General features: G+C 41.6%; 2 long non-coding RNA genes and 1 other non-coding gene across 3 annotated transcripts; all 3 read left to right on the forward strand.

Moving 5' to 3' along the window:
• The first annotated feature begins 13,914 nt into the window (after window positions 1-13,914).
• Window positions 13,915-206,090, forward strand: LOC138752240 (uncharacterized). Its single transcript, XR_011350440.1, has 4 exons — window positions 13,915-14,201; window positions 79,230-79,414; window positions 94,582-94,673; window positions 205,925-206,090. It is a non-coding gene; the product is annotated as an uncharacterized lncRNA (long non-coding RNA).
• On the forward strand, window positions 201,986-202,092 carry LOC138752108 (U6 spliceosomal RNA). Its single transcript, XR_011350382.1, has one exon. It is a non-coding gene; the product is annotated as a U6 spliceosomal RNA (small nuclear RNA).
• Window positions 206,091-220,755: 14,665 nt separating the features above from the next.
• LOC138752223 (uncharacterized) lies at window positions 220,756-221,987 on the forward strand. Its single transcript, XR_011350439.1, has 3 exons — window positions 220,756-220,846; window positions 220,982-221,073; window positions 221,913-221,987. It is a non-coding gene; the product is annotated as an uncharacterized lncRNA (long non-coding RNA).
• Window positions 221,988-288,358: the final 66,371 nt, after the last annotated feature.

The following is a 288,358-nucleotide window of genomic DNA, read 5'->3' on the forward strand; positions in this document are numbered from 1 at the left end:
TAAGTGTAGGTAGTTATAACAGAATCCTTATTAATAACTTGCAGTAGAGTCAGGGTTAAGTGGTAACTGTTTTATGTGAAACAAATTTGTGTTGCCTCCATGAAACATGGAGGTTGAAAATCCAGTGCTGGTTCACAGTCAGAGACGATGGATTGCATAGATCTTTCATCTTTCTGCTCCAAATCTAGGAAACAAATTGTCTGTTTGCTTCCATGGAACATGTTGTATTATTCATCCTTTTCTGGAGGATTAAAAGGTGCTGAACACTTTTGCCTAGCCCTCCTCTTATTCATTTGTAGTTGGGTATGTCTCGTGCAACTTTCTGTGGAATCTCATGTAGAGCAGCAAGAACTCTTCACAATATTGAATCATGGCAAACCTGGCCTTTGAACGCTCACGTACACATTAGTACTCTTTCTCACTAATCTCATTTTTTTGTTTTGCCTATGCATCAAACTCACCCAAAATAAAAACTGATTCCTCTGTTGCCCAGTTACATTTTGGTCAATTTACTGCAGGCAATTCCTGTCAACTAACACTTTGGTATATGGGAGGTAACAGAGCACCTGGAGGAAAGGTGCAAACTCCACATAAACCAAATTGAACCATGCCACTGGAGGTCTGAGGCAGTGGTGTAAGGAGTCTCTGCTCTTATCAGCCTTTGGGGAGGTTAAACCCTGTAAAAGGCCGTGAAAGTATTGGATGTGCCCAAAATTTGGAAGAACCTAATGACGGCCATTTTTCTGATGAACATTTTGGCAAAGCCAGCATACTGGCATATTATTACAGATTGTATCAGTTAAAAATCCCATGTTCAAATCAATCTCAATCCAAATGATTTTTTTTTACCATTTCTTTCTCCATAGGCCATTTAATTCATAATGTTCCTATTCTGTTCAGCATTACTTTGCCTTTTAGTAATCTGCCTCGCTCATCCCAAATTAATCCACCAATAGTTCCCATTTTCTCCCACTAGTTTAGAAATATGGATGAACAAAAAGTAGGGTTTACTACTCAATATATTTTTATTTTTGATGGCTCAAAGCACCTTTGTCATTTTCTCCCATTTTAATATATTCTTTTAAGAAAGAAAAGGAACGTTTGCATTTAGGTTTCTTTTTATATCCTCAAGATATTGTGGTGCACCAAGGCAGTAGCAGCAGCGAGCAAGCACAAAACTCCAAAGACTGTACAACAGACTTTATTCAGATAAAAGTCTGAACACCAGTTCGTGCTTCAGTGGCTCCCATGTGTCTGGCTCAGGAGGGGCCGGCTCAAGTATATTCAGGTCAGCTGATTGACAGATGGCCAAGTGAAGTCAGCCCCAGAGGGTCTATTCAGGTCGGCTGATTGACAGCTGGCCAGGTGGAGTCAGGTGGTCTTCTTGTGGGTACAGAGATCACCCCCTGCAGTAGGCTAGTGGTCATATCACCACAGATATATCAATACGTTTAATTAATAATATTATCAGTGAGATGATTTTTAGAGTTTTGCCACTGTTGTAATGCTGGAATAATGGCAATATATATTTTTTTAAGTTCCCACAAACAACAAAGAGCAGATAAGCTTTTTCCTTGATGTCATTGGTCAAGATATAAATATCAGCCGGCAATTTTGTGAGTAGTTCTGTGGATTCTCATTCAAATGACAGGAAATGGAAGATTAAGTTAATTTGAAAGATACATTTGGTGCTACAGTGGAGAGCTTTACAGCATATAAGCTCAAGAGCCTAGACCTTCAAAAACCATGACTTTCAGATAGAAAGTACTTAACAATGGAGCCAAGGCAAATAGCTAACTTTTTGCATTCTTCAAGTCATGAGGGATGGGGTGAATGGAAAGGAAAGAATTATTCCTAGATAATTACCGCTCCTTCACAAATTTAAGACACATACTTCATTAAACAAGGTTTTAATGGTTACTTTTGTATTGACATTTTAAAATCATATTAATCTTTTATGCCCTTAAGATGTGTTAAGGTTCAGATTAGCCAATGAAGTAATTGAAAGATTGCAGTGTAGAGAATGTACCAGCCAATATGTGCCTTGTAAACTCCATCTGATAGGACTGAAATACAATACAAGTTTAAGAATATTGTGAGCGCTCTGTAGGTAATGATATAAATATGAACATTTTCTGAGTTGGTGGCTCTTATCTATTCTGGGAGATTTCATACCTTCACAGCCACTAGTTTAATGAAGTTTTCACCCACATCTAACAGCTGAGCCTGATTTACTACTGCAATCCCTGCTGCTCTTCTCCTCTGGCGAACAGATAAAGACACATGAAAACCATAGGAAAACCAAAGCTTTCTTCTCCAAACAGGCTGGCAGATTTTCTGAAATTAGATTCTGAGCCAGTGACACAAGAAGTGAGGAATCAGAGAGCAGACTTTGTTATCTCTGGAAGACTTTCTCCACAGAAGCTTCTGATGCTTTGGTGCTGGTGGAGAAAGCAGACTTGGACAATGTTACTTGTTACGGAGTCCAGAGGACCCCAAAAACCATCAGCAATAAGGTAAGGTCACTTAAACAAAGGTAGTTTTTAATTATATTTGAACAAGAAAACAGAATTGAACTTTAACTTATTAATTAACCTACCTAACCTACTTAATCCCCCCTCTAATACTAAGTGCAGGTGTGTGTAATGTATATTTAAGATTAGAAAAGTTCTTTGGATCACAGTCCAATCTCACTGGTTGCAGGCAATTCTTGTACTGTGCACAGAAGTTAGCATTAACAAAGTTCACCAGCCTTTGGTGCTTAATAGGCAAATGGTTACCACTCAGGAGGGTTCCTGCTGGTTTTCAGAGAGAGATTCCATTTCCAGGTCATCCGCAACTGATTCCTTCTCAATCAGTCTTGCTGATGAAACTTACCCCTTCAGGGTTCTCCAGATTATCCTCTTTCTTTCACACTGCCAGTCTTCTCCTTTGACCAGGCAGCCTTCCAAAGTTTGCCAACTTGTCCCTCTGGAACAGATGTCTGTCTCTCTCCTCTCTGTTTCACACCCTCCCTCTCTGAGAGCAAAACACTTCTCCCCTGCCTGAAAAGATCACATGCTCTCCCAGGCAAGCTGCTGTCCATACTTTGTTGCCTCCTGCAAAAAGCATTCTGCAAAAGTCCTGCAAATATGTGATTTGGAAATGTGTGTGTGCAAGCTGCTCTAGCAAGTCCTCCCAAACCACCTCTAAATACTCTGTCACACTTCCACCAACAGAACCCAAATGCCCAGAAAAAGGGTAGATCCAAACAAGCTGTTAAGGCTATTCTATGTCAAAGGACTGGTCTTGTTTTGTTTTATCTGGAACATTTTATGGGTGTCTCATCTACAATATAAACACAATTCCACGTTGAATTTGACCATGGAAGACCAAATCACTAAATGGCACTAAGCTGCAACATGCATCTGAATTTGTTGATATCATGAAATCTTAGTGGTTTCACATGTCAAATCATTCAAATTTCAGATGGATAATCCATGATCTATTTGTAGATGTACAAGGTACTTCACACCATCGTGATAAATCTGATGCTTAGTTGTAAAGACTTCTAGGGACAGGAGTAGCTACATTCAAGTTATCCAGAGCATGCTAGGATAAATATTTCAGTTTTGGAACTGATATTTAAATGTGAATTACTAATAACCTAAAGCTCTTAACTCATTCTGATTTTGTCTGGTTGGGCAAGTGTTTCTCTTTCCATTTGGGTATATTCATTTAATTAGTGTCTGTAATTTACAGTGAATCTGCAGTAAAAGAAAATCTTACATTTTCTCCATTGTTAATTTCCCATTGGTGAATTGCTTGCCCTCAAGCTACAATATTTGACAAAAGTTTGATCTAAATTTTCCCCTTCCCTTGTCATTCTTTAACAGAGAACAAAGAAAATTACAGCGCAGTACTGGCTCTTTGGCCCACGATGTTGTACTAACCTGTATTATCTACCCAACATTTTAAACCTTCCCTACCTCACAGCCATAAGCCTCTATTTTTCTTGCATCCACATGCCTGTCTCAGAGTCTTTTAAATGTCCCTATTGTACCAACCTCCACCACCACCCCTGGTAATTGCTTCTTCTTTTCTTTGGCTTGGCTTCGCGGACGAAGATTTATGGAGTGGGGAAAAAGACCACGTCAGCTGCAGGCTCGTTTGTGGCTGACCAGTCCGATGCGGGACAGGCAGACACGATTGCAGCGGTTGCAAGGGAAAATTGGTTGGTTGGGGTTGGGTGTTGGGTTTTTCCTCCTTTGCCTTTTGTCAGTGAGGTACCCACTAAACTCAGTGCAAAATAAAACCAATCTTATCCCTGCCACCTCCTCGAAACTTTCCTCACTTAAGGTGAGGATCCTATACTGATGTCCTCTGGTGTTTGTCCTGGGGAAAAAGGGCTGCTGTCCCCCCTACCTATTCCCCTACTGATCTAGTTACACAAAGAGAAATTGCTTTCATAAACCCCATTCACAAATTGCCCAAAACTCCTTAACTGCTAAATCCATTGTCAAGAGATAATGTAGGTTAAGATGACAGCTGATTCGTGGATGCAGAGCTCCCATAAACAATAATGTGATAACACCCTAAATTTTTCCTTTTTACAATAATAGTAGGGAGATAAATATTGGCCCATTAATGAGCACCCTGAAGTACAGAGTTATGGGAAACTTAGTGTAGCATTAGTCTTAGTTTAATTTCTCCTGGCCTGAAAAATTTGAACCTAAGAGCTGCCTCTTTTATTTCTTGAATTGAAGTGATGATAAAAACCTCTTGGGTTGTGAATGACACCATTCAGGACATTGGAATCAACTCTTCTTGCTGCAATTCACCCTTCCACACTTGGCTTGGCAATAGGCCCTTTCAGGTGGACCAAATGCCCTTGTGTAAAGGTGAAGATTACACCCCCTAGTGGCTAAATACTTACCTACCTGAATATGCCGAGAGCACCTCAGAGGTGCCGATGCCAAAACTCCTCAGACAAGGATAATCCACTGACTCACCTGAATCTACAGCCACGCTAAGTGGCTGTTTAGGGGTGGGCTAATGACTCCATCAGCCCACAGCACAACTCCTTGTTACCTGACAGCTCCTCCCCCTCCCCCACTGGGCAGGGCAGTCAGCAAGGGCCATTGGGGTAGGGGCGGTCAGCGGGGCTGTCGGAGTGGGGTGGTCAGCGGGGCTGTTGGGCCAGGGATGGCCAGCAGGGGAAGTCGGGGGGGGGGGGGGAGGGTGACCAGTGCGGGTTGTGACAGCCCAGCTGGCTGCTCCAGCACCTCACTGGGCACTTCGGTCTTCGGGGCCGCTCTCTGGCTCAAAATACGACATAGCAATGGCGGTCTTCCCTACTCATAATCCCCCACGCAGCTGGAAAATAGAGCAGTTCCACCTGCTTGAGGGATTATGATTAGGGAAGACGGCCATCGCTATGCTGCATATTTATGATGGGTGGCGCTGCAGCACCAGTCGCCCCACCTTCATCAGATCCGGAGGGCACTACGAGGCGCCTCTGGAAATGAAAGGGACAGTGGAGCAGCCTGGAAGGGCTGCTGTCTGAAAGGTGAGTTTGTACTTTTCATCCACTCCTGTTGCCGGACTCAAGGCAGAAAGTTCACCTGAAATGGCCTACTGTGTTGATTGGACCCAGAAAGCAGCCCGTTCGCGCCCCCTCTTGACTGTTTGCGCCCCCTCTTAGACTGCAGGCTACCCCAAAAAATAGTAGAGGTCCTGCAGGATAAATTGCGGTGCAGGAAATGACTCAAAATTCTTGCACTTTCCTTTTTAGACTCCCCACATAATGGCAAATTTTGTTGATTGTGCCATTACATGCCTGTAGACTTAAAAACATTTTTTCTTTCTCTCTATCACACACGTAACTAAAGAAATCAAAATAAATGATGTTGTTGAAGACGACACTGCATCTTCCTTTTTGAAATGAAACCTTGTTGGCAAGGGAATCAACTTTGAATTTGCTTTTAGACATTTGAGTCTAATTATCACCTAACTGGGCCAAGTGAAGTATCAAATTATTCAGGTAGGTACTGCAGAATAGTTTGATGTAACACCTTTTAGGCGTCTCATTAGAAGAGTCTTGGTTTCACATCTGATTGCTTCATGACAGGGATAATCTGCAGTATTGACTTTACGGTTGGCTGACAAATGCTTAAATGCAATTCACTCCACCACTGCATAGACCTGCACACACCCAGGGTCACAAGTTCAGGTCACTGTGATTAATGAAATGCATTAGCTGGGGTAGTTAGTCCAATTCTGAGACCTGATCAATGAAAAAGGTGTTCTATTGCTTTATAAGATTCATTTTGAAATGGAGTCACAGTTGTAATGTTGGTTAAATAATAACTAGGTTTATTTTTCACAGCAAGATTACACAAACAGAGTGTAAAGTAATAAAATGCTGGAAATACTCACTGGGTCAGGCAATATCTGTGATGAACGAGACCAAACATTGTTTCAGGTTAATAACTTTCCGCAAAATGAGGCCATTTTTAAAGATGCAGAGAATGAGGGAAGGCTCAAGAAGAACAGAAAAGGGTAGAAACTAGGAGGGAGAGAGGGAGTGATGATGGAGCCAGCTAGTGAGGGTGGAAGAGGCTAGAGAACAACAAAAGGTGTGTCTGGAAAATTGTAAACAAGAAGTGAAAAGTGAGGCATAAAATCCCACATACGTGAACTTGAAAATACCAGATAATCTGCTTTAATGATATTGGCAGAGGGATTGATGTTGGTTCAGAAGCTGGGGTTAATTGTATTATTCTACTTGAGGACATGCCATCAGATCTTTTCCATTTATCAGTGCCATTGCGACTTTGATTTAATTTCCTGTCCTTGAACAACACAGTAACATTGTAGAAACACTTTGGACTGAGATTTGAATCATAGAACTATGGAATTTAACAGTACAGCAACAGGCCCTTCAGTCCATCTAGACTGAACCAAACTATTTATTTCAAATCTCATCGACCTGTACCTGGACCACAGCCCTCTAAACCCCTCTCATCGTGTACCTGTTGAATCTTTTCTTAAATGTCGAAATTGAACCTGATTTTTCCAATTCTGCTGACAGCTCATTCCACACACACTCACCACTCTCTGAGTGAAGAGGTTCCCCTAACACATTTCGCCTTTCATCCTTAACCCACGATCTTACCTCCCCCAACCTCAGTGGAAAAAATCCAATTGGCATTTACACTATCAATACCCCAAATAATTTTGTATACCTTGACAAATCTCACCTCATTCTTCTATGCACTATGGAATAAAGTCTTAACTTATTCAACCTTTCCCTTGAACTCTGCTCTCCAAATCCTGACAGAATCTGCATTTAAAAAAGACCCTCAAAATTTGGCTTCCCCATTGTCTTCTATAACCTCAATATAACATATTTCTCCTGTATTTAGTACTTTGATTTATGAATGCCAATGTGCCAAAAGCTCTTTTTATGACCCTATCTACCCGTGACATCCCTTTCAAGGGATTATGAATGAGTATTTCCAGATCTGTTGGTTTTGCCGCACGCCACAGTGTCCTACCATTAACCGTACAAGTCCTATCCTGCTTCCTTGCAAAGTGCAACATCTCGATTTAATGTTCATATTAAATTCCATGGGCCATTTTACACCAGCATGTCCAGATCCCGTTGTAAGCTTTGTTGTCCACTAGACCCCCAAATTTGCTGATCCAGTTTACCACATTATTATCCAGTTCATTGATTTACAGTAGTTGACAAACAACAATGGAGCAAGCACAGAATGAAACAATAGAACCATGAAAACAGAGTAAAAAAGGAAGAGAACATGTATGCAAAAGGTGAAGCAGCTTTCATAATCCTTACTGACAAAATATAAAAGTGAACATATTTGTCCTTTGTCACTTTTATTTGCCCTTATCACTGCAATGATGTTGGTTACCTAAACTCAGTGGAATGCATTCCAATCACAGCTTCTGGGAATAGATAATAAGATGAAATTTGCTTCAGGGAAATCTTTAGGCAGGCCAGCTGACTAGTGGGTTGCTCTTGTATGGACACTTCAAAGTTTTTCCCTGTCGACCTGTTGCATATTTGATTCCAATCTTGCTGCTCATTCACTGATTCAAATTGAACAGTGTACACATTGAAGCTACAACTCACAAGTAGGCACATAAGGTATTCAAAATCTTCAAAAAATTTAGTGCACACAATTTTTGTATCATGTGATTGACAAGATGTGGCACTTGAGGGATGATCTTATTTAAAACTGTTCCTTGCATGCAAATTTACCAATCAAGGATAAAAATGAGTGATTATTAAATAATTGAAATTGCGCACTAAATTTGCGAATGTGTGTTGCTGTTGATGTCAACGTCTTCGAGGATCTGTCCTGCAGCCTCCATGTTGATGCACTCACAAAGAAGGTTCGCCAATGGCTGTACTTTGTGAGGTGTCTGAGGTGGTTCGGTATGTCACCAAAGACTCCCATAAACTTATGCAAGTATACTGTGGAGAGCTTTCTGGCCAGTTGCATCACTGCCAGCTATGGAGGCGCCAACTCTCAGGAGAAGAAAAAACTCCAGAGGGTTCTTAGCTCGGCCTGCCACATCACAAGCACCAGACTTCACTCCATCAAGGACATCTACATGAGGCGGAGTCTTTAAAAAAAAAAGCAGTCTTTATCCTCTAAGACCCCCACCATCCAAGCCATGGTTTCTTCACTTTGCTACCATCAGTGCAGGAGCTTAAAGACAAACACTCAGCAGCACAAGGACAACTTCTTCCCTGCTGCCATCAAATTCCTGAATAATCAATGAACCAAAGACACTGCCTTACTTCTCGTCCACTGTTATTGTTACTATTTTATTTTAGTTTTTTATAGTGATGTCACAAGATGGTGATAATATAAATGTTTACACTAGGATGCTCCCACAAAACACCAAATTTCATGACTTGCTTATGACAATAAATCCTGATTCTGAGTTTGTGATCAGCACATAATTTTAGACAGATGAATACATTTGAATGCAGAAACTATCAGCCTTTAGCATCCATCCAGACAGACATTCTGGACAGTAGATTCTCCCCTGCAGGGCTTGTATCATGCAACTCTTGGCTTTTATCAACTAAAGATCGGTTGGAAATGCTGACTAGCAGCTTGTACACAAAGCTTGCACTGAAAGGCATCACCTAAGGTGGAAACACAAACTTCAGATGTCCAGTTGTCCAGATGTCCAGCTTGTCCACAGCTTGGTGTGAAAGGTATCACCTCAGGTGGAAACACAAACACTGCAGATGTCCAGTTGTCCAGATGTCCAGTTTGTCCACAAAGTTTGCACTGAAAGGCATCACCTCAGGTGGAAACACACACACTGCAGATGTCCAACTTGTCCATAAAGCTTGCTCTGAAAGGCATCACCTAAGGTGGAAACACAAACACTGCAGATGTCCAGTTGTCAAGATGTCCAGCTTGTCCACAAAGCTTGCACTGAAAGGCATCACCTCAGGTGAAAACACAAACACTGCAGATGTCCAGATGTCCAGCTTGTCCACAAAGCTTGCTCTGAAAGGCATCACCTAAGGTGGAAACACAAACACTGCAGATGTCCAGTTGTCCAGATGCCCAGCTTGTCCACAAAGCTTGCACTGAAAGGCATCACCTCAGGTGGAAACACAAACACTGCAGATGTCCAGATGTCCAGCTTGTCCACAAAGCTTGCACTGAAAGGCATCACCTAAGGTGGAAACACAAACACTACAGATGTCCAGATGTCCAGCTTGTCCACAAAGCTTGCACTGAAAGGCATCACCTCAGGTGGAAACACAAACACTGCAGATGTCCAGATGTCCAGCTTGTCCACAAAGCTTGCACTGAAAGGCATCACCTCAGGTGGAAACACAAACACTGCAGATGTCCAGATGTCCAGCTTGTCCACAAAGCTTACACTGAAAGGCATCACCTCAGGTGGAAACACAAACACGACAGATGTCCAGATGTCCAGCTTGTCCACAAAGCTTGCACTGAAAGGCATCACCTCAGGTGGAAACACAAACACTACAGATGTCCAGATGTCCAACTTGTCCACAAAGCTTGGTGTGAAAGGAATCACCTCAGGTGGAAACACAAACACTGCAGATGTACAGTTGTCCAGATGTCCAGCTTATCCACAAAGCTTGCACTGAAAGGCATCACCTAAGGTGGAAACACAAACACTGCAGATGTCTATTTGTCCAGATGTCCAGCTTGTCCACAAAGCTTGCACTGAAAGGCATCACCTCAGGTAGAAACACAAACACTGCAGATGTCCAGATGTCCAGCTTGTCCACAAAGCTTACTCTGAAAGGCATCACCTAAGGTGGAAACACAAACACTGCAGATGTCCAGTTGTCCAGATGTCCAGCTTGTCCACAAAGCTTGGTCTGAAAGGCATCACCTCAGGTGGAAACACAAACACTGCAGATGTCCAGATGTCCAGCTTGTCCACAAAGCTTACTCTGAAAGGCATCACCTAAGGTGGAAACACAAACACTGCAGATGTCTATTTGTCCAGATGTCCAGCTTGTCCACAAAGCTTGCACTGAAAGGCATCACCTCAGGTAGAAACACAAACACTGCAGATGTCCAGATGTCCAGCTTGTCCACAAAGCTTACTCTGAAAGGCATCACCTAAGGTGGAAACACAAACACTGCAGATGTCTATTTGTCCAGATGTCCAGCTTGTCCACAAAGCTTGCACTGAAAGGCATCACCTCAGGTAGAAACACAAACACTGCAGATGTCCAGATGTCCAGCTTGTCCACAAAGCTTACTCTGAAAGGCATCACCTAAGGTGGAAACACAAACACTGCAGATGTCCAGATGTCCAGCTTGTCCACAAAGCTTGGTCTGAAAGGCATCACCTCAGGTGGAAACACAAACACTGCAGATGTCCAGTTCTGCAGATGTCCAGTTGTGCAGTTGTCCAGCTTGTCCACAAAGCTTGCACTGAAAGTCATCACCTCAGGTGGAAACACACGCATTGCAGATGTCCAGCTTGTCCACAAAGCTTGCTCTGAAAGGCATCACCTCAGGTGGAAACACAAACACTGCAGATGTCCAGCTTGTCCACAAAGCTTGCACTGAAAGGCATCACCTCAGGTGGAAACACACACACTGCAGATGTCCAGCTTGTCCACAAAGCTTGCTCTGAAAGGCATCACCTAAGGTGGAAACACAAACACTGCAGATGTCCATTTGTCCAGATGTCCAGCTTGTCCACAAAGCTTGCACTGAAAGGCATCACCTCAGGTGGAAACATAAACACTGCAGATGTCCAGATGTCCAGCTTGTCCACAAAGCTTGTTCTGAAAGGCATCACCTAAGGTGGAAACACAAACACTGCAGATGCTGGAATCTCAAGGAGACAAAGAATTGCTGGAACAACTCGGCAGGAAGAACTGATCAGTCAATGTCTTGGGCCTGAACCTTTTATTGAGCCAAATATAGAATTACCAATTCTACATTAGTCTTGATGAGGTTTGCACCCCAAGCATTGACTATTTCTACCCATGGATGCTGCCTGACCTCGTTCCTCCAGTAATTCTTTGTTTGATCACCTGCAGGTGGTGTTACTTGACATTTGATCTCAGACAAGCCAAAGCTGCGAAGAGAATTCTTCGTGTTCACTTTTATCCTTTGATAGCTAAGTAAGTTTCATTTAGAAGGTTGAAAATATCAATTTTGTTTCCACTGAAGTATTCAATGGGAATTAAAAGTTACAAGACAAAGACTTTGGCTGATAACCTTCAGCAATAAGCCTTCTTTAGTTTGGGCTCTGGAGATTGCATGACTGTTCTCCCAGCGATTAAACTCATCCAAGGTCAGATATGTGAAAACTCACCCACTGGGGTCACTGCAATAGTTTCGGGCTGAATGTTTTGATTGACAATTTTGTAAAAAGAAAGCCTCAAAAATATGCAATTACTAAAATCATTTAGTGAACAATGAGATATAATAATCCTTTAATAACACAAAAATAAGAATCAGATTACTGAGGATTTGTTAGGACCTGTGGTGATACACCACTAACCTACTGCAGGGGACAACCTGTGTACCTGCAGGAAGAGCACTGGAGGACCAGACAACACCTGGTCGGCTGTCAATCAGCCGACCTGAATGGACCAAGCCCCACCCGGTTGGCTGCCAATCACCCTCTGGGATATAAGCTACATCCGGCCCCTCGAGGTCAGTCTCAGAGCCAGCACAGCTACTCTCACAGCCAGCTCTGTGGAAGTTTGTGTGGAATAAAGCCTGTTGAACAGACTTTGTTTTGTGTCTGCTTCTCTGTTCGATAGCACATCACAGTTACCATTCTCAAAATCTGCAACACAAATTCCCCAGTATCTTGTAAGAGTCTTGGAAATTATGCCATTATTATTCTTCGTTAACAATGCATGCTTTATCACAATGAAGACCAACAAATATTTTTGCATCATGTTATTTTATGGAAAGTTGAATCATGAAGTGACACAGAAACTGTTCCACAGACAATGCCATAGCCTAGTCCCTTCACTCTGCTCAGACCCACCTGGAGAATGACACCTCATGCCCCAGGCTGCTGTTCATCAACTTCAGCTTGGGATTTAATACCATCATTCCTCAAAGACTCGTGGAGAATCTTTCCTCATTTGGGCTCAACACCCACCTCTGTAACTGAATTCTGGACTTCCTAATGGAAAGATCACACTCTGTCCAGTTTGGGAGCAGAACATCAAGCAATATCAGAATTTATTGTCATGAACAAGTCACAAAATTTGATGTTTTGTGGCAGCGTCATAGAGCAAACATTCCTATGATGAACCATCTTATATATTGCACAAGGGAGTGTCTTTGGTTCATTGATTATTCAGGAATCTGATGGCAGTGGGAAGAGGCTGTTCCTGTGCCACTGAGTGCCTGTTTTTATTCTCCTGTACCTTCTTCTTGATGGTAGTAGAGTGAAGAGGGCGTGGTCTGGGTAGTGGGGATCTTTGAGGATAGAGGCCACTTTTTTAAGACACTGGCTTATGTAGATGTCCACAATGGAGTGTAGTCTGGTGCCTGTGATGTCGCAGGTTGAGTTAACAACCTTCTGGAGTTGTTTCTTTTCCTGAGATTTGGTGTCTCCATGCCAGGCAGTGATGCAATCAGGCAGAATGGTCTCCATGGTATACCTGTGGAAGTTTATGAGAGACTTCGGTGACATTCCCAATCTCCTTAAACACCTCACAAAGTATAGCTGCTGGCAACCCTTCTTTGTGATTGCATCAACATGAAGGCTCCAGGACAGGTCCTTGCAAATGTTGACACCCAGGAATTTGAAGCCTTTGACCCTCTCCACTACTGAGCCCTCGATGAGGACTGGGTCGTGTTCCACTGACTTCCTCCTGAAGTCCACAATCATCTCCTTGGTTTTGCTAACATTGAAAGCAAGGTTATTGTTGTTACACCACTCAAAGAGCTGCTCTATCTCCCTCCTCTACACTTCCTTATTGCCATTTGTGATACTGCCGACAACTGTGGTGTTATCAGCAAACACCCAACCCCAACCCACTAATTTTCCCTTGCAACCGCTGCAACCGTGCCTGCCTGTCCCGCATCGGACTTGTCAGTCACTAACGAGCCTGCAGCAGACGTGGACATACCCCTCCGTGAATCTTCGTCCGTGAAGCCAAGCCAAAGAAGAAGATATCGGCAAACTTGTCAATATCATTGGAATTGTGCCTGGACACCCATTCACGGGTGTATAATATGTAGAGCAGTGGGCTTAACACACATCCTTGGGGTTCGCCTGTGTTGATAATCAGTGAGAAGGAGACATTGTTTCCAATTTGTACTGACTGTAGTTTTCTGATGAGAAAGTCAAGGATCTAGTTGCAGAGTGGGGGGGGGGGGGGTACAGAGGACAAGAGGCCCAATGATGAACAGAGAAACCTTTAAATTCTGAATTGTTTGTGTTCCAAATGTTTTGAATCTCAGAAGCATTGCGACCAGTTAAACCATGTTAAAACCACTTATGGAGAACATGGAACAATATGTCAGCTGATTGGATACTCCCTGCTCTCCTCACATGGGAAAACACTTGTTTTTAACAGAAAGACTCGAGATTGACAAGAAGACACACATGTATAATCAATCAACCCTTCAAAGATTCTGTGAAGCTCCTGGGGACTGATTCACCTGCCTAAGGAGAGAAAAGTATTTGTGGTACGTACAATTCTAACTGCATTTTCTGTGGTCATTTCAGCAGGAATTGAGTTCAGTCGTGTGGCAGAATGAGTCAATATCATGTCTACGTACAGCACAGTATTCTCTTCTCAGTTGGTTTCTTGATTTCACTTACCTGCCTACCTATTTCTGAACAGGGCCAGCACTGACGGTCCATGCTGATCTGACTTTATGACACTGTAGTGTGGATTGTGGAGGGTCACGTGGCCTCTCCATCTGGAACCTGATGGGACTTCTCCATCTGAAACTAGTTGGAAATCTCTTCACCTGTCGATCAAGGTTAGACTCTGCCCACCCATTGGTGCACACCTGACCATTGGCCCTTTTAATCACCTCGTGATTACCTGGGCTAGACCCTAAAGGTCACTGCACTATGTATTCCACCACATGCAGTAGCTCTTTCTGATTTGCTCTAAGACGAACCCTGCTGGAGGAGTTGTTGGTAAGGTGTGCACTACATGGCGATCGGGGCTATTGTATACTGTTGTAATTGAAGATAGCATCTGAGCTGTCCCCATTCTAGAAAAGGAATGGCGGGTATCATATTATAGTCCTTGGCTGTGATAAGTCTACAGAAACAGTTGCTTGTATCTGTAGCATTAAGCCCAATGTGATACGGTTGTACTGTGCTGTGAGAGTGTAAGCAATGACTAGTATTGGTAGTGTTAAGTCCAATGTGACTGGTTGCACTGTTGCATGAGTGAGAATGATTATGTTATCCCATGTGTTTCAATAAAGGTTATTTCTGCATTCAGCCTGTGCTCAGACTTGCCATTCTTTGAACCCACCAAACTTTTCCCTTCTGACACAACAGGGCACACTCTGCTGCGAGTTTAATTTTATAAAAACGTGTCCCACCAGTTGCTGAATAAAAATCTCTCGGGTGACCATTCCCTTGCAGTCCATTGGTCACTTTTATTTCCATTATTTCCTCTGTGGTTAGACCTCCTATCATTTCTTCCTTTTTACAGATTCCTCCCCTCTCCAATCTCCACAAGATTCAATATCTTTTGATCTTCCTACCCTTCTGTCAATGCACCCAGTTGACACCATTTAGTTATTATGATGACACCTTGCTCTCTGCTGCTCTTGGCATCCTTTTGAAGAATTATTAAGACGGCATCTCATCACCTCAATTTAAGTAGTAACTTCAAGTGCCCCATCCTGCTGACTCATTGAGCGTTTAACCCTGAAGAGGGAGCAAACCTTGCCCAACCCCTCATGTTCACAAATCCCTTCCAGCATAAGATTGGTAGATTGGTAGATTGTTAGTAGATTTTGGTTAGTAATCATCTACTTCATCCCAGCTTCATGACTCTGCTGTTAGAAGTAATCATTTCCGCTGTATGTCTCAGATTCTCACCATTTAGAGTGTATTTCTTTGTTTTATTTATCCTCCCTGTGGGGGAGTAGCAGCTTTAACAGTCTGATGAGGGGTATATTAACTATTACAACAAACAACAACCAGCATCTGACAACTTAGAAATGTACTTTAGTTGTAATCAGTTTTGAAATGTAAAGGACAGCTGTAGAATCAAACACTGCTGTCTGTGAAGGGAGAAGGCTGCTGGTTCACAGCAGGAGCCTATTTTAAACTGACAGGTCAATTCTTGCTGTTAAATACTGCGCAAAGAAAATGGGACAATCCAGTCGACTTCTCCATGCCATCGCCTCCAACCTTGTAGTTCTCCAATCCCACATTGTGCACTTCTATCTTCTGCCCTGAACTCACGACCATAGCCCTCATGAGCCCCTTGTTTTTGCTTGCTCCTGCCCCACTGAACTGGTCTTCTCATACCTGGACACAATCTTGTCTCACCCCACCCCCCCCCCACAACAGCCCCTACCCACTTACATCTGGGACACCACATCCTTGACGTTCTGATTCTCTGGCCTCATCACTTTGCCTTCATCATGGATATGCAAGTCGTTTACACATCCATTTCCCACTGGGAAGGCCTCAGGGCCATCCACCAATTAATCCCCATCAGTTAACATTTTCCTGCACTTGGTGGAACTTGTCCCCACATTTAACAACTTCTCCTTTAACTCCTTGCATTTTCACCAGATCCAGTATGTAGCCACAGGCACACGTATAGGCTCAGACTACATCCATAGCTCTTCTATTTATCATACTTCTGCTCTTACCCCATTGCATCCAGATGGAAAAAAGAACGTCCCTCTGGTCCTCACTTTCAACCCTACCAGCCTCAGCTTCCAGCACATTGTCCTCCAAATGCCAAGCCAAGACCAGATGGCATTAACATCGATTTCTGTTCTTTGCTAGTCCATTCTCCCTCTCTTCTCTACCCCACACCCCGCCTCCACCAGCTCTCCATCCCTTCCCTCCCTGTTCACTGGGCCGTCGCCACTCCCCCTGTTTGCGTTGCCCCCCTCTCCTTTATCCACTATGGTCTCTTGCCTCTGCTCGTCCCATCCCTCTCCATTTTATTCAAGTGCCTGTCTACATTTTGCTCATATCGTGATGACGGGTCAGGCCCGAAACATTGGTATGTATCTTTACTTTTGCCATTTAAGTACGTTGTTTGACCTGCTGAGTTTCTCCAGCATTGTGTTTACCTCCTTCATAGCATTTGCAGACTCTCATATTTCACTAAATTATTCTCCAACACTACTCTCGCCTATAGCATGATCCCACCACCTGCTTTTCCCTCTCCATCCCTATCTGTTTTTTTCAGGGATGTTTCTCCCTGAGAATTCCATGTCTGCTTTTCCCTCCTCACATCACCTTCCACCCCCTTGGACACTTCTTGTTTTAATGCAGAAAGTCCCTACATCTCTCTCACCTCCATCCAGGGCCACGAGCAGACTTTCCTGGTGAGCCAGAACTTAACATGCACATCGTCCAACCGGATCTACTGCATTTAGTGTACCCCGTGTGGTCTCCGCTGCATTGATGACAACAAATGTGGAATGGGTGACCCACTGTTTGTGGGTCTAAACTTCAGCCTCCTTTAGGCAACTGTTTTAACTCTGCAACCATTCCTACACTGAGATGCATATCCTTGGCCTGGTGTATTGAGAGCTAAACTTGAGGAACAGAAAATCGTATTCCTCTTGGACAGCCTTAAACCTAACAGCATTGATGCATCATCAATCACTCAGGACACAATTGTGGAGAAACAAATAGGCTTTTATTCCCTTGAGAACATCGCATATCCCTACTGTTTGGCTGTCCTGCACTGAGTTGTAGGGGGCCGTGGAACAGCCACCTTTATACAGGAGCTTGTAGGGAGGGGCCACAGGTACAACTGGCCAATAGCCATGCTTGACCAGATCATTACACATTACAGTGGTACAGTGGTGCCACATTCACCCCTTGTTTTTAAAAGGAGTCTGGTGGGGTGAAGTGGAACTTACAAAGTTACACGTTTACAATTTGAAAGTTATAAGTTCAGCCCATCAGGTGGTCTGGTCATTTGCTGGGACCGTCATAGAACTAGTTGCGGTGCAGCAGCAGAGTCCTGGATGGTCTCGGGCACCTGCTTGTATTCATCATTTTTGTGCCTAGTGTACCCTCCCTCGGGGCGAAGGTAGGAAACCAGAAGTCGGATGCATCGTGTGAGTCCATCCAGATATGTATATTGGGGTTGGCATGGAGAAGGTGGATCCTTTTGACCAATGGGTCAGACTTATGGTTTCTCACATGTCTCTGGAACAGGATGAGCCTTGGGGCTCATACTACCATAGTGGTAGTGTGGTCCCTGTCGCAAATTTCCTGGGGAAGGAAAACATATGTTCATGTGGTGTCACTTTAGTGGCAGTGCACAGCAAGGACCTAATAGATTGGAGGGCCTTCAGGAGAAGCTCCTGCCAGTATGGAGACTGGGAGGCCCTTTGACTGCAAGGCCAAGAGGATTGTCTTCCGGACGGTAGCTTTCTCCCTCTCCACTTGCCTGTTACCCTGGGGTTGTAACTGATAGTCCTGCTCATGGCAATGCCCCAGGCCAACAGGTACTGGAGCAGCTCGTCACTCATAAAAGAAGGCCCCCAGTCGCTGTAGATATAATAGGGGAAGCCAAATAGTGTTGAAGAGACTGTTCAGGGCCTTGATGACTGTGGCAGCGTTCATGTTGGACTAGGGGATGGTAAATGGAAAGTGGGAGTATTCGTCGATGATGTTAATGAAGTATATGTTACAGTCTGTGGAAGGAGGAGGTCCTTTAAAGTTGACACTGAGTCGCTTGAAGGAGCGAGTGGCTTCAATAAGTTGTGCCCTGTCTGGCTGGTAGAAGTGCAGCTTGAACTCAGCACAGACCTGGCTGTTCATTGTCAAGGTCCTGATCTTGTCAATAGAGTACGGCAGGTTGCATGCTTTGGCAAAGTGAAAAAACTTGGTGACTCCAGTGTGGCAGAAATCATTATGGAGGTTTTGCAGTTGGTCAATCTTGGCACTGGCACAAGTCCCACAGGACAGGGCATTTGGGAGCTCATTAAGTTCCCCTGGCTGGTACAGGATGCCACAGTTATAGGTGGATAATTCTATTCTCCACCACAGTATTAGTGTTTTTGATTTTGCCCCGCTGCTGATCGTTGAATAAGAATGTGATCAGTCAACAAGATGAATCTCTTAGTGGCCAGGTAATGACACCAGTGCCCCACTGCCTCTTGGGCCTCTTTCTTGACTGAGGAATGTTGAATCTCGGAGCCTTGCAAGGTGCTGTGAAAATAAATGTGACCAGCCTGCCAGCTAGGACAAAGTCTGATGTGCCACTTTGTACCTGAAAAGGGGTGGATTCATCCATAGCATGCATCATGGCCTTGGCGATGCTGAACTTGATGCGGTTGAAGGCTGCATGAGCTTCCTCCAGTAGGAGAATGACGTAACTTTGATAAGAGAGCAGGCCTTGTCCGTACATGTGAGGACCCTCTGACCATAATAGGAGAAAAGCCCAAGGCACCTCTTCAGGGCCTTGAGGCTGTGTGGAAGGGAAAGCTCCAGGAGTAGTTCCATGTGGTCTGGGTCTGGGTCAGTGAAGCCATTCTCCACGACACAGCCAAGGATGGCCAGGCGAGTTGTGTAGAACATGCCCTTGACCTTGTTGTATGTCAGATTCAGGAGCTTGGCTATCTCAAGAAATCTCTGGAGATTGGCATTATGGTCCTCCAGGTCATGGCTCCAGATGGTGACATTGTTGTGATACGGGAAAGTGGCCTGCAGCTCATACTGATTTACCATCTGGTCCATGTCCCACTGGAAGATTGAGACAATGTTTGTGATAACCAAGGGGATCCACAGGAAGTGGTAGAGGCGGCCATCCACCTTGAATGCCGTATACTGGCGGTCGTCTGGGCGGATGGATAGCTGATGATATGCTAACTTTAGATTGATGTTCGAGAAGACCCAATACTGACAATTTGGTTGACCATGTCGTCAATTCGCGGAAGGGGGTATGCATCTATTTGAGTGCATCTATTGATGGTCTGACTGTAATTGATGATCATTCTATTATTTTCCCCATTCCGCTATTTTCCCCATTCCGCACTACGCTACCTGCGCTCTCCAAGGACTACTGCTGGTTTCAATAACCCCTTCCTTAAGTAAGTGCTGTACCTCTGCCAGGATGAAGGCCCTGTTGCTGGCACTGTTCCATCTGCTTTTAGTGGCGACGGGTTTGCAGTTGAATGAGGTTGGCGAATCATGACTGAGGGGGGACTTTAAGTGTGCAGAGCTCAAAAGTCGTGCATGGTGAGTGGTTTGGTTGGTGAACATGTACAGTGAGGGGTTGATTATCGAATTGCTGATTACAAATGGTGAGAGATGGATGGGGCCCTTCAAATGCGATCATCATGCTTTTAAGATGAAAATCAAACTCCAACAGTACAGCAGTGCAGAGCTGCGACATTACCATCAAGTCTAAATTTGTCATATGCAGTACCCCGCATCAATAAAATCTCAATACAGAAACCCTGAGCATCTGCTGTATGCGACTTGGATGCCAGGGTGACCTTCTGGTTCAGCAGCAGTACTGTGAGGAGGAGGCTCTGCACCGTATCTGGATGTGTAAAATTTTCTGTGCTCCTGCCAGCAAACAAGCAACTTGCCACGTGGATGTTTACCTTGATGTCCATCTTTGACCTGGCAAGTTGGTGTGGACTGTCCTTGTTGAGGGTCTCTGCATATGTCCACAGTAGAAGATGGCAGTGTCTAAGAAGGCAGTTCCCCATGGCCCACGCGTGTTGTTGCTGGATCTGGAAGATGGTGGCCTCCTTGGCCTGCATGAGGGGCAGCTGTGTCCTGAGGGTGGCATCCAAGATGACGCTGCTAGGAATGGATTTGGACATGTGCTCACAGGGCCCATAGATATTTGGCATTTGACTCACCGGGTTGTTGCTTTCTGGTCACTAGAAGGTGTCTAGAATAGACAATGTTGATCTTACACAGGTATTGCCCTTTGAGGGTGTCCATGGCCTCCTGGTATGTTGTGTCCCTGATCATGGAGTACACCAGTGCACCAACCTAGGAGTGCAGTACTTGCAGTTTGTCGGTCTCCGATTGCACAATGGTAGAGGAGACCTGCAGGAATGCCTTGCAACAGGACAGCTAGAGTTTGAAGCTGGTAGATGCCTCAGGCGATTGAGGGTCGACTTCCAGTTTTTCTGGTTTGAGGATCTGCTCCATTGTAGAAAACTTCAAGTGAATTAAATTGATGCACCATCAATCACTATTGTGGCGAAACCAATAGGATTTAATTCACTTGAGAACATAACATATCCCTACTGTTCAGTTGTCCTGCACTGAGTTGTAGAGAGCTATGGAACAGTCACCTTTATGCAGGAGCCTGTGGGGAGGGGCCGCAGGTACAACCGGCCAATAGGCATTGTACATTAGAGGTTTACCACAAGTATGAACATTGATTTTTTTTTTCTAATTTTAGGTAACCCCACCCTCATCTGATTCTACTGCTTCCATCTCTTCTTTACCTACACCAGTGATTATAATTTTGTCATTCCTCCTCACCCATCATCTTCCTCATGGTTTCTCTTCCTGCCAATCTCACTACTATCTCTACAGCCCCTTTCTCCCTCCCCCACAAAAAACACTATGCTATCTTTTCATCCATCACCGCTAGGTACCTCCTCCAGCTTCTTTCTTCCTTGTATATGTAATTTCATCCTCATCTATCTTTGTAAAGGGTTCAGACCCGAAATGATGACTGACCATTTCTACACATGGATGCAGTCTGAGTTCCTCCAGCAATTCTTTGTCTGCTCAATTCCTAAAATCTGCAGCTTTTGTGTGTCTCACTTGTCCATTGTTGTTCTGCTGTCTGAAGCTTCTTCCTTTGTAAAAGGTTTTCCTTTATTATTTAAATGAATGCATATAATGGATAAAGTGTTGAATAGTAATTTTGATGCAATTAAAGTTTTACAAATCCAGTGGTCATTTTATATCTAAGAATGCCAAATCCCTCTCCTGCTGGATTCTCAGGGTGAATTTCATGTGGTTTGCAACATTTCAAATTCAACCATAAGCAAACTCCTTGTTCAATAACAAGCAACTCTCCCCACGTCATTTATTGTTGCATCTTGGTTGTGTTGTAAACACAAAGCAAGTGTCATGGGATTGGCAATATGAAACTTTTGGGCATGAGAATAATAAATGTATAATTATATGTACTGCATATATGTGGTATTTTGTTCTTCCCTGAGACAGCAGAGGTCACAACAGATTCAGCTGCATATCCTGTCACACTTTTGACCTTAAGTTGATGACATTTTGGTTGATTTTTGCAAGGCATAACAAAAGTAAGTGATCTTCCTGAGCAACAAAGCACCATTTTAATTTTTTCCACCCAAATCTGTGACTCTCCTAGCTCAGAAACAATCTTCACGGTGAAAACGTGCATGGTAATGCCCAGTGAAGCATGTTAATTCCTGCTGAAGTCCTCTGACCTCTTTAACTTGCCTCTTCTGGCCATCAGGAAAAGTGAAAAAACTCCTCACCTTAAATACTTTTACGTTTCTCTTTTCTAAACCTCAAGAACTCTCATTACTGAATACCACCTTTGCATTTTACCACTAAACCCTCAAACTCTAGACTTTAACTTTTCATGTGACTTCTCCCATGTAAAATGCTGCGTCTTATTTTGTATTTGTACATCTAACGGCTCTGGCTTAACTTTGTTCCTTTTCTTGCCTTTCACCTTTTTAAGACCCAAATTATTATTTTCTGGCCTAGATGCTTTTCAAATCATGGGACATCCTGCAGGTGCCCTCCCAACTCTTCAGAGTAGCTTTAAACTGAGTTCTTGGGCCCTACAATATAATTACTGTTGCTTTCTTTCATACAGTTTATGAAACAAACTTTTAGCTCACTTCATTGGCCAGATCCACATTCCTGAACAAAAAGCCTTTAATGGAGTTTAGGCCTGCAAGGCCAGTTTTATTGCTCACAATTGAACATCATGCAAGAATGATTTTCACTGCTAGGACCTCACCCAAAATTAGCATAAACTGTGCAAAATTCTATGGGTGTTTTTCTTTTAAAGCATGTTACAATTTCTCGCCTAAATTCAAGACAATATTATCCCTGTTAGCCAGGATTTACAAATTCCTTTTTTCCCTCGCTATAAATGATGTGATTTCGATGACTTCTAAATTCATAGTCATCTGGTAAGGATACTTCGGCCAACATGAATGTGAGATTGGCATAATGGGACAGTTATTTTTTCTTGGCTCATCACCTTTTAATTTGAAAAATTATGTTCTCTGTTCAATTTATTTCCCAGACTTGTAAAAATCAAAGGTTTGATTTTTGCTTACCCGTCATGTAAATATCAAAATCTCAGTTGCCTTTAGAGTTCTGTCATAGGTGTCCACATGGAGTATTGAATTAAATATCACAGTCTCTGACACTTGTCACAACAAATTAATGGGGTTCAGGATAGTCCTGCCAATTCAATTGGAGCTCAACACATTAATCTTGTCAAGAATCTCCATTGCATTGCATTGCTTCTGCTTTAAATAGTTTTAGTGCTGCATGTCTTGTTGCTCAGTGCAATCTTAATATTTCAACCCTGATGCCAGCACAGCAGCAGGCTGATGCAAAGAATGTCCTTCGATCCCCCTCAGGTATACATTTCAGTGACAAAGTCAAACAGAAGAATAATCACATCAAAATGTTTCAGATGCTGAGAATTCAATAAAAAAAAACAAACCCTTTCAGTCAAAGAGGCCTGCTTGCTTGGAGGTATCAATTAGACTCAAAATTGCAGAACAATAAAACTGTTCAATGTGCCATTTAAGATGGGGCTGATATGCTTTAATATTTTCATTATGTATTTTTGGCATTTGATCTTTGAAGCATCAAATATTTTCATGTTTCTCCTTAAGCCTGTGTGCAAGCATCATTGAGCAGCTGACAACAAAAAAATGTGAAAAATCTTTTTTTTTATTTAATGCATTGACATTTGCCATAATGGCAGTGTGAAACCGAGAATACTGGGGTTAGTTGGTGGGTATTTTCACCAAGAAAATTAATCAGGCTCTGTATTTGGGCAATATGATGTGTTCTGCTGTATTATCTTCAATGTGCTGTTAGGTAATCTGTGGCATCAACCAAGACACTAAATCTTTGGGCTCAGCTATTTAATAGCTCAAAGTCTCCAGTGTGAGTATGGAGTGAACATCTTGCATTTTCTGTGTATGGTGCTTTGAGAAATTATGCTTAAGAAGTTAAATCCATTCTATAGGTGGCCAGCCACTGTGTGTGAAATGGATAATTCAGTGCATTTTACATCTGGGTTTAATATACCTAATGGGCTGTGGCATTGTGAATGAACACAATTGTGAATGGACAATTTATTCGGATACTCGGCAATCATGGTGCAAAGGATTACTGGAATTTGTCATTTAGAAAGCATAGTAAATATTTTGTTTGTAGGTTAATTCTATTGTACTGAAAACTGGGTGGATGAAATGGAAAAGTAATTTAACAAAGAGGCTAACAAACCTATTCAATCTAACAATAAATTCTGTCCTCAAACATGTATGTGACAACACAATTTTATTGTATATTTATTGCGACTCTTGATCATACTTTAAAACCATCTGGGATTGCAAAATACTTCAAAAGTTTAACCTGACGAAACCGTATTCTCCACAGTGCAAACACACCTGCAGACTAATGAGTCTCAAAGAGTTGTTTGAGCAGTTGAATAGTCATTGTCCAGTCCCTCTGCCCATTGATCAGCCTGGTGGTTCTGACTCTAATACTTCTATATCATTTTCCTGACGGGAGTAGCTGGAGGATGCTGCATGTGGGGTCCTCTCTGATTTTGATGTCCCTCTTTTAAACAGCCATCCCAGAAAATCGCATTGATGGGAGAGGATGACCCCAGTGATCCTCTTTGCTGCTTTTAGGGTCCTGTGGATTGACCACCAATCCAAAGCAGCAACTGTATGACACTGTGATGCACCCAGCCAGGACAATCTTGATAGAGCTCCTGAGAAGGTTGACAGAATAGTGGCTGGTAGCCTTGCCCACCTCTGCCTTCCAATGAAGTGCAGTTGCCTTCCTGACAAGTGAGGAGATGTTGTATATCCAGGATAGGTCACTTGTTCAGTGGACTCTGAGGAACTTGGTGCACTTTCTCCAGTACTGAGCTCTAGATGTGCAGTGGAGGGTGGTCATCACTGGTCAGCCTGAAGCCCACAATCATCCCATTTTCTTGTCCACTTCAAGACTCAGGTTGCCATTTCACGAGATTTTCCAACTCTTCTCTTTATCGTGACTCACCGTTGATGATGAGGCCGTCAAATTTGAGTCACCTGCAAATTTGATGACTCTGTTGGAGTTGTACCTGGATTTGCAGTTGTTAAGTTTATTGTCATATGATTGTACAGGCACAACCCAATGAAACAGCGCTCTCCAGTCCTTGGTGCAAAACATGCGGAGATACAACCAGATATAACACAAATACAGACAAAAAATACATATGCAGGACAAGTACCTTATCTATGCAAATAAATAAATAACTAATTTGTGTCCACAATAGATCATTTGTTAAGTGAACTCCAAGGAACTTGAAGCTCTCCACACTCCACTACAGAGTTGTTGTGTAGTGAAGGGTGGTCATTCCTCGTCCTCCAGAAGATCACGATCAGCTCCTTCATCCTGTCCATGTTGGGAATCGGGTTGTTACTCTCACCCCATTTCATGAGATTTTCCACCTCTTCTCTGCCGTGTGACTCCTCGTTGTTGCTGATGAGGCCAGCAATGGGTCAGTAGTGTGAACAGAAGTGGGCTGAGCCCACAGCCCTGAGGGCGCCAGTGTTAGCGTTTACATCCAAAAGGCACACAGAGATGCACAAGCACTCAGACTGTGAGCTCCCAGCTATCATTGGAAATGGAAAGCAGGCCGCAACAAAAATTGTACATCGTGACATAGCCCTGTGATATTGCTGATATAGGAATGTAACACCCGTCATCACAAATGTGATTGACACCCCACAAAGAAGGACTTTGATTGCTTATATTATTAAGTATTTACTTGACAATATTAGTGTATTAATGCTGCTCATTTCATCTGAGTGATTATGATACAAGACTTCTAACCACTCAGAATATCAGGAGTGCTCCCATAATCATAGTCCACCTAAACTGACCTCTGCCATGGGCCCAAGATTAAAGTCTGCAGAAGCCCCTTTGAGGATGATCCACCATTATTATAATTATAGTAAATGACTATATCTGGATCAAAGAGGAAAGGTGTTAAAAATCCACTTTGCCCACCTAATAGGGGAAAATCACAAATTTCCTCAGATGGATTCACATGTGAGCGTGATTCATAAAGTTGATGTTCAGCCTTGGTCACCGAGGCTTAACTTAATTAAGTTTGATGAGATCACAAAGAACCAGAATCCTGTTCATTTTCTGCTTCATGCTACAAATATTATCACAGCAAAAAATTAGTTTTAAAATCTTTGGGGAAAAAAAATGAGCAACTTTTCCATTTTTGGAATATAATTTGTGTTAGGTAAGAACAAAATAATTAGAAACGGTTTAAGGTGCGCATTTTGTCCCTATTCTGCTATTAGTTTAATGCCAAAAATGAGGAGAGTCATTAAGTATACCTTCCTGCATAATTTCCCATCTTGTTTCTTCAGTTCAGCACCAAACAAGCTGGAAGTTGGTGAAGGCATAAACACAGAAACAAAGCTAGAAATATTCAGCATGTCTGTGGAAAAAGAAAAAAGGTTAATCTTTTAGGTCAAAGACCCCTTGTTAGAACTGGGAAAGACAGAAAAAAATACTTTTCCAACATCTATAGTCCCTTTTCTTTGATTCTCAGTTGGTGATGGGACATCAGAACTTGGCTAGATATCAGGACTCAATCGAGCATTCTTTTGATTTCAGACATTACTGTTTTGGAAACTTGAGTTCCCTGTCAAGGTTGACAGTAACACCTTGCAGGATGTCTCACTTTTTGAGTAAGAAATTGAACTGTGGCTATGGCATAAAGCTCAGGAAGAGATCCAATGAGAAAGAGAAGCAATGGGATTTCTCCCTCTTGTCTGCCCCAATAATTATCCTCAAATTTCAGTAAGTTTGTATTTCATTGCAATTTTCTGCACGTGGTTATGCACAAATGAGCTACTTTTTATCTACATTACAACAAGTGTCAACATCTTATGTGTACTTTTTCATTGGTTGTTGAAGGTCATGGACAAGTGGGTTGAAGGCACCACTTCTGTGATGACAAAACCTTTGACCATAATTCATGAAAGTCCCCACATTCATCTGTTTCTTTTTGTTAATCATGCTGGATGTTAGTAGAAGAACAAATACAGTAGATTAAGCCTTCCCTGGTTTATGCATGGTCATCTGGTGTCATAGGGCAGTAGGAATGCCAAATTGTCCCTCACAGAATAACTTTCCAGTGAGGACAGTACCTCCCACTACTGTATGAACTGTGTCAGCATCCTGCAAGTGGTACTTAGAGAGGCAGACAAGGAAGGTCAAGCTCTTAAGTTTTTATTCTCCTGATAATGTCAGTTGGAAGAAGCAATGAGGGCAGCAAGAACTCAGAATGTATACGTTGTACAGTAGATGCGATTTTCTTCAACTTTCATCACCAAAACAAGTCTAGTAAAATTGTGAGTAAATGAACGTGTTGGATCCTGAAAGACATTATTACCAGACAGAATCACGGGCAGACCAAACCCTATTTGGCTTCACCTTCAATGCATTTGTTCACAAGATCATTAGGGGAAATGATTATCCCCATTTGCTGTCTTCACAATGACAATGTGCTCCATTTGATTATGCAGAATTGTCACAACAAATCTGGCACCTCACATTGGACATCTAGTGTTGATAGGTTCTTGACGAGTAAAAGGTGCCAAAAGTTATGGAGAGAAGGAAGGAGAATGTGGTTGAGAGGAAAATTGCATCAGCCATGATGTTAATGGCAGAGCTGACTCAATGGGCCAAATGGCTTGATGTTGTTACTGATACATCTTATGGTAACAAGAATTGTTGTCCACCAAAGTCTGCAATCATTTTGCACACTGATCCTGGTTCAAAAAATTGAAAATTGAAAAAAGTGTTGGAAATTAAAAAAAAGGAAATTAGCAGGTCAGGCAGGTTTTGTGGAGAAAAATATCTCCAAATTTTCTTCTTCTGATTTGAAGATTATGTTATGTGGCAAACTGGTGAATCTACAACACATAAACACATAGATGGTAATTCATGGAAATACAATCCTTTAGATCATTGGTTTCCAAACTTTTTTTTCCACCCACATTCTTCTTTGGCTTGGCTTCGCGGACGAAGATTTATGGAGGGGGTAAAAGTCCACGTCAGCTGCAGGCTCGTTTGTGGCTGACAAGTCCGATGCGGGACAGGCAGACATGGTTGCAGTGGCTGCAGGGGAAAATTGGTTGGTTGGGGTTGGGTGTTGGGTTTTTCCTCTTTTGCCTTTTGTCAGTGAGGTGGGCTCTGCGGTCAGCCTTGTCTAGCATGGTTCTGATGTTCCAGCATGCTAGCTTGAGTTTGTGAGCATCTTTTGAGGGGGAGGACGTGGAGGGGGAGGACGTGGAGGGGGAGGACGTGGAGGGGGAGGACGTGGAGCAGGAGGATGTGGAGGGGGAGGACGTGGAGGGGGAGGACGTGGACCTGTCCTCGGGCCTGCGCAAAGGAGCTTTTAGGTGGAGTGCAGTGCGCGCAGTACTGGCCCCACCCTTTACACCCATGGTTCGTGTGCCGTGGCCGAGCAAGCTGGGACGTGGCAGTGAGGTCCTTGGGTCATAGGTTTTATATTGGAGTGTCCTTCTCCTATGCAGGTTTCTTACCCGGGCTGGAGGGGTCTGCCTCCCCTCCTAGGTCGGTCCATACTGCCCGGACCGGGGCCGAGGCCGCCGCAGCTCTCCCTGTGCCCGGACTAGGGCCGCCACCTCCAACTCTCTGCCCAGACCGGGGCCTCTGCCTGCCTCACTCGACCGAGGCCGGGGCCGCCGTCTCCCCCTTGCTCCTGCCCGGATCGGAGCCGCCGCCGCCTACCCTCAGCCCGGACCGGGGCAGGGGCCGCCGCTGCTCTCTCTGTGCCCGGACTGGGGCCACCGCCTCCCACTCTTTGCCCGGATCGGGGCCTCCGCCTGCCTCACTCGACCGAGGCCAGGGCCGCCGTCTCCCCCTTGCTCCTGCCTGGATCGGGGCCGCCTCCGCCTTAAGTAATCCCTATGCTATCAGTGTTCTGTGATTAGTAAGGGATTGCTTAAGGTGGTATGAGAGTGGGAAGGGAAGGTTGAGAGTCACTGCTCTAGATCCAATTGTTATTGAAATATTTTGCTTGAGAAAAATTGTCATTGGCCCATTTCCTTTGGAGTTATGAAACCGTGCACATAATGATTCAATTAGGTATGATTAAAACAGTGGTTTTCAACCTTTTTCTTTCCACTCACATATCCCCTTAAGTAATCCCTTACCAATCACAGAGAACTTGTGGCATAGGGATTACTTAAAGTGGTATGTGAGTGGAAAGAAAAAGGTTGAAAACCACTGCTGTAGATGGTTCTGTCCAATTCCACAGCAAGCAAATCAGATCCAAGCTCTGTTATACCACCCTGCTAGTCATGAAAGATGAGAAACAGTGATGCTACTCATGGAAGGAGGCTCAGCAAGCACCCCCCTCCCAAAATTAAAAAAAAAACAGACCTTGCCAGAAGTGAAATAGAAAAAGGCTATGTATTTCATCTAAAGTTCTTGGTGGATGACTCAGCTTGATTTTCTCATGTGGTCTCATTCATTTCATTAAATTTCAGTCAAATTAATTTGTTCCATATATTATCAAGGAACACCTAACAGCAGAGGGTATGGACACCAATAGCATCCTAAGTGCAGTACTGAAAACCTGAGCTCTGGAATTAGCCACAGTGCAGCCTACCTGATAGAAGTAGAAAGCTCTGCAAACATGCTCAGATCACACAGAGCAGAGCTAATCAAATCTGGCCGGTTACTTTGCCACCTGTGTGGGATATCAGGAATATATTTAATGGATTTTTTTTTCATCTTGCCCAAATGGTGAATGTTGTTCCAATTATTTTTAAGGTCCTCAACAGGTTGGCACACAAATTGATATCATGATTAAGAAAGCAAATAGTGTGCTGGCTTCATCAGTCTGAGGATTGATTTCAAAAGCCATAAGGTAAGGTTGCAGCTCAATAAAACTCTAGTTAGACCATATTTAGAGTATTATGTTCAATTCTGGTCACCTCATTATAGGAAGGATGCAGAATCTTGTGAAATGGCATAGAGGAAATTTACCAGTATCCCTGGATTGGAGAAAATATAATATAAGTTAAGGTTAATCAAGATTGGGCATTTCTCTTTGGAGAGATGAAGGATGAGAGATGAATTGACAGAGGTATATAAGATTATGAGGGGCATAGATAGGGTGGACAGCCAGCACCTTATTAAAATTTATTTATTTTTTGTTTTTAATTTACTTTTTATTTATAATGTGATAGAAGCTGATTCCAGCCATCGAGACCCTTGCTGCCCAATGATACACAATTAACCTATAACCTTGTACTTTTAGAGGGTGGGAGGAAACCAGAGTAACTGGGGTACACCCATGCAGATCGGGGAGAACATACAAAAGCCTTACAAAAGGAGCTGGATTCAAACTCGGGTTGAAGGCATTACAATAGCGTTGTGCTAACCATCCTGCCCTAGGGCGACAATAACAAATATTAGAGGACATCTGTTTAATGTGATGGAGCAAAGTTGAGAGGAGATGTCAGAAGTAATTTAATTTTACAGAGAGAGTGGTGGGTGCCTGAAATGCTTTGCCTGGAGTGGTGATGGAGGCTGCTGCAATAGGGATATTGAAAAGACTCTTGGATAGGCACATGGATGTGACTTGGAGGCAATCAATATGGGTGGACACCATATTGTGTGCCAAAGAACCTGTACTGTGTGATAATGTTCAATGTTCTGTTATTCAGGAGACTGCAGTTTATTAATTGCCATTGATCCAACATCCTTAAATAGTCCTCTCTCTCCCTCTCCACCAATGTAATATGGCTGCATTCTGTATCATCATCAAGTTATAGACTGGAGACTTTCAAGAAGCCATCACCAACACCTCAAGACATTAAGGCGGCCATTCCAAAGGAGGACATGGTCATAGGTTTCCATATACTACCACATACACATATATAAATATAGAGAGATATTGATATTTATATATACAGTGTTTTTACATTTGTTGTTTTTGCAGTACCATTTAAATTAAATCAGTGTCAAATTTGGACCTCAGTTGGTGAGTTTAATCATTTAACCACTGTGTTGGTGTGCCCCAGGTTGCTGTCATTTTGCATATTAACCAGCAAATGGTTAATTTACTCCAAATACAATTGGTTTGGAGACTGGTGGGGGGAAGAAACTACAACAACTTCTCCCAATAAAAATTATTGCTTTTCTTCCAGGGAACAAATAGCAAAATGTGGGTGGCATGGATAGCATAGTGGTTACCGCAATGTTGTAACAGTGCCAGGGTCTGGGGTTTGAATCCAACACTGTCTGTAAGGAGTTCTTCCTGTGTCTGCGTGGGTTTCTTTCGGGCCCTCCGCTTTCCTCCCACCCTTCAAAATGTACCAGCTTGTGAGTCAACCAGTGTAATTGGATGACAGAGACTTGTGAGCCAGGAGGGCCTGTTACTGTGCTGTATGTCTAATTATTTTTAATTAAAAAATATGGTGAGTTAAAGATAGTTGTATCTTCTTTGGCTTGGCTTCGCGGACGAAGATTTATGGAGGAGGTAAAAGTCCATGTCAGCTGCAGGCTCGTTTGTGGCTGACAAGTCCGACGCGGGACAGGCAGACAAGGTTGCAGCGGTTGCAGGGGAAAATTGGTTGATTGGGGTTGGGTGTTGGGTTTTTCCTCCTTTGTCTTTTGTCAGTGAGGTGGGCTCTGCGGTCTTCTTCAAAGGAGGCTGCTGCCCGCCAAACTGTGAGGCGCCAAGATGCACGGTTTGAGGCGTTATCAGCCCACTGGCGGTGGTCAATGTGGCAGGCACCAAGAGATTTCTTTAGGCAGTCCTTGTACCTCTTCTTTGGTGCACCTCTGTCACTTGCAACTGTCACCAAACTTGATTGTCAGGAAAAATGCCCAAATGTGTCCATAGTGGTTGAAAAGAAGGTGGCAGAAAATTGGGTGATTTCTATCACAAACTTGAGTTCCACTCATCTAATGACGCCAGATTCTTTGAGCTTCCCTCATCAAGACTGAGTTGCTGATAATCTGTGCTTGGATTTTTATCAGTAGTTTGGATGAGTCGATGAATCTCCGTGCTGCCCTGGGACCTCCAGCAATGGGAAACATGCCTGTGTATACGTCGCAAGCTTCCATGCCTCATGGGAGCTCAGATATACAATGATCGGCTCAAAAGAATGGCATTTACTGCTGTCAGAAGGGTGGAAGGATTAGCAAGCATTTCATCCCCCTACCAAAACCTTTAATTCCGATCAAAAAAAAAACAAAACCAAAAGCAAATGAATTCTAGCAATTATTCCTGTAGGTTAGAGGATCCGGTCCAAAGTATAATCTGACGTTCCTGTAGAACACTGATGGAAAGTTGTGCAACTCTATCAGATTAAATGGTAAACTGAGGCCCCGGCTGCCATGTCAATAACATTGTATCCACTTAAATGGAGGCATGGCTAGTTATTGTGCACCTGTCTTCAGTCCCCCTCGTGAGATGTTCTCCTGTCCCAGTTCTTAATGGCATCTAGTGAGCGCAGACATTGGATTTGATATCTTGTGAAGAGAATTGAATTGCCTGAAAATGAGCTTCTGGTGGTGATCTCATAAGGAAACCTAATGTAGCAATTCTGGCTGAACTTGATGGAGAATCCTGCAACCTTCTCCTTGGCATGCACGTGCTGTGCTCTGCTATTGAGGATGGGGATATTATTGTAATCTCCTGTTGCTGGCTATTTAATAGTTTACCATAATTAACTGCATGAAGCGCTAAGACAGCAGAGCTCTGATTGGATTTTTTTTTAGTTCTGTCTATTTCATGCTGATTCATTGCAATGAAGCATTATTTTTTGGCTCTGCTAGCTGTTGCTCCTGAGCTGCCATACTGCACATCTCATTGAGTCCGAATTGATCTCCTGAGTAATGCTAAAGTGGTGTCCCTTTGGCCTTTGAGGGTATAACTACTGGTAGTGTAGATTTTTGCTGCTTGACCACAGCATCTTGTGGATGACCAGTTTTGAGCTGACAGCTCTGTTCTGCATCTGTTCCATTGAACGCATGTGCCATCTAGACAATAGGATAGGGGGTGCTTTCAGCGCCAAGACAGGACATCACCTCCTCCAGGACTGTGAAGGGGCCACTTCTGCTGGCATTGTCAAGGAGAAAGTCATCGATTTGCCTCGTCTTCCAGATCACTCGCTCTCTGCTGGAGATCAGGTTTGGCAGCTGTGCCCTTCAGGACTCTGGGAGCTTGCTCTGTGGTGAGGTATCTCTTCATGTTGGTCATTGAAGTCCCCCACATAGAGAACATTTTGTGACCTTACTGGTCTCACCGTCTCTTTCAAGTGTTATTAAAATTGGAGGAGCCCTGATTATCAGCTAAGAGATGACAGTAGACGGCCATAGAACATTGAGCAGTACAGTACAGGGGACAGGCTCTTGGGCTCATCACACCATGATGCCAATCTAATCCTATCCAACTACATGTGTTTCCATATCCCTCTATTCACTGACTGCTGAAGTGTCAGTCTAAATGGCTCATATCATATCATATCTACACCTACCACCTCTTGTGACAATGCATTCCATGCAGCTACCACTTTTTTTCTCCAAAAAATGTATTTCCCCTGTAGTGGCTGGTGCTGCTGGAGAGGTTACGCCCATCTCCAACGTAATCATGCCATCCGACTGGCGGCATTACGATATGCTTTCTGGGATTGCTTGTTTAGTGCTACCTGGGGAGCGGACAACCAGTGAGCCCCTCTCATCCAAGGGTGTGGCGGTTTCCCTAGCTCCACCTGATTGGTTGCCACTGGCCAGCCCATCAGAGTGGGGTGCTATGGCCATGTGCTGCTGAGCTGAGCATCAATATTGAAGCACGTAACCCGTCTTGGCTGGCTGTGTCAGGTTGCCGCTTCAGGCATGGTGTGTTTGGTGGCCTGCTACATGACACCCCTCTCCCCCCCCCCTAGAATCTTGTGCTTGGGAGGCCTAACCCTTTGGCGTAGGGGTGGGTCATGGATCGGGTGGTCAGAATCAAGGAATGCTGGCTTGAGATGGTCCAGTGTGAAAGTCTTGTTTTTCCCTCCCATATCCAAGAGACACGTTGGCCCATTGTGTCATATAACTGTGTATGGGCCTTTGTAAGGACTCTGTAGTGGGGGTCTGTGTGTCCCCATCTGACAAAAACATATACTTACAAGTCTCAAGTTATTTAGGTATGAATGTTGTCTGTGAGCTGTGATGCTATGGTTGTGTCGGGGCGAATGTGCCCAGGCAGGCCCTGTAGGGAAATCGTCCCCAATGTCTTTGGCAGGCATTCCCCCGGAATTATTGATGGTATACCGTACATCATTTCAGCTGCAGAAACCTCCAGGTCCTCTTCAGGAGCGGTCCGGATCCCCAGGAGTACCCACAGGTGCTCATCCACCCAGTTAGGACCATTGAGTCTGGCCATGAGAGCTGCTTTAATGTGTTGATGGAATCACTCCATCAAACCATTGACCTGAAGATGGTAAGCTGTGGTATTGTGGAGCTGAGTACCCAGGGCATTAGCGAGATTAGACCAGAGGCCCAAGGTAAATTGAAAGCCCCTGTCCGAGGTTTTATGCTCTGGAACACCGAACCTAGCCACCTAGTTGTGCAAGAGGGCCTTGGTGCACATTTCTGTAGAGGGCTGTGGCAAAAGGATGGCTTCTGGTCAACTGGTCAACTTGTCTACTAGGGTCAGTAAATAGCGTGCGGCTCTGGATATTGTTAGGGAGCCCACCAGATCTATGTGGATGTGATTGAAATGGCATCATGGCAGTTGAAATGACTGTGGGGGGTGGTGGAGGAGCTTTAGTGTGGGTATGGATTTTTGAGGTCTGGCACTGTGTAAAATTCCTGACCCATTGGCTGACCTCTTTGCAGAAGCCATGCCAGAAGAATCGACTAGAAAACATTTTGACAGTTGTTTTGATGGCGGGATGTGCCAGGTTGGGTATGGCCCCAAAAATGTGCCGCCTCCAGGTAGTGGGAATGATGGGATGAGGCTTACCCATAGATGTGGCCCAGCTGTACGTCCTCCAACTGGAGGTTGGTAATCGCAGTACGATACACATTGATGTCCTTGTCCGCTGCCTGTGCCTCAGCCAGAGCCTTAAAATCAATGCTGACTGTTGAGGTGTGTACTGCCTGTAACGCGGGACATGATAGGGCATCAGCCATCATGTTGGATTTTCCCACAACATGCTGAATGTCAGTAGAAAATTCGGAAATAAATGAGATGTGCCTCTGTTGCCTGGCTGATCATGGGTCGAAAACCTTAGTGAAGGTGAAGGTGAGGGGCTTGTGGTCTGCAAAAATTGAAAACTCCCTGCCCTCAAAGTATCTAAAATGTCTGATTGCCAGTTACAATGCCAGGAGTTCACTGTCAAAGGCACTATATTTCAGTTCATGTGCCCGCAAATGTCTACTGAAAAATACAAGGACTTGCCAGTGTCTACTCACCCAATGTTCCAAGACTCCCCCTACTACTGTGTTAGAAGCATCCACTGTTAGAGCGTGGATCATCAGCTTTAGGGTGTATCAGGAGGACAGCATTAGCCAGGGTGTCTTTTGTTGCTTGGAATGCATCGAATGCCTGTTGGATCCACAAAATTGTTTTCTTTTTACTGGCAGGAATCTGTGGTAAAAATTCACCATGCCAGCAAACTCTTGTAGTCCCCTTACTGTTGTAGGCTTGGGGAATGCTCGAATGGCTTCAACCTTGTTGGGTAGTGGTTTAGCCCATGCCAGTCAATCCTATGACCTAAAAAATCAATTGAGTCTTTGCCGAACTGGCATTTTGCTGTATTAATTGTCAGGCCAAACTCACTCAACCTGTGGCACAACTGTTTGATGTGAGCGGTGTGTTCGGTACGGTCATGGCTTGTAATCAGAATGTCATTGAGGTAGATGAATGCAAACTTCAAATTCCTGCCCACAGCATCCATAAGTCTTTGAAAGGTGTGTGATTTAGGCCCAAGGGCATTCTGAAGAATTGAACAGCCCAAATGGTGTAATAATGGCAGTCTTTGTGATATCCTCAGGGTGGACAGGGATCTGATGATAGCCAGGTATTAAGTCGATTTTGGAAAATGTCCGTGCCCCCTGGCTCACCAGGGTTTGCAGGCTTGGAGGAAGATTTGCTGGTCAGTCTGTTGAGGGACCTCCTGGTAGGCCATTGTTGACAAGAAGAGGCCACATGGTTTGACGAAACGCAGGTGTCCCTTTTTGCTGCCCTGAGTAGGAAGGCTCTGGAGGCTACCTTTATGGGGTCTGCAAAGTCCTCTTTGGCTATGAGTTGCTTGATGTCCTCGGGTAACCTGTCCAGGAAAATTTGCTCGAATAGAGCACAAGGGGTATAACCATCATTCAAAGTGAGCATGTCACTCATGAGGGTGGTTGGGGCCCTGTCCCCAAAACTGTCCATGTGTAGCAGACGGGCAGCGTGCTGGCACTGTGAAAGCCCAAAAGCTTGGGTTAGTAGCTCCTTGAAGGCCTGATACTTCCCTTGTTCTGGATATTTCTGGAGGAAGTCGGTAATGCATGCTGCTGTGTCCTGCTTGAGGGTGCCAACCATATAGTAGAAGCGGGTGTCATCAGCTCTGATGTTCCATAGGGCGATTGGCCTCGACTTTAACACCTATGACTGTGATGTCCAGAAGCTGGGCAGCTTCAACTAGACAGTGTTGATTGCAGGTTGGTCGCTCATTCTTCAGGTCCATGATGTTGGTTGGACCAGTCACCACTGTAGCACCTACTATTGCTGGAGAGGTTATGCTCAGAGACACACACTACACTGATTTATTGTCCTGGCAGCTTTGCTCATAAAGGGTTCAGAAGCCCATTTCTGATGTCATCATGCCACCCAACTGGTGGCATTACAATATGCTTCCTGGGATCGGTCATTTAGTGCTGCCTGGGGAGCGGAAAATCTGTGAGCCCCTCTCATCCCCGGGTGTGGCAGTTTCCTTAGTTCCACCCAATTGGCTGCTGCTGGCCATCCTATCAGAATGGGGTGCTGTAGCTGCGTGCTGCTGAGTCGAGCGCCAATTTCGAAGCATGTAGCCCATCTTGGCCGGCTGTGTAGGCCACGGGATCCTGGTGTCTCATCGTTGCTTCGGGCATGGAGAATTCGGCAGCCCACTGCCCCCCTCTGTTTCAAGCTCTGGCCTGCCAAGTTTGTCCAACATCTTCTTCCAGCTCCTACTCACCAAACAACTCAACATCCCGGTGTATGTTTTCTGCAACCTTTCCAAAGCCTCCGCACTCTTCCCACGCTGTCAAGTCAAGTTTATTGTCATCTGATTGCACAAGTTCAACCTGAAAAAACACATTCTCTGGTCCTCGGTGTAAAACTGCAGACACACAACCAGACATAACACACATACATACATATGCAGGACAAATAAATAAATATTGTTTCATGAATATGCAAGTCTCGGATGGTTAATGTGAGTTGTTCCTTTGGTTGTTCAGCATTCTCACTGCCCTTGGGAAGAAGCTGTTCCTCAGCCTGATGGTGCTGGTTCTGATACTCCTGTATCACTTTTCCAACATGAACAGCTGAAAGATGCTGTGTGCAGGGTGGAAGGAATCCTCAATGATTTTGCATCCCTCTTCAGACAGCTATTATGGTAGATCCCTTCGATGGCTGGGGCGGGGGGGGTGGGGGGTGTCTGGTGAGAATGCAGTGATCCTCTCTGCATCTGTTATTGTCCTGTGGATTGTCCTCCAATCCACTTCTCTGCAGCAACTGTACCATACTGTAATGCAGCCGGCCAGGATGCTCTACCATGGAAAACATCTGATCTACTAAAATGCAACATATAACACCTTATGTGTATTAAACTCCATCAGTTATTTCTTCAAATAAATTTCTAACTAATTTATATGCTGTATATTCTGTTATATCCCTTGACCAATCTTTCACTGTCACCTATGACTCCACCCATTTCTGTGTTGTCATATCTATTAATGAGCACCTTCATTTTCATTCAAATCGTATTTATCACAGACTAATCCATGAAGAACACAAAACGCTGTTCCACCACTTGGCTGTTGGTCTGCTCTCCTCTCCCTGCCCCTTCTTCCCTCCTTCCTATCCCCCATCCTTTTTTCCGGAGCCTGTCTGCTTTTTGCACATAGCTTGATGAAGGGCTTGGGCCCAAAATGTTGATGGACACCCATATGGACACTGCTGAGTTTCTTCAGTACTTTTGTGTATTAATTTAAATCCATCACGACTTTCTGTTGTATATAACCAAGCTAACTTTAAATCCAGTTCACTAACTCACTAGAGATATTGTGTGATGCAATCTTCAGGACCCACCTACCATGGGTAACCTTGTCAAATGCTTGACTGAAGTCCATGCAGACAATCACTTCTGGTACCTTCATCAATCATCTTCATCTCCTCAAAATATTCAATCAAATGTGTCGACAGGACTTTCAACAAACAAAGCCATGCTGACCTTGGGTATGTTTTTTTCCAAATGTGAATAAATCCTTTGCCTAAGAGTAATCTCCAATAATTTCCCTTCTATGAAAATTTAGAGCGGGATTTGAAACCCGGTCCCAACCACTGGCTCTTTAAAGATGTTGCGTTAACTGCTATGCCAACATTCCGCCCTTCTAAATGAAGTCAGCGGGTCTTGCCGTGTCATGCGAGGTAAAGATATATAAACCACATTCTGAGCCTGAGCCCTTCTTTAAGGTAGGCCTGCTGAGTTCCTCCAGCATTTCTGTGTTTTTGCTATAATCATAGCATTGGCAAACATTCACACAAAACAAAGTCCTTTTCATGGATAGATGACGCATTTTAGCTGTCTCGATGAGCAATGACCATTTTCGTTACCCATAAACCCCCACGCAGCTGGAATCAGTCTAGGAAATGCAGAGTGATTTCAGCTGCATAGGGGATTATGGGTAATGAAGATGTCCATTGATCCTGTATTAAAACCAAAAGAGGCTCATACCGCCGGGCTCCGCCGTGCCCTTGTTTGCCTCCTTCTGGCCTGGCTCAGCTGCCGGGGGGGGGGGGGGGTTCCCTGGACACTCAGTGACTCCTCCCTCGGGCCCAGCTCTTGCTGTTGCTCGAGCTCAGCCACTACCTGGCGTCCCCTCGGTTTCTCTCCCTCTGGCATCAGCTTCTCCTTGTGACAGGCTCGCATATCTCCTCCTTCCTCCCAGGCCGTGGAGCTCACCACATGGGTCCCTTGGCCCTCTGGTCCTGGCAGCTTGGTGGGGCTCTGACTCTCCTTGCCCCTGTTGGTCCTCCATAATCTTTGGGTTGAGTTCTCTCCTCAGTCTCTCCCCGCTTGCCCGTCGGATTTGCATTGCTGTTCTCTCTCTGCCTGAGCTGTGTTCTCTCTTCGTTCTGTTTAGAACACCTGAAAATATACTGTACGTGCAGTTAAAAAAAGTTTGGTTTTTGGAAGTTTTCAGAATCACGGATAAAGGGATAAGGACCTGTATCTCTGTCAAGGCCTAGCATTTCCTCCCTTTTGCTTCCCTCACTATCCTATAATGTTTTTACATCTCTCCCTGATTTCACCATCATTTATGTCCTTTATGACAAGGACTTGTTAAGTTTCCAAGCAGTGGCAATGCAAGTGGATCTGGTGTTCAAGAAGGCAGTGTGTTTGCCTTTACTAATACCCTGCACTGTGTGAAAGTTGGTAAGTCATCTTGCTCTGTGTAAAACTTTAATTAGCCCATTGTTGAAGTAGTTTGTACAGTTTTGATTGCCCATGTCCTCTGGCAGGACATAGAACACTACAGCACAATACAGGCCCTTCATCCCTCGATGTTCTGCTGACCCATATATTCCTTTGTACAAAAAAGTATTTAAACCCTCCCTACCCTGTAATCCTCTATTTTTCTATCATCCATGTGACTGTCTAAGACTCTCTTAAATGCCCCTAATGTTTCGGCCTCCTCTGCCACCATCCCCAGCAAGGTATATCAGGCATCCACAGTGGTTTTAAAAATAAACAGCTTACCCCTGATGTCTCCCCTAAACTTCCCTCCCTTAACTTTGTACATATGCCCTCTGGTGTTTGCTGGTCCTGCTCTGGGAAACAGGTGCTGGCTGTCCTCCCTATACATTCCTCTATAAAGAGAAAGATGATGGCGCTGTCAGAGCCTGGTAGCTCTGCTGCTGGTTTGGACCCGCGGGGAGCATAGATGTAGTGTCCAGATAGATGTAGCTGACGGCTGTTGGCTCCGCACCATCTTTGAGCGGCCCATTGGGGGGAGCTGATAGTGGTTTTAGTTGAAATCCTGTGACCATGGAGTCTGCACCCAAGATGGTGGCACCTATTAATTGGCATCAGTCACGAAGGGTTACAGGCTCCAGGGAAGAGGCAGATTCGAGCAGGGCACCAGAGGACAGGAAGATCACCCTCTCCCCCAACTGAGAAGGAGAAGTGGAGGAGATGGCAACCACGGCAACAGACCAGAGAGGGGAAGCTCTGCGGCTGAGTATCCAGTGCATGTGGCGGGGTGCTGGCGACTCGAGGCAAAGAACTTGAAGAGGCTGTGAGCTGCTGGAGACTGCTGCCGGGGTACAGATTGCTGGAGACTGGCTCAAACTGGCTGGACTGGTACCAGGTATTGGAATCAGGATGTGAAGGGGTGCCAAAGGCGCTGAAGGGTTCCTGACAGTGTCAGAGGTTTGGATCTGGAGCTCGGGTTGCAAATGGTCTGGGCTGGACTCTATGTGGCTGTGGAAGTGCTTGTGGTGAATCTATGGATACTCAGTGACTCTGGGGGGAATCTGTTTTGCTTCTCTCTCTCTGACTGCAAGAGGCACTTAGATTTACCACAGGTAGGAATTGCTTATCTGTAGGCAAAAAGGAATTTCATTTAATATGACACTGTTACTATGATAATAAATTGAAACTTGAATCAAGTCACCTCTTGTCCTGCTGTGCTCCAAAGAGAAAAGACCCAGCTCTGCTAATCTTGCCTCTTGTTTTACAATCAAGGTAGCATACTGGTAAATCTCCTCTGCACCCTCTCCATAGCTTCCACATCCTTCCTATAATGAGATGACCAGAACTGAACACAATACTCTAAGTGTGGTCTTATCAGAGATTTGTAGAGTTGCAACATGACCTCTCTACTCCTGAACTCAGTCCCTCTATTAATGAAGCTCAGCATCCCATAGGCCATCTTAACTATCCTATCCTGTGAAGGATGTATGGATTTGAACCCATAGGTGCCTCTGTTCATCCACACTCTTAAGTAATCAGCCATTAACCCTGTACTCAACCTTCTGATTTGTCCTTCCAAAATGCATCTCTTCACACTTATCTGGATTGAACACCATCAGCCACTTTTCCGCCCAACTCTGCATCTTGTCTATATCCTCTTGTAACTTTCAACAACCTTCAGCTCCATCTACAACTCCTCCAACCTTCTTGTCATCTACAGATTTTTTGACTCATCCATCCGCCTCTTCATCCAGGTCATTTATAAAAATCACGAAGAGCAGGGGGCCCTGAACAGATCCTTGTGGTGCTTCTCTAGCACCAACCTCCATGCAGAAACTTTCCTTCCACTACCAATCTCTGCTTTCTTCTTGCAAGCTAATTTTTATCCACACAGCCAAAGCTCCACTGATCTCATGACTTTCTGGATGAATTTCTCATGAGAGACCTTGTCAAATGCCTTGCTAAAATCCATGTAGACCACATCTTTTGCCCTACCTTCATCAATTTATTTTACCTCCTCAATTAGGCTCATGAGGCATGACCTTCCCATGCTGACTATTCTTGGGTAGACTTTATTTCTGCAAATGCTCATAGATCATGTCCTTAAGAATCCTCTCCATTAGTTTACACACCACTAATGCAAGACTCACTGGTCTATAATTCCCAGGATTTTCCCTATTACCTTTTTTAAATGAGGGGACTACATTTGCCTTCTCCAATCCTACAGCACCATGACCCCCTCCCCCATAGCCAAACAGGATTCAAAGATCATAACTGCTACCCCAGCTATCTCTTCTCTGACTTCCCATAGCAGCCTGGGGTTTATCGTGTCTGGCTCTGGGGACTTATCAATCTTGACATTTTTAAGAAGATCTAACACTTCCTCTTCCTTAATCTCCATATTGTCCAGCACACAAGCCAGTTCAATTCTGACCTTCCTGTGATCTAGGTCCTTTTCTCTTGTGAATACTGATGCAAAGTATTTATTAAGGACCTCCCCAACCTCCTCTGCCTCCAGGCACACGTTGCTTCCTTTAACCTTTATTGACCCCACCTTCATTCTCGTCATCCATCTGTTCTTCACCTATGTATAGAACTTCTTGGGGTTCTCCTTAATTCTACACACCAAGGCCTTCTCATGCCCACTTCGAGCTCTCCTAAGTCCTTTCTTAAGTTCCTTTCTGGCTACCATATACTTCTCATGAACACTAACTGTTTTCTGCTTCTTAGATCAAACATATGCTTCCTTCTTCTTGATCAGTTGCCTCACCTGTTTTGTCAGCCATGGTTCCATTTTCCTACCATCTTTTCTTTGTCCCAGTGGGGCAAACCTAATCTGTACCCTGCACGTGGTCCCTAAACCTCCTCCACATTACTTCTGTGCTTTCACTCTTAAACATCTGCTTCCAATTTACTCTTCCTTATTCCTGCCTCATCCCTTCATAATTATCCCTTCCCAGTTAAAAAAAAATGCACTTCTCCATTTTATCTGTTTATATCCTTTTCATAGCTATGCTGAAGCTAAGGGAGTTGTGGTCACTCTCACCAAATGCTCCCACACCGAGAGGTCCACCTCCTGACCAGGTTCACTCCCCGGATCCAGATCCATTATGACCTCTCCTCTCATCAGCCAGTCCACATACTGTGTCAGGAATCCTTCTTGAACACTCCTGACAAATGCAGCCCCATCTATCCCTCTTGCAGTCAGGATGTGCCAGTCAATATTAGGAAAATTAAAATCGCCCAATACTTCAACCCTGTATTTCCTGCACCATTCCAAAATCTGCCTGCTTATCTGTTCCTCGGGGTCCCAAGGTCTATTTGGGGGCCTATATTATTCCCAGCACAGTGATAGCTCCCTTCCTGTTTCTGACATCCACCCAAACTGACTCAGTGGGCACTCCCTCTGCAGCGTCCTCCCTTTCTTTAACCATGAAACTATCCATGACCAGTAATACTACTCACCCTAACCCTTTTCTACCTTCCATCCAATACATTTAAAACACCAAAACCCTGGGTACCTGCATCAACCAAGTTTTAGTAATGGTCACAACATTGTAGTTCCATGTATTGATCCATGCCCTAAATTAATCCCCTTTATTCCTAATACAGGTAATCCTCGACTTCTGACTTACACCAGTTACATTCACCCACACTTTCAACCAACATTTTTTTAAAAATTCTTTATTAAAACTACTGTTCAAGTACATATTTTATATTAATAAGACTGTATGCAGTGGTCCCTGTTGCCCATCAGCAGCCTGAGGTCCCTGTTCCCTGACTTATGATCAAACCCAAGTTGCAACTGGCTCCCTTTATATTTGTCCCTCACCTGCCTATCCTTACCAACTTGGAACACAGTATCATGCTTCTATCCTTCTACCCTGATCTCTGCATTCACATTCTGATTTCCACCCCCCCCCCCCCCCCACCACTCCTGGCCAAACTAGTTCAAACCCTCCCCAACAACTCTATCAAAGCTGCCTGCCAGGATATTGGTTCCCCCCCCCCCCCCCCCCCCCACCAGTTCAGGTATAGACTGTCCTTTTTGTAGAGGTCAGACCTTCCGTAGAAAAGATCCCAGTGATCCAGAATATGAACCCCGGCTCCCTGCTCCAACTCTTCAGCCATGCATTCATCTGCCACAATTTCCTATTTCTACCCTCTATGGCATGTGGCACAGGCAACAATCCTGAAATTACCACCCTTGAGGTCCTGCTTTTTAACTTTCCTAACTCCCTAAATACCCTATTCAGGACCTCATCTCTACTCCTATCTATGTCCCTGGTCCCCACATGAACCACGGCATCCGGCTGCTCCCCCTCCCCCTCCAGAATGCTATGAATTCGATCAGAGACACCCCTAACCCTTGCACCTGGGAGGCAACATACCATCTGGGAACCTCGATCTCATTCCCAAACTTCCTATCTGCTCTCCTAAGCAATGAGTCTCCAATTACCATAACTCTCCCCTTTTCCCCCTTTCCCTTCTGAGCAAAGGGGCCAGCCTTTGTGCCAGACGTGACCACCACGACTTTTCCCTGGATCATCCTTCCCCCCCCAACAGGATCCAAAACATTATATATTTATTGAGGGGAATAGCCACAGGGGTACTCTACACTGTCTGCCTCTTACCCTTCCCTCTCCTAACAGTCAGCCAGTTACTTTTGGGGGTGACTGTTTACCTGAAGCTTCTTTCTATCTCTGCCTCCCAAATGATCAGGAGTTCATCCAGTTTCAGTTTCTTAACACAGTCTTCCAGGAGCTGCAACTGGATACACCTCTTGCAGGTGTAGTCATTAGGGCCAATTGTGCTGTCTCAGATTTCCCACATCCTCCATTTGGAGCATTCCACTGCCCTAGGGGCTGTCTCCATTATCCCTTCCTTCCTTAAAATCGAAGATCTTACCTTTTTGGAATCCAGCTTGTCCTCAGCCTCTATTCACTGAAGCCTCATGGGCCAAATCCTCTTAGTCGCACTCTTTCACTGGGGCACTCACACACTGGCTGCTCTGCTTGTGCATCTCCTCTTTTTATTGGCCAATAGAGAGATCCAGAAGAACATTTACCAATCCTGCAGCAGATTTATCTGCCTGGAACCTGCTTTCTCTGCCCCTCACTCACAGCATGTTACCACAGTCCCGAGTTGAGATCCAAAAGAATCCTTAATGAACCAGCTGCCAATTTATGGATAGGGTTTTAAAAAAGGCAAATGACCTGATTTTCTCCTTTGCCCATGAGCAGACCTACTCTTTCCCTAGTGCCTTCTTACCCTTAATGCACACATACAATCCTTTTCAGCCCATTCCCTCAAGTTCTTCCTTTAGATTCATTTCTTGATTCCTTTACATTTCTTTGGAAGAGGTTTTTATAATCATGTTTGATCTGATGCATACAATTTCAGTAAACAGCGTTATGGATTCCCAGGTCAGCTTCCTCCCTCCTTGATACCACTTTGCCAGCACCTCCACTAATGCCCTCTGTCTGTACTGATGATTTTGATGGAGTCTGGAGGTTGTCCATGGGGTATGATTATTTATGAAAATGATTGAGTGGATGTTAGTTGACCAGTCTCTGAGACAGTTTTCCATTTTGAGTACTTGTCCCAGATACTGGTGAAATTGAGTGTTTGTCAAAGATGGAGGAGTGTAGGACATGAAGCGATGATTCAAAGTTTTGACCAGGAACGTTGAAAATTCCTTTCTGCCCCAAAAATGCTACTCAATCTGTTATGTTCTTCTTAAGGATTGTGTGGAGAACTTTTGCAAGATTGAATCAGTTGGGATTGAGGGATAAATGAACCTCTGGGGGAATGTGACACATCAAGCAGCATTTGTTGAGGCAAAGGGATGGTTGATGTATCAGGTTGAGGTCCTGCATCAAGACTGAGAATGCAGAGGAAAGAGAGCCAAGGCTAGGGGGAGGGAAGCGACAGTAGATGTTAGGTGAAGGTAGTGATCCTATTTCAAGTATTTAAAGAAGTTGAATCTTTATAAACCTCTCAATAGCAGTCCTTTCTGCAACTTTCACCTCTCTCATGTGCACTTGTTAATGTGTTCACTGCGATGGGTGATAGCAGCCCCCTTGTCTGAAATATCATCAAGAACATTCAAAGACCCCCTCCTACTGATCTTTTCAGTGAGGCAACTTCCTAAGCATTTGAAAAGCTTCATCCATTCTCTGCCAGTCATTTTCCTGGGAGCCCTTAGATACTAGCTTGTTCATTGAGGTTTTATTCAGCTGGGAGAAACATAGGTTTAAATTTTCACTTGAACAGCAGCCTCTATTTCAAAGGTCATTTTCTCAAATGCAGAGAAACTAGCATTGGGTGTGTTTTAAATTTAATATTAGGTAGGATTTTTGATGCAAGATGCCATATTACAGACTCCTCTCAGGCTAACTTCTCTGCATGAAATAAAAAAAATTGAAACACACATGTGCATTTGTTAAATCTGGAGGTAAATTGTAATCTTAATGTTACATTTAAATAGTCTTCTCTACTGTTCCCAAACTTTATTGGGGGGGGGGACATGTGGGTGTGAAGAATCTTGAAATATCTTACTCGACTCTCTCTCGAGCTTCTCTTTGTTTTCATAACAAAGCTACTTGTGAGCCATTGGAATGCCCATGAACTTTTAATTGTACTTGCTGTTTCTCCAGTATCATTTGATGTGGCCATGAAACGAGTGGAATTTTCAGTGAAGAATACTCCTTGCTTTTTTCTGGCTTGTCGCAAGCAGGCATCAACACAATTGACTCTGAACTGGTGTCATGTGGGGCCATGCTGTCAGTTACATCAAACAAACAGAAAAAGGCCAACACCTTGGATCAGCTTGGGATGTTATGCAAATCTTTTTCCCCATGTATCCACATTGAATCAGTGCCTTCTGCTGTGTTTGAGATATTTTGCATGGTTAACTACTAAAAGACCAATCTTTAATATACATGAAAATACTTTTACTGTTTATTAAATTTTGGGTTTTATCTGGCATTTAAAAAAAAAAGCCTCAAACTCTCTACCATGAAACTCAGCAGGCCATGCAGCATTTTTCAGAAGTTGAAGGTAACCAATGTTTTGGGCCAAAGTTCCACCTTAATGAAAGACTTAGACCTGAAATGTTGCTGCCCTTTACTTCCTATGTGTGACCTGCAGAGTTTCTCCAGCACATTTGTGTATTGCCTTGCAATCCCAGAGTCTACAGACTTTCATGTTTAACTCTCTACCATGGGTTTTTTTAAACTTCATCCTTTCCAATGAGTTACCTAAGAGTCAGACTTATATGAAATGGAAAGAGGCCATTTAACCCATTCTGTCCTTGTTGACGATGTTGCCTTTCTATGTTAATCCCATTTGCCTGCATTTGGCCCTCATCTTTCTTCTTCCGGTAGATTCACAGGGAAAATAATCTCAGCCTATCAAGTATCTCGTTGCATCTCAAGCTGCTCCAGTCCATTAATGTTCTTGCAAATCTTTTCTTCATCCTTTCCAACTTAATTTTGCGCGGTGGAGGCATCTGGCATCGGGATCACCTTGGGCCAGAGAGTGGTGCGGTCCACCATCATAAACAGGTAACAGTTGACCCGGGAAATGGGAAACGGGTAAGGGGCCGACGATGTCCATATGAATGTGGCTGAACCATTCCCAGACGTGCTCGAACTCTTGTACGGGCGCCTTGGTGTGCCTGTGCACCTTGGACATCTGGCAATAGATGCATGTTCTGGCCCAGCCTGCGATCTGCTTCCGCAGCCCATGCCATACGAACCGTTCTGCCACCATCCAGATTGTGGACCTGGTGGACGGATGTGAAAGGTCATGTATGTGACGGAAGACCTGCCTGCGCCACTGCTGGGGAATCACTGGTCACAGGGTGCACAGGATGGTGCCTTCAGGAGGTCTCGGAACCGCAGGCCCATGATGGCAGTCTTGAAGGCCCTCGTCTCCTCATCAGACTTCTGGTCCCAGGCGAGCTGGTCGAAATCGAGGCCGGGCATCAGCGCGCAGATGGCTGATCGCGAGAGTGCATTGGCAACTACATTGTCCTTCCCTGCCTTGTGCCAAATGTCAGTGGTAAACTCCGACACAAAGGAGAGGTGACGCTGCTGGCGGGGCAACCAGGGATCCTTTGCCATCGCGTGCGCCTGGGTGAGAGGTTTGTGGTCAGAGAAGATGGTAAAAGTCCTCCCCTCCAAAAAATAGTGGAAATGCTGCACCGCCAAGTACATGCCCAGTAACTCGCGGTCAAAGGCACTATACTTGCGTTCCAGTGGGCGGAGCAGGCAGCTGAAGAATGCCAGCAGCTTCCAATGTCCATTCACCTGCTGCTCCAGGACAGCACCAACAGCTGTGACAGAGGCATCGACAGAGAGTGCCATAAGCAGGTCGGTGTGCGGGTGGGCGAGCGTACTGGCCTTCGCAAGGGCATCCTTGGTGGCCTTGAATGCGATGCAGGCTTCTGGGTTCCAAGCGAGCATTTTGTGCTTGGCTGCAATGAGGGTGAATAGCGACTGCATGATGCGCGCAGCTCCAAGGATGAAACGGTTATAAAAATTGACCATACCCGCGAACTCCTGAGCCCCTTGAGGCTGTTCGGGCGTGGGAAACTCCCTGATAGTGGGGACCTTCGCAGCGGCATGCATGGCTCCTTTGGCTGTGATGGTATGGCCCAGGAAATGCATGGACTCTTTCATGAACTGGCACTTGGCTGGGTTGATGGTAAGGCTGAAATCGGCCAGCCAGGAGAAAAGGGCGTGTAGGTGGGCCTTGTGTTGCACCTGGTCCTTGCTGATGACGACGATGTCGTCCAAATAAATAAAGATGAAATCCAAGTCCCTGCCCACAGAGTCCATGAGGCTCTGGAAGGTCTGAGCGGCCTTCTTGAGCCCGAATGGCATGCGTAGGAATTCGAACAAGCCAAAGGGGTTGATGATGGCCATCTTTCGTACCTCAGGGTGCACCAGGATCTGGTGATATCCACGCACCGGTCAACCTTGGAGAAAACCCTCACACCATGCAGGTTGGCTGTAAAGTCTTGGATGTGAGGGATGGAGTAACGGTCATGAACTGTTGCCTCGTTGAGCCGTCAATAGTCTCCGCAGGGACGCCAGCCACCAGAAGCTTTCGGGACCAGGTGGGGCAGCGAGGTCCATGGGCTGTCGGACCACCGAATGATCCCCAGTTCCAACAGGTGCGAAAACTCCTCCTTCGCCACCTGGAGCTTGTCAGGCGGGAGCCGACGTGCCTTGGCATGAACCGGTGGGCCCTGTGTGGGGATGTGGTGGAACATCCCGTGGCACGGCGAGGCAGCAGAGAACTGTGGCTTGAGGAGTGTCGGGAACTCATCCATGATTTGCTGGAACTCATCTCTGGGCATGCTGATAGTGGCCATCTGCAGTTGCTCTGAGCTGGAGGCGTCAAGGCAAACGGCCTGGAAGGTACAGGCGTCCACCAGGCACCTACTTTGAATGTCCACCAGAAGCCCGTGTGCGAGGAGGAAGTCTGCACCCAGAATGGCAGTCGGGAAGGACGAGACATTGAACCTCCAAGCGAAATTTAGTTGGCTGATCTGGAAGTGGACTGTCTAGTCTCCATATGTCCAGATTTCTGTTGTGTTTGCCGCACGGAGGGGAGGTCCTCGAGGTTGGTTCCTGGACTCGACGGCCGTGGCTGGGCTGACACTGATCTGGGTTCCAGCGTCAACAAGGAACCGCCAGCCGCTGACTGAGTCCCGCAGGTAGAGGAAACTGTGTCCTTGGCCTGCTGCCGCAGCCATTAACAACGGCCAGCCTGGGCATTTCCTTGGAATGAGCAGGGCTGACAGCACTTCCGAGCCTTGGCTCCCCAGTGCTGGTGGAAGAAGCAGAGGCCTAGAGCAGATGCTGTGGTCTTGGTTATGCTCTTGGGGTGGCCGGATGCTTGACCGCACTGCTAGGGGTGGGCTTGGCGTGGTCATGCCCCTGCCTCATGACCTGCTGGACCGCTGAGCCCTCCGGGAATTGTGCGAGCCGTAGCTCTCGGGCCTTCTGAGTGACCTTCCTTGGGTCGGTGAAGCATTCCTGGACCAGCAGCGGCCGGATGTCCCCAGGCATATGGTCAAGGAAAATGCACTTGGAGTGGGCAGTTGGTGTGCTCACCCATGAGTGTGAGCATCTCGTCCATCAGCTCCATCGGGGACCTGTTCCCCAGGGCGTCGAGGTGCAGCATCTGAGCGGCATTCTGGTCTCTGGATAGTCTGAGGGATCCGGTAAGCATTTGCTTGATGGTCTTGTATTTGTCTTCAGCGAGTGGGTGCTGAACGAAGTGCAGCATGCGTCTGGCGGTGGCCTGGTCCAGGGCAGCGACCACATGGTAGAATTTGGTCATGTCAGACAAAATCTGGTGGAGGTGAAACTGAGTCTCTGCGTGGCCGAACCAAGTCTTTGGCTCCTAAACCCAGAATTCAGGCAGTTTCGCGGCTATAGCGCTGATCCCAGGCTCTCTCATGATAGGTTCAAAGATGTTTGAACCAGTTGGGGTCACCAATTGTAGTGGGAGCTACACTGCTCCTGCAATAACACACACAACCAGATGGGTTGAGCTCAGTGAGCAGACTAGTTTATTACAGGCTGCTGGGCTGCACTTATACTCCCAGCCCGGACCTGGCTGAGAATCTCGCTGGAGGGTGATGACATCACCCAGGCGTCACGTGGTCCCCCAGCGTGGGCTTCTGAGCCCCATGCTGGGAGGAAGTGAAAACCCCCAACGGTACCATTTTGGCCGGCTGCCCCGCCGCGTGGCTTACAAGCGGGGCCGGTTCGCTTGCCTAGTGGTGAGCCACCACAATACGATAGTAGTTTTCTTGAAAGAGGTGGGTACTTCAGCCTTTTCGTCTCCAAGAGGTTGACCATGTTTTTGTTTTTGCAGAGCCACAAAGAACACATCATTTGGGCCATACTTTCACTCGTTGGAATCTAATATTGTTGACCATAGATGTATGTTTAATAGACGATGAACAGATGTCAGCTTGTGCCTCAGTGGCTACTGCTAGAAGTGAGCGTAGAACACATTGAGCTCACCTGTTTGCTATTCTGCCCGGTTTTGGTTTGTAGCCTGCATGGCCTTGCACATGTGGCTGGTGCACATGAGGTTCGTCTGGAACTCTAGTCTGGATCGGTCCTGCCTATTGGCATCCCTGATGTCCTAATATCACATTTAGACAGGAGTAACCATGTAAGATCACTTTAAAAAAAAATATTTATTCGTTCAAAAAACAAATAATATATGACATATACAGCAATTAAACATGAACATGAACATTTTTTATATATATAGACAAAAAAGAAAAAAATAGAAAAGATCCCCCTCCCCCCTTCAGCCAGCTCTCCTAAGGAGAGCCATAAAAAAAAGAATATTAAAAAAAAGATAAATATATATATTAAAATCTAATCAGTATAAATTTAAATGTAAATATTCCGAGTATAACAGCCACTTATTAATAAAAAAATTATAATTATCATGCAAAACATACATAATTTTTTCCATTATTAAACAATATTTCATCTCATTATGCCATCTATTAATATCATCATATTTGTATCTTTCCACGTACTAGCAATACATTTTCCGCTACGGATAAAGCTAAATATACAAAAGCAAGCTGAAACTTATCTAATCCCAATGCTACATCAATTATATTTGACAGCTGAAAAATTTAAAAAAAATATGGTTTTAATGAATCAGATTTGTGTTTTAGATGTGGTGATACGGTTGGAACTTTTTTTCATGCTGTTTGGTCATGTACAATCTTTTTGGAAGAAAATTCAATCATTTTTAGAATATCTGTAAAAGATTAAAATAGTTTTAGATCCAACAGTAAGATCACTTCTTGATTAAAACATTTAATTTTATTTCATCTATTTCCTGGGTGCTCCCTGAGTAAACCGCCCTGCTGTTTGTAAATTATAAAAGTTATATTTCCACCTTCTCAGTGGATGGTAAAATACACCACAATACTGCACTCCAGTGGCAGATTGTCACTTGGAGAACTCCTGCTGCTTGTATTGTAAAATTTGGCAAAGGAAATGTCTGAAAATAACTTTTTTGGAATTCAAATATCAAAATGAATAGTTAATCAAACAAACTTCCATCAGAACTTGTAACGTTGAGCCAGCCATGCTTTTTTTTTCCCCCTAATGGTGCTTTCTACAACATATTGATGACCCTGGACAAATCTCATGTACCCAAACATCTTGCCCATTGTTTCTGTCTGCCTGACTAATCTTTCCCAGAGCAGTGGGCTGGATAGCTCCACATTAATTATGTTATCAGCAAGGCTGCATTATTTAAGAAAATAAAATTTTACTATTTTGATCCTGCTAACTATTACAATTCATCAGACTGACAGCTGTTGGTAAATGTGCTCACAAGCTGACCTTTCTAACTTCACTTGAAAAGAAACATGTGCAGCCTTGAGTAAACATTTGTCAGTAATCTGTTTTCTGTGGCACTGGGGTTGGTATAGAATTTGGGAGCTTTCCTTGGATTTGTCCTACTGTAAAGCTTGATGTCAATCCTTGCTGCTCTATATTGGGGGGTGGGTGGGGGGTGGGAGAGAGAGAGAGAAAGTCCTCACTGAATAGAGTTTAAATTATGGATAAATCCCAGTCCTATAAATGAAAATTATCTTTTATCCATCTCAAAATTTTGCAAAACGATTCCAACTGTTGGACAATGAGTTCAAAGAGATTCATTCGGTGACAAAGAAGCTTCACTTGAAACAGAATTTTTTTGTGTGACTTATATGGTGAGGAGGGAGGTTGGAGGGGAAAAAAATGAATGATTATTGTTTGCTTTGGAAGCAGTGGGGAAGAATAGCTCATGATCAGTTAGGGTTTGCACCTTTTAAGGCATTACAGTGCTTGCAGTTATCTTGCATCAGATTGGAGCAATTGGAGTAGGTGTAGGTTACTCACCCCATTCTGGCCTGTATTACCATTCAGTAAACCCACTGCTAAACTGATGACAACTCTGCTTTTCTCTGTTTCACCTTTTGCTCCTTTGTATATCAAGAATCTGTCTACTTCGAACTTAAAGATATCCAAAGAGTCTGCTTCACCCGGTGAGAAAGTTATTCTGAGAGAGTGGATTTGTATGTATTTGGAAACAAAAGAACTTATCATGCATAGTCAGCCATACTTTGTATGCAAGAAATGTGTCCAGTGAATTTTTAATTAATTTTTGTTTGAAGAAGATACCAAGACAAGGGCACAGTGATGGATGTTGTCTATGTGGATTTGTGTAGGGCCTTTGACAAGGTAGGTTGGTCAGATCATTTGGAACTCTGGCTGAGTTTGCCAATTGGATGTAAAGTTGGCTTGATGTTCAGAAGCAGAAGGTGATAGTGACATCTTATTTTTTCAGATTGGAGCCTTACGGACAGGGATGTGCTGTAGGGATTGGCGCTAGGTCTTTTGTTATTGGTCATCTATATAATGTCATGGGTGAGAATATGGTTGGTACAATTAGTAAGTTGCAGATGACACCAAGATTGTGGTGTAATGAAGAAAGTCTGTAATTTGATTTAAATCAACTGTGAAAGTGGGCAAGGGAATGGCAGATGGAATGTGATGTATTTTAGAATACTAAACGAGGGCATGACATACACCAAAAATGGCAGAGTCCTGGAGAGTATTGTTGAACAGAGAGGCTTCGTAGTTCCCTGAAGACAGAAATACTAGTACATGGGGCAGTGAGTATGGTGAATGACGATGAGCATAAGAAATTGGGACATTATGTTGCAGTTGCACAAACCATTGTTCAGACAGCACTTTTAAGTATCGTGAGCTATTCTGTTCACTTCATGAGAGGAAGGATGTGATTACTCTAGAGATGGTGCAGATGGTGCTGAGCACAGTTAACAATCTACAAATCTCCTGGGTAACGGCTGATTCAGGAGCAGGCCAGCGAAAAAGCAGAGGCCTTAAAGGGGCAGACCACAAGCAAGGTCTAGGTCAGAAACGTGGAGTGAGGGCTGAGATTCAAACAAGACTGAAGTGCAAGGGTCTGAGATCTCCTTTACCATACATATTACTGGCAAATGTCCAGTCACTGGAGAATAAAGTTGACAACCTGAGGGCAGAGCTACTTTATCAGAGACAGGTAAGATAAATCTCAATTGTATGCAGCACCGAGACCTGGCTAACAGAGAACACGCTAGACACCACTATCTGACAAGGCAGTTTCACCATTCACAGACTGGATTGGAACTCAGATACTGGAAAGAGAGAGGGAATGGTGAGTGCTTTTTTGCTAATACTAGATGGTGCACGGATATTGGCGTTATGTCAACCTCCTGCGCTACTGCCATAGAGCAAATCTTGGTTAAATGCAGACCCTTCCACCTATTCTTATCAGTGATTCTCACTGGAGTTTATATCCCTCCTGAAGCTGATTACAAACAGGCACTTGCAGAGCTGCATGATGTAGTCAGTAAACAAGAGATGGCCCAGCCCGACACACTACAAATCTTAGTTGGTGTCTTTAACTAGGTCTGTGTCAAGAAAACCCTGCCCAACTAACACCAGCATGTAACCTGCTGTACCAGAGGTTCCCATCACACTCGATCACAGCTACAACAAGATGAGGAAGGCCTATTGTTCTTTCCTGAGACTGCATTTTGTCAAGTTGGATCACCTGGCTGTGCTCCTTCTGCCTTCATACAGACGGAGCCTCAAAAGAGATGCTCTGGAGATCAGGACAACTAGAAAGTGGTCAGAGGAGGCTGAAGAAAATTTACAAGACTACCTCGAGTCAATGGATTGGGCTGTGTTCAAGGACTCAGCTGAGGATCTGAATGATTATACCAGGGCTGTCACAGACTTTATCAAAACAGCTGTGGATGAGTGTGTCCCCACCAAATCTTTTAGGATTTTCCCCAAACAGAAGCCGTGGATGAACAATGAATTCTGGAACTTGCTGAGAGCCAGATCACAGGCATTTACCATAAATCCAGAGATCCAGATCTGTTCTGCAGGAGCTGGTATGACCTGTGAAAAGCTATCTCTTGGGTGAAGTGGAGATTCTGGATGAAAATGGATACAATGAGGGACACCTACCAGCTGTGACAGGTCCTAAATACCATAACCTATTACAAAACCAAATCTGGTGAAGTAACAGATGGCAATGCTTTGCTCCCAGAGGAGCTCAATGCCTTCTAAGCCTGATTAGATGACAGTAACAGTGAAGAACAACCCCTCCACACCCCCATGTCCCTGACGATCCCATCCTGTCCATATAGGAGGATGATGTGCATATTGTCATCAGGAGAGTGAATCAAAGGAAAGCATCCGGCCTGGATGGAGTACCTGGCTGAGTATTAAAAATTTGTGCTGACCCACTTACCAATGTATTCATGGATATTTTCAATATCTCACTCTAACACGTTGTAGTACTTACCTGGTTCAAACAGAGTGCAGTAACCTGCCTTAACGACTATTGACCAGTAGCACTTACATTAATAGTGATGAAGTGTTTTGAAAGGCTGGTGTTGAAGCTTATCAAGTCTTGTCAGAGCAGTGACAGTTTGCCTATCATAGCAACAAGTCTACGGTCCATGCCATCTCATTGACTCTACGCAAAGCCCTGGAACACCTGAACAGTAAAGATGTATTCATGAGGATGCTCTTTGTTGACTACAGTTCAGTATTTAACACCATCATCCCCTCAAAATTGATCAGCAAACTCCAAGACCTGGGACTTAACACCCCACTGTGTCATTGGGTCATGGATTGAGACATACATGCAGCACGGTAACAGGCTATTTCAGTTCACACCACCCAATTTACACCCCATTAACCTACACCCCCAGTACATTTTGAAGAGTGGGAGGAAACCAGTGCCCCTGGAGAAAACACACACGGACATGGGGAGAACGTACAAACTCCTTACAGCACGGGATTCAAACCCCAGTCCGGTCCCGAACGCTGGTGCTGTAAAGGCATTGTACTAACTGTTGTGCCAACCTCAGCTCACCTGCAGACCACAGTTAGTGAGGATTGGTGAGAACATCTCCTCCATAATCAAGAACATAGGTGTTCTTACTTTACATCTATGACTGTTCAGCTCAGTACGACAATAACACCATCTACAAATTTGCCGATGATGTCACGGTAATGGGGTGTATAAAGAATATGTGATAAGTCTGCATACAGGAGGGAGATTGAAAAGTTAGCTGAATGGTGCACCAACAACAACCTCACACTCAACGTCACCAAAGCTAAGTAGCTTCTTGTTGATTTCAGGAAGGGAAAGCCAGAGATGTATAATCCATTGATCACTGGGGATCAGAGATGGAGAAAGTGAGCAAATTTAAGTTTTTGGGAGTCACTATCTCTGAGGATCTTTCCTGGATCCAATGCACTAACGGCATCAGGAAGAAAGCATGTCAGTGCCTCTACTTCCTCAGACATATATGTTGGGAATGACATCAGAAACCCTGACAAATTTTTAAAGATGTGTGGTGGAAAGTGTGCTGACTGGCTGCATCACAGTCTGGTATGGGTACACCAATGCCACTGAGTGTAAAGCCCTCCAAAAGGTAGTGGACACAGCCCAGGTCAATGCAGGCAAAACCCTCCCCTCTATCGGAAACATCTACAGGAAACACTACCATCGGAGAGCAGCAGGATCCACAGCATCCAGCGTATGCTCTGTTTTCAGTGCTACCATCAGGATGGAGGTACAGGTGCCACAAGACTCACAACACCAGGTTCAGAAACCGCTGCTCCCCCTCCACCATCAGACTCCTCAACAACAAACTCAATCAGGGATTCATTTAAGAACTTTTACTTGTGCAGTTTATTGATTTAAAAAAAAATTCTCTCTGTATTGTGCAGTCAGTTTGTTTTCATTTGTTATCTATTTAGATTTTTTTTACATTTAAACACTGTACAGAATTTTTTTTGCATTACCAATTAGTGGTAATTTTGCCTTGCCCACAGTAAAAAGAATCTCAGGGTTGTATGTGATGTCATGAATGTACTCTGACAATAAACTGAATTTGAGAAAAGATTTTGCCTGGATTGGATGACTTATTTTATCAGAAGAGATTGGACCAGCTAGGTTTGTTTTTTTCTGGAGTGCTGACGATTGAGGGGTATTCTGATAGCGGCACATAAAATGATGATAGGTATAGATAGGGTAGGTAGGCAGTGCCTCTTTCCCATAGTAGAGGAATCGAAATCTAGAGGTCATAGGTTTAAGGTGAAATTGAGGAGACTTGAAGGGGATCTGAGGGCGTATTTTTCAGTTGTTAATATCTAGAATGTGTGATCAGAGAAGTGATGGAGGCAGGAACAGCAGTACATTTAAATGGTATCTCTTAGTACCCTGAAGCTCTGCAATCTGTTACTGTACAGATAATATGCTTTATTAATTTGTTGCATGAAACAGAGTAATTTTCACTTTTTTCCTGATTCGTCACTCAGGAGAACTCATTTATGCCTATTCTTTATCCAGTTAATCAGCCATTCTTGTATCTATCCTGTTGCCCCCCCCCCCCCCACCCCACCCCCAACCCAAATTGTTTTTATTTTCCACATTAATATTTGAAGCAACAGTATTAGTCAAATATCTTTTGGACTGCCACAGATCCACTGGGTCCCCTTTGTCCTTTTCTGTGAAGGAGTTTCCGTATGTTTCATCCCATCCTTGTGCATTGCCCTTTCTGCATTTATTCACATGCTGCAAGTGGAAAATAAACCAAATCACATGCACAGGTTCATTATATTTTGATCCACCTAATGTATTTAAGTATTTTGGTCCAGCTTTTGAATAAATCTATGGTGTTTAGACTATGATCACAAGGCAGTAATTAGCCATCAGTGATATTTATTTCCTTTTTTGTTATCATATTACACCAGAGAAGACCATTCAAATGACCTATGTCTTTTTGTGTCCAAGACTTCTATTTTCCTATCTACCAGCACCTTTGTTATATACTGAGGAAACCTGGGACTATTTTATGCTAGGGTATGAACTCTAACACTGTAAGAGTCGCATCACTCTTGAGAGTGGTACATGTGCAGTAAGAGACATTGTATCTATACGCAGCCCAGTAGCTGGATGTTGAGTAACGAAATGTGTTGTTAAACTTGCAAGCCTTTCTAGTGCTTATTAAGACCTCCGATGGTACAACCCAGATACAACAATGTTGGCAGCGGTGGGATTGATTGAAACCCACCCCATATAGAAAAAAATTGAAATAAACTTGGAGAGAAATGAAGAAAGAAAAATCCCCATTATCTAATCACCAGTGCGGGAGAAGAAGATGGCCGCAGCAGTGTTGCACCTAGCAATGGGCGGGGAAGCTGATGACATCATAGAAACTTTTAAAAAGTTCAAGCAGAAGTGCAACCTGGCATTCAAAAGTCTCCTCAAGGGAGCTACACCAGAGGAAAAGGTTAGTTATACCCTTCTTTGGATGGGGGAGTGAGGAGTGAATTGCACACCATGATCCAAGTGAAAAGAAACCTCAGAAAGAAACCGACTCTATTCAATTTGAAAATAAAGTTGGACACTGGATCACAAAGCAACATCCTCCCACTCAGATTGTACGGTCAGATGTTCCCCGAGAACATGGTGAAAGGGTACCCAGTAGAAGGCAGACGAGAAGCCATAAATGTCATGCTCACAGCCTACAGTAGCCCCATAATTAAACAACTAGGAAGAGTCCAAATAAAAGGCAGACATAAAGGAAAGAGCATCATATGTACATTCTTCGTGGTTGATGCCAATGTACTAGCAATCCTAGGCCTGAATAATTGTCAGAAATTACAGCTAATCTCTGTAAACAATGAGATCAGGGAGAAGGAAATGTCCAAGAGGATTAATAACAGCATCCAGCTTGAGCAACACCCTCCGATCACAAACAAGGCTGGGCTCATGGACATGTACATGTACCATGAATGCTTCGATGGCACAGTCGGGTGCTTTGGAAATTTCGAATACCACATAACCCAGAATGCAAACTAATAATCCATGCTCCATAGAAGGTGCCAATAAAACAAAGGCTAGAGCAGGAGCTCAAAGAAATGGAAGAAAAACGAGTGATAATGGGTGAACTCCATTATAATAAAGGAAAAACCAAGTGGCCACCTGAGGATATGTCTGGATCCCAAAGATTTAAACCAAGCAATCAAAAGAGGTCACTAACCATCACCAATGCTGGAAGACATCTCTTCTGAACAAGTGGGATCCAAAATCTTTAGCAAGCTAGAAGCAAAGAATAGATATTGGAATGTGACACTGGATGAAGAATCGACACTACTCACAAATGTTCAACACTCCATTCAGCTGGGACAAGTTCCTGTGATTACCTTTTGGCCTAAAGGTGAGCCAAGATGTGTTCCAGCAAAAGATAGATGAAACCGACATGGATGTAAGGGCATTGTCAGCATCACAGACGACATCCAGGTTTTTGGTGGATACAGGAAAACCCACGATCTTCACCTACATGAAGCCATGGAAAGAAGAAGAGGGGCCGGCTTCAAACTCAATTCAGACAAATGCATCCTTAAGGAGAAGGAGAACCAATTCTTCAGAATGGTGAACACACTTGAAGGGGTCAGACCAAGCCCAGAGAAAGTAGCAGCCATTACTGAAATGGAACACCCAAAGGACATAAAGGAACTAAGAAGCTTCCTTGGCCTGGTCCAGTACATGAGTCCATTCATCCCACACATGGCAAACCACACAGCCAACCTCAGAGAGTTGCTGAAAGAGGATGTGGAGTTTCAGGGGACACCATCGCATCAATGAAATTTCAACAAGCTAAAGGAAGTGGTCTGCTGAGAAATAGAACTGAGCTACTATGACAGAAAAAAAGTTGTCACATTACAAGTAGATGCTTCCATCAGAGGCCTTGGGCAGCAGGAATGAAAACCAACAGACTTTGCCTTAAAAGCTCTGATAACAGCAGAGACCTGATATGCCAATGTTGAAAGGGAGCTGTTGGCAGTCGTATATGGATGCAAAGAATTCCGCAAATTCCTCTAGAGGAAACAGTTTGTGGTAGAGAGTGATCATCGCCCACTGGAACACATCCAGAAAAAGAACCTCAGCAAGGCACCAACCAGATTACAGAGGCTACTCATCCGGCTCCAATGTTATGACTTCACCTTGAAGAACAGGTTAGGGAAGGAAATGGTTCTCGCTGATGCCTTATCACGTCTTTTCTCAAACAAAAAATACAAAATGAAAGACATGGAGATCAAGGTATATCACCTCATCAGTGTAACCAATAACAAACTAAACCTGATTAAAGAAACCGCAAAGGATGTGGTGCTGCAGCTGCTTTCGCAACAGATGGTACAGGCATGGCCAGAAAGGTTAAAACAGGTGCAGCCTACAATACATCAATATTAATCTGTCAGGGATGACATATCCCTGGAGAACGGTGAACTGCTGTCAGGATCTCGGCTGATAATACCAGAGACAATGTGAAAAGTTATACACCAAGGCCAGATGGGAATGGTGAAATGCGAACTCAGAGCAAAGTCACCAGTTTACTGGACAGGCATGTATAAAGACACCAAAAAAATGGTGGCTACTGTCCAACATGCCAGAAGTACACAACAAAAAGGAAGAGTTGGTTCCCCCTGAAATACCTGCCAGGCCATGGCACACTGTGGGAGCAGACCTGTTCACAGAAAACCAAGAGTGGTACCTCATTGTGTCCTGCTACTACTCCAAATTACCCTTCATCAGGAGAGTGAAGGATCTGAAATCACCAACCATCATTGCTACAGTACGAGTGCTCTTCACAGAACAGGGGAGACCCAAACAAGTGATATGTGGCAATAAGACCCAATTCACATCACATGAATTCAGAGAAATAGCTGCAGAATATGGGTTCACCATCACTACATCATCACCACATTACCCCAAGGGCCATGGATTCATTGAGAGGCAGGTACAGACAATTACATGCACTCTCACTAAGTGTCAAGATGGAAAGGAAGACCCTTACCTTGTTCTTCTCTCACTGCGAGTAATACCCTTGAGGGCCAACATGAAGTCCCTGGAAGTGCTTCTGAATGGCAGAAAGTGCAAGACAACCCTGCCAAGCAAAATCTGTCCACCAGACAACCAAGAAGAAATAAAAATAAAGATGACTAACATATAAGAGGGAGGTCGTGAACATTATAACTAACATGCACAACCATTACCAGAACTCTTCACAGGGCTGAATGTGCATGTTCAAGAGCCAGTGATTAAAAACCTGGAGTCCAGCAAAGATTGTTAGAAAAGCTGAGATGCCAAGGTCATACATCATTGGGACAGAATCTTGCAGGCAACTGAGACGAAACAGGACCCACATTCGCCCAACACCAGATCTGACACAAAAAGCACCAGAATCATCAACAGCTTCTGTAATTTCAACAACTTGTGAGGGAACGCGAGACAAAACTCCAACCAACGACATCGTAACAACTGCACAGCAAGCAGCAGGAGAATCGCAGAACCAAATAGTCGCTACAAGGTCTATGAGGTGGAGAAGCAACATCCTACCAGCAGGGCGATTCCGCTGAAAATAATATAGAACTGCAAATGTGTAAATAGAATTATTAATTCTTAATTGCAATTGTAGATAAAGAAATTTTAGTTTAATTGTTTTTAAGAAGGAGGGATGTTATACACTGAGGAAACCTGGGACTATTTTATGCTAGAGCATGAACACTAATACTGTAAGAGACACATCACACTTGAGAGTGGTGCATGCGCAGTGAGAGACATTGTATCTATACATGACCCAGCAGCTGGATGTGAGTAAAGAAATGTGCTGTTAAACTTATAAGCCTTTCTAGTGTTTATTAAGACATCCGATATTACAACCCGGACACAACACCCTTTTTAAAAAAAAATGTTGTGACTGAATCCCTTGAATCCATTATTCCTCTGTTTTAAATTTATTAAACATCAATGTGTGCATAAATATAATGTGAATGCAAATGTTTGGCATTTTGTAAAGATTTAGATGAAATGCCCAAAAAGAAAATGCTGATCCAAGCTACAACTCCGCTGCAATTAAAACTAGCATCAGCCCACCAGAGTGACACTGAGCTTTGGGTTGCTTGCCACTTTAATTCACCTCTCTATCTGTGGCTTCCTGCCCTATAAGAAGGAATATCAACCAAGCTACACTTTTTTTTTGTCTTGGTATATTACAGCCTGCAGGATTCTGCAACAAATCCTACAACTCCAGCTAACTTGCTTTTTCATTCTTTTTGTATCAGGCCTGGCCATTGAACATTGTCATTCATCTCTTGCATTTGAATTGTATTTAAACAGAAAGCCAGGCCATACATCAGCCAGACTTCACATGAGCAATACATTATCCAAAGGCCCTTAACTGTCCATTCAGTGACTGTCATTCTCTTTATTTCACCTTTTGCTGTCCCACACATTGTCTGCGATGTGAACTCATTTGCTTTCTTAATTCTGATGAAAGGCTTCTCATTCCACAGATGCTGCTTGACCAGTAAGATTAACTAGCAGTTTTGTTCTTGTTTTAGATTCCAATATCAGCAGTTTTACTTGTTTTCAATTCAGAATACTCTTTAGAGACTGAATTGACCAACATTCTACTTCCCTGCTTCTCTGCAATACCCCTTTAAAAAGTGAGAAGATGTCGTACTTGCCGTCCCTTGTTAGTGTTGTGGTGATGCATCAACCAGTTTGATCCCACCTTGACAAAGGGCCCAGGCCTGAAACATTGGTTACCCTTTACTTCCTCAAGATGCTGAGCGATTTGGTGAGTTTATCCAGCACATTTGGGTATTGGAGTTTATCTAAGTAGTTTGTGGAAATGTTAAAACGCTCTCCTCCTGACTTCCAACAACAGCCAGTGCAAGATTCAGATGCTGGAAAGGATCAATCCAACATCCCTGTCACTCCTTATTTCACACATTGCTTTCAAGTGGCCACAGCTCTGTAACTTTAAGTTTTAAGCATGTGAAATCTATATCCTGAGACGATAGAATTATTGAGGCATTTCACTTTCAATGGTCTGTTAAGCTTGTTTAAGCTTTCTTGTTATAAAATACCGTATATAGTGAGAAGGGTTTTTTTTTCTGTGAAGAGATCAACGGGTTATCTCCAGCAATACATATAGCTGTGTATCGAGCACAATTTACAGAGAATGGGATTACACTGAAAAGGAAGATTTTCAGACCTGCAAGAAAATGTAAAAAGAGAAATATTGGTTATATTGAAAGTGCTTAAGCGCAAGGAGAGTAGAGCAGAATGGTTGTGCATTATAAGAGAGGATCTACTCAGAGCTCTCACGATTTCACCATGCTCTGCCAGAGCTGACTTGAATAGGAGTCAATGGTGACGAGAGATCAGGTGCTTTTCACCATCCTTCTTATCAATACCATATTGTTTTTGCATTCTCCTCTTTAGAACTGATAAAATTGCCTGTTGCCTCAACTTTAAGAAATGTTGCCTTCGTTTCAAACTATCTTGAACATAAAAGTGCTGGACTTCAAGCTTCTGTACCTTCTTTCTTTCCGATGGTACCAGTGAGAAGACACTGTGACCAGAATGAGGGGCTCCTTTAATTTTGATGGCTGCCTTCTCGAGGCAACACCTCGTATAGCTGCCTTCAGTAGACAGGAGGTTAAAGTCCATGATGGACTTAGTAATGTTTGTTACTTTCTACAACCTTCGTCTTCCTGGGCACTAACATTTCCAAACCAGGCTACGATACAACAAGTCAGTACATTTTCTGCAGTACACCTGTAGAAGTTTGACAGAGTTTTCAACAAAATGCCAAATCCCCTCAAACTTAGAAAGTAGAAACACAGATGTGCCTTCTTGACAGTTGCAGGATCTAGAAGAAGTCCTTTTATATGTGTACTTTAGGAACATAAAGATACTAATCCTTTCCTCTGCCATCCGTCATTGAAGGTGGGTGCACGTTCCATTGGCCTTGCTCAAATTCACAATAAACTCTTTGATCTTGATGATATTGAGAACAAAATTATTATTCAGATAATGAATTGAAGGTCAACAAAGAGCAATATGTGGGCTTGTAATAATTTCAATGGTCTTTGTTCTCATAATTTCTGATAAACAAGGGAGCATTGTTGAAGTGTAGAGTGAATTCAACAGCCTCTATTAAACAAAAAGCTATCATGGACCACATTTTGACATGTAGGGGGTTACAAATGAGAGGATGCAAGGATAATTTCTTGCTTATTTCATGTAAATGCCAGGTCTGAACCATTAATCTGATCTTTGTTCTTTTTTAGGATTATAGCTTTGCAAATCAGCAGTGTGGAGAGATAGTAAAAGATGGGATTGCTGATGAGTGTGGAAGAGGAATTGAATATTGAAGTTTGTGAACTGCACACCAGTAGTTTGTCAGTCCTGATTACTACCCATTACTTACAATGTATGGTCATGCAGTGTATAACAGTTCACTGCAAAATACTGCATTGTTCCTGCAGAATCGACCAGGCAGAGGAACAGTGGAGTCAAAACATACAGATGTCAATACTAGTATATTTCACATGGCAATATGATTTCAGTTGTATTTGTATGTACACTCTTCAGTGCCTGCAGATGATGTTCTTTCTCTGTTTTGTGTGGTGGTGTAAATGCAGATAGAGCTGTCGACAGTTGCAAATGAAGGATTTTGCTTCTGATGATGCACCTATTTCTTGGATCTACAATATGGGTTGGAGATTTGTTAACAAAACAGTTTGTTTATAGTTTGAAATTGGCTGAGATTCATGATCCTTTTTTGAACTAGTAAGATTCAAGAGTTGTGACCAGCTGAAATATAAATATCTCTGATCCAAAATATTTTTCATTCTAACTGTATATCTTTGCAAACTATTAATTTAAAAATTTGAAGCAATATTTACCAGTGTAACTAATACTTTTATCTGTACTTTTCAAGAAAATTGTCTTTTTCTCTTTAAAAAGCCTAGCTGAAACTTCTTGAATGCAAATTGAAATTAATTTTAGAGTTGAATGGAATAATTTGAACACTGAAATGCATGACCATAGTTCTGAACTTGTAGTTACATGAACCATGTTATGTAAAAGTAAAATCATAATGTATGTTCACATCAGCCGCCAAATTTACCTTCTGCTTTAAGTCCTTGGAATTTAGATTAGATTCGGAAGTCATCTATGAATGGCAAGAGCTTAAAATTCTAACCTTTTAGCTATGACCTTGTAGCGCTATTGATCAACCACATCTGACAGAGTGTTGTAATTAATAGGGTTTAATCACCTTAAGACATCAATGCATCTCACATGTTGCTGGCCGTGTTCCAAGGCAGGTAATGAGGGAGGAGTTTGGGCGTAACAGCCTTTATAGAGATTTTCGGGAGGGAGGAGTCACAGGCTCAGGGAGCGGGTCAGTTCATTCATTACTTGCATACAGTGGCTGCAGAACAGACCTTTAGTACAACTGAATGGAATTAATTTAAAAAAAAGCAGTGATATGGAATAAAAGCATCTACAGAGCCATTTCTTCCAGAAAAAATAAAAAGGCAGAACATTAACATTGAAGATGATATAATGTTATTCAACCAAAGCTGAACACTCTCCCTCATACACATCGCGACACCTACAAGAAAGTCGCAAGAAGAGATCTTTTTTCCACTGCTAGCTCTTCATTGTTTAACTTAAATTAACTCATTCTTCATTTTTATTTCAAAAAAATGCCCAGTTGTTTAGTTCCGGGATAAAATAAACTGCTTGGGGTTGAAAGCTCATACATATCAATGCAAGCCTTATTTTAAATTTCTCTTTGTAGTCAGTTGGCTGCAATGACAAGTTCTGTGGGTAGGAAGAAGTGATGATTCGGATTTCATCAAAGGGTTCCTTCTGTAGACAACTGCTCATTAATCACTAGTTAATGGAAAACATTGAAAAGGAAGGAACCCTAATTGTCAAAGTTTGTATGGATTTTAAGTTTGACTGGATATTAGAAGTGAGGTCTGGACTTGATGCCAAAAAATCTTAACCCATGTAAGACCATGAATGAGAAAGAACAGGAATTAACCTTATTGTGCATAGAACTTTTAAGAATGTTTCTAATTCAGTGTTTTCTATAAGCAATTTCAATTTGAAATATCAATTTTTGATGTTGAAAGCTGGAGAATGAATGGTTTGATGTGCAGAAATATGTTCATTTTATTTCCCTCACTGAGCCCTGTGTAAAAGGGCTCAGGAGTAATTTGATGGCATAATTAACCACACAGTCTAGATGAATTGGCATCTTGTCCTTCTTGATGCCTCAAGTCCCCAGGTTCAATCTTGAAAGATCAATTTTTCAACAGACCTTTAGTCTGTTTGCTTTTTGTGTTAGGTTATTGCTGAGTCAGATTACTCTTTGAATGTTTATTGATGTTGTGAGTGAGGGAACAGATTCAATGGGTGTCAAAAGCAAGGACTCTGAACACAGTTTGACAGTAAATGACTTTATTTACAGAAGATGTGTGGGAAGATTGCAACAGGGACAAGACACACATGTGTTACAAGGAAAAGAAACCATATGATACCCACCACCCCTTGATTCAGTGCAGGCATGGCACTATGTTACTCAGGACACTACCCAAGATGCTCCTAATCCTTTACTAGTGCACACCTTACCAAATGACCTCTCCAGCACTGATCCACAATACTCACCCTGGAGTAAAGGGTGGGGATAGAGGGAGCGAACACACGTGAATGTGGTGCCCTTTATAGTATTGGGGGTGGGGGCGGGCTGGGGAGTCCAGCCCAGGTAATCTTCAGGGAGAAATGGCTTGGCACCAGCAAAATTTAATTGATTACAAAGGTCAATAACCCAAGATACTTAAAAACCCATTGGTCAGGTGTGCATTGATGGGTGAGATTGATTGGCAGGTGTTGTGTTTTCTGACCAGGTAATGAGCAGTGCTGTCCTGTAACAACCACGTCCCTCCACAACACAATCAAATTTAAATGCATTGGTGGATTTAATATATTTCCTCCCTTTGCTCAGCATTATTTTCTTGTATTGAGAGGATGAATGACCAGATTGTCCAAACAAGAAACTGAGGATCTTGTGCTCAGCTTTAAGATGAATTAATTTTTCTGGTCTTTTTATTTGAATTGTTGAAATACTGAATAATTACTTAATTCTTCATTGTTGCTATTTGATACTCTAAATTTCAAATCTTTATACAGTTCAGAAACTCAGTTTTGGAAAAAAAATCTTTGTGCTGTGCTAATCGCACCTTTGGGAGGTTCAAATTTCATTTGTATTGCTGAAGTGAAGGTTTTCTGTTTGACAGCTGAAGAACATTAAATAACATTCAGTTGTTGCTATTTTAGCTCTTGTCCTAATAAGCTCAATGCTGCAGCACATTTTCATTGGGCAACCTCTTCAGCTTTTAAAATCTTGAAAACTTTCACGTTTCATCACTAGGATTGAGTAGGTTTCATTTCTACCAGGTTTTCAAATGTCAAAAGAGAAAGGCGAACTAGATGCAACCACTTGTCAGCCAATAACAAAACACTTTGGTCAGCCAATTGAAATCTGCGTGATGGCATTAAGTTAAAGCAGGAGATGTAAGGAACAATGTAAACAAAAGTCAGATGGGTGAAATGGAAAGCAAATCCCATAATAAATGTTTTGCTAAAGCTTCAAATTTTGCCAATGCTGGTTTCAACTTGATAATGCAATTTTATAATAATTTGTGTTGCTTCTGAAGATGTGTTATTGTGACTCCTTGGAGAGGACAGTAATGGGTTTGTTAGCACATTGACCAGAATATTATTACATGAAAATAACCTAAAATGTTGTGGGTAAATTTTTTTTAAATTTTTTTATTTTTTACACAATTAACCATATTGACCAAAATACATACAGACATTTTTCTCTTGATTATATACATAGTCATTTTCTCCCCTTTTTCCCCCTCCCTTCCCTCCCTCCCTCTTCCCCCTTCCCATTTATTCAAAGTTCAATCTATAAGATACATTAAACCCGTTAAACAATGTTGTCAATTAATAAAATAAACAAGAAATTTTTATCTTTTACTTTTATATACTGAGTCAGTTCATTTTGTTGTCTTCTCCTTCTGTCATTTTAGGTGGTGGAGGTTCATGGTAGGATTTCTCTATTGTATTTCATGTATGGTTCCCATATTTGTTCGAATATTGTAATGTTATTTCTTAAATTATATGTTATTTTTTCTAATGGAATACATTTATTTATTTATATGTACCATTGTTGTATTCTCAAGTTGTCTTCTAATTTCCAGGTTGACATAATACATTTTTTTGCTACAGCTAGGGCTATCATAATAAATCTTTTCTGTGCTCCATCCAAATCGAGTCCAAATTCTTTATTTCTTATGTTACTTAGAAGGAAGATCTCTGGGTTTTTTGGTAGATTGCTTTTTGTGATTTTATTTAATATCTGGTTTAGATCTTCCCAAAATGTTTCCACTTTCTCAGTTGTCCAAATTGCATGTATTGTTGTTCCTGTTTCCTTTTTACAGCGAAAACATCTGTCTGATACTGTTGGGTGCCATTTATTTAACTTTTGGGGTGTGATGTATAGCCTGTGTAACCAATTATATTGTATCATGCATAACCTCATGTTTATTGTATTTCTCATGGTTCCGGAGCATAGCTTTTCCCATGTTTCATTCTTTATCTTTATGTTCAGATCTTGTTCCCATTTTTGTTTAGGTTTACAGTTTGTTTCCTCATTCTCCTTTTCTTGCAGTTTGATGTACATGTTTGTTTATGCAAGACCTTCCATCTATACTAATGGTTCTCAACCTTTTTTCTTCCACTCACATACCACTTTAAGTAATCTCTATGCTATAGTTGTTCTGCGGTTAGTAAGGGATTGCTTAAGGTGGTATGTGGGTGGAAAGAAAACGGTTGAAAACCACTGTTTTAATCATGTCCAATTGACTCGTTATGTGCACGGTTTCATAACTCCAAAGGAAATGATGGGGCAATGACCATTTTTCTCAAGCAAAATATTTCAGTAACAATTGGGTCCAGAGCAGTGATTCTCAACCTTCCCTTCCCACTCATATACCACCTTATGCAATCCCTTACTATTCACAGAGCAACAATGGCTTAAAGAGGTATGTGAGTGGAAAGAAAAATGTTGAGAAGCACTGGTTTATATACTTCTGAGAAAATTAGTTGAGCATTGGGGAAGACCGATCTGCAAGCATGCATTTGGGAGACTAATATGGAGGTGACACAGAGGAGGAGAAGTTAGTTGTGTTGGTTGGGCAGTGAATAATATCAAGATGAAGAGAATTGGTTAAGGAGATGATTGCAGTTATCTGAATATATAGTAAGGATTACCTTTTTTAAAAAAAATTCTCCCTGCAAAAAGATGGATGTCTCCTATTCCCAGCAGTGGACAATTCAATGTCATCCTCTTTCACTCTTTCCTCCTATGGATTGGATGAACCTCAATGCACAGAAAAGTTTTATAGCAGGTGACACTAAAACATACAACCAAGGCAATTGCCTTGGGCACACCTCTGTATGCATGTACCGATGGTATTACCAATGCACAAAGTACCCCATTGTATTTTTGATTTTAAAAGTAAAATCGTATCATTCACAGCACAAAAGTTTTGCTCCACGCCGACAAATTTCTAGGTCTTGGTCTGACAATGGACATCACAAATCGATTATTTTAAATAAGCAAAATTAATAATGTAAAGTATTTCTTTGGCTTGGCTTCGCGGACGAAGATTTATGGAGGGGGTAAAAAAGTCCACGTCAGCTGCAGGCTCGTTTGTGGCTGACCAGTCCGATGCGGGACAGGCAGACACGATTGCAGCGGTTGCAAGGGAAAATTGGTTGGTTGGGGTTGGGTGTTGGGTTTTTCCTCCTTTGCCTTTTGTCAGTGAGGTGGGCTCTGCGGTCTTCTTCAAAGGAGGCTGCTGCCCGCCAAACTGTGAGGCGCCAAGATGCACGGTTTGAGGCGTTATCAGCCCACTGGCGGTGGTCAATGTGGCAGGCACCAAGAGATTTCTTTAGGCAGTCCTTGTACCTTTTCTTTGGTGCACCTCTGTCACGGTGGCCAGTGGAGAGCTCGCCATATAATACGATCTTGGGAAGGCGATGGTCCTCCATTCTGGAGACGTGACCCATCCAGCGCAGCTGGATCTTCAGCAGCGTGGACTCGATGCTGTCGACCTCTGCCATCTCGAGTACCTCGACGTTAGGGGTGTGAGCGCTCCAATGGATGTTGAGGATGGAGCGGAGACAACGCTGGTGGAAGCGTTCTAGGAGCCGTAGGTGGTGCCGGTAGAGGACCCATGATTCGGAGCCGAACAGGAGTGTGGGTATGACAACGGCTCTGTATACGCTTATCTTTGTGAGGTATTTCAGTTGGTTGTTTTTCCAGACTCTTTTGTGTAGTCTTCCAAAGGCGCTATTTGCCTTGGCGAGTCTGTTGTCTATCTCATTGTCGATCCTTGCATCTGATGAAATGGTGCAGCCGAGATAGGTAAACTGGTTGACCGTTTTGAGTTTTGTGTGCCCGATGGAGATGTGGGGGGGCTGGTAGTCATGGTGGGGAGCTGGCTGATGGAGGACCTCAGTTTTCTTCAGGCTGACTTCCAGGCCAAACATTTTGGCAGTTTCCGCAAAGCAGGATGTCAAGCGCTGAAGAGTATAATTTATTGATATTTGTCAAGCATGGAAGGTCAGGTAAAATTTCCCAGAGAGGAATCGATTGTTAAAGCATGGCTTTCAGTAAAAGTATTCTGATTGTTGAATGGAGAACAAAGTATGTAAAATTCAAAATTCTTCAACATTCCTTATTTCCATTGAAAGTGGAGATCGTAAAATGTTACCCATCATATAACTTTAAGACAGGGAGTCGTTTGGTCCTTGGAGCAGATTTCATATCATCATATGTGTAGATAATCTAGTTTAATGAAGCATCACCTGGGTGTTAGCAGGAAACTCAGTATCTCTGAAAGCTTGTTAGTGGTAAGTGTCCTTTGCCAGTCTAATACAATTTGAATGGAGAATTATAATATTTGGGACAGTGATTTATGGTCAGCACAGAAAACTTGACTGATTCAGCTTCCGTGCATGATCTCAGTCTTCCACTTTCTGTATTCTAACAGACCAAGGCTTGAAGAAGGGGGTGGAGTGTTGCAAATAAATTATTGAAGTGCTTGAAAGCGTAGATGCTGGCTGGATAGATTTGTTCTCTGAAGTCTTTTTGGTGACGTGTGCTAGGACCTTGTCAGACAATCTCCAGATTCAATGGACAGGGTTTCCTGTTGGCTCCCTGAATTCTTGCAAATTGGTTGACAATGGTTGGTTAATGATTCAGCTTAGTTAAAAGGCTGGAAATTCTTTCAATTAAGTTTTATTTTTCTCCCCTGAATTTTTCTTGCAGGTTTTGCTGAATTAAAACCCTCTGTGTGAAGGGTTTAACTCCTTTGTGCCCAGTAGCTGCTGGCATGATGCTGTGAGGACAGTAGGCCTGCTCCTGTACTGCAGCAATGTTGCAACATGACCTGATTCTGAATTGCCAAGACTTGAACACAGGAGCATATGTTTTATGGAAGATGAACACTTGCTCCAACATCAATTGAAAGGCCTGATACGATGTGGGTGTCTTTCAGGAATGAATTTAATTCATTCTCAATAGGTCCCAAGATGGTTTTTCTCTGAAATATGTATTTTGCTCATTGTGGAACCATAACCCCCGAAAGCACGGTTGGCCCCAAGGGGGCATCCATGAGCATTGCTCTCCCCCATGAAGTGTTGTTCCCCCCATACAGTCACAGCCATCCCTGGCCTTCAGATTCATCCCACTCCCTCCTGCGTCAGTAACTTCCAGGTAGATTCATGTTAGTGATTCTCCACCCCCGTCCCCGGCCACATCATTAGCGTGCATCAAGTGTCAGTAAAAAGGGCATCCTCATGCCCCATATTGGAGGGGAAGATGGTGTTAAAGACAGTTAGGTTCCTGCTAGCAACCTCCCTTCCCCCACCCCTACAGAATGAGCCCCCCTCAAAATCACTAATGCTCCCCTCTAACCTCCCATTCTGGTGCTGACCCTGTTCAAAAGCTCTACATGTGCTTACCTCCATGGCGCTCAACAGGCTTGTGTTGCCTGCTCCATCATTCACCTGGCACCAATAGTACTCGTTCTTCAAAGCACCCCCAGTGATTCTGCTGCTTGTACCTTCTTTAAGAATGATTGTACGCAAGAACTGGGGGCCGTGATGCCAGTACATTTATGAGAATGTGCATCAAGTGTGCAAAGCTAGTGAGCAACATTATCTCTTTGACATAAATATTATGCATAGAGGAGTTTCTAGTCTGGAATGTTTGGGAGAAAAATAAACAAGCAATGCTCTCATAAAGACTGCTCATATTTTTTGAACTGAACTGTTGAAGATGGTCTGTTGAAGGAATGACATTGACTGACTGTGAGATGTTCTAATTATGAGGTAGTGTCTTAAGTTGGAAGTGTTATGATAGCAAATGAAGAATAACGTGCTCTTTTTGTGTATGAACTAACTTTGGTTTCATGCTTATTAAATCTAAAACCCAGAATCAAGAAGAAAAACAACGGCATCAGTTCCAACACTGTAATAAATTGTGGGGATTAATTCTCCCAGTAAATCCATTTTTAAACTATACATTATACTCCATAGCAATTAATCAGGGTATACAGTAAGCCTTTAGTTCCAGGAACTGTGTTAAAGCCTTGGCTTTCACATCATGAATTTGGGACAAATCCAGCTGGGCTCATGGGTGACATTTTCAGCTGTGCTGGTTGCAAGTTATCTTTTCTGCATCCTCAGTCAGTGCTTGATGAGCTTAATTTGCCATGAGGCGACTGCGACAATTTGATACTGCCACACTGGATGGCTGATATGAGGTGGGGGAGGGGGATGTTGTTGGTGGGTGGGGTAAAATTCACACTTTGTAAAGTGTGAGTACTCTGAATCTGAGACGGATACATCTTCAAGCAGAATGACATTTAACCTAAACACAATTGCTTCTGTCATTGTCAGCGCGTTGAATTATATGATGTGAAATTTCATTATCATTTATCCAAGTGTAAAGCCTATATGTGCCAACATTTTTGCAACAACACAGGTCGATAGAATACACCAACTGTGTACATTAATTTATAGTATGCATTAAATTACCATGAGGCAGAAAAAGAGTTAATATGTATAAAAAGATGGATAAATGTTCACAGAAGCAGAATGGAGAGGAAGTTACTGATTTAAAGACCTGGCATCGCTTTCTTTTATTGCCTTATTAATTTATTTCTCTTCCAAGTAATCCAAAAAGAAATGGTACTGTCATCTGCCAGTCTCCTTTTATTGAAAAGATCTGAGATTTTTTTTTAAAACAAACCTTGTATATTAATCCTCTATAGTCTGATTTCACTGCTGACCTACAGTGGTATATTACTTTTGACAAAATGTTGGGTATGTTACATCCAATCTGCAGTCGCATTAAATGGCACAATTATTTGCTTTTTACAAATTTAGTAAATGAATAAACTTGATCAGGAAATGGAAAGAAATTGCAAGCAAATTTTGTGCATCCTCGTTAGACTTTGTACTTGCCAGCTCCGGAAGTTGGGAGGTACAAGGACAAAAACAGAGACCCTGTGTGGGAATCTTTACATGTAGTTTTTCAAAATATCTGATACTCTGATTGTTGCAAATTAAATAAAATTGTTTATTTTCTTGATGGGCCATACTCCATCTGGCTGTCAGGCACTCTGATGTAGCAGAATTTTTAAGATGGGTGCACTATTTCCCCAAAGGTTGAGTTCTATTTGTGAAAGATGAAAATCTAGTCCCATGGTCTCTGATGAATGGCATTCAATTTGTAGTCTCATCAATTCTATTCTTAAAATAGGATCTCATTAGCCGGAACAACAAATGTGCAGAGCTGCAGATTATATCTGCAATTCCTCTAGGATCAAATGATGAACTCCCTGTGGCTATCACTTTATTGCCAAGAATTGGAACAATACTTTGTTCCATGAGAATGAAAAGTTGAGTCAGGTTGTCCTTGCATGAGTTGGGAATGCTGGGAAGATCCAGGATCCTGGATCTTACTAATTGGATAGCTGCAACACATGACTGAAACTTGAGGAGGGAGAGAACCAAAGCGGGAATAAACCTCCACCTCTTTCTCTAATTCAAAGTTCTGATTTATTGAACTGGCATGCAACACCAGGATACTTTTTTCCTGTGGGCCAGGCAGAATTTCTGCTTCAGTAGTGCAGAAATCAGTGCTCAAGAAAAGATGCATATACAAATGAGATAAATGTAAACAAACTATTCAATACAAAAAGAAAAATCCATCCAAATAATGTGCAAAGTAAGAGTCTGAGTTTGTTGCTTAGGAAACCAGCATGGTAACAGGTCCTTTCAGCCCTCAAGCCCATGCTACCCAATTGACGCACAACCTGGTACATTTTGAAGGAAACTGGAGCAGCTGGAGGAAACCCATACAGAGACGGAGAGAACATACAAACTCCTTACAGGCAACACCAGATCTGAACTCAGTCACCGGCGCTGTAACAGTGTTGCACTAACAGCTGTGCTACTGTGCCATCCCAACTTCTTTTCCATGTTTCAGATGCAAAGATGTAGAAATCTGAAATAAATAATCCTTCGTATTTGTCTTTTCAAAAGATTTGCCAACTCTCAAGGTATGTGTGTGCGTGTGCGTGTGTGTGTGTGTGTGTGTGTGTGTGTGTGTGTGTGTGTGTGTGTGTATATATATATATATAAATAATGAAACCACTGTACTTCACTGGTTCTCTTGTAGCAGAAAACAATCTGTTAGGATTTAACTTAATAGATGGGGTAAACAACTTTTCTCCCTATGCCTAATGAATGGCCTGCTGTGCACTTTCTCTTTGTAACAATGTTTTTATTTGCCTATCAATTTAACATCTCTTTACTAGAATTTATAAAAAGGTTTTATTTCGGGGTAAATTTTTTGAGTGACGGAGTAAATAATTGGATAAATTGACTTTCATGCAGGAGGTCTAAAGAGCTGTCCTCTCTTTAATTTTGTGATTACATCGTTAGTTTTCACAGTAATTGATGTGGATTGAGCAATTTCAAAAGGACGTCAACACATCGTCGGCCTTAGTTTTGCCATTCAGATTGAGTTCAGCCAATGGAAAGGTATGGTAATATGCTTGGAATTCAAAAAAGATGAATCTTGCTATTTTTCAAACAATGAGAAAACATAGAGCAAACATTCATTTTATAACCATCTTACGACATTACTATATCAAATAATAAATAACAATAATTCCACATGAAAAGTAAGGCAATGCCTTTGGTTCATTGATCATTCAGGAATCTGATGGCAGCGGGGAAGAAGCTGTCCTTGTGCCGCTGAGCGCTCGTGTTTAGGCTCCTGTACCTTTTCCCCGATGCTAGCAGAGTGAAGAGGCCGTGGCCTGGGTGGTGGGGATCTTTGAGGATAGAAGTTGCTTTTTTAAGACACAGCCTCATATAGATGTCCTTGATGGAGTGAAGTCTGGTGCCTGTGATGTTAACAACACTCTGGAGTGCATTCTTGTCCTGAGAATTGGCACTTCCAAACCAAGCAGTGATGTAACCAACCAGAATGCTCTTCAAGGTATCTCCGTAGAAGTTCACAAAAGTGTTTGATGACTCCTCATATAGTATAGTCACTGGAGAACCTCTCCACTACTGAGCCCTCGATGAGGACTGGGTCATGTTCCCTTAACCTCCTGAGGTCCACAATGCTGTACTGCAGCAATGTTGCAACATGACCTGATTCTGAATTGCCAAGATTTGAACACAGGAGCATATGTTTTATGGAAGATGAACACTTGCTCCAACATCAATTGAAAGGCCTGATACGATGTGGGTGTCTTTCAGGAATGAATTTAATTCATTCTCAATAGGTCCCAAGAAACCTTGGTTTTGCTGGCATTGAGCACAAAGCTGTTTTTGTTACAGCATTCAACGAGCTGATCTACCTTCCTCCTGTACGCTTCCTCATTGCCTTTTGTAATTCTGCTGACAATTGTTGCATCAACTGTGGAGTAAATAATACTAAAATAATACGTATGAAAAATTTTGTGTACTCCTCTCGATCAACTCCCTTTTACAAAATATCTCAAAAGAAAAAAAAATTAAAAGAAAGGAAAAAAAGGAAAAGAATGCCCCCTCCCCCCCATTAATCAAACCCCTCCCACTAAGCAAGGTTTGATTGTGTATCTGAAATACTTAGGGAATGAAAGATGACATTTGGAGCATGCAACTATCCTAATTTGTTAAATTATGGTAATACTCTATGAACAGGCCTCACATCTTATTAAAAATTCATTTTTAGATCTTTAACATTTTATCTAATTTTTTTTCTAAACTTAGGAAGGCCATTACCTCCTGTAACCATTGAATAGGTAATATATGGGGCACTGTTTTTCCATCTCATCAAAATTGCCCATCTTGCTATCAATGAGGTAAATGCTAAAATTCGCCTCTGAGGTCAATACTATTTCTTCTTCTTGAGAAAATCCAAATAGAAGAACTAAAGGGCATGGTTTTCCAATACAGAATTTTCCACACTTAATTGTGTACCCACTTCATGTTTGCCATGCATATCCATCACCATTTAATTTTAACCTTGTATATGTGGGGATTTATCATCTTTAGCACTCTCCCCTTAAATCTTCTCTCAGTGCAACTCTCTCATTAGCACCATCCCTCGTGGCAACAAACTTTCATGGCCCAATAAATTGATCATTATGTAACTTTACACCTTTTCCAGAAATTCTCTTCGGGGGATCATGTAGCACAGTTTGAAAATCTCCTGTTTGGAGGGGGTGCTGAAGAGATTTCAGATGCTGAAATATGGTTCCTTGACCCACCGAGTTTGCCAACAGAGTATATTTTTGTTCAGATTTAATCCACATGTTTCTTTCTTGAGATTAAAAAAAAAATTCTTATCAAATTTCTCTCCATCATTTCTGCAAAATATTTGTCATTGATTCCAGACTTAATTTCTTTCTTTTGATTGATAGACTGGAAGCATCAACTAAAGGACACATTACCCATCTCCTGGCTCATTGTGACCATTTTTCTATCAGTATCCTTTTCTAAAATGAGTCAAGCTTCTTATTATGTGGAGGTTAGAAAATGAAGTGAATCTTTTATCATTCAGTACAAAATCTTTTTCGTCCTCTTCCATGAGTGAGGCAAGTGAAAGGCAAAATTTGGGAAAATCCATAAATTTTTTTTATTAAAATATTGGAAAAATCCAAACTCCTTTAATTTTGCTTTAAAAATTGAAGAATAAAGGGATGTTGTATCATATGTTTTGGTTATGTCCTTCTCTCTTTAATTTCTGGCAAGGGGTAATTCATACCTAATCATTAATTCTTAATATTAACTTGACTCCTCGTCCTTTCATTGCTATTTTTGGAGTGAGTGGGCCAATGGATTTAATATTGACTTTTTCACAATCCCATGTAATGGCTTTTGCTTCCCTCATTGCTAGAAGGGCCATTTTGCTGAGATGGGAAGATCTCCCACCCACCCCTCCCCAAATCATACTCAATGGTTGTCAGATGCGATGGCATGACTTTTGCTAGAAAAAGATTAGGTGTTCTACTACCGCAATCAATCTTAATTTTTTTTTCTATTTGGGGTCCTTTTCTTAATTACTTTCAAAACTTGTAGATTAATAATCTTTGTTTTTATAATCTCATGACCCCATAGTTATTAGTAGTAGGGACTTCTTAACTTGGCCAACAACCTTCATAGGGTGGGGTTTGATTCTTAGATAAGGAATATGTTTTTTTTCCTTTTTTTTTAATTTGTCATGATATTAATTTACTTTATTATTAATACCATATGTACCTTTGTATTTTGCATATGTTAAAAACAATAAAAAAAGAATAACTGAAGAATAACATTTAGTTCAACCCAGAGAAAAGCAAGGATATCATATATGTTTTTGCTCTCAAGCTTCAGTAGGAAATGAAACTCTGAAATTAATACTAGCTTGTGTTAATTAAACTCAGTTCTTGGTGTTGATGTTTGTGGCATGTAACTGCAGAGTTACTGAGAGGTATTTAGGCATTATAATTCGACTGTAGCTGGTGTAATGATCAGTGCCAAATTAGTACAGCTGCAGGATTTAAAAAAAAATGTGGTTCTTCTGCAGAGTGTAGATCTGTGGGTGTGTGAAGATTAAACCTATGAGTGTTGTCCAACTTGGATGCTTGTGCAATATCCTTGTTTTAAATCTGGTGTATTGAACACTGGGATTGTCCAAAGTTCATCTCAAATCTGTCATGGGTTACAAGACGGTAGTTCTGATGAGAGAAAATCCCAAGCATCCTCTGGAGGAGTTAAGTTTGAGAGAAACCAAAATGACACTACTGCAAATGGCAGTCTTTCTTACATTTCCAGGTTTCTGTGGGGAAATGCCAGTTTTTGGATTTTGTGAATTGATGAAATATAACTTCCAATTTCTAATCCCTAATCAAGGATTAGGCTAGCATGTGACAGGAAAGGGACAATGGAAGATCAATGAAGAAAAGTGCAAACTTCACACATTGGTTAACAATGAGTATGGATGAACTGCTACTGGCAGATAATTTTTTGGGTGATTGATCCAGCATTAATTTCTGTATGTAGAAGTGATGTTTAGATTGTTACGAGTCCAGAGGACCCCAAAACCCAGCAGCAATAGATATGCACCACGATAAAGGGTTACTTAAACAAACATTGCTTTTAATTATCTTTGAACATGAAAATAGAATTCAACTTTAACATCTCTGTCAACTCACTTAACTTACTTAACCCCTTATAACTCTAAGCACACGTATGTGTAATGTGCGTGTAAGTTCGGTTCACAGTCCAATCTCACTGGTGGCAGGAAGTTCTTGTACTGTGCACAGAAGTTAACATTAATAATGTTCACCAGGCTTTGGTGCTTAACAAGTAAATGGTTACCCCTCGGAAGGGTTCTTGTTGGTTTTCAGAGAGAGAGTTTTTTCTTGTTTCAGGTCACCACAGAGTTCCTTCCTGTTTCTCATATTCCAAGGGAAACACCGGAAAGCCAATCCTCTCCTTTGACCAGGTCGTCTTCCAAAGCTTGCTAGCTTCTCTTTCTCTCTCTCTCTCTCTCTCTCTCTCTCTCTCTCTCTCTCTCATGTGAGAGAGAAAGAGAAGCCTGCTTTTTTTCCTCTGCTCTCTGCCTGCAAAGATCACATGACCCTCCAGACATCAAGTTCTGTTTTCCAGACAAAGCTGCCCTGCATGTTGTTACATTTGTTGCTCTTTTGCAAATAACAGTCCATCATGAGTCTGAGCACTCCTGCAAAAGCTCCTGCAAAAATTCTGTATTTTAAAGTGTTTATGCGTGACCTGCTCTAACAAACCTTTCCCAATTTATCTCCCAAACACCTCTATATACTCTGTCACAAGATTTATTTTTCTGAAAGGAATTATTTCTTTTTTTTACAGAAGGAATGACTCTGTTATCTTAAAGGCTGTGACTATTCAAAGGCAATTGAATAAGCACTTTGGAGACCTTGAGTGGAGCTCAATGCTGAAAGAACAATGGAGAGAGAGTTCTAATAATATCTGCACACACTTATGTTTGCCAGTTTTGAATTTGATGATAATCTTCACAAACTTTGCAAATGAAGGTAATTGTTTTTATCTGCACTATCAGTTTTTAATACTTTGAAAATGTTGTGATCTAACTAACTTCCAAAAACTGAAACCTTATTTTCAGTTATCTCTACAGATTCAATCCTTTAAATTCAGGTGAATAAGAAAATCTGCAGTTGCTGGTGTCTAGTCCAGTGCACCAATGGTTTCTTCAACCCCTGTTATTCCTGCATTCCTTTAAATTCACCTGCTGTTATTCTAAATCTACACCTCACTCCCCCAAGATTATTTATTTCTCACTAATTTGTGATGCAATCAACTCTCATAGTGGCCCAGGTGTGAAATGACAAGGGGGTTGTATAGCTACAAGATAACTTCTATTCCTTTGTTCTCCAGTCTTCTGGATAGAAATACAAATATAACATTGTTCTTTTAGACTATGCTTTTGTACCTTTTAAATAATGTATTAATACATTTCTATGGACCTCAGCTTATGTCCTCATAGCTTGCAGCTTTACAAAGTTCAGATTTATTGTCAGAGTATATGCCTGACATCGCATACAACCCTGAGGTTCTTTTCCCTGCAGGCCAGGCAAAAATTTCTAATTAGTCCTAGAGCAAAAAACTGTAGCTAAGAAAAGATATGCATACAAATGAGTGAAATGTAAACAAAGAAAAGTGCAAACAAACTGTGCAATGCAGAAAATAAATATTCAATAATAAATAATATGCATTTAAAGATGTCCATAAATGAGTCTATGAATTTATTGTTTAGAAATCTGATGGTGGAGGGCAGCAACTCTTCCAAACTTTGTGGAATTTCTAGATTTCCTCGATGGTGGGAAGAGTTTTGCCTGTGATTCTCTGAGGCATTGTCAACTTCCTTGTGCCAGGCTTCCTGCTCAGAGGAATCTGTTTCCCAGACCGGCCCATGATGCAGCTGGTCAGCTCACTTTCCACTACACATCTGTAGAAGTTTGCCAAAGTTTCCGATGTCATTCCAGACTTCCACAAACTCCTGAGGAAGAAGTGCTGATATGCTTTCTTCGTGATGACATTCGTATGTTGGATCCAGGAAAGGGCCTCCAAGATGGTGACTCCCAGGAATTTAAATTTGCTTGACTTCTCCACCTCTGATTTTCCCCTAATGATTATTTATTGTACACCCCTGTTTTCCCCTCCTAAAGTCTCAGCTCCTTGTTTTAGTGATATTGAGTGCGAGGTTGTTGTTAGTGCACCATTCAGCCATGTTTTCAATCACGCTCCCATATGCTGACTCATTGCCCCCTTTTTATACAACTCAATACCATGGTATCATGAGCAAATTTGTAGATGGTGTTAGTGTCGTACCAAGCTGCTCAGTTGTAGTTGTAAAGCGTGTGTCTCTTCTTCTTTCTTCTTCTCTCTCTTTGGCTTGGCTTCGCGGACGAAGATTTATGGAGGGGGTAAAAAGTCCACGTCAGCTGCAGGCTCGTTTGTGGCTGACCAGTCCGATGCGGGACAGGCAGACACGATTGCAGCGGTTGCAAGGGAAAATTGGTTGGTTGGGGTTGGGTGTTGGGTTTTTCCTCCTTTGCCTTTTGTCAGTGAGGTGGGCTCTGCGGTCTTCTTCAAAGGAGGCTGCTGCCCGCCAAACTGTGAGGCGCCAAGATGCACGGTTTGAGGCGTTATCAGCCCACTGGCGGTGGTCAATGTGGCAGGCACCAAGAGATTTCTTTAGGCAGTCCTTGTACCTTTTCTTTGGTGCACCTCTGTCACGGTGGCCAGTGGAGAGCTCGCCATATAATACGATCTTGGGAAGGCGATGGTCCTCCATTCTGGAGACGTGTAGCAGGAGGCTAACAAGCCCTGTTTTGCTCACACGCTGATGAAAATTGTGGAGGAGATTTTACCAACCCTCGCTGATTGTGGTCTGGAGGTGAGGAAATCCAGTATCCGATTCCACAGGATGTTGTTGATTTCCAGGTCTTGGAGTTTGCTGAACAGTTTTGAGGGGATACTGGTATTTAATGCTGAACTGAAGGGATCATAGTGTTGAAGGTCGAGCTTTTCATCATTTTGCCAATATTTTGCTCATTCACTTTATGGAGCAAAGAAAATTATTTTGTATCTTCCAATGTTGGAATTCCTTGTTCAAATGAATTAATTTGTTTAAAGAATGTTGCTTTGTATTTTTATGTTGTGCAGGATGCAAAATTATTTCTAACAATCTTACCCTGCCGCTTTAGTTAGCCAACTAAATTTAAACATGTCACTCTGTTTAGAGCAGTCACACACCTCATTGCTGGGGTTTGTCACCGATCTCACAAGTCCTGTTTGATGAGAGTAATTCTAAACTTCAAAGGGTCACATCCTAACTTATTTTCCAGAAATGAAGATGTGGGATCTTGTATGAATGTGAAAAGAATGTACCAGGAATTTCTAAAGAAATCTCACACAAGCCTGTGTTACGAGCCCAGAGGACCGCAAAACCCAGCAGCAATAGATATTTACCAAGACAAATGGTTACTTAAACAAAAGTTGCTTTTAATTATCTTTAAACATGAAAATAGAATCAAATTTTAGCTTACTATTAACTTAACTAAGCTAACTTAACCCTCTTCTAATTCTAAGCGCACCGTGTATGTAATGTGTGTGTGAGTTCAGAAAAATTCTTTGATTCACAGTCCAATCTCACTCCTCATTTCTCCAAGTTTACTGGTTGGAGGCAATTCTTATACTGTGCACAGAATTTAACATTTATAAAGTTCACTAGGCTTTCGTACTTGAAAGGTAAATGGTTACTACTCAGGAAGGTTCTTGTTGGTTTTCAGAGAGAGATTTGCTGTTCCTGGACACAAACTGATCCTTTTTAATCAGTCATGTCAGTGTCTTGCTGAAGAAACTTACCCATCAGGGTTTTCTAGATGATAACCTCTTTCTTTCAGGTCATCACAGAGTTCCTGTGTGTTTAACTTATTTCAAGTGAAACATTGGGCAGCCAATCTTCTCCTCTTGCATGAACCACAAGGGTCTCAGTCTCGGTGTCTGTCTCGGTCTGTCTCTCAAAACCTGTTTGACTCTCTCTGCTTGCAAAACCACATGACCCTCTTAGAAGAGTAAGCTGCACTCCCAGACAGACTATAGCTCCGAACTCCTCCTCCAATCTCTTTCATCTGATGCTTTTCAAAACAACAATCCATTAGTGAAGTCTCTTGGGCACTCTCCAAAGATTTTGCAAAGGCCCCCAGGAGCCACCCTATTTGGCTTCAGCAGAGTTCCAGTATTTTAAATGAGCTCTGTTCTGAAGTGTTTGTATGTGACCTGCACTAAAAAAAACCTGTCACACTTTATCTCCCCAAATCATATCTATATACAGCATAATCTGTCACACCTGCAGAACTTGCATGCTTTATTATAATGGATAAATGATGATGAGTAACACTACAGAGAAGAGGTGCAAAATCTTGTGAAATGGAGTGAGAGTAACAACCTGAGTCTCAACATGGACAAGACGAAGGAGACGATTGTGGACTTCAGGAGGAATAGAAATGACAACCCTCCACTACACATCCACAACTCTGTAGTAGAGAGAGTGGAGAGCACCAAGTTCCTTGGTGTTCACTTAACTAGTGACCTATCGTGGACACTCAACATCTCCTCACTTGTCAGGAAGGCATAACAGTGACAACACTTCCTGAGAAGATTGAAGTGAGCAAGGTTACTGGCCACCATTATATCAACTCCTGTCTGAGTGGTGACATGAATGTGCTCCAGTTCACCTACTGTAGCACAGGTGGATGCATCTCATTGGCTTTACACAAAGCCCATGAACTATCATCATGGTTTGGCTTCACGAACGAAGATTTAGGAAGGACCATAGACATGGGCATTTCCTTCGAGCCTGCGCAATGGATTTTTTTAGGTGGAGTGGAATATGTACAGTATTAGCCTCACCCTTTACACCCAAGGTTTTTCTGCCATAGCCATGCAAGCTGGGACAGCGCCAGCTATGTCATCGGGTCGCAGGTACTATGTAAGAGTGTCCTTCTCCTAGATGGATGGCCTGACAAGGCTAATGAGCCCCATCTGCCATGGTTTGAAATCAGTTTTCCTTCTCTTTGGCTGGCTACAAACCAAGGCTAATGAACTCATCCTACCCATCCATTTTTACTGCTGGACACTTAGTCACATTATGACACAGAAAACTCAGTGAAAATGGGGGACACCGATGAGAAGGTGTTGCTATGGATGCAGTAATGCAGAAGAGGCCATTTGCAGTGATCTCCTGCCTGGCATGCCTGACAGTGGTCACGTGGTGAACACTACACAGAGAAAGGTGAGGCAATGTATTACGCATGCAATTTCCATGGATGAATGGGACATAAGGCCCAGACCTCACCAATCCCCCACAAAGCTATGGAACACCAGGTCAGTAAAGATGCATTCATCAGAATGCTCTTTATTGACTACAATTTAGCATTTAACGCAATCATCTCCTCAAAAATAAATCAGCAAACTCCAGGACTTGGGACTCAACACCGTACTATATAATTGGATCCTGGATTTTCTCACCTCCAGATGCCAATCAGTGAAGATTAGTAAGAACATTTTCTCCTCAATCTCCATCAGTAGTGGAGCACCCCAGGGCTCTGTTCTTAGCCCCCTGCTCTACTCACTTTACACCTGTGACTGTGTGGCTCGGTGCAACAATAAGATCAGCTACAAATTTGCTGACAATACCATGGTAGTGAGTTGGATAAAGAAAGATGATGGGACCGTATACAGGAGTGAGATTGCAAACTTGGTTGCATCAACAACTTTGCACACAATGTCACCAAAACTAAGGAGCTGACTGTTGACTTCAGGAAAGGAAAGCCAGAAGTGTACGATCCCATGATCATTGTGAACCATGTCAGTGTCTTTATTTTCTCAGGAGTTGGCAGAGGTTTGATATGACAATAGAAACCCTGGAAAACTTCTACAGATGTGTGGTGGAAAGTGTGCTGAACGGCTGCATCAAGGTCTGGTATGGGAACACCAACACCCCACTTAAGGTAAAGCCTTGCAAAAGGTAGTTGACACAGCCCAGGACATCAAAGGCAAAACCCTCTCCACTACTGAGAACATCCATAAGGAATGCTGCTGGCAGAGAGCATCAGCATTCATCAAGGATCCACACTATCCAGCGCACACACTTTTCTCGCTCCTGCCATCAGGAAGGAGGTATAGGTGTCACAAGACTCACACTACCAGAATTAGGGACAGCTGCTACCATCAGACTCCTCAACAACAAACTCAATCAGAGACTCATTTAAGGACTCTTATTTGTGAACTTCATTGATTTTCCTTTTGTCCTCTCTGTATTGCAGTCAGTTTGTTTACATTTATTATCTGTTTACAGTTTTTTGTTTACATGTTTTACGCTGTGTACAATTAATTTTATTGCACTACCATTTTGTGGTAATTCTGCTGCACCCGTAGGAAAAGAAATCTCTGGGTTGTATGTGATGTCTGAAAGATATCAATAAGATAGAAAGAGTGCAGAGAAAATTTACTAGGATGTTGCCTGGACTTCAGGAACTGAGTTACAGGGAAAGGTTAAACAGCTTAGGACTTTGTTCCCTGGAGTGTAGAAGAATGAGGGGAGATTTAATAAAGGTATTTAAAATTACGAGGGGGGTCGACAGAGTAAATGTCAATAGGCTTTTTCCACTGAGTGTAGGTGAGATACAAACAAAAGGACATGGTTTAAGAGTGAAAGGGGAAAAGAGTTTAGGGGGAACATTGGGGGGACCTTTTCATACAGAACGGCAGGAGTGTGGAACGAGCTGCCAGCTGAAGTAGTGAATGTGGGCTTAATTTTAACATTTAAGAAGAATTTGGACAAGTACATAGATGGGAGAGGTATGGAGAACTATGGACTGGACTCAGGTCAGCAAGACTAGATGAAAAAAGATAGCTTGGCACAGACTAAAGGGCCAAAGAGGCTTGTTTCTGTGCTATAGTGTTCTATGAATCATAAAATTAATTTCATAGCCGACTGAAATTAATTGTGAAAAAAATTAAAATCTATTACTTTTGCTTCTCTTTCTCTATATAAAGCACTTCAAGCAATTTCTGCTGCTAGTGAATCTGTCTGCTTTACAGCAGATGAAACTAAATTCCATGTACATTGCACTGTTTTTAATTACCTGACAATAAAGGAATCTTGAATCTTAAAATATCAATAGAAATTGTAACCTTCAACTTTCAGAAAATTAAGCAGAACTGAAAAACTACTTAATTTATAATAAGGCTGAAAATTTCTATTACTCTCACACATCCTATTCACCATTTATTTCAAAGTTGATGATTGCTGCACGTTATGTGCTCTCATTATTCTTTTTCGGAGAGTAACTGCTTAATCAATCATGCATAATTTGTGAAAATCAATGATCAATAACAATTGATGAATGGATATCCAATTAAATGCTTCTTATCCCATTGACCTGCCAACTATTCATCTTCATAATGCCATGTATTTACTAACTCCACTGACCCCTAACTGTGGCCATGTCAGAATATAACAATATAGGAAGAGCAAGAAAACTGTTTTCCTCTCAAGCCCACTCTTTGGCGTCTAACAGATCATAGTGCAGGGCCCATCTCAGAGCTATTTTCCAGTCTGATCCTCCATCGCTTTAGTCCTCCAACATCTAGAAATCAATCCATCTCTCTTTGAGTCCAATCAATGATTGAACGTCTACAGTCCAAAAGAGTAGATAATTCCAATGATTCATCCTGTTAAGTGGGGGAAAAGAAAAGCATCTTTTCACTTCTGCCCCCCACCTGCTGTATTTATTGATCAGCTGTGGATGCTAGTTCTAGATTCCACTGCCAGGCCAAGCAGACATTATCAATTCCTCTGAGAATATTGTAGGCTTCATTAACGTTATCTCTTATTACTCTTTATTTACATCTTTTAAAACCAAATATGCAATCAACAAGAAAAAATAGAATACTTCAAATACAGAAAAAGAGCTAATGATCTATGATACATGATGACTATAATCCTTCCGCCCTCCCACAGAAAAGAAAAGAGAGAATTAGTAAAGAAATAAGAAATCCCAAGGGAAAAAACAGTAAGGAGAAAAGAAAGGGGAATTGTTGGGGATCCATTGCCTATTCCATAGGCTTCAAATTTCCATGACTTAGCTAGATCTCGAGGGAACGTTGACACAGGTCTCGAGGGTGGGGGGGGGGGGGCACAGCTAAATATTTACACTTGCATTTTGTAAATATGGCTGCTATATTTCCAAAAACATGCCATACTTATTTCTTAAGGCATTCTTCTCGAGGGGAACACAACTATGCATTTCTGCATTCCAACAAGCTATACCTAGATGGGAACCAGACTTCCAAGTAACCATTATACATTTCCTGGCCACTGCCAATGCAAGCTCTTACTTCAAACAGGAACCCCTAAACAGGGGGTACATAAGTCTAGACATATTTGGGAATCAGACTTAAATATATGACTTGGTGAACAAAGCTGGTCCGATTTATGCTGGGATTGTATGACAAACACAATAAATGTAAGATAAAGACTTGTGCGATATAATTTTTTTGCCCCAATTATATCTCACATCACAAAATTTAAATAAATTAAAATCAGGTATTTTGGATCAATGATTTAGATGTGGGGAGGAGATAGGAACTTTTTTTTACATTCAACCTGGTCATGTCCCCAGATGAGACTCTTCTGGGTGGATCCAGGGAATCTCCTGGAACAAATTATAGGAAATCAATTATCACAGAACCCAGAACTGTTTTTACAGTGGAATATTGTGTGTGTAAGACCTAAAACAGTCTGTCCAAATATTAAACAGAATCTCTTATTACTCGAGCTCCAGAGAATAGAAGCCTGACCTATTTAATCTCTATCAGTATTTGACATTTCATCTGCACTCCTCTGTAGGAAGTACATCCCTTTCAAGATGAGGAGACTGAAATTGTGCACAAGTTACATTCTTGCCACGACTCAACATCATTGTAGTAATGTCCCTTTACTTGGATCCTCAAATTTTCTCATAGCTAAGGCTAATATATCACTTTCCTTACCAATTTATTTGGAGGCCTGTGTGTTTGCTTTCATTACTTTGTTCAAGGACAACCAGGAGCTTTGAATTTCAATGCTCCCTAATTTTTCACCATCTTTCAATATTTTAGTTTTCTCTGCTGAAGTAGATAAATTTACATTTGTCTATTTGTATCCACCTGCCAAGATTTTATCAATTCCCTCAGGTTGTCTATAGACCTTTGAGGATTCTTTTGCCCTCATCATTTCTCTCATCACTAAGTTGTGTTTAATCAGCAAAATTGGAAATTTTACACTTGGTCCATTCGGTCATATCATCGATACAAATGGAGATTATCTGTGGCCCAATTGCAGTCCAAGTTGTATTTTACTAGTTGTGTGTCAATCTGAGAAAGATCTAGGTATTTCTCCTGTTTTCTATCTGTTAAACAACTCTGAATCTATTTCATTCACATGATTTTCTGCCACCTTCTGTGTGGGATCTTCCTGAAAATCTACTTGTCCCTCACCTACTTGACTAAATTCATCCCCAAGAGCTCCACTGCATTGGTCAAACATGTTTCCCCTTTTATAATTCATTCTCAAACGTGTTGAATTCCAATGAAGATTCTTTGACTCTAAACACTAATCTTTACCTTTTTTCATAAACACTGCATGACCTGTTGATTATTTCCATGATTTTCTGTTTTATTTTGATTGTATTCCAGACCACAATCGAATTGGTAAGAACATCTCCTGCACATAGTACTGGAGCTCCACAGGGCTATGTTCTTAGCCCCTGCTATACTCACTTTACACCTACGACTGTGTGGCACAGTTCGACAATAACATCATCTACAAATTTGCTGACTATCACGGTAGTGGATTGTATAAAGAAAGAAGATGGGTCACCATACAGGAGGGAGATTGAAAATTTGGCTGAATGGTGCACCAACAACAACTTCACACTCAATGTCACCAAAACTAAGGAGCTGATTGTTGACTTCAAGAAGGGAAAGCCAGAGGTGAATGATCCAATGATCATTGGGGGATCAGTGATGGAGGGGGTGAGCAAATTTAAGTTCTTTGGAGTCACTATCTCGGAGGATATTTTCTGGACCCAATGCCCCAATGGTATCATGAAGAAAGCACATCAGTACCTCTACTTCCTCAGGAGTTTGAGGAGGTTTGGTATGACACCAGTATTATTTTTTTAATTAATAAAAAAAACTTAGGTTGTTTCATATTATTAGTATTTTATTAATAACTCATGACCTCGTGGTGAAGCCATTTTTTGTATCTTACCTGAGGTGCAGCGTTGCATCTCCAACTCCCTGTAGTGGTCAGGAGTATCACTAGCAGTCTATCACCACATCCCATTTCCTTAAGATGTTCAATCTACCAACATTACGCACTAATACAGTATTCATTTCAGTTTAAAGTTAAACACCACCATAAACACAAATATCAGCAACACGGGTTTTTTATGTGTGCAGTTCTCATTCTTTTAGAGATTCAGCCTGTCGGGTGCTTTGATAACATTCGTGGATCTTCTCATGTGTTGGCTCTGCCAGTCCACTACTGTCCATCACTGGTGGTGTTTCCTCTGTTGCTCTGCAGGCTGGATCTTCTGCATTTGTCTGTTCTTGCAGTGTCACTTGCATGTTCAGCAGACTCTTTTGATTCCTCCTCAGTATTTGACCATCCTCTGTTCTGATTGTGTAGGATCTTGGATTTACTTCCTCCAGGAGAGTGACTTTCTTGTCAGGAGTTGGAATCTCTGAGACTCGCTGTATCATGTTGTGCCAGTGGCCCTAACCTTCCTGCTGACTTGTCATTGCTTGCTTTTTTGTCTCCATTGCAGATGCTTTTGTTTCCATTTAACATCTTCTCTTTTTTGGGTCTGCAAAGTAGGAAAGCGTGGTGTGTAGTCTATATCTCTCAGGAGCTCAATAGATGCCATGCCATGTTCAAGTGGTGAAGCTCGGAAACTCAACAGAGCTAAATAAGGATCTGAGCCACTGTCTTGTGCTTTACCGTTTGACTGGGGATGAATAGGGCTTGAAGTCACATGTTGAAAATCATACTCTTCTGCAAAGTTCTGTAATTCTCTACAACTGTAGCATGGCCCATTGTCACTGTAGATGATTTGAAGAATTCCACGTCTTGCAAAGACCGATTTCCTATATTTGATCACATAAGCAGCAGACACGTTAGGAACCAGTGCCATTTCAGTATAGTTCAATAGATAGTCAATAGCCCACAAGTAATTCTTTCCATCCAGGTGGAACAGATCAGTCCCAAATTTCTGCCATGATTCCACTGGTAAGTCAGTGATGATTATGGGTTCCTTTGGCTGCTTTGTGCTATGTTTCAGACAGTGTCCGTATTTATCCCTGGCCAATAAACAGCAGTTCTGGCCTCCTCTTCCATTTTTCCATTCCAAGGTCTCCCTCATGCACTCTTTTCAGCATCTCTTGTTGCAGTGATTGAGAAATGATAATTCTGCTCTCTCTGAGTAGAAGCCCATTGACAACATTCAGCTCAGCTCTGATATTGTAGTATGGCTGACATTCACTTCTAGGCCATCCTTCATTCAGATTCTTGATGACCTTCTGTAGAGCTGTGTCCTTTTCTGTTTAAGCTGTGATCTGCTTGGATTTCGTTAGATATGGGAAAAGATTCAGTGATCAGGTTCACATGGAGCTTCACATCTGTCTCTGTGGATCTCTCATTGTGTCCTTCACTCAGTGTCGTTGCCCTGGATAATGCATCATCCAGCACAAGAAGATTCCCTGGTGTGTGCACCAATTCAAAGTCATTACGTTGTAGCTTCATCATCAGTCTTTGAATTTGCGGTAACATCTCTCTGAGATTTTTCTTGATTATGGCTTAAGGTCTGTCTGCCACAATTTGATAGACCACACACATAAATGTGAAATTTCTTTTGATGAGAGACAAGACTTAGACACTCTTTCTCTATCTGCGCATATCAACATTCAAATATGGTCATCGTCCTTAATGCATATGCAACTGGCCTCCACACTTCTCCCCCAGCCTGTTATAGTATTGTTCCTATTCTATCTTTTGAAGTGTCCATAGATATTTTTGTCCTTCTGGATAGGCCAAAGAATGTCAAAAGCATCTTTTCTGAGGTTAAAATGATCAACAGTCAGCTCCATTCTTCCCTGTGGTTGGCAGTCCAGTTGAATTTACATTTATCATGCAACAACTTTCTCAGGCAAGTTGTTTGGAATTAATTTACCAATGAAATCAATCATTCCCAGCACTCTCAATATGCCCTTTTTTCAGTGGTTCTGGGTATCTCTAGAATTGTTTTCACCTTCCTCTTGTCTGGCTCCACACCTGCCTCTGACAGCTAACCTCCCAGAAAGGTGATTTCCTTCACACCAAACTGACATTTTTCTTTGTTTAGTTTTAATCCATACTTCTGGATGTGTTGTAGCACTTTGAGCCTATTGTAGTGTTGTCCTGTGTGAATCCCCATAGGATCATGTCATCCATGTACACACATACCCCATTTATGCATTTTATGATGTGCTCCATTGTCCTGTGGAACACTTCAGGAGCTGAGGAAATTCCAAAAGGCATCCTCTGTTAGGAGTATCAACCAAACAGTGTATTGAATGTATAGTGTTTTGTGCTATCTTCATACAGTTTTAATTGTCAGAAGCCCTGGGATATGTCCAGTGAAATCTTTGCACCCTCCACCTCGCTTGTAATTTCATTCCTGATTGGAATCTGATAATGTTTCCTCTTTATATTGGCATTCAACTCTTTTGGGTCCATGTACATGCATAGGTCATTGTTCTTCTTGACACACACCATTGAATTCACCCATTCTCTGGGCTTCTCTTCTTTCTTTATGTCATTCAATCAAGTTCCTGTTAAACTTTTCTTTTAGTGGCACTGGAACCCACCATGGGGCATACATTTCTGGCTTGGCATCCTCCTTTAACTGTATCTTATAGGTGAATGGTGGAACACTAAACCCCTTGAAGATGTCTGGAAATTGATCTTGTATTTCATCTACACTGTTCCATGCATTGGTGCTATTGACTAGGCCTAAGTTTTCACATGCTTTGTCACCAAGCAGTGAGTCATGCCCATGTGGGACTACTGCAAACATGAGGTGGTGCTCTTTACCTTTAACCTTCATCTTTAGATGGCCTGTACCTTTTGTGTCAATGTCCATTGAAGGCCTTGAGTTGAACAGAATTTGGATGGATGTGTGGCTTTATCTTCATTGCCTTGATGTCGCATTCACAGATAAAATTGGCCTTTGTGTCTGTGTCCAGCTTGAAAGGACTATTTGCTCCATTTGCATGTAATAACACTGTCCACCTGTCCTGCTCAACTCTGTTCAAGCTTAGCTGTTCAGTGTATGTTAGTTTGAAGTTCTCCTGCACTGCCATGCCCATGAAGAATGCATCACTAAGGGCAGTTTCTTTTATACTGTGCACACTTTTACCTCTGTTTTGTTTCCCTTTGGAAAAACAATGCTTTGCATAGTGATTTTGCCCCTTGCACTTATTACAGACTTTTCCATAGGCTGGGAATGGTTTTGGTGCATGCTGAGTGCCACATAATTTACAATTAAAAGTCTCTCTGACTTTTTGTTCTTTCCTATGTCTCGTTTTCTGTTTATGTGTGCATCCAGGCACTGTGGCTATGGCTATGCCTTCATTTTCACCAGCTTTAGCACTCTCACTGAACTTTTTCATGTGCTGCAGAGCTAATTCACTGGCATGGCACATCTTCACAGCTCCAGTTAAGGTAATCTCTGTTTCTCATAACAAACCCTCTCTCATTTTCTTATCAATAATTCTGAACACAATTTGATCACGGACCATTGAATGTTAAAGTGATCCAAAATCGTTTGTTCTTTCCATTAGTTTCAAGTCCGTTAAGAAAACATTGAAGCTCTCTGCCTGCAGCTGTGTGTGCACATGAAACACATAACTCTTGAACATTTCAGTTTTCTTTGGTAAGCAATGTTCATCAAACATAATGATAACTCTGTTGAACTTGCCCTGGCCATCTACCTCAGCAAAAAAAATTGCTAAAAGCCTCTAGTGCTTGAGGCCCCACCATGATATGAAGCAATACAATCTTCTGTGCATCCAGTCTGCTATCAAATCCAGTGGCTTGCAGATACAGCATGAATGATTGTTTGAACAACCACCAATTATGTGGTTGATGTTCCCCGTCCAATTCAGAGCTTCAGGAGCTTCACACTCTCCATGTTTCCTACTGATACTGACTGATACACACTCCAGGTACCATGTGATGTTTCCTTTAAGTAATAATGAAACTTGGGTCCTTTCATATTAACAGCTCATGACCATGTAATGCAGCCATTTTTTTTGTATCTAACCCAAGGTGCAGCATTGCATCTCTAACTCCCTCTAGTGGTCAGGAGTATCACTAGCACTCTATCACCACAACCAGAAATCCTGGCAAATTTCTACAGATGTGTGGAGGAAAGTGAACTGATTGGGTGCATCAATTCTAGTTGGGGACACCAATACCCCCTGAGTGTAAAGTCCTCCAAAAGGTAGTGGTCACAGCCCAGGACATCACAGACAAATGCTTTCCTAGTATGAGGAACATCTACAGAGAATGATGCTGTCAGAGAGCAGCAGCAATTATCAAGGATCCATACCACCTAACACATGCTCTGTTCTTTCTGTTGCCATCAGGAAAGAGGTATAGGTGCCACAAGACTCGCACCACCAGGTACCAGATTCAGGAACAGCTTCAACCCCTCCACCATCAGTCTCCTCACTCAATAACAAACTTAATCAGGGACTCATTTAAAGGCTTACTTGTGCACGTTACTGATTTATTTTTCATTCTCTCTGTATTGCACAGTTTGTTTACATTTGTTATCTGTTTACAGTTTTTATTTGTTTCACACGTATACGCTGTGTACAGTCTTTTTGTGCTACCAATAAGTGGTAATTCTGCCATGTGACAGTTAAAAGAACCTCAGAGTTATATGTGGTGTCATGTTTGTTCTGTAGCAATAAATCTGAAATATGGCTATTTCTGTTTAATCTTGATCATATTGTTATTTTTTAAGGGCCTTGGTATCATCTTTATTATATATGAGTTTGACATTAGTCATTGTAAAAATGCTCTCATGAGAAGGTTATTCTTGGTGTTGTCTTTCCATTGATATAAATATTGAGATGAGATCTTTCCATCCAATCGAAAGGCATCACTCCAGAACCTATGGAATTTTGGATGAGGAGAACCAGAAATCCACAATTAGCGTTTCCACATCTTTCACAGTTCTCTGATGTAGATCATCAGGTCCTTTAGAATGATCATTTTTGGGCTCAATAACTTCGCTATTACCAAGTAAATTAGTGTTAGGAAAAATAACTCATTTATTTCCCTTTTTCATTTACATTGGACCCTTATTTTTCAGTATTTAAGGGTCATTTTTTTTTCTGTCTTCCAAGAGGGTAGCCACACATTAAAAGCTCTTGCAGTGAGAGTTTGTTCTATTTTCCCCTTTCTTCATCAAGTTCCCAGATATCAATTTGCTGAATTCTAAAATGGTCCCAGTCTTCAGGCCTTACAGCTTTTTGGTGTCAATTTTGTCAGTCCTTTCCTGATATAAATTTGTTAATTTCACTGGTAATCCATGGTTGGACTACTTCTCTATTGTGCTTTCTCTTTGCCTTAAAATAATATGTATAAAAATATTTGTTGTATGTTTGTTCCATCCACATGTTGGAAACCATTTAATAAGTATCAACCATTGCCAGACCCTCCTTTATTCTTTTCATAATATAATTACAGCATGCCTGGGCCCATTGCTTCACATTCCTTCATTTTGACTGAAACTTTTAATTTATATTGAGCTACATCACATTTGAATTTAATGTAAAATTATATTCTGGTCACTCTTTCCCAAGGATTACTTTAAGATGGCTTCATTAACCAACCATTTCCTAATGCACAGTACTATGTTTGGTTTAGCGAGTTCCTCAGCAGGCTGTCAGAAAATTAATATTGTGTACTTTCCAGACATTCATGCTTTACATCGCTAATACTAATTCGATTTGCCTCAGTCAATGGGCAGCTTTGGTTGAAGCTTAGGTTGCTTGATACTATGATCTTGCCTTTCAGATTCCACTACCGTCGAAAGTATCAGTCTACACTGAATGTGTCCATTATTTTTCACGCAAACTCACTCAAAGCTATTAATTAAGCAAATATAGGTAAGTTGTTTTCTTTCATTTTACAATATTTATCTCTCAACTGCCTTCTTGTAAATGGACTTAATTTTGGAGATCTTCAGTTCTGGTGTTCAGAAATACTACTCTTGTTCTTTCATTAAGATGGGGATTCAAACTACTGTACAGTCATTCCCTGAAAATGGGCCACTTCTAGTCAACTGGTAGTTATTGCAAATTTCCAAATGAACCTGGAACTATAGTGGTGAGAAGCTGCCCATAATAATGTTAGGTGGGGATTTCCAGGAAATTGACCCATCCTCAATAACATAGTTCCACGTCAGGATGTTGTGCGTCTTGTATAGGGAACTTGAAAGTGATGTTGATCCCTTGAAATTGCTGCTCTTGTCTTCTTTTTTAAAATTTTTAATTTTTCACATTATGAACCATATTGACCAAAATACACATAAACATTTCCCTCTTGAATATACAGTGTCATTTTCTCACCTTTTCCCTCCTCCCTTCCCTTCCTCCTTCCCACCCCCTCCCCACCCACTATATATTCAACATATATGATACATTAAACCCATTAAGCAATGTCATCACACAATGAAAATAAACAAGAAAATTGTGTCATCTACTTTTACATACTGGGTCAGTTCATTTCGTCTTCTTCTCATTCTGTCATTTTAGGTGATGGAGGTCCGCGGTAGGACTTCTCTGTTCTGCTTCATGTACAGTTCCCAAATTTGTTTGAATACTGTGATGTTATTTCTTAAATTATACGTTATTTTTTCCAATGGAATACATTTATTCATTTCTATGTACCATTGCTGTATTCTCAGGTTCTCTTCTGATTTCCAAGTTGACATTATACATTTTTTTGCTACAGCTAAGGCTATCATCATAAATCATTTTTTGTGCTCCATCCAAATTGAGGCCAAGTTCTTTACTTCTTATATCACTTAGAAGAAAGATCTCTGGATTTTTTGGTATGTTGCCTTTTGTGATTTTATTTAATACCTGATTTAGATCTTCCCAAAACTTTTCCACTTTCTCAAATGTTGTTCCCATTTCCTTCTTACAGCGAAAACATCTATCTGATACTGTTGTGTCTCATTTATTTAACTTTTGGGGCGTGATATATAGCCTGTGTAACCAGTTATATTGTATCATGCTTAACCTCATGTTTATTGTATTTCTCATAGTTCCGGAGCATAGCTTTTCCCAAGTTTCATTCTTTATCTTTATGTTTAGATCTTGTTTCCACTTTTGTTTGGGTTTACAGCTTATTTCCTCATTCTCTTTCTCTTGCAGTTTGATGTACATGTTTGTTATAAACTTTTAATTATCATTGTGTCTGTAATCACATATTCAAAGCTGGTTCCTTCTGGTTACCTCATCCTGCTTCCCAATTTGTCCTTCCAGTAGGTTTTCGGTTGGTGGTATGCAAACATTGTACCATGAGTTATACCACAATTGCACTTCATTTGTTCAAAAGATAATCATTTATTTCCCGAAAAACAATTTTCTCTTCTTTTGATCCCTTTTCTCTCCCATTCTCTAAAGGAAAGGTTATCTATTGTGAAGGGGATTAGTTAGATAAAATAGAGGAGAAGGTACCTTAACATATACTATATAAGTGGGATGAAAAGCTGGTGCAACATGGGAATTCACCAGTACTGCACCATCTGCTCAACATTTGGAAGAAGATTCACATAGAAAGGAAAAAAAACAAATTATGAACTACCAAAATTAATATTGGCGCTTGTCTTCTTTGATGACATGGGTCACAGGCCAGGGAGGTATTACTGATAGGCCTTCTGAAGGCCACCAGGCAAAGTATCAAATAGGTGACTTTCTTCCAATTGGTTTGGCTTCTTTAGTGTGGGAAGAGATGCTGTTGTCCTGACTCATTGCTGCAGCTGCTCAAAAGAAGGTTTAAGTATTTATAACATTGCCAATGGTGCTCAAGTAAATGAGAGGGAAGAAGTGGATTATCTGGTATTAGTGCAAATTATAACTCATGTATAAAGCAGAAGAATGACCTTGAAATCACTTAAAAAAAAGATATCAATGACTGTTATTATCTCATGCATATTGCATGATGTTGATGGATTAATTTTTGTTTGTGTTACCTGTTTACTTCTAATCTGAATAATAATGAATGAAAAAGGGGTTCCTCGTTGTCCACAATGTTTTTTAGACTGCAATGTCGGGAAAATCGCGGAAAATAATTAACACCATAACTGCCCGTATGGTCATTCACAATTTTAGACTGCCAGTACCTGAGTCCAACAGTCCTGGTAGTTGGACATGCAGTGGAGTGAATGTCCATCAACAAATTCTTCCTGTACAATTTACACTGCAGGCTTCTGCCAAAAAGTTGTAAGGGCCCTGCAGGAACAAATCGTGGTGTAGGAATTGACTCAAAATTCCTGCACATTCCTTTTTAGCCTGCCCGTGTAGCAGCAACCTTCCATCACTGTGCCATTACATGCCTGCAGTCTAAAAACCACTGATGCATAGAATGGATTTCTATATCATAACTACAAAAGGAGCAACATGATAAGATGACAGTTCGTGTAGCAGTTACCAAACACTATCAAAGTACTGTCTGTAAGGAGTTTTGTATATTTTCCACGTGCCTGCAGAGATTTGCTCTGGCTGCTCCAGTTTTGTCTATCCTTCAAAAACGTACAGGGTTTGTAGGTGAATTGAGGTATTTGGGGCAGCATGTGTTCATGGGCTGGAAGGGTCTGTCACTAAACTAAAATTAAATGAATAACTACAAGCTTTGCAACTTGCTGCATCACAATGCTCTCACGAGAGCACACAAATCCATTGATATCTAATCATAAACTAACAGCAGACAGCACTGAGCTATTCAACTAATTTATCTCCATGCATCATAATATTGCACTCTCAAGTTCAAGTTTACTGTCAGATATAACAAGTTGTAGTGACAGACGTAGTTTTGTACGCAGACCTGTTAGTTATCCTATACTCTGTACAAGAAGTGAGGTACAGTATCAAAGCGCAGAGTCACGGAGCAAAGGTAACATTTTTGCTATTTTGGGGTTGATTTAGGAGTCTGATTACCATGGGGAAAATATTTGGCAGTGTGTGATCTTGTATTTGTGGATCCACCTCCTGGCAGGAGAGGGGTGAAGAGAGTGTGGCCAGGGTGCAATGAGTGTTTGAATAGGTTGGCATTTTTCCAAGACAGTGGATGTTGTAGGTGAAGTCAGTGACGGGGAGTGGCCCGATCCATGTTCACATCTGCAGCCCTCTGCTTTTTCTTGCGGTTTGGGTGGAGAAGTTACCATAACCGACATTCTGATTGGATGTTTTCACCTCGTGATATTTTTCAACCTTCCTTTCTTGAATTTTCTCTTATCTCCTTCACTCTCCTCCACCCCCCTCTTCCCTGCCTCACTCAGTACCTTAACAATTCAATATGAAATTTTAATTGAAGTCTCTGTTATTTTTGCGAGATGCCAGTTTTGAGCATGGAGAGACATTGAGACGAAAGTTGCACACGGGTGCTATTTCCATTCTTTATGCGTGATGCTTCTGCTAACAACTAAGATCAAATAATTCTGCATAAATCTGGGAATCTATTGGTTCTATTACTCAATCAATTCTAATAAGTCAGAAAGAAATGACTAACCCTGATTCCTAAAACAAATTGACTATAGCAAAAACGTCAACTTTTCTTGATTTCCCTGAACACAAAAGAGATTGTCAAATAATAGCTTTGCCTGATTCCATTAATCTTTATTGTGATTAGTTTCAAATTTTGCTAAGTTTTCCATTTAGATCATTAGTGATTTATTACTGGTTTTTGGTTAGGGATTATGACCTGAAATATTCTGCTTAAATTCAATAGAGACTTTTGAAAGGAAGTTGGTTTCATGTTCAAAACAAAGGAAATAAGAATGTACAGTATATGGAAAGAGCAGGGAAATGGGACAAACTGGGTAACTCTTTCTGTGCATCCATTATTAGACCAAATGGTGTTTCCTGTAACATGTACTTCAGTTCCCTTGTCTTTTGGTTCAGTAAGAGAGGAGATTAAAAACTTTATGGATGCTACTGATGATGAATTGATTTCAAGATAACCTCCAAAACAGATGCTTGCACTTTTGCCATGACATTCAGGCTTGGGTAGTTAAAGCCCATCAGAATGTGGGAGAGCTTGGCGGTTTATGATGTGCAGCATTGATTTCATGCCAGCACTGCCACTTTAATGCCACTTTAGAATGGTAATAATCTACTCTGCTCAATACCTTGCACAATGAAGAGAACAGCCAGGTCAATTATTGATGAGTTACAAGCAAACAAACTTACAATGTCAAAGTCATTGCCTTGTTACATAGCAATAGTAGCAACTCATATATTGATGCCCAAATTTCTGTACCAGCTTATGGCATCTGGTGTGTTCATGTGAAACACATCTTGTTTGATGTTATACCTGCGTGATGTGGTGTAGAAGATATTCAAGGCCATTGGGAATAGCTTGCACCATTCTGACGGAATGTTTAGCTTTACTTCAATGTTTCTGCTCAAGTCCTTTGTAAATTGTGCTCCCAATGAAATGCAGTGCAATAGGAAGGGTGCAGAACAAAGCCAGAATGAGGTGGAAGGGAAGTTCTCTGAAGAGGCTACTGTAATAATTCCACCAAATTGTTTGGGGAGCAGTTCTCTTCCCTTGATGTCAGTGAGGGACAATATGTGTGTGCTGCAGTAAGGTCATCATCCTTGAAATGCCCCATTTGATCAGTCAGCCTCAAATTTGACGCAAGTCAGGAACGACGATGACTGTGGCGAGAAGCACGATTGGGACTTTCAAGGTGAAAGAGTGTTTCCGATCGGGATCCAGAGATATTGAACAATTCTCTCAGCTTTCTGACAATTATTCCAAAGATGAAACAAATATATTTCGTTCATTCTTTTCCAAAGTAGAACGAGTGATCAGCTGAATGAGATTTGCAGGATTTTTCTTGATTTAGCAGGCTAAAAAACAGAGAGCATGGTATCATCTTGGCACTGCACCATAGAACTTATTCCAAAACAATTCTAGTTCCTCTGCATTCAGCTGCCATGTGACTTTTAGTAGCAGATCTTGCAGGCCAATCACTCTGGGATGCAACACTATAGATTGTGAATAGAGAGACCTTGAAGCAGCAAGCATTCTATGATTACTTTCTCCTACTCATGATGAATCATGGACTAACTGGCTTCTTGTTTAGATCACATCTGACCCCATTACTGGCTTTACTCAGGCTGAGTTATTCATCCATTATTCTCTATAGCCTATTCTTGAGAAGACAGTGCAAGTGAAGAGAAAGGCAGCAAACGGCATATGACTTGAGGCAAAGGAACATTTCAATTCAGTGACAGGATTAGAATCACCAGACCAGTAAGCATTCGAAAATACATTGACAGATGGGAAAAGATAACAAGGAAGCGTGAGGTGTTGCCAAAAAAGGATGCATCACGATTGCTTAGGAGACTGGATCATTTTGCCACAAAGGTTTTTTTGTTTTTTTTTCCCCCCCTTGATTAAATGAGATGAACTGGCCAGGCAACAAAAGAGCTGATATGAAATGCAACTGTTGCTCGGGCATTTTCGTCCCCATCTTCCAGCAGCCAGCTTATCTCTGATTTTTAAAATGCATACTAAGCACAGGGAGAAGCCGAAAGGATTATAGCAAAATGTGTGTGAAATTGGACAATGGAGATTTGAGTTGGAGAATCAGAAGGTTTGATTATTGACGTGAAATTTACTCTTTTGTTGAATTGCGGATCAAATGAAAATGCCAATTGCCTGAATGAAGAAGATACAGAAATGGTCAAATTATTAAATGTCAAAACTATGAGTAACCTGGGATCAAGTTATTAATGAGATCAGAGCTAGCCTGCAGGTGATATGGAGATATGGCATGAAGTGCTCACCTGAGCCTTTGCATAGTGCTGATGTGTAATGTGATGAACATAACTAGGTACCAGAGAGAATATGGTTTATCCATCTGTTTTACAATATGGTTCCCGGCAATTTCAAAATTACCTTTTTATTTGAAGGCTCTTGTGAAATACAAGGTGATTTACATTTCTGCAAAAAGCAGAGAAGCTAGCAATGTAAAACTCAGTGGGACACAATTATCATCATGAGCGAAAACATTCAATCGGCAAAGTTTGTGACTTAAGTTCTTGAAAACCCCATGGTCCATTTGTGAGCATGCAGTATTTCGAGAGAGATATCAGTTCAGTTGAAAACTGCACCAAGGTTCAAGATCCTATTTGGCCATGTGATAATATATTAATAATGTATTTAGCATGATCCACATTAACTTCTGCCTGCCGCAAGGCAGACAAAGTGCCATTACTATTGTCCTGTGTCCCCTACAGTAAGTGGGAAAGAGAACCAAAAGTGTGTGCCTTCAGAGTCACTGTGGATTAGTCACCAGCGCTTCTGCAGCCACTTGAGTTCGATTCATCGGCAACTTGAGCTCCCGATCCAAACCTCCATGTTCAGGAAGCCTCCAGTGCTCGAGGCACTACAGGAACTCTTCTTGCTGTCACCACCCTCTCGAATCCTGCCTCCGATACCTGGTTCCCATGAGGCAGTCTCCAGCAGCCTGTGTGGGTCCCCCGACAATAAGTTGCCAAAAGCTCGCAGCCTGTGTGGGTCCCTCAGCCACTGAGCCCCTCGCTGCTGCCCTGACCACCATCCGCTAAGGCTGCCTCCTCTGCTTCTCCTTCTGAAAGGAGGGTGTTTCTCCCCTTTTCTGTTGCCTTGCACATGTCTACTGCTCTCCCAGTGTCTGCAACCTCTCATGGTTGCTGCCGAGCACAAGCAGTCCCACCTTGGGCACAGATCTTGCAGTTTCAGGATTTTACTTAAAAATACCTTTGGCTCCTTTAACAGCCTGCACAGAGTCGTTGACATTGGGACCAGGTGGTTGAAATCTTCAGAACAACACTGAGTCTCTGCTCTTCCTGGTCTGTGCCAGCAGAAATACCTGCTGCTACAGCAGCACAGACAAGTTTGCCTTTTTTTTTTAAATTAATGCCAGAAACAGTTCTAAATTTATTCAATTTGAAGTCCAATGGTTTGTCAGGTACAGCAAATACAAATCCTCTAATCCCATCATTTAGATAATGTGACACAAAATACACAAAACAAAGCCATGAATGTTATTTAAGATGTTGGTTATGTGAAATTTTCACCTTCCTTTCTTTTAAAATGAATTTTATTGAGTTTTATCATACATTATAAGTCCATATAAATATTGGTATCATATAGAAATAATAATACATGGACTCGTATGCTAATCTAAACATATAGTGAATAGTAAAAAAGAAAAGGTAAGGAAAAAGAAAATATAAAGGAAACAAAGGTTGATTATAAAGATTTCACCCATCCACCAGCCAAGGTGCAAATTGGTTTTCAAGCAGACTTGAAATCAAGCAGCGGTCTCTGGAGATCTGAGGAAACATGCCCATTTACTGCATCCCTGCAACTTGATCATTCCAATTATGAAAGTAAGCTATAAATGGACCTTGTCTTATCAAAAGAAATCCTAATCTTCCTAACATTATGTCTGACTTTTTTTCCCAAACTTAGAAAGGACATGATGCCCAGTAACCATTTTCCATGGGTGGGTGGAAAGTCCTCTTTCCATTTAAGCAATTTTCCTCTTCCAGCCAGTAATGTAGAAAATGCTAAGACCCGTTTTTGCTTAGACATTAAATGTATGTTTACATCACTGGAGAAGCCAAACATTGAAATCAATGGACGTGGTTCTGGATCAATCCCAAAAAACTTTCTGAAAATCGCTGTCCAATATTCTGCTTAATTGGGACAAAACCAAACCATATGTATTAAAGAGGCTTCAAATCTTTTACAGTTGTCACACAATGAGTTGATATCTGGGTAGATTCAATTGAGCAAGGTTAACGTTAGAAAAACATATTCTATGCACCACTTTAAATTGAATCAAACTGTGCCGAGCATGTAGCGATGAGTCATGGATAAGGGCCAAAATTGAAATCCAATCTTCTTCTGAAATAGACATATTAAAATCATTCTCCTTTTCAGTTTTGATCCTAATTACAGAAACTGTTTTTAAATTAAATATTATACAATATAAGGCAGATATTCAAAAAGTTCATCTATGAAATTTGGACCTGGAAGGCATGGAAATACTGAAAGTTTAGAATGAATAAAATGTCTAATTTGATAATATCTATAAAAAGTATATTTTTGACAGATTAAATTTCATCAGAAATTGTTGTAAAGATGGAAGATTTTGTTGGATAAAAAGATAATTTTTTTTTTTCCTTGCCTCATATATGACATAATAGATGATTCCAATGTGTCATAGAAAGACTTAGAAATAAATATTGGTAATGATTGAAATAAATAATAAATATTTTGGTAAAATTTTCAATTTAATTAAATTAATACAGCCTATCATAGTTAATAAAAGTGGTGACTATCCATATATAACCATATAACGATTACAGTAAGGAAACAGCGATTCACATGAAAACTCCACTAGTTCCGCATACCTGCTCCCTACCCATAACCCTCCAACCCCTTCACATCCATGTACTCATCTAACCTCCTTTTAAATGACAGAATTGACCCTGCCGCAACTGCCTCTTCCGAAGGTTGTGCCACTCAGCCATCACTCTCTGACTCCCTAACTCTAACCCTAATCTTCTTTTATTGATTTTCTTCTTTAAATAAAAATATATAAACGCAATGAAAGATGAGGGTGGAGAAGAAGCATCCTCTTGTATTACTTCTGAAGTTTTCCCCCCTAACCCTTAACTTATGGCTCCTTGCTCCAATCTCCCCTACCTCAAGGGGAAGAGCCTATTCACATCTACTCTATCTATTCCATTCATAATTTTAAATACCTCCATCAAATCCCCTCTCAACCTTCTACACTCCAATGAATAAAGTCTCAGTCTACTCAGTCTTTCTCCATATTCTAGATACTGCAATCCATGCAACATTTTCATAAATCTCTGTACCCTCTCTACCTTATTGATATCCTTCCTATAATTTGGCGACCAGTACTGCACACAATATTCCAAACTTGGCCTCACCCAAAGAATATTGTTTTAGACTGATTAAATAAAACTACGTTTTCTTTTGAGGTTTTTAAAATAGTTAGTTATCAAAAACCTAGATATTTAAATTGATCTTTCACTATTTTAAAAGGATAATTAGAATATAGAGTAAGCGGGCCTTTTAATGGTAATAGTTTGATTTTGTATCCTGCAAATTTACTAAAGCAAGTAAGTAACAACAATATCTTTGGTTTGGATACCTCTAGAGTGGACACAAAAAGTAAAAATATATATTTTATGCATAAAAAGATAACCTATGTTCAATAGGTCCTCTAAACAAGCCTATAAAATCTTCATTTGCTCTAATATCAACAACTAGCAGCTCAACCACTAAATCAAAAAGCACAAGGCTTTGGGGCTACTCTGTCTCGTGCCAAATTTTCATTTTCCCAATCAATAACGGCAGAGTAATGGAAGTAGTGTTGACAACTGCATTTAAGAAACTCCAAACTGAGCACTTGAATTGCCTCACTAGAGAAGACAATCAACCAAGTGCTGTAAAATAGGATTACTACAGATGTATATGGTAGGCCCAAATGTCCTGTATCTATACTGCAATATAATACCTACATTTATTTGTAATTCAAAGTGACACATTCTATGAACATCTCTGAATGCATGAATGATAATTAGAAGAGCTCTCTTTTCTTGAGTCTCATTCGGTCCATAATTTTGTTTGTTTCCTCATATATCTAGGATTCCAGGATTTCTTTTTTTTTTAAAGATCATCAATCAATAACCTGCATGTTGTTCAATAACTATTATTGCTGTGAGATCAGAAGACACACAATTAGATCATTCCTTTCAACTCCATTCCTTTGCCTTCTCCCATATCCTTCGACTCCATAACACATCACAAATGTGTCAATCTCTGCTTTAAATATGCCCAATGACTTGGCCTTCTCAGCCATCTGTGGCAATGGATTCCACAGATTCACCACCCTCTGATGATGAACTTATCTCTGTTCCACATAGATATCCTTTTATTCTGAGACAGTGCCTTTTGGTCCTAGACTCTCCCACTATATTCATTCCATCAAATAGTTTAAATATTCAGAATGTTTTAATTATATTTCCCCCCTCATCTTCTAAATTCTTGAGTATAGGCCCAGATCCATCAAACACTCTTTGTATGCTAATCCTCTCATAACTGGGATCATCTTCAGAAACTTCCATGACTATCTCCAACACCAGCACACCCTTCCTTGGATAAAGAGTCCAAAGTCATGAAGGAAATCAAAGGAAATTCTCTTCCCTGAAGAATAAGGAGATGTGGTTGCTCCATGACATTATGCACTACTTCACTTGCAGCCGAGTGGGCATCTGGAATCTTCACTCTGAAATGCCATTTAATAATTAAAGTGTCAAAACCAGGAGACAAAAATGGGTTTTTGTTGGGTAAAGATGTCCAATACTCTCTGAGCATCTGTTTGTCCTAATTTTAAAATTTAAACCCAAACAGATCCCTTCATTGACTCCCATTTCAAAAGCTTTGAGGTAAAGTTGTAGGTCTATAAAATTCTGGTTAGACCTTGCCTCAAGTATTGTGTTCAGTTCTGGTCACCTCATTCTAGGAAGTATATGGAGATATGGAGTTTTTGGAGAAAGTACAGGGGAAATTCAGTAGGATACTGCCTAGACTGTAGCACCTGTCTTATGAAGAAAGGTTGAGTGAACTAAAGCTTTTCTCTTTGGAGTAGTGGAGGATGAGAGACCACGTAGAGGTATATTAAACTGAGGGACATGGACAGGGTGAAAGGCCAACATTTTAATTCCCAGGGTGGCAATGGCCAATACCAGAGGACATCCACTTAAATTGAGTTTAAGAAAATTTAGGGGAGTTCATGAAGTAGATTTTTTTTACACAGGTATTGGTAGATGCTAGAAACATTAAAAAAATCTTTTACATTGTCACATGGATGTAAAAAAAAATAGAGGGTTATGTGCTGTGAGGGCAGTATTGATTGTGGAGCAGATTTATATAGGTAAGTACAACATTGTGGGCCAAAGAGCCTGTACTGTTCTATGTTCTCTGACATGACAGCAAATCACAGTACATTGCTGAAGCAACTAAGAGTGTTGCAGTATTAAGCTGACAGTGGTGTGAGTGGAATTTTGGTGTTCATTTTTTTGATGAATCTGAACAAATTTTTGGGTTTCCCATGCAATTTAGTGAATCTCTTTGTTTTCAAGTGAAAGTTCACAATTGTTTCACTGTCAGGTAATTTTAGCACTTCCAATTGAAATATACTTTCTTTCCTATTGATGCATGCTTTCTTCTAAGGAAAAAAAAACTCTCACTTAGTCAGCACCTTTTTGGGTATCTGAGGTGCTGAGTGCTTCATCTTGTATTCGTATGTGTGGGTTCTTAGATGAAGGAAAAAATTCTTTACTTTTGTTGTAAACAGCACCATGAGGCCATGCCATGACAGATTACAGATCCAGCATATCGTTTATCTACTGCTCTGTGTCAACCCCTGGTGGCAGCCAAGTCTAATCAAACAGTAAGGCATTGCTAGTTGCCTTGCAACCATGATCACTATCATTACATCTGCCTTTCTTAAAACAAAAGTAGCTTACTTTTAACTAACATGTTTTCTTTGTATAGCTGCAATTTTAACTTTAACACCAAGAACTTACATTTTCATTATTATCAACATTGTTAACATTTTTTAAACCTGTTTTGTGTGCTAACATTTACATACACTAAAACCTGAAGAGTGAATAAGATAGTACTACTTCATTCCATAACAGGAGTATTTAAATTTGCTCAATGAGTCTCTTAGGAGGATTCCCATGCCTTGACGATCTCCTGATTGATTGTCCTTGAATCTGAGTTGTTGCCTCAGATGATGTATTCTCAGATGTGTATTCAGGTTGTTCAACAGTATCCATCTTTCCATCTATTGTGGCTGGTTTGAAAATCTCGATGACTTCTTTGCAGAACAGCAACTTCTGAATGGTGTATGATCTTGGTTGGACTTCAATAAGGTCAATTCCCTTCTGAGTCCATAAGTTTGTTTTGTCTTTTAGCCTTACTTGGTCACCAGTGACAAAGTTTTTGTTCCTCTGTCAAAGAAATACTTTTGCTTTACTTTCTGTTGTTTCTTGAATTACATTACTTTCTTCCCTTCTTTAGTTTTTAGGAGGTTCTCATGAATGGGTTGGTTTGATCTTAGCCTATGTCCCATAAGGAGTTGTGCTGGTGACATACCACACTCCAGAGGTGTTGTGTGGTATACAAGCTTGCTATGGTAGAAGTCTGTTCAATTGTTTTTTGCCTAGTTCATCATTCTTTTCACTGTCTGTACTGATTTTTCCACTAGACCATTGGACTGTGGAAAATGAGGATTTGACGTGATGTGTACAAAGTCCCACTCTTTGGCAAACTGTCGGAACTTTAAATTGCATAACTGGGGTCCATTGCCAGTGAAGACACCACTTGCCATGCCATCTCTGGAGAATATGGCTTTCACGCCTGTTATTATAGCATCCAAAGTGGTGGTGTTTAGTCTACACACCTCTGGATACAGGGAGTAATAGTCTGTGACTATAAGATAGTTTCCCTTGACATTCAAATAGGTCAGTGCCTACCTTCTGGTAAGGTCTGCATACTGCTTGGTGTGGCTTTGGTGGTTCTGCAGGATTGCATGCTTGATATTTCCAGCATATTTAACAGTTTGACACTTCATTTGTTATATCATTGTTGATTCTTGGCCAGTGCATCACCTCTCATACTCTTTTCTTAAACTTTTTGATTCCGAGATGCCCTCCATGGATCCTTTTTAGCATCTCTTTTCTCAGATTTATTGGGATAAGGATTTTGCTTCCTTTGTAGATGATGTCTTCAACCACTGATAGTTCCACCCTTCAGTTCCAGTACTCTGAAACGTCAGGTGAGCAGTCTTGCTTCATGATGGGCCATCCATCCAAGATGTTTTTTTCCCTCCATTGTCTCAGTGTTTCATCTTTGTCTCTGACTTTGTACTCCATTTTTGCATCTGATATGGGCAGTACACTTGTGATCATGTCCACAAAGGCATTCATTTCTTCATCCATTTTGGTGTTTGTGGGCTCTCTTCTGTCAGCAGCTCTAGACAACATTTCTGCTGTGTATATTACCTTACCAGGAATGTACATTACATTCAGCGTATAGCATTGCAGCCTATTCATCATTCTTTGTATTCTAAGTGGACATTCATTTAATGGCCTTTGGAACAATCCATTCAAGGGCTTATGGTCAGTTTCTACACTGATTGCTTGTCCTGACCCAATTGATGAAATCTATCACAGGCGTATGTGATGCTGAGCAGCTCCTTTCTAATTTGAGTGAATCACATCTCTGGGTCTGTCATTGAGTGTGATGCATACACAATGGGTTGCCAGTCATCATATTTTTGCAGAAGAGCTGCACTGAGCCAACCATGTGATCCATCTGATGATATCTTGATGGGTCTCGTTGGGTTGTAAATCTCAGAACTGGTTCCTCTGTGAGCAGTTTCTTTAGTTCCCTCCATGACTTTTCATGCTCATGACTCCACTCCCATTCAATGTTCTTGTCTGTTAGTCTTCTCAATGGAGCCATCTTTTCTGAGAGGTTGGATATGAATTTACCCATATAGTTGACCATTCTATTAAACCTTTGTATGTCCTTTTTGCATTGTGGCCTTGGCATGTTTCCAATGGTGGACAACTTTCTGGGATCTGGTCTGGTGCCCTCACTGCCAATAATATCTCTTTTTTAATTTTTTCTTTTCAAATGATGGTTTTAAACATTCTTGAACGAAATATAGTCAATGAGTAAAACTTGTCTATTGACATCTCTCCTGCCAGTATCTTTCTTTGGCTTGGCTTCGCGGACGAAGATTTATGGAGGGGTAAAAAGTCCACGTCAGCTGCAGGCTCGTTTGTGGCTGACAAGTCCGATGCGGGACAGGCAGACACGGTTGCAGCGGCTGCAGGGGAAAATTGGTTGGTTGGGGTTGGGTGTTGGGTTTTTCCTCCTTTGCCTTTTGTCAGTGAGGTGGGCTCTGCGGTCTTCTTCAAAGGAGGTTGCTGCCCACCAAACTGTGAGGCGCCAAGATGCACGGTTTGAGGCGATATCAGCCGACTGGCGGTGGTCAATGTGGCAGACACCAAGAGATTTCTTTAGGCAGTCCTTGTACCTTTTCTTTGGTACACCTCTGTCACGGTGGCCAGTGGAGAGCTCGCCATATAACACGATCTTGGGAAGGCGATGGTCCTCCATTCTGGAGACGTGACCCACCCAGCGCAGCTGGATCTTCAGCAGCATGGACTCGATGCTGTCGACCTTTGCCATCTCGAGTACTTCGACATTAAGGATGAAAGCGCTCCAATGGATGTTGAGGATGGAGTGGAGACAACGCTGGTGGAAGCGTTCTAGGAGCCGTAGGTGATGCCGGTAGAGGACCCATGATTCGGAGCCGAACAGGAGTGTGGGTATGACAACGGCTCTGTATACGCTTATCTTTGTGAGGTTTTTCAGTTGGTTGTTTTTCCAGACTCTTTTGTGTAGTCTTCCAAAGGCGTTATTTGCCTTGGCGAGTCTGTTGTCTATCTCATTGTCGATCCTTGCATCCGATGAAATGGTGCAGCCGAGATAGGTAAACTGGTTGACCGTTTTGAGTTTTGTGTGCCCAATGGAGATGTTGGGGGGCTGGTAGTCATGGTGGGAGCTGGCTGATGGAGGACCTCAGTTTTCTTCAGGCTGACTTCCAGGCCAAACATTTTGGCAGTTTCCGCAAAGCAGGACGTCAAGCGCTGAAGAGCTGGCTCTGAATGGGCAACTAAAGCGGCATCGTCTGCAAAGAGTAGTTCACGGACAAGTTTCTCTTGTGTCTTGGAGTGAGCTTGCAGGCGCCTCAGATTGAAGAGACTGCCATCCGTGCGGTACCGGATGTAAACAGTGTCTTCATTGTTGAGGTCTTTCATGGCTTGGTTCAGCATCATGCTGAAGAAGATTGAAAAGAGGGTTGGTGCGAGAACACAGCCTTGCTTCACACCATTGTTAATGGAGAAGGGTTCAGAGAGCCTCTGATAATATCTCCTGCCAATAATATCTCGTACAAATGTTAGTTCTGTCACTTTGCTTTCCTTGTCTCTCATCATGCTCCATTCTCATGGTTCCCCAGACTACGATGTCATCCATTGAGGTATCAACTCCGTCCAGGTGCTCATAGACCATATGGATAGTTTTGTGGTACACTTCAGGGGTTGAGGCAATTCCGAATGGTAACCTTAGGAATCTATATCTGCTAAATGGACTATTGAACGTGCATAGTCTTGAACTTGCTTCAACCAATTTTAACTGTCAAAATCCTGATGATGCATCTAACTTGCTGAAAAACTTTGCATTTGCAAACTATGACATGATTTCTTCACGCGTAGGAAGCTTTATTGCTCTGTTTAGATCTCTTGGATCCAAACAACTTCTAAGCTTTCCATTCTTTTTGTCCACTACAATGAGTGAACTCACCCACTCTGTTGGCTCACCTATCTTCTGAATCACGTTCAAGTTTTCCATCCTGTCCAACTCTGCTTTTAGTTGCTTTTGAAGTGTAAAAGAAGTTTTTCTGCATGGATGGTGGCACACCTTTATCCACTCTGATCGTGTGTTCTCCTGGAAGGCAGCCTAGACCCTGAAATACTCTTTCATGAGTTCATCATACACTGTTTCTCTTTTGCTTTCCACCACAAGGACTCTTCTTACCAGATTGTTTCTTCCAGGCTGTTAAACCTAGTACATCCATTGGTACCACGATGAATGGTAGGATGTGCTCTTTGTTCTTGTGTTTCACTTTGACCATGTATTCTCCTTGCACTGGTATATTGGTATCTGAATATCTTTTCACCTTCACTTTTGTTCCATATATCTTTGGTCTAGGTCTAATCTTAAAATCAGTCTCTAATATTACATTAATTTATGTTCAAGTATCCAATTTTCAGCCACATTACCTGTCAGCTGAAGTTTCGCTAACTGATGCAATCCTTCCATTTTTCACTGAATTGGCTTCTCTTCACTGATCAGTTGCTGACTTTAGATTTTACCTTTTAATATCCTTCATCTCACTTCTGACACCATGTTTCATCTTGTATTGGTATGTGTGAGTTTCTTTAATATAAAGGTGATGTGTACAGCACATGAGGCTGCAAGTGTTCATTACAGATTCAGAATACTGTGTATGTCTCCTGTTCCATCTCAATCCCTTGTGGCAGCCAAGTATAATCAACTAGTAAGGCATTGATAGCTGCCTTGCTACCACAATCACTATCATTACACTGAGCAAGCAATGAAATTCTTTTAAAGTTTTCATTTACTGTTGGTTATTTTTTTTAATGGGTAAACCTAACACCTACTTATGCAGGTAATTATGTGCAAGGTATCATGTGAAAGATGTAGAGATTTACTATAATTTGGCATTGTCTTCACCATAAACATTGTGAGTAATGGTTCCAAGTTCTCTACCATGTACTGTATTTTTATGTATATTTCACACACCAGATAGCCTTCTACACGTTGCATGCATGTGCACACTACATGAAAATATTTTTACATGTTGAAAGGATGTGCAAAGTTAATAGTGGGCATGGGGAAGTCGAACTGGAATAGCAGCATTGAAAGAACGTGCACAATTTATAGCAGCTGTGGGAATATCATAGCACATAGGAAAATATATTATTGACAATGAAAAAATGGGAACAATTTAGTGTGGGCATGGGAAATTTTGATCTTGGAAATATCTCTTTGTACTGAATGCCATGTCATTCCTAGAAACAGGACACTGCACCTTATCAATGTTAATTGCCCTGAGGGAGGAGATTAACCTATCAATCTCTGAATTAGAATCAAAATCTGAAGCCTCTCTTTGATCTATTTAATTGATTCCTCTCCCAAAGCTTGTTAATGAGTTGCAGCAGGATATTATCTATAAGGGTGATTGACACCTCTGGGAGGAAGTTGATTGGGTGCTAATTGATGGAGATTAACTGTGGATGATGCTGTTATGTGCTTTGTCTCATGCTCTTTTTAAATGCAAATTGATTTAGACAGTTGGAATTTAGAATACTAAACCTGCACATTATATGTGTGTCCCCATTATATGAGTTAAAATATGGTAATATTTAAATACGTGATTTTAAAATAAAAACATTTGCCCTTGAAGTTTTTAAGGATTAAAATAAAATAAAATAAAATTGGAATTAACTTTTAATACAGATCATTACATATTAATTGTATGAAATAGTAAGATCAAAATCCCGTCTTCTGGAAAATTAATATGTTTGATTTGTAGAGCAGGATATTGGCATCAATGTTTGTTTGCATGGCTCCAAAAAAAAATGAAACCAGTGTTCGGCTGATAATTCTATATGTCACAGATTATTATTTGGATTTTCACGTGCCTTTTATTTGGGATAAATGTCCTCCAAGTCATATTGACAGTAAGACAATGAGTGGCATTTTTAACATAGCGGTTAGCCAACAACCTGAGTTTGAATCCACTGCTCTCTGTAAGGAGTTTGTACATTCTCCCCATGTCTGTGTAGGCTTCCTCCACCCTTAAACCTATGGGGTTGTAAATTAATTGGGGTATTTGGGCAGCAAGATCTCATGGGCTGGAAGGGCCTGTTACCATACTGTATGTCTGGTTTTTTAAAAATTAAATTTAATCCTCACTGGACAGAAAAATTATACTTCAAATTTGTACCTGCTCACTTTTTCACTTTTCTCTCCAACCTTCAACTCCAATCCTCAACCCCCTCAACTACACTTCTCCTTAAAAATGCAACCACGTTAAGTAAGTAGATTAGTCTGTATTCAAATACTCAGCTCCAGTCTTACTGAATACATTTCCTTCTTCACGGACATCATCAGAAATTGTGTAAAAGACTGTACTAGAGAAGAAAATTGGTGTGTCCCACAATCATAAATCATGGCTGACTGGTAAAGTTTATTTGCTTCTGAAGCCCAGACATGTGGCAAACAAGGCAGGCAAACCAACCTTTTCTAATAAAAACAGTTGCTGGTGTGAGGGCTTCAGCACAAGGTCTTCATGATGAACCACACCAACACCAGACATTTGTCGCAGGACATGCACAACATCATGGCTACAAAGCAAAACAAGGCAGAATAATAAACAACAGCTCATCCTTCCCATATGAGCTCAATGTATTCTATGCTCGCTTCAAAGCAGGAGCCCAGTGAATCCGGGGAAAATGTTTCTTCTCCCTTGAGCACATCTGCACCGACAGACATTGCCACATTGGTCAGATAGGTCTTCCAGAGAATGAGCCCATGGAAACAACTGGACCAGACCAAGTGCCTGGACAGGTCCTCCATACTTGTGCAGGCCAACTGGTAGGAGTCGTCACAGACATCTTCAACATCTCTCTCCAACAGGTTGAATTACCTACATGCTTCGAGAAGGCCATTATTATCCTAGTACCAAAGAAGAAATAGCTGAACGACTACTGACATTCACCTCAAAATATAAAGTTATGGTGCCTTTGCTCTGTACCAACTGAACTCTCTCTAACATTGCACTTTTTGCTTCGTGGCTTACTCTTTATACTATGTATGAGAATTCTAACCAGTTTGTTCACAATACAACCTCAATCACTGCACCTATGATTCATGTGACAATAAACTTTAGCTTGATCATTTTTCCTCTTCTCCCACCTTCATCTCTCCTGTTCTCTATCAATCCTGAGCACCAACCCTGTTCCTCCCCCCCTCCTCTTCATACTTTAGTATTATTAAAGGGTCCTGACCAAAAATGTTGATTGACTATTTCTTTTCAAATACAAAGTCACATGTTCCTTAACTGCTTTGCTCATGGGGCATTAGTTGCTGGTGTGAGGGCTTCAGCTGCCGAGGTCCACACTGGTTTACTGCTGTGATTTCCTACCCCGGTCTCAATACCTGGTTCCCATGTCCAAGCAGACTGCAGCCTGGTGAGAGGGCTTCAGCTGCCGAGGTCCACATTGGTTCACTGCTGTGATCTCCTACGCTCAGGTCTTCTCCTTCACAGTGGAGGGAGAGGAGGGCTGTTCTCCCACTCTGCTGCCCATTAAGAGTCTATTTGAATTGAAAGTAAAATTTGAATCCTTTAAACTACACAAAGTCTTTATTTGGTAGTGGGTGGGGGGGTGGTGCTTATTCTAGAGGTTTTCTGTATCTTCATGTACAATGAACAAGCCACCTCTGGGGATTTGTTCAACAGTTTATGGATGTCTCATCCATCATTTAATCATCCATTTATTCAGTAGTAGCACTCCCCAGTAGCTAGATGAGGGACGTTTGCACTGGGTTATGCCCTGTAGAATGTGCCTCCCATTATTGCATTTATCATGCAAGATGCTGATAGGTTTGAGAATTTACAATATCTAAATGGATAATTCCTTGCTAAAATTCTTAATGTTCCATTTCATCACCATGTTAAACAAGGAAACCCTGCAATGCTGATCTACGAAACTCAAAATCAACGATTCCAGTCTTTGTCTCGCCTGCCCGATCACGTTTTCCCAGTGAGCAGCTGCTTTTAGTTTTAATTTCCAAATAATGTTGGCACAGTAATTATAGCATTTCTATTTTCTGTGTGAGTTGAAAAATTATGAATGTACTTCTTGGAAACATTTGTATAGATCTGTTCATTGTATGCATTTCACTTCAGAGTATGAGAAAATACAAATGAAGTTTATTCAATCAACCCGGAACAAATTTAAAATGAAAGGCTGTAATTATCTTACAACTGGGCAGTGAAATATTCTAAAATGCAATACGCTGATAAAGCAGTGGGCCAGAAATAATATTCTGGCTGTAATGAATGTATCCTATGCCATATGAATCATAAATGAATTGAAGTTGTTGATATTTTTTGTCTAATAGATTAAAGTATACTATAATTCTGTAAATCAGTTTGTGGGAAACCGATCTATTTGAAGTCCTAGAATTTGGTAATGTGAACAACACAGAATCATCTGTTGCATCTTTCATGTATCTGGTAATTTAATTACAGTACATCTTCATTGTTTGCTCAATGTAGATCTTATGTAATGGAAAAAACACATTAGTGCAGAGAAGAGAAATAATACAGAGCATGGAGCTGTCCTGTAATTGCTTTAATAATAGTTTAAACTAACATTGATGTTATTCTAAAAGTCACTCTTGCCATGCTCAGTGAAGAGAACACATAATAGTGTGCTCGAGCTGAAATGGTCATGTTAATTAGGAAATGCTAATAAGATCATAAACACAATTGTGGAACCATTTGCTTTTCTTTGGAATGTATTTGATTGCAATCAGAATGCAATCAAAGATATTCTGGCTTTTCACACATTCCAGTGATATCCATATCCTGTAAATGCATAAATATATAAACATGGAGTGGCATAGTGCTGCTGTTTAGTTGGTTGGATTCATTATTTGCACTCTGTGAATTCCTATTTTGGATCATTGTGTTCAGAAATAGTTATTGCAGTTAGGGTAGGTGGACTGAGATAGTTCAGTTATTAAATGTATTGAATATCGACTGATTTAAACACCAGTTTACGGAAAGGGGCATTCTTCACCTGGTTGTAAGTTGTGCACACAGCAACTTCATAACTGCCAGTGTCAATTTTGCAGGGTCCTATCAAATTGGTCAGGGCATTTTGAGTGCTAGTGTTATGCATGAGGAACTCTATGCCTTGATTACTAAAGAGGGTGCTGGAGAGAATAATATTTGAAGGGCATACCTTTTATCACCCCGGGATAAGGGTAGCCCCTGTTAAAAACAGTTCCGGTCCAACTGTTCACTCCAATTGCATCAAATTCCTTAATATAGAAAATTGATACAACACTAAGTCGATTGTTTTCCTTTCAGAAAATTGAATTGAAAATGGAGAGTGTCCTTGTGTGGTTTGAAGGATTCAAATTTACTTTCAATTGAAATAGACACTTAATGGGCAGCAGAGTGGGAGAACACTCCCTCCAGTGTGAAGGAGAAGACCTGAGGGGAAGAGATCACAGCAGTGAACCAGTGTGGAGCTCTCACACCAGGTGCAGTCTGCTTGGTCGTGGGAACCAAGTATTGAAGCCAGGATTCGAGAAGGTGTCGATGCTGAGCATGGCTCCCAAAGGCATTAACTGCTTTGGTTCAGAACTAGGGAACAGAAGAGAATGACTTCGATACTGGAACTCAGGTTCACCACTGGAACAGGCAAGAGGCCATGCACCTACGGAGGTTATGGGAGGCGGTGGCAGCTGAGGAGGAAGTGGACTCCATGGACCTTCAATGTCTATGAAGTGACTATCTTTTGGGGTTTCTTTCTCTTCTTGGGAGCTGTGCTGGACTAGTGGCGTCTCTTTGTGTGGCTTTATGGGCAAGCAACAGTAAACACAATTTGTGTGTTTTGTTCATAATGATATAGGTGCCTGATTGTTGGGTGCTACCAGTTGGCCCCTAACAGTTGGCCCAATAATCACAAAGACAAAGACTAAGGGGAACGATAGGCTTTATTACACAAGAGACTGCTGGCCCGGGTCCAAGCTAGGGAAATGAGGGGAGATAGAGGAGACTCAACCTTCATGGCCTGGGTCACAGGGGAGGAGTCTAGGAGAGGATGTCATCAGGAGGGCGGGCCAGCCTGTGCCTGTAGTACTTTCAACCATATCATTACACTGATGCAACTCAGTTTCAAATTTCACTGCATGCAAATGTATTAGCTGCTTGTAGCTCATCTCTGGTGATGCATGGCTGAGGATGACCTGTTCATTGTTATCCATCTTCTTCTGCAAAATCAACTGCAATATCGCCAGAAGGTTTTGGGGTGTTGAAGATGTTTCCTCTCTTCAGAAATTTCAAGCACTTTATCTGAGAAAGTTGAACTGCTGAAGTGTGAATATTCTTCATAAAATACTAAAAAGAAATAAGTTACTGTATCTTAAGGCACTTTCAGATGGCCAAAATTCCCCGATGTAAAGTTGCATATTCTATCCCTATGCAGCTGTCGGGAGACCACCTGAAAGAACAGGAGGTGCATCTTCAAACCCTCCTCCGACAGTGAAAATCAACGGAGCACTGAAGTCCCCCTAGGCATCTGAATGCAGCCGCCTGAAAGCAGTTGCTAAAAGGCTGACAATCAGCTGGCAAGCACCTGACAGCTCCCCTCCCCGCTGCCCCTGCCCCCTGGTATGGGATGTCAGGGCAGGGGTGGCCAGCGTGGGACTACAGGGCTGGGGCGTCCCACGCTGACCGTCCCAGTCCTGACGTCCCGTGCCGGCCACCCGAGCCATGACGTCCCACACCGGCCACCCCAGCCCTGTATCCCGCACCAGCAGTCCCTGCCCCGGTGTCCCGAAGGGATAAGAGACAGAGTGTGCTCCGAGGCACCTCCGATTAAGCTGTCCCTTTCAGGTGGACAGTGCAGCACTTTCAGGGCTGCCACATGAACGACCATTCCACAGGTCTGCATCAGCTTCTGCAGACGCATTCTTGGCGGAGAATACACCTGAAAGCGGATTCAGGGCATGATCAGTATCAGGGGAATATAAAAAATCACTGAATGTGTAACTGAGTAGAAATGGGAAGAATGCAAATCGTACAATGGGTTGTAACCCTGGAGGAGGGAGTGATAATAAAATGGAGGGATTTTGAACCGGTCTCAGATGAACAAAATTCTCAAATTTATCTATTGACTTTCTCATGCCCTTCCTAAATCTTTTGGAATATTCTTTAAAATTTGTTCCATTAATTTTACTGTAATGTATGCAAGGTTGGATGAAAGTCACATACTGTTGTTATGGAATATATTGACCATCATATTAATCCTATTTTTTTTTACACAGTGTCCTCAGTAATGTTTGGCACAAATCCACTTGTTTCCTTTACTTTCCTTGTGCTCCACAGTTTTAAATTTGTAAGCAAGCAATAGGTTAATTGGGGAGCACAGACTCATGGACCAAAATGACCTGTTTTTTATGTATTAAAAAAAAAACACATGATGAAAGAGCACATTCCAGATTTTCTTCAAGATTATTTGTATACATTTTGGTTTGACTGTGTAGAAATTACAGCACTTTTTATATATCATCCCCTCATTTCATGGCTCTATGTTTGAGAAATTTGGCTTCTCAGGTGTTGGTGAGTATGCAGGTATGTTTAATTGCTTCATTGGTGTATGTACAAGAGGAATTGGGCTTGCTTCTAAGCTTTTGATAACTTTTGTGGTCTGTCTTTGCCATTTTTCAACATAAGGACCAGAGTTGTGCCAATGAAAGCCAACGAAACCTTTGAGGCTGAAAAATCAGAATAAAATGCATCGTCCAAACCAACTGATTAGAACATCATTAAGAAGGAAGAGTGCTCTGGTGAGCTCAGTAATCACAAAGGTACTCCAAAGAAGATTTCTACTGCCAATGACAGAAGAATTATCATATTGAAGAAACTTTCATAAAGAAGAAGCATCCCCAAATGCCTGTCCGACAGATCAGAAACATTCTTCAGGAGGCAGGTGTGGATATATCAATGACTACTATCTGCAGAAGACTTCATGAACAGAAATACAGAGGCTACACTGCAAGATGTAAACCACTAATTAGTCACAGAAACAGGATGACCAGATTACAGTTTGCCAGGAAGTATTTAAAAGAGCCTGAGAATTCTGGAAAAAGGTCTTGTGGACAAATGAGACCAAGTGATTCAGAGTGATGGCAAGAACAAAGTGTGGAGGTGTAAAGGAACTGCCAAAATCCAAAGCATACCACCTCATCTGTGAAATATGGTGGTGGGGTGTTATGGCCTGGGTACATATGGCTGCCACACGTACTGACGAACTCCTCTTCATTGATGATGTAACTCCTGATGGGAGTAGAAAAATGAATTCTGAGGTGTACAGAAAGATTTTGTCTGCTCAAATTAGAGCAAATGTCTCCAAACTCTGGAAGGCGGTTCAAAACAGCAGGACAGTGATCCCAAACATACTGCCAAAGCAACAAAGTAGCTTTTCAAAGCTTAAAAACTGGAAAAATTTTGAATGGCCAATTTTGAACGGCCACCCAATCTAAATCCAATTGAGCATGCCTTCAATAAACTGAAGAGAAAACTTAAGAGGACAAACCCCCCAAAACATGCAGGAGTTGAAGATGGCTGTAAGAGAGGCCTGGCAGAGTATCTCCAGAGAAGATGCTAATCAAATGGTGAAATCAGTGAATCAGATTTCAATTAGGGGATATACAACAAGGCACTAAATATGACTACTTTAATATCCATACCCTTGCTAAATCCCAAATGTTATAGTGCCCAGAAATGAGGGGACTGTGTTAAAAAGTGCTGTAATTTCTACATGGTTAAAACATGGTCAATGTATACAAACAAACTTGAATATAAGCTGGAAGGTATACTTTAATCACATGTGAATTGCTTGTGTTCCACAGCTTTAAATTTATACTCAAAGGTAAATAAAGCAATAATGGAAGACACAGCAAGTGCGTTCACTCACAGATAAATATTGTAATGATAGTGATTTTGGTTGCAATGCAACTAGTAATGCCTTACTGTTTGATTAGACTTGGCTGCCAGCAGGGGATTGATACAAAGTATGTTATCTGTAATGGAGGCTTCAATGCCTCATAGTGCTGTTTACAACAACTTTAAAGTAAAGAAACTTTTCCTTCATCCATGTGTTGTTTAAGAACTCACACATATGAATACAAGATGAAACATGGTGTCAGAAGAGGGATGAAAGAAATACTTTAAAAGGTAAAATCTAAAGGCAGCAACTAATCAGTGAAGAGAAGCTAACAAAGTGAAAAATGGAAGGATTACATCCACCAGTGAAACTTCTGTTGACAGGTAATGTGGCTGAAAATTAGAACAGATTTAAACAGCATTTTGGATTGTATTTAGTGGCAGTCAGAACTGATGAGTTTTCTTAGATGTCGAGTGTGATGAAGCCCTGGAGATGTATAATAACTTCACTTTTGGTACTGAAGGAGACAAAATGAAATTGGAAAAAATAATGGAATAATTTGAGGCAAACTACATACCTAAACATAACGTGACATTTGAGAGCCACAGTGTATACAGAAAATGGAAGAAAGTATTGATCAGTATGTGACTGAATTGAGAAACAGAAGTAAAATGAGTGAATTTGGTGGACTGACTGACTCGCTGATAAAAGACAGACTTGTGTGTGGTATTCCAGATAATAGTCGAAGGGAAAGACTGCTAAGAGAGCAAAATCTAGATGTGGAAAAAGCCATAGCAATCTGTAGGGCTATAAAAACTGTAAAATTGCAGACAAAAGAGCTATTCAGTGATACTAGCTGCAACAAGCAAGATCAGACATAAATCGTTAAACAAAAAGCCCCCCAAAGTGGAAAGAGGGGCATGGCCAGTGAATAAAGATGAAAGGGACAATCGAAAGCCATGTTGTCGATGCAATACAAAACACCTACCAAAACAGTGTCCAACATATGGTAAAACATGTTATATGTGCAACAAAAGCAGCCATTATGCCCATTGCCATAGGAACCATGCAACAAAGCAAGGTTCATGCAGTAGATGAAAGGGAGATAGAGGAATTCTATGTAGATGTTGTGACTGAAAACAAGAAAGAAAACAGACTGGATGTTGAGATTAAAAGTGAATGACATATACATTTGTGTTAAATTGGATACTGGAGCACAAATTAATGTAATATCAGAGACTGATTTTAAGAAAATTAGACTGAGACCAAAGATATATGGAACAAAAGTGAAGGTAGTAGGATATTCAGGTACCGAATATACAAGTGCAAGGAGAATGCTTGGTCAAATTGAAACACAAGGACAAAGAGCATATTCATCGTGGTACCAATGGATGTACTAGGTTTAACAGCATGTGAGAAACTGAACCTGGAAAAAAGAGTCCTTGTTGTGGAAAGCAAAGGAGAGATAGTCATGAAACTCATGAAAGAGTACAATGATCTATTTCAGGGTCTAGGCTGCCTTCCAGGAGAACACACAATCAGAGTGGATAAACGTGCCTCCGATAATACATCCATGCAGAAAAGTTCCATTTGCGCTTCAAAAGCAACTAAAGGCAGAGTTGGACAGGGTGGAAAGCCTGAATGTGATTCAGAAGATAGATGAGCCAATGGAGTAGGTGAGTTCACTCATTGTTGTTTTCAAAAAGAATGGAAAGATTAGAATTTGCCTGGATCCAAGAGATCTAAACAGAGCAACAAAGAGAGACCACTTTAAGCTCCTGACATGTGAATAAATCATGTCATAGTTTGCAAATGCAAAGTTTTTCAGCAAGTTAGATGTATCATCAGGATTTTGACTGTTAAAATTGGATGAAGCAAGTTCAAAACTATGCACATTCAATAGTCCATTTGGCAGATACAGATTCCTAAGGTTACCCTTCAGAATTTCCTCATCTCCTGAAGTGTATTACAAAACTATCCTTATGGTCTATGAGCACCTGCATGAAGTTGATACCTCAATGGATGAAATCATAATATGGGGAGCCATGAGAATAGAGCATGATGAGAGACTAAGGAAAGTGCTGGAAGCAACAAGGAAGGCAAACCTGATGATGAATAGAGAGAAATGCCAGCTCGGTGTGATAGAACTAACATTTGTAGGAGATATCATTGGCAGTGAGGGCATCAGAAAGATGTCTGCCATTGGAAACATGCCAAGGCCACAATGCAAAAAGGACTTACAGAGATTTAATGGAATGGTCAACAATATGGGTAAATTCATATCCAACCTCTCAGAAAAGATGGCCTCCAGAAAAGAACATTGAATGGGAGTGGAATTATGAGCACGAAGAGTCATGGAGCAAACTTAAGAAACTGCTCACAGAGGAATGAAGTCTGATGTTTTATGACCCAGCGAGACTCATCAAGATATAATTAGATGCATTTCATAGTGGGCTCAGTGCAGTTCTTCTGGAAAAATATGATGAATAGCAACCTATTGCGTATGCATCACGCTCAGTGACAGATGCAGAGACGCGATACGCTCAAATTGAAAAGGAGCTGCTCAGCATCACATACGCCTGTGAAAGATTTCATCAGTTTGTGTCAGGACAAGCAATCAGTGTAGAGACTGACCATAAGCCCTTGATTGGATTGTTGCTAAAGCCATTAAATAAATGTCCACAGAGAATACAAAGAATGATGATTAGGCTGCAATGCTATACACTAAATGTGGCGTACACTCCGGGTAAGGTAATGTACACTGCAGGCACATTGTCTAGAGCTGTTGATACGAGAGAGCCCACAAACACCAAAATGGATGAAGACGTGAATGCCTTCGTGGACATGATCACAAGTGCACTGCCCATATTAGATGCAAAAATGGAGCTCATAAAATCAGAGACAAACAAAGATGAAACACTGAGACAACTGAGAAAAAACATCTTGGATGGACGACCCAACATGAAGCAGGACTGGTCACCTGACATTTCAGAGTACTGGAACTGCAGGGTGGAACTATCAGTGGTTGAAGACATCATCTACAAAGGAAGCAAAATCCTTATCCCAAAGAGTCTGAGAAAAGAGATGCTAAAAAGGATCCATGGAGGACATCTTGGAATTGAAAAGTGTAAGAAAAGAGTTCGAGAGGTGATGTACTGGCCAAGAATCAGCAATGATACAACAAATTAAGTGTCAAACTGTACAATATGCCAGAAATATCATGCAAGCAATCCTGCAGAACCACTAAAGCCACATCCAGTACCATACAGAGCTTACCAGGAGGTAGGTGCTGACCTATTCGAATGTCAAGGGAAGGACTGTCTTCCATTCACAGACTATTACTCACTGTACTACAAATCTTAATCAGTAACTTTAACCAGGTCTGTGTCAAGGAAGCCCTGCGCAACTACCTCCAGCATATAACCTGCTGTACCAGAGTTTCCTACCACACTTGATCACTGCTATATCAAGATAAGAAAGGCCTACCATTCTTTCCTGAGTCCAGATTTTGGCAAGTCTAATCACCTGGCTGTGCTCCTTCTGCCTTTATATAGACAGATCCTCAAAAGAGAGGCTCCAGAGGTCAGGACAGCAAGAAGGTGGTTGCAAGAGGCTGAAGAACTGTTTACTTGATTTGCTCGAGTCTGCAAATAGGGTAATGTTGAAGGATTCAGCTATGATGATATGAAGCATGTAATCTCGCCTCTGTCGATTTCCTCAACGGATCCCTGATCAATTACATTTCCATATTTTCATCTCCAAACCAATTGAAAAGACTGATCTCGCTGCAGCTGATAATTCTGAATCAGGGTTATCCATTTATATCCTCTTTATTGACATAAGGTCTACAATTCAAGTCCATTGATAAAGGTTTCTTTTTTAATATGTGCAAAAAAAATGTAGCAGCTAATTTTGAGAACAGGTTGCAATATTTTGAACTAAAACCTCAAGCTAAAGGTACTCCTTGCAGTTGATGCAACACCGAGATAGTTACATTCACTTACTGGGGAATCAGCATCAATGCTCTCTTTGGGGTTCTTGATACAATACTCCAAGTAGATGCTGTCTTTCAGGCAACAGTCTCCCTTTTTTTCCAAGCCCAACATTTCCATGGACTAGTCTGTGCTCTTGTTGCTGGAGCAAGAGCTAGGGGTCTTCAGGATGCTGTATGGACCGGAGCTGGTACAGATGGCCAGGCAGATCTCCAGCCACTTGCAGAGAATCTAACAAGCACCTTTACTGGGGTTTCTGTTGCCCACCACCAAACATTTGGCCGGAAACTCTTTGTCCTTCACCCTGCCGCCTCTCCCCTTTGCCTGGCCATCTAGTCTCCTCGAAACCTGCTTCATCTGCATAAGTTGGTATCCATTCATAAAATGCACGAGGCTGCATTTGCAATGATTTATCACTTTGAGTTCATTTCTCATCTCTGAATTTAGCTTCCCCTGGCATTTGATGTCCTTCTTGCCCCTGTCATTCTCTCTTAAAAACTACTAGATGTTTTAATATTCATGTGCATTTCTTTTAAATTTAGGGTCCTTTATAATATATAATCAGGCCCCGCACTAATTTAATTCAGCCCTGAATGTTTATGCTTAATCAAAGCGATATGTTTGGCGCTTCTTTTAATTAACTGGTCATCTGCTTTAATGTGAGGAGTCCTGATTACTTTCTTTGGATGTTTGACTAAGCAAACATACAGCTGTATGGAAGATTTGCTTTGAGATGTTAAAAGGATTTGATCAGATGACTACAATGTCCTGAATAATGAAGGTATCAGGAGATTGAAATAGAAGTGTGTGATAAGTCAGTCACATCAGAGAAAATTGCCAACACTGGATTAAGCCTGATGATAAAATGATGGTCCAGAAGGAGGCCCTTTCATCTGAGCTTAAGCCTGTGTTTCTGCAGAGTTCCATAGCCCCACTGTGGTGCATTGTTAGCCAGAATCAGACACACACAAAGATAAAGACTGTACAACAGGCTTCCACAGAGCCAGGCTGGCTGTGGCTGCAGCAACTCTGAGTGAGGCCTTGGGAGGCCAGCGCAGGCTTATATCCCGGAGGGTGATTGACACCCGACCGGGTGGGGCTTGATCCATTCAGGCCGACTGATTGACTGTCCTGTCCCCTTACACTCCTGCAGGTACAGAGGTTGCCCCCTGCAGTAGGCTAGTGGTGTATCACCACACTCACTATTTCCCCAAATTCCTGGATGTTATTTTCCCTGAAATGCCTATGAAGTTTTCTTTGGAAAGTTTGATTGACTTTACTTCCTACTACTTGGCAGGCAGTGATACCAGATCATAACCACTCTGCATAAGGAAATGTTTTCTCCCCAATGCCTCCCATGTCTTTCCCTGTCTACTTTGTTACACCCGTTTTTGAGAGATCGATAAGCAGGGAGAGATTCTCTCTATTTTCCAATCTACATTCGTGACATCCTCAAACACTTTTATCAAATGTTGAAAGCAAAAACAATAATTCCTATGTGACCAGAAGCCAACTCATTTTTTTTTCTTTCAATCTGTTATATTTTTATTATTCTGTTGATATTTAACCAAAATTTTACTCCCAGTTGCTTGTTGTGACTTCCTTTCATTTCTCAAAGAACATTTCTGTCATACTCTCCTTTTTAAAAGAAAATGTTCCACAGTTTCTTTTTCCCTCTCCTCTATCTTCATTCATTTCCATCTATTTACAACTTCTCTGGATGGATTTACTGCAATTAATGCACCTTCACAACCTTCACAACCTTAACTCCTCCAGAAGTAAAACCTGGAAGTCTGCAGACCCCATGGGTAGAAGTAAAAATACAATGCTGGAGAAACTCAGCAGGTCAAACAGGGCAAACTCTCCTCCCCCTCTTCCCTCCCTCCCTCTCCATTCACCCAGCCATCCCTCCTCCCCTTTCTTGCTGCTGTCCCCTCCCTTCCTTCTCCATCTATTACCTGCCTTTGCGACCTTGCCTCCCCCTCCCAACTCCTTTATTCGGATGCTTGCTGACATTTTTCCTTGATGAAGGGCTCAAGCCCGAAACATTGCTTCTGTATTTTTACTTTTGATATTTAAGGGACACTGCTTGACCTGCTGAGTTTCTCCAGCTTTGTGCTTTTACTTCACTCTGCCACCCCAGACCATTTTCTGTGCAGTCTCTCTTGGTTTCCATAAACTGATATTCTCTTTGTTCTCTCCCCCTTTTCCTGCAAGTTAAACTATGTTTTTATTAAACCTTTCTCAATGTGATGAAGGCTTTATGTAATGAACCTTTAATGGTTTTCCTCTCCACAGATGCACCCTGCACTGCTGAGCGTCCACTCCTCTCTTCGATGGAGGGCTTCAGCTATAATCCTACAGCATACATTTCTTATTGCTGAACGATTCTCCTATGATCAAGTCACAGTATTATTTCCACAGTATTTTAATGTTTTGCATCATTGCTTTATATATTTCTTTTTTCTTTTTGGAGTTATTTTATTTGCAAATGATGTTCCACCACCTTTGTCCTCATGACTCGATTGGCATACTGCACTGAAAGAATTGAATTGCTAACTTGGAACACATATCCTGTAGTTTGCACTGCAGCAGTGCTAAGTTTTATATATATATATATATATATTCTTTTTTTAAAATTTGCAGGGTTGTGGAGCCAAATCTGTCTCCAGCAGTCCAGAACTTGCAGCTTAAAGAATTACAAAGTCCTTTTTATTTGTGGGCATGGTCTGGCAGCAACTTAATATCAGGATGGTTGAAGACAAGTGTTCAGAATCACAGGACAAGAGGGAGTGATTTAATGATGACAAGCATTATAAACATGCACACAAAGAAAGGAAGGTATGAAGTGAACTGGTGTTCACGGGTAGGGTGTTGTGCTGATGGTTGACTCCGTCCCCATCTGCTCACATGTATAACCCTGGTTTCCCGGCTCAACCCAGAACCCTTCCGAAGACTACTGTGAAACCCTACCCATTGTTATAAGCTAATAAAAGTGTTTTTTCTCCCTCCAGATATGAAAGATTTTATTTGGGCTACAAGGTGGAAAGATCCCAAGGTTCCCTGTACCCCTACATTGCTAGTCATGCTTCATTGGCCATGATAGTGGATCCTCTCGTACTCCTGTGGTGTGCTGCATTCTTTTTAGTTTGTTTGATGTTTAACTACATTTTCCATGATTGTTCTGGTGTTTTAAATGGGTCTGTTCTGAACAAATGATTTTGCGTCCTTTTAATTTCCTCTATTTCATTTACAAAAAATTGTACTGCACTGGACTTTCAAAGCAGAAATTGATAGATTTTGAATTAGTAAAGGAATGAAGTTTTGTGAGATTAATGCAAGAAAATAGTGCTTTGGTAAAGATCAGACTGTTGGGCACTACCAGTTGTCCCAATAATCGCAGAGACAAAGACTGAGGGGAATGATAGGTTTTATTATACAAGAGACTGCTGGCCCGGGTCAAGGCTAGGGAAAAATGAGGAAAGGAAGAGGGGACTCGACCTTTATGGCCTGGGTCACATGGGAGGAGACCAGGGAAGAGTCTAGGAGAGGATGTCATCAGAAGGATGGGCCAGCCTGTACATTCAACCATATCACTACACAGACATAATTGCAAAAATTTGCTGGAGGAACTCAGCAAGTCGCACAGTGATCATTATGTAGCAAAGGTAATGATACATAACCAACTTTCGGGCCTGAGTCCTTCATCCTAGGTATGAACAGAATGAAGGCAGAGACAGAGGAATAGGGAACAGAGGGAAGCAGGGGAGTGGCCTAACTGTAACCAGAGAAGTTGCTGTTAATGCCGTCCAGTTGGAGGGTTCCTTAAATTTATAGGTGGCCTTGGTTTGGTAGTGGCTGGTGGGGGCTGTTCTCCTCTCCCTGCCCCTCCCCCATCTTCATTCAGGCATCTGCTGGCATTTGGATTATGCTTTGATGAAGGGCCCAGGCCCAAACATTTGTTGTGTATCTTTACCTTTGCTACATAAGGGCCTATCTCATTGGCAGAGACGTTTCCACGACTGATCAGTCGCGGCAACTCGGGCAACTCGGAAGACCAAAAAATGACTTGCACTCTCACCAAAGCGATGCTAGGGCGAAATCTCCAGACAAGGTGACAACCAATTCACCCAGAAGTCGCGGGGATGTCTCCGAGACATTTCAGTCGTGGCGACATCTCTGAGATGTCTTCTCAGTTGCGGAGACGTCGCTGTGACTTCTCCCTGTCTATATATACCTAGATCTACAACTAGATCTATCATTTGCTTTTCAGATGTCAGACAGTCAAGAACTCTTACTATGGACATCTGCAATGAGGCTGTTATGCTGTTGGAGCAGGATCCCTACCTGGAGGATGAGCAGAAGGAGGCCTTGGCCCTTGTGCTGATAACTCTGGCCATGAACAAGGCAAAGGCCAGGACTAGGGATAGGAGGAGAAAGGGTGTCATGAAGGCAAAGACAGTGTGGGTACGTGAGTGGCTCCTAAAACAGCAACACCATGTCAGGTATTAGAAGCTGATGAAATACCTGGAAGAAGGGGATGTGAGTTCCTTCAAGAAATTCCTGAGGATGGATCCAGAGATGTTCAGGAAGCTGATGGCTCACCTTACTCCCAGGATCCAGAAGCAAGAGACTAACTTCAGGAAGGCCCTGCCCCCTGGTTTGAAGATTCCCATCACTCTAAGGTTCCTTGCTACAGGAAACTCTTATGGCTTCTGTGTGGCTCCAAACATTTTTGTCAGTATTGTCCCAGAGGTGTGCCAAGCCATCTATGATGAGTATCATGAGGAGGCCATCAAGTGTCCATCTTAACCAGAGGAGTGGAAGGAAGTGGCCTTCTTTTCTGAGAAGTGGAACTTCCATCATGTCTGTAGTGCACTGGATGGGAAGCATGTCAGAATTCTTGAACCTCCAGGGTCAGGCAGTGTCTACCACAACTACAAAGACTACTTTTCCATCATCATGCTGGTGTTAGTAGATGCTGACTATAAGTTCATGTACCTCAACGTGGGGACTCCTGGGGCTGACTCAGATGCTGGCATCTTCAGGGACTGCAGTTTGTTCAAGGCATTGGATAAAGGTCAAGCCAACCTGCCACCTCTTGAACCCTTTCCTGGTGGAGATCAAGATGTCCCCTACTTCTTGGTTGGTGACGATGTATTTGCCCTGAGGACAAGCATGATGAAGCCCTACTCCATGTGCCAGATGACCCATGCAGAGAGAATCTTCAACTACAGGCTGTTCAGGTCCAGGCTTATTCTGGAGAACATCTTTGGCATCTTGGCAAACAGGTGTGTAGCACTTTATTTATTTATTTTTTTCCTGCCACACAGACAGTCATATTTGTTAGATTGTAAACACAGCAAATACAATGACTTTAATTTTACTTCTATTTTTTTTTCCATATTCAGATGGTTCCACACCATGATGATGATGTGCCCACAGATGGTTGAAAAGGTGGTCCTTGCTGCCTGTACACTCCATAACATGATGACAGACATCAGACTCTCAGCTGACAGAGAGGACCCACACACCCATGAGGTTGCCCTTGGAGAGTGGAGACAGCATACCAACCAGTTGGAGGGGATGCGGAGAAGAGGAAGTAACTTGCCATCTGTTGCCAAGAACCAGAGAGAGTACCTGACCCAGTACTACTCTGGGGTTGGAGCTGTCCCCTGGCAAGACAAGATGGTGGGGGCTCTTCCAAGGCAGTACAAGGAGCAGCAGCAGCAGGAACAAGTACCAGATGATGAAGACCTTGACTGGGATGTACCTGTGACTTGGACCAGGAGTGAAGGTGTCTCGATGATGCCAGCATGCACTCAGTCATGTTGACTCTAAGTCAAACAGCGTCGCGGAGATGTCGCCGCATCATCGCCACAACGTCACTGCAATGTCTCCTCAGTCTCCTTGGTCTCCAGCAGGTCTCGGAGATGTCGAACATGTTTGAATTTCCCGTGACTCCCCGGAGACCTGGCTAGTCTCCAGGAGATGTCACAGAGACGTCTCTACAACCAGTGGAGATTCGAATCGCCACCAGGTCGCCACCTAGTCTCCAGGCCAATGAGATAGGCCCTATAAAGAATGCTGTGTGACTTGCTGAGTTTCTCCAGCAGTTTTGTGTAAACTACAATCACATCGTCTGCATATTTTCTTGTTTAATTTTATGATTGGATTGATTTGTGGAGCAAGAACAAAGGAATGAATGCTCTACAGTTTCTATTTCTTACCTTCTTATGAAAACCTTAGTTTTCGTGGGAATCAGAACAACCTGTAATCTTGTTAACCAGACAGTGTAATGCATAAGCAGAGGTGAAAATATTATTTAATTCAAGGGGGGAATAATATTCTAACCTAGCCCATTCTATTTCTTCTTATTTTCATCTGATCTTTATACTGTTCTCAATAGCTTTCCTTTCCCCCTGCCCACGTACATATCTCTGGTCCAATATGAGGAGCTTTCAGCTGTAAAATAACAGTTTATATAAACCAATCAGATAAATACTGTACAAATATTTTCTGTTCATTGTGGTGTCCCAAATTTTATGTCCTTTATGATTTAATTTGTAATTACAAGGAAATGTGAATACTTGTCAGATGATGCAAACTCAGTTTTGAGTAACTAGCATTAAAATTCCCTGTACATTTTAAATATATTTTTTTCTTTCCTATAACTATTGCTACAAGAGGTCTGATTTAGTCAATGTAAAATAAAATGTCCTTGTATCAATAAGAGTTCAGAAAGGCCATTCATACAAGTAACAAAGGAATTCAGAAAATATTTCTTATTCAAACACTAGGGAATTTCAATATAACTTCACCGCGATTCTCTAATCACAATGCCCCCATTCGAGAACACCTATGCATATAGATTTCTTCCTATTGTGTATGTCTGAGATTATAATCCATAAATTCTTGCATGAAATGCTTGTCCCAAAATCCCACCAATGCAAGCAATCAATTGTCTGCTTTTAAAGTTTTCCCCACTCCCCAGACATTGCCAATCATCCTGAACTTCAACCTACGACCAAAAATGGACAGTCAAAATCTTCACCACCTTCACCCACATTGTCCGCCACCGCCACCCGATTACACAGCACAAGCCTGATTAGTCCCAAGGGGTGGCACAGCTGGCGCAGTGGTTAGTGCAACACCTTTTCAGCGCCTGCGATTGGGACTGGGGTTTGAATCCCACACTGTCTGTAAGAAGTTTGTACGTTCTCCACATGTCTGCATGGGTTTTCCCCCAGGGGCTCCAGTTTCCTCCAACCTTTTGAAATCTCCCAGGGGTGTAGGTAAATTGGGCAGCATGGACTCATGGGCCAAAATGGCCTGTTACTGTGCTGTAGGTCTAAATTTAAATTAAAAAAATAATAAATAAAAAAAAAGAAGTTACACTTAGATGGTTGCATTCAAAGGCCTTGGGGTAACAGAACAAATCATGCAGGGTGTCAACAATCAAGACAATCACTGCAATCCAGAGCTGTACCATCCTAGTGCTCATTCATGGCTGCGTCAGAAACTTTGTGTGGAAAATATCTTAACCCTTTTGCACCTAACCATGAAATACAAAGAAGGCACACCAAAACCTCTACATTCTAAAAAGTTTGAGGAGATTTTGCATGTGGTCAAACATGTGCAGGTGCCTCATGGGAAGATAACTGATTGGTTCCATCACAATCTGGTTTGGCAACTCGAGTGCTCAGGAGTACATAAGGCTGTAGAAAGAAGCAAACATAACCAAATTCATCACAGGCTCTAATTTCTCATCCATATGTCAGGCACTGTGTCAAGAAGGCACCAACATTATAAAGGGGTGCAGTGCTGTTGGAGCTCACCAGAGCAACTGCTCCAGCAACTTAAAATATTAGCACTGCACCCCTGCCCATCACCCTGGTCACAACCTCTTCTCCTTGCTAGAAACCTGAAGTCCATCATATCACAGTTCAAGAATGTTTTTTTTCCCTCAATGGCTATTAGGCTTGAACCTCCCTTTGCTGCACTCAACGGTAAGCTACTCCGACCCCACAAAAATACCTGCTGCACGACTGAAGCTTTTATTTTCACAACTGTAACTGTGAATATTTATTAACTATTTTGCTATATTTATTATCTATTTCTATATTTGGGTAATTTAATGTATGTTATTGGAGTTTGTTTTCCAAAAGAGAGACATTAGGATCAAAATCTATAGCTCTTCGAATGTTGCTGTGCATGTTGATAGGGGAGGTAGGAAGGCTTATGGTGTGCTGCCTTCATTAGTTGGAGGATTAAGTTCAAGAGTCGTGAAGTAATGTGGCAGCTCTATAAAACTCTAGTTTGACCACACTGTACAATATTGTTTTCAGTTCTGGTCACTTTATTACAGGAAGGATGTGGAAGCTATGGACAGGGTGGAGAGGAGATTTGCCAGGATACTTCTTGGATTGGAAAATTGGGGCTTTTATCTTTGGAACAAAGAAGGATGAGGGGTGACTTAATAGAGGTGTACAAGATTATGAGGGGCTTACACAAGGTTGTGATGCTCATTAATCTGGCTCTGGTTCTGTGACTGAACCCATGGCTCTTCCCTCTTGACCATATAAAGGCTCCAACACCATAACCCTTCCCCAGAGACCCTGGGTCACAGCACAGGATGACCTTCAAGTTTATTGTAAATAAAAGCCGATTGTTCTGTAACTCCTGTCTTTTGAGTTATTGATATTGTGAATTTTATTCACAAATATTTTTTTTCCAATGATGGAACAACTCTTGAAGCCTGATAAGCTGGAAATCGACCCACAATTGCTAGAAGTCTCAGACTACTTTGAACTCTGGCTCCGCTGCTTTGAGGTCTTTCTACAGAACTTCACTGGAGTTGTGGCCAGGGAGGCAAACAAGCTGCACCTACTCTCCTCCCAGGTCGGACATTGAGTGTTCCCGCTGATCAGCAACACCTCAACGTACAAGGAGGCAATGAACATACTCAAGAACCAGTACAGGGAGAAAATCAATTAGGTATATGCCAGGCATGTGCTGGGTACCCGCAGACAGTGATCAGATGAAATGAGCAAGGAGTTCCTCCGGACCCTGCGGGGACTCGCATGAGTGTGCAACTTCCAGTCGGTGTCGGCCACCAAAAACATGGAGGAGATGATCCGGAAAGCCTATGTCACAGGCGTCAGGTTGGACTATGTGCGGCAGAGGTTATTCAAGCAGAGTAAGTTGGACTTAAAAAGGGTGATCGACCTCATGATATCACTGGAGATCGCCTTCCATAACATAGAAGCTTTTTTGGCGAGTGGAGCAAGGACCATACAGGGGGCTGCCATCTTGGGACGTGGGTTTACAGGCCAGCAGTCTGCTACCATGTCCAACGAGCGAGTCTACCACCACAGCTGTGGTCTCCCAGGAGCACTTGAAGTATTACTCTTGCAGCCAACCAAAAAATATCACCAAAAACACTGCCCTGTGAAAGATGTGATGTGCTCAAAGTGCAGAAAGGAGGGGCACTATACGAAGGTACATCAATTGCAGCCACCTCCCAGTCCCAGTTGTCGCCACTTGTGCAGCATGGGAGGCACCATATTGGTCGTGACATGGGGCCACCAGCTTGTATGCCGCCAACACCTGGGGATGAGCATGCCACTGCATGGGTGCAATCATTATGTTCCCAAACTATGGGTCAACGTGGGCCAGACCACAAACGAACACTATCCTTTGTGGAGCTGGACTAAAGCAGCCTGCATCAACTCTCCAGATCTACAATGGGCATCTCAATCAATGATCAGGTGACAAGATACTGTTACAGAGTCCAGAGGACCCCAAAAACCAGCAGCAATAGATATGCACCACAACACGGGGTCACTTAAACAAAAATTGTTTTTAATTATAATAGAACAAGAAAACAGAATTGAATTTTAACATATTACTTAACCTACTTACTTAACCTAACTACTTAATCACCCCTCTACTACTAAGTGCAGGTGTGTGTAATATATATTTAAGATTAGGAAAGTTCTTTGGATCGCAGTCCAATCTCACTGGTTGCAGGCATTTCTTGTACGGTGCAAAGACGTTAGCATTAACAAAGTTAATCAGTCTTTGATGCTTAACAGGCAAATGGTTACCACTCAGGAGTGGTAATGCTGTGTGACTTGCTGAGTTTCTCCAGCAATTTTGTGTAAACTACAGTCACATCGTCTGCATATTTTCTTGTTTAATTTTATGATTGGATTGATTTGTGGAGCAAAAACAAAGGAATGAATGCTCTACAGTTTTTATTTCTTACTTTCTTATGAAAACCTTAGTTTTCGTGGGAATCAGAACAACCTGTAATCTTGTTAACCAGACAGTGCAATGCATAAGCAGAGGTGAAAATATTATTTAATTCAAGGGGGGAATAATATTCCAAGGTCAGTAAGCTATAAAGTCGCCCTGGCCTCAAAATCCCACTCAGCTGAGATCCGCAGCTACACTGATGTGTGGGGCATGACTTCATCATGCCGCAGCTTTGTGTACCAGTGCTTCTGGGGTTGGACTTCCAGTGCATCCTTAAGAGCGTAACAATGCAAAACGATGGTCCTTTACACCCACCTTATGGTTGGCAATCCGCAGTTCATCAGCTGACTGCCCTGCTTGCCCCCCCCCCCACCAGTCCAACCGACTCACAGTCTCTACTCTCCATATCGATCCCCTACCACTGTTTGTGAACTTCACCCCCATCTGTAAACCAGTTGGTACAAGAAACAGGCGATACACTGAAGGGGGCAAGGCATTTATTAAGGTGAAGATCTGGCGACTCCTGAATCAGGGGATTATCGAGGCCAGTACCAGCTGGTGGAGACCTCAAGAAGTAGTGGACAAGGGTGGGGGTAAGAACAGAATGGTGATTGATTATAGCCAGACCATTAATGGCTTTACACAGCTGGATGCATATCCCCTCCCTCACATTGAAGATATGGTCAATCAAATTGCCCAATTTCGTGTATTCTCCATCATTGACCTGAAATCCACCTACCACCAACTCCCCATCTGTCCAGAGGACCACCAGTACACCACCTTCAAGGAAGATGGACATCTCTACCATTTCCTTAGGGTCCCCTTTGGTGTTACCAGTGGTATTTCTCCCTTCCAGTGGGAGTTGGAGCAGATGGTGGACCAAAATGACCTGCGTGCCACCTTACCCTACCTGGATAATGTCATGATCTGCTGCCACGACGTGCAAGATCACCACGCCAACCACCAGAAATTCATCACAACAGCCAAACACACAAACCTCACTTCCAACAGGAATAAATGTTTTACGCTTTACCCGCCTGGTGATCCTTGGCTATGTTGTGGAGAATAGAGTGATTTGCCCCAACCACATGTGTCCACTGCTAGTACTCCCCCTTCCCTGCAGCCTCAAGGCCCTGAAAAGGTGCCTGGGTTTCTTTTCCTATTAAAGTCCACATCCTTCCCCTTGACAAGATAGCCCCAGGCAGCCTTCAGTCACATAAAAGGCATCGCTAAAGCTGCAACATATGTGGTGGAAGAATCTGCACCATTTCCGGTTGAGAGCAAGGTGTCTGATTTTACCCTGGATGCCACTCTGAACCAGGCATGTTGGCCTGTGGTGGTCTTCTCCTGTAATCTCCCTGAAATCCAAGACTCCTCCATCGAGAAGGAGGCTTAGGCAATAGTTGAGGTGGTGCATTACTGGAGGTTTTACCTGGCCGGCAGATGCTTTACCTTGCGCAGGGACCAATGGGTTATGGCATTCATGTTTTGACAAACAGCGGGGCAAGATAAAGAATTATAACATTTTGAGGTGGAAGAATGAACTCTCCACCTATAACTATGATATCCTATATTTGTCAGGGAAGCTTGACGATCCCCCCCACCCCCAGATGCCCTGCCCCAAGGGACTTGTGCCAGTGAACAGATAGACCACTGCAAAACCCTCCACAATGACCACCCCAGTGTCATGAGATTTTTCCACTTCATCAAATCTTGTAACCTGCTCTACTCCATCGGGGATGTCAGAGACATGACCATGGACTGCCAGATCTGCACGGAGTACAAACCATGCTTCTACCAACCGGATAGGGTGCATTTGGTGAAAGCCACAAGACCTTTTGAATTCCTGAATATGGATTTCACAGGCCCCCTTCCTTCCACTAACCGTGATGTGTATTTCCTCATGGTCATCGATGATTATTCATGTTTCCCCTTTCCCATCCCCTGACTGGACATGACTACCACCACAGTCATCAAGGCACTGCACAACCTATTTGGGTACATGTCGTATGTCCACAGCGACCAGGGTACCTCATTCATGAGCAATGCCAATACCTGTTCTCCAGAGGTATTGCCACCAGCAGGACCACTAGTAATAACCCCCGAGGGAAAGGCAGGTGGAGAGGGCAAACACCACCATGTGGAAGGCCATCCTCCTTGCCTTTGTCCAGAGGGCTGCCCGTCTCTTACTGGATGTCCTTCATGCAATCAGGTTGCTGCTATGTACCGCCACCAATGCTACCCCTCACGAATGAATTTTTTCCTTCCACAGGAAGTCATCCTGCCATCCTGGTTGACATCCCTGGGGCCAGTCCTGCTCTAGTAGCATTTGAGGGGCTATAAAACCAATCCACTGGTTGAAAGAGTCCAGCTCCTCCAATGTGAACCCCCAATATGCATACGTGGCCTACCCAGATGGGCATGAGGAAACTGTCTCCATCCAGGACCTCTCATGCGTGGAGGCACACGAGGAACGTACCCACTGAACAGCACCCTCCCATCCCATGGACACACACTATATACCATGGCACCTTAGACCCGTCACCACCCCAGTCACTCTGGTCAAGCTGCCATGCCCTCAGCACTGGAGGTCCAGGACTCAACAACAGCCCTAGCTACAGCAGAGCAACCAACTCTCCGCTGGTCACAACGGAAAACCAGGCAGCTGGACAGACTTAACCTGTAAGACTTTTGTAAGATTTGTAACGCACGTCACCCTGTTGGACAAAATAATTTTTAAAAAGGGGTGAATGTGGTGAACTGCTGTACACCCATTTATCTGGTTCTGCCCTGCTCTGTGAATGTACCTGTGGCTCCTCCCACTTGACCCTGTATAAAAGCTCCAACATCACAACCCCTCCCCAGAAAACTTGGGTCACAGCACAGGATGACTTTCAAGTTTATTCTAAATAAAAGCTTATAGTTCTGTAACACTAGTCTTTTGAGTTGTTGATAGCTCATCGAGGGTGGACAGCCAGCACCTTTATTCCAGGGTAACAGCAAGTACCAGATAACATCTATATAAGGTGAGGAGAAGAAAGTTTAGGGGAGACATTAGGCACATTTTTTCTTAAACAAGAAGAGTAGTGGATTGGCTGAAATGCATTGCCACAGATAGTGGTGGAGGCTTGTACAATAGAGTCAAGCATATGGGTCCAAGTAAAATAAAGGATTGCGGGTGCTTAGATTATTGACTAGGTTTATACAGGTCAGCCCTACATTGTGGGTCAAAGGGACTGGACTCTGTAAAGTTCTAAATTCTATCTGTCTGGCTGCAGCATTTAAGAATTCTGGTGCATTGTGTCCACCTATACTCGATGATTCCAGGTACACCCAAAATAAGGTGGTGCACATTTTTCATAGTTTAATAATGATATTGTGAATTATTCACAACCACTCAAGTGTAGACATGTTGCTGTCATTTTGCAGGCAAAAGATGTTCTGTAAACGGATGCTCATAATTACCATGAATGGGTGAGGGTAAACATTGGGCAAGGCACCACTTTGGCTGCTTCACTTCAAATAGTAGACATATTAACCTCTGCCTGTACAGCTCTAGTTAGACATTTTGTCATAATGAAATCATAAAAATTAAGAAATTAGGTCACTGTGATTGACAGTAACCAATGACTTCAGACAGTTCCTTCATTATTCCCTTCAGCTAACTGGAAGGTAGAACTTAAATTGGCTTCCAGGTCTCTTTATTCAAGCCTGTTAAATTCCTTCTCTTTTACGCTTTGTGCTATTTCATTCATTTCCCTTTATTTTTACTACACAATTTTTTAATATATTCCATTCCCTAAGGTATCATTAATATTCATTAAATTGGTCTGTTTATAACATTTTCGTATCTTAAAAAACTAATGACATTTTTTGCACTAAATGTCTATGAATATATAATCAGCGACACTGTCAACGTTCAAAGAACTGGATGGGAAGAAAGTGCAGAATCAGCTTCCCGACATGTAAAGAAGAACATCTGTGTTCTGCCTGATGGCTGTAAGGTTTCCAAGTGTCACTTTTATTTTAAACCATCTTATTGCAGTCCCCCATAGACACAAATCCAACACACAAAATGGCACTGTACCCAAGTCAGGAAGATAGTAGATGAAAGATATGCAAATTCAGCAAGGATTCATATTATTAGAGCACTGTACAAGGTCATTGGGCTCATTGTTCCTACATTGGCAGATTGAATATGTATTCAATTAGATCTGTCCCATTTCAAGTATCTAATTACCTTTATGAGAGTTGATATTGACACTCTATCCAACAACCTGTTAAGCAGGTGTATTGTAATTCATATCAATTCATTAGTTTGGTTGGGAACTTAAATATGAAAGAAGGGTCAGAATCAAATATATCTTGTTTGTTGTAGTCCCTTATATTACAGTATAAAGACAATGCTTTGTAGAGTTTGTATGTAATGTGTGTAGGTTGGCTTTTGAATCTTGGGCAGTTGATGAGAATGTTGGGAAAATAATGGTGGATCAGTGTAAGAAACTGTAGATGCTTGAATCTGAAACAACAAACTACTGGTGGAATCCAGTGGGTTGAGCTGCAACTGTGGAGGCCTAGTTAACATTTCAGCTTGAGATCCTGCATTAGACTGGAGCATGCAGAGGGGAGATGGCCAGTGTAAAGCAGTGAAGGGGACGTAATTGGCAGGGGCCAGCAGATGACAGATAGAACTTGGTGTTGAGTGAGTTTGTGGGCAGAGGGGGGCCAAAGGGTGAAAAGGGGGTGGTGGAGATGGGAACTAATGAATGGCAAGGAGAAAGAAGAAAGAGAGCTAATGGAGCAAGGTGGAGGCGGGGAGATGGGAGGATGGAAATAGGTGACGTGAATAGACAAGAGGCTGCTGGAGTCCAGTGAAGAAGACAATGGGTGGAACCAGATAAGCCAGGGATGATGGACAGATGGGAACAGAATGGGGAGGGGAATAGGAAAACAAGAAGATGTTGTGCAGGAGACAATAAGGGAGAGTGGGGAGAGAAAGAAGTGCAAGGAGTGCCAGTGACCAGACTGTAATGCGCGTGGAAAGAACCAAAGACTTGTTGATCCAAACCAAGGCTTTTATTAACTAAAAGACTGGAGCATATCACAAGTAGGTCGACCAGTCCAGAATGACCTGGTCTGGCTAGGAGCAATCCTTTAAGACCTGCCAGTAGGTGTGGCTACACTCTCAGCCAATCACAGTCATCCTACACTACCATCTGTACATATGTACATATACACATTGATGATAGAATCTGTAATATCACACAGACATTAAAAAATATATTGTTCATACCATTGGGTTGTAGACTACCCAGGGGAAGTATGATCTTCCAGTTACGAGGGATGAGTATGCAATAAGTTTAAACCAGGGCTTGAAAGTTGGATTTGAACTTTGTTGGCTGACGGGTGGTTCCATGCTGTATGACTCTTACCTAAAAATGTGCACTTTGATCTTTGCTCTGAAAACTTAGTTGAAAGTGAATGTTATAATGTTGCACATGTAGGTTATTTAAAAAAAAATCCTTTGTTCTGTTTTCACTTCCTGTCAAAAGCAGCTTATATTAAGTCAGTAACATGGCCTGATTATCCTCCCTATTTTAAGTAAACAATAGCAAGTAACAAAAAAAACCAGAAGACCAGAAGAACTCTACAGGTCGAGCAACAGGCCAGTCCCGATGCATGCTCTCAATCCAAAATGTCGACACACAGCTTCCACCCCCGCAGATACCACTTGACTTGCTGACTTCTTGCTGCCTTCTGTGTTTTGTTCCTGATTCCAACATCTAAAGTCTCTTTTGTTTTCATACAGAAGTATGAATTTGAATGAAACCTTGATCATCTAAACATTTCAAAGGAATCTCTTGGCTTTACTGCAATCCAGAGTTTCATCTCATTTCCCATTCTTTAAGCCCTCAGCCTCAGGAAATCCAAAACGCTGTTTGGTATCCGAACTTGCATCAAGTTTATTCACCTATTGTCCACCTATGCTTGTTGGCCTACATTTAATTCCCTGCTAAGATGTATTATTTGCTTAATAACTTAAGCAAATTAAGTTATTTGCTTAATTTCAAATAACTTTATTGCCTTATCTTTCTTTATCTTTCTTCCTGCTCCCAGAAGTAACTCTACTCCTCTTATTCTGACGTTTTGTTCATTCCTGAACTTGCCAGTGGTAGGTGTGGCTTCAGTTCCAGATTTTACTTGATGAAGGGGTGACACAGTAGCCCCTTTTAAACTGCAGCACCAGGGTAGCCATCTAGGGACCCAGTGCCCATTAAATTGCGAATCCGGCGATTTAAGGGGGATCCCGCCCCCGCAATGACGCGTCATGTACTCACTGGAAGTGCTGCCAAATGTTCAGATGCTGGCTGCCCAGTGATGCAAGTGCTGACATCAAGGGAATAAGCGGGTCGGCCTTTTCCTGTTCAAATCACCTGTGGATGCAACCTAGGTAAGTTTTACTGGGTTCCCTGACTACCTCTGAGGTAGGTCACGGACCCGATTGGATTCTGATGGGGTTGACTGGGTCAGACCCTTTCTAACTGCTGTGTAACTGGGGCATTAACCAGGCAAATTGCCCAGTTAACCACATTTTACACAGCAGTTTGAAATGGCCTACTGATGCAGAAGGTAGAACCACTGTCCCCCAGAGATGAGAGTTCAATTCTGATCTCCAGTGTTGCCTGTGGAGAGTTTCCTCTGTGGGTTTTCTTCGTGCTTTAGCGACCTCCTTTATTCAAAATGCAAGGTCAATTCACCATTGTAAATTTTTCCAATTGAACCAAAAAAAATATAAATCTCTGGTTAAAAATAAATTATAAATGAAAGAAATATATATCATTTGGCTGGGTGAACAGATGGCCAGATCATCATTAAGTGTGACTTTTGGTGACATACCTGCAATTCTAAAGTATGATGGTTTCAAAATTACAGGTGCTGGGTCATAGTTTAGCAGAAATGTCAACTGTAAAAGATAATGCTGATCACCTGGAGCAGGGCTAGGCAACTTTTTGTTTTAAATTCACATTCCACCTTAAGTAATCCTTATGCTATAAGTCTGCTCTGATTGGTAAGGGATTGCTTAAGGCTGTATGTGAGTGGGAAGGGAAGGTTGAGAATCACTCCTCAAGACCCAATTGTTATTGAAATATTTTGCTTGAGAAAAATTGTCATTGGCCAATTTCTTTTGGAGTTCTGAAACCGTGCACATAACAAGTCCATTAGGTACGATTAAAAGAGTGGTTTTCAAACTTTTCCTTCCCACTCACATACCATCTTAAGCAATCCCTTACTAATCACAGACAACTTATGGCATAGCAATTACTTAAGGTGAAAAGTGAGTTTTAAACAAGTTGCCCACCCTTGATCTAGAGCAATAAAGTTATAATGCCCATTCAGTATTGGGCCTGTTGGGGGACAGGTGGAATTGGGGGAAAGAGTTGTACAGTTGAATGGGAAAGAACATTGAGAGACTATTCACAACATGTAACCCTTGACCTTAGAGGAACAAGTACTAAGGGAAAGACTTTGCAAGGAAGTTGGGATAGCAGAGTGCCTTTTATCATGATTCTCTTTTGAGAAATATTGGTCCTTGTGTGTCACTATCAGTGCGAATCATTAACAATGTCTGCTCTTCACTAACAATCAACACAGGTGTACCTCAAGGATGCTACTCTCTCTGCACCCATGAATGGCTGGACACAATTCAAGTGGCTGGGCACAATTCAAATGCCATCGACAATTTACCAAGGACCTTTATTTTCATCAAAATTACAGAGAGCAAAGAGGAAGCATGCAAAAGGGGGATAAGTCAAGTCACCTTTATTTATCTTTCATACTGTGCTTGCACGGTAAAGATGAGATAACATTTCTCCAGGATCACGGAGCATATTTATATAAGTTAGAATAGAAATTAAACACATTAAAATATTAAGACGAATAGTGTAAAAGTCCACAGTACACTATCCACTTATGTTCTGAGAATTCAAGAGCCTAATGGCTTGCGGAGAATAAAACTTTTGTCCAATCTGGATGTAAGGACCTGAGTGCTATGGTACCTCCTACCAGATGGAAGAAGGGAGAAAAGTTTACATGAGGGGTATGTGGAGTCCTTCACAATATTTATTGCTTTTTGTATATGTTCTTCATGGTAGGAAGTGAGCCCCCAATGATCTTTTTTGCTGACTTCACTATCCTCTGCAGGGCCTTGAGGTCTGACATGGTACAGTTCCAATCCAGGCGGTGATGCAGTTGCACAGGATACTTTCGATACGTACTCTGTAGAATGTAGTGAGAACGGAGGGTGGAAGATAAATTTTCCTCAGACTTCGCAGGAAGTAGAGGTGCTGCTGGGCTTTCTAGGCTATGGAGCTGGTGTTAAGGGACCATTTGAGATTCTCTGCCAAGCGTACTCCAAGGAACATGATCAACTAGATGAGTGGTGTCACAACAACCTTGAACTCAACATTAGCAAAACTAAGGAATTGATTGAGGACTTCAGGCAGGGGAAGGCAGGAAACCACAAACCAGCTCTCATCGAAGGGTCAGCAGTGGAGAGGGTAAACATCTCTGAAGCTCCATCCTGGGACATTCATGTCGATGGAATCTTGAAGAAGGCTCACCAGCAACTATATTTTATTAGGAGTTTGAGGAGATTTGTTATGTCACAAAAAAATAATCTTTCAAATTTCTACAGGAGTGCTGTGGACATCATCCTGACTGGCTGCATCACTGTCTGGTATCAAGATGCCAATTAACAGGGCAAGAGAGTTGTGAACTCAGTCAGCACCATTATGGGCATTATTCTTCAATCTATTAAGGACATCTACAAGAGACAGTGTCTCAAAAAAGCAGACTCTATCCTCAAGAGCCCTCACCACCTATGGCAGCGGTGCCCAAACTTACTTAATGTAAGAGCCACACTCGATAAACTTCAAATATTTGATGGCCACAAGACATGAAAAAATATTATATACATGTTTTTAATCTGTGTAGAGCTCGTTGAAAGAATCAAAGACTTGTTGATCCAAACCAAGGCTTTTATTAGCAAAAGACAGGAGCTCTACACAGTTGGCCGACCAGTCAGCAATGATCCGACCTGGCTAGGGACACAACCCTTTAAGGCCCAGACAATAGGTGTGGCTTAGCTCTCAGCCAATCGCTGTAAGCACAGTCTAGATACTGTAACTATATACACTATGTACATTGGTGATAGATCTGTACTATCACATTCACCCCTTCTTGAAGAACTGACCCTGGGAAAAAAAAACAAAAACGAGGGAGAGAATGAAAGGAAGGGGTAGGTCAAGGACTGTAGCGGTCAGGGGGTCTGACCATCCGGCGTGACCGCCGTGGTGCCGGGATTGGGGTCGCTGGAGTGGTGTCGCCAGTGGGCTCGTCGGGTGTGATTGCTCCGTCGCTCAATTCCCCAGTCATGTTGTCGGCAGGGCGGCCCGGGTCGTTGGGGTGCTGTTGGTCCTTCTGTTGTGGCACGGGGCCTGGGGAATAAAGAGTTGGGGAAGGTTGGGTTGGGGGGTTTGCTGGGTCTACCGCGTCCTGAGCTAGGTCCCGCACCGAAACAGTGTACTCCCGCCCGTCTGGGAACTCAACGTAGGCGTAATGTGGGTTCGCGTGGAGTAGAGTCACTCGGTCGACCAAGGGGTCGTTCTTTGAGTGCCAGACGTGGTGTCGCAAAAGGACGGGGCCAGGGACGGTGAGCCACGCCGGTACAGTGGTTCCTGATTCGGATTTCCTCAGTAAAAGGAACATCCTTTCATGGGGGGTGGCATTTGTTGCAGTACATAGGAGGGAGCGGATGGAGTGTAAGGCACTAGTGAGAACCTCCTGCCAGTGAGAGGTGGGGAGACCTTTAGACCGGAAAGTCAGTGTAACCGCTCTCCATATGGTGGCATTCTCCCTCTCGACCTGGCCGTTACTGCGTGGGTTATAGCTCGTGATCATGCTTGAAGCGATACCACACTCCAGAAGGTACTGTTGCAGCTCTGCGCTCATGAATGAGGACCCCCTATCACAGTGGATGGAATTGGGGTACCCGAAGATGGCGAAAATACTGTGAAGGGCCTGTATCACTGAGGTGGTAGTGGTGTCTGGGCAGGGCACAGCGAACGGGAAGCGGGAGTACTCGTCGATGGCCGTAAGGATGTAGGTATTACGGTCGGTCGACGGTAGGGGCCCCTTAAAGTCTACGCTAAGACGCTAGAAGGGGCGGGTGGCCTTGATAACGTGGGAGTTATCCGGACAGAAGAAGTGGGGCTTGCATTCAGCGCCCACCGAACAGGCTCGGGTCATGGAGCGGATCTCCTCGACTGTATAGGGTAGGTTGCGTGCCTTCACAAAGTGGGCAAACCTAGTGACCCCTGGATGACAGGGTGCCTCATGGAGTTTCTGTAGTCTGTCCATCTGTATGCTGGCGCACGTCCCCCTGGAGAGCGCGTCAGGCGGGTCGTTGAGCTTACCAGGCCGGTACAGGATGTCATAGTTAAAGGTGGAGAGTTCGATTCTCCATCTGGCGATCTTGACATTTTTTATCTTACCACGCTGGGTGTTGCTGAACATGAAGGAGACCGCGTGTTGATCAGTCAACAGTGTAAAGCGCCTCCCAGCGAGGTAATGTCTCCAACGACGCACCGCTTCAACTATGGCCTGGGCCTCCTTCTCGATCGAGGAGTGTCTACTCTCTGGACCCTGGAGGATTCTGGAGAAGAAGGCTACAGGCCGACCGGCCTGGTTCAAGGTGGCTGCCAGGGCGAAGTCGGATGCATCGCTCTCGACTTGAAATGGGACAGACTCATCGATCGCGTGCAGCGTCGCAGCGGTGATGTCGGATTTGATTCGGTCAAAAGCCGCTCTTTCTTCGGTTGAGAGAGGAAAGGAGGTGGTCTTGATAAGAGGATGCGCCTTGTCGGCGTAGTGTGGAACCCATTGGGCATAATACGAGAAAAGGCCCAGGCAGCATTTGAGCGCTTTCTGGGTATGGGGGGTAGGGGGGTAAGTCCATTAGGGGACGCATGCGGTCAGGATCTGGCATGACTTATCCCGTTCTCCACCACGCAACCTAGAATAGTGAGTCGTGTGGTCCGGAAGACACACTTGTCCAAATTGCAAGTCAGGTTCAGCCGACGGGCAGTTTGAAGAAATTTGTCTAGGTTGGCGTCGTGGTCCTGCGTGTCGTGGCCGCAGATGGTGATATTATCCAGATACGGGAAGGTAGCGGTTAGCCCATTCTGGTCCACCATCCGGTCCATTTCCCGCTGGAAGACCGCGACACCATTCGTGACCCCGAATGGTACCCTGAGAAATTGATATAGCTGCCCATTCACTTCAAAGGCCGTGAATGGTCGGTCCTCGCAGCGGATCTGGAGTTGGTGTTAGGCCGAACGTAGGTCAATGGTGGAGAATATGCGGTATTGGGTGATCTGATTCACCACATCCATGATGCGTGACAGGGGGTACGCATCCAGGAGCGTGAAGCGGTTAATGGTCTGGCTATAGTTGACTACCATCCGTAGTTTTTCCCCGTTCTTGACAGCCACCACTTAGGCTCTCCAGGGGCTTGAACTGGATTCGATGATGCCCTCATCCAGCAATCTACGCACCTCACTCCCTAATGAATTGCCTGTTTTCGTAACTATATTGCCTACTTTTGGTGGCCACAGGCTTCCAGCCAGGGGTGAGGTTTGCGAAGAGTGCTGGCGGGCCAATTCGGAGTGTGGAAAGGCCGCAGGATTGGCCCCGGGGCACAGGGGCGGGTTACTCGGATGCTTCGGGGGTGGGGTGATGGCAGACCAAGAGGGGGGCGTGGGGTCCCCCAAAGTGTAGGGACACTGTTCAGAACTGACACTGAAAGTCTAATCCCAGCAACACTGGGGCGCACAATTGGGGAAGGACGAATAATTTGAAGTGTGTGACCGTTATGCCCTGTACTTCCAGTGTGGCGATGCAATACCCCTTTATCCCAGTCGAGTGCGACCTCATCGCTAATGAGATCCTCTGGGTAGTGGGGATAATGTCAAGTCCCCAATGGAGGGCCAGATCTGGCTGGATAAAACTGTCAGTTGACCCAGAGTCAAATAAGCAATTGGTGTAGTGTCCATGCACTTTAATCAGTTCCATTGCTCTGGTGAAGGGATGAGAGCATTGCTGGTTTAGTGTTATTGAAGCAGTTGACAGGGGAGTTTTGTGTGATGACGTCACGCAACGGGATGACGTCACACAACGGGATGACGTAGTCAACGCTGGAGGAGCACGTTGGGGGAACTCCCGGAAGTGCTATTGTGGCTAGATACAGTAACTATATACACTATGTTCATTGGTGATAGATCTGTACTGTCACAATCTGGCATGAACATTTTGTTACAAACATTTTATATAAATATTTAAAAATGCATCTATGTAATAATATTTATTTATGCATGCAGTTTTAAACTAATTTGTATTAATTTCAACAATGATAAAGTAAGCATATGCATTCCAAATATTTTTAAAATCCTGGCTGATTTTCTATGGAATTCTCTGCCCAAAGGAGCAGTAGAGGCTGCTTCAATAAATTGATTTAAGATACAGAAAAATATTTTTGCAATATAGTGGAACTATGGGTTATGGGGAAAGGCAACGTTGGGTCCATGTCCAGATCTGCTGTGATCTCACTGAATATGGGACCAGGCTCGATGGGCCAGATGGATGATTCCTGCTCCTGTTTTTGATGTGTTCTCTTTGGGAACGCTGCTGTCACTGGTCTCTGTAGATATGTGCATGATGTATGAAGTGACCCAATGCAAAGCTGCCTCAAGCGATAGGATGAGACTGGGGGCCCATAACTCTTCACCTCACTTTCCCTCCCTCCGTTCCCCTCTTCCCCAATGCCAGTGTCTACTGGGAGCAGAGGCTGGGGTTTGGTGCAGTGCAACCTCTGTGCTGCCTGGTGCTGACTCTCCATCCGATGGGGCCAGGACTTGCCTGTGGCCACTGACAGGATTTCCACTACTGCTGCCAGATCCAGCTCTGACCTGGCTTGTCACCTGGATGAGATCCTTCATGGGGACACTCTCCATAATCTTGCTTCCTCTGCCAGAGTGCCTGGACGGACAATGCCTCTGGGACAGGCTGTGCCTCATTGGAACTCTCCTGGCCCACCCCTGGCTTCTTGACTTCTGCGGCCGCTCCTTGAAGAGAACCGTCAGTTTTGCCTGACCCTGCTACTGCACACCCTATGTTGGTGGTGCTCTGCTGTCGTGTGGCCTAGCCAAAGTGTGGAGAACATGATTAAGCATGCCCTGCTTGCTCTGCTCCTCTAAAGGAGCCATTCCTCCACTGCCCACTCACTCTTCCCTCTCCTTGTCATGCTGCCTGGGCTGTCACCATCCCAGAAACCTCTAATTTGGGTGTGAGGATTTGGAGTGTTCCATTATGGCTTTGGGAGTACTGGTGTCTCCTCCAGCCAACATATTTCCATAAGGGAGGAAGAGTAGTGATAGACAGGAGTTTCAGGAAGGCAGTCACCCCCTAAAGGTCAGGGGATTGGTAGCTGGATGACTGTCAGGAAAGGGAAGGGGAAAAGTCAGACAGGGCAGAGCACCCCTGTGGTTGTTGCCATCAACAACAAGTATACTCTTTTAGATACTGTTGGTGGGGGTGTGTGGGGGAATAACCTTCCATGTACAAGTCAAAGTGGTCACATCTCTGGCACAGTGTCTGGCACCCTGAACTGAAGGGGGAGAAGAGGAGAGTTATGGTGATTGGGGACTCAATGGTTAGACAAGTGGATAGGATGTTTTGTGAATGAGATCGAGGCTCCTAGATGGTATGTGGCCTCCCAGGTGCAAGGGTCAGGGACGTCTGATCAAGTTCATGGTATTCTGGAGAGCGAGGTCAAGCAGCTGGATGCCATGGTCCATGTGGAGTCCAATAATATAGATAGGAGTAGGAATGAGGCTCTGAAGAGGGAATATAGGGAGTTATGAAGGAAGTTAAAAAGCAGGACCTCACGGTGGTAATCTCAGGATTGTTGCCTGTGCCATGTGCCAGAGAGGGTAGGAACAGGAAGTTGTGGCAGATGAATGCAAGGCTGAAGAGTTGGTGCAAGGTGCAGGGGTTCAGATTTGTGGATCATTGGGATCTCTTCTGCAGAAGGTCTGACCTCTACAAAAAGGATGGGCTGCACCTGAACTGGAGGAGGACCAATATCCTGGCAGGCATGTTTGCTAGAGCTGTTGGGGAGGGAGGGTTTAAACTAGTTTTCAGAGAGGTGGGAATCAGAATGTGAGGGCAGAGATCAGGGTAGAATGACAAAAGCATGTTGCTATGTGCTCCAAGTTGGTAAGGAAGGACAGGCAAGGGACAAAATATCAAGGCACCCAGTTGGAGAGGTTAAAATCTGTCTATTTCAATGGTAGGAGTATTAGGAATAAAGGGGATGAATTTATAACATGGATCAGTACATGGAATTATGATGTTGTGGCCATGACAGAAACTTGACTAGAGGAAGGGCAAGATTGGCTGATGCAGGTACCTGGGTTTAGGTGCTTTAAAAAGAATAGGATGGGAGGTAGAAAAGGTAGGAATAGGGAGGAGAGCATTACTGGTCAGGGATAGTTTCATAGTTAAAGAAAGGGAGGTCTCTGTAGAGGGCATTGTGATAGTACAGATCTATCACCAATGTACATAGTGTATATAGTTACTGTATCTAGACTGTGCTTACAGCGATTGGCTGAGAGCTAAGCCACACCTATTGTTTGGGCCTTAAAGGGTTGTGTCCCTAGCCAGGTCGGATCATTCCGGACTGGTCGGCCACCTGTGAAGAGCTCCGGTCTTTTGCTAATAAAAGCCTTGGTTTGGATCAACAAGTCTTTGGTTCTTTCGACGAGCTCTACAATTTTATTAGCAAAAGGAATTTTTTTTTTTGAAAGGGATGGAGCGTTTAACTCGGCCAGAAAAACTTGATATCGACCCACAGTCAGCTACAGCCTTCAAAGCCTTTAACTTCTGGCTGCTGAACTTTGAAAACTTCCTGAGATTCATTGAGGTAGAGGAGGATAACCAGCGTCTAACAGCATTGCTGTCTATGGTGTCCTTGAGAGTCTACGAGAACATCCAGGATGAGACCACTTACACCGCAGCCATAAAGGTACTGAAAGGACTGTATGATCAACCGGTGAACAGAGTTCATGCCCGGCTCATGCTTGCGTCGAGGAAACAACAGCCCGGTGAGTCCAGCAGGGCATATTTACAAGTACTAAAGGCATTGGGCAAGGACTGTAACTGTGTGGACAAAACTGCTGCCGAGATCACTAGCGACCTCGTCCGGGATGCCTATGTGGCTGGGCTCCGATCGAACGAAGTGAGGCTGCGTTTGCTCGAACAAGGGGTAGAAAAACTAGAGGACGTGGCCCGGATTGCAATCACAATGGAGGATGCAGCCTTAAAGTCCACCGAGCTCTCTAGGGACTGGACCCCTCGTTCTGATGTGAGTAAAGTGCCCTCCTACCCTACCCCTGACGGCCTGTCGGCTGCTGCTACCCTGCCCCGTGCGAACCCGAAATGTTATTTCTGCGGGAGGAACAAGCACAGCAGGTCCCAGTGCCCAGCAAGAAAAGCCAGGTGCCAGAAGTGCCTTAAAAACGGCCACTTTGCTGCAGTCTGTAGGTCTAAAATGGCCGCCAGCAAACACAGTGCCTCGTGTGAAGCTCAACCGCCACTATCCCATTCAAACTCTTCTTCCCCAGAGCTCTCGTCCAATGAGAGCGAGGGCTCCCCTGCACGGCAACGCCTGACGTCACGGAGACGCCGAACCCGGAAGGGGCAACCCACCGTCGCAACCATGGTGATGGCCTGCCTCTCGCCCGCCGCTGCTGCCGCCGCCACAGTCACCCCCGGGGCCGACGCTACCGCCGCTGCTGCCACCGCCACGGACACCCCCGGGGCCGACGCTACCGCCGCTGCTGCCGCCGCCACGGACACCCCCGGGGCCGACGCTACCGCCGCTGCTGCCGCCGCCACGGACACCCCCGGGGCCGACGCTACCGCTGCTGCCGCCGCCGCCACAGACACCCCCGGGGCCGACGCTACCGCCGCTGCTGCCGCCGCCACGGACACCTCCGGGGCCGACGCTACAGCCGCTGCTGCCGCCGCCACGGACACCCCCGGGGCCGACGCTACCGCCGCTGCTGCTGCCGCCACAGACACCCCCGGGGCCGACGCTACCGCCGCCGCAGCCACCCCCGCGGCCAACCAGGTGCTCACCCTAGCGTCCATTGCTGACGACCGCCAGGGCCCGACCACCGATCACGAGCAACTACAAACCCCACTACTTACCATTCACCCGCCACAACAGCACTTCCGGGAGGTTCTCCAACCTGCTCCTCGAGCGTTGACTACGTCATCCCGTTGCGTGACGTCATCCCGTTGCGTGACGTCATCGCGCAAAACTCGCCTGTCAACTGCTTCAATAACATTAAACCAGCAATGCTCTCATCCCCTCACCAGAGCAATGGAACTGATTAAAGTGCATGGACACTACACCAATTGCTTATTTGACTCTGGGTCAACTGACAGTTTTATCCAGCCAGATCTGGCCCTCCATTGGGGACTTGACATTATCCCCACTACCCAGAGGATCTCATTAGCGACGAGGTCGCACTCGACTGGGATAAAGGGGTATTGCATCGCCACGCTGGAAGTACAGGGCGTGACGGTCACCCACTTTAAATTATTCGTCCTTCCCCAATTGTGCGCCCCAGTGTTGCTGGGATTAGACTTCCAGTGTCAGTTCCAAACGGTGTCCCTACACTTTGGGGGACCCCACGCCCCCCTCTCGGTCTGCCATCGCCATCGCCCCACTCCCGAAGCACCCGAGCAACCCGCCCCCGTGCCCCGGGGCCAATCCTGCGGCCTTTCCACACTCCGGATTGCCCCGCCAGCACTCTTCGCAAACCTCACCCCTGGCTGGAAGCCTGTGGCCACCAAAAGTCGGCAATATAGTTACGAAAACAGGCAATTCATTAGGAGTGAGGTGCGTAGATTGCTGGATGAGGGCATCATCGAACCCAGTTCAAGCCCCTGGAGAGCCCAGGTGGTGGTTGTCAAGAATGGGGAAAAACTACGGATGGTGGTCGACTACAGCCAGACCATTAACCGCTTCACACTCCTGGATGCGTACCCCCTGCCACGCATCACGGATGTGGTGAACCAGATCGCCCAGTACCGCATTTTCTCCACTATTGACCTACGTTCGGCCTACCACCAGCTCCCGATCCGCTGCGAGGACCGACCATTCACGGCCTTTGAAGCGAATGGGCGGCTATATCAATTTCTCAGGGTACCATTCGGGGTCACAAATGGTGTCGCGGTCTTCCAGCGGGAAATGGACAGGATGGTGGACCAGAACGGGCTAACCGCTACCTTCCCGTATCTGGACAATATCACCATCTGCGGCCACGACATGCAGGACCATGACGCCAACCTAGACAAATTTCTTCAAACTGCCCGTCAGCTAAACCTGACTTACAATTTGGACAAGTGTGTTTTCCGGACCACACGACTCGCTATTCTAGGTTGTGTGGTGGAAAACGGGATAGTCATGCCAGATCCTGACCGCATGCGTCCCTTAATGGACTTACCCCCCCCACATACCCAGAAAGCTCTCAAACGCTGCCTGGGCCTTTTCTCTTATTACGCACAATGGGTTCCAAACTACGCCGACAAGGCACGTCCTCTTATCAAGACCACCTCTTTTCCCCTCTCGACCGAAGCCACAGCGGCTTTCGATCGAATCAAATCTGACATCGCTGCTGCGACGCTGCACGCGATCGATGAGTCTGTCCCGTTTCAAGTCGAGAGCGATGCATCCGACTTCGCCCTGGCAGCCACCTTGAACCAGGCCGGTCGGCCTGTAGCCTTCTTCTCCAGAACCCTCCAGGGTCCGGAGAGTAGACACTCCTCGATCGAGAAGGAGGCCCAGGCCATAGTTGAAGCGGTACGTCGTTGGAGACATTACCTCGCTGGGAGGCGCTTTACACTGTTGACTGATCAACGCGCGGTCTCCTTCATGTTCAGCAACACCCAGCGTGGTAAGATAAAAAACGACAAAATCGCCAGATGGAGAATCGAACTCTCCACCTTTAACTATGACATCCTGTACCGGCCTGGTAAGCTCAACGACCCGCCTGACGCGCTCTCCAGGGGGACGTGCGCCAGCATACAGATGGACAGACTACGGAAACTCCATGAGGCGCTCTGTCATCCAGGGGTCACTAGGTTTGCTCACTTTGTCAAGGCGCGCAACTTACCCTACACAATTGAGGAGATCCGCTCCATGACCCGAGCCTGTTCGGTGTGCGCCGAATGCAAGCCCCACTTCTTCCGTCCGGATAACTCCCACGTCATCAAAGCCACCCGCCCCTTCGAGCGTCTTAGCGTAGACTTTAAGGGACCCCTACCGTCGACCAACCGTAATACCTACATCCTTACGGCCATCGACGAATACTCCCGCTTCCCATTCGCTGTGGCCTGCCCAGACACCACTGCCACCTCAGTGATACAGGCCCTTCACAGTATTTTCACCATCTTCGGGTACCCCAATTCCATCCACAGTGATAGGGGGTCCTCATTCATGAGTTCAGAGCTGCAACAGTACCTTCTGGAGTGTGGCATTGCTTCAAGCAGGACCACGAGCTATAACCCACGCGGTAATGGCCAGGTCGAGAGGGAGAATGCCACCATATGGAGAGCGGTTACACTGGCTCTCCGGTCTAAAGGTCTCCCCACCTCTCACTGGCAGGAGGTTCTCACTAGTGCCTTACACTCCATCCGCTCCCTCCTATGTACTGCAACAAATGCCACCCCCCACGAAAGGATGTTCCTTTTCCCGAGGAAATCCGAATCGGGAACCACTGTACCGGCATGGCTCACCGTCCCTGGCCCCGTCCTTTTGCGACGCCACGTCCGGCACTCAAAGAATGACCCCTTGGTCGACCGAGTGACTCTACTACACGCGAACCCACATTACGCATACGTGGAGTTCCCAGACGGGCGGGAGGACACTGTTTCGGTGCGGGACCTAGCTCAGGACGCGGTAGACCCAGCAAACCCCCCAACTCCTTATGCTCCAGGCCCCGTGCCGCAACAGAAGGACCAACAGCACCCCAATGACTCGGGCCACCCTGCCGACAAAACGACTGGGGAATTGAGCGACGGAGCAGTCGCACCCGATGAGCCCGCGGGTGACACCACTCCAGCGACCCCAATCCCGGCACCACGGCGGTCACGCCGGATGGTCAGACCCCCTGACCGCTACAGTCCTTGACCTACCCCTTTTCATTCTCTCCCTCGTTTTTGTTTTTTTTTTTTTCCCGGGTCAATTCTCCAAGAAGGGGTGAATGTGATAGTACAGATCTATCACCAATGTACATAGTGTATATAGTTACTGTATCTAGACTGTGCTTACAGCGATTGGCTGAGAGCTAAGCCACACCTATTGTTTGGGCCTTAAAGGGTTGTGTCCCTAGCCAGGTCGGATCATTCCGGACTGGTCGGCCACCTGTGAAGAGCTCCGGTCTTTTGCTAATAAAAGCCTTGGTTTGGATCAACAAGTCTTTGGTTCTTTCGACGAGCTCTACAGGCATGTCCACTGAATCAGTTTGGGTGGGTCAAAAATATGAAGGGAGCTATCTCTGTTTTGGGAGTAGTCTATAGGCCCCCAAATAGCCCTCGGGACACCGAGGAGCAGATAAACAGACAGATTTTGGAATGGTGTGGGAAATACAAGGTTGTAGTTATGAGTGAGTTCAACAACCCTAATATTGACCGGAACTTCCTGACCGCAGGAGATATTGATGAGGCTGAGTTTGCCAGGTATGTTCAAGAAGGATTCCTGACACAGTATGCGGACCGGCTTACTAGAGGTGAGGCTAAACTGGATCTGGTTCTGGGGAATGTATCTGGTCAGGTGGTGGACCTCTCGATAGGGGAGCATTTTGGTGAGAGGGACCACAACTTCCTTAGCTTCAACATCGTTATGGAAAATGATAAAAAGAGATAAAATGGAAAAGTGCTTAAATGGGGAAGGGCCAATTATGAAGGGGTGAGGCAGGAACTACCAAAAATAAATTGGAAATAGATGTTTAAGGGTGAAAGCACAGAAGTAATATGGAGGAAGTTTAGGGACCACTTGTGTAGGGTTCAAGATAGATTTTTCCCACTGGAACAAGGAACAGTGATAGGAAAAGGGAACCGTGGCTGATGAAAGAGGTCAGGGAACAAGTCAAGAGGAAGAAGGAAACATATGTTTGATCTAGGAAGCAGGAAACTGGAAAGGCTGAATGAGAAGTATATGGTAGCCAGGAAGGATCTTGAGAAAGGGCTCAAAGAAAGTACGAGGAGGCCTTAGCATGTAGAATTAAGTGACAGACAGAGTAAATGTGGATAGGCTTTTTCAGTTAAGAAAGGGGGAGATTCAAACTAGAGGACATGGTTTAAGATTGAAGGGGGGAAATTATAAGGGGAACATGAGGGGAAATTTCTTTACGCTGAGGGTGGTGGGGATGTGGAATGAGCTTCCGGCAGACGTGGTCGAGGCGGGATCATTGGTTACATTTAAGGAAAGACTGGATCGTTACATGGATAGGAGGGGACTAGAGGGTTATGGACTGGGTGCTGGTCAGTGGGACTAGGAGGGTGGGGATTTGCTACGGCATGGACTAGTAGGGCCGAACTGGCCTGTTCTGTGCTGTAAGTGGTTATATGGTTAACCCCAAGGTGTTCTATATATATGTGAAAATAGAAGGATGACAAGAATGAAGGTAGGGCCACTAAAGGATAAGGGAGGCAACATGTTCCTGGAGGCAGAGGAGGCTGCGAAGGTCCTAAATGAATACTTTTTATCACTATTTACAAGAGAAAAGGACCTTCATAATGGTGAAGTTGAAATTGAACAATGTAGAGATTAAGAAAGTGGAAGTGTTGGATCTTCTTAAAAATATCAAGATTGATGACCCCGGGGCCAGATGTGATGTACCCCAGGCTGCTGTGGGAAGTGAGAGAAGAGATAGCTGGGGTAGAAGCTATGATCTTTGAGTCCTCTTTGACCACAGGGGAGGTGCTGTAGGATTGAAGAATGGCAAATGTAGTCCCCTTGCTTAATAGGGACACTCTTGGGAATTATAGACCAGTGAGTCTTATGTCAGTGGTGTGTAAACTAATGGAGAGGATTCTTAAGGATAGGATCTATGAGCATTTAGAGAAGTACTCAAGAATAGTCAGCATGACTTTGTGACAGGAAAGTCATGCCTCACAGGTCTAATTGAGTTTTATGGGGAGCGCTTTCAAGAAGAAACCAGAGAGTAGTAGTGGAAGGAAAGTTTCTTCCTGGAGGTCGTGATTAGTGGAGCACCGCAGGGATCTGTTCTGGGACCCCTGCTCTTTGTAATTTTTATAAATGATCTGGATGAAGAGGTGGAAGGATGGGTCAGTAAGTTTGCAGATGACACAAAGGTTGGAAGAGTTGTGGATGGAGCTGAAAGGTGTGAAGGTTTCAAGATTATACAAAGAGAATGCAGAGTTGTGCAGAGATGTTGTAGATGGATTTCAATCTGGATAAGTGTGAGGTGATGCATTTTAAAAGGACTGGCCAGAAGGCTGAGTACAGGGTTAATGGTCAGTTACTTATGAGTATGGATGAACAGAAGGATCTTGGGGTGCAAATCCAGACATCCCTCAAGGTGACCACACAGGTTGATAGGATAGTTAAGAAGGCCTATGGGATGCTGGGCTTCATTAATAGGGGGTTTGAATTCAGGAGTAGAGAGGTCATGTTACAACTCTACAAATTTCTGGTAAGACCACACTTAAGAGTATTGTGCTCAGTTCTACTCATCTCATTATAGAAAGGATGTGGAAGCTATGGGGGAGGGTGAAGAGGAGATTTACTAGGATGTTGCCTGGATTTGAAAACAAGTTTTATGAAGCAAGGTTAACAGAGCTGGGACTTTTCTCTTTGGAGTGTAGAAGGATGAGAGGAGACAATAGAGGTCTACAAGATTATGAGAGGCATAGATAGCGGACAGCCAGCGCCTGTTTTTCAGGGCAGGAATAGCAAACACCAGAGGACATGAGTACCAAGTTAAGGGAGGAAATTTTAGGGGAGACATCAGGGGTAAGTTTTTTACACAGAGAGTTGTGGGTGCCTGGAATGGTGGAGGAAGCTGAAACATTTAGACAGGCACACGGATGGAAAAGACATAGAGGGTTATGTGGGAGGGAGGGAACTGGGCTGTATTGTTCTATTACTTATCAAAGAGCTGCATGAAGCTCATGAGCCACTGTTTGGCCACCCCTGACCTAGGCTATGCCGCCGTCTTACTGCTGCCATCAGGAAGGAGGTACAGGAGCATAAAGGCAATCAATCACCCAGCAGTACACAAACAGCTTCTTCCCCTCCGCCATCAGATTTACGAGTGAATAATAAATCACAGACACTACCTCTTCATTCGCACTCATTTATTTATTAAAAAAAAACGTGTTTATGGAAATGTAATTTTTGCACTTATAATGCACAATACTGCTGGCACAAAACAACAAATTTCATGACACCTGGTCTTAATCTATAAACCTGATTTATAATCTGGTTCAAATAGAGGCAAGGTATTAGACTGAAGAAGCAGGATGAGCACTGCAGAAGGCAATACAAATGGAGGCAAGGTATTAGAGTGAAGAAGCAGGATGAGCGCTGCAGAAGGCAATATAAATAGACAGGGCAGTTTGGGTGACTGGATAATCATTGTTTTTTTAGTTATTTGTGGGATAAATAGTGTCCTTGTCAATGACTCCCACATCTCAGAGAAATTAACATCAACTAAAAAGTGATGAGATTTCACTCTGATTTACTGTTTACCTAATTGAAAATGATTAATTTTACAGTGATATTGTAAAATTAAGTAACTGCACAAAGTGACACATTCCACTTGGGCTGAAGACACTTTAATCACCCTAATCCATATGATAGATTCTCAAACACGTCCAGATGACTGATATCCCGAAATAAGAAAGGATTAATAAATGATGCATTGCATTGATTATTTACCTCAATTATCTGTATGTAAATCACTTTAGTGAGTTGGATTTTAGAGCCAATATTGACAGTGGAGAAAAATAATACCACAACAAAGCATCGGAATAGTCCAGCTTTATTGTTTAAGCAATCACTGTTGTGCTAATTCTTTGAAAACTTGTATAATTTAATTCATTCCCTTTCTTTGTGCTGAACAATCCTTTAACCTTAGCGAGGATTTGAAGTTTTTTATACTAAAAAAGGTAATAAATATATTTAGAAACAAAAGGGTAGTTCAAGAAAGCCTCTGGGAAACTAAAATGGAAGTGTTTCTGGGAAACCAGAGGATATGACTGGTGTCCTGACTGAATACTTTCCATTAGTGATCACCAGGGAGGTTTCCGCTGATAGTCGTATGCATCAGGAGAGAGGAAGTGTTAGATAGTTCACATTAATGTGGACAAATTCCAAGGTTATTGAAAGCAAGGGAGGAGACTATTGTGAGCTAATGCATTTTGAGCTGTCTACTGGCAGGACACATCGAGTGCTGTAAATGGATCAGTGTATGTTTGTACTTGATCACTGGCCTGAATGTGATGGGCTGAATATGCTATATGGCTCCATCTGTCCAGGATTTCCATACCATTTTCACCAATCCAAATTGTGCACACAATGCCAATTATTGGAATTGCATATCAAGATTTATTGTTGGGAATTTGTGATGGAAAAACCTTTGCTATGAGATAACTGGCTAGTTGCATACAACCAAAAGGTTGGAAAAAATGCTGACTGACATCAGCAAAACCTTCTGATGAAGGTGCGCATCTATTTCAATGAAAATAGATCAGTCACTCTTAAAACAATGCACAGAGGAAATGAGCATATGAGACTAAATTTCAAACCCAAGAGGTAACACTTTCCTGGTAGGTCAATGTGTTTCCACAGAGACTTGTGGAATAACTTAATTTGATCATTAGACTGAACAGCTTCAAAAGTGTTTTCATAAAAAGGCAAATAGATCACTAATCTATTGTCCCTGCAGATGAATTTAGAAGTTTGTAACTCTCCCCTAACTCATTCATGCATTCTATGAGTTGTTGCTTTACCTTGAGCCATTCTTATGGGTTAATTAACAATTTCTGGGAGATTTGTGCAGATTTTACATGGCTGGTAGCTGCTTCAAAAGCATTGAAAGAACCTTACTGTGTGTAGACTATGATTGATAGTTACTATTTCTTTGTAACAAACAGGAGATAGGTACATTTTAAAAATATGCTTCAGGCACAGGGTTCCACATACAAAGCACACATATGGAGAATGTGGTCCCAGATAATCCTGCAGGCATGTCTGACCTCTAGCTGAGTCATCTGTGCATGAAGTTCTGTGCCAAAAACTCAAATTCATGAAAGTCTACCCCAGAGACATTCTCAATGGAATTTTAAAAGGGTGCATTTCCTATGTTTTCAAGAATTATCCATGACTGTAATAAATCAAGCTGGCCTCTCTGTCAATTCATAACAAAATATAAATTTGGTTATGTTGTGTCAGTTGCTAAAGAATTAGGTGCTGTCAATTGTCAATCCCAGACTTGGTTTTGCTCTAAGAGACAAATTCCATTGTGAGGACCTTCATTTTGCTACACAGAACAGGTGTTTTGTGAAGATAGGGAAGTGAGGAGTAATTAACATCTAAATGATGCTTATTTTTAACACTAATTACGGTAATTAATGCAGGAATGCTTTATCATTTTCATGACAGGGCCTTTTCCTCATTATCCTCACTCTCCATAGTTTATTTGATACTTATTGTAGAGACAGCCTGCAGAGTAAAACCATACGAATAAAATTCTAAAGTATGACAGGAGTCAGAAGCTGATGGGCACTAAGGAAGAACATTTGACGTGATTATTTTTCTTGCATTGGATTTGTTTCGACTGGGCAGAAAGCTTCAAACAAAATAATGCAATGTAATATACAATAAAGCATGTTCCTTTTCTGAAATCATTTCATGAAAGAATGGAAAAAAATAAAGACATGAATAAAAGAATAAAAATAAGACAGCCTCTTAGACAAGTCGAAATTCTTATGCAATGTTAATCTAAATAAGGGAAACCATTGTGGCAATTTGTTAGAATATTAATTTTGCTAATTCTATTTTTTCATTCGTAAAGACAATCTATTGTTGTGGCCAAGCACATGAGAGTGTCTTATTTAGAAAACCATTATAAGGCAAGAGACTGATAGCCAACCTTTTTTTTCAGACCTGGCAATGGTCCTGGTTGACCTTGAGCAAGCAGATTCGTGTCCCTCTTCGTGCATCATTCCTGCCACATGCAAATTGTAAAGTAGTTTTCTTGCAATTAGTTGGGTGGATGTTCTAATTACCAATGAGCTGTCTACATTCTGCTTTCTTGTCTTTTTGGAGTTGCAAATGAAGGTTCAACGTGATTGTTCTGAGAATGAGTTAATCCTTGCCCTGCTAAAAGTAAGGTCCAAAATGTTATCTGCTTCTCTAACACAGATACTGACATTGGAGTAGGGTATTGCATACTGCCAGAACCCTCATGGTGATAATTTTACTGGTTCATCAGTGAGGAGTAAAACACAAAAGTCTGCAGACACCATAAATGCCCGAGAAACTCAGCAGATCCAACAGTTTACTTTATAGAGCAAAGATAAAGATACATGAGCAACATTGCAGGCTTGAGCCCTTCATTGGTCCATCTCTGATGAAGGGCTCAAGCCCAAAATGTTGGTTATGTATCTTTATCTTTGTTCTATAGGTACACAGTTGGATAACCATGTTGAGGAACTTTGGGGGGCATCCGAGGCGCTCTAGTATTTGCCAAAGCCCTTTCCTGCTCACGGTATCGAAGGCTTTGGTGAGGTCAGCAAAGGTGATGTAGAGTCCTTTGTTTTGTTCTCTGCACTTTTCTTGGAGCTGTCTGAGGGCAAAGACCATGTCAGTAGTTCCTCTGTTTGCGCGAAAGCCGCACTGTGATTCTGGGAGAACATTCTCGGCGACACTAGGTATTATTCTATTTAGGAGAATTTTGCCTGCAATGGAGAGCAGCGTGATTCCCCTGTAGTTTGAGCAGTCTGATTTCTCGCCTTTGTTTTTGTACAGGTTGATGATGATGGCATCACAAAGGTCTTGAGGCAGCTTTCCTTGGTCCCAGCAGAGCTTGAAAAACTCATGCAGTTTGGCATGCAGAGTTTTGCCGCCAGCCTTCCAGACCTCTGGGGGGATTCCATCCATACCTGCTGCTTTGCCACTTTTCAGTTGTTCAATTGCCTTATATGTCTCTTCCCAGGTGAGGACCTCATCCAGCTCTAGCTTTAGGGGCTGTTGAGGGAGCTGGAGCAGGGCAGATTCTTGGACTGAGCAGTTGGCACTGAAAAGAGATTGGAAGTGTTCTGACCATCGGTTGAGGATGGAGATCTTGTCACTGAGGAGGACTTTGCCTTCTGAGCTGCGCAGCGGGCTTTGGATGGGGTGAGGGGCCGTACACAGCCTTTAGAGCCTCGTAAAAACCCCTGAAGTCGCCAATGTCCACACTGAGCTGGGTTCGTTTGGCGAGGCTAGTCTACCACTCATTTCGGATCTCCCGGAGTTTCCAAATACTAGAGCGCCTCGGATGCTCCTCCAAAGTTCCTCAACATGGTTATCCAACTGCACGAAAACCAACAAGGTCGGGTCAGATACAGCAATGAGCTCTCTGAACCCTTCTCCATTAACAATGGCGTGAAGCAAGGCTGCGTTTTCGCACCAACCCTCTTTTCAATCTTCTTCAGCATGATGCTGAAACAAGCCATGAAAGACCTCAACAATGAAGACGCTGTTTACATCCGGTACTGCACGGATGGCTGTCTCTTCAATCTGAGGCGCCTGCAAGCTCACACAAAGACACAAGAGCAACTTGTCCGTGAACTACTCTTTGCAGACGATTCCACTTTAGTTGCTCGTTCAGAGCCAGCTCTTCAGCACTTGACGTCCTGTTTTGCGGAAACTGCCAAAATGTTTGGCCTGGAGGTCAGCCTGAAGAAAACTGAGGTCCTCCTTCAGCCAGCTCCCCACCATGACTACCAGCCCCCCCACATCTCCATCGGGCACACAAAACTCAAAACGGTCAACCAGTTTACCTATCTCGGCTGCACCATTTCATCGGATGCCAGGATCGACAATGAGATAGACAACAGACTCACCAAGGCAAATGGCACCTTTAGAAGACTACACAAAAGAGTCTGGAAAAACAACCAACTGAAAAACCTCACAAAGATTAGCGTATACAGAGCCGTTGTCATACCCACACTCCTGTTCGGCTCCGAATCATGGGTCCTCTACCGGCATCACCTATGGCTCCTAGAATGCTTCCACCAGCATTGTCTCTGCTCCATCCTCAACATTCATTGGAGTGACTTCATCCCTAACATTGAATTACTCGAGATGGCAGAGGCCGACAGCATTGAATCCATGCTGCTGAAGATCCAACTGGGCTGGGTAGGTCACGTCTCCAGAATGGAGGACCATCACTTTCCCAAGATCGTGTTATATGGCGAGCTCTCCACTGGCCACCGTGACAGAGGTGCACCAAAGAAGAGGTACAAGGACTGATTAAAGAAATCTCTTGGTGCCTGCCACATTGACCATCACCAGTGGGCTGATATCGCCTCAAACCGTGCATCTTGGAGCCTCACAGTTCGGCGGGCAGCAACCTCCTTTGAAGAAGACTGCAGAGCCCACCTCACTGTCAAAAGACAAAGGAGGAAAAACCCAACACCCAACCCCAACCAACCAATTTTCCCTTGAAACCGCTGCAACCGTGCCTGCCAGTCCCACATCGGACTGGTCAGCCTCAAACGAGCCTGCAGCTGACGTGGACATTACCCCTCCATAAATCTTCGTCCGCGAAGCCAAGCCAAAGAAGAAAAGAAATAAAGTACACTGACCAGCTGAGCATCACCACCATTGTATTTGTACTGGTTTTAGCTCTGCTTGCTTTAGTTTGACATTTCCAAAAATATCTATAACCTGTGGCAAATACAGTCTAGTCTATTGAGTTGATCCCTTCATGTCATGAGAATCAGAATTTATTGTCATGAACATGTCACAAAATTTGTTTTGCGGCAGCACTGCAGTGTAAATACAGTTCTTCTATAAAATTACATTTAAAAATAAATAAATTAGTGCAAAAATAAATAAAGTGAGGGAGTGTATGTGGTATATTGTCCATTCAGAAATCTGATGGCAGAGGGGAAGAAGCTGTCCATGCGCTGCTGGGTGTTCATCCTCCAGCTCCTTTTCCTCCTTCCCGATGATAGCCATGTGAAGAGGGCATAGCCTGGGTGGTGAGTGTCTTTGAGGATGGAGGCTGCTTTCTTAAGACACCGTCTCTTGTAGATGTCTTTGATGGAGTGGACACAGATGCCCCTGATGACACTAGTGGAGTTCACATCTCTCTGCAGCTTTTTCTTTTCCTCCTCATTGGCACCTCCATACCAGACAGTGATGGAACCAGTCAGCATGCTCTCCACAGTACCCCTGTAGAAATTTGCAAGAGTCTTTGACATACCTTCAGCCTGTTTCTGCTACTTCTACCTTGTAGAAAATGTACAAAGCCAGAAGCCAGCTGAATCAGCTTGACACTGGCATCTCAACACTGAACACTTCATTTCTGCGAGAGTAACTTGTCCACTTGTGATATTTGCAGAAGTCTTACTGCCTGTACACAAATTTTGGACATTCCTGTTGAGATTTTAACAACTAACTATGTGGGTCCAACTTTGGTGGGGCTGGTTGGGTGGAAAGTGAAGATCAGAAGGGCTCTCCATCAGAGTCACTCCGATCCTCACTTTCCACTCCACCAGCCTCTGCATCCAAAATATTATTCTTTGACACTTCTCCAAATTCAGCCATATCTTCCTCTTTCTGTTTTCAACGGAGTAGATCTCTCTGAGATTCCCTAGTCCACTTTTCCCTGTCCACCCAATCTTCCACCCCTCAGTCACTTTCTGGTGTAATACATCTAGGTCCCTCTCTTTTAGTCTTGACAAAGGGTTCAGACACAAAACTTTTGGCATTTTTGTGCAGAAACAGCTGCATTATTCCGAAGAAAAAGTATTAGCATAGTTACCTCCAGTGTGTACTGATGTGATCGTTTACACAGGGGCTCTTTTACACAGCCTTCCTACGTTGCGGAGTTTTTCGGAGGGTGAACATGGGCGGAGCCTCTGATAAACATGGGTGGATGTCGACACCAATGTGCAATGTACATCTGATGCACATCTTCACCACGTGGACATTGTGACGTCAAAATCCTGTGACCAAAGGATCCTCAGGAAAGAAGAGGAATGTTTCCCGATTTTTCAGACCGTTACGAAGGTGATAGATATTTTCCTTAGTTTTATGGGAACGAACCATACCATGCCTTCATGTCACAGAGATATGGGTATGCAGAAGATTTTAAATTCCCATGTTGCTGTTGTGAGTTGAATGCACCATTGTGTATCAGAGCGCGTCACCAGGAATGTCATATTCATTAGGCTCATTTCTTACATAGCGGCTGCAATCAATTTAGACTGCAGCCGCTCTGTAAAAATATGTAGGGGTACCAGTGGCAAAATTACGGGATGGAGTTTGCATAATAAATTCCGTCTCAACATTTTTACACTGCCAACGGAACAGAAAATTTCCTAAAATTTTCTGCTCTTCAGCTGCCTTGTAAAAGTACCTGTTGACTGATCATTTCTGCCCATGGACGCTGTCTGACGTGCTGAGTTCCTCCAGCAAATCTTTGTCTGCTCAAAATTCCAACATTTGTAGCTTTAGTGATTTACAACATGTTTGTTCTCCCTCTTGTTTACCAAGTGATTGGGTTCAGAGAGCATTCTTGCTTGGATCTTCAATGTGAGATTAAACAAATTGTCAAAGGCCATTGTCATGGTTTACCTGGAGGAAAGGTAATTTTCAGTGTTGCAATTGAAACTACCTTGTCTAAGCCTTGTTTTCTAGATTGGTGATACTGTACTCAAAGTATAGCTTCAGGAATGGATACAAGGACAATCATTATTTACCCTGTAGTTTTCACAAAGGATAAAACCTGACTGGTTGGATAGATTTAATGTAAGAGGAGCGAGACAGGATCACTGCTCTAAGGAATTGGAAGGAAAAAACTAGGTTTGACTTTCTGATTTGGAGTTATCAAGCTGTGGTGCTGATTTTAAAATGGGATGTCAAAAGAGTGAGTTCACTGAAAGCCAAAGGGATATTTTGCCCTTCCCTGAACTCAGGAGCGGAATCAGACATGAAACGGTCAATAGCATTCTTTGACAGCAAGCTCGATGAAGAACATCGGAGGACCCTGAAATCAAGCCAGAGATTAGTTGTAGTAATGTGACCACCGAAAAGACATATAAGGCAATTGAACAACTGAAAAGTGGCAAAGCAGCAGGTATGGATGGAATCCACCCCCCCCCCCCACCCCACCCCCGAGGTCTGGAAGGCTGGCGGCAAAGCTCTGCATACCAAACTGCATAAGTTTTTCATGCTCTGCTGGGACCAAGGAAAGCTGCCTCAGGACCTTCGTGATGCCATCATCATCACCCTGTACAAAAACAAAGGCGAGAAATCAGACTGCTCAAACTACAGGGGAATCACGCTGCTCTCCATGGCAGGCAAAATCTTTGCTAGGATTCTCCTTAATAGACTAATACCTAGTGTCACCGAAAATGTCCTCCCAGAATCACAGTGTGGCTTTCGCGCAAACAGAGGGAATACTGACATGCTCTTTGCCCTCAGACAGCTCCAAGAAAAGTGCAGAGAACAAAACAAAGGACTCTACATCACCTTTGTTGACCTCACCAAAGCCTTTGACACCGTGAGCAGGAAAGGGCTTTGGCAAATACTAGAGCGCCTTGGATGCCCCCCCAAGTTCCTCAACATGTTTATCCAACTGCACAGAAACCAACAAGGTCGGGTCAGATACAGTAATGAGCTCTCCGAACCCTTCTCCATTGACAACAGCTTGAAGCAAGGCTGCGTCCTCGCAACAACCCTCTTTACTATCTTCTTCAGCATGATGCTGAAACAAACCAATAAAGACCTCAACAATGAAAACGGTGTTTACATCCGGTACGCACAGATGGCAGTCTCTTCAATCTGAGGCGCCTGCAAGCTCACACCAAGACACAAGAGCAACTTGTCCGAGAACTACTCTTTGCAGACGATGCTGCTTTAGTTGCCCATTCAGTGCCAGCTCTCCAGCGCATGACATCCTGTTTTGCGGAAACTGCCAAAATGTTTGGCTTGGAAGTCAGCCTGAATAAAACTGAGGTCCTCCATCAGCCAGCTCCCCACCATGACCACCAGCGCCCCCCACATCTCCATCAGGCACACTGAACTCAAAACGGTCAACCAGTTTACCTACCTCGGCTGCACCATTTCATCTGATTCAAGGATCGACAAAGAGATAGACAACAGATTCACCAAGGCAAATAGCGCCTTAGGAAGACTACACAAAAGGGTCTGGAAAAACAACCACCTGAAGAAACACACAAAGATCAGCGTATACAGAGCCGTTGTCATACCCACGCTCCTGTTCAGCTCCGAATCATGGGTCCTCTACCGGCATCACTTATGGCTCCTAGAACGCTTCCACCAGCAATGTCTCCGCTCCATCCTCAACATTCATTGGAGCGACTTCATCCCTAACATCGAAGTACTCGAGATGGCAGAGGCCGACAGCATCAAATCCACGCTGCTGAAGATCCAACTGCGCTGGGTAGGTCACACCTCCAGAATGGAAGACCATCGCCTTCCCAAGATTGTGTTATATGGCGAGCTCTCCACTGGCCACCGTGACAGAGGTGCACCAAAGAAGAGGTACAAGGACTGCCTAAAGAAATCTCTTGGTGCCTGCCACATTGACCACCGCCAGTGGGCTGATATCGCCTCAAACCGTGCATCTTGGCGCCTCACAGTTCGGCAGTCAGCAACCTCCTTTGAAGAAGACCGCAGAGCCCACCTCACTGACAAAAGACAAAGGAGGAAAAACCCAACACCCAACCCCAACCAACCAATTTTCCCTTGAAACCGCTGCAACCGTGCCTGTCTGTCCCACATTGGACTTGTCAGTCACTAACGAGCCTGCTGCAGACGTGGACATACCCCTCCATAAATCTTCGTCCGCGAAGCCAAGCCAAAGAAAGAAATAAGATCTAAAATTAAAGTGACATTAAGTTCGGCACAAATAAATTTGGTTTAAACAAACAGAAATTAAATGAGTGTAATTAATACAGTAGAAGGTGAAGATGTAACACAAACACAAGCCAGAAACAGTAATAACTAGAAAGAAATTGAGCCATTAAATTACAGGCTAAGAAAACATTCTGGATTATACAGGCACTGAGTGAATAACATGTCAAGGCATGGTTGATCACACCAACAGTAACTTCTATTTATATTTGGCTTTAATGTGTCCAAGAATTTTTATCAAACTAAAAGCATTATTAAACTGAATTTTACACAGAAGGTCAAGAAGATATTAGATAAACAAAAGATTGGTCACAGGGAAATGGTCTGATGAACACCCTGAAGGAAGAAAAGTGGATGAAGACGAGCATGAGTTTGGTGAGGACATTCCTGGGCCACCATTTGTAGGATTAAGACAGAACATGTCTCAGTCAGTATCCTGCCTTAATGTCACATCAGAGTTGTCTACGATAGAGCAAGTAAATTTGAGAATGATAAAGAGTCTAAATTGAGGGAGTTTACAGAAACAAGAGGCACAAGCCTATGACCATGGAGGATTTAAAAATGAAGCAGAAAACAAACAAGGCAGGGATTAAATCAAGAAATGTTTACTGAGTGTCACATGCAGCGAAGTTTGAACATTGGTAGAAACAAGACAGGCAATGGAATGTGTGATGATACGCTGTGGTACATCACTCGGCCAACAGGTGGCCTAGAGACACAGCACCTGGCCGAATGGCATCCGATCACCAGGTGGGCCCAGAGGGCCCATGGTATAAAGCTGAGGTCCTGACCATGTGCACACTCTCTCTCTCTCTCTCTCTCTCTCTCTCTCTCTCTCTCTCTCTCTCTCTCTCTCCCCCCCCCCCGGGATCACTTTAAGCACAGCTAGCAGCCAACTAGATATTTATGTGAGTGGAATAAAACTGTGTTGCCCAAAACAGTATTGTGGCTGTGTTTTCCTTTGGTGCAATCTACCACAGAATGATTCAAAACAATTAACTATGAAAGGTGTGCAAAAATGCCATCAATTCAGTAGAGCAGTGACTATTTCTGTCACCTTAACAGAGAACCAAAATTGAGGCTGAACATCCACATCTCATTCCTTGGTCTTGTGTACATTTTGTGCTGGAAATGTACAGTCTGTTACTCCCCCACCCCACCCTGCCTCTCAACTCCGAGGGTCAGATTATGGAGATTATCCTTTGTCCTGATCTTTTGCCTAGGATGGGAGAGGTTTGGGTGATGTACATCATGTAGGTTTGGGTTGGGCCCAGCCCAATATACTGGGGAAGGGAGAATAAAGGCTGCAGTGAAAAAAGAAGTGATTCGAGCCAGCGTTGGATAGAAGAAATTTTGGGCACCATCAGGGGAGGGGAAATTTTTGGCAAGTTTAAAAGTGGAGGATCAAAGTTGCCAATAGAGAAGAGTTCAGCACTGAAAACAAACAGGGTGGGGGAATGCACAGTAGGAAATAGAAATCTGCGGGGATTAAGGGATGATAGATTTGGTGACTTGGGATAGCAGAGATATTCTGTAGATTGAAGGACTATTCAATGCAAGCATGGGAGTCATGGAAGTGACTTGAATATTTAATTTACTTGCACGTGCAGTCCTCTGGTTTGAGGCAATAGTTTCCTGGGAAAGTAGATCCCAGGACTAAAATTCCCTGCAATGGGCCAAAAGTTGCATGGTTTTTCCACCCTGGCATAAGATGGCACAGTTAATGCATCAGTTAGCACAATGTTGTTACAATGCCAGCAAATGGAAATGGGGCTTGAACCTGGCAGTGCCTGTAAGGAGTTTGTACCTTCTCCTTATGTCTGTGTGGGTTTTCTCCTGGCCCTCTGTTTTCTTCCCATCGCTCAAAAAAAATGTATCAGGGATGTAGGTCAATTAGGTGTAAGTGGGTGGCACAGGCTTGTGGGCTGAAAGGGCATGTCAGCAGGCCATGTGTCTATGAGATGTGGAAATCACATTTGAATCACAAGGACAATGGTTGGCTAAAATTACCCAATCAAATTTCTCAGTTGGCATGATTTGATTTGGAAATGGTTACAAGCGAGATGTGCCTCGGGTTAAAATTGATTTTCAATTGCATAATGCTGGAAAAAAAAACATGCAATCAAATCTCGAGGCAATACTTCGGAAACATTAATGAAAGGAATACGTTTTTCTGTGATTCCACTCACAAAGGCGTAAAAATAAAGCTATCAATAAAACACCCTCCATTGAAAGCAATCAACCCTCTACTAACAGTTGTGGATACAATAGTGTATCAGAGGTCATTCCAATTGCTACAATATTTTGAAGGTCGATACACATATTCATATCTACATTGGTACTCCTCAAATAAAAACAAAAGTCTGCAAACCACCCACTATGTAGATATTTTAAATTTTGTATATTTATGATTGTAAAATGATATACTTAATTATTTACAGACCTATACAAATATACACATCAATCTATTCTAACTGTATACATTTCTGCTGTCGTCTTGACTGCAAGCTCTCACGAATAAAGAAAATTTATCAGTTCTGTTGTATCCATTTTTTTAACCTATATTTCTTATTTGCTAAATCAGCATTATAATTTCTAAATTTCACATCACAAGCTATACGTTAACTATACATTATCTGGCCAATAATCACAGTGCACAACTGTGCAACCATATTTCTCTGTGGAACATGAAGGTTTCTTTCTGCATAGTTCCTCGACAGCAGATCAATTTGCCTTGGCAGACATTGTCTGACTGACATCCTGACCTGCAACAGATCAAACTGCTATAATGCTAACTGATGACCTACTTGTGCTAATTGGGAGTTGCTGATCCCCCTAACTATTAGAGGATGTTCAAGACAGAATGTCCCATTTTAGGATAGATAAACAAAATAGATGGATCTCATGAGGTCAATAATAAAATATAAGTAATACAAAAGATCCCACATTTCTTTATCACAATAGAAGAAACATCACATTGTACAATGAGTGGGAATAGGAAGGAGATATGGAAAGTATGAGGCCACCTGATGCTGTGAATTGGACTGGGAATGTTGACCAAGAGTGGAAGTTATTTAAACAATGATTTTTACTGTTTATGCAAGCCATTGGACTTGATAGCAAACTTGATGTACGTAAGATTTCACCGTGGTGGGACCTCAAGCACTAGAGTGTTTCAAAATGTTTGTTTTTACGTGGCAGATGAGCAGGGCAAGTTTGACAAGGTTATCTAGATGTTTGATGAACACTGCTCACTTAAGAAAAATGAAACATTCGAGAGGTAAATGTTTTGCTCATGCACTCAGCTGCAGGCAGAGAGCTTTGATACTTTTTTAACCATAACATAACATAATAACATAACAATTACAGCACAGAAACAGGCCATTAGGCCCTTCTAGTCCACACCGAACCAAACACCCCTCACTAGTCCCACCTCCCTGCACAAAGCCCATAACCCTCCATCTTCTTCTCATCCATATACCTGTCCAACCTTTTCTTAAATAATACAATTGACTCCGCCGCCACTATTTCTCCCGGAAGCTCATTCCACACGGCTACCACTCTCTGAGTAAAGAAGTTCCCCCTCATGTTACCTCTAAACCTCTGCCCCTTAATTCTTAACTCATGTCCTCTTGTTTTAATCTTTCCTCCTCTTAACGGAAATAGTCTATCCACATCCACTCTGTCTATCCCTTTCATAATCTTAAATACTTCTATCAAATCCCCTCTCAACCTTCTACGCTCCAAAGAATAAAGACCTAATCTGTCCAATCTGTCCCTATACTCTAGATGCTTAAACCCAGGTAACATTCTGGTAAACCTTCTCTGCACTCTCTCCACTCTGTTTATATCCTTCCTATAATTAGGCGACCAGAACTGCACACAGAACTCCAAATTAGGCCGCACCAACGTCTTATACAATCTCAACATCACCTTGAAATTGAAACTAAGAACATGCAATTTTGGATTGCTGCAAGATTCGATGATCCATGATCAAATTGTGTTTGGAATTATCGACAAGAAAGTGAGAGAAAGGTTGCTACGAGAGATCGAGCTTACCTTAGCTGGAGTTGTGAAGATGTGCCATGCCAGTGAATTAGCTCTGCAGCATGTGAAAATGTTCAGTGGGAGTACAAAGGGCCAGTGATTGCAACGAGAGATGGAGCTTACCTTAGCTGGAGTTGTGAAGATGTGCCATGCCAGTGAATTAGCTCTGCAGCATGTGAAAATGTTCGGTGGGAGTACAAAGGGCCAGTGAAAATGAAGACATAGCCATAGTGTCTGGATGTAAACAGACAACAAGAGATATTCAATTGTAAATGATGTGGCACTCACCATGTCCAGTCTATGGAAAAGTTTATAATAAGTGCAAAGGACAGAATCATTAAACAAAGCAATGTTTTTCCAAAGTGAAACAAAACAGAACTGAAAGAATGCACATGAGAGAAGAAACTGCCTTCGGTAATATATTCTTCATGAACATGGTAGCACAGGAAGGTTTCAAACCAACAGATACTGAACAGCCAAGCATGAACAGAGTTGAGCAGAACAAGTGGACTGTGCCATTACATGCAAATAGAGCAGATATTCCTTTCAAGCTGGACACAGGGCAAAGGCCAATTTGATCTGTGTGCATGACATCAGGGTAATGAAGATAAAGCCACACCATCATGCCAAATTCTTTTCAGCTCAAGGTCTACAATGGACAGCACATTAACATGAAAGACAATTGACAAATATTTGCTGATAAAAAACCATGGATGAACAGTGAGGTTCGCTGACTACTCAAAGACAGAGATTTAGCCTGCAGATCTGGAGGCTGGGAGACTAATGGCTCAGCCAGAGCCAACCTAAGGAGGGGAATCTCTTAGGCTGAATATACATACAAACAAAAGATCAAAGAGTATTTCAACTCCTTGGGCCCACAGCGCATGTGGCATGACATACAGACCATTGTGGATTGTAAACCATCCAGTACTGTGCCCCCTTCCAGCTGTGCCTCCCTCTCTGAGGAGCTTAATTATTTCTATTCTCGCTTTGATTAAGAGAACAAGGAGGTCACCTTCAAAGTGGATCTTCCACCTGATGAACTGTTTCTCTCACTTTCCATCTCTGATGTTTGCACCGCCCTGAGTAGGGTGAATGTATTGGAAGGCAGCAGGTACGGATGGTATACCTGGCCGTGAGCTTGGCGTTTGTGCAGAATAGTTGGCTGGGTTCTTCACTGATATTTTCAAACTATCCTTAGCCCAGGCAGTTGTTCCTAAGAGCCAATGTCAAAGAATCCCACTACCACGAGTCTGAGTCCAGTTGCACTCAGCCCCATCATTGCAAAGTTCTTTAAGGGAGTTTTATCACATTTGAAATTTTGTTTGCCCATCACTGTGAACTCTCATCAATTTGCCCATCATCTTAATGAGCCACTCTGCCTTGACCCACATGGACAGCTCCAACTCTTATGTCAGAATACTGTTTGTTGACTTTAATTTGACATTCAATACTGTGATTGCCTCCAAACTGATTGTCAAACTTTATCAGCTTGGTATCAGCTCATCCCTCTGTAATTGGACATTGGACTTTCTGACTAAGAGACCCCAATCTGTTAAGTTAGGCAATCTCTTCTCTTCCATTCTCATCTTGAGCACTGGCATGCACCAGGACTGTGTGCTGAGCCCTCTCCCGTATTCCCTTTTCACCTATGACTGTGTTCCTGTATATAGTTCTAATTTCATAATCAAATTCGTAGATGACACAGCAGTGGTTGGCCTGATCAGAGGGGATGATGAGTCGGCCTATAGTAACAAGGTCCAGCACATGGCCAGCTGGTGTGCTGACAACAACTCAGAAGACCAAGGAGATAATTGTGGACTTCAGGTGTGCTGGAAGCCACACTCATGCTCCTATTTACATCAATGGAGTTGTGGTGGAACGTGCATCTGTCCCAGGATATTGATGGATTTTTGCCGCTGTGCCATTGAGACCATGCATCTCAGTGTGGTATGGCAATTATCTCATATCAGACTGTAAAGCACTTCAGTGGGTAATGAAAAATGTCCAGCGGATTTTTGGGATTCAATTGCCCATCATTGAGAACATCTATAGGAACAATGGGCATCATCAAGGATGCATCACACCTAAACCATGGACTTTTTACTCTTCTCCCATCAGGTAAGAGCCACAGGAGCATTTGCTCTTGAACCAGCAGGCTCAAGAAGAGCACTTTTCCTCGAGGCTGTGACATTGCTGAACATTAAATCATAGTACTGCACTCACATTGAACTGTCATTACTTTTATAATTGCTTGCTTGCTGAATACGCTTGTTTTTATTTACATGTAGTTATTTCTATATAGCACTACTTTTTAAACTTCTGGTTGGATGCTAATTGTATTTCATTGGCTTTGTATTTTATTTGACCCAATGACTGTAAAGTTGAATCTAATGCAATCTAAAGTTAAAGGTAAAGAACACTACCTCATGTTTGCAGTAGTCCCATATGGGCATGATTCACTTCTTGGTGACAAAGCATGTGAAAACATAGGCCTAATCAAGAAGGTGTACCGCATTATCAGCACCAATGCACGGAACAGTGTAGAGGAAATACAAGATCAATTTCCAGACATCTTTAAGAGGTTTGGCATTCTACCATTCACCTATAAGATAAAGTTAAAGGAGGATGCAAAGCCAGAAAATGATGCCTCGAGGTGGATTTCAAACCCAATAAAATCAAGCTCAAACAGAAACTCGACAGAATGATGTCACTAGGGATCATAAAGAATGTGGAGGAGCCCACACAATGGGTGAATTCAATGGTGTGTGTCAAAAAGAAGAGCGGTGACCAATGTGTGTGCATGGATCCAAAAGATTTGAATGCCAAAATAAAGAGGGAACATTATCAGATTCCAATCAGGGCTGGAAATTATTAGTGAGATGGCTGGTGCAAAGTTTTTCACTAAATTGGATGCATCTCAGGGCTTCTGACAATTAAAACTGCATGAAGATAACACAAAACAGTGTACAGTCAATACACCGTTCGGCTGATACTCCTAAGTGTGGATGCCTTTTGCAATTTCCTCTCCTGAGGTGTTCCACAGAACAATGGAGCACATCATAAAAGCCATAATGGGGGTACGTGTGACATAGATGACATGATTCTCTGGAGATCCACACAGGAACAACACAACAAGAGGCTCAAAGTGCTACAACACATCCAGAAGTATGGATTAAAGTCAAACAGAGCAAAATGTCAGTTTGGTGTGAAGGCAATCACCTTTCTGGGAGGTAAGCTGTCAGAAGCAGGTGTGGAGCCAGACAAGAGCAAGGTAAAAGCAATTTTAGAGATGCCCAGACCCACTGAAAAAAGGGCCTGTTGAGAGTGCTGGGAATGATTGATTTCATTGGTATATTCATTCCAAATCTGTCTTCCAAAATAATGTACCCGAGGAAGTTGTTACAGGATAAATGAAAATTCAAGTGAACGGCCAACCTTGAGGAAGAATGGGGATGACTGAAGATCATTCTAACTACAGAACCAGTGTTTTGACATTCTTTGATTCATCCAGAAGGATGTAAATATCTATGGATGATTCAAAAGATGGAATAGGTGTCGTACTACTTCAGACTGTGGGAGAAGATTAAAGTCCAGTTGCAAATGCATCAAGGACAATGACCACATATGAATGTTGATATGCGCAGATAAAGAAAGAGTGCCCAGGTCTCATCTATTGACTTGCGAAATTCAGCAGCTATGTGCATGGTCTACCAACATTTGTGGCAGAGCCAGACCACAAGCCATTATCAAGAAAAACCTCAGTGAAATGTTACCACAAATCCAATGATGAAGCCACAACCTTATGGTACACACCAGGGATATCTATTGTGCTGGTTGATACACTATCCAGGGCAATGATGCAGAATGAAGCACACAATAAGAGTTCCACAGAGACAGATGTGAATCTACACGTAAACCTGATCACTGAATCTCTTCCCATATCTGACATGAACTCCAAGCAGATCACAGATGAAACAGAAAAGGACATAGTTCTACAGAAGGTCATCAAGAATCTGAATGAAGGCTGGCCTAGAGGCAGATGTCAGCAATACTACAATATCAGAGCAGAGTTGAATGTTGTCAATGGACTTCTACTCAGACAGAGTAGAATTTATCATTCCACAATCACTGTGACAACATGTGCTGAAAAGATTGCCTGAGGAGAACCTTGAAATGGAAAAATGCAAGAGGAGGGCCAGAACTGCTATTTATTGGCCAGGGATAAATGCTGACATGGACAGAATGGTCAAGCTGAGAGACCTATCTGAAACAAAAGGAACCCATGACCATAATTGATGTACCAGAGGAGCCATGGCAGAAATTTGGGACTGATCTGTTCTACCTGGATGGAAAGAATTACCTGCTCATTATTGACTGACTGAGATGGTGCTGCTTCCCAACATGTCTGCTGCCAGTGTGATCAGATACATGAAGTCAATCTTTGCAAGACGTGGAATTCCTCATATCGCCTACAGTGACAATGGACCATGCTACAGCTGTAGAGAATTCCAGAACTTCGCAGAAGAGTATTATTTTTGATCTGTGACTTCAAGTCCTCTGCATCCCCATTCAAACAGTAAAGCAGAAAAAGGAGTTCACATTGTAAGAGAGTTGCTCAAGGAAGCACAAGACAGTGGCTCAGATCCTTATCTAGTTACCAAGCTTCACCACTTGAGCATGGCATGTCACCCCCTGAAGTCCTGATGGAATGTGGACTACACACGACATTTCCCTACTCTGCAGACCCACACAAGAACAGAGATATCATACAGAAACAAAAGCATCTGCAAAGAAGACAAAAAGCCAACTATGACGTCAGCAAGAAGCTTAGAGTCACTGGCACAACATGACTCAGTGAGACTCAGAGATTCCAACACTGGGGACAAAATGGCTGTTCTGGTCTGGGGGAGGTACATCCAAGATCCTGCACTGTCAGGACAGAGGATGGTCAAATACTGAGGAGAAATTGAAAACGTAAGAAACACTGCATGAACAGACCAATGCAGAAGTTCTAGCCTGCACATCAACAGAGGAAAGATCACCTGTGCTAGACAGTAGTGGAACAGCAGAGTCAAGACGCGCACCTGTGTTGAGAAGATCCAGATGCATTATCAAAGCACCCAACAGACTGAATCTCTAAACAAAAAAGAACTGCACACTTAAAATGTTTGTGCTGCTGATGTCTGTGTTTAACTTTAAATTGAAATGAATACTGTATTACCGTGTAATGTTGCTAGATGGAATATCTTAAAGAAAGGGGATGTAGTGACTGGGAGTTGGTAATCCTCCTGTCCACTAGAGGGCATCGGAAACAATGTCCCACCTCTGGTTAGATGCACAAAATGGATATCCCACAAGGTCATGAGTTGATAATAAAGTATAAAAAATATAAGGTCCCAAGTTTATTTATCACAGTAGAAGAAACATCAAACTACTTACTAAGCCAAGTACAGGTAGAGCAAGTACTCTACTCAGTACTCAGCAAAAAACATATTTCCACCTACTTATTCTTGAATTCCAGAGCTTGAATGATACAACAAAAGACCCATTCTACACCTCAGCCTCAAATGGAAATGACCATCTTTACCCCCAGTCACCTTCTTCAAGGATTTCTTCTCTTGTGACATTTTCTTTAGCGGTTAAATATGAATTGGCATTCTGAGGCGGGGGGGGGGGGGGGGGGAGGGGTTCCATATCATCTGCAGCAAGATCTTCTGCATTTTGAACCACAATTTCACCCTACATTTCTGTGTGTGTGTGTGTGTGTGTGTGTGTGTGTGTGTGTGTGTGTATGTGTGTGTGTGTGAGAGAGAGAGAGTGCGTGTGTGAGAGTGTGTGTGTGTGTATGTGTGTGTGTGTGTGTGTGTGTGTGTGTGTGTGTGTGTGTATGTGTGTGTGTGTGAGAGAGAGAGAGTGCGTGTGTGAGAGTGTGTGTGTGTATGTGTGTGTGTGTGTGTGTGTGTGTGTGTGAGAGAGAGAGAGTGCGTGTGTGAGAGTGTGTGTGTGTGTGTGTGTGTGTGTGTGTGTGTGTGTGTATCTATATATATTCATGTTGTTAGGTTTGAAGTTGTCCAATAGGAATATGATGTTGTTCCTCAAGTTTGCATTTGGTGTCACTTTTGAATGAGGCCAAGGAAAGACATAATGACGTAGGAATGGCTGGGCTGCAAGAGGCACAAGTTTAGGCTCACAAACGGTTGTAGGTATTCTGCAAAATGGTCACCCAGTCTGAGTTTTGTCTCATTAATGTACAGGAGACCACATCAGGTAAACCAAATGCAGTAGATTAGGTTGGATGATGTTTGTGTAAAGCTCTGCCTCATCCACAATGCCTGTATGTAGCCCTGGATGTAGGCAAGGGAAATTGTCAAGATCTGCATGGCAGTCATTGATGTAGTGGAGGAAGAGTTGGAGAGTGGTTTCTGAGTATGAGTGGAACAGGGACAGTTCAACATACCCGACAAAAGTGCAGGTATAGCTGGAATCTTTGCATGTGCCCATGGCTACACTGTGAATCTAGAAGAAATGGGAGTCAAAGGATAAGTTGATGAGGGTGGGCGTAAATTCTGCCAAGTTGATGGGGACAGAACGGCTCTGTTCGAGAAAGAGATGAAAGGTCCTGTGGACTTCATTATGGGGAACAGATGTGAAAAGGGATTGCACATCTTGATGAAGGTAAGGCGGTGGTGGTCAGAAATTCAAATTTGATTGGTATTCTGAATGTTGGTGTGAAGCGACATGAAGTGAGATGGTGTTAAGGTATGAGAAAATAAGTTCAGTGAGGAAGGAGCAGGCAAAAACAAAGGGTCTCCCAAGGCAGTCGGTTCATAAAAATTGGAAAGCAAATAGACGTGTGTGGCATGCAGTTGGGAACTTGCAGATTGGAGGTTTGATGGGGAGATAACCTGGTGATGAGCTTTGTGATGGTCTAGTTCAGAGATGATATCCTGATGATGGCTGGTGGGGTCTTGGTCACCAATAATCTTTCACATCAAGCTACCTTGTAGCATTAACGTGACTCTTGGCTGCAAAAGTGTCTTCCATTCACCAATACCCTATCTGTGAGCTAGTCTCAACACAGTTGTTTCCTTGAAGAAATTGTTACATTTTTTAATTTAGTGGTAATTCTTATTTCTTGCAAGCACCAAGTACAAATAGGCTTGCTTGAATTTTCTTATTTGGCAATCCACAAAAAAACTGTTCACACTTGTCTAAGACTTTTTACAGCACACAATCTACAAGGTTTGGAAATTGCACCATGTTGCCAACAATTTTCTTCTCAACCTGGTTACACATGCCAAGCTTTTAACTCTTGAAAATCACAGAGAGTGCAATATTAAAATATCCTTTTGGATTTCTACAATGTCCTTGTAAGAGACTTCTCATGATTCATGGTGCGAGTAAACTTATTGACATCCCATATATCACACCACTAAAAAAGTATCACCTTCCTCTTTGCCCACATGACTGATTTTTTTTCACCATCTCTTCTCTGGGAAGCTCCGCAACATTGTTCATTCTCATGAACATCTCATTATGTTGTATAAGGATGGCAGTTGTCTGAAATTGACCTCTTTTACTTTTCATTTTAGCTGACACATTGATGAGGTGCATTATTGTAATTACTACTGATCTGCCACCATTCTAAATTTTGCCCCGTTACCATTTCAAGCAAGAATTTCACAAACTGTGCACTGTGTAATGCTCATTGGCTTTATTAGTGATAGTATTCATTAATACAAGCAATAAGGATAAAGTGACCAACAAACTATCCTTTACTACGGGCAGTAATTACTTAAAGAGCAGTGGATGGTACAACAACACACAATGTTCATCCCACTTGACAGATGCAGTTCTTCACACGCACGCACGCACGCGCACGCACGCACACCCACACACCCACACACCCACCACACACACACACACACACACACACACACACACACACACACACACACACACACACACACACACACACACACACACACACACACACACACTTACTTTCTTTATGGATAAGGGAAGTGCAAATCCAAAGCAGGATCAGATTCTATCTTCTGACACTGTGATGCCATCTTTACAGGGGATCTTTAATTTGGTCACAAACCAATTGCAATTTTATGATCTTTTTTTATGAAAACATTTCAATGCAGCTTGGCATTTCATAGTGTGTGTAAAATTAAGTGGATTAGTGAAATCTCAATAATCCCAGTATGAGCGTGTCACATAGGGTGAAGGAATCAGAGGTGAACAAATTGCATATTAGTCTCTTTAGTGCAACAGCATGTGGCATGGAAGCAATTGTGAGGTTATACCCAAGGAAACATTTTTCAAGTAATTGCATTATTAAGCTGCTCTGGCAAAAAAAAATGCTGAAATATTATCTTTAATTTTCATTACATTTATGGAAGCCTGAACTAAACTTCTTCAATTAAAGAATTAATTTTTAAAACTTCCATACAATCATTTTCTACTGAATTGCTAATACCACTAATGTCTGAAAGAACTGATCATCGTAGATAATGTTATTAACATTGAATGAAATTCTTGTTTAAATAAGTTACCAGATTTGGGGGAATATAATTAAACCTCTGATTAAAATGGCAAAAAATGATTCTGTTTCAGGAATAATGAATGTGTGAGTTGTCTGATTACCTGATGATCTGATCATTTCCCACCTCAGGACAACTCGAGAAATTTGGTTCAGGCTTTTTTTTCAAATCCATTCTCTCATCCTTGCATTATCTCTCTCTCTCTCTCTCTCTCTCTCTCTCTCTCTCTCTCTCTCTCTCTCTCAACAGACATGATGAAGGATTTTAACCCAAAATATCAACGATTCCCCCACTAATGATGAGTTTTCCAGTAGATCAATTTTTGCTCCAGATTCTAGCTTCCATTATCTCTCATGTCTAAAGAGGGCACTGTGTTAACCTCTCTAATTGATAGCCCAAACTATTATGAGGCTTAAATGGTCAAAGGCTATACCCTACCAGCTGGTTCTATGTTATCCCTCTCCACAGACAGCTAAGTACAATGTAGCATTGGAAGTAAAGCAGGCATATACTGTTGTATGTACAGACACCCTGAGAGCTCACTGCCTGGGACGATAAATGACCATCCCAGAAGATCAATTGACCAGTTGTCTAGATCCATACTGAATGCTTAAAGCTAAGAATGGTGAAGAATGATTCACAGCACTTTAGGATGGAATCAATATCTTGTCATTTCAACTAGCCTTGCTAACTGAATAATTTTGGTTGTCTACTTCTCAAAGTTGTACATGCTGATGGATTGTAGATTTCTGTCATTTCACTTATTATAATCCATCTCACTCATCACAGTGAAAAGTGGCACACACAGTGTTTTGATCATCTCTTTGAGTTCCTATTAACTTGCAGGTATCTGCATAATTTAAAAAGATGTCAAGTCAAGTTTATTGTCATCTGATTGCACAAGTACAACCCGAAGAAAAAGTGTTCTCCGGTCCTCAGTGTAAAACATGCAGACACACAAGCAGACATAACACACGTACAGATAAACAATACATAAGCAGGACAAGTATTTCATTTATACAAATAAATAAATGAATAAATATCGCTTTTTACATATGAGAGTCTCAGGTGGTTAGTGCGAGCAGTTTGTTGGTCATTCAGCATTCTCGCTGCCCATGGGAAGAGGCTGTTCCTCAGCCTGGTGGTGCTGGTTCTGATACTCCTGCATCTCTTCCCCTATGGGAGCAGCTGAAAATTGCTGTGTGCGGGGTGGAAGGGCTCCTCAATGATGTTGCATGTCCTCTTCAGACAATGATCCCAGTTGATTATGGCGATGAGGGAGTGGGGAGGGAGACTCCAGTGATCGTCTCTGCCACTCTGATTGTCCTTCAGATTTTCCTCTGATCCATTTCTCTGCAGCAACCATACCACGCTGTGATGCAGCTGGGCAGGACTCTCTCGATAGAGCTGCTAAAGGAGGTTGATATAATGGTGGCTGGTAGCCTTGCGCATCTCAAACTTCCCGGAGTGCAGTCGCTGTGGCGCCTTCCTGACAAATGAGGAGATGTTGAATGTTCTTGATAGGCTACTGGTTAAATGAACTCCAAGGAACTTGGTGCTTTCAACTCTCTCTACTAGAGAGTTGTTGATGTGTAGTGGAAGGTGGTCATTTCTGGTCCACAATTCACATTGAGACTCAGGTTGTAACTCTTCCATCATGCTGTACTGGTTCAAGAAACGAAAGCAAGTAATTTCAATTGACAGTCAAACACAATCTTTTGCCTATCCAGTAGATAATTATTCAAGCAAATTTGTAAATGGAAAACAAATGGCTCGGTGAAGAACCAACATTTGCAGGCTGACATCAGAACTATCAGAACATAGAACATGGACATGGACAGCCCCATGACTGCACTGACCATGATGCTAATCTAAACTAATCCCATTTGCCTGCACATGTCCATATCCCTACATCACCTGCCTCTTCGCCTGCTATCAAAATGTCTCTTAATATTGAGATTGTATTTGATTCACCCACGTCCCACTTTCCAGGCATCCGCCACGCTCTGTGCTACTCTCTCTCTCTCACTATATACCCATACTCTCTAGCATGTGACATTTTCATCCTGGAAAAATACTTTATTTCCATTTTCTACACCTCTAATAATTTTATATAATTCCATTGACTGCATATATTTCTGTTGGTGGTACTAAGTTTTATTAGTACTTGGATGATTGTTTCAAAAATTGGAAGAAAAAAATCAAAATTGCTGAGTGAGTAGGTGAAGATCTAAGCCAGTTGTAGTTGAGAAGAGAGTGTGCAGGTTATTCAGTGCCATAGCAGTAGGGTGGGATATGGAGTATATCTTGAAAGATAGGAGGTAGTAATGGAACTGACCTCATTCACTGATCTACTGCTGACCTGAAACTGAGGAGACTGAATGGATTGAGACAACAATTGATGATCCCAAGAAACAAGGAAGACTTGCATTCATACAGTGTCTTTCACAATCACATAAGCTTTTGAAAGTAAAGGCACTAGTGGAAGGTATTCAAGATATCACCAACCACAAGACTGTACCATCTGCCTGTGCCGGTGATGCCTCCCTCCCAGATGCACTGAGCAACTTCTATGTGTGTTTTTAGTCAAAAAATAATGTGGCACCAAAGACCATCTCTCCTCCAAATGGTCAGAAGCTGTGTCTTACAGTGGCTGAAGTGAGGAGAGTGTTAGGCTACTGCTCTGGATAACATTCACGGCAGAATGCTCAGGTGATGTGCAGCTAAGCTAGCAGATGTTCTCACCAACATCTTTAACATCTTCCTGAGTAGTGCTGTGGTTCCAATGTGATTCAAAGCCACTACCATTGCATCAGTGTCCTTCCACGATGACTACTATTCTGTCGCACTCATGCCTACCATCATGAAGTGGTTTGAGTCTTGTAACGGGGCACATCAAGCTCTAGCTTCCCTGTCACTGGACCCCCTGCAGTTTGCATTCAGATCCAATCGCTCTACGGACAATGCCATTGCCACCACCCTCCAGCTAGCCCTCACCCACCTGGAAAATAAGGTTTTTGACCAGTTCGGTATTCAACACAATCGTACCTCATTACCTGATAGGGAAGTTGAGCCTGCTTGGTCTAAACACCTCCCTCTGCAATTGGATTCTTGACTTCTTGACAGGAAGACCTCAGACAGATAAAAAAACGATGCTTGCAGAAAGCAAATAACATTGTGAAGCACTTTTCACACCACTCTTGTAAACTTTTCTCCCTTCTGCTATCGGAATGAGGTATCATAGCACTCGGGCCCACACATCCAGTTTGTGAAACTGTTTTTTCCCCAAAGCCATTAGGCTCTTCAATTCGTGGAACAAATGTATGTTAGTATATTATGGATTTTTATTGTGTTGTGTTTTAAGATTTATGTAAATATGCTCTATGGGCGTGAAGAAACACTACCTTGACCTAGCATTAGCAGTTATGGTATCTTTCTTATCTTTGGCTCGGCTTCGCGGACGAAGATTTATGCAGGGGTAATGTCCACGTCAGCTGCAGGCTCGTTGGTGGCTGACATGTCCGATGTGGGACAGGCAGACACGGTTGCAGCAGTTGCAAGGGAAAATTGGTTGGTTGGGGTTGGGTGTTGGGTTTTTCCTCCTTTGTCTTTTGACAGTGAGGTGGGCTCTGCGGTCTTCTTCAAAGGAGGTTGCTGCCCGCCGAACTGTGAGGTGCCAAGATGCACGGTTTGAGGCAATATCAGCCCACTGGCGGTGGTCAATGTGGAAGGCACCAAGAGCTTTCTTTAGGCAGTCCTTGTACCTCTTCTTTGGTGCACCTCTGTCACGGTGGCCAGTGGAGAGCTCGCCATATAACACGATCTTGGGAAGGCGATGGTCCTCCATTCTGGAGACGTGACCTACCCAGCGCAGTTTGATCTTCAGCAGCGTGGATTCGATGTTGTCGGCCTCTGCCATCTCGAGTACTTCGATGTTGGAGATGAAGTCGCTCCAATGAATGTTGAGGATGGAGCGGAGACAATGTTGATGGAAGCGTTCTAGGAGCCGTAGGTGATGCCGGTAAAGGACCCATGATTTGGAGCTGAACAGGAGTGTGGGTATGACAACGGCTCTGTATACGCTAATCTTTGTGAGGTTTTTCAGTTGGTTGTTTTTCCAGACTCTTTTGTGTAGTGTTCCAAAGGCGCTATTTGCCTTGGCGAGTCTGTTGTCTATCTCTTTGTCGATCCTTGCATCCGATGAAATGGTGCAGCTGAGATAGGTAAACTGGTTGACCATTTTGAGTTTTGTGTGCCCGATGGAAATATGGGGGGGGGGCTGGTAGTCATGGTGGGGAGCTGGCTGATGGAGGACCTCAGTTTTCTTCAGACTGCCTTCCAGGCCAAACATGACAAATAAAGGTACCTTGCAATGCAACTCAAAATGGTTTTAAGTAATGCTGCTCTTAGTGTCAATATATAGAAATACATTGAGATAATTCTATTTCTGTGTCGGAGGTATTGATAAAAATGCATAAAATAGTTTTATCTTTTTAAAATATAGTTGTGCTATCGCTCTGGTGTATTTTACTATCCTCGCATTCTTTAAAAAAATGGGTGTGTTTTAGGTAAGGTGGAGGCTATAAGAACTGACTGGTGTAATTTGACCAATAATCTCTCAATCTCTGACAAAACATATTTCAGAATTCTGTGAACTTGTTGTCCAATTTGCACATTGCTAATAGGATTTTTTCCCCCAGCAAAATCCAGCCCATGAACATTTTCTACAGGGACTCAGGTATTTTTCTTTTGCAAAGATACTATGGTTTAGGTCCTGCCTCTCGGCCTAATGACAAGGAAAGCCGAGACAGATGCTGTGGCACTAAGTGTGAAGGTTGCTCACAGTAAAACATAATTCCCATCTGGCGCCCCATTGTACTATAATTGTGATGAAGGATGCTGGTGTCTAAATGTTTCTCTCAAAGACAACATGGAATAAAAATCTAAAAAGAAATCAGTGGTACCATAAAAGCTGAACGATCCCATCTCTCTTAAAGAACATTTTAAAATCTATGCTTTTAAACAGCACCATTTTTAACAGCCATGAACAGCTTTAAAGTGGCTGAATAAATTGAGCTGCTGTAAATTGTCTGAATCATATTATATGGTCATGATGGTCTGATTTACATTCCTCAACTCTCAAGGTTTCTGATGTGCTAATCTCCATGCAAATTAATAGCGATCTCGCTGTGGTTGAAATTGAAGTTGGGTTGACACAATTAATGTCCCCAATTATTGGATAGAACTGATCAGAAAATTCTAAACTTTGGAAACTACTTAATTTTAAGAGAGGAATAAATGCAGGTTACATGTTTGTAAAGCCAAGTGATTGCTTCAATATGGAACAGAAGAATGAAAGAGTTATCAAGCTTTACAGCATGGAAACCAGCTCTTCGACCCAAATCAACACTGCTACCTAAGTTGTCCATCTGAGCTGGTCCTTTTTGACAGAATTTGGCCCCTATCCTCCACAGCATTCCTATTCTCGCATTCTTCCCAATGTCTTTTAAATACAGTAAAACATCGTTAGAATGCGGTAGTTCGGGTCCGTGATTTCATACTCTGTTACATCCAAGTCGCGGAACAGATGCATATATGTCAGAGTGTCCCGTGCCAGCCGCACCTGCCCCGACGTCCTATGCTGGAAGCCCCTGCCCCTAAAGTCCCACGCCTAACAGCCCCTCTCCCCGTTGCCCCTGCCCTGCAGCGCAGGACTTTGGGGCAGGGGCGGCCGGCGCAGGACATCAGGGCTTGGGTAGCAGGATGGGACTTCGGAGCTGGGGTGGCAGGTGTGGGACATCGGGGCAGGGGCTGCTGGGGTGCGGGACTTCGGGGCTGGGGTGGCAGGCGTGGGACTCCAGGGAAGGGGCAGCCACCTCAGGGCATCAGGTTAGTGGTGTCCCATGCTGGGCTGCCCCTAACGCAATGTCCCACGCTGGAAGCCCCTGCCCCGAAGTCCCACGCCGGAGGGCAGTGGCAGTGGGGAGGGGGACTGTCAGGCAGTGGGGAAGGAAGGGCTGTCAGGCAGTGGGGAGGGGGTCTGTCAGGCACGGGGAGTTGGATCACCAGCTGATTGTCATCAGCCCGCCCCTTAGCAGTTTGGGGACCACAGACACCCGCGCTATAAACGATTCCACGGATTAATGAATCGCATTCTAATGAGGTTTCAGTGTATCATAATTACATCCTCTGGCAACTGGTTACATATATGCACCACCTGCCCTGTGAAAAAGCTGCATCTCAGGTCTCCTTTAAATCTTTCCCCATCACTTTAAATTGATTGCCTCTAGTTTTAGGCTCTCTTACACTGGGAATACACTGGCTGTTCACATTAATTGCGTCCCTTTATAACCTGGAAAAGGATACTTTGCAACCTTCTGAGTTCCACAGAAAACAGCCCTGGCCTATTGAAGTAAAACACGAAAGTTTGCAGATGTGATGGTTGAACTTAAAACACTACTGGAGAAACACAGCATGTCAAACAGTGTACTTTATATAGCAAAGATAAAGATACATAACCAACATCTTGGGCTTGACCCCTTCATCAAGGTATAGAAAAATGAGACCATGTGCCCACACAAAATGGAAGGGGGGAGAGGCAGGGGGAGGAGCAGAGACCCAAAGGCAGGTGGTATCAGGTGGATAAGGGAAGGAGAGCATTCCAGCAAGCAGTGGAAGGAGGGATGGCTCTGTGAATAGAGAGGGAAGGGGTGGAGAGCTAAGGGGAAGAAGCCAAAGGGAAAGGAAAGAGAGGAAGAATGTAGAGTAGGTTAGCAGTAAATGGAAAAGTCGATATTAATGCCAACTGGTTGGAGAGTGTCCAGATGGTAAATCAAATGTTGTTCCTCCAATTTATGGTGACCTTGGTGGGATAGTATATGAGTCCATGGACAGACATCTGAGTATGGGAGTGGGATGCAGAATTGAAATGGTTGGGCACTGGGAGATCTTTTTCACTGATGCAGACAGAGCAAAGGTGCTCACTGAAGCAATCTCCCAGTCTGTGCCTCATCCTTCCGATTTAGAGAAGATAACAAAAGGAGCACTGGATGCAGTAGATCATTCCCACGGATCTACAAGTGAAGTGTTGCTCCACTTGAAAGGACTGTTTGGAGCCCCACACTGGGACACCTTTCAGTCTTCCGGCACCTCATCCGTGGCTAATTATGATGGAAGAATTTTTGTCAGGGCTCTCACAATTTCTTCCCCAGCTTCTCATAAAGTCATAGGATACATTTGATCAGGCCTTTAAGATTTACTTACCTTAATGCACTTTAAGACCTCCAGCACTTCCTCTTTTGTAATGAAGACTCACTGAAAGATATCACTATTAACTTGCCCAGGTTTCGTAGCATCATATCACTCTACACGATAAATTCAGAAAAGAAAGGGTCATTTAGGATGGTGATCCTTGTTGATCTTTAATGGGGCCTAATTCTCTTTTGACTTGAAAGTACTTGTCATATCTCCTTGGATTCTCTTTTATTTTATAAAACATAACAGCACAGTACAGGCCCTTTGGCCCTCGATGTTGTGCTGGCTTATATATGCCTCGTTACCAAAAGGAAGTCCAGTGTGCTCTATGTATATTGTTGAAGAAATATTTTCTGGACACACTTAAGAAATTCAACCCTATTCAAGCCTTTTGCACTGTGGAAGACTAGGTCAAGAGAGGGAAGTTAAAATCACTCATTGATATGACACTATTATTCTTACTGCTGTCTGCGATCTCCTTATATGTTTGCTCCTCTACTTCCTGATGATAATTGGTGGGGGTGGGGGGGGGTCAATACAGTAATACAATCCCATCAAAATGATCATTCCTTTTTTCATTCCATCCATATAGCCTTACAGGAGAATGCCCAAGGAACACCCACCCTACCTATTGCCTCTAATGTTCTCCCTAATCAAAAACACAATGCAATCTTCCTCTCTTGTAAACTTATCACGCCTCTAGCACTTGCATCTTACCTATTTTATGAGTTTTCTCTACTGAATCTACTCATTTAATATCCATGTCAAGCTCAATTTTCAAAGGTGGCTTGGTAGTGTCACAGTTAGCACAGCGCCAGTGACTCAGGTTTGAATCCATGGCTGTCTGTAAAGAAATTTGTGCATTCTCCCCATGACCCTGTGGGTTTCTTCCAAGTGCTCCGGTTTCCTCCCACGTTTCGACAATGTACGGAATTAGTAGATTCACTGATCACATGGGTGTAATTTGGCAGCATGTGCTCATAGACTGGAAGGATCTGTATCTGTAAACTAAATTAACTAAACTTGTGGTTTTATAGTAAAGCAATGACAGTCTTAAGAAATCATGCCAAGTGGGGCTCTGTTGTTAACATACTCTCATCTGATGGTCATAATTGTGAATTTGATTTCCAGTTCATAGATGTGATGACTAATCAGAATGTAGTACTTTGAGAATGTCGTTCTCTTAGCCTTGAATTGTCTCTGGAGTTTAAACTCATACCCTATTTGACTTCTTTGTTAAATGTTTGCCATCTCTTGGGATTATTTTAAGGAATAGCAAACAGGGTGTTTTCCCAAAAATCCTGACAATGTGAATTCCCTCAATCAATTTCAATAAATCAAATTATTTGTTATTACCATTTTGATGCTTATAGGAGATTGCTTGACATAAATCAGCTTCCTACATTACCACAGACTACTCTTCAAAAAAAACACTGCACAAGAATACTCCAAGGTAGCGAATGACACTGTAAATGCAAGTTTAACATGCCATGTAAAGGTTTCATTATTGTCATGTTATACATTTAGAATGAACATATATGAAATTCTTTAACTTTTGTCTACCATAAGGCAGACAGAGAGTTGTCACTTTGTCCAGCGCCCCTCATGGAAGACTACAGCACCTGGTGTTCCTAGGCGGTCTCCCCTCCAAGTACTGACCAGTCCCAAGCCTGTTTAGCTTCAGGGATCAGACAATCTCAGATGCATTCAGGCTATAGGGATGTTTTCATGTGATTCAAACAACACCTTGTGATCATTTTTCAACTTCAAAAGTAAAGGAGCAAGTTGCAGGTCGTGTAAGCAATCATTATAAAGTTGCACCACCTCCATTCAACAAATTTGGAGAGAGGGAACAGTATTTGTGACTGTAGAATAGGTTATTAGCTTTTATCACAGCATGCAATTTATTATTTTCAGTGGCATATAGCTTGGAGTCATTAGGTGAGACTTTAAATTAATAGTATTATTTTTTATTCTTGGGGCACTGAGCTCAGCCGTGAGAAAACTACTTTTAATAAATTAGCATTTTTGTTCTTCATACTTGAATTCATAGCTTCCACTGAAAGGAGCAAAACATAGTCATCCACTTCCTGAAGAAAATCATGCCTTTCACAAGCAGTATTCCCAGCCCAACCGAACCAGAATATCACAATGAATAATATTTCCCTGCATACAAAGAATCATGGCCTTCCTTCTTTGTAACAAAATTATTTTTTTATTTGTATTCATATTACAAATCTGAAATGTCAGATAAAAAACATGTGACTCTTATTTAACTAAAGGAAATCTTCAACAACTCTGTTTCTATGCATTTTATTTTAAATTTGTTGCATTATTATAAGAATCACTAACCATTGTGTAGAGAAGAAATATCAAGTGAAGCAAAATCCACATTGAATAGATGACCTTCCAGATCAAACTAATTACAAACCACAAATAACATGAATAATGCAGCCTTGATGACTAACATTGGTTCAGTTGACAATTCTTTGATTCAGCCAAAAGTTGCAGGTTAAAGTCTTGCTCTACAATCATCGTTAGACCCATAAGATTTAGGAGCAGAAGAATGCCCTGTGAGCCATCAAGTCTGCTCTGTCATTCAAAGTTTGGCTGATATTCTCTTTTTCCTCTCAACCTATTCTCCTGCCTCCTCTCCATAACTTTTGGCACCGTTACTAATCAACGCCCAATAGAAATGGCTGCTTTAGCAGCTGAGTGGAATTTTTAACTGTTTCCGAGTCTGTGTCCAGTTTCTGATGTATAGGAGGCCACAACAGGAGCACTGGATGCAGTGGGTGTCCCATGAAGATTCACAAGCTGCCTTGTCAGCAGGATGGAAAAGATTCTCCAGCACTTGTTAAGGAAGAACAAGGGAGTTATCATCAGTGTCCTGAAATTTACTTCATCTTTCATCACAGGTGTCATTGTCACATAGCTTTAAGGAATTAGTACCCTGTCTAAATTGGCTTGAACATTTCCCTCAATGCATTTGATGCAGAATTTCAAAGGAATGTCTTCGATGATTTGGGACATCTTGACAATGCACAGTGCACTGTGCAAAATCTTTATTTTGGAATATCTGTACGATGTTATGAAGATCCTCATGATGTCATATCATATGGAGACCGGACACTCAAAAATCAATTGTCTTTCCAGTATTCAACAATATTTGCTATTTCAGAATTGATATACAGGAAAGATTATTTTTAAATAACAAGTCAAGTTTATTGTCATCTGTGGGCTCTGAGGATAAACATAGACAGTTAATTAATGAAAAGCTCAAGTATAATACAATATATACATATAAAATGGGAAAAAAACTGATAACAAGATCTAAACAGAAATACTATGAGCTAGAGTCCATAAGGTCCTCTCCTGGCAGTTGTAAACAGAATAAGCCTCCAGAAATATAAATATGGTTAAGCTAGACTCAGACAGGACCTCTTACAAACCAGAGGATATAAATGAAGCTTTCAAGAAATTTTATGTTAATTTATATAAATCTCAATTGGTGTGGGATTTGAATAAAATTGAGTTTCCTGCCACTGTTGGATCTCCCAAATTTGAATTTTGAAGAAAGAGAAGGGTTAAATGCTCCATTTACTCAAATTGAGATAGGGGAAGTGTTAACCTACTTGCAAATTACTAAATTCCTGGGAGAGGACGGATTTCCACTGGAATTTTTATAGAGATTTTAAAGATTTAGTAATACCTCTGTTTGTAGAGGCAGTGGTGACTCACACTCTCCCAGAGTCCTTTTTAACAGTACTTATTATGGTGATTCCCAAAAGAGATAAGGATCAATTGAAACCATCATTTTATAGGCTCATATCACTTTTGAATATGGACTATAAAATTAACAATCAGCAGATAATGTATGCAGATTGCTCAGTATTATACATCTGGTGCAAACAAGAGATGGTGTGAGTGTCAACATCACTCAAGATGCAGAGAAAGCCTTTGACAGACTGGAGTGGAACTTTTATTTAAAGTGCTGGAAAAATTTGGACTATGTCAAACAATTATTAATTGGGTTAGAGCTCTATATTTTGAGCCTAAAGCAAAAGTAATAACTAATGGTCAATTTTAATCAGCATTCCCACTGCCCAGATCTAGAAGACAAGGTTGACCATTATCTCCAGCACTTTCCTTCCTGGCTATTGAACTATTAGCGGAATTCATCCATCTAGATCCAGACATAAAGGGTTTCAGGATCAATGAGGAAGAAAATAAAATGAATTTATTTGGTGATGATATTCTGGTATATCTGACAGAACCAGTTAAATTGGAAGACTTTGGGATTATGTCGAGTTATAAAATCAATTGGGACAAGAGCTAAATTATGCCACTTACAGGTGGGAAATATAAACAAATTAAGAGAAATTCCCAATTTAAGTGGCTGGGCAATATGGTTAAATATTTAGGTGTTTTAAAATATTTTTTTATTTTTCACACTGTGAACCATATCAAGCAAAATATGTACAAATGTTTCTCATTAAATATACACAGTAGCATTTTCTCCCTTTTTCCCCCTTTCCCTCCCTCCTCTCTTCCCACCCCCCTCCAAAACCAATAAATATTCAATGTAATGTATACAATACAATAAAACCATAAAACAATGACTTCACACAAAGGAAAATAAACAAGAAAAATGCGTCATCTATTTTTACACACTGAATCAAGTCATTTTGTCTTTTTATCATTTTAGGGGATGGAGGTCCGAGGCAAGCTTTCTCTGTTATGTTCCATGTATGGTTCCCAAATTTGTTCAAATAATGTGACTTTATTTTTTAAATTATATGTTATTTTTTCCAATGGAATACATTTATTCATTTCCATGTACCATTGCTGTATTCTCAGGCTCTCTTCCATTTTCCAAGTTGACATTATACATTTTTTTGCTACTGCTAAGGCTATCATAATGAATCTTTTTTGCACTTTATCCAATTTGAGCCCTAATTCTTTACTTTTTATGTTACTTAAAAGAAAGATCTCTAGATTTTTTGGTATGTTATTTTTTGTGATTTTATTTAATATCTGATTTAGTTCTTCCCAAAACGTATTCACTTTTGTACATGCACAAATTGCGTGTATTGTTGTTCCCATTTCCTTCTTACAGTGAAAACATCTATCTGATAATGTTGGATCCCATTCTTTTAATTTTTGAGGAGTGATATATTACCTGTGTAACCAATTATACTGTATCATGCGTAACCTTATGTTTATTGTATTCTTCATAGTTCCAGAACATAACTTTTCCCATGCTTCATTTTTTATCTTTATGTTTAAATTCTTTTCCCATTTTTGTTTAGGTTTATAGCTTATTTCATCATTTTCCTTATCTTGCAGCTTAATGTACATGTTCGTTATAAATCTTTTAATTATCATTGTGTCTGTAATCACATATTCAAAGCTGCTTCCTTCTGGTAATCTCAATCTGTTTCCCAATTTATCCTTTAAATAAGATTTCATTTGATGATATGCAAACATTGTACCATGAGTTATTCCATATTTGTACTTCAACTATTCAAATGTTAATAAATTATTTCCCAAAAAGACAATTTTCTATTCTTTTGATTCCTTTTCTCTCCCATTTTCTAAAGGAAAGGTTATCTATTATAAAAGGGATTAGTGGATTTTGCGGCAATAATAATTTTGGTATTTGGTAATTTGATTTTTTCCTTTCTAAGTGGATCTTCTTCCATGTATTAAGTAAATGATGCAGTACTGGTGAGCTTTTATATTGCACCAACTTTCTCCCCTATTTTATCTAGTTCTGAGTCCAGTTTTGTTTTTCCCTTGTCTGGTAAAAATCTGATAAATACCTTAATTGTGTGGCTCTATAATAATTTCTAAAGTTTGGTAACTGCAAACCACCTTGGTTATACCTCTGTTAATTTGTCTAATGCTACCCTCGGTTTCCTCCCTTTCCACAAGAATTTCCTCATTATTCCCTTTAGTTCATTAAAGAATTTCTCTCTTAAGGGAATTGGTAACTTTTGAAATAAGTATTGAATCCTTGGGAACACATTCATTTTAATGCAGTTTACCCTCCCTATCAATGCTAGCGGTAATTCTTTCCAATGTTCCTGCAATTTCTTTATTAGTGGCTGATAATTTGGTTTGTACAAGTGGCTTGTTATTATCGAACCTGATCCCTAGGTATCGGATTGCTTGTGCTTGCCATTTAAATGGTGATTCTTTTTTAAATTCTGTAAATCTGCATTATTCATTGGCATCACTTCACTTTTATTTGCATTGATCTTGTACCCCAATATTTTTCCATATTCCTTCAATATTTCTTATATAATTCTTTTATTGATATTTCTGGTTCTGTTAGGTATACTATGATGTCATCTGCAAATAAACTGATTTTATACTCCTCATTTATTTTTATCATTTTCTATTTTTATCAGTTCTGCCAATGGTTCTATTGCTAAGGTGAACAATGAGAGGGATAATGAACTTCCCTGTCTCTAGTTAACCTACTTAATTTAAATTGGTTTAATACATATCCATTTACTGCTATCTTTGCCAATGGTCCATTATACAATGCCTTAATCCAATTAATATATTTTTCTTGTAGATTGAACTTCTGTAATACTTTAAATAAGTAGTTCCACTCTACTCTGTCAAAGGCTTTTTCAGCATCTAATGCAACAGCAACGGTTGGCTTCTTATTTCCTTGAACTGCATGAATTAGATTAATAAGTTTACAGACATTATCCGCTGTTTGTCTTTTCTTAATAAATCCAGTTTGATCATTTTTTACTACTTTTGGTACACAATTGGCCAATCTGCTTGCTAATAATTTCACTATTATCTTATAATCTGAGTTAAGTAGAGATATTGGTCTATATGATGCTGGTGTTAATGGATCCTTCCTCATCTTTGGTATTACTGTAATTATTGCTGTCGTACATGAATCTGCCAAGTTTTGTGTTTCTTCTACCTGGTTCATTATTTCCAGGAGAGGAGGAATTATTAACTCTTTAAATGTTTTATAAAATTCTATTGGAAATCCATGCTTTCCTGGTGTTTTATTGTTTGGCAGCTTTTTTAATATATCCTGTACTTCCTCTATTTCAAATGGTTTTATTAGTTTGTTTTCTTCCTCTTCTTGCAATCTTGGCAGTTCAATTTTAGCTAAAAACTCTTCTATTTTATCATCTTTCCCCTCATTCTCAGTTTGGCATAATTGTTCATAAAATTCCTTAAAGTTTTCATTAATCTCTGTTGGGTCATATGGAATTTTTATCTCCTTTTTCCTTCATGCCAATACAGTTCTTTTAGCTTGTTCTGTTTTAAGTTGCCAGGCTAATATTTTATGTGTTTTTTTTTCTCCAATACTTTTGCTTTGTTTTCATTATGTCGTTCTCCACCTTGTATGTTTGTAATGTTTCGTATTTTATTTTTTGTCCGCCAATTCTCTTTTTTTGTTATATCGTCCCTTTTTACTAGTTCCTTTTCTGTACTTACTATCTCCCTTTCCAACTGCTCTATTTCCTGATTGTAGTCCTTTTTCATCTTAGTGACATAACTTATTATCTGTCCTCTAATGAAGGCTTTCATTGCATCCCATAATATAAATTTGTCTTTCACTAATTCTGTGCTTATTTCAAAATATGTTTTAATTTGGCGTTCAATAAACTCTCTAAATTCCTGCCTTTTAAGTAGCATGGAATTTAACCTCCATCTATATGTTCTTGGTGGGATGTCCTCCAGGGGTGAATGATTTGATAGTAGTCTAGCTTTATACTCAGTTTTCCTAACTCTCCCTTGAATATGGGCCAACAACAAAAACATATAAATCCTTGAGTATGTTTATCCCTACGCGAATAATATGAATATTCCTTCTCTCTTGGGTGTTGCCTCCTCCATATATCCATATGTTTCATTTCCTGCATTGATTTAACCATAAATTTGGCTACTTTATTCTTTTTGCTTGTCTTTTGTCCAGTTTTATCCAACATTGGATCCAAATTAAGGTTAAAATCCCCTCCTATCAATATATTTCCTTGTGTGTCTGCAATCTTCAAAAAAAAATCCTGCATAAACTTTTGATCCTCCTCGTTAGGTGCATATATATTGAGCAAATTCCAAAATTCTTAGTATATCTGACACATACCTCCCTGCTGGATCTATTATTTCCTCCTCTATTTTGATTGGTACATTTTTGTTAACTAATATAGCTACACCTCTATCTTTTGAATTATATGATGCTGCCACTATGTGTCCTAACCAGTCTCTCTTTAATTTGTTATGTTCCACTTCAGTTAAATGTGTTTCCTGCACAACTGCTATATTTATTTTTTCTTTCTTCAGTAAATTTAGTAGCCTCTTCCTTTTAATTTGGTTATGTATTCCATTAATGTTTATAGTCATATAGTTCAACGTGGCCATCTTATGTCTTGCTTACCCCTCTTTTCTGCTTCCTTGTAACCTCCATCCCCCTTTTCCCCATTTTAATTTCTTAGTTTTCCTTTTTAAACTCAATATATGACAACACATTTAAAACATAAAATACTCCAACAATTCCCACACCCAATAATACCTTAACCCCGAATGCTCCCCCCTCTCTGTGTTGCCTTATCCCTTGCCGGGCAACCACAACTCCCCTTTCCATTTGAATTGCAATCTTTCTCGGAAGCATCAACTGATTTTGTAGTGACGGTTATTCCCTACCCCCCCCCCAAGTCCCCCCAGAAAACACTTTATTTTTACACATATAACGAACCTCTCTCTTTTTTTCCCCCTTACTTCCTTCCTTCCTTCCTTTCTCTTTCCCCTCTTTAGTTCTTTACATATACATTGTTTTTACATCTTTATATATACTTTATCGCCATTCTTCATTCTTGTTACATCTCTTCATCTCTTCTCCTGTCCTGGAAATGTTCTGTGAATTCTTGTGCTTTCTCTGGATCTGAGAATAGTCTGTTTTGCTCCCCGGGTGTAAATATTTTAAGTACAGCTGGATGTCTTAACGTGAATTTATAACCTTTTTTCCATAAAATCATTTCCACTGTTTTAAACACCTTCCTCTTCTTTAAGAGTTCAAATCATGTCTGGGTAAAAAAATATTTTTTGACCCTTGAAGTCCAATGGTTTATTGTCTTCTCTAATTTTATTCCTTGCCCACTCCAGTATATTTTCTCTTGTCATATATCTCAAAAATTTTACTAAAATGGATTTTGGTTTTTGATGTGCCTGTGGTTTCGGAGCTAGTGCTCTGTGTGCCCTTTCTATTTCCATTTCTTCCTGTATTTCTGTCATTCCCAGGACCTTAAATATAAATATAAATTCCTACATGTCTGTGCTTTCTTCATCCTCCTTCAGGCCCCCTATCTTTATGTTGTTTCCCCTACTATAATTTTCCAACATATCAATTTTCTGAGATAACAACTCTTATGTCTCTTTAATTTTTTTTGTCACTTACTTCCAATTTTTCTCTTAAGTCATTTACTTCCATTTCTACAGCCGTTTCCCGCTCTTCCATATTTTCTACTCTTTTCCCTATTTCTGTCATGACCAGGTCTAGACTTTGCATTTTATGTTCTGCACTTTTCATTTTTCTTTTAATTGCACTAAATTCTAATGACAACCATTCTTTTAATGATCTCATTTGTTCTTCAAAAAAGGCTTTATCTATATTCTGTCCATCTATTTTACCTTCTATTTCTCTGTGAAGATTTTGGTCTTCTTCTTCCTCTTCTTCTGTGTCTGTACCTGTGTTTGTGTCTTCATCTTCTCTTCTTTGTGTCAATGTCTCTTCTGTTTTTCCTGATGAGTTGCTTATATCTATTTGTCAGCCCTCCTCTTACTGGGCCTCTTGCTGTTGGTCCTCCCCTCCTGGGCTGCCTGTCTATCAGGCCTCCTGCTGTTGATCCTCTTGTCGGTCACCCCGCTGTCTTTCTCCCTCACCTGGTTCCTCGCTTCCTCCTCTGCCACCATCCTCATCCTCCAGCTGAGTGCCCTGGTGTCGGGTGTCCCTCAACTGGTCGTGCTGTGGCTGCCCGCTTCTCGGCTGAGCCCCCCTCTTTTCAGTCTTTTCTTTTTCCTTTGATTGTGCACTGCACATGCGTGACTCTGCACTTTTGTTTGGCTCCGAGAGCCAATTTTGTAGTCCACCGGTCAGGAGGTCACGACTCCACAGGGCAGGCACCAACCTCAGAGATTGGGTGCTCTTCACCACCACAGCTCCCTGTTTCTTCATGCAGGTAAGTCCTTCTTCTTTCTTCTCTGGTGACTTTTCTTCTTTTTTTCTGGTTGTTTTTACTTTCTCCTTCTTGGGTGCCATCTTCTTTCTCTTCTCTGTAACTTTATCTTCTATTTCTTGTATTTTATATTTGTTGAGCTTGGTCTTTTCCTGACTTTTTAAATTTTTTTATGGAGAGGGCTGATTTTACCCGACCAGCCTCTACTCCATCATGTGACTCCCCCAAATATTTAGGTATTAAGGTGGATATCAAACTGTAGAATTTATACACTTTGAATTATCTTCCTTTGTTTTGGAAAATTGAGGCTGAGTATAATAAATGGGTGGCCCTCCCAATAGCTTTGGTTGAAAGGGTCAACTGTATTAAAATGAAAGTGCTGCCTAGAGAACAATATTTTTTCAAAGTTTGGTTGTTCCTATACCTCAGAGATACTTTCAAAACCTTAATAAATGTATCAGGGAGTTTCCATGGAAAGGTAAGCCTTCCAGAGTCTCCATTGATAAGTTAACTTGGAATCTTGGAATTATGAATTGGGAAGATTAATGCTCCCACATTTCAAAAATATTTCTGGGCAACCCAATTGAAGTTTGTCACCTCCTAGTTTGATGGAGGAGACAAGTCTCCATGGGTAAAATTGGAGTTGCATAAGGTTGGTGAGAAGATAGCAGAAAACCTTATATATAAATGGAATTCTAAATTATTATCTGGCCCTAAGGAAACTCCCATTAAAGCATATAATTGCAATATGGAATAAAATTTATGGCCAAATTGTGGACAGGGGTGGGGTGGGGGGGGGGGTTCTTTCACTTAATAAAAAAGAGGTTCAAAATATGTTAATTCCATTAACAATTGATAATAAAATTGTGCACTCCTGGTCCCAGTGAGGGGTTGTGTATTGAGGATAGTTTTGAGCAGGGACAATTTATAATCTTTGAGAAAATAAGGAATAAATATGGAGTTTTAAATGCATTTTTTTCTGCTATCTTCAGTTGAGATCTTACTTAAGGAACAAATTAGGTCCAGCACTAACCTTACCATAGTGTAGCGAAACAGACTCTGGTTCGACAGAGGAGGACAAAAAAATTATTTCCAAAATGTATTCCTTACTTCAGGCAGGAACGCCTAAACAAGGGTTTGAAAATTCAAGACAAAAGTGGGAATCAGATTTGGGTACAGAAATTGATCCATTTTACTGGTCTGACTTATGGCGGGACCACATGTTTAACACGATTAATGCAAGGTATTGACTGGTGCAATACAACTTCTTGCATCAGCTAAACCTTACTCCACAAAAATAATATAAATTCAAATTGGAAATATTGTAGAATATTAGCCGTAGAATATCTAGTTATGGGAATTATGATGTAAAGAGCAACAAAGGGATTTTGGAGTTATGGTAAATAGTACCCTCAAGGCTGATACTCAGGTAGATGGTGTGGTGAAGAAGGCATTTGGAATGTTGGCCTTCATAAATCGGAGTATTGAATTCAAGAGTAGGGAGGTTATGATGAAATTGTACAAGGCATTGCTGAGGCCAAATTTGGAGTACTGTGTACAGTTTTGGTCACCAAATTATAGGAAAGATATAAGCAAAATAGAGAGAGTGCAGAGAAGGTTCACGAGAATGTTGACAGGATTTCAGGGTCTGAGTTACAGGGAAAGGTTGTGCAGACTGTGGCTTTTTAATCTGGAGTGTAGAAGATTGAGAGGGGACTTGATAGAGGTGTTTAAGATTTTAAAAGGGACAGACAGAGTAAATGTTGATAGGCTTTTTCAATTAAGAAAAGGGGAGATTCAAACTAGAGGACATGGTTTAAGATTGAAGGGGGAAAATTATAAGGGGAACATGAGGGGAAATTTCTTTACGCAGAGGGTGGTGGGGATGTGGAATGAGCTTCCGGCAGACGTGGTTCAGGCAGGATCACTGGTTACATTTAAGGTAAGACTGGATAGTTACATGGAGAGGAGAGGACTGGATGGGTATGGACTAGGTGCTGGTCAGTGGGACTAGGAGGGTGGGGATTTGTTACGGCATGGACTAGTAGGGCCGAACTGGCCTGTTCTGTGCTGTAAGTGGTTATATGGTTATATGGAAACCATCACACAGACTTTGCCAGTAAGCTGGGAGAGAGAGTGTAATCAGGGACATTCCAGACAGGAATCAATTCTCACCTCTTCTACTGACTATATCCTAATGCCTGCCTGATCTCTTTAACATGATAGTGCTAACTGACTACTACCTGTTAGATGCGATCTAAAGATTGCAATAAGCATCCAGAATCACTCAGTCTCTGAATGGCATTGATTCAGTGCTGAAGTTTTGGTCACCATTGTCAACTTTGAGATGTAAGATGACTATGAAACTAGCCATTTACATATTTAAATTGGATGGCAGAAATCACGCAGGCAGAGAATAGATATGGATGAGTACTGTGAGCAACCCTTCCAGACTTCTGTTAATTTTTTTGTTTTCCAGAAGGATGTTCTTAATTATAACTGGTACATGAGATTAAATGATCAACAGGAAATCATTTCCCTGTCTTCAGGAAGAGGATATGCAAAATGTAAAATATAAGCTGTAGCAATATCTTCAAAGAAATATTATCCAATGAGTATGCAGGAAAATGCCTTAAATATTTTACCCTGTGACTGTATTTTTTGAATGACACCAAACAGCCTTAGTGAGGTGACCTTATCCACCCAACACTAATGACTGCTCATTCCCGCTAGCGTTATTCGAATCAAATCTGCTTGAATTGTACTGTGTGGCTTGGTTGTACTTTTTATATCTTGACAGGAGCGTGACTTTAACAATATCAGACCAATGTTTTCAATGTAGTCAAGAAATAGGTACTCTCTTGTATTCAACCTGGTCATGACTTAAAGTGAGACCTTTCTGGAAAGATTTGGGTAATCTCCTGGGAAAAAAAAAATTACTGGAATTGGATACCATCAGGCACTTGTATTATTTTTATTGGGGAATTTAGAAGATATAAGACCTAAAATGAGTCTGTTGAAATATCATTTAAAATTCATTAAGCTTGCTTTAGCAGTGGCCTGGAAATGCAGATACTTGGAAATTTGATTCCCAATTAGGTTTAGCCCACTGGAAGATAGAAATGCACAATTGTGTTCCTCTGGAGAAGATCACCAAAAACCTCAGAAATAGATGGGATGTATTTTCACGAATTTGGAATTCTAACCCAAGGTACAACGGGGTAAATCTTTAATGATTCTCCCTTCTTGTCTTTTCCCCTGTGCTCGCAGCACCAAGGACCCTAGATAAGTCAGGTTATTTGTCCCTTGATGGGAGTGGGATTTATCCCAGGTGAAGCCAATCTTTTCTTTTTCTTATTCTCTCTCTTTTCTTCATTTTTCTTCTTCTTGTTTGGGGGGTGGGGTGTGGAAGGTTCCACTTATTTTGTTCTTCTTTCTCTCTATTATCTTTATCTCCCTTTGGTTCAACATAGACATTGAACCACATGTTAACTCTTCTGTTTTCTCACCTCCTTTAATATCAACACGTGGATCAATATTTGTATAATTTTATTAATATGATTGATATTGATATTGATGCATCTTCATCTTGACTGCATGTTGATTGAAAGTTCTCCGAATAAAATATTAAAATAAAATTATTGTCATCTGAGTGTACAAGTACAACCTGGCAAAACTGTGTTCTCCAGTTCTCAGCGCAAAACACATTGACACTCAACCAGACATAATACACAAACTGACAAACAATACATATGCAGGACATATTTTTATACACAAATAAATAAGTAAATAAATATGAGAATCTTGGATGGTTGGTTCCTTTAGCCGTTCTGCATTCTCACTGCCCTCCTATGGGAGAGTCTCGGATGGTTGGTTCTTTTAGCCGTTCAGCATTCTCACTGCCCTCCTATATGAGAGTCTCGGATGGTTGGTTCCTTTAGCTGTTCAGCATTCTCACTGCCCTCCTATACGAGAGTCTCAGATGGTTGGTTCCTTTAGCCGTTCAGCATTCTCACTGCCCTCCTATATGAGAGTCTCAGATGGTTGGTTCCTTTAGCTGTTCAGCATTCTCACTGCCCTCTTATGGGAGAGTCTTGGATGGTTGGTTCTTTTAGCCGTTCAGCATTCTCACTGCCCTCCTATATGAGAGTCTCGGATGGTTGGTTCCTTTAGCTGTTCAGCATTCTCACTGCCATCCTATGGGAGAGTCTCGGATGGTTGGTTCCTTTAGCCGTTCAGCATTCTCACTGCCCTCCTATGGGTGCTGTGAGGTCTGAGGATACCTCCAGCTTTACTGTGTTTCTACATTAACCCTTTGATTGCCCTATTTTCAGTCTCCACACTTACTCTCACCCAAAGCCTTCCTCTGCAAGTCCAATTGCTGACGTCAACCACATGATACAATTCTATTAATTACTACACATTTGACATTGAATATTGTATTGTTTCAAATACATCTCAGATATAGTTATGGAACTGTTTTCTGATCATATAGATAAATAGCATTCCAGAAAAAGATTCAGAAGTACAAAGGATATTGAGGAGTTGAAGTAATAATGTAATTTTGATTTGTTTTTGTTTCTGTCTTTCGCACCAATTTTCTCACCCCCTCCTTGACTGAGTTCCACAGTAATTGAGGTGAACTGGAAAAGACCATCGTGCACTTTGAAAAACCAGGTGATTCTGCCATGTACCTGAAAGAAAATCTGCAGATGTTGTAAATGTAAAATAAAAACAGAAAATACTCAAAATACTCAGCATGTAGGCAACATATGGGCAGAGAAATAAAGTTAATGTTTCAAGTTATAGACCCTTCTTGAGAACTGGGGAGAAGAGAAAGGAAGCTGTAAGCTGCGGAGAGTGTTGAGGAAGAGGGAATGCCTCTGATCATGTAAAACTGGGCTGACCAATGGAATAAGTTGGAAACAAGCTTTCCTGATCAATGAATGAATGGGAGCAGTTGGAGAGTGAGAGCAGAGACAAGAGAATCTAAAAAAATGAAAGACGTAGGAGTTGTGAAATGCAGAACTGGAAGATTTGCCTGGCAAGTTTGGCATGTCCTTCATTCCTAGCATAAGAAAAAAAAAAGACAAATTTTGAAATGTAATTTATTTTTAATTTAGCATATAGCTCCTTTCTGTTCCTCAAGCCTATGCCATTCAAATGCACACATGTAACCAATTAACCTACAAACAGACTATTTGGGGATCCAACCTGCCTTTCTGTGTGAAGCAGCTATTTACTTGGACTTCTTCCAATATAACGCTTCTTACAATGTGGTCTCCTCTGCATTGGAGAAGTCAACGCACAGATTGATGGCCACTTTGTGACGCACCTATGCTCAGACTGCAGCGATGACACTGGGTTTCCCATGCCTGTCACTTTAATTCTCCATTATACCTGCTAGCTTGTTGCATCCTACATTGGATGAAGGGAAAAGGATACAAAATGGAGTTATCTTCAGAGGAGGTGTAGTATCAGAAGACTGGGGTTCCTTTATGAAGCATGGTTGGCGTAGCGGTTAGTGCAATGCCTTTAAAGTGCCAGCAATCGGGTCCAGACTGGGGTTTGAATCCTGTGCTGTCTGTGGGAAATTTGTACGTTCTCCCTGTGTCTGCATAGGGTTACTCTAGGGGCTCTGGTTTCATTCCACCTTTAAAATTATGCTGGAAGTGTAGGTTAATGGGCTATAAATTCGGTATCGCAGACCCGTGGGCCGAAATGGGCTGTTAACCATGCTGTATGACTAAATTTACCTTTCCAATTGGTAATCCTGCAACACATAACACATAAAATTGGCCTTGGGCCTCCTTTTTATCACCAAATGAAAATGAAAGTCCATCATTGCTGCTGCAAGCACTGATGTTGTTATCTCTATCAATACTGACATAAGGATACAGCAAGGAGAGTTACTCCTTTACAGCTTCAGTGACCCAAGTTTAGTCCTAGCCTCAGATGCCCTCAGTGTGGCATTTGTCCATTCTCTTTCTGACCGCCTGAGTTTTATCTGCGTGGTCTGATGTTCTCCCATATTGGGTTGGAACTGTACATTATTTTGACTATTCTAAAATGCCCCCTCGTGTATAGGTAAAAGAATTGGGGTGTTGTGCTCGCTTTGGCAGCACATATGCTAAAATTGGAACGATACAGAGAAGATTAGCATGGCCTCTGCACAAGGATGACACGCAAGTTCATGAAGCATTCCATGTTTAATTAAATAAAAATAAATAATAAACAAAGAAGAATTGGGGTGTTGATGTGTAATGGGAGGGGCACCGATGGAAATGTCAGAACACTAAAATAGAATTAGTGTAGGATTTAAAAAATGGAGATGTTGAAATTTAAAATAAAAACAAAAAATTCTGGAAGCTCCCAGGAGATCAGGCACCATCCATGAAAATAGAAACATGGTTAATTTTGGGAGCTTGTATCTGTAACCTTGATTTGGCACAGGTGCAGAGGAAGACTTTCCAGCCAAAAACCCATGTCCAATCAACATTAGTGATGAAAGAATAAGACAAGATCTGAGGACATTATTGTGCATACAGATTTGCTCCACTTTAAGCACCTGTTTCATTGTAAAAGTGCACTCATTTACTTCTTTAATATATTCCTGGATATTATCAACATCCAATGTGATTCATTGCTTCACCCATTTATCTGCATATAAAGAGATGTTGAGAACCAGCATAAGAGTGTGGGAGAACAGCAGGGGTCAAAATGAGCAATGGCATGGGATTTTGACATTGTCAACATGATTACCATTGCCAGCGAAAATTCTCATATTGTCTTGCTTTTGAAATCCAAGTAGCCTCAAGCTATGGAGGATTGGATCTCACAACACCTGGTACAAATTTATATATGCTGCATTTCACCATTACCTGTTTCTAAGAATCACAGGAACAAAATTAATGAATGGCTATATATTGCCAAAAAAATTAATGAAACTCACTAGTGTGGCTGTTTCATTTTCCAGCAACCTTATTGTCTTTTTTATTTCAATTTGGTGATCTGCTTTATTTTCCAAGAGACTGTTTACTGTTTAGCAAATGGTACAAATTAATTATCCTGATGAAAATTGAACCATTTAAATCAGCAGCGTGTCGTGAGTAAGCTTCACTTCTTCTTCACAGATATTTGTTCAATTGCTATTTGCTGTTATTAACTGACTGCAATCCCATTTCAGCCAGCTCCTTGAGGTGGTTTTCTTTTGTTCTCTTTTGCATCATTATGTGTGAGCTGAAAATACAATTGTGAGCTTAATTATAAACACATCATGTTGTAAAAGAAAGTCTGAAGATGCTGTGGTTGTAGTGCAATATGTAAAAGCTCAGGAGAAACTCAGCAGGTTGTGCAGCATCTAAAGGAAGCAAAAAGAGGCCTTGGTCATGGTATGAGCAAAAGCCTGGCAGGCACCTGAATTAAATTGCAGATGGGAGCAGTTGGAAAGACTCATATCATGCTTTCTTTTGCTGTTCTTTCCAAATCTCAAGTAAGATTTGAGTAGAAAAGATTATTTTTTCATTCAAAAAAAACTTCCCTCAGAAATGATTGGTGTGTATTTATTTATTAGGCCCATAAGATTGAGAAGATGAATAAAGATTATGAGTGAGAGATGGAGTGCAAATTTAGTGATCTTGGAGTAATACTCAAATTAACATTATAGTTGCAACTCAGTTGGTGGAAGAGAAGATGTTAAAAAAAAAGATCTTAATTCATTGAGATTTAAAGCAATTTGATTGATTATTGGAACTGTTTCCATTTTCTTGAGCTGTATTTTGGAAAAGGAGGAAGTACAGATTATATCTATGCAGTTAATTAGTTCATATAATTAACCACAGATGATTAATTGTACAATAAAATAAACATGTTGATATGTTCTATGATCTATATTCTATCTACCACATTTTGTGACATCAGGACATATACAAAGAATTTGTTAAAGTGTTGTTCTCGGCCTAAACTTCATGCTGATGATTAAGATCCAATCCTCCATTCTGTCCTCAAAGTACTTATTTACTTCCTTCTCCTGCAGACACTTGTCTGGCCTTCTGGAAATCTATCGAAGCTCTTCCTGTGGCAGCTTGTTCCACACTCTCACTGTCAAAGGAGTTCCTTTTGAATGGACTATTGGATTTGTTTGTTGACTATCTCATAATAATTGTCTCCAGTTACACTTTGTTCCCACAATTGGGGAAAAAAAAACTCATTGTGTCCATTCTATTGAGATACTTCAAAAATGTTAAAGTCCCTTATTAGGCCACTCCTCAACCTGCTTACGAGACAAAGAACATTGTAGAATCAGCTCAACTAAAAACCTGAACACATTCCAATAACCTTAAAGTCCTCCAGCAATTTATAGAATGAGCTTTCCAATGGTTGCAATGTTTACATGCTGCTTTTGCAACTTTACAATATCCTGTTTTTCTTCATGGATGGTAACCATCCATTAGCTATTGATTTTTTATAATACTTGTTTGCCAGTGGCTCCTCATTAATCCTGTAAATAAGATATTGTTCTGCAGAAAATTAACCCATTGCTCAGTCCTTGGATTAGACCCAAGCATCTGCAGATTTCATGGTTTATCTCAGTGGTTCTCCACTGTTTTCTTTCTATTCACATTCCACTTTAAGTATTCCCTATGTCATAGGTGCTCCGTGATTAGTAAGGGATTGCTTCAGGTGGTATGTGGGTGGGAAGAAAATGTTTGAAAATCACTGTTTTAATCGTACCTCATTGACTCGTCATGCGTGGTTTCATAACTCCAAAGGAAATGGGCCAATGACAATTTTTCTCAAGCAAAATACATTGCAATGCTGGATAGTCTAGAGCAGTGATTCTCAACCTTCCCTTCCCATTCACAAACCACCTTAAGCAATCCCTATGCTATAGGTTCCCTGATTAGTAAGGGATTACTTAAGGTGGTATGTCAGTGGGGGGAGAAGTTTGAAAACCACTGATCTAGACTATCCTGCATTGCAATATATTTTGAAATAATTTCTTGAATCATATATTTAAACCACACTACAATATGTTGAATTCAACCATTGAAATGCTTTTTTAAGCCCATTGTCCTGAGCAGGAAATAACATAGTGAAAATAATTTGAATGTCATTTGGAAGACTTTCACTGGCAAAGCCATTTACTTCACTTACAGACAAAAGGATCTCAAGCCTTGGGCATGAAACACCAAGTAATCAATATACTTGTTCAGTGACAAGCACCAGCTTGAGGTGCCCAGTGGAGTTGACCCTACACATCTCTGCTCATTTATCTACTTGTTCACTACTATAGCTCAGCTTTCTTCCAAAGAGCCATGTAGTTCCAGCATTTTTATCTTTGAAACTCCAAATTTAAAAAAAAATATATGCCGTGACACAGGATTTCATTTCATATTTTCAGTGTGCTTGGCAATGTAAATGCAGCATTTGTGTAACTGTCGTTCCAACAACCCTATCAGAATCTGAAAAATCTCCATTGGGTTAGTAACCTCTGGGGCTGTCTGCGAGGAGTTCATATGTTCTCCTTGTAATTATGTGGACTTCCCCTATGTCTTCTGGCTTCCTCTGACATCCCAAGGATATATGGGTTGGCATGTTGATTGGCTACTGTAAATTACCCATAATGTGCAGGTGAATTGTAGCATCTGGAGGGTCTTAATTATGAATGTAGTGAGAATAAAATGTGAATAACATAAGAATAGTGTAAAAGGGGTTTGATTGTCAATTGGTGGTGAAGGGGCAGTTTTTGAGCAATACCTCTCCATGAACTCCATGATCTCCACAAGTCCATGTATCCTTAGCATAATGACTTCGATCCAATAAATAGGCTAAGTGAGACACTTATTAGTGACTTGTTTTCAATTAGTTTCAATACAAGCCCAGATGTATTTTAATCTTTTATTTAACACACAAACTTGAAATCATCCATAAATAAAACCTGCACTGATGCTCCATGAATACAGAGTAACATTAGAGTTGACAGTCAACTAAAGCTATGATGATCTCACTCACCCTTTTTCTATGTCTATAACTAAAACTCCAGATTCGCGCGCTGCCCCACTGCACATGCTCCAACCGGCTCTTCCACCTAGAAAACACTGCGCATGCTCCTGGAACAACACATGTGCACAACAAAGATGGCCACGAAAAGTAAAAACCAACTCGGGATGTCTCCAACAACCACGCAGGGACCAACAGGTCACCAACCTATAAAGGTAAGTAAATTCTTTACACAACTTTGCCCTTTTTGGCCCCACTTAGCAACACAGTTATATTACATAAATAGGAAGGGACATTAATACTGGGCTTCATTATTTAGGGCTTCATTAAAAGCCATGATCAGATCTTGAGTGGAATACAGTTCTTGTCACCAAGGTATAGAAAGAATATAATGTGCTGGAGAGGGAGCACAAGAGATTTATCAGGATGTTGCCTAGGATGGAGCAATTTAGATAAAAGGAGAGAATGAGGAACTTGAATCTGTTCTTTCTGGAGCTGAAAGTGTGTAAAATTATGAGGGGTATAGATGAGTTAAATTGCAAGAAACGTTTCACTAGTGGATTTGATTTAGGGACACGAGGAGTCCTTATCCTCGCGGAGATTAGTAAATTAGTGAATCTACTGTGGTGAAACTGTGTTGTGCTCTCAGTCTCTTGCTGTGCTTAGTCTGTTTCACTGACATTGGACATGCATTATCTCTACCACTAAAGACACTCCACTTGGGTATAACTGTGTATGCACCCATTATCAATCATTATTGTACCACTAGTTTCTGCTAATAAAAGCCATGATTCCTGGTTAACTTCACAGCTTTCATCTTCTTCATTAACTGGCACTTCATGAACTCGCTGAGAGAATGTTGGAAGCTGGTACGTGAAATATTTAATGTATCTGCCTCAATAGCCACTTTGGCTAAGGACCAGATGCTGTGTGATGGGATAAATATTATAAGGGTGATGACTGCTCAGTGTAAACAAGTTGAGCTGAATGAACTGTTTCTATATTGTCCATTCTATCATTCTATGGTTGTGGTGTTCATGCACAAGATGTACTGTCATAGTCTAAGGAAGTGGCTCATCAATATCTCTGAAGGGCACTTAATACTAATTTTTTTTCAGAAATGGACAGGACGCATAGCTAATAATTTGACCATGTAAAAATGCCCTCAAAGCATTCCATGAAGTAAAATTACTCTTAACTGTATTCCTATTCAAATCCAAAAAATAAACAATTTGATCATTAATGAATTTTACAAATTCCGGTTTTTTCAATAACATTGCATTAAATCTCCGAAAGGTTGATTGAGTAACTTCCGGCCCAGCACAAGAAATGAATAACAATGAATGATCAGAAATGATTCTACTGTTATATTCAGCTTGAATTAGGTTACAATCGAGATTACAAATGTACTGATGCCAAAAATAAATCAATCCTTGAAAATGAATCATGACACGAGGAATAAAATGAAAAATCTTTCTCAGTAGGATTTAACCTTCTCCAAACTTCTATCAAATTTAAGTCTTTCATCAAAGAAACCAATTGGACCGCTGCTTTTGATTTTTTCAAGATTTTCGGAGATTTATCCAATAATGGATCTAATACACAACTGAAATCTCCCCAAATCAAAATATTTTCTTTAGCTTGACTTAAAGTTAAATAAGCTTCAGACACAAATTGTTCATCATCAACATGAGGTGCATACACATTCAACAAGGACCATGACTCAGCAAACAATTTACAATTAATCGTTAGGATTCGGCCAACTGATTCCACCAAAGATTCAAGTTCAAATGGTATTTTCTTGTGAATCAAGATCGCCACTCCTCTTGCTTTCGAATTGAAAGAAAATGAAATTACATGACCAACCCAATCTCTCTTCAATTTCAAATGTTCTTTTTCAGTTAAATGAGTTTCCTGCAAAAAAAGCAATATCCACTTTCATCTTTTTTATACAGACTAAAACATGTTTATCTTTAATCAGGTTATTTAAACCCTGCAAATTAAATGTTGCAAAATTCGAACTGGACATTGTTATCAAAATAAAGTAAAAAACTCCTCCTTCTATTCCTTCTATCCACAAAAAATGCACAGGACTTAATAATGAATAATAAAAACAAAATAGATAAGGAGGTGTGAGGACAAAGCAATTTAGAAACAAAAGTGAAATGGCGTGGTCATATTGAAATCAAGGAAGTTGGAGCAGTTGATGAAAACTGAGGTGGATGGTGAGACTGGATTTCTCTACCTCAGAGGGTTGGGAAGACTAAATCAGTGAGAGTACCAAGAGTTAAATCAATTTCAAAAAGTCAGAGATTTAACAGCTATGGGGACTTGGCACAAAAGTGGAGATGATATCCTGGGCAGATCAGCCACGATTGTTTTGAATGGTGTGTCTGACTTGGAACTTCAATGGCTTGCCCCTGCTCCTCCCCGCTTCTCCATGTTCTCACTTTGGAATGGGGATCAGAGCTATGAATAAGCTGGGGAACAAAGGTGTTCAATGTCAAAGGTTGCCAGCGAAGCCTCTGAATGGACAAACCTTAAGAGAACAAAAATGTCAGGGAATGTTTCTGGCACGTATGAGCTTAGACAGGTCCAAGGGTTACATTAAACTGAACATGGGTGTTTATTATTGTGTCTGGTGGGTGGAATGAACCAAACAATGAACTTTATTAAGTATAAATCAAACACATTAGCATGGTTGGGAGAGAGAGCCTGCAGCTTGGCATCTGCTCTCTTCCTGTACTCCTCTCTAATGACCTCGCAGTATCTGGACATGCGCAGTGCACCCATGTAGGCACGGAGATTGCAGCATGATTGCAGTGGGAGTAGGACAGCTGATAGCAGTGGCAATCTATATCCCCTTTCTTGAGCCAACCCTCCCACACATCCCATTAAGTTCCTGCATTTATTAGTCCAATGACAAATATACAAAATATATACATTGACCCAGTTCAGTCCTGGTACTTTGGGTTTGGCTTGCAAACACGCCCAGCACGCATTTTGTAGAACCCCTCTTTGGAGGTGGAGGCTTGAGGCAACTCGTCTGGAGAGCCTCTCTCACTCGCGGTTGTGGGTGCATTGTCTGTGTCGCTCATGTTTTGCTCTGGGGCTGTAGCTGGGTTCTCTGTTGTAGCTGGGTTCTCTGTGTTTCTGGGCTCGTCAAGGAATACCAGTCTGTCTGGGTTTTGCAATGGGGGAGGTTCTTTTACAGGGAGGATGTGCCTTCTGTTCCTCCTGTAGGTTTCCACTCCGAATGAATGAGGTATGACTTCGTCTCTTGGCAGCTTTGTTCCACTATGCCTGGGCGGTTGTATCCCTCTGGCATTTGAAGTCTGACGACCTGCCCTTCAGTAAGCCGCTTGTTTAGCAGCTAGGCATTGACATCCTGTGGGTCATTGACATGAGGCTCTAGGAGCTTCCTTGCCACTGGAAGGGTTGTCCTGGTTTGCCGTGACATCATTCTTTGCACAGGTGAGCCCAGGGTGTTGTCCCGAGGGACATTCCTCAGATTGAGCAGGCTGATGAATACATCCGTCTTCTCTCTGCGGCAACATTCCATGAGCTGTTTGGTGCTCCTTACCACTCTTTCAGCGAGTCCTTTGGATTGGGGGCACTCTGGACTGCTGGTAATGTTGGTAAAATCCTATGAAGAGGCAAAATTGTAAACTTTTTGGCTGGCGAACTGGCTGCCGTTGTCAGAAAGGAGTGTGTGTGGGCCTCCTTAGAAGTGGCGTTTGAACTTCTTGATGACTGCCTCCAAGGTGGTGACTCATAGTAGGTCTATCTCGAACCAGCCTGAATACGAGTCAATCAGCACCAGGTAGTGTTGTCTGTGCCATTCAAAGATGTTGGTTACTACTGTTGACCAGGGTAGAGCGGGCACTGGCCGCAGCTGCAGTGCCTCTCTTTGTTGGTGTGGCCTTGTACTGTTGTAGACCATACAGGACTGCACCTCTTCATCTATCTGGTTGGATATGCCTGGCCAGAAAACAATGTCTCTTGCCCTATGTTTTGTCACTTCCGTGCTGAGGCGTCCTCTGTGCAGGATTTCTACGTACATGTTCTGCAGTGTAGTGGGGATAACTGCTCTCTGCCTTTTATAATTATTCGCTTGTCAATGATTAGTTTGTCCCGATAAGGAAAAAAACGGTTGTATTGCTGGTGGCAGGCTGCGCTGCTTGGTCAGCCAGCGGCCTTTAATGAAGTTGCTCAAGCAGCTCAGAGCTTTGTCTTCTGTAGTATGCTTTCTCAGTTCATCAAGTCAGGCTGAGGAGATGTGGCTCACTATCATGACGCCACATCGTGCACTTCCTGGGGGCACATGAAAGGGCATCAGCTAGGCACATTTCCTTGCTGCATTTGTGAATTAGGATGATGTGGTACTTTTGTAACTGAAGCATCAGCCTCTAAAGTCTTGCCGGTGCAGTTTGGATGGGTTTGTTGATGATTGTCTCATGGGGTAAATGGTCAGTTTCGATGGTAATGGGTCTGCCATAAGCAATCGGGATCCTCTCAGCGGGACAGGTCACGAGATTCCCCTCACGCACCTCACCCTTGTAAATGAATGACCTCTCTCTCTCAATGGCTCTTGAGCCCACCAAATTCAACAGAATGAACACTCTGGTACGGAGAGGCTTATCGCCATGTGCAGCTGCCATAAAAATCTCATACTCCTGTTCAAACATGGGCCAGTCCTTGGCTATGTTTCCTTCAAATACCATGGGGTCGGGACGTCTGAACACGTCGGTCATTTTGAGGTTTCACAAATATGGTTTTAATTACCTACTGTGGCAGTTTTTCAGTTGTGAGGCTTCACTTCTGAATCCATGTTGTTATTGGGTCTACAATAATGACTGGAGCTGGTGGATACAGTGAACCAAACAATGAACTTTACAAAGTGTAAACCAAACACAGTAACATGTCAGGGAGAGAGAGAGCCTACCGCTTGGCGTCTGTCTCTTCCTGTATGTCACTCTAATTACTTAGCAGTACCTCCACATGCACAGTTCATCCTTGTAGGTATGGAGATTGCAGTGCAATTGTGGTGGGAGTAGGACAGCTGATAGCAGCTGTAATGATAGTGATCATGGTTGCAATTCAACTAGCAATGCCTTACTCTTTGAGTAGACTTGACTGGCAGCAGGGGGCTGGCACACAGAGCAGGGCACTGCAGTATGTTATCTGTAATGGAGACTTACAGCCTCATAGCCTGCCTCATGGTGCTGTGAACAATGGAAGGATTACACCCACCAGCGAAACTTCAGCTGACAGGTAATGTGGCTGAAAATTGGAACAGATTTAAACAATATTTTGGATTGTATTTAGTGGCAGTCGGAGCTGATGAGAAAAGTGATAAAGTGAAAGCATCAGTTTTCTTACATGTTGCGGGTGATGAAGCCCTGGAGGTGTATAATAACTTCACATTTGCTGCTGAAGGAGACAACATTAAACTGGAAAAAATAATGGACATGATGTTTGAGAGGCACAGATTTTTCACGTGTATACAGAAAATGGAAGAAAGTATTGATCAGTATGTGATTGAATTGAGAAACAGAAGCAAAATATGTGAATTGGTGGACTGACTGACTCGCTAATAAAAGACAGACTTGTGTGTGTGGTATTCCAGATAATAGTCTAAGGCAGTGGTTCCCAACCTTTTACTTAACACTTGAATACCACTTTAAGTATTCCCAATGCCATAACTGTTCTATGATTAATAAGTGATTGCTTAAGGTGGTATGTGGGTGGAAAGAAAAAGTTTGAAAACCACTGTTTTAATCATTCCAAATTGATTCGTTATGTGCAGTTTCATAACTCCAAAGGAAATGGGCCAATGACAATTTTTTTCAAGCAAAATATTTCAGTAATAATTGGATCGAGAGCAGTGATTCTCAACCTTCCCTTCCTACTTACATACCACCTTAAGCAATCACTTACTAATCACAGAAAATTTATGGCATAGGGAATATTTAAAGTGGTATGTGCATGGAAAGTAAAAGGTTGGGAACCACTGGTCTAAGGGAAAGACTGCTAAGAGAGCAAAATCTAGACCTGGAAAAAGCCATTGCATGCTATAGAGCTCCCAAAACTATAAAATTGCAGGTAAAAGAGCTGTTCAGTGAAACTAGCTATAACATGGATGCAGTGAGCAAAAATGGACAAAAACCATTTAATAAAAACCACGCCAAAGTGGAAAGAGAGACATGGCCAGCAAACAAAAATGAAAGGGACACTAGAAAGACATGTTGTCGATGTGGTACATAACGCCTACCAAAAAGGTGTCCAGCATATGTTAAAGCATGCAATATGTGCAACAAAAGCAACCATTATGCCCGTTGCTGTAGGAACCAAATGCAATAAAGCAAGGTTCATGCAAAAGATGATAGAGGAATTCTATGTAGATGTTGTGACTGAAAACAAGAAAGAAAACAGAGACTGGATGTTGAGATTAAAAATGAATGACATAGAAGTTTCAGTTAAATTGGACACTGGAGCCCAAATTAATGTAATATCGGAGACTGATTTTAAGAATATTAAACCCAGACCAAAGATGTATGGAACAAAAGTGAAGGTGACAGGATATTCAGGTACCGATTATACCAGTGCAAGGAGAATTCATGGTCAAAGTGAAACACAAGGACAAAGAGCACATGCTAGCATTCATCATGGTACCAAAGGATGTACAGGACATACTAGGTTTAACAGCCTGTGAGAAAATGAATCTGGTAAAAAGAGTCCTCATTAGTGGAAAGTGAAGGAAAGACAGTCTATAATGAACTCATGAAAGAGTACAATGACCTATTTCAGGGTTTAGGCTGCCTTCCAGGAGAACACACAATCAGAGTGGATAAACATATGCCATCGATAATACATCTATGCAGAAAATTCAATTTGCATTTCAAAAGCAACTAAAAGCAGAGTTGGACAGGATGGAAAGCCTGAATGTGATTCAGAAGATAGATGAGCCAATGGAGTGGGTGAGTTCACTCGTTGTTGTGGACAAAAAGAATGGAATGCTTAGAATTTGCTTGGATCCAAGAGATCTAAACAGAAAACAATAAAGAGAGAAAGTTTAAGCTTCTGACGCATGAAGAAATCATGTCACAGTTTGCAAATGCAAAGTTTTTCAGGAAGTTAAATGCATCATCAGGATTTTGGCAGTTAAAATTGGATGAATTAAGTTCAAGACTGTGCATGTTCAATAGTCCATTTGGCAGATACAGATTCCTAAGGTTACCATTCGGAATTGCCTCAGCTCCTGAAGTGTATCACAAAACTATCCATATGGTCTATGAGCACCTGGACAGAGTTGATACCTCAGTGGATGACATCATAGTATGGGGATCCACGAGAATGGAGCATCATGAGAGACTAAGGAAAGTGCTGGAAGCAACAATGAAAACAAATCTGAAGCTGAATAGAGACAAATGCCTGCTCAGGGTGACAGAACTAACATTTGTAGGAGATATTATTGGCAGTTAACGCATCAGACCAGACCCCAGAAAGGTGCCCACTATTGGGAACATGCCAAGGCCACAATGCAAAAAGGACATACAGATGTTTAATGGAATAGTCAACTCTATGGATAAATTCATATCCAACCTCTCAGAAAAGATGGCTCCATTGAGAGACGAACAGAAAAGAACATTGAATGGGAGTGGGATCATGACCATGAAAAGTCATGGAGGGAACTAAAGAAATTACTCACAGAGGAACTAGTTCTGAGGTTTTACAACCCAGCGAGACTGATCAAGTTATCAACAGACCCATCATATAGTGGGCTCGGTGCAGTTCTTCTGCAAAAATATGATGACTACCAACCCATTGCGTGTACATCACGATCAATGTCAGACGTGGAGACGCAATACGCTCAAAATGAAAAGGAACTGCTTAGCATTTCATACGCCTGTGAAAGATTTCATCAGTTTGTGTCAGGACAAGTAATTAGTGTAGAGACTGACCATGCCCTTGATTGGATTGTTCCAAAATCCATTAAATAAATGTCCACTTAGAATACAAAGAATGATGAGTAGGCTGCAATGCTATACACAGAATGTGGCCTCCACTCTGGGTAAGCTAATGTACACAGCAGTCACATTGACTAGAGCTGTTGATACAAGAGAATCCTCAAACACCAGAATGGATGAAGATCTGAATGCCTTCATGGACATGATCACAAGTGCACTGCCCATATCAGATGCAAAAATGGAGCTCATAAAGTCAGAGACAAACAAAGATGAAACACTTAGACAAATAAGAAAAAACATCTTGGATGGATGGCCCAACATGAAGCAGGACTGGTCACCTGACATTTCAGAGTACTGGAACTGCAGGGTGGAACTATCAGTGGTTGAAGACATCATCTAAAAAGTAAGTAAAATTCTAATCCCAAAGACTCTGAGAAATGAGATGCTAAAAAGTATCAATGGAGGACATCTTGGAATTGAAAAGTGTAAGAAAAGAGCATGACAGGTGATGTACTGGCCAAGAATCAACAATGATATAACAAATGAAGTGTCAAACTGTATAATATGCTGGAAATATCAAGCAAGCAATCCTGCAGAACCAATAAAGCCACACTCAGCACCATATAGACCTTACCAGAAAGTAGCCACTGATCTATTCGAATGTCAAGGGAAAGACTATCTGGTAGTCACAGACTATCACTCCCTGTATCCAGAGGTGTGTAGACTGAACAGCACCACTGCAGATGATGTAATAACAGGTTTGAAAACCATAGTCTCCAGACATGATGTGGCAAGCGAGGACTTCACAGACAATGGACACCAGTTTTGCAATTTAAAGTTCTGACAGTTTGCCAAAGAGTGGGACTTTGTACACGTCTAGTCCTCATTTTCCACAGTCCAATGGTCTAGTGGAAAACTCAGTATGGACAGTGAAAAGACTGCTGAACAAGGCAAAAGACAGTGGAACAGACTTCTACCAGAGCATGCTAGTATACCGCACAATGCTGCTCAAGTGTGGCATGTCACCAGCACAACTCCTTATTGGACGTAGGCTAAGATCAAACCTACTCATTCAGGAGAACTTCCTAAAAACAAAAGAGTGGGAGATGGTGAGGAAGTTCAAAGAACAACAGAAAGTAAAGTAAATGTATTACTTTGACAGAGGAACAAAAAACCTACCGGAACTCTACACTGGTGACCAAGTAAGGATAAAAGACAAAACAAACTTATGGACTCAGAAGAGAACTGTCCTTAGTGAAGTCAAACAAAGATCATACAATATTCAGACAGATGAAGGTGCTGTTCTGCGAATAAATCATCAAGATCTTCAAATGGGACCAGCCTCAATAGATGTAAAGATGAAAGTTGAATAACCTGAATGCACAGGTGAGAAGATATTGTCTGAGGCAACAACTCAGATTCAAGGACAATCAATCAGGAGATTGTCCTGTTATAGAATGAAGTAGTGCTATCTTATTTGCTGTTCAAGTTTTAGTGTATGTTAATGAGAACATACAAAACAAGTTTTAAAAATGTTAACAATTTTGATAATAATGAAAATGTAAGTTTTTGGTGTTAAAGTTAAAATTGCAGAATTATACAAAGAAAACATGTTAGTAAAAGTAAGCTACTTTTGTTTTAAGAAAGGGAGATGTAATGAAAGTGATCATGGTTTCAATGCAACTAGCAATGTCTTACTGTTTGATTAGACTTGGCTGCCATACTGTATGCAGATCTGTAATGGAGACTTGCAGCCTCATGGTGCTGTTTACAATAAAAGTAAAGAACATTTTCCTTCCTCCACGTGTTGTCTAAGAACTCACACAAATGAATACAAGATGAAACAACAGCAGTTGTCTACAATAGGTGGCTGTGTAAAGGGACAAGGTATGTGGTCAGAACTGGAACTCAAAATCAAATAGTATAGCACAGTTTGAGCAGACTGGTAAATTGGAAAGGGGCTAGGGACTGAATCTGTTGGTTGGAGCAAAAATAATTGCTTTGATATAATCAATGTTTACTTGGTAGCAATGTGTGCTTCTTCATGATTACTGTATGGCCAGCAAAGGCAGAAAATGGAGTAAAAGCTCAGCAGATCAGAAAGGACTGGGACTCAAAATGTTTGCAATTGCTTGGGCAGAATGAACCAGCTCAGAATAAAATTAAAAAGTTCTCAATTGAATGTGGACTAATAAATATTGATAACCCTTATCTTTGAACTGACATTCTAAGCTCGCAAAGAAGGTTCTGCATTCTCTTTCCATTCATGATACACACCAATCCTTGCACTTGTACTGCTATTCACATTGGGCTACTAATTCACACTGGGGCTTACCCCTCAGAGTTTTTTTAACGTGTTATTCAGTCCTGTCCAAGAATTATACTTGCTTCATTGCTGTTTTGCTCCTCATTTAAAAAAAAGAATGTCACCAGAATGTGTGTCAATGGACATTGGCTGAACTTTTAGTGCAGAGACTCATTTATTGGCTGGCTTCATTGAAATAGTCCTGTGTGGAGAGTTTTCTGAGGATGTATCTTGGGCACTGGTAGGAGGTCTTACTGATTCTATCTGTGAATCAATTTCACTCAGCTATCTTATAATTGTACAGGTGTTGATAGAGCGAATAACAATAAGGCTGGGAATTTCAATTGTGCTGTGATGTTCTTTTTGGAAGTATTGGAATGAAAATAATTGATTTCAAGACTAAAGCTTAATGATGGCATTCTCTGAGCTCTATCTCATCACTTCAAAAATTCAACCAAGTACTTCCCCTAAAAAATCAAACTTGTATTGCTAACATATTTCAAGATGTGAAACTCAGCTCCAGAGACTTGGGTTTCATCCTGTCATCTGCAGCTGCCTGACTGGTGCTTTCAGGTTCTCTCCAAAACTCAGAACATTTTCAGTCAGTGCTCCTGTTACCTTCCACGTCCCAAAGAAATGTTGGTAGGTTCATCAGCGGCTGCAAATCACCAATAGCATAAATAAGTGGTAAAAATCAAAAGGGAGTTGGTGAACCTGCAAGGGAGAACAAATTGCTGGGCTGTATGGAAATGAAGGGGAGGAAATAGGATTAATGGGATTCTTCTGCTGGAAACTGACGTGGATTTTTAAAAAAGAGACACAGTATGGAAACAAACCTTTTGGCCCATTGATTTTGCTCCAAGCAGCAATCACCCATTGATACAAAATGTATATTAATCCCATTTTCTATTCACCCAACATTTTTCTTAGCTCCCTGCAGATGCTATCAATCACACACACACTAGCCAATTACATGGTCAATGAGCTTGCCAACTTTGGCATGTTCCAAGTCCAAATCCAAGTCAAGTTTTATTGTCTGATTGTACAAGTACAATCTGATGAAACAGCACTCGGTGCAAAACAGGCAGACACACAACCAGACATCACACACATACAGACAAACAATACATATGAAGGACAAGTATTTCATCTATACAAATAAATGGGGCAGAACAGTTGGCAAAGTGGTTAGTGCAACACCTTTACAGTGCCAGCAATCAGGACCTGGTTCGAATCCTGCACTGTCTGTAAGGAGTTTGTATGTTCTCCCTGTGTCTGCGTGGGTTTTCCTCAGGGTCTCCAGTTTCCTCTCACTGTTCAAAACGTACTGATGTGTAGGTTAATTGGATATAAATTGGGCAGCACAGACTCATGATTATTGAGCACCTTCAAGCCAATGATATGTCAATGGAGGGGAAGGAAACTCCAGTGATCCTCTCTGCCTCTCCTATGGTCCTGTGAATTGACTTCCCAACCATTTCTCTGGAGCATTCATACCATTCTGTGATGCAGCCAACCAAGACACTCTCAATAGAGTTCCTATAGAAAGTTGGCATTATGGTAGCTGGTAGTCTTAACCTCTTCAGCTTCTCAGGAAGTTCAGTTGCTGTTTTGCCTTCCTGACAAGTGAGGAGATATTGATTGTTCATGATAGGTCACTAGTTAACTGAACTTCAAGGAACTTTGTGCTCTCCACTCTCTGTACCTTCCACCAGTGTGAGTTTCCCCAGGGTAGGCTCCAACCATGCAGCTCTCCAACATATATTGTATATCCAGGGATTAAAAGATAATATGCAACAATCTCTTCTGGAGTTATAAACAAATCAATAGATTAAGTTTTTAACTGTTTTAAGTGTTTTCTTGTACACTCACTTTAAGACAGTTTTTCAGTGTCAACCTATGTTGCAGACTATTTTTCTTTACCACTTTACTCTAACTCCTGAAGGGGATTAACACACAATAATCAATATTTTGAGCAAAGGGTCTCCCCTCATGGCAAAGGGGAAGATATCACTATCACCTTATTTTAAGTGAAACATAACATTTCCAAACTATTATCAAACAGACAAAAAAGGTTGTCCATCACAGAAAAAAGGCTTCAAGAAGAGAACCAATCCTGGTCCAATGCTGAGGAATAAATTCTGTATTCTCTGCTTTTAAACTTACACTATCTTCCAGTTTTTATATATTTGCCTTGATTATTTATCTTGAAACAGCATCATCTGTATGCGATGTTTTGCAACTGTTGTTGGTTTTTGTGATATTGTCTTAATCTGTTCAACATGGATGGTATTGTTTCCAGTAATCATGTCCAATGGAAGGCCAAAGATTACTGATCAGAGGCTTAAACATTTTTGCTGTGATTGCAAGAACTGAGGTTTGCAAGGAGTTTGTTGTACAGTTTATTTTTGTTGCTGAGGTTAGCCATAAACATTTTGGCCCTGGACAATGAATATCAATCACATTTTATTGTGTTGAGAAGTGGGTTGTAGTCAACTGTGGATGATTAATGTATTGCCTATTGGTAATATAGAGACTAGTCAGTACATTAAAGCCACAGGTTGACATCATTAAGTTACATTCTAACTTTCAGTATGAATTTTGTAAGACCTGATTTCACTATTAGTCAGATCTGTTGCCTTGAAGACTCATTTATTATTAAGAGGCACTGATAGTACTTTGCATGTAAAGACTAAGCAATCAAGCGGAATTTTCATTGTGATTTGTACAACCCACTATGTTCCATGAATACTATTAATTATTTGAAAAGTAATTTTTGCTATCTTTCTCTCAAAGGCATCAGGCTCCTGCCAACCAAACCTTTATATATTTTCTGAAATTAATTTGCACTATCAAATAAAATCAGTTAGCTTGTCGAACAAATTGAAGAATGCTCATGAAGTAGAATTTGAGCTTTACAGAAAACACGAGTGAATAATCAACACCCTCCATTTGATGCACAGATGATGCTTTTCCCCCCTGTATCCTTCCTAAGTACATTACTCTATCACGTGGTGCTCAAGAAAATTAGGCGTCATTATAGCATTATGGGGAGAGGTGTCATGGATAAGGTTGAAGTGCTGGGAGCCTGGTGTAAAGCCCTTCCCTTTGTATTGGTGATGAATTGTCCACAGCTTGGTGTGGAGAGGCTGCCCATATGATGACTGTTGTTTCGCTGATCACTGCTGAACAGTAGTAATGGCTGTCCCAATTTGTCCAAAGTCACAGGCTCAATGGCCAGTGATCACCGTGGAAAAATCTCCAGGCTGCGGAGGACTGTGCAACAATACCTCGAGAGGGGAGAGACTGCAGCGTTGTAGAACACATGGGTCCTGGAGACTTTTTCTATCTATTTATTTATTTATTAATTTTTACAGCATGGTAAAAGGCCCTTTTGGCTTATGAGCCTGTGCCACCCAATTGACTCCAACCCCTGGTACATTTTGGCTGGTGGGAGCAAACTGCAGCACAGGGAGGAAACAGACATCAATGTTGTTATTCATTCAAAGCAATTTTTTTTAATGTTTAAACCCTATTTGCTGCTGCATTCCTCTAAATCTGGCTGCAGCATATTTATTCCTAGCAGATTACAACCTCTCACTGATCGCTGTCTTAATATTGAGAACTACCATCATTTCACCTGATGTAAATTTCAGTTGGCTATTCTTGTATCAGAATAAGATTTATTTTCATAAAATTTGGTGTTTTGCATTAGCATCATAGAGCAAGCATTCATATTATAACCATCTTATAACATTACTATAAATAAAAAAAAAAATAGTTGTGCACGAAAAGTAAGGGAGTGTCTTTGCTTCATTGATTATTCAGGAATGTGGTGGCAGCGGGAAAGAAGCTGTCCTTGTGTTTCTGAGTGCTCATATTTGGGCTCTTGTACCTTTTCCTGATGGTAGGAGAGTGAAGAGGGCATGGCCTGGGTGGTGGGGGTCTTTGCTTTTTTTTAAGACACCATTTCATGTAGATGGTACTCGATGGAGTGAAATCTGATGCCTGCCATATCGCAGGCTTAGTTAACAACCCTCTGGAGTTTATTCTTGTCCTGAGAGTTTGTGCCTCCATAGCAGGCAGTGATGCAACCAGCCAGAATGCTCTCCATGGTACAGTTGTACAAGTTTTCCAGAGTTTTCGGGGATATACCGAATCTCCTCAGACACCTCACAAATTATAGCTGTTGGCTACACTTTGTCAGCAAGTCACAGGATCATGCCTAATTCTATGATATCCAGGCTGACACTCCCATTTGATACTAAATCAGACTTCATTATCTTTTGGACTAAATTAAGGTAGAGTTTACTTTCCTTGGTGATTGATTCAATTGGATTATTGAAGAAGAGTTATTTTTATATTGGGCAATAGCTGTCCTTCAACTAAGTCGGTGAACACAAATTTCTATTTACTTACTCAATTGCTTTTGGTGGAACGTCATTATCTGTTTCTTGATTTAGAACAGTGACCACATTTAAGGTAAGGTTGTGAAATCTGAGGTTGTGAAAGGGACAATATAAAATTAATTTTCACTTTCTGATCAGGCTGCATCCAGGAATTTGAAAGAGCCCCAGTTATTCTCTTCCTGAAAGAATCCATGTACATTTATGGAAAAAAATGAGGTTGGAATTTTATTGATGTGAAATCAGTTACGGGGAGACACAGGAACTCTTCCAATTCTCATCTTGTAAGTGCAAGAAAGAAACTACTTTTTTTTACCATTTTGGCTGTCATTAAAGTTAAAAAAAAAAAAGTTAGAAATGAGGTTGCACCAAAATTGTAGTGATGTCCCAACAGTTAATGCACTGTTTTACATTGTTAGGTCATCATTGCATGGAAATATTGCAATTTGTTTCAAATGAAGAATTGGATTCTATATCTCATTTGGAATTAAGGACTGAGCAAAGTACCCAGGTTTGATTAAGTTTTAGTTTGCTTATCATTTTTCTCATTGCTTTATTTATAAAAACAATGGATATTTTTGTACATTTTAGGTTGTAGGAGACTGGTCATCTCAATATTTATTGTTCATCTGCAGATGCCATGCAAAAACAGTGGTGATGGGTCACCTTCTTGAACTGCTGAATTCTCATTGGATGAGGTAGAGATTTGGAGAGTGTTGATCCAATAATTTGGAAGGAATGACATGATATTCAAAAATCAGGATGGCATATGAATTTGAGTGACCTTAATCCTTTTTGAAAGAATAAAATATGGAGTCAAACTACTTTCAGAAATCTTGTTTGTCAGGCTGAGTGGTCTTGTTTCATTACTAATGCTGCTTGATCATTCTGCATGAAACAAATGTAAAATATCTCTCATGAAACAAATTGATCTAGATAGCTTGTAAAAGTTGGGTTGGTTCAATGTGATCAAGGCCTTGTGTCGGGAATATTTTAATATAATAATGTCTATAAATGGTGTTGATAATTGGTGCAGATGAAGGTTATATAATATGATAAGCAAATGATAATAGTCGAGTACGTGCCCCCCTGTGATCAGTCATCTGAAGGAACAAAAGAGAAATTCCAGAGAACATGCTCCACAGGCATTTTCTTTCATGGAGCTGAATTATGGATCATTAAAAGCAGCTCTAAGATTTTTTTTCAATTTCAAGTGGTGAGATGGAAACAAATGAAAAAATTGTAATGACTGAAATTTTGGACCAATTTAATTGCTTGTTCACTTTTTATAGACCTATTTGTGAAAGTCATCAATAAATGATGGTCTCCACTGATTGTTTTTTTGTCTAGGAATTTTGAGTCACTGCATCTCGCCATAGGTTATGACAATATTCACATGAAAGGTCCTGCCCTCATTGAACATAAATGATCAAATATGCTGCAGTTTTCAATAATGCAGGTAAGGATATTCATAAAATGTACTTAAATGAGAATCACCAAGGATTCTTTCTAAACCGCTGAGTAATGATCTTGGCAATAAGAACATTCATATCTTAGCACATCCCCACAGCTTTGGCAAGTGATATACAATAAATTCTGTTGCACTTTGAAATTTGAGGGTAGATTACAAGGATTCAAGAGCTGCAGCACAAGCTTGGTGGAACCGACAACTGTTGATGTGAAGAAATATGCCAGTTAAATCAAGGTTAACCAGGGAGTTACTTCAGTCCACCCCAAATATTAATAAGAGCACATTCCTAATATCATGATGGGAGCTCCCTCAGTACTGGCCAAGATGCTTCCTTAGTGCTAGCCCAGTGTTGGCTAGGGCACTCACTTGACACTGTCTTGGTGGTAGACTGGTGGACACTGTCCTAAGATTCACCTTGCCATTCTCTTGGCATTGTCCCAAAGAAGTCCTGAATGGATGCTTCCAGAACTCTGGTCAGCCACTCTCTTTGAAGTACCAATTGCTGGAGTGTGCCTTTGAGGTTTGCTTGGCTTTATATGGAGGAAACCAGTGTGCGCATTTGGGTTGTCAACAGGGGCACACGATCACCCGCAACATTAACGACAGATCATTTTGTGCTTCTCCACATGCTTGTGCATGATGTGCCCTACAAAAAATGGTCAAACTTAAATCCCTGCATGTGATCCTGTTGGTCTTTTATTCAAATAAGTTTAGAGCACGTTTTTAAAAACTTGATAGACAAAGCACAAAATCTCCTATTGTTGTGCGTGGATAGTGGAGGATCACGTGACCTCCCTGTCTGAAACCTCGCTGGAAGTCACATCATCTGCCAATCAAGGTTGAACTCTGCCCATAAGGTGAACATCTTACAGGTGGCTCATTTGAATGATGCAGCAACATCATTGGCCAGATGGGCAACTTAAAACCCCATAAATTCCAACACGAGTTAGAGTTTGCTTTCTCTTCTCCTTGGTACTGACTATAAACCTGCTCTACACCAAGTGGTTTAACTGCGGACATTGCTGGAGGAGTCATTGGTAAGGTGTACACTACACTTTGAGTGGGATCGTAGTATTGTTTGGCAGTACATAGCACTGAGCCCACCCCACACATCCTCCCCCATTGGTACAGAGAATCAAGAGTGTGCTTTTAAATCCCTGTCTTGTTAGAGTGCGTTACTAACTATATATTACTTAACACTGAGCCACATTCTGAGCTATAGGGATCAGGAGTGTCTGCTGAAGTCCCTGTCTGTGAATGCATACACATGCGGGAGAGAGTGGTAGGGTAAGCAGCCACTTATATCGAGGACCATTGTGCTCGATGAGCCTGTTTACACTATTAGAGTATTTCAGTTTTGTACTGTGTAGAGGATAGGTGGCCACTGGTATCAGAGGCTAACCTAGATCCAATGTGAATGCCTGTACAACTATTAAGCAGAGACAGTGATTAAGTTCCATTTGACGTCTTCCCCTGTTTTAATCCCATGTGTAAAATAAATTTTCTTCTGATTGTGACATTTGTGTCCAGACTTGTCTCTCTGTGAACCCACCAAACCTGATACTATTCCCAACACAGCATCTATCTTCTCGGGTAATAAAAGAAATTAATTATTCATGTAATGTTCGAGACTTTGAACATAACAGTTGAAGGCCCTTAGAGGGAGCTGTGGCACAATAATAGCCCTAGTGTTTCTAAGTCAAAACTATGCCACCTCAAATTCAACTTGAGTGCATAATCTAAGCTGAATGCCCTAGTGTAGAACTGAGGGAGTGCCATATTGTTTGATATTCTATGTTTTGGATGAAATGCATAAATCAAGACATTTTTCTTCTCTATTGGTTGAATAGGATATTCCAGCGAATGGTGTAAGCCTTTTGTTGCATATAAACCCTTAATTACAAGACACCAGTGCAAATTTATCATACTGCCAGCCGCTAATGACATGCCCTGTGGGAATTATTTTGGAACGCAATTGAATTTCTAGCCTCTTACATTTTTCTGTACATTTGGCATCTGTTTACAAACCAGCAACTATCCCTCTATTCTGAAGAAAAGCAAAGAATTTGGTCTCTAGTGGCCCTTACAAGCATTTGTTCATCCACTGAACATGGTGCAGGGATCATTGCATTACTGTTGGAGAAGATTGCTTTATGTTAATTGCCCGTCACATTTAGTACAAATAACATGGACTTCAGAATGTAATTGAAGTCACGAATGCCTTTATAAGCATGTTTGAATCCATGTCATATTCAGTCACATGTATTTACCGATGAAACTTCTTGATTTAAGACTTCTCTTTGAAACTTCTCTTTTCATTGCTCATTGAGTTCCGAGCTATTTTTATGGGATGTCATTTGCAACCAATGTGGATATCAACCACCAGTGTGTGTATAGCAGTGATGTAGCAAATGTTTTATTGTTCAATGTAACTTGAAAAGGAATGGTGATATTCTTCATTGTCAGGCACTTTGGTGATAAATGAGAAAACCCTGAGCTAGTGAATCAAGTGATTCAAAAATTCAGACCTTCTAAACATTTAAAGAGCAAACTCCATTAGACATGGAAACTAATTAACTTAGTGTCTCTTAACTTCAGTAGATTGCTTTGGGCATTTAGAGTGGATGAAATGGATTCAAGAGAGAATTACTGTGAATTGTACTGGTTAAATCTGACTGTTCCCAACATATTATGGCACTGATGGTGATGTACCATCGATTCTCATTTTTGCTGACGTATGGATTTGTATTCCTGATTTGTTTATTCTGTACCTGTATTCATTGTTTTTCCAACCCCAAATGCCTCTTACAGCAAAGTTTCACAATTTAATAAAAACAAAATTGAATATCTGTAATCTTAAAAATGTAATCCTACCTGGAAAAATAACTCCCTCTGAACTGCCCCTCCCCCCACCAAAGAATACCAAAGGTAGACTTTATGCAGGGATGAGGTTAATTGCAAAGCTGGTTTTCAGTGGTGAATCTCATCCCGTTAACATAATTTAATTGAACTTCGTGGAGATGAAGTGGAAGGAGCACTGTGATTGCAGATATCAGGTGAGTTCTTGTAAAGAAGAAAACATCCGCTCAATCTTCAAATTTTGCCAACGTTCTTCAATGATGCTTTGGAGAAGAAGACGTAATAACCATTGAGCCTAGGAGGCTTCCCCTTAATCACCATCTCTATCTGCCGATCATCCCCATCTTTCTTCTTCTACCCCCTCATCCCTTCATTCCATGATCTAGTGCCCTCCTATCAGAGAACACCTTTCTTAGCCCTTGTATCTTCATCCTACCACTTTCTAGCTTTTTACCTATTTCTTCCCCCTGCATTCATCTATTACCTGCCAGCACATATTCCTTCCATTCCCCCTGACATTTTATGTGGGATTCTGACCTCTCTCTTTCCATTGCTGATGAAGAGTTACAACCTGAAAAATTGCCTATTGCCTTGCATGGATGAGGCCTGACCTGCTCATCTCCTCCACCACTTTGTGCATTGCTATGCCTCACCTTCATTACCATTGTGAGAAGAGGTTAAAGTGGAGGTAATCATCAGGACGATGATTTTGGAGTAGGTTTCTGCAATACTGCCATAGAATCCAATTAAAACTAATGTTGGATTCTGCTCATAGCCATCCTTTTTATTCAAAAATGTTCCTTTACTCTTTTATTGCAACATAATTTGTTCATCACCCAAGATGTTTCCATCACCCTGAACCCACAAAATGATGGTAATCACAGGTACAGATTGGTTTAGCAATAGTGACTTATATCCATTAGAGGAGATGTTACGTAAATCTAATCTTTTCCCCTCATTCTCGACATTCCTACTCTCTGCATAATCCACTCCTTAGAGCCCCTCTTAATATATTCCTCTGGTACTGTTTCTGTGGATTTTGCATGTCCTCCTAATAATAGTGTGGATTTCCTCCAGTTTTCTTCCTCATCCTGAAGGAATGTTGGTAGCTTATCGGATGACTGCAAATTACCTTTAGTTTAAAGTGGTAAAGGGGATCAAAGAACAGTTGATGAGATAGGAGAAAGAATATGTTACAGGAGTACAGGAAGGAAAGGAGAGAGGAAACCAGCATGGACCAGAAGCTAAATGACCTCAATTTGTGTTTTTTATCAGTAATGTTAGGTCTGCTTTGTTCGAGAATGGGTGAGTCAGACACCAGACTGAGTCGAAATCAAGGTTCTTTATTACCGGATTGTAACACTTGCAACTAACAGTGTTAGTTGGAGAAGGCGCATTCTCCCGATATCAGCAAGTGGTGTTTTTTTTTATACCTCAGGACACGCACTTAGTAAATTATCATACCAATGAATAAGCTGTTGCTACCCTTCTCTGTCAGTCTGCTGCACATCATCTTGTTATTGCCACACTTATCTTGAGCGTACAAGGTCACACCTGCATCCTTGTACTCCTTAGTAATGGGTAACTCCTTCTCCAGTCCCAACTCATGATGTTTTTACCTTACAGTAAGTAAGGTCAGACTTAACTATCTGTGTGAAACTCATGTCTAAGTTCGTAAGAATGTTGAAGGATACTTCTTGAATGAAGGTTTGGAGAAACACAATAAAAGATTCAAAATATCAACCTATATTGCTTGACAACATCCAAGTCTGGTGATCTATGGTGGTGAATGAACCTGGATTCAAATCAACATTTTCAACTAACCTGTAAGAGTCAATGATCACATCAAGAACCAGTGCCTGCAAAAGTGGGAATAGGAATATCTCAATCCACTTTAAATCCTTGCGAAAACCTTTTGAATCAAATATCAAATATCTCCTGGTTCGTCCAGGGACACTTTTTTTCCATGAGCTACCACACACATATTAGCATTGCCACCCTCAGTGAGGCATAGAACTAATAAAAAGGAATGGTCATTGGAGTTTTTAATTAACAAGTGCATAAAGAAAGACCCATTAAAAAGAAGCAATTAAAGATTTAAAAGGATCAGATTTGACTATCTCAGGTGTCTTTTGAACAAATTTCACAAAAATAGATTAATTTTCCCTGCAGAAGGATGAAAAGATTTCAGGGAATTACTTAAAGGCAAAAAATAGACATCAAAGACAAAGATATTTCATTAATAAAGGGCTGCAAAACAGAATGACGAATGGTCAGGCATATCCATCTACACAGTGAAAATAATGCACTGTAATTATTTTATGCAATTTTTTTTGTTATTTTATATCATCCTTTTTACTAATTTTAGTCACATGAATGTTTAGAGTGTGGATAAAAGCATAGTACTTTAAAATATCAACAACACTAAGTTTTAAAAAAAAAATATTGTTTGGGGAAGATGTACAAACTTGAAAAGAAAGCAATTTAATTTCTGATGTTTTCCTGGCATTGAGATAGTGTGGAATGATAACATAACCTGATGTTCTAAATAGCTACCATGGATGCCTAGTAAAATTATCTGACCCAATTTTGTTAGCTTTCATAATATTATCCTTGTTGCATCAATTTGCACCAAATTAAATTGGACCACAATTCAATTTCTGTTCCAAGAATTTCTGCTAATTTTCTATTCATTGAATCATTTTGTGAAATGGCAACATGAGCCCATTGAGGTCTGTGGAGCAGTTCAGACATCCAAAGAGTACCATTCTCCTTCTTGTATTACTTTCTCCTTCAGGTCTGCTGGACCTCCCTGCTGAAATATCATTGTATCTGCTCTGTATCTTGTTTTGTGCATTGAGTGATGGAGTGGTTCCATTTATAATGTTTTAAAAAGTGTTTTCAGCTTTTGAATCAGGTTGCTGATAGCAGACAAAATGTTGCACAAGAAGGTGTGGCCAGTTGAACCTGGCAATTTACCTGGAATTTAGTGATTCACCTGCCAGTGTGAACGCTCCAAACCTGGTACAAATGAACTCAGGACTGATACAACCTAGGACATTGTATCAGAGCCAAGCCATGTTGAGTCAGCTCCAATGTGAGTGGGCCAATGTCACTCGGGATATCACTGTTGGAGGTTCCCCCTCCCCCTCCCCTAGATACATGATAGTGGTTATTTAATGCACAGACCTGCGATTTCATAGTCCAATGTGAACAGCCCATCTAGTATTTCAACATGGATCATTCACATGCCTATTTAGCAGGTTGGCAGTGTGAAAGGGGCTAAAGAGGAGGCTTGGTAGCAAAAAAAAAATTTTCTGGAGGAACGCACTGGGTCAAGGAGCATCGGTGAAGGGGAGAGGAATTGTTGATGTTTAAATTGAGACCCTTCATTTTTGCTTCAGATTTCAGCATCTGGAGCCTCTGGAGTTACAGGCTTTGTAGCATTGCTCTGAAATGTGTGCATGATCTTTAAGTATATGTGCATCAAACTTCAAAAGTGTATGCAAAATTGTGAGGGCACATCGGGTGCTGGGCATCATCAATAGAAGCATAAGAACTGGAATATTGCAACACATTCTGGGCACCTTACTTTAAGATGAGTTTTAAGGTCCTAGATGGGTTGCAGAGCAAATTTCCTTCAATGGTTTCTGATTAAAGCATTTTCAGATGAAACTAGGTTTAAGTGGCTTGGAGAAAGAAAGAAGGTTGAGAAGATATTTATTAGAGGTATCAAATATTATTGGTGATTTAAGTTGCATGAATATAAATAAGGGGTTTGCATTTCTGAATAGTTTGAGGGCCAGATAACAGATTTAAAGAGAAGTTGGAAAGATACAGGGGGTTTGTGGTGCAGCAGGGGTATGAGAAGGACATGATCTAGAAATTACGGTACTCCTGGTAAGGTCAATCAAACTACTCTTATCTGAGTAGCGTTTTCCTTGTGGTTGATTGGGTTTTCTCTGAGTGCTCCTAGTTTCTTGTACCTCCCATAGGTGTATAGTTTAGAAGGTAAATTGGCTGCTGTAACCTAGCCCGAGTTTGTAGGTGAAATTTGGAAGTAGTTGACAGGAATGTAAGGAGAATAAACTCTCTAAGTCGAAGATTAGTGCAAATGATTGATAATGTGGGCTCTAGGCCGAAGAAGCTGTTTACATGCTTTATGACCATTACCTCTAATTGTCCAGAATTCTGGTCAACCAGCTATTGGAAAGATGTCATTAAGGTGGAAAGGATGCAGAAATGTATGTCCAGGGCTGGTAAGCTTGAATTATAACCTAGGACATTTCTTCTTGGAATGAAGAATAATTTTTCAGAGAAATATAAGTTATCAATAAATTAAGTAGACATTGTCCTTTCCCAGGGTAGTGGAGCCTAAGACTATAGGGAACAGTTTTCAAGTGATAGGAGAAAGATTTAAAAGGGATCAAGGGGGGCAACATATTCACATAGATGATGGTATGGACTGAGCTGCCAGGGGAAGTGAGCACAGTTGTAAAGTTTAAATATATATTGACAGATACATGGAAAGGAGAAGATTAGAGGGATGTGGGCCGAATGCAAACAAATAAGATAAGCTTCCATGCAAAACTTCTTGGATATGGATGAATTGAGCTGAAGGACCTGTTTCCATGCTGTGATAGTCTATAACATAGAGTTTGTAAAGAGAAATGGGGATAGGTGTTGAAGGAAGAATAATGTGCAAAACATCATGAAAGAGATGGGAGTGACAGGAATCTCTTCAGAGAACCAGCATGGACTGAATTGGCCAAATAGCCACCATCTGTGGCATGACATTTTTACCTCAAATTGAGATTTGCAATATGATGTGCAAAAAATGGAGCTGATCTATGTTTGGACCCTTCTGAGTATCCCTCCGAGAGAATAATTGTTCCTGATAAGGGAAAAAACAATCTTTTGTTCTATTAATGCTGTTACTCTCTATCTAATTCTGCCCACAAACAGGAAGAATAAGGCACAGCTACACAAACATTAAAAAAAATTACCAGCATCTTACCAATTCTATTCTGTGGACTTCTTAACACAGGAAAAAACAGATGCAAGAAAGCTGACTGTCACTGATGCTTCTTGAAGTAAGTGAACATTGGGTTGTTCAGGTTAGGCCATAAATGTTGTTAGAAATTTATTCTCTGTTGGTTCTATTGATTCTAGATAAAATTCTTAAAGACATGCTTTTACAGTGCAAATGAACAGCCAGCAGGTACACATCAGGGAGTGGTGAGTTGTTTGGATGCACAAGTACAGCATTTTGCACACTAACATCTGCCTACTTGAGGCCTTCCTTAAACCTGAAAAATTGTTGTGTAGTTAGTTTTGCTTTGATTGAATTTTAATGGCAAGGCAATAAATCCTTTTTAAAATATTGTCACATTAAAGTGCAATGTTTGTAGATAAAATAAGTTTTGTTTTGTTGGCTGAGAATGATTCTCCTTAAATCTAAGTGTGTAGTAAACTTCAGTAACACCAGTATGAAACACTGCAATCTAAATGTTCTTGAAAAGAGCCAAGTCCTCAGTCTTGGATATCATTGAATGATCTCTTACCTGAATGGTATGCTTCAAAATCAAAGAGATAGCATGTGCATCACTGGAGAAGGTCACATTGACATTTCAATCTTGTGCAGTATGTGAAGTGGTCTGATGATAGTGGATTCACACTTGTATTGTAACCATCAGAAGACTGCATCAGAAGGGTAATTAAAATAGCTTTGGTTATATATGTCATTGACACACTATCTGATCAATCTCAATTGCAACTTTGTAAACTGGACCCCCGTCCTTCAAGATATACAGGGGCTGTAGGTTAATAGGGGCATTTGGATTGCATGGGCTCATGGGGCAGAAGGGCCTGTTATCAGTAGTATATCTAACTTAAAATTTAAAAAAAACCCTTTACCTCTCCAATGAAACCCTTCATCAAATTAAAATCAAATGTTTGGGGCATGTTTCAACTTTATGAAAGATGGACTATATTGTGTCATATGTGGCACTGAAATGTTATCAAATTATGTTAATGATGTATGTCATTGTTAAGTTAGAAGGACTTAAAACTGCTGTAAATAAAAATCTGAAAATGTCTATAATCAGTCAAAGGAGGTGTACAAGTTTGATCATGTTACATATTATTTCCCAGACATACAACTTCCATTCATCGTGAGGAATGACCTTGGTTTGTGATGCCTACATTATCTATTGATGACATAAATCCTGAAGTCATGGTTTAAGTGATGCACTCTTGAAGCATGGGAACAAAAATGTTAATATTTATAGCAGAAGCTAGAAGAAATATCATAAGACAAAGCATAAATTGCCAAATTCCAGACAATGATTGCAACCAAGTAATTGAGGGACAAATCCAATGAATGTGCTTGCTCATGTTGGGGTTATTCCTGAAGTCATGACATTCCACCATAGGATATCAGCAAATATCATGTCCAGATGCATTCACCTTTAACTTTACTGAGAGGGGAGTGTAAGAAGATGCATTAATCATGTGTTGACTTGTCTGCTGCCCAGTGGTTTAAAGAGAGCAGAAGGCATTTTGAAAAGATTTTTCTGGTTAAAATGCCTTGGAGGACAGGGAACTGAAGGTTCAATTAAAGCTATGCAATGAAACAAAAGTTGGAGACCCAATAGCCTGTAGGACTCTTACCAACTCCTGAGCAATCCAATTAGTTCCACTCCTCAGATTGTACCCATGTCTCTACAAAATTTATTGATCACTCCTCTATTCAACTTTATTCAAAATTTCCACCACCCTTTCAGTCAATGAAATCCACATTATTATACTTCAAGGTATAAAATATTTTTTTCTTAAATTGCCACAGCTTGTTTGCAGAACATTTTAAACCATCCTCTTCTTGATGCCAACCCTCCTGCCAGTCCAAATAGTTTTCTCCTTTTCATTCTCTCATCATAATTTTAATGCTTTTGCTGAACCTTTCTTGAAGGTTCTTGCTCCAAGGATAACAATTATAGCTTCTCTAATCACTACAAATAACTGAGACCTGCAGCTTGAAATTTCCTCTCCATCCTTTTGCAAGGCCTTTATATCCTTTCTTTAAGTGAAGTGGCCAGAATTAATCATATTAACCAGTACTTAATATGAATTGCTTGCCTTGATTTTCTGTTCTGATAAATATAAAGCCATAGATCTCATTTATATTTGTTTAATTATTTTCTCAATTTATCTTGCCATCTTTAAACAGATGCAAGTATGCCTCAAATTTCAAAATTTGAAATTGGTGCTTTTTAATATGTAATGCCTCTTCTTATAATTTCTATTGGAATGAAGTACTTCATATTTCTTTATGTTAAAATTCACATAGCTTGTTTCTGCCCACTTCACCCCTTTTGCTATGTTCCCTATGAAGATTTTAAGTCCTTTACATTTTCTACCTTGAGTCATACCAACTTGCTAAATGCCTCTATTTATCTGTTTATAACTTATCTAATTTATCTGCAACTTCCTTCCTTCCCGTGACATGCACCACATCCTCTTTAATAAAGGTGGATGGAATAGTACTCATATAAAATCTCATCAGCTCTACTTTGGCAAGATACAGTAATCATTTTGGTCCTGGTTGGTCCCACTGTCTATCTTATTTCTAATTTCAACTTTAGATATGTTTTCATGTTATCCCTAATCTAATTGCAACTATTTTTTGCTCTTCTCATTTTATTTTTATCTCCGTACATGATACTTTATGTTCTGAGTGTTATGCATTACCATGGACAGATAGCATGTGGAATAAATATTAAATCAATATCAGAAGAGCAGCTCTAAGAGAATGGATGAGTACAGGAAGAAATTTAATGATGTGACAAGAGTCGTCCTGAAGGATCATTTCATTCTTCAATATTTTCTACCGCTCAAGGACCAGATCTCAACCCTTCATTCAATGTGGATAAACATGTCTTGGTAATCTTAATATTGTTAATCGAACCATCTGAGGTAATTATTCCCTGGATTGAGGTGACAGTAGTGGTTCCAACTGTTGCCTTAATCCAGGGCATAAATAGAACAGAGTGGTTAGTTTTATGTGTAATCTTTAACCCAATTATGTTTAGTTCTCTGTCGAAGTGACCAAGATGTTACTTGTATCTCACAGCAACTTCCTTAGCACAACAAGTGATCAAAATAAAAGTGAAAGGACTTTTAACATGTCTATCTTCTTGCTATCATCTGCTTTATACTGGCCAATATCTATCGAACATTCTTGTGCTAATAATTAAAGCTAATAATTACTGGTAACTTGCATTGCTTCTGAAACAAAGTGGGTTGGTTCCACTCCTTTCAGTTCAAAAATTTTCATTTTCCTGTAGAGTTTGTCAAAATCACCACAATTGGTATAGTGCTCGACTAAGATAAATATAAAGTAGGCAAATTGCCAGAAAAGAACAGCGCAGAAAATGCACCTATTCAATGGAGGATGTAGAAAGCTTGATTGTTATTCTTAGAGCAGCAACTGTTAAGTGCAGATTTATTGTACTTGGTCAAGGATTTGAAAGGTATACACAGAAGTCATAGTTTCTCCTTGCAAGTGGATTGGTGACCAGGGGATAAAATTCAGAATATTTAGCAAGGCAGTTAAAGTATATGAGAAGATCGTTTTGATCAATAGTCTGTTATGATTTGGAAAACACTGTCTGAAATGATGGTGGAAATCGATTCTTTATGATTAATTTTCAAAAATAAATTGTATGAAGATGAAAGATAGGGATGAATCATGAGTCTGAGTTTATTTTCATATATGTAAGCATAGTGTACATATGAAGCAAAATTCTTACTTGGCTAGAATTTTTAAATTAAGTTACCACAAAATGCCAAGGCAGAAAAAATTATACGAAGTATAAAAGAATAGGTATATGTATCTTCACGTTTCCAGTGAGGTGATTTTTCAGCCATCCAGACAAGTCGTTTGGTGATCCTGATTATGGTTAGGGTTCAATGAGGGGAGGTTCAAGAGCCTGATAGCTGAAGGGAAAAAAATCTGTTCTTTAACCCAGAGATGCTAGATTTCAGGGTTCTGTATCTTCTGCTTAAAAAAAAACAGTGGGACGTGATTATGACCAGGGTGATGGGGATCCTTTATGTTGTTGGCTGCTGTCTTGAGGATGTCTTCAATTGGTGGGAGGACCCTTGATTGACTTGACTAGCTTTGCCATTTTCTGTGACTTTCTGTGCTCCTGGGTATATAGTTCAACTCAGGACATGGTGCAACCTATTAGTATTGTTGTGTTTAATTATCTAGTCAGGCACACCTATGGCCCCTGTACCTGTGGCCCCTCCCCACAGACTCCTGTATAAAGGTGACTGTTCCACAGCCCCTTGCAGTTCAATGCAGGACAACTGAACAGTAAGGATGTGCTTATGTCTTAAGTGAATTAATCCTATTGGTTTCTCCACAATAGTCTCCTGAGTGATTGATGGGGCATCAATTTAATTCTCCAATGGAGCAGATCCTCAAACCAGAAATGCTGGAGATCGACCCTTTATCATCTGAGGAATCTACTAAATTTATCTCTGGCTGTTTTGAAGCATTCCTGCAGGCCTCCTCTACCATTGTGCGATCAGAGACTGACAAACTGCACATGACTCACTCCCGGGTTGGCAGCCTGGTATTGCTAAAACGTACCAGGAAGCCATGGACATTCTCAAAGGTCAGTACATGCGTAAAATCAACGTTGTCTACGCCAGACACCTTCTAATGACTTGAAAACAAAGTCCTGGTGAGTTCAGCGCTGAATATCTTCAGGCCCTGAGAGTACTTGGCCTGTGAATGCAATCCTGTGTCCAGCACAGAGTACACAGACGACCTGATCCAGATGCGTACATCGCAGGGATCAAGTCAAACTATGTATGACAGAGACTGCTGGAGCAAGGGGAGCTCAGTCTGCAGAGAACTGTTGAGCTGGCAGGTACACTGGAGATGGCTCTCCAGAACGTGGAGGCCTACTCATCCGACAATGTAGCCACCTCATGGTTAACCTGGGCGCCGCCACCTTGAGACATGCCAGCACCCCCTCTCTCCACTAACGACTCAACCACAGCAGAAGTGCTCAGCGACCATTTCCTGTTGCATTTGTCCGGCTCCATTGGTGAGATGACCACAACCACGGTGCTAAGGGAGTACCAAAAGCGTTACTTCTGCAGCCTGGGCAAGCATCAGAGGAAACGCTGCCCAGCAAAGGATTCAACTTGCTTGAGATACAGGAAGAAGGGCCAGTACGCCAAGGAGTGGAAGTCCAAACCCCTTCCTAGCAGCATTGTGTGCAGATCGTGGGGGCCGCTGTCCCAGACTCCATCATCACCCAGAGCCAGCGATGCCATGTGCGATCTGTGGTGGCTGCCATCTTGGGCACCATCTTCAGGACCCATCAGCGCTGCATGCGGGTCTTGGAGGCTGACATTTTGGACCCCATCACCACCCACAACAGCAATGTGCAGCGACCTGACACAGGTTTCCATCACGCTCGACCCGGATAATCCATATCAACTCTCCAGGTGATGACAGACATTCAGGTAAACAGCCACGTGATGAGTTGCTTATTCAATAGTGGAAGCATGGAGAGCTTCATCCACCTGGACACAGCTTTTCTCTCACGGTACTGCTGGTGAACCAGAAGATCTCCTTGGTACCCAGATTTCACTCAGCAGACATCCAGGGCATCTGTGAAGTGACTCTAAAGGTGAGGGGTACTGAATATAAAGACTTTAAACTAATGGTAATGTTGCAGCTCTGTGCTGCTGTACTGTTGGGACTGGATTTTCAATGTCCTCGTAAAAGGGTAACATTGGATTTCAATGGGCCCCATCCACCCCTCACTTTATGTAATTGGCAGTTTTCAAACTGACAACCCCACCACTCACCACACACGACCTGTGGGCTCTCCACACTCAAAATACTGCCCCCCCCCCCACCGTCATTACTCGTCAATCTCACATCTCACTCCTGACTGTAAACCCGTCGCCACCAAAAGTAGGCAGTTCAGGGCCTTCAACCAGGCAGTCGTACAATGCTTTCTCAAGATGGAGGTCATTGAAGCCAGCACCAGCCCCTGCCACACAGCCTCAAGGCCCTGAAGAGGTGCCCTGGGTTCTTATTATACTCAGTGGGTCCCCAATTATGCAGACAAGGCTTGCCCCTCATCAAGTCCACATCCTTCTTCCTGGTGATGGAAGCCCGTACTGCCTTCAATCGCATTAAAGTAGATATCACTAAGGCCACAATGCAAGCTGTGGATGAATCCATCCCATTTCAGGTGGAAAGCGATGCATCAGACTTCACCGTAGCAGCAACCCTTAGTCAGGCAGGCAGGCCAGTAGCCTCTTTTCACGTACCCTACAGGGCCCTGAGATTCAGGACTCCTCGGTTGAGAAAGAGGCCCAGGCCATTGTCGAGGCAGTGCGGCACTGGTGTGCCTGGCCGATAAAAGATTCACCTGCTGAATGATCAACGTGCAGTTGTGCTCATGTTTAACAATCAGCAGTGGGGCAAAATTGAAAGATCTACCAAAGCCTTCTGCCTCATCACAGCAATAGAAGTTGAAAAAGTGATTCTCATTACCAAGAGCACAAAATGAATTGCAATTTGAGATGACATAATGTTTTTGCCATTAAAGTAGACAATGCAACACAGTTGAGGCCCTTCAGCCCTCAATGTGTGCCAACTTGTATATTCCTACCAAAATTTAAAAAAAATACAAAGCCCTTCCTACCTCATAACCCTTTATGTTGTCATCTATGTGCCTGTCTAATTGTTTCTTAAATGTCCCTAATGCTTCAGCCTCCTCCACCAGCCCTGACAAGGCATTCCAGGCACACACAACTCTGTGTTTATATAAAAAAAACCTACCCCTGATGTCTCCCTTAAACTTACCACCCTTCACTTTGTACATGTGTCCTATAGTGTTTGCTACTCCAGCCCTGGGCAAAAGGTGCTGGCTGTCTACCTTATCTATGCCTTTCAGAATCATATAGACCTCTATTAAGTCATCTCTTATCCTTTTATGCTCTGATAACCTTGCCTTATAATTCTTACTTTCCAATCCAGGCAATATCCTGGTAACTCTCCTCTGCACTCTCTCCATAGCTTGCACATCCTTCCTATCATGAAATGACCAGAACTGAACATTATATTCTGTATGGGGTCTCATATGAGATTTGTAGAGTTGCCACATGACCTCTCGACTCTCTAACTTAATCCCCCGACTAATGAATCCCAGCATCCCATATTCTTCTTAACTGTCCTATCAACCCTTGTGGTGACCTCTGTGACTGTATCTCTCATGCTTCATATCAGTTGGTCCACATCTTAGTGGAGAAAAAAAAGAGACAAGATTCAGCTGGATAAGGAACTCTTGCCTAAATCTCTCATTGCTATGGACCTCAATCTGAAGCACAATCTGAAGCACATTCTAAAGCCAGGAGATTAGTATTTTTTATCCTGTGAAATTGAAACTATTGCAAAAAATTTACTGAGCAACACATGGCTGAAGAAGAAGGAAATTCAGTAGATGAAAAGTTAAATAATTATGTTTTCAGTAGAGGCTTAGAACTTGAATTTATGGAGTTCAAGTTTGGGTTTCAATAATATTTGAATTAATTTCAAGGTATGCTATTTTATAAGGTTATCTTATTTTATAAGTGAATCAAGAAACTTGGTTTGATTTTGCTTTCTGAGCTGAAAAAGAAATGTGCAGGAAAATGTCAGAATTACTTTTGCTTTCAAGGAGAAATTTAAAAAAAAACAATCTAATCCCTGTTGCAATATGCTGAATTCACATATGCCACAGACAATATTGAAAAAAGACGAGACCTTAGGAAGTGCTGCTGGCATCGGTAAATGTATTGGCAGCAGATGGAACCAATGCTTAAGGGTTGATCAATTTTCCTGGTCCTAGAAGTGCATCTGATAAAATAAAATTCCCAATAATGAAATACTGCACCTCAAATCACCTCTTTCAAGCACCAAATTATTGTTCATGATGAGAGAACAGAAAATGTTGGAGATGGATAGCAGTTCAGATAGCATCTATGGATAGAGAAACAGCTCAATGACGTTACATCAGATATGGATATGGCAGTTTTTCTTTGCTGTCACCTTAAGCTAAGAATTAGCCTATTCCAAATATACTCTGCCATTACATCATGCAAAAATATCCTCTAGTTTCTTTACAGAATCAGACTAGAGTTAAGTTAGATATGATAGAGATTATAGATTACTATTTCCAAGTTGAGAGGAAGTGGCTTTTGGCTCCGAATCATGGGTCCTCTACCGGCATCACCTACGGCTCCTAGAACGCTTCCACCAGCGTTGTCTCCGCTCCATCCTCAACATCCATTGGAGCGCTTACACCCCTAACGTCGAAGTACTCGAGATGGCAGAGGCCGACAGCATCGAATCCACAATGTTGAAGATCCAACTGCGCTGGGTAGGTCACGCCTCCAGAATGGAGGACCATCGCCTTCCCAAGATCGTGTTATATGGCGAGCTCTCCACTGGCCACCGAGACAGAGGTGCACCAAAGAAGAGGTACAAGGACTGCCTAAAGAAATCTCTTGGTGCCTGCCACATTGACTACCGCCAGTGGGCTGATATCGCCTCAAACCGTGCATCTTGGAGCCTCACAGTTCGGCGGGCAGCAACCTCCTTTGAAGAAGACTGCAGAGCCCACCTTACTGACAAAAGACAAAGAAGGAAAAACCCAACACCCAACCCCAACCAACCAATTTTCCCTTGCAACCGCTGCAACCGTGTCTGCCTGTCCCGCATCGGACTTGTCAGCCACAAATGAGCCTGCAGCTGACGTGGGCATTACCCCTCCATAAATCTTCGTCCGTGAAGCCAAGCCAAAGAGAAAGAGAAACAATGGGAAATTTTCACTTGTATGTTTTATTCAATATGTGTATTTTCATGTTGATGTTTCTCTGATCTATTGGAATGCACTGGGCATATCTGTTCACCTTCTTGTTCACAAATCAAAATGGAAAGTTAGGAAGTTTGTCAGGGTCAGAAGGAATAAAACTTTTCCGGAAGTGAGGTTGGGGATCTGCGGATATGAAGACACACCCATGAAGGATACAATGTGATGACCAGCAACGTGATGCAGTCATTAGTAATGATGTTGATGGGACATTAGGGAAGGATTTACAGAAGGTATGAGAGAGGTGCAAGGGAAAGCGGGAGGAGGAGAGAGTTAGGCTGAGCCAAGAAGCTACAAATTTAAATAGCTGTTTTTCAGTCGCTGGAGAAACTAAGCAAATTATGCAGCATTCTTTATGGTAAAGGTACAAAAATACAATAGCCAACATTTTGGGCCTGAGCAGCACTTCCCAAGGTTTCACTTTTTTTTAAATAACATGATCTGTGCCATATTTGAATTCAGGATATTGCAACAGTGATTAGATTATTTATTTTGTTTTACAATTTCCCCTTGGAAGCAAAAATAATTCTGACTTTTCCCTGAACATTTATTTAAATGGCTGACTCAGAATATGCTGTCTGAAATATTACAAAATATAGCATATCTTCTGTTAAGTTAAAACAGTGTACATTCTAAACACAGATGTATTTTAAAATTTAATTATGGTAACTGAATTAGATGCTGTCTTCTCTGGGACAAATTCCATGCTTTGAAAAAGTATTGAAAATAACATGCTGAACAATACACCACCTGTTATCATTTATATTGTGAATATTTTGTTCGTTTTATATAATAAATATAGCATATGTCTTTGATGTACCTTTTCAACATACATTTAACAGCATAATTTAGCTGATACTTTCTATTATTTTCATGTTTGAATGTTTTTATGACCACACCATTTTACAGGCCCAATTCTTACCATTTTAATCACAATTCCATTTAGTGATGACCTCCAGGTTCAACGTGTGAGGAGGGAAAAATATGCCTCTGACAGTTTCTGGCAGCACTGAAATGTGTTGTTGATTGAATTTAGATTTGTAGGGAATTATTTAAAGTATCCTTTTTAGACAACAATTTGAACATTCATCTAAAATAAATAACAAGATCACAGTTTCATCAAGATGCTTTCCTGTTTGCCCATACACTCAAATAATGGGATTAAATTTGTAGTCATATCATTTTTATCCCTCTATCCCTGCGGAATTCTCCTCTGTATGTTTATGTTAGAACTGATGAACTGTACTGCACGACATCTCTCTCTGCAATCCAAAGACCTATTTTTTACTTTCTTTTTTTTCTTTACCTATAATTTTTTAAACTTTTTTCAGTTTGTATTTTTTTTGTCGGGGGGAGGATGGGAAGGAGGGGTTTTGAGGTTGGGTGAAAACTATCATATATGTAATCAATTTGTCCTTTTTTGATATCTGTAATATTATAATAATTGTAGTTACTGCATGTATGGAATATTAAATAAAATATTTCTTTAAAATGCTTTCTTGTTTGCTTGTCGTTCAATGTGTACTTGTTCTTTTAGGAAAATACTTTTGAGAAATAGAAAACCATGATACATAGAAGGGAAGCCAAGTGCCAAAGATATAGGAGCAGAAGTAGGCCAATCAGCCCATTGAGTCTGCTCCACCATTCTATCATGACCTGATCCATCTTCCCACTCAGCTTCACTCCCTGGCCTTCTCCGTATAATGCTTGATGCCCTGACAAAACAAATACAGGTAGACCTCTACTTATGATGGGGTTTGGTTTGCGACTCGTGTCGTAAGGTGAAATTATTGTAAGTTGGGGTCTACCTGTACAGGTAGCTTTCTGCGCCACTCCTGCCAAGATGCTGACGTCCCCAGTCATGCCAGGAGCCTCCTGGCAGGAGCAGGAGGCCAACATCTGTACTTCTGCTGGGAGCCTGAGACAGTGCCTGGTAACTAGGAGCAGTTGCGTCACTTCGCAACCTACATTGTGATTTGGAACACATGCACAAATTGCAGTCACTCTCTCTCTCTTCAATCTCCCTCTCTCACCCCAGCAATAGCAATCGGGGGTGGGGGGGGGGGGGGGTTGGTGATGGTAGAAAGTGGTCTGATTGGATGGATGGATTTCCTTCAGAGAAGGAAAAACAACCACATTGATACAGATAGAGCCCAACTTACCTCTATTCAAAATAGATTCTGATCATCGTAACTTTGAAATATCGTAAGTTGGAACATTGTAAGTCTAGGTTTATCTGTACCTGTTAATCTCTGCTGTAAATATACCCAGAGTTATCGCTTCTACAGCTGCCCTTGGCAACAGGTTTTGCAGACTCACGACCCGCTGACTAAAGAATTTTTTTTTGCATCTCTGTTTTAAATTGACACCCTTTTATCCTGAAGTTGGTCATCTATCATGGGAGAAGATCTTGCCACATCTACTCTGTCCAAGTCTTTCGGCATTCAAAATATCTCCATGTGGTCCTCTCTCATCCTTCTGTACCCTGAGTTATTCATGTGCTAACCCTTTAATTTCTGGTATCATTCTGGTATATCATTCTGCTCTCCAACGCCAACTGATCCTTTCTCAAATAAGGTGCCCAAAACTGTACACAGTACTCCAAATGAGGTCTCACCAGTGGCCTATAGAGTCTTAACATTCCATCCATGTTCTATATGCTATTCCTCTAGAAATAAATGCCAACACTGCACTCAACTTCTTCACCACTGACTCAACCTGGAGGTTATAATTTAGGGTATCCTGCATAAGGATTCCTAAGTCCCTTTGCACCTCAGAATTTTGAACTTTCTCCCCATCTAACTAATAGTCTGCCCATCCATTTCTTCTACCAAAGTGTATGCCTGTACTCTTTCCAACATTGTATTTTGTCTGCCACCTCTTTGCCCATTCTCCTAATCTATGTCTCTTTGCATCCTTTCAGTATCCTCAGCACCGCCCACCCTACCACTTATTTTGGTATCATCTGCAAGTTTTACCGCAAAGCCATCTATTCCATTATCCAAATCATTTATGGACAATGTAAAAAGAAGTGGCCTCAACACCAATCCCTGTGGAACAACAGTAGTAACAGGGAGCCAACCAGAATAGGTTCCCTTTATTCCAACTCACTGTTTCCTGGCTCACAGCCAATGCTCTACCCTTGCTAGTATACTTCCTGTAATTCCATGGGCTCTCATTTTATTAAGTTGCCTCATGTGTGGCACCTTGTCAAAGGTCTTTTGAAAGTCCTGTTACAGGTTATATTTTATATTATAAACAATATATTTTTAAGAGATAGATGGTTTGGCGGTGGGGGGGGGCTTAGTGTAGGTCACTTCACAAACAGATACTGACACTTCACCTCTCATTTAAAATGCAAGAGATTTGCTGAAGCCAGACGATCAGGCTCTGTGACTTTGCAAAGATGAAGGAGCCACTTTGGAAAGAATTTTAAAAGCAGGTGCAAATGGAGAAGTCCAGGTTCAAGTGCTGATAAAGATCTTTCAAGGATTGGGTTTGAAGCCTTGGGAGAAGTTGGTTTTTCCAAGCAGAGAAAGAGGAATGAAAAAAAAAAGATTTTTCTCAGAGAGAGAAGTTAGTTCTGCAGTGGCTTTTGGGAGACTGCAATAAGCTGGCAGGCTTGTTGAAAACCCTATTTTGAAAGTGGGTTGTGAGTTCTGAGTTCAGCCTGTTAAAAATCCTTGTAGTCCTTACAAGAGGAAATGGCTGGCTAGTGTGTTTCTCCTGAAATCAGGGAAACAAGAGGAACTCTGGAAGAAGAGGTTATCATTTGGACAATCCATAAAGGGGCAAGTTTCTTCGGCAAGGCACTGAAGTGACTGATCGGAGGAAATCAGTTTGTGGGTGTCCAACGAGCAACAAATAATCTCTCAGTAACTAACAAGAACCTTCCTGAGTGGTAACCATTGAACTTTAAGAACCAGAGCCTGGCGAAGATTCATAAATGTAAAATTCTGTGCACTGTATAAGAATTGCCTGATACCGGTGAACTTGGAGAAGTGAGAAGTGAATGATTGGCTATTAAAGCAAAGAACTTTTGTGAACATATAGACATTGCATACATGTATGCTTAGAATTAGAAGGAGGTTAAGTTTGATCCTGTTTTTATGTTTAAAGGAAATTAGCAGCAACTTTTGTTTAAATAATCATTTATCTTGATGAATTTCTATTGCTGTTGGGTTTTGCAGTCCTCTGGGCTCATAACTGTCCAAATACATAACATCCACTCTATCCTGTGATTCCTTCAGAAAATTGCAATGGGTTTGTCGGGCATCAATCCTAATAACTCAAACCAACACTGAGACAATTGACTGTACTGACATAAAAGGGATTTGTGTTACAGAATCTTAGAATCTAAAATTACTCTGTGATCTTTCACAAAGATGACTTCTTTCATTCTCTGATTTGTTTATTTGGTAAAGATACACTCAGTTGCATCTATACTACGATCTTGCTGAACTTTTACTCCAGCCTCAAACCAATCTGCTTGTAGCCTGGATATTCCTCTCCATGATATGTTCAAATCTCAGTTCCCCAGCGACGTGGGAATGGAAAACCAAGTTTGATCGAACTTTTCTTTTGGTCCCTGCTTTCTAAGGCTTCCATATGCAAATGAACCTGGGACAAGGCAATGCTACGGGAAGAAGGAAGGAAGGAAGGAATAATCATCTTTTCTTCTCAAATCAAAGAAAAGGCTTCAATTTTATTTCTAAGCATTAAAGATCAGTGCAGTTCTTGCTACTGTGATACCTCCAAATTGGAGGAAGAGACCAAAAGAGTCAACAATTAATATATTAGAATTATACATGAAACATGATAATTAAACCTAACTTATAAATTGGACCATGAAATAGGTTAATAGCATATGTTTATAATTCTCTATTTTAAAAATATGATGATCCATTTATTTAGAATAAGGGCACAATAGATATGAGTAGAACTGCAAAAATTATTGAGATACAACAGCACTTTCACAAAGATAAAGAGGATGTATAAATCTTCTTAACCTCCTTGCTTTTACACAATAAACTATTCATATCACTTTTAAAAGATATCCATGATCCATATACCTCAAAATTGGAATTTATTGTCATGAACAAGTCATGAAATTTGGTGTTTGCGGCAGCATCATGGTGTAAACATACATGTTATAACCATCTTGCAACATTACTATAAAAAAAATAGTAATAACTATAATAGAGCATGAAAAGTAAGGCACTGCCTTTGGATCATTGTTATTCAGGAATCTGATGGCAGTGGGGAAGAAGCTGTCCTTGAGCTGCTGAGTGCTCATCTTTAGGCTCCTGTACCTTTTCCCTGATGGTAGCAGAGTGAAGAGGGTGTGCCCTGGGTGGTGGGGGTCCTTCAGGATAGAGGCCGCTATTTTAAGACACCGCCTCATGTTGATGTCCTCGATGGGGTGAAGTCTAGTGCCTGTGATGTCGCAGGCTGAGTTAACTACACTCTGGTGTTTACTCTTGTCCTGAGAGTTGGTGCCTCCATACCAGATAGTAATGCAACCAACTTGAATGCTCTCCTCTGTACACCTGTAGAAGTTTGAGAGTTTTCGGTGACATACCAAACTGCCTCAGACACCTCACAAAGTATAGCTGCTGGCGAGCCTTCTATTAGATTGCATCACCATGGAGGCTCCAGGACAGATCTTCGGACATGCTGACACTCAGGAATTTGAAGTTCTTGACCCTCTCCACTACTAAGCCCTCAATGAGGACAAGGTCATGTTCCCCTGAATTCCTCCTGAAGTCCACAATGATCTCCTTGGTTTTGCTGACGTTGATGGCAAGGTTGTTGTCATTACACTATTCAACGAGGTGATCCATCTTCCTCCCGTATGCTTTCTCTTTGCTGTTTGTGTTTCTGCTGACAACTGTGGTGTCATCTGCAAACTTGTAGATAGCATTGAAATTGTGCCTGGCCACACAGTCATTGGTGTATAATGAGAAGAGTAGCGGGATAAGCACACATCCTTGGGATGTGCCTGCATTGATGATCAGTGAGAAGGAGACGTTGCTTCCAATTCGTAATGACTATGATCTTCCGATGAGAAAGGGAAAGATCCAGTTGCAGAGTGGGGTAAAGAAGCCTAGAGTTTGTAGCTTCTTGACCAGTACTGAGGGAATAATGGTATTGAAGGCTGAGCTGTAGTCTATGAAGAGCAGCCATATGTATGAATTACTGTTTTCAAGGTGATCTGGAGATTAGTGGAGAGCCAGCAATATTGCATCTGCAATTGTGACGATAGGTGATTGCAGTGGGTTCAGGTCTTTAATTAGGTAGGTGTTAATTCTGGCCATGACCAGTCTCTCAAAGCATTTCATCACAGTAGAAGTTAGTGCTACTGAGCAGTAGTCTTTGAGGAAGCCCACACTACTCTTCTTGGGTACCAGAATGATTGATGCCCTTTAGAAGCTGGTGGGAACCTCAGACTGCCACAATGAATGCTCCGTGAACACTCCGGCTAGTTGGTTGGTGCAGATTTTCTGCACCCTGCTAGGTACGCCATCAGGGCCTGGCATGTATCTTCACCTTCCCTTCACCCTTTCTGTCGGGTGTGCCAGAATATTTTTTTATTTGACTTTTATATGGTTGAAATTGTTGACAAATCTATGTCTTCCAGCTGATTAGTGTAAGACTCTCCCTCCATACTAATTCAGTGAATGAACCAGTAGTGATCTGCTTGCAAGTGTTCACCAATGCAACCATCATCTATGCTCTCTTACTCAATGTCTGTAGTTGAACATAGGACCAGCAGAAAGTCATACAGCCACTGAGGCATGTTGAGCCATTAAAGAAGATCGTGGCCGATGTAAGCTCGGACTCAGCTCCATTTTCCTGTCTGTTCCCTAGAACCCTTGACTCCCCTATGGAACAAAGATCAATTGATCTTAGCCTTGAATATATTTAATGATTCAATCTCCCAAACTCTAGGCTCACAAATGCATTAGATTTACAACACTCTGAGAGGAAAAAAGTATCTTCCTCATCTGATTTTAAAGTGGACGACTCCTTATTGTGATTCTCTGCTTTGTACTTTTACCTACCTCCAGAGGATGAATATCCTCTCAGCAGAATGTTCATATAAATCAGTCCAATGATTGTTGGGAAAACATGTTTAACATTTCCTCATGAAGTAAAACACAAAGGTCTGCAGGCATTGTGGTTAAAGTCAAAACACAATGCTGGAGAAACTCAGCAGGTCACACAGTGTCCTTTATATAGAAAAGATAAAGATACATAACTGACATTTCAGGCTTGAGCCCCTCATCAAGGTATGGAAAAATGTTGATAGATATTGGAACAAATGTTGGGGGGGGGAGTGGGAGGAAGGAACACAGTCCCAAGGGCAGGAGGTAATAGATGGAGAAGGGAGGGAGGGTACAGCACCAAGCAGGGAGTGGATAGATGGCTCAGTGAATAGAGAGGGAAGGGGGTGGATATCTGAGGGAAAAGGTAAGGGAAGGGAGGGAGAATGGAGAGGAGGTTAGAAGAAACAAGAGAAGTCAATGATAATACCATCTGGCTGGTGCATGCCCACACAGAAAATCAGGTGTTGTTCCTCCAATTTATGGGTGGTCTTGGTGGGATAGTACACGAGGCCATGGACAGATGAGTAAGGGAGTGGGATACAGAACTGAAATGGTTGGCCACTAGAAGGTCCCTGTCACTGGTGTGGACAGAGCGAAGCTGCTCAGTGAAGCAATCTCCCTGTCTGTGCCCACTCTCTCTGATGCAGAGAAGGCCAGAAAGGGAGCACCAGGTGTGGTAAATCTATCCTGTGGGGAACTGAAATGCGGGTTGGCCACTGGGAGGTCTCTGTCACTGATGCAGCAGAATGAAAGTGTTCTGTGAAGCTATCTCTCAGTCTGCACTGAGTCTTTCCAATGTAGAGAAGGCCATGAAGGAAGAACCAGATGCAGTAAATCACTTTTGCAGAACTAAAACGGTTGGCCACTGCAAGGAGCATTTAAACTATAGGACACACAGTAATTGGCAACTCAAGGTTAGGAACCCACACAGACTGCAGGCTGCTGGCTATTGTGGTCAAAGGACACACACTAGGCTGTGGACTACTGGAGACTGGCTCAAGACTGGTTGAAGGGGTACCAGGTATAGGACCCAAGATGAGAGAGGATGCCAAGGGTGCTGGAGGCTTTTAGATCGTATCAAGGGTGTGCATCTGGAACTCAGGTTGCTGATGGTTTAGACTGAAGGCTGTGTGGCTGAGGAGGCTGCGGGAGCACTGGAGATAAACTGATAGACATTATGACTCAGGGGTCTCTCTTTTGGTTCTCTTTCTCTGGCTATAAAGAGAGATGGGCATTTTCTGCTGATAGCGAATCTTTGTCTGCCTTACGGTGGACTAAAGGGAATTTCGTGTAATATCACTTTTTCTGTTTTATTGCATGACAATAAAATAATCCTAAATGAAACATGTAAATAAACTACATGCGAATGATGTGGTTCACAGGCACAGCTAGTGGTGTTCCTATTTTATACCTCATGATCCAGGTTCACTCTAGACTTCTGAGTTCTATCTGTGTGGAGTGTGCACGTTTACCGTGAATGGGTGGGTTTTCTCCCAGCTTTCCGATTAGACACTATTAATAAATGAATTGGGTAGTTGAATTTACGGGAGATATAATAGGAATAATGGAACAACAATTCAAGGAATAGGGCATCGAGTCAGCACATAAGGAAACATCATAATAAGGAAATGTGAACAAAATGACAAAATCATATATGTGATATAGACAGGCTATTTTGCTGCTTTTTTATCCTTTAGGTGAATATTTGATTCTAGTGCTTTTGGGAGATTATTTTCATTTCATTTAATTTAGAGAGACAGCACTGTACCTGGGTCTTCCAGACCACAAGCTTGTGCAGCCCAAATACATTCAGGTAAAAAAAAAATTACTTACTTAACCACATACATCTTTGTAACATGAGAGGAAATTGGAGCACCCAGATGAAATCCATGCAGATACAGGGAGAACATACAAACACCTGGCATACAGCAGTGGATTCGAACCAGTGTCGCCAGCACTGTAATTGTGTGGCCTTAATCGCTGCACTCACCATTGCCACAGACTGGACCTGGCATTTATACACAAGTCACTCATGGACTTTATTCAAATGCATTATAACTGGCAAAGAGGAATGAAAGGAATTGTTTAAAGATACCCTTTGAATCATCTGCTTTGCATTGCTAATGGGCATACACCGCAGGGGAAAGGAAAATGGTTGGCAGTTGAAGTTTACCTTGGCACATGGTGGCCAGTTGTGCAAGCAGAGATAATTAAGGAAACAGTAGTAAATGACGTAAGGTGAAGACAGAGGGATCCCAATATCACTGGAGTTCACACAAAGAAGATTTGAGTATAGTGCAGAGAACCCTCACATGCAGCAGTGCCATTGTTCAGGTGGACAAAATGGACACTCAGCATGTAATAGTTATGGGATCCTATCACCATGGTATATATTTTATATATTTGCATATACTGATAATGATTGGTTGAGAGCCATAGCCACACCTACTGGCCAGGTCATAAAGGGCTGTACCTAACCAGATCCAGGTCAGTCTGGACTGGTCAACCTCTATTATAGTCAACCTCGATGTTAATAAAAACCTTGGTTTGAGTCAACAAGTCTTTGAGTCATTTGATGCGCTACACAGCACAAGCCAGATTTTAAAAAAAATTCTGGATAAACTGAATGGGTGAGATCGCATTTGCAGAGGGACTTTGCTGATGTTTTGAATCGAGACCCTGTCCTGATACAAACTCTTGATCTGAAACTCTTGTCCTCCACAGATGTTGCCTGAATCGCTGATCTCCTCCAGAGTATTCCAGCATCATTTGTGTCTCCAAAATATGCAGACTGTGTTTTATTTATAATTATACAGTCAAGCATGTGAGTCCTTCATTGTAGATGGAGGGAATGGAAATGTTCTTTACTGTTAATAGTATTGTCAAGTAAATGATCATATTAAAAATAAACAAGCACTGATTGCTGCTTTAAGAAAACATAAGAAGTTTATTCAACTGATGGAGTTCAGCTCTGATAGTGATTTTTTTTATGGTTATTATTCCGGACTCAGCATGCAAAGCAAGCTATGTTCCATCAGAGAGAAGTGCAGATATTGGAAGATTCAATCCCCACTTATTTGAAATAGTGGAAAGTTGCAAGTTGAGCAGAAGGAATTGAGGAACAGCAGAATTATTAAATGACTCCATTTACCCGGTTATTGCAACTTTGATGAATTCTTCAATTATTTTCTGAGATAGATTTTTGCATGGCTTAAATAATCAGCAGGTTCACAGCACATTTCTGAACACACTGTTTGGCCTGGCTTGTAAAATTGTTACCCTAATCGAAATGGCAGCAAAAAATGCCAGGGAATTTCAACCTTACCTAGCCATAAGCATGAGAGCAGCTTGAAGTCAGAAGGCACCTCTTGGGTGTATGAGTCTTGTAATATCTGCCGTTTACCATGGGACTCTTCCTTAACTAGACAAAGTACCAATTATGCCAAGAAAGAGAACATGTCACCTAAATTCAGGAAAAGTAATCAGAGCAGTGTTGCCAATGCAACCCCATTGCAGGAGAGAGGTGTCTGTGGTCTGCATAATACTGAAGTTGATCTTCTTTGGCTTGGCTTCGCGGACGAAGATTTATGGAGGGGGTAAAAAGTCCACGTCAGCTGCAGGCTCGTTTGTGGCTGACCAGTCTGATGCGGGACAGGCAGACACGATTGCAGCGGTTGCAAGGGAAAATTGGTTGGTTGGGGTTGGGTGTTGGGTTTTTCCTCCTTTGCCTTTTGTCAGTGAGGTGGGCTCTGCGGTCTTCTTCAAAGGAGGCTGCTGCCCGCCAAACTGTGAGGCGCCAAGATGCACGGTTTGAGGCGTTATCAGCCCACTGGCGGTGGTCAATGTGGCAGGCACCAAGAGATTTCTTTAGGCAGTCCTTGTACCTTTTCTTTGGTGCACCTCTGTCACGGTGGCCAGTGGAGAGCTCGCCATATAATACGATCTTGGGAAGGCGATGGTCCTCCATTCTGGAGACGTGACCCATCCAGCGCAGCTGGATCTTCAGCAGCGTGGACTCGATGCTGTCGACCTCTGCCATCTCGAGTACCTCGACGTTAGGGGTGTGAGCGCTCCAATGGATGTTGAGGATGGAGCGGAGACAACGCTGGTGGAAGCGTTCTAGGAGCCGTAGGTGGTGCCGGTAGCGGACCCATGATTCGGAGCCGAACAGGAGTGTGGGTATGACAACGGCTCTGTATACGCTTATCTTTGTGAGGTTTTTCAGTTGGTTGTTTTTCCAGACTCTTTTGTGTAGTCTTCCAAAGGCGCTATTTGCCTTGGCGAGTCTGTTGTCTATCTCACTGAAGTTGATATGGTGTTGATATACACCATTCATTCACACCACAGGTTTTCAAGCTAAGAGTGCAGGTAAACAAACTGTAAATACAGAAACAAAAATGTGTTGTTCCATCAAAACTAAGTGTATCTATGACAGGAGATTCAGTTACCTAATTTTGTAACAAGAAGCTGTTCATCTCAGGACACTTGACATAATGCTGAAGTGACTAGATCGCCAAAGGTATGCTTGTTAAATTTATTGATGCTACAGATAGATCAGAAAGTAAATTATGAAGAGGACTTAAAAAGAATATAAAGGGGTATAGACAAGTTAAATGAATGGGCAAAGTTCTGGCAAATGTAGTTAAATGTGGGAACATGTAAAATGGTCCACTTTGCCAGGAAAAATAACAAACAGAAACATTTTAAGAGAGATTGCGGAGCACTATAATGCAGAGCGAACTGAGTGCCTTTGAACTGTTCACAAGATGCAAGAATGTCATTATTGCAATATTTCAGAAAGCTGAGAGCAGATTATTGTTGATTTCAGGAGGAATTGAACACAGAAACTGGAATGCAATGCTTCAGTTAGTGTGTTGATGGGACATAACTGGAGTACTGTGTGAAGTATTGCTCTCTGAATGTAAGAAGAAATATTAATGCAGTTTGGAAAAGGTTTACTAAATTATTATCTGCAATAGATTATTTTGAGGAAAGATTGGAGGGGTTAAGTTTGTATCTGCTAGACTTCAGAAGAATTTAGATTTTATGGTCATACAGACTCAGAGGGCTGCTTCCATTATTTCATCAATATGTCTCTACAGGTACGCGATCCTTTATCCGGGACCCTTGGGGGACAGTGTGTTCTGAATTTTGGATTTTTCTGGATTTCAGAAAGCCCACCCAAATTGTGCTGCCATATCTACCCCAACCCCCTTCCAGTGGCCTGGCCATCTCACCCAACCACCAGTCCCTCGGCCACCTCCCCTAAGCGCTAGTCCCTTGGCCACCAGGCTGCCTCCCCCAAGCACCAGCCGCCAGGCCGCCTCCCCCAAGCGTCGGCTGCCTCTCCCAAGCACTGGGCATCCAGCTGCCTCCCCCAAGCACTGGTCCCTCAGCTGCCTCTCCCAAGCGCCGGCCGCCTACCCCAAGCACTAGTCCCTCGGCCGCCTCCCCCAGTGCCAGGCACGTCTCTCCCCACTTACCGGATTTTGGAGCTTTCTGGATTTTAGAAGTCCGGATAAAAGATCGTGTACCTGTAATGAAGGGTGACTTGATTGAAACACTTAGGTTCCTGAGCCTCCTGACAAGGTCCATGTGGAGAGGATGCTTCTTCTTGCAGGATATTTAGAACCAGGGATGTTCATTTAATAAATTATCTGAGGGTTGTAAGACTTTGGAATTCTCTTCCTCAAAGTGTGATCAAAACAGCATTATTAAATAAGACAGAAATAGATATTAGATAAACATGTAGTTCAAGGGTTGTTGTGGCTAGAATAAAGAGCTGAAATTACAGTCAGATCAGGTAAGATCTTATTCAGAGGAGACTTGAGGGGCCAAGTGATCTTCTGTTCCCAATTAATTTATTCAAATGTAATGAGCAGCAATAAGATTTCACTATTGTATATTGTGGCTGGTTGCACAGATGGACCAAGGATTGACAATGAATTCTTAGGTGTCATTTGACACCCATGTTTACTATTGTTCCATGGATAGCAATTAGTGAATGATGACTTTCTTGTCATATTTGCAGAAATATTTGAGACAGCATACTCCTTGACAAATCTAGAAACCTACTGACAAAAGCTGTCCAATTGTGGTATGTGTCCAGATGTGGAAATGCAATATTTTTCATTAAAAGATTAAAATTATCTAAAATAAAAATATAGGACACTCATAAAATCAGTCCTGATGAATTACACTGAGAGCATAAGGTTATTACCTGAATCCGGCAATTACCAAGATTTGGAATATTTCCTGACAACAAGATTGGCAGGGATGCTGTCACACCTAGGACTTAGCAGGCAGGAGGAAGGTAGGTGGGTAACAGGAGAGGGAAAGGGAACTGACAGTCAGTGCAGTCTACCACTATACTCGTTCCCCTTAACAACAAGAATAATATTTTGGATACCATTTTGGGGGAGAACCTACCAGGCACAAGCTACAGTGGCCAGTTCTCTGTCATGGAGTCTGGCCTTGGGGCAAAGAAGGAGGAGGAGAAAAGGTGAACTGTAGTGATTGAGGATTCCATAGTTAGGGGAACAGATAAGAAGATCTGTGGGAAAAAAGATCAAGTATCCCAGATGGTATGTTACCTCCCTGGTGTCAAGGACCAAGATAGTTCAGATAGAGTTCACACCATTCTCAGGAAGGACGGTGAGCAGCCAGATTTCATGGTCCATGTAAGGACCCATAACATGGGTAGGAAGGGTGAGGAGGACCTGCAAGGAGAATTCAGGGAGTTGGGTGCTAGGTTAAAGGACAGTACCTCCAGGCTTGTGATCTCAGGAATAGTACCCATTCCATGTGCTTGTGAGGTTGGAAAAGGAGGGTTATATAGCTTAACACATAGCTAAAGCAATGGTGGAGGAAGAAGAACTTCAGGTTTATGGACGATTGGGCTCTCTTCCATGGAAGGTGGGACCTGTTCCAATGGGACAGTTTGCATCTGAAATAGAAGAGGAACTAATATTGTGGGAAGGTTTGCTAGTGCTGCTCCAGGGAGATTTTATACTATATTTGCAAAAGGATGGGAACCACAGTGCCAGAGTAGATGGGGGAGTGGAGGGTGAAAAAAGATGAGGTGAGGATTGCATGTAATGTTAGAAGTTAAAAGGTTTGTATGTGATGGCAATTTTTTCAGGTGCATCTATTTCAATGCAAGAAGTATTGTCAGAAAGACAGGCAAGCTTAGAGCGTGGATTGGCAGACAAAGTGAAGGAAAATCCTAAGGGTTTTTACAAGTATATATTGAGACAACATTGGTCCCCTTGAATATTAGAGGGGTCAGCTTTGTATGAAGACAAAGGAGATGGGAAGCCTTTAAATGTTTTTTTTTTAATCAGTATCCATTCAGAAACAGGCACAGAGTCATGGAAGTAAGGAAAACAAACAGTGAGGTCACTCAACCTATACAGATTAAAGAGGATAAATCCCTAGGACTTTACAAGATATTCTCTTAGACCTAGAGGGATACTAGTGTCATGATTGATAGCGCATCAATGAGTATAGAAATTGCAGAGACTCTAGCAGAAATACTAAAAATGTCTTTAGCCATGGGTGTGGAGCCAGAGCATTGGAGGGTAGCTTATGTTGTTCAGTTGTTTAAAAAAGACTCCAAAAGAAACCCCGGAAATTATAAACCAGTGAGCCTGATGTTAGTAGTAGTTAAGTTATTGGGGATCAGATATACAAGCATTTGGATAGCCATGGACTGATTAGGGATAGTCAACATGGGTTTGTGCATGGTAGGTCACATTTAACCAAATTTATAGAGTTTTTCAAGGAGGTTACTAGGAGCGTTGATAAAGGAAAGGCAGTGAATATGTCTACAAACACTTTAGCAAGGCCTTTGATGAAGTCCCACATAGGATGTTAGTCAAAAAGATATAGATATTCGGTATTCATGGGGAAGTAGTCAACTGGATTTGACTTTGGCTACAGGGGAAGAGGCCAGAGAGTGGTAGTGGATGATTGCTTCTCAGACTGGAGGCCCGTGACTAGTGGTGTGCCTCGGGGTTCGGTGCTGGGACCATTGTTTTTGTCACCTATATCAATGATCTGGATGATAATGTGGTAAATTGGATCAGCAAATTTGCAAATGACACAAAGATTAAAGGTGTTGTGGACAGCAAGGAAGGCTTTCAAAGCTTGCAGAGGGATCTGGACCAGCTGGGAAAATGGGCTGAAAAATGGCAGATAGAATTTAAAGCTAACAAGTATGAGGTGTTGCATTTTGGAAAGTCAAACCAAGAAAGACATACACAGTAAATGGGAGGGCACTGAGTAGAGTGATAAAACAGGGGGATCTGTTAATACAGATACATAATTTCCTGAAAGTGAAAGGTAGATAAGGCTGCAAAGAGAGCTTTTGGCATATTGGTCTTCATATTGAGTGTAGTAGGTTGCGATGATATGGTAATATTGTATAAAACATGGGTGAGGCCAAATTTGGAGTATTGTATGCAGTTTTGGTCACCTAACTACAGGAAAAATATCAATAATATTGAAAGAATACAACAAAGATTTATTAGGATGTTGCCTGGACTTCAGGAACTGAGTTATATGGAAGGTTAAACAGGTTAGATCTTTATTTCCTGGAGCGTAGAAGAACGAGTGGAGGTTTGATAGAGGTATTTAAAATTATATGGGGTCTGGACAGAGTAAATGTAGGCAGGCTTTTCCCATTGAGGGTAGGTACAACTCGAGGACATGGGTTAAGGGTGAAAGGGAAAAGATTTAAAGGGAACATTAGAGGAAACTTCTTCACATAGAGAGTGGTGGGAGTGTGGAATGAACTTCCAGCTGAAGTGGTGAATGTGGGCTCAATTTTCATTTTCAAGAAGAATTTGTACAAGTACATGGATTTAAAGGGTATGGAGGTTTATGGTCTAGGTGCAGGTCAGTGGGGCTAGGTAGAATAATATTTTGGCATGGACTAGAAGGGCTCAAGGTCCTATTACTGTGGTTCTATGGTTCTAACATTCAGTCTAGCTAACACGTCTACTTTATATTCTTGTCAGAAAAACAATGACTTTCTTGTTTGTATCAATGAACATTCTACATGGATTGAATTGAGGATTGGGGGATCAGCCACAAGGGCAGAACATATATTTGAGGAGTTGTGGTTGATTCTTGCAATCCACGTTGCATTTGAAGACCTAGTCTTAGATAGCATATGTCAAATTCTCACAGTATCTCTTTGAGGAGGTGCAAAGCTATCAAACATTTATTAGTTCCCCCCATGTTAATCAGCCTTTTATTATACAGTCAACAGGTCTGTGCACTTCATTGAGGAAAAGAAAAATTGAAGAGACAAGTTTTGCATGTTCATTCACAAATCATTTAGCTAATTTTCAACATAAGTGTCATGCATTGCCACATTCTGTATGAGCTATTCATGAGCTCCTCACTTTGAGCTTACTTGTGGTCACCACAGCCCAATTAGAGGAGAGTGCAGAGGGACAACTTTTGAAAATAAATAAATTTGTATTTGCATCCTCAGAACTGAGAAGAGGTAAAGAACAGCAGATCAGATAATGGAAGAGAATAGAATTAACATCAAATCAACATACATAACATGCAGAAATGGGGCAAACAACTTTATTTAAAATGGAGGAAAAGTTGAAAATCCCCACATTGATTAAATGATTGCTGCAAGATATTCCAACATTTAGTGGATAAACATGATGATAAATTCATTCCAGTTGTGGGTTTAAAACTACTTTCTGAAAATGAGCTCAACAGTGAGTTGAGTTGGGATGTTGTGTATTCTTCACATTGAAGAACAAATGAGAGATAAGTACAATATAACTGGAGATACAGCGCTGGCATATTACCAACTGAGATCCTACTTGAAAGATAAATTAGGAAGCAACTTGAGTTTACCAGAGGGAAGTAACCTTGAATATGTGATTACAGATACAATGTTAATCAAAAGATTTATAAAAAATATGTATATTAAACTGCAAGAAAAGGAGAATGAGGAAACAAATGGTAAAACTAAACAAAAATGGGAACAAGATTTAAATATAAAGATGAAAAAGGAAACATGGGAGAAGTTATGCTCTGGAACGATGAGAAATACAATAAATACAAGGCTGCGTATGATACAATATAATTGGTTACACAGACTATACATTACACCGCAAAAGTTAAATAAATGGGACCCAACAGTATCTGATAGATGTTTTCGATGTAAAAAAGAAAGGGGAACAACAATTCATGCAATCTGGACATGTGAGAGAGTAGAAAAATTTTGGGATGATCTCAATCAGATATTAAATAAAATAACAGAAAACAATATACCAAAGAATCCAGAGATCTTTCTCCTAAGTAACATAAAAAATAAAGGATTTGGAATTGACTTGGAAGATGCACAAAAAAGATTTGTCAAGATAGCCCTAGCCGTAGCAAAAAAATGTATTATGTCAACCTGGAAATTGGAAGATAATTTGAAAATACAACAATGGTATATAGAAATGAATAAATGTATTCCATTAGAAAAAATAACATATAGTTTAAGAAATAATATTGAAATATTCGAACAAGTATGGGAGCCTTACATTAAATACAATAGCAAAAACCTACTGGGAACAAACATTACCTAAGTTGATGGAAGGAGAAGAAAAGAAAAGAATGGACTCAGTAGAATTTCTGGTGTATTTTTGTTGAATGACAACATTGTCTAACTGAATTAATGCAACCTAGATTGTATACCTAAAATGGATGAGAGGGGGTGGGGGTGGGGGGGTGGCTTGGGAGGAGGGAGGGGGGAGGGAGAAAAAGTCACTGTAAATGTGTGGAAAAGAAAAAGTGTATAGCATGGCTATTGTGATTTATGGTGTGAAAAATAAAAAATTTAAAAAAAAAAAAAGAAAAACAATCACAATGTCAGAAACTGAAATGGAGTTAAGATGATTCTGGTATCACAGACATCCAGTTAACAGACTGAACCTATAACAGCTGTCTACATTTTCAAAGAGAGAATGCAGCATGGAATATTTGCATGTAATAAATATGAGTTCTGTGTGTATGTGTGTGACATAAGCACAGATGGTACTTGTTGTTTGGATAAAATTATGAGTGAACATGTCCTAAAGCTCCTAAATTGCTGCCAGAGATTATTATAAGTAGATACCAGCTCTACAAAAGTGGGTCACAGACCAGCACCAGCTGAACTATGGAGAAGGCTGTCCTCCTGATAAAGGCCACACTAATGTTGTCATGTCGTCTCCTACTCTCCCTCCTTATGAGTGATATAGTATGTGATTATGTTTTTGTACCAGGCACATTGACCACTGCCAGTGGGCTGATAACGCCTCAAACCGTGCATCTTGGCGCCTCACAGTTTGGCGGGCAGCAACCTCCTTTGAAAAAGACCGCAGAGCCCACCTCACTGACAAAAGGCAAAGGAGGAAAAACCCAACACCCAACCCCAACCAACCAATTTTCCCCTGCAACCGCTGCAATCGTGTCTGCCTGTCCCGCATCAGACTTGTCAGCCACAAACGAGCCTGCAGCTGACGTGGACTTTTTACCCTCTCCATAAATCTTCGTCCGCGAAGCCAAGCCAAAGAAATGTTTTTGTATCAAAAACACTATTTCGTGAAAGGGAAATTAGAGATGCAGTTACAATCTAATCACCTATTATCTTATTGATTGATGGAGTAAAGCTTAAGGAGCCTATTGGCTTGTTCGTGCCACAAGCCTGTGTGTTCGTATTGTAACTTCAGCATGGATTTTATCTATTCCAAAGGCTTTTTTATTTGTCGACCATCGAACAGGCATTTCGACCACTTGCTAAGTTGGGTAGCACCAAGATTATAATAATGTTGTCTGTTGAAGTTAATAACACACAATCAAAGGAATATTACTTCATTGTCAAATGTAATATCTTATCCAGATTGTTCTATAATGATCAGAATATTTTCTCCAACTCAGCTAGTGGCTTCATGAATTAAATCTTAATTTATGCTACCACACCATGTCTTTGTATTAAAACAGTTGGCAGAAGATTTTGTTTTATCAATCTACTGGGTTCTTCTGCCATTGTAATCAAATCCCTGTGGAGTGTTGGTGTGTACATTAAAAAGGTTTTTAATGGGTTTCACCAACAGCTTTTAAATCAGACCGCAAATAATGGTCTGTCTTCGTGGCTGATCACACAACAAAATGTAATAGGATCTACATTACACCTTGCAGAAATTCATTGCACCTTGCAAAAATTCAAAGTTTCATTCCTTTGGAAAATATTATTTATAATTTGAGGAATAAATGTTCTATGTTTTTTGCAAATGTGGCATCACAAATAATTTGTGATGACATTCTTCCTAAGACTCTAGATCCACAAGATTCTCCTGAATGTTTATGGTAGATCTGGAGATATTTGCCAGACAATATCTTTCTCTGCAATGCAAGGTTTTCTTTGTTTCTTTTTCTTTCTTTTTTATACCTATGAAGTTACTTCATATATTGTTCTTTAGGGAGGGAGTTTTTGGTTGGGGGTGGAAAACATCATGTATGTGATTTTAATTTGTTTCTCGATATCTGTATTATTATAATAATCATAATTACTGCATGCATGAAAATTTTTAAATAAAATATTTTTAAAAATAGGATCTACATTGCACCTGAATGTTAAGCTTGGATTACAGTAGGAACCTTTGCCAATAATTGAATTTGTCTGACTCTAAGGGTTAAAATTATTACAGTAATGTCTGTAAGGAATTTGCACGTTCTCCCCGTGTCTGGATTGGTTTCCTCCAGGTGCTCCAGTTTCCTCCCACTGTTCAAAACATACTGAGGGTTGTAGGTTAATAGGGTATAATTGGGTGGCACAGGCTTGTGGGTCAAAAGGCCCTGTTACCATGCTGTATGTTTAAATTTAATATCAATTTCAATTCCATATTCCTTCCCAATACAAGATAAACATTGTCAAAAATAACTTTTCTACGAAGAACCATTAAAGTTTAATGAAAGAAATGTATAAAATGTTTAAATTCAATTTGCTAGAGGTAGAGGACTCTTAAGCCACTACATTCATTCTTCAGTAGAACTCCCAAGAGCAGCTCCATCATGGCCCCAACAAAATTAATCTAAAATTTTTGTGTAACATGTCTAAAATAATATTATTTTCATCACCCTGTGAATTGGATGCAATGAAAAGTCCCAGCTCAAAAGGTTGTTGAACCCAATGTCTATACTGGGCGTCAGGCCACAAATGCTTCAAACCAGTGAGCTGCAAATGATCAATGTCCCATCCTCACCAACTTCAGGGGAGAAGGTTTCAGTCTGGGAATGAGCTTCAGGTTGTTGCCGGATGAGTGTGTCAGGGAGAGTGGAAGGAGTTGGGCTGGGTCAGGGGTTCCCAACCTGGGGTACATGTACCCCCAGTGGTACCTTTGCACTTTTCAGGGGGAACATTGGGTCTGAGTGAATAACCACTACTGTGCAATACATGCTATTGTAATGTCCAGTCAGATTGCACAATGTCATGGGTTTTTTTTATCCTTAATTTTTTTGGGGTACACAGGAACCTATAAAAATGCCTAAGGGGTTCAGATGAACCAAAAGATTGGGAACCCCTGTGCTAGGGATTGTGATTGTAAGGGGACAATGAGGTGATGACATTGACATTTAAGGACTTATAGAGCTGGGAGCAGTGCTATTGTTTATCCTACTCTCATGAAGCCAAGCATTTTATTTGAAAACATGCCAATTTGGTGATGTCCCTTGGAGGTCCTTCCAAATATGTGTGCACAGGATTCACACTATAGAGTACTTAGATCCATTGTGTTTAAATATTATTTTGGTAAGTTAAAGGGTGCTGTCATACTCTAATCTAAACTATTCATTTTTCCTTGACAAAATCATGTCCAACCTTCACCTCTGTATAATAGCAGCATAAGAACACATCACAGCTCATAGAGCAGTTGCTCGTTCAATATTTATCTCTCTGACCTTTAATCTCCTTTCCAACTAGATAGTCATCCAGCTCCTTTTTGAAGCAGTTAAATGATTCAGTATAAGCTGCAGATTTTTTTTCCCCAGTCTATTTCACATATTGAGCAGTCTTCTGAGAGGAACCTGTTTTCTGGTGATAAAAACTGGACTAATTCTGCTTTTACAAACCATTTTGAAGTTGAAGCACTGGAGTTTCCAATCTGCTTCTGAATTGCTGGGATAATCTGTTACAATGCAAGAGCAAATCAACCATTTTTTTTTACCAGACCAGACAATTAGTTCTGACAGACTCTAGCACAGACTTTGGAGATAAGAAGAAAATATTACAGTGTCTGGTTTTTAAGAGCAAATTAATATTATTATGTATTTGATGTCAGAGTTAGATGTACAGTATGGGCAATAGTTGTAAGATAGATCTTTTTGATCCCTGGTGATTCAATTATTGAAAGACCCTTGGAATGGAGTAATAAAATCCACATCAAACTGTGCTATAAAGAAACATAAGCTGCTTATATCAGAAACAGCAGACTTTCTTTATCCATATCCTTTAAACCTCAACATGGATAAGTTATACTCAGAAGCCTCTTTGGCCAGTGAGAACAAAGATGCTAAGTTTCTCATAAAACTCAAAGGCTGATTAATTTCCCAGTAGTTTTTAAAATGATCAGCGACTGGGACAAAGGGAATTAATGTCTGAGCAAGTAAATTGAACAATTTGATGTACTTAATAGGTTGTTGAGAACCATGAGGCAATGGTTCATTGTAATTAAAATGATGTGATTGTATTGATTTAAAAGAAATACTGACAGGAACATAAAGGCCAAAAAGGAACAGCATCTCATCCAGGTGTATTTTTATTCCCAAATATAACTGCTCGAGTAACTGGTTGACATTGAGCCTTATTTATTATAGATATTTAGTTAAATGCCAATGTTGGACAATGTGGCATTTGTGAATGTAGAGGTAATATCTGAACATTTACAGATGATGTTAATGTAAGTGGTGTCGTGGTTAGTGAGGAAGGTTGTTTGAGGCTACAGCAGGAAATAGATCAGACAGCATGCTGGATGGAACATTGGCAGATGAAACCTAATCCTGACATGTATGTGTTGATACATTTTGGGAAGTCAAGTAGGCATTGGATATATACAGTATATAGTAGGCTATTAAAGAACATTAATGTACAAAGGTACCCTGCGGTTCATCCACATTTCTCTGAAAGAGGGAACACAGGTACTTAGAATAGCTAAAAAAGGCATATAGTAGGATAGGGCTCAGAATATAAATGTTGAGACAGTATGTCGCCACATTACAAAGAAATGGTTAGTCGACATATTGGGGATTGGGTGCAGTTCTGGTTGCCACCCTTGAGGAAGGAATGGTTACACTGGAGAGAATGAGCAGAAGATTCATCACGATGTTGGTTGGATTGGAGAGGTTTAATTATGAGGAGAGATTGTATTGGTTGGGCTTGTTTTTCCCAGAGCAAAAGAGGCTGACTGGTGATCTGATCGTAGCAAAATAAAATTTAGGAGGCATAGATGGAGTCATCTTTTTCCCATGGCAAGGTATCAAATGCATGATGGCATAACTTGAAGATGAGACAAAAGAGTTTCAAAGGGGATTTTTTTCTTGCATATAACTAGAACTTTATTCTGCAGCAGTAATGACTCGTAATGAAAAGACGAGTTAAAAATTTAGATTTATTATGTTAAGTTTCAGCTTACTTTTAATGGAAATAAATGCATTGGTTTAGTGAAGAGCCTCCAGACATTTTGTTCAGATTACAAGAACAATATGGGCTGTGTAGTGATGAGCGGTTAGTGCAAAGCTATTTCTGTTTCAGCATCCAGTGTTCGAATCAGCACTGACTCTATTGAATTTGTATATTCTCCCCATGATTAGCATGGGTTTTCTCTGGGTGTTCCAGTTTCCTCCTAACTTCAAAACGTACGGAGCTCATCAGTTAATTGCGTGTAATTGGACGACACTGGTTTTATGGGCTGGATGGGCCTTCAACCATGCTGTCTCATTAAAACTATATTAAAATTAACAACTTCTTGGTCTCATGGTGCTTCACCCAGCCACATCAGGAAATTTTATTGCAGAATGCTACTTCCTGAGAAAAATCTCATTTGAATTTTAATGCATTAATACTTAATGCTTCTCGCATCTTGTTCAATTAACTGCTATTTCACTGGAATGTTGCTTTTGAAAACCGGTTTTGAACTCAAGATTGCACCCACACTGAGTTTATGCCCCATAATTCCACTCATCTCTATTGGAGGAAAAATTGTACTGCTCTGCAATATCCAGTTCCTTTAACGTTCTGAAGACTTTTTTTTTCTGATGGGAAGAATCTTATCTCTGAACCAAATGGCCATACATTCAAACTCCACTCTGAAGATTTGAGCAATTAATCAAAATGACATTTCCATTAGTACGGAGGAACTCTGCACTTTTAGAGGTGTCGTGGTTCAGATGAGATGTTAAATAAAGCTCAGACTGTCCTTTGAAATACGAGCCCATGGCATGATACTAAAACCAGGGAATTTCTCCCCCATGTTCTGAGGTTAATCTTTATCCAGCAACATATTGTTCCAACAAATGGTCTGTTCTTGAAATCTCTTCAAGAGTGAGTGGTGCCCTTGTTTATAGTGACCACAATGTGGAATGAAGGGTTGGCACAGCAACAATGGTGAATTCCAGGTCCCCATACTTTCAAAATACTTCATTGTCAGCAAAGAGCTTGGGAGTCTTCTGAGCAAGTAGAAAGGGCAATATAAATATAAAAATATTTTTTTTTATTCAACATCCTACTGATAGATTTATAGATTTCTGCCCACAGTTTATAAAATGCACAAATAGTGACCGGTGCTCTTTGCTTGGAACTTTATTGGATTTGATCTGCTGCTTCCCTTATTGTGAAATGAACCTTCTAGTCAAAGCCAAAACTGCCCACAGATTTCACACTTGACATCAATAGATGAATTTAATTTAATTGCTCACATTTCAAATACATTTTAATTAAAAATGAAGACAGTTAATCAATAACTCCAGTTTACATTGCTAAAACATAATATCAAATATCACTATATCAATTCCTGTATCACATGAAAGTTTTAACAAAGGAAATACCATTCATTATTGCCAGATTTAAAGGTTATCATGCACACATATGAGTCTGGTGAAGTAAACAGATTGCTTTGAGGCGGAGAAGTTGTAAGATGGTTTGGTGCTTGTTGAAAGTATTAGTTAAGATATGCTCCTTATTGAAGTGAGCTGAGAAAATCTTGTTGACTTAAAATAATATTATGGAGCATATTCCCCACTCCCTCCCCCACCTCAGTCACATTCTCTTCTCACAAATACAGGACTTAGTATATACAAACTCCAGATTCAAAGACAGTTTCTTTCCTGCTGTTATCAGACTCTCAAATGGATTTATCATTGGTAAAAGATGATGCCCCGATACATATTTATTGTTTTTCTCTTTATATTTGTAGCACTATAGCCTGTAATTTTTAATTTACTGTAACATTGCCTACAGAGCACACAAAGCAAAGTTTTTCACCGTATCTTCCTCCATGTGACAGTAAAGAATTCAACTCTATTTAATTAAACTTTTAACCAATTAAAATATTTATTTTCTTAAAGTGTGGACGAAGCCCTTGTTATCAGCTGATTTGCTATCTGTACACTTGTGAGGTGGGCTGTGGATGACTGGGATGTTGGTAATGGATGGTGCAGCAGCGGAGAACGGAGGGGTCAGGATTGTGAGTATGTTTGTGACTGGAGTCAAGTCCAGAGCTTCGGCCTGTTGTGTGCCAGAGAAGGAGTATAGAACACCAATCCGGTGTGTGCCAGAGGAAGGGAAGAGAGCATTGGCCAGGTGTGTAGGGGTAGCTGAAAATCTGAAGCACAAGTGGCAATAGCTGTGGAGGGATTAAGTAAAGAGACAGTTCAAATCCTTTCAATTCCAGCTGTAAACTGTATGTTGATGTGAAAAACACAATGCTGGAGAAACTCAGCAAGTATTTTATAGAGCAAAGATAAAGATACATAACCAATGTTTTGGGCTTGAGCCCCTCATATATGTTGACTCTGCTTTGTCTCAAGCAAGAGAGAATTAGATGGAGTTAGCACAATTTTATTAATTACCCTGTCTTATTTAGTAAAGACTTGCAAAAATGTCTCCAGCTCGAGAGTAGGAAGTCCAAGAAACAGCAGTCCATCGTCCGACTCAGAACACCACTTTGTAATCTCTAAATATACAATTATGGAAGACTTTAATTAGAAAATTTATACTTCAATGCAGATATCTCGTTCATTTTTGCTCAGCAAGGTTAATTATATAAAAAAAAACCTCTGACCTCTCTGTGCTGACGTGGTCTGTTCAATTTTTTTTTTCCCTTGCATCTTTATCAACTTGCTCTAATTTGCTTATTTTTCCAGTCATAAAATATCTTGTATTTTCCTGAACAATATAACCTGTAAAATGTGGGTTATATAAAATCTGAAAGTCAGCCAAGGTACCTCAGAGCCAGATCAGACAAGGCAGAGAATTTCTAGAATCTTATCTGTGTAGAATAAATCCATTAGCAACTAATTTGTAAGTAGCAGTGAATTTCCTGAAATAGTGCTGATGGGAGAGACTCAGCTACTGAATGTGTTGAGTTGCATGAGGTTAATGAAAGGCATTGAGTTAAATGCTTAATTCGAATAGGCAGCATACTATCGGATCAGTGTTAAATGCTCTTTGTTGAACGATCTGCCTCTCAACGTTAAAAGATGTCCATTGTATTTGCAAGCTATTAGCACTTTAGCTCCATGTAAGCATCTTCCCACTGCATTCTGCTTCACTAGAACACTGCTACAGCACAGGAAGCAGGGCAGTTGGCCCTTCTAGTCCATGCCGAAACAACACTACATTAATCCCACTGACCTGCACCCATTCATTAACCCTCAAGATCTCTCCCATCAATGTATCTATCCAATTTATTCCTCATCGAACAATCGAAACATATAATTTCATTCCTATCTTTTCCATGTCCTTATTCAGCTTCCAGAGCAACACTGAATTGGAAACAGATCACCAAACCATCATCATTGCTGGATTTAAATGTTGGAATAAAACCACAGAAATGCCGCATGAACTCAGCAAATCTCGCAGCATCAATAGGAGTAAAGATATATAACCAATGATTGAGCTGGAGCCCTTCTCCAAGGTATAAGTGTAGTGAACTGGGATTCACTAGAAGTGTCCTGTACTGATGGCTGGTCCCACCTCTCAGCCCCTCCCCTGGTGGCCCGTATATAACCCTGGTTTCCCACCTAAACCCAGAACCCCTCTGAAGCCTCTTCATGAACCCTACCTGTGTTGTAAGCTAACAAAACCATTAGTTCTCCCTCCAGTTGAGTGTGAGCTAATGGAAACTGGAGAATTTAAAGTTAATGCCATCTTCTTGGAGATGCCTAGATGGAATATAAGGTGGTGCTCCTCCAACTTGCAAGTGGTCTCAGTCTGGCAGTGCATGAGACCACTGACAGACAAGTCAGCAAGGAAATGGGGTGGGGATTTGAAATGGGTGGTTACTGGGAGAGTCCCGCTAATGCAGTGGACAGAGTCTTGTGCAAATTGCAGGAATAACACCTTACATTCCATTTGGCCACCCTCCAACCAGGGGTCATTAACATTGACTGCTGTATTTTCTGTTAGCACCTTTCCCAATATATCGCTATGTCTCATTTCCTCTAACTCTGTTTCTCTCTCTTTTCCCTTTCCCTCTGTCTCCCTTTCCCCCAGCTCTGTATTCACAAAGCCAATCTCCCTCCTCAATCAATTTTCAACTTTCCTCTCTCCAGTTCATATCCAATTAAAACTGCTTGTCTGTTGGTCTACCTGCCTACTTTTTAGTCATACCTTGAAGAAGGGATCAGGCCCAAAACGTCAGTTATACATCTTTATCTCCTAAGGAAGCTGTGAGACCTATTGAGTTCCTTCAGCATTTCTGTGCCTTTACTGCAATCACAGTGTCGGCAAATTTTCGTGTTTCATTCTAAACCCTGGAGTTCACTGCCGACAGCACTGTAGGAGTACCTTGACTGGAAGGGCTCCATTGGTTCAATATACTCGATCATCGCTGCATTCTTGAGGACAACTAATGAAAGCTAATAAATGTTAGTCTTCCCAATAAGTGGAAAACTACCGAGTAGTTTTTTTTTGTTACAACCTGAACCTTCAAGAAACAATAAAATAAGAACTTACTTTTCTCCATTTTAGACTCTAAAGAGTTTTTTAACCTCACATTTACTCCCAGCTTGTTCATTGAACTGTTTGACATGTCCTCCCACAAAATACAATATATTATTAATATATGTGTTCAAAGCCCTTGTTTTCTTTTTAAGTTGGCAGTGTGCCAGTGCAGATGTGTTTGCGCAGTCCTCGCCACACAAACACCCACACAATTGGGATTGTCAGTGTTTGTGTTGCAAGGGCACAAATCCCAGCTACAGAGACAACGAAAGTGACCCAGCATCTGATGAAAAAGATGAAAATCAGTGTTGTATCCAATAATTTTATAATAAAATTGTCAAATGGTGGGAAGGCACATTGCTGAGAGTGCCAAACAGATCAGTCAGCATCTGTTTCTGAGGAGAACCATTTATTAACACTCCAAGAGAGGAATCATAAATAACTGTAAAACTCTCAAAAAGAATTCTAATGGGCAGCACCTTGCTTTGAACAGTTCTTGTGATTCTACAGTTCAGGTGCTATTCTACCTCAAGGATTGGATGTTGAAGATAAAGGTGATTTACTCCATCTTTGGCTTCTGACTCTATCTGAGGCTCTAGCCAGTGCAATATCAACACTCATGAAAGCACAAGAAACCAAGTAAAGAATGCCTTTCGAATTCAGGTTCAGAAGTTCCGTTTATTGTCACAGTAATGCAATACATATGATACACTTCAACCTGCCATAAGGCATTGCCTGGCACCCCTAACATTAGGAGAAAAGGAAACAATAGGAAGTCCATTCAGAGATACCGAGTGTCACCAGAATTATCAATAAAAGAATTACATAAGAAATTGAAGGAATATGGAGAAATATCGGGGTACAAGATCAATGCAAATAAAAGTGAAGTGATGCCAATGAATAATGCGGATTACACAAAGTTTAAAAAAGAATCACCATTTAAATGGCAAACACAAGCAATCCGATATCTAGGTATTAGACTAGATAATAATTTAGGCCATCTATACAAATTAAATTATCAGCCATTAATGAAGAAATTACAAGATGACTTAGAACATTGGAAAGATTTACCACTAACACTGATAGGAAGGGTAAATTGAATTAAAATGAATATCTTCCCCAGGATACAAAACCTATTTCAATCATTGCCAATTCCCTTAACAGAGAAATTCTTCAATGAGCTAAAGAAAATAATAAGGAAATACTTATGGAAAGGGGGGAAACCAAGGATAGCGGTAGAAAAATTAACAGAATGGTACAAACAAGGTGGTTTGCAGCTATCAAACTTTAAAAAATTATTATAGAGCAGCACAATTAAGATATCTATCAGATTTTTATCAAACAAGGGAAAAACCAGATTGGACCAGGTTAGAGCTAGATAAAATAGGGGAGAAGGTTCCAGAACATATACTTTATAAGTGGGATGAAAAGCTGGTGCAATATAGAAGTTCACCAGTACTGCACCATCTGCTCAACATTTGGAAGAAGATTCACGTAGAAAGGAAAAAAAAAATTACCAACTACCAAAATTATTATTGACGCAAAATCAACTAATCCTTTTCACAATTCCTTTAGAGAATGGGAGAGAAAAGGAATTAATGAATAGAAAATTGCTTTTTGGGAAATAATTTATTATCATTTGAACAAATGAAGTACAAATATGGAATAACTCACGGTACAATGTTTGCATACCACCAACTGAAAACCTACTTAAAGGACAAATTGGGAAGCAGACTGAGGTTACCAGAAGGAAGCAGCTTTGAATATGTGAGTACAGACACAATGATAATTAAAAGATTTATAACAAACATGTATATCAAGGTGCAAGAGAAAGAAAATGATGAAATAAGCTGTAAACCCAAACAAAAGTGGGAACAAGATCTAAACATAAAGATAAAAAATGAAATATGGAAAAGGTATGCTCCAGAACTATGAGAAATATAATAATCATGAGGTTACGCATGATACAATATAATTGGTTACACAGGCTATATATCACACCCCAAACGTTAAATAAATGGGACCCATCAGTATCAGATAGATGTTTTTGCAGTAAGAAGGAAACGGGAACAACAGTACATGTAATTGGGCATGTAAGAAAGTGAAAACATTTTGGGAAGATTTAAATCAGGTATTAAATAAAATCACAAAAAGTAACATACCAAAAAATCCAGAGATCTTTCTTCTAAATAATATAAGTAGTAAAGAATTAGGCCTCAAATTGGATGAAGCACAAAAAGATTTATTATGATAGCCTTAGCTGTAGCAAAAAAATGTATTATGTCAACTCGGAAATCAGAAGAGAACCTGAGAGTACAGCAATGGTACATGGAAATGAATAAATGTATTCCATTGGAAAAAATAACAAATAATTTAAAAAAATAAAGTCACATTATTTGATCAAATTTGGGAACTGTACATGGAACACAACAGAGAGGGCCTACCGCAGACCTCCACCCCCTAAAATGATAGAATGAGAAGAAGACGAAATGAACTGACCCAGTGTGTAAAAGTAGATGACACAACTTTCTTGTTTATTTTCATTGTGTGATGACATTGTTTAATGGCTTTATTGTATTTTATATGTTGAACGTTTAATGGGTTTGAAGGGGAGTGGGAAGGAGGGAGGGAAGGGAGGGGGAAAAGGGGAGAAAATGACACTGTGTACATTCAAGAGGGTAATGTTTGTGTGTATTTTGATTAATATGGTTCATAGTGTGAAAAATAATAAATTTTTAAAATGAGGTACCGAGTGTCCATGGATTCTCCTCCTTTGCTCCTGCAGCCTCTGCAGCTGCACAGACAATAGGCCACCCGAGCTGCAGATCCAAACCTCCAATATGATTTGGAAGCCTGAGGCCCTTCGGGAACCCTTCTTGCCCCCAGCACCCTCTCAACTCCCGATTCCGATACTTAGTTCCCTTGAGCCTGTCTCCAGCAGTCTGCAGATGGGTCCTATGACTGCAAGTCACCGGTGTCCCACAGCCTTTGTGATTCCTGAGTCCGATTCTGGTCTGCTGCCATGGTCACCATTCTGTGGGATTGTTTCCTGTGCTTCTCATTCTCACTGGCGGCTGTTCTTCCTATTTCTGGTGCCCTGCGTCAGTCCACTGATCATCATTTTCCATTATTACAGTGTATATATACTGAAAACATGTTTACTTTTGTTTGCACTTAAAGGCACTCAAAGAGGTACCACTAGTCTAGTGCCCCTTCCAAGAAAAGATTGTCCATGGATCCCACCTCCTTCTCTGATTCCCCTGCCTCCAGAACATCTGTAGCTGCATGACCTATTGTCTGTTCCAGCAATGAACCCAATCTTCAATCACCCTCCCCAGTCCCTCATTCTGAACCAAAGCCATTCACACCTGAGGCCCCGTGGGAGCCCAACTCACCATCAGCACCCTCAGGAATCCCAGACCTGATACCTGGCTCCTATGAGCCAGTTTCCAGCATCTTTTGACATCCCACAACCTGTGAGTTCTTCGGCTGTCAAACTCCTCACTGGTCTGCAACTGAGATTTATTCTCCCAAGGATTTCCATCATGTGGAGAGAGGGGAGGGGTTCAGGAATGTTCTCCTGCTCTTTTGCTATGCATCAATCCATTGTTCGTCCAGAGCCTCCATCTGTCACAGTCTGGGCTGCAAGCATGGGCACGGACTTCCATGGGTTCTCTAATATTAAAAAAAACACCACCAACCCTTTCTGAAGGCTCTTTAAATCTATAGGGACTTGTCAGTGTAATGACCAGCCAGTAGAGTTGTGCTGGAAGACACGTCTCCACTCCTCACTCCCCTCACGTCCACACCAATGGCAGCAGAGCTGCCGCAAATCTCGAGATACATCCTGGCATTTGAACTCTTCTATTCTCTCGAGAGAGGGTTACAGAAGTTATTATCATTGACTCCCTCCTCGTACTAACAGGACGTTCAAACTCTCTGTCTTCAGAATGCCTTCATCTCACAAAATTTTTAGATTGCAATGTCTTTCCAACTCAAAATTTCTGGCTGTGACTTTACAACTGTAGCAAAGGTGGATATAATTTGGGGTAACTGATCCTACGGCACAGATGATTGGCTGACCATTGTCAGTGGTAGGGCGAGTTACAGCAAGTATCCTGAAAGTGGATAGCATTTGGATACTGCGAGTGGAATTCAGCAGTCTCTGCATCTGGTTAGGCCCAGATCACCTGGCTGCCAATCAGCTAATGCTCTACCCATGCCAGTATGTTTCCTATTTTTACCATGGGTTCTTATCTTGTTAAGTAGCCTCGTGTGCTGCATCTTGCCAAGGACCTTCTAAAAAGCCAAATTCACAACATCCACTGCATCTCCTTTATCTGGCCTGTTGGACATTTCTTCTAAGAATTCTAATAGGTTTGTCAAACAAGATTTTCCCTTTAGGAAACCATGCCAGCTTTGGCCTATCTTGTCATGTGCCTTCAAGTACTCTGTAACCTCACCTTTGACATGTTTGCACATTCTTTCTCTCTCTCCCTCTCTAGCTCTGCATCCCAAAATTAAGCTGGTAGGTTAATTGACAAGAGTAACTTGCCCCATAGTGTTGGGTATTGGGGAATAAGGGGCAGAGAGTGACACTAACAAGTTGCTTTGGGAAACTAAAAATAGAATCCATGGGAAAAATGACTGCCTTCTCTCCTGTGAGATAATAAATAAAATGTTTAGCCTTGATCATATTAAATTGACAGGCACACAGCCACAATCTCAGGCTGGGGTCTTACCCTGTCTAAATTGCAGGCTGTTCATTATATGACCGTGCACTTCTGCACACAGACTTTGAGCACCAGCAGTGCTCACCTACTGCTTTATTATGCACGAGATGCACAGAGTAGACCTCAGGCCACTGCAGGCATCAATAATCTACATACGTCAGCACATTCAGTATTGTCCAGTATTGTTGAACTCATGGTCACCAGACCAAAAAAAAGCTTAGAGAAGCTAGAAAGTTTGAAATGTTGCTTTATTTCTGTCTGTTCCTGAATAATGGCTCAAAAACAATAGAAGGCAATTACATTTATACATTGAATGCACAAATCTTTAACTCATGAGGTTAGGGAACAGTTATAATTGGGTCAGAATGCAGGCATTTAATTCAGTTCATGATAAACTCCAGCATTGTTCTTATTTTCATATTTTTATAAGGAACTCTGTTCTAATTTTTTTAAGATGTATGCAGGGTAGACATCATCCTCTTGTAATGCTCATAAGGTTCGGTACACTTATTTCAGAATTATATCTTTTCCAAGTATTGCTAACTGCTAAGGAAAAAAAGTATTATTATGCAACATCATGCTCTGAGCTTCAAAATGATATCCTCCTGAGCAATGATTCAGATTGTGTTTGGAATGCCCCCAACTAGTCCAGAAAATGTGTAATGCATAAAATGAGAACTAAATGTAAATGAGATCAAATTCAAAAGGGAAGAGATCAGCTTACATTAAAAAAAAACTACTGAATTGTGAACTCTGCCAGCCCCATTATAGGCATCACTCCATCTTGGACTCTAGGTGTCTTAAGAAAGCACCCTCAATCCTCCAGGACCCCACCACCGAATCTACACTGCTATAATCGGGAGAAGGTAACCGATCCTGAAGACGAGCACCCACCCCTCTGCCATCAGATTTCTGAATGGACGATTAACCACAGACATGACCTCACTTCCTCTTATTATTTTGCACTGATTTATTTATTTTTAGATGCAATTTTATGACAATATTTGCTCTATGAGGCAGCTGCAAAACAACAAAGTTTGTGACATGTTCATGACAATAAATACTGATTCTGATAAATGTGGCAAGAATTTGAAGAACTTGGTTGGTTCAGTGGAAGGTGGTTGGAGTTACCACTGAAAATGCTTAATTATTTAATCTCCTCAGTTTGATGGCTTCACTGTTGGACCCTCAGTCAGTCAGATTTAGCAGTTCCACAGTTTTTAATCATTCCTGGTCACCCTGCTGGTGCCTTAAAAATAGGCAGCTGAAGGAGCACTTTATACAAATGAAGTGAAATAGTTAACAGCAGGCCCTTTAGCATCAGAAACAGCAAAACCACAGCATTGCTCAGCTTATGGGTGGGGTGGTGGCTTTGGGAGACCGAGTTTTGTTTAACAGACCATTATGAATACATGTGGCTTACAAAAGCCAATGAATATTCAAATGCAGGCATCTCAACACCAATAACCACTCAATGTAAAATGAGTGCCAATTTTTAGAGAATAAACAACACTAACATTTCATGGGTTTGGACATGGAACTCACAAAGCAAGTAAAATGCAATAATGCATGAACAGAATACTAATAAGAAAAAGTATCAAACTCATCTTTAGATTAGAGCCTTCCAGTTAGATGGTTGTTAACTTACTTGGGATACTTTGTGCACTCAGATTTTGGAATAGTAAAGGGGGGAAAAAAAAAATCACAGATAGGAGATGACTGTAGCCACCCAATAATAACACTAGTGGCACAGGCCACTGAACCAAGAAATATATGAGGCATATAAGAATGGAACAGCAGTTATCGTGAGGGATTTTACCATGCACTATGAATCAGGTTAGTCAAGGCAACCTTGAAGAGGATTTTATAGAATGCATCAATGAGAGCTTTCTTGGATAGCATGTTACTGAACTTACAAGGGGACATGATATCTTGAATGTGGTCATGTGCAATGAGATAAGTAAAATTAGTTATCTTGTAGTTAGGGATCACGGTGTGATTGAGTTTCTCATACAAATAAAGGGTGCAATATTTCAATCCAAATCCAGCGTATTACAAGGGAAACTACATGGGGATGAGGGAGGAGTTGGCCACTGTAGACTGGCGATACAAGTTGAGGCACAGTGGAAGAGTTTCAAAGAGGTTTTTCGTAGTGTTCAGAAAAAGTATATTCCAGTTGAAAGCAAGGATGGTAAGGGTGGGGGCAGCCAGCCTTGGATAACTAAGGACATAAAAGAAGGCATCACACTTGTGCACATGAAGTTGCCAAGAGTATTGGGAAAATAGAAAATTGGGAAATCTTTAAAAAACAACCAAGAACCATGAAGCAAGTGACAAAGAAAGGGAAGGTAGATTATTAAAAAAAAGATTAGCACAAAATATAAAAACGGACAATAAAAGTTTTTTGTAATGATATAAAGCAGAAAAGGATGGCTTAAGTAAAGATTGGTTCCTTGGAAGATGAGAAGGGAGAATTGATATTTGATAATGAGGAAATGGCTGAGTATTTGAATTACTATTTTGTGTCAGTCTTTATGGTTGAGATTTTAAATTGGATAAAGGCTAATTTTGAGGAAATGAGAAAGGATCTAGAATGTATGGATTGGGATAAATTGTTTTTGGGCAAGGATGTGAGAGGTAAGTGGAGAATCTTCAAAGGTGAAATTTTAAGAGTACAAGAGTTGTATGTTCCTGTAAGGATCAAAGACAAGTTTAGTAGGCATAGGGAAGTGTGATTTTTGAGGGACTTTGGGGATCTGGTTCGGGAAAAGATAGAGTTGTATAGCAGGCATAGGCAACATGGAGCAAATAAGATAACTGAGTATAAAAAAATTAAAGAAAACCTCACGAAGGGACAAAATTGGGTTCCTTGAAGATCAGAGTGGTCAGCTTTGTATGGAGCTAAAGGAGATGGGGGAGATTTTAAATGTTTTATCAGGAAACAGGAACAGAGCTGTGGGAAGTAAGGAAAACAAGCAGCAAGGTCATGGAACCTATACAGATTAAAGAGAAAGAAATGCTTGCTGTCTTAAAGCAAATAAGGGTGGAGAAATCTCCAAGGACTGACAAGATATTCCCTCAGGCCTTGAGGGAGGCTAGTGTAGAAATTGCAGGGGCTCTGGCAGAAATATTTAAAATGCCCTAAGACATGGGTGTGGTTCTGGAGGATTAACAGGTACTCAATTTGTTCTGATGGTTAAAAAAGGCTCCAAAAGTAACCCAGGAAATTATAGAATGGTGAGCCTGACATTAGTAGTAGGTAACTTATTGGAAGGTGTTCTAAGAGATCATATATATAATTATTTGGATAGTCAGAAGCTGTTTAAGGATAGTTAAAATGGCCTTTTGTGTGGTTAAATGTTTAACCAATCTTAGAGTTTTTTTTAGTTTACCAGGAAAGTTAATGAAAGGTGGTAAATGTTGTCTACATGAACTTTAGTAAGGCCTTTGGCAAGATCCTATATAGGAGGTTAGTCAGGAAGCTTTAGACGTTAGGTACTCATGGTGAAGTAGTGAACTGGATTCGAAAATGGCTGGAGGGGAGAAGCCAGTGAGTAGTGGTGGATGGTTGCTTCTCAGTCTGGAGGCCTGTGACTAGTGGTGTGCCTCAGGGATCAGTGCTGGGACCATTGTTGTTTGTCATCTATATCAATGATCTGGATGATAATGTAGTAAATGAGATCAGCTTTTTTTCCACTGAGGGTAGGTGAGTTACAAACCAGAGGACATGGGTCAAGAGTGAAAGGGGATAAGTTTAGAAGGAATGTGAGGGGGAATTTCTTCACACAGATAGCAGTGGGAGTGTGAAATGAGCTGCCAGCTGAGGTGGTGAAAGTGGACTTGTTTTTAACATTTAAGAAGAATTTAGATAGGTACATAGTTGGGAAAGGTATGGAAAGCAATGATTGGGGTGCAGGTCAGTTGGACAAGAGAAAATAATAGTCCATTGGTGGGAGAGACTAAAATTTGGGGACATAGCCTCAAGATTCAGGGTAGTAGATTTAGGATGGAAATGAGAAGGAACTGCTTTTCCCAGAGCGTGGTGAATCCATGGAGTTTTCTGACCATTGAAACAGTGGAGGCTACCTCAGTAAATATATTTAAGACAAGGTTGTATAGAATTTTACATGGTAGGAGAATTATATGGGGAAAAGGCAGATAGGTGGAGATGAGCCTATCATCAGATCAGCCATGATTTCACTAAATGGCAGAGCAGGCTTGATGGGCCACATAGCCTTCTCTTGCTCCTATTCCTTATGTTCTTATGTTATTCTTATGTTTTGACATACTGGTTGGTGCTGTCATCTTTCAAGTGAATATCATCATATTTCAGAGGAGTACTAAATAAAATTGTATTGTTTATTGTCATGCAGTGAAGGGTTTTGTTTTATGTGCTTTTCAGACAAGTTAAATGCTATAGAACATAGCAAGTATACAAATATAAAAACATAGCATTACAATAAAACAAAGGGCTGAAGGGCCTGCTTCTGTGCTATAATGATCTATAGTTCAAAGAAGAAAAATCTTAGCCTTTTTGTCAGAAATTGATAGAGGTGCATATGATTCATTCTGGTGTTTGAGTCAGGGATAACCAACAAAATCATTAGCTGAACTGAAAGCAGCTATGGTGCAATTCTCACCAATCAGAAATGTGACCAAGCTCCTTGTTAAATTCATGTTAAATTTTAACTCAGCGATAAAGGTAGGCTCAATTTTATAATTTAAGAAGAATTTGGCCAGGTACATGGATGGGAAGTATATGGAGGGCTATGGACTGGGTGCAGGTCAGTGCGACAAGGCAAAAAAAAAGGTTAAGCATAGACTAGAAGGGCTGAAGGGGTCTGTTTATGTGCTGTAATGTCTTATTCATAAGATAGGATGCATAGAATTTTGGGTGATGTATTAGCATAAGTAGAGGATTGGTTAATCAATAGAAAGCAGAGTAGGTGTATATGGGTGTTTTTCTGGTTGGTAGTCAGTGGTGTGCGGTGTGCCACAGGGGTCAGGGCTATACATAAATGATCTGAAAGAGGGACAGAGTGTAGTGTATATAAGTTTGCTGTTGACCCTAAAAGGCAAATTGTGCAGAGGATACAGAGAGTCTGCAGAGAGATATAGATAGGTTAGGTGAATGGGCAAGAGTCTGGCAGATGGAGTACAATGTAGGTAAATGTGATCTTATCTACTTTGGAAGGAAAAAAAATGGAAGATCAGATTATTATTGAAAAGACAAGTGATTGCAGCATGCTGCTGTGCAGAAGGACTTGGGAGTGATGTGCATGATTTTCAAAAATTAGTTTGCAGGTGCAGCAAGCTATTAAAAAGACTAAAAGAATGTTGTCCTTCAATGCAAAAGGAATAAAATTTAGGAGCAGGGAGGTTATGCTGCAAATATACAGGGAACTGATGAAGCCACATCCTGAGTTTTGCATGCATCCTTATTTGTGGAAGAATATATTGGCTTTGGAAGCAATATAAAGGAGGTTTACCAGGCTGATTCCAGACATGAGAGGGTTAGCCTATGAGGAGAGATTTAGTCATCCAAGACAGTAGTCGCTGGAATTCAAAATAATGAGAGGGGATATTATAGAAATGAATACAATTATGAAAGGCATAAATATGATAGAGGTACATAAGTTATTTCCATTGGTGGGAGAGACTAGAACTTGGGGGCATAGCCTCAAGATTGAGGGTAGTAGATTTAGGATGGAAATGAGAAGGAGCTGCTTTTCCCAGAGCGTGGTGAATCCATGGTATTTTCTGACCATTGAAACAGTGGAGGCTACCTCAGTAAATATATTTAAGACAAGGTTGTATAGATTTTTACATGGTAGGAAAATTATATGGGAAAAAGGCAGATAGATGGAGATGAGCCTATCGTCAGATCAGCCATGATCTCACTGAATGGCAGAGCAGGCTTGATGGGCCGCATGGCCTTCTCTTGCTTCTATTCCTTATGTTCTTATGTTATTCTTATGTTTTGATGTACTGGTTAGTGCTATCATCTTTCAAGTGGATATCATCATATTTCAGAGGAGTACTAAATAAAATTGTATTGTTTATTGTCATGCAGTGAAAGGTTTTGTTTTATGTGCTTTTCAGACAAGTTAAATGCTATAGAACATAGCAAGTATACAAATATAAAAACATAGCATTATAATAAAACAAAAGTGCAGGCAATAAGGTTAGATAAAACAAAATTTCTGGATGTAGTTTTAAAGAGAAAAAGTGCTGTTCACCAGTATCATCTTTGACTAATGGGAGGACTGTTCAAAAGTCTGATGACATCAGCAAGGAAACTGTCCTTGAGTGTGGAGGTGATTGTTTTCAGGTTCATGTTTCTTCTGCCTGAAAGGATGGAGAAGAAGAGAATGGAATTTTAAATATGTTGCTGCTTTTCCCCAGACAGTGGGAGGTGATGATGGAGTTGACAAAACAATGAGGTAATGCTTCATCAAATTTTTGCTGTTTCTGTTAAACAGGGTACTCTCATTTGTGAAACAAAACAGAATTTTTGGCACCACAATTCAAAAGTGAAGCAAATTGAAATAGTAAGAATGAAATTTCTCTAGTTTAAGACCCTTACTATGTTCTGAAACCCCTGTGTAGCCAGCCATCCCACCTTTCAATGTCTCTGTGCTCCATCCAGTTTTCACAGCATCAGTTCTTCAATGCCCTTAGCTCTTGAATACACTTCCTGAACCTGCTCTTTCTTACACCCCCTTTATACATTGTGTAAAGCTTACCCATCAATTAAGTTATTCTTCACTTACACAATATCTCCTTATGGTTTTCAAACTCAAGTTTCTCAAATAATTTCTTGCTTTTATACCCTGACTTTGCCAGGCTATATTCTCATTTCATGTTGAGATTAAATATCTTCCATTGTGAGCACAGCAATCCAACTTCATGCTGTTCAATATAAGCACTCAATATAATTAATTTAAGTTGAAATAAAGGAGAAAATATGTTGTGTGTAACTGAATTTGTTACCTGTTCTGGCAGATTTGTTCTCGACGAGCCCCCCAGCCTGCCCTCTCTTGTCTGCTCACCAGATGCAAAGTTCAGCTGGAGGGAATTAGCAGTGATTTTTTTTTTCCCCAAGCTCATACATTTTAACTTTGAATAATTTCTGACATGATAAATTTCTGTCTGGAAAGTAGGCCCCTTTCAAGGACACATTGCAGTACGTGTACCAAATTGCTGCTTTTAGCAATGCATGGTAAAAGCCAACCTGTTCATTTAATTGTTTGCTTTGTACAAAGAAGTTCAGATTATCTAAATTTCCACCAAAAGTAAATAATATAACAATGTTGTCTCATAGAAGTAGGCTGTTGATCACTCTATTCATCCAATAGAATTATAATCTATCCCCATTTAGGTACTAAATAACATTGCATAATTTTTATATTTTGCTTTTTCTATAATTATTGATCTGAATGTCAGAAGGAAATTTGTGTGGGAAAGCATTCTCAGAGGCAAGGATGCTGTCCACAAGACCTGGTCAATTTCTAGATTAATTCTTGATGCACAGCTCTAGAACATGTTGTTGCCAAGGAAAATGGGATTTTAAGATCTTCATTGGTCCCTTTCCCTGAAGTTCAAGTTTATTGTCACACGTTCCAAGATGCAAGCAGACTAGTTGGCATCCTAGACATAGTACGAGTAAGACAGAACAAGCGCAGAAAAGTGCAAGGTTGCAGAGAGAGATCAGTTGGCGTGGGGCAAAGGCAGGATAATTTTATTATTTTGGGGTTAATATAGAAGTCTGATATCAACAGCAAAGAAACTATCCTTGATCTAAAAATTTGTGGCCCATTTTTATCCCATGCTAAATCCACTCAACCATCTTTACTGAATCAATTTGGTAATCGTTTCCTCCCATTTCAAATCTAAAATTCTCAATTTCCTGATTAGATTCCTTTGTGAACTTAGTCCTTTAATATTTCTCATCTTTTAACCATAGCTTTCCTCGATTCCTTTTGTCCTTTTATAAGTCCCACGTTGACAGCTGCTTCTTGTGCCATGTTCAGAATGTACTCTCTACAACATTTATCTCTTCTTAAATATCTTCTTTATAGCTCTCTTTATAGTTCCCTCTTCAACTGGGTCAGTTTTTGAATGTGATTTTATTTAGTTATATAAAGGATGTAGGTGAAAAGGGCAAAGTGAGCATCTCATGTTCATTCCTAATTACCCCTAAGGATCTGCTGTCCTTGTAATGAAGTTACTATTAGGAAAGAATTTGAGGATTTTGCCTCAGTGAGAATAAAGGATCCCACTGAGGCAAAATCCTCAGTATTTCCAATTCAGGATATTCCCTGCCTTGGCAGGGGATATGCAGGGCTGGATGTTGCTATGACCTTGTTGCTCTTGTCCTTCTAAATGGCAGAGGACAGAGGTTTAGGAGGCAACTTAAAAAAAAGGGGGTTATCTGACCAAATATTGAGATATATATGCTGCAGGAACAGTACATCGGTGCTGAAAAGTGTAGATGTAAAATTGGCTGCCAATCAAAAAGACTGATGTATGTGCTTCTTAAGTGTTGCAGGAGGTAGCTCATCCTTTCCTGACTTCTGTCACGCAGATGGAAGGAAGACTTTGGATGTCACACTTTGTAGATTATGTTCTTGGAGCCACATTATTTTTAGGTCTGGTGCAGTATTTGTCAACTTTGACCCTAGGATGGGAACTTGCTCATAATCATAAGCTCATAGACCCTATTGCCTGGCCATTGTGGCAGGATGAATGATATTTGTTATTTATCAGCCCGTTTGCATGTCATGCTGGCTTTACTACAAGGGAGAATAGATTACTTCATTATGTGAGGATTTGAGAATAAAACTGAAGATTATGCAATCAGTGGATTATCAGGAAAAGAAAGAAAGAATTGGGTTGCTCTGAAGAAGGCCTGCAGCTCTGACCTGGGATTGAGAGAAGATGTCTGGCTAGACTTCTGTCTGGTACTAGGAATATTTTTGCATTATTTCTGGGTTCAGTGTCACTATCTCACCAAAGCAAGAAGTATGTCAGTGATTAATGGCCTTTAGCAATTGGTAGTATTTCTTGTGCTAATATATGCAGCTGACACCCTGTTCTGTTCTACATATTGTTGCTCTAATCAGCAAATAACTGTCACAAATTAAGCCATAAGGTAAGGGAACTGTAGAAATTAACCTCTTACTGCAGCTTACTTCTAGTATCTAACAAAGTATGAATAGGCCTGCATGTTGAAGCCACAAAAGCAGGTGAATAAATTATGTCAAGAATGCTTAAATATAGTTCGGTGTTATTTTACGTTACATAACTATCCTGTGAAAATAAAGACTGTGGTTTTATAACAAACCTTGAATAGTGCCCAGAGGCATGTTCTTATTAAATTTGTTTCTAATTCATTCTGACTTTTCTGTGCTAATAGTCCTTTTGCCAGATAGAAAAATAAATTTTAATTTTACAAATAGAATAATCGACTGTTTCAGAATATATCTTGGACAATTTATACCCATCACTTAGACCTTTTATTGTGTGATCGAGGTGAGTTAGAAGCAAATATTATCTTAGAGAACTCAAATCATACTGGAGAGATAATGTGGCAGGAACATAATCAGGTTTTAAAAGAATTCTCCAGGATGTGAACATGACCACTAGAAACCATATAGCTTGGACAATTATGGGTGGACATTTCTAGATTAATGATCCCAACACGTTGATAGAGAAGCTCAGTGTGCCCTGCTGTTGGGCTGTGGGGTTATTTATCTTGGTAGTGGCCTGCAGACAATGGTGAATTCTGGGGAGGAGGAGAGAAAGGGCTGAAAAATGAATCAGGGAATGATCATTGGCAAGGTGGAGTAGTGGAATGAGTGATGATGCAACAAAGAAATGATCAAAGGGGAACCCAGCAAGAGAAGGAAATGAGGTGATGATGATAGGAGGAAGGAGAGAGCAGCAAATAGAAAAGGCAGGGATGGTTATTTATAGAGAACTTTGGGTCTGGGTGGGGAAAGGGGCACATTTTGCACTGCCAATTTTCAATCAGCTGCTGAACACACTCCAATCTGTTTCCAATCATCAACAAAAGTGATGGAAAATATCACCAACTGTGCCATCTTACCATTGATTTACCGATAACCTACTCTCCAATACCCAGTCTGATCAACTCCAAATCCCATTGCAACCTTTGTATGAAGGTGGGTTTACTCTGGTTCAGGTGAAATTTACCAGCCTTGATAACAAGACCACATGGATCAAAATGATAATTGGAGGCGTCATAGAATAATCCTTCAGTTTTAGAAGGAAGACACTCTGCTAAGTGTGTAAATAACAAGCACAGGGTTAGCTGTCGTTTTTTTTTTGAGACTATTATATCAGGCCTGGAAGATTCTGCCAGGATTTGCTCAGGGTAGTGTCTTACATTCAGCCATCTTCAACTGTCCGCTTCATCAATGAGCTAACTTCTAGCATAAACTCAGAAGGATCATTGGTTGACAATTGGAATGAACAAGATATTTACAAGCTTGGATAATTAATTTGTCCTCATCGGTAGCAGCAAGACACAGGATGATAAATGGCAAATAATATACATACCACATAAATATTAAGCATTATCCATCACCATTACTAAAGAGTCAAACAATTCATCCCGATTATTCAACAACAAATGATAAATTCCTGACCCACAGCACCCACAAAGTTACCAATCACTAAGACATAACTGGACAGACTTTATACACAAGCCAGAAGCTGTTGTTCCTATGTTTAGTTAAACATCTCCTGATTCACCAAAGCATTGCACCATCAATGAGAACAAACTAGGAGCAGTACAGAATCCTTTCCACTTGACTGGAGGAGTGCAGCTCCAATAAATCTCAGGATCTTAATGCCTACAGGACCATACAGCCTGCTTGACAGCCAATCATAATAAATATTCATTCCCTCTGTCACCAGTAGACTACCTGCAAGATGCTTTGTGTAATTTTGCCAAGAATTCATTGATTGCCAATAGTTAATACCCAGGACAAGTTTACAAATTTCCTGAAAATGGGCAATGTTGTGGATTGCCAGAGATTACAAAGGGACATTGATAGGATGCAGAGCTGGGCTGAGTAGTGGCATTATGGAGATTAACCTAGAAAAGGTTCATTTTGGGAGGTCAAATTTGAAGGCTGAATACAATGTTAATGGGAGAACTCTGAAAAGTGTGGTTTACATCCAAAGGATACTCAAAGCTGTTGCACATGTTGAAAGTGTTTTCAGAGGGCCATGTGATATATTGGCCTTCATTAACCATGGGATTAATTTCAAGAGCCATGAGATAATGTAGCAGAAATATAAGACCTTGGTTAGAACACATCCACTGCTGTCCCCCTCCCTCCGACGTAATAGACAAATTATATTGCATGGAGACTAATGGTACTAGATGCTGGTGATGCTTGATGCACGTCAGTGATGCTAGTGCGGCAGGTGAGGGAGGGGAAATGGCTGAAAGTGGGTGGGAGAGTCATAATACCTTGTTTTGGGGGGGATTTCACATGGATACCCTCCTTGACATTGACCCTGGATGTGTGATATTTCAGAAAGGCAAGAGTCTAAGTCACTGTTTCTCAATCTTTTTCTTTCCACTCACTCCTGTATGATTGTAGGTAATCCCTATGCCATCGATGCTCTGTGATGAATATGGGATTGCTTAAGGTGGTATGTGAGTGGGAAGGGAAGTTTGAGAATCACTGCTCTAGACCCAATTATTACTGAAATATTTTGCTTGAGAAAAATTGTCATTGCCCCATTTCCTTTGGAGTTATGAAACCATGCACAAAATGAGTCAATTAGGTGCGATTTAAAGTGGTTTTCAAACTTTTTCATTCCATTATATACCACCTTAAGCAATCCCTTACTCATCACAGAGCACCTATGGCATAGGGATTAATTAAAGTGGTATGTGAGTGGAAAGAAAAGGTTGAGAACACACGTCTAAGTCATACAAAGAACTGTGTCGTCGGCACTGATGTGCAGATGAGCAGGCATGATGAAGTTAGCATACTCACTCAGGAACCAAAACACAAGAGATCATCATACATCACAATCCAAGCATGTACTTGTGGAAGATATCAATGATAGATGGATACTAGACTTACAAGTTCAACTTTATTTTCTTTCTTCTTTCTTTGGCTTGGCTTTGTGGATGAAGATTTATGGAGGGGTATGTCCATGTCGGCTGCAGGCTCGTTAGTGACTGACAAGTCCGATGTGGGAAAGGGAGGCACGGTTGCAGTGGTTGCAAGGGAAAATTGGTTGGTTGGGGTTGGGGTTGGGTGTTGGGTTTTTCCTCCTTTGTCTTTTGTCAGTGAGGTGGGCTCTGCGGTCTTCTTCAAAGGAGGTTGCTGCCCGCTGAATCATCTAAATTGCGCAAGGACAACCTGACAAAACAGTGTCCTCCAGTCCTTGGAGCAAAACATACAAACACATAACCTGACATAACACATAAAAATAAATCCAAAGGGTTTCTATAGGTACATTAAAAGTAAAAAGTTAGTGAGAGATAAAATTGGACCCCTTGTAGATAGCGAGGGTAGGCTGAGTGAGAAGCCTGAGGAAATGGGGAAATTTTGAATGATTTCTTTGCCACGGTATTCACTAGGGAAAAAAATGTTGAACCAGTTGAAGTAAAGAAAAATAGTGGGGAGGTCATGAAGCATATAAGGATAACCGAGGAGGTAGTGATGGCTGTGTTAAAAAAGATAAAGGTGGATAAATTTCCCGGACCAGATAAAATATTCCCTAGGATACTCAGGGAGGCTAGTGGACAGTTAGTGGGGCCATTATCAGAGATATTTAGGATGTCACTGGCCACGGGGGTGGTGCCAAATGATTGGAGGGTGGCGCATGTGGTTCCTTTGTTTAAGAAAGGGTCCAAATGCAAACCTGGGAATTATAGGCCTGTAAGTCTGACGTCTGTGGTGGGCAAGTTGATGGAAAGTGTTCTGAGGGATGCTATTTACAAATTTTTGGAGGTACAGGGATTGATAGGGAGAAATCAGCATGGTTTTGTCAGGGGTAGATCATGCTTGACAAACCTGATTGAGTTCTTCGAGGGGGTTACAAAAAAGGTTGATGAAGGGAAAGCTGTGGATGTTGTCTATTTGGACTTTAGTAAAGCTTTTGACAAAGTTCCCCACAGGAGGTTAGGAAAAAAGGTGGAGGCATTAGGTATAAATAAAAAGGTAGTGAAATGGATTCAGCAGTGGTTGGATGGGAGGTGTCAGAGAGTAGTGGTAGAAAATTGTTTGTCCAATTGGAGGCCGGTGACTAGTGGAGTTCCTCAGGGTTCGGTCCTGGGTCCACTATTATTTGTTATATATATTAACGATCTGGATGTAGGGGTGGAGAATTGGATAAGCAAGTTTGCGGATGACACAAAGATTGGTGGTGTTGTGGACAGTGAGGTAGATTACCGTAGATTAAAAGGTGATTTAGGAAGGCTGGAGGTGTGGGCTGAGAAATGGCTGATGGAATTTAATACAGGTGCTACATCTTGGAAAGGCAAATTTAAATAGGTCATATACATTGAATGGTAGACAATTGAGGAGTGCAGAGCAACAAAGGGATTTAGGAGTTATGGTAAATAGTACCCTCAAGGGTGATACTCAGGTAGATGGTGTGGTGAAGAAGGCATTTGGAATGTTGGCCTTCATAAATCGGAGTATTGAATTCAAGAGTAGGGAGGTTATGATGAAATTGTACAAGGCATTGGTGAGGCCAAATTTGGAGTACTGTGTACAGTTTTGGTCACCAAATTATAGGAAAGATATAAACAAAATAGAGAGACTGCAGAGAAGGTTCACGAGAATGTTGACAGGATTTCAGGGTCTGAGTTACAGGGAAAGGTTGTGCAGACTGTGGCTTTTTAATCTGGAGTGTAGAAGATTGAGAGGGGACTTGATAGAGGTGTTTAAGATTTTAAAAGGGACAGACAGAGTAAATGTGGATAGGCTTTTTCAATTAAGAAAAGGGGAGATTCAAACTAGAGGACATGGTTTAAGATTGAAGGGGGAAAATTATAAGGGGAACATGAGGGGAAATTTCTTTACGCAGAGGGTGGTGGGGATGTGGAATGAGCTTCTGGCAGACGTGGTCGAGGCAGGATCATTGGTTACATTTAAGGAAAGACTGGATCGTTACATGGATAGGAGGGGACTAGATGGGTATGGACCTGGTGCTGGTCAGTGGCACTAGGAGGGTGGGGATTTGCTACGGCATGGACTAGTAGGGCTGAACTGGCCTGTTCTGTGCTGTAAGTGGTTATATGGTTATATACAGACAAACAATACATATACAGGACAAATATACATATATAAAATAAATAATTATTTAATAAATACTGGAGTCTCAGATGACTAGTGTGAGCAGTTCCTTTGGCTGTTCAGCATTCTCACTGCCTGTGGGAAGAATCTGTTCCTCAGCCTGGTGGTGCTGGCTCTGATACTCCTGTATCTTTTTCCTGACAGGAGTAGCTGAAAGATGCTTTGTGTATGGTGGAAGGGGTTTGCAACAATTTTGTGCGCCCTCTTCAGACAATGATCCAGGAAGATCACATCAATGCGGGGGGTGGGGTGTGGGAGGGAGACCAGTTGATACTCTTGGACATCCTTATGGTCCTGTGGATTGACCTCCGATCCACTTCTCTACAGCAACCGTATCACTCTGTGATGCAGCCGGCCAGGACACTCTCAATAAAATTCCTGTATGATTGTCTGATGGCTCATAACCTTGCCTCCTCAGTTTTCTCAGTAAGTGTAGACACTGTTTCATCTTCCTGACAAGTGAGGAGATGTGTGTCCAGGATGGGTCACTTGTTAAATAGACTCCAAGGAACTTGATGCTCTGTACTCTTTCCACAACAGGGTTATTGATGTATAGGGGAGGGTAGTCATTCCTGATCCTCCTGAAGTCCACGATCAACTCCTTCATCTTGTCCACATTGAGACGTGGGTTGTTTTTCCTCGCCCCAAATCCATCTTTTCTTTGTCGTGTGACTCATTGTTGATGCTGATGAGGCCAATGACTGTTGTGCCATCTGCAAACATACCGACACTGTTGGAGCTGGATCTGATGTTGCAGTCATGGGTCAATAGCTTGAACAGTAGCAGGCTGAGCACAGAGCCCTGAGGTGCACCAGTGCTCAGTGTGACAGTGCTTGACAACCTAGACAGACTAGGGTCTTTTTGTTAGGAAGCCCAGAATATAGTTGCAGGATCTGGGGTATGATCTTATTAAATGCCTGGCATATGAAGCATTGTTCTTCAGGTGGGTTAGGACAGGAAGGATGAACAAGGCTATAGCATCATCAGTGGAACAGTTTCTTCTCAAGGTGAATTGAAATGGATCTAATATCTCTGGGATGTGAATTCAGATGTGTTCCATTACTGGACACTCAAAAATTGCATAATGGAGAAGGTTGGGGTCCATGGGGCAGTAATCATTGAGTCTGTTACTGTTGCCCTCTTTGGAACTGGAATGATGGTGGCTGACTTGAAACCCACAGGGATAATGGACTACTGCAGTGACATGTTGAAGTTGTCTGTAAGGACCTCCATCAGTTGCTCTGCACAATCCTTCAGTACCCAACCAGCTATGTTATTTCAACCAGCATGTTTCTCTATAATCATCCACCAGGTAGATGTTGAGGGAGTAGAATCTCTTATGTCTGGTACAGAATTGGTAATGCTTGTTATGTGTCATCTTCAAAGCATGTACATGCAGGTAATCATGTTTTGTATCATGGGGAATGATGAAATTTTAATACCATTGATGGAAGCAGATACAATATTAGTATTCAAGCAGCTTCTAGATATACACACAAAAATGTTGGAAATAGAGCAATGTGAATTATTGAAAGCAACAGTGGTTTCTTGAACTTAATTTAGCATTGTGCTCAACACAGCCATCATTGGTCAAAGGGGCTGTCCCTGTTCTATACAGTTTTACATTCGATTTGTTCTAAGTTGGAAGGGATACAGTGGAGGCTCTGCAGGATGTTTCCAGGACTGGAGGGATGAAGTGAAAGGGAAAGGTTGGATAATGTGGGACTCCCTGATGTGCAGGAAGTTGATGGGTGAACTTATAGAGGTATATACAATCTGAGGGACATAGATAAATTGAATGCTCACAATCCTTTTCCCAAGGAAGATACTTATCATACTAAAGGGTATAGGCTTATGGTGAATGGGGAGAAATTTAAGAGGAATGGGAAGAGAAATCTAGCTTGAGGAACCTGGCCAGCTGCAGAATAAAACTCACCACATGGGCTATTTCCCTCAGTCTTAGAACCATCCCAAAGCAACACTTCAGTTTGCAAGTCGCAGATGATGCTGAAGGTGACTATTTATTTTTACCATGAACCCAGGAGAGACCAGCATGTCTTAACTGTTGTAATATGTAAATAGGTATATAATTTTGTTAAACGGTGTGCCGTACCTATACATTGGAATAGGGGTGGTAGGCATTGTTTGTTTAAACTCTCAGTTAACTAACATGCTGGTGAGATAGGTTTGCGTGCATTTGTGCTGTCCTTTCTTTCCGTTCAATGTCACGTGTTAATAAATTACCCAATTTGAGTATTAATGAGTCGAGGATCATCGCTCATTAAACCTTTTGAATCTATAACCTATGCCCACTACAGCAACATTTCATTCAGCGGTTAGTTCACATCTTGGAACAAGCAGGCAGAGAAAAACTATTGCTCAGGTACAATTAAGATGTTTAAAAGACAGATATATGAACCATTTAGAAGAGTAGGGATCAAATGCAAGCAAATAGGACCAGCCAGCCCATGAAGCTAACTTAGTTGGCATGGTAGAGTTGGGCTGAAAGATCCAGTCTCTGCTGTACAACTCTATGACTATTGGTTTGCTTTACCCTCTGATCTCGGAATAGGTAGTATCAATGAACCTCGTGAATGTAATGGTTATCTGTCAGATGACTGTCCCTGAAATTCCAGTCTAAAGGGAGGCAAAAAAATGGAAATTCCATGCAGAGTCAGCTTGACATCCACAGGCAATGGTCACTGCACCATAGTCAAACATTACATTGACATGCACAGACAATACTCTCCGCACCACAGTCAAATATTACATTGACATCCACAGACAATACTCTCCGCACCACAGTCAAACATTACATTGACACTCAGTCCAGTGATTGCAACAGTAGAGAAATCATGATTTTCACAGTTTCTTCACCAATATTTCTTCAGAGAAGAGAACAGAATAACTCTAAAACATGTAGCCAGAACTATGATCGTTTCTCTTTCTCCTATTCTCCACGTTTTGAGTATTTTCTTTGGAGCTTTCTACTTATTATTTCCTGCTGCTCTGTGTGCAACAGAAATGCTGATCAGTTACCCATGTCTTGGTGCAACTGTTTTATTGAGAATCCTGACATTAGCTGAACTCCTCTGCACCT

This window comes from Narcine bancroftii, chromosome 1 (genome assembly GCF_036971445.1).
Source record: "Narcine bancroftii isolate sNarBan1 chromosome 1, sNarBan1.hap1, whole genome shotgun sequence".
Taxonomy (NCBI): Eukaryota; Metazoa; Chordata; class Chondrichthyes; order Torpediniformes; family Narcinidae; genus Narcine; species Narcine bancroftii.